The sequence below is a fragment of the Simochromis diagramma genome, unplaced genomic scaffold, assembly GCF_900408965.1.
Source record: "Simochromis diagramma unplaced genomic scaffold, fSimDia1.1 OVJJ01000321.1, whole genome shotgun sequence".
In the NCBI taxonomy this organism is placed as follows: domain Eukaryota; kingdom Metazoa; phylum Chordata; class Actinopteri; order Cichliformes; family Cichlidae; genus Simochromis; species Simochromis diagramma.
In genome coordinates, this window is record NW_024386772.1 from 181,897 (window position 1) to 450,000 (window position 268,104).

Here is a 268,104-nt window from a genome sequence, read left to right on the forward strand (position 1 = left end):
GGACCTTTTGAATAAAACTACTCCAAGCAGAGCTCTTAGGTCGGCAGATAAGTTGCTCCTGGACATCCCCAGAACCAGACGGAAAAACCGAGGTGACCGAGCTTTTGCAGCTCTGTAACAGTCTGCCCCTTAACATTAGGTGTTCGCCAACACTTGACATTTTTAAAACCCGCTTGAAAACGCACTTGTATTCTCTAGCTTTCAACTATGACTAGTCTTCCATTATATTTTCTATGAATGTTTACTATTTTCATTATGTACAGCACTTTGGTTAATAATAATAATGGATTTATATAGCGCTTTTCAAGGCACCCAAAGCTTTACAATGCCACTATTCATTCACACACTGGTGGAGGCAAGCTACGGTTGTAGCCACAGCTGCCCTGGGGCAGACTGACAGAAGCGAGGCTGCCATATCGCACCCCTCTGGCCAGCACCAGTAGGGTAAAGTGTCTTGCCCAAGGACACAACGACCAGGACAGAAAGCCCGGGGATCGAACCGGCGACCTTCCGGTTACAGATACGCTTCCCAACCCCCTGAGCCACGGTCACCCCAAACATGGTTCAACCCATGTTGTTTTTTAAATGTGCTGATAAATAAATTTGATTTGATTTGATCACCCAGAACATACAGAAATACCTGAAGTGTGATCACAGCCTGCAAATATGTGAAACATATTGCAAGAAAAGTTATTTTCAGTGAGATCATGGAAAATATTAAATATTAATATTAAATATGCAGAAACCAACCTAAGCATTAATAGATTAATCTGAAAGCAGAAATCACTGTAAAACAAAAGCAGACATTTAACCCAACGTAACACAGATGATTTCATGAATTTTAAGTTAATTTGAGTTTTCTTTTACTTTTAGTCTTTTGATAAAGTCGAGATATTTTTGAAGTTGAGTTCTGTGGCTGAAAGAAAATATCCATAATTGAAACTTGATTTTTTTTATCCATTTAAGTTTAGGTGGTTAGATTGCACTTTCGATTTAACAAGGTTTTAAAGAGTTACAGGGAGTACTCTAACATGCTGTCTTTGTTCTTGGTACAAAATTGTTTGGTGTGCTTCATGTGTACCAAGGACAAATGATTCTTCCAAAAATACTACATGTGAATAGAACACAACTCTGGCTCCATAGTTAATTTCTTACATTTATTGAGCTAATTTTCAAATTTCAGCTAACAAAAAAGGTCAAGAGAAAACAGAGTAGAGAAAGAGACTGTTAACCAAAGAAGTGCAAGAGATGATAAAAACTATGGTAGTTACAAATGCCACTAAAGGAGTATAACAGTATGAGAAGTCACACCCAGTGCAACTTTACAACAACCTCATGATAACTTTAAGCTCAGGTGGGCAGAGGAACATTCAGCCAACTGAAGACATTTTAGGATAAGTGATAAAAACAGTAAAACATCTGTAGTCTCGATAAAACAAAGAGTTTTAAGGAGTCTGTTAATACTAGCATCACTGTAGTATCAAGAAATGTAGAAAGAGCTGAACTTTGTTGATTTGGGGCAAGTCGGCCAATGTGGCATAAGGCTTCATCTACCCAGACAAGAAAGCCGATAAACGAGCAGATTTGGTCCCAAGAGAAAGCAGGAATAGCCACAAAGACATTCCAAGCAGAGCCAGTGAGCCAACTGGCAAAACCAGTCCGTCCTACGGCTGCTATACCTGGAAGCACAACTAGATCTTGGTTCAACTGGCGATCATTCTAGAAGTACGAAGAACTATCACCATTGTCTCCAATGTCTGGACTACCAAGTAGGAAAAGGTCTGGTGGTCATCAGCAATAGTGAGCACATCCTTCCTTGACCTGGCACAAGACCTGAAAGATCACATTGACCGTGATCACAATCTGGTCTTTCCAACAGAGATAATAGCAACTAATTTCACCTCATCTTGTGGTCATTTTTGCAGAAGATATTATCAAAGAAATACAGAAGGCAGGGTACCTACATCACAACCCCAGCAAGGTTGTTACATCCTTCTTCAAACACAGAACATCGGGATTGTACCATCAAGTCCTATAAGCTCTAATGATCTTTTTTTAAATGTGCTCGTAGAATACAGAGTCCCCGCCTGTCCCCAGAAGTCAGCGAAACACAGGACTTGAACTAACCTCAGCATACATCAGACGCTGTGGAGCCCTTTTCAATCTAAGTTTGGACTTCATTTTTATGTCTTACTTTTTAATTAGTTGCCTATTCTTTAACACTTCAGGCCTAACATTATCTCTTGGCAGATTTGTTTCAGTCTCAGTGATTTTATTGTGCCTTAGAGTTAGAGTACAGTCCAGGTTGCCCTGCTGTAGAAATTCTGGAAACGACTTGCTGCTCTCGCTTGTCTTTGTATCTTTCTACTCGCATTTCTTTCATTGTTGATGTCATTCATCTGACCAGTCTTTCCTTCTCTGCGTTTCCTTCTCATATGTTTGAAATTATTAATGTTTTCATCTCTAGTATTTGTACTTTAAATACGCTTCATGGTACATATGAAATTAGAGACTGACTTGGAAGGGCAATCAAAGCACTTTCTATTGAAAAGTAAATGGAAACAGATTTGTAGTTTTTGCTTATTTATTACAGTATCACCCTATTATTAGAAAACACTGTATGTAATTATCAGTGGGACTCTATTTGATCACAAACTAACAGCAGACTGACTCCTTTTTACTGCTGTTTTATTACCACCTTGGTACAAGGAGGTAACTTTGAAGAGAACACCTGATTATGAGCAGCCATTGACCTGGTCCTTGACTTCAAAGCGACCATTTGCAGTGTTCACATTTCACTTTGCATTGTATGTTTTCTTAAATTGGTAGTGTATATTGCACACTGTAGTGGCACACTAAAAATGAAACTACTACTAAGGACATGCTCACTATTGCTGACCACCAGACTTTCTCCTACTCTCACAAAAGGAGTTATACTTAGTAGTCCAGACATTGGAGGAGTGAGGCAATGGTGGTAGTTCTTCATACTTCTAGAATGATCGCCAGTTGAACCAAGATCTAGTTGTGCTTCCAGGTATGAGCCTTGCGTTCACTATGCAATGCTGTCTAAAGTACAGTACAATATCAAACACAGAACAGAAACAGAAAAGGAAACCAAAAGAGAAAGAGGCTGCTTGTTTTGCCTGCTTGTTCCTAGCTTTGCGCGAGTTCTGTAGCTCACCTGTTAACTTCTTACCTGTTGACATCCACCAGGTCACTGGTGGTCCTTTGAGGGTTAGGCTATCACTTGTTTTGTTTTTTGTTTGTTATGTTGCTATAAGATAAGAGGTTTTTTTTAGAGTCTAGAAGAGATACCTTTTAGATGAATTCTCTTGATTCTGAAACTACAAATTTTCTTATAAAAACCTTTTATATCTGGTTGTTCCATAAAGGCAAAAACCATGTAAAAGTAGTAGGTGTGAACAGGTTCCTGTGTTGATTTTCATAAAGGTAAAACTGCATCAGCTTAGCTGAATCTGCAGCCTATGAAAACAGGGAAGACTAATCCTGCCTGACTACCTGACAACTAGACCCAGTCGTGTAAATAAAAAGAGACTTAAAATCCTTTGCTCTGCTTTACAAACGCAGCTCTGTTGGTATCATTATTGTAGCAAAGGAGCATCTTAATTCAATATAAATTTAAGTGTCTATTAATATGAGCAAGTGACAGTTTTTATTTTTATCTTTTTTAAACTACATCAACAACATTCCTGCAATTGTAACGAACTAGCAGGTGTTAAGAGTGTGAACCTGGGACAGACGTTCTCTCCATGGAAAGAGCTCCGGCACTGAGAGGACAAAAAATACACCCGGGTTTGGTCTCTGCTTATAACCTTTCTTTTTTCAATATCTTTTACATTTTTGAAGTGGAAGGGAAGCTTTGAGTTACTCATCCTACAGTTTTTAGGATGAGCAAGGTTTCTTCTACAATGCTAATATATTAATATTTCATCCTACCTTCACCTTTGTGTAGGTGTAAATCATCATTGGCGACAACTCCAATCGTTCTCCCAAGTCTTGACAAGTCAGAAGAAAGAAAATAATTATTCTAGGTGACATACATTCAAAGCTATTTACATTTTTCCCCAAAAAGTAGGTTATGCCTTTCTCCAAATATGGTGTTAGTTTTACAACCTATGATGACTTAGACTTTTAAAAAACTTAAAAAACTAAAAAGTTTTTGACTTAGACGTTTAAAAAACAAGAGGTCATATTGGCAGAACTTCTTGAGTATAAAAGTTTTTAGAAACTTTTGTCAGAGAAAGTGGATGTGTACACGAGCAAAAAGCCCCACAAGGGTACCCTTCATGGGAGCTGCAGGGACAGTTGATTATTAGCAGCGTACCGGATCAGTCTTTCTTTGAAAATGAATAAAGCCCTTAGCATAGCAGGTATATTCGGTAGAGTAAGATCCCGAGGGGCACGGAATACAGGTATTCGAACATCACTAACAGAGAAGGAGGAGCGCTGTGGTTGAAGTTGGATCTTTCCCAAGGGTCTTAGACCTTCAGAGCAACAGTATCCAGCCTTTTTAAGAAAAAAACACTCTGTCGATAGCAGATATAAACAGTTTGGATATTCATTTTGCTGGAAAAAAAAGATAGCGTGCAGAAAGTGGTGCTAAAAAAAATCTGTCACATTTTACATAATAAAGAGTTTTTGCTAGACCCTGATCTTTGCCTGACATTGGGAAGATGAGATTTGCAGACGGTCAGTACTCTGGTTATGTTTGTGTGTACTGCAAACATAACCAGACACATACACCAGATTCCTGTCACCTTCCATGTATGTCTCACATGGCTGGGGAGAAATCTGGGGAAGGTCACGAGCCGTTTGATATTCAGGACGAGCGGCCCGCCAGAGCTTCGCTGCCGATGGAAACTGACAGCACACCATCAGCAGAACCATCAATCACATGAGAGCAGAGAGTTTGGAAACATCAAGGTCCCCTGGGACGCTTTCACGAGAAAGAAAGGAGGGAGGTTTGCCATTCACACGAACCTCTGTGAGTTCATTAAGTGAGCAGAAATCGCATCTAAAACACCCGTCTGACTGATTCATGTGTTTTATTACGTTTGTCCCTTTGCATCGTTGTCCCAAAACACTGGCGCTGATTGCAGTTTCCTTACAATAAGTTAATATGCATACTGTGTGACAGCACACATCTCTTTCATTCTTATGTGTACCTCAAGATATTCATTGGAGTTATGTGTGTCAGGTACAGTCAGTGAGTAGCTGGACAAAAATCCAGATCTTCTTTTTATGCAGCATCAGTGCTTGCCCCCACTTAAAAAAAATTGTTCCAGTGTTGCCCATCTAAACTTCCATAGCTTACTCATGTAAACAAAGTATGTATGTCCTGTTAATACCAATTTTTTACTGGATTTTTACTGAATACCAAACGCAGCGCTCTACAGGCGGACTGACAGATTCCCTTGGATTACATAAGCTGGTAACAGAGGGTTTCACTACCATGATTTATTATCCAAAGCTGAACAGCAATGAAAGGGGGGGAAATCCACTTTTTGCTCTTATTGGTCAGTCTCATGGAAGTTGTGGAAACATTGATGAAAACTACAATTCTGTTAGGATGATGTCAGGTATCTGAGATGCAACATTGATTGGCTCAGGGCACTCTGCTCCCTCAACAGCCTCATATGCATCATGTCATAGTCTGCGTGGGTCTCTGTAGTTATTCAGCAGCAGCCCTGCTCCTCTGGGTGGAGACTGGTTGCTCCTCCCTGGCCGGCCACCTGGGGGCAATTATTCCAGCAGCATATAAGACCTGCGCGCTCAATTAGTCACCGCCTGAGTGTCTGCTAACCCATGTTAGTCAGTGGTGTTACTATCGCTCAGTCTAGATCTAGAGTGAACATTTACTTGTTTTTCCAGTCTTCATAGTGGGCTCTTGGAGTGGGTTTCTTGCCTCAGTCATCCCTGCTTACCTGGACTTTGGTCACCTGCTGCTGGTAAATCATTGCTAATTCTTTTGTCACTCACCTGCCTGCCTCCCTGTGCCTCGGCCTCATGCTCACCTGGACCTTGGGCTCCACCCGTCCTCTCTTGCTTCCCTCCACCTGTAACCAAGTAAGGTGACTCAGTTTGACTTTGGGAACTCGCTGATTTACTGCTGGACCACTCTGACTGTGTTCTCCTCTCATTTCAGTGCCCCGGTTTCTTCATAGTATCCCCCCGGCTCAGCTTCCACCCCCAACAGTCACAGCTGTACCACTGTATTCTAGAGCTGCCTAGTTTTATCTTACATGTCTTAGTTTTGATAGCACGCCAACTAATATAGTGCCATAGTTTAAATTTGGATTTTGTGTTTACCTCGTGGGAAAATAAACTTTTGTTCACCTTGCTTACGGTTTGGATCCCACGCTTGTGTCCATCTCATTTTCCTCTGGCCGCTGGGCCACAACACATGGATTCAATCAATTTTATTCATGCAGCACCAAATCACAACAGTCACCTCAAGGCGCTTTATACTTTATGGTAGACCCTACAATAACACATACAAAGAAAAGCCCAACAATCATATGACCCCCCTATGAGCAAGCACTGTGGTGACAGTGGGAAGGAAAAACTCCCTTTTAACAGGAAGAAACCTCCGGGAGAACCAGGCTCAGGGAGGGGCGGGATAAAAGACATGCATTCCTATCAATGTAAGTGATTTTATTTTTGTTTAATAGGCAAAAAAAATATCAGCATGTGCAGACTCCATGGGTTGATGGTGTAAGTCAGAGTTCTTAAACTAGGGTTGTTTGGAAGCCTGATGACAGAGACAAAAATCCTGCTTTGGGTTAAGATGCGATTAGGTAAAATAAAATGATTGCTGCTTTTTTACAGGTCTGTTCCCTTTGTTGTAGGCACGAAACACAGCTCATAGTAAAATATACATTTCAAAGTCATACTGTTTGTAACGAACGAACAGGACGATTGATATTCAGCTTTGCTCATGAGATGGGGCATTTATGGAAGTAGATTCGAGTTACGTTTTGTTAGGTTGACGAGCACCTGTCGGAGACTCCCAACAGTAAATAGAAAAGTCATTCTTAGAGTGTTACTGTATGTGTGTATTACCGACGTGCTGCATGTTTAAAATGATCATCATGTCAAACACTCACAGCATCTGCTTATTGAAGTCATCCTTATCTCCAGGCAAACTGGCACACAAATCCCCAGAAATGAATCCTAATCTGAGAGATCTGAGGCAGGATTTAGCATTGCTTGTTTAAGTCAGTGTATCCAGGACCACACTGGCTGTTTTAATTATAGAAACCAATTTGACTTAGACACTATCTCTGCTTTATTTCATGCACATCAGAGAATTTAAACTTTCTTAGTAACTTCTGCTAAAATATTTTGAAACTGTTCTTTAATCTGCACCTCGCATGTCAACATTGTGCCCGCAGGTTTATTTTGCCATGTAAGTGGTTTCTTGAGAGGCTGAGCGGCAGGCTACTGTAACTCCTTGGAGAACACTGCTCAACAGTTGAAGTGATGTCACGTCATCTCCTGTCAGTCTTTGTTCTTTTAGCCTGTAGAACAGCAAAATATGAAATCGTTGCAGCTGCGAGAGCTATGAAGTCTGATGCCCCGAGCATCTTTGTGTCTGTGTGTGAGACAGAGTTCATGTCTTACGCTGCTGTCAGCTTCTTTTAAAGAAGGCAAGAAATCCTGAGAGTGACAGAAAACACAGTGTGACTGATACATCTGCAGATTTATTTACTATAATAGCAACACTGAGCCCATCTCTTCTGTCAGACTTTGTTGGTTGAGGACACAAATACTTGATCTGTGTTTGCTGAAGGTTTAAGCTCTTTAAGACACTGAATGTGCATCGTGTGTGTTGGCTTTATGTCTTTAACTCTTATTCTTATTCTGCTTATGACTTTACTCAGGCATATTTTTATTATTTATTTTTGTTTGACGCTGAACATTTTAGAAATTAGTATAATGTGTGGTACGAGACACTGATGGACGTCTTTAACCAAACAGTCATCTTGTCTACAGCGTCATGGGGAAGCAGCACTCTAGTCCTGCTCGTGGGTTCATTGACAGCCAGAAAAAAAATCCCTTTTACAGTCAAACTTTCAGAATATTATCTGTAATTAGGTCACAGCCTTTTAAGTGTCGCTTCTTTGGCTGTCTTTATTGGCAGGCACACTGTGGGTAAAAACATCCTACATCAATACTCCTTAATCTATCTGTCAATATGACTGCATTCAGACTCATTCTGCGTGACAGGCGAGAAAGAAAATGTTCCCAGGCCTTATCTGGTAAGAGCAGGGTGTTTGTTCAGACAACAGATGAACATTAAATTGCTCATTATGAGTAACTGAAGCGAGAACCTCACCTTCATTTAAGAAGAACGCAGGTTTACTTTAACTGCTGCTCGACTCAGTGGTATCACTAAATGCACATATCACCAAACAGAGCTCTTTAACAGAGTATTAATCGCTTACGTTAGAGTCATGTAGATCAATAGTAAAAAGAAAAGGAAATGTAGTAGCAATATTCCAGCACTGGAAACAAATTAAACACAGTGAGAAGTTTGCAGCCTGCTACACAAACTAGTTTTTGGTCTGTGTGGACAGCTCCCCTTCATAACAACCACAGGGGGTGCCTGTTTTTTTAAAAGTATCATTTGGATCCTTGTCAGCTTTGAAGTCAGGAGTGTGGCTGCTTTGGCTGATTGGTTTATGAACACATGGAGCTGTAACTGTATGCTAGGCTCTACCACAGTTAATACGAGTCACTGAACTTAACCTCTCCACTGTTAGCTTAGCATCCTGTCCTTCAAATATGGCTTAAAACAAACAAACAAGCAAAAACACACGGTGGAACCCAAACACGATTTCTGAAGATTCAGAACATCAAAAAGTCCAAAGTAATGAGTGACATCACAACGGTGTCATCAGTCACTTATAAACCGTCTATGAGTCACATCTAAATGTAGGGAAGGAGCAGGTGGAGCACCACACGCACTCTGGATTTTTTTGCACACCTCTTATAATTTATAATTTCTTTTTATTCATAATTTCTTATGTAAACTGTTATTTGCACATTTTTACTGTAAATTTCTAAGATAAAATCTGTACATTTTTGTAGTAATCTATAACACTGTAAATCTTACTGTCATTAAACGGTCGGGCATTGCACAGCAATAAGCGTTTCACCACATGTCATACTGTGTATGGTTGTGTGTGTGAAAAATAAAATTTGAATTTGAAGCAACAGTAGGAGGAATTAAAGGGCCCACAGGGCTGATTATTTCACAGTAATTGTACAGATTCAAAAGAAAAAATTATGTTTTAATGTTTCCTTTTTGTCACGGCTGCTGAGGCGAGCCATGTGGTGTTGGAGGAAAGGAGGACCCAAAATGCAGGCGGTGACTGATGATACGAGTGGCGTTTATTTACAAGTGGTGGAGTGGCAAAACAGGCAGTGAGGGAAGACCTAAACTGGGAAAACTAAATAATAAACCAGAGAACATACGAAACGGGGTGAGCGGCAGAGAGCCGCAGACGAGGAACAGGACACCGTGGAACACAGATGAACCGGCAACAGGCAGGAGAACACACAGGGCTTAAATACACACAGCAGTAATCAGGGGATGAGAGACAGGAGGGCAACACACCAGGGAGAAGTCAGAGCTGACGGGACAGGGGAAACGTAACCTGAACACACTCACACCAGACGGGACCTTCAGAATAAAACAGGAAACTCAGACACAGAGAACCAGAGAAGACACTGAACTAAACAGACAGATTCACAAGCAGACAGTGTGACACCATAGACAGACAGAGGGAACATGGAAGTGGGACCAGGGCAGGTACAGAACAGAAACCTAACAAATGGCAAATCATAACAGAATACCTACTCAGGATAGACAAAAGCATAAAGAAACACAAAACACTGAGTCGGCAGACTCAGGACCATGAGACTTTTGTTTGAGTTTTTTTCACATTAATGGTCTGTGTACACACGGACCACACTCTGCTGTGATAAATGTATTATAGACTTGCTGCTGTGCTGGGGATCGCTTTCCTGTTGCATGATCCAGTCTTGACCAAGCTTTAGCAGTCAGACTGCTCATGTTTGACCCTAAAATACTCTGGTAAACAGTTAATTACCAAATGATCACCCCTCCACCACCGTGCTTGACAGAGGTGTTTGACTTTGGTCCCGTCAGTCCAAAGGACGTTGTTCCACAGGTCTTGTGGTTTGTTCAGATGTAAGCCTCTGTAAGCCATGCTGCCATGTTCTTTATAGAGAGAAGAGGCTTTCTTGTGACAACCCCTTCAAGCATATTCAGAATGTTTCTAATTGTGCCTACACGAACGTTTGAACAGTATGACCATAGGATATATTTGCTGGGAGGACTCCATCATTGTGTGAACGCACATACGATTGCTCCAGAAAAGCAAAGCTGCCAAAACATCAGTGGTCTCACATTTGCTGATGACCAATCAGGTGCATCTGATTATCAGCACATGGCTGATAATTTACTCCTTTAATTCTTATGGGGGCAATAAGAATGTGCTTAATTTTTCATACTGGGCTGCATAAAGTCCAGTGAAAACGTTCTTCACATGACTGTACTTTGGCGTTAGGGTTGTTGTTTTTGTTACATGTTTTGTTCTCACGTTTGAAATAATTGATGTGAAATCTGCAATCTGATTGTGCAACTCTGCAAATAACTCAAAATGATCCTTTAAACCCAGATTAGGCCTTCCTCGACACCTCGATCGGAGGTAAAAACCAGCCACATATACATTTTGTACATATCTTTCACTAAGTAAACATGCTGGGTGAAGAAAACATTTGATTTTTGCTCCCCACCCCAACCAGCATGAAAGCCCTCCTTTGTCATCTTCATTCTCACACCTCCGCTGTGGTGAAATGTCACAGCTGTTACACCCTGTGACTCATCATCACTGTGACAGGCTGACATTTGCTTCCTCCGTTGTTGCCCTCATCTGCAGCTTCTTATCTCTTAATACAGCGGGCTGTCCCTGCTCTGTTATTCAGTCTGCATTATCAGGGCGCAGACAGGATGAACATGCATGGAGACAGGAAACGTGCAGCAGCAGCAGCTTCACACAAGAGGATGGTACAGAGAAGAGAAATGATCAGGAGGCAGAAACAGATGGTAGACAGTGCAGATGGATAACTACCCAGTCTTGTTTAGACTACAGTAATGAAGCACTCCTGGTGAAAATAAGAAGCTCGGTGTATTTTCCTATGGCAGCTTTCACAGTCGGTGTTATATCTGCAGCAGTAAAAGTATTAAATAGATAGAGACATCTACATGTACATCAGAGGGCTGATGGGTCATTTTTTCAGCACTCAATGAGTAGAACCGTAGGGATACAACTGAAAGCAAAGTTAATGGATTCTCCCGAGGTTACAGGGAGGAACTAAACACATTTACAGTGACACTGACTGCACAACTGTTTGGGTTAATGGTGGTCAGCTATGCCCCACAGATGAAGGTCACCTCTGTGAATGTGAAGCAGCACTTGTTTGAAATCAGTTCTCACACTGGCTTTGTGAAAGACAAAAAACCAAAACATAAATGCAGTGTCTGTGTGACCTCTACAGACTGGATATAGTTGAAAATATTCTGTCATGGTCCCCATGTCTACCCAGCCGGCCCCGCAAGGCTACATGTGTTTTCTCTCTCTCTCTCTCTCCTTCACTGCTCTGCCTGGCCCACACACCTGTTTGCAATTAGCTATCATTACCTTTCCACTATTTAAGGCCGGGATGCAGACCTTCTCATCGCTGGATGATTCTGTGAGACACGTTAGTGATCCTCTCCTCTCCTCTCCTCTCCTCTCCCGTGAATCTGTGCTTGAGTGTTTGTGACTTGTGAGTAATTTCCCTCTCCTGTGTGATAGTTTTCCTCCCCCGACCTGTGACCTTCCTGCTGCTCAAACGTGTGTGAGTTTGCACGTGGAGATGAGAAAGAGTGTGAGAGAGCTTCAATTTCCCCCCTCACTGTATATATTCTGCACTGGTGTTGTAAATAAACTGTGTTTGGAAACGTCAACCTGCTCTGTGCTTGAGTCCCTGCTATCGACCGTGACACATTCTCCTTGTACCCAGCAGAAATTAGCATAGGTTTATTAGAATGGTCAACTTCAGTAAGTTTAAAAACCCACTACAGTAAACATCACAGTTACAGCAAAAAGAAACTGTTGTCAGAGTGAGGGTGGCGGATCATGGTCACCTTACTGTTCATGCACATTCATAAACTTCTATAGTATCAGCAAAATAGCTGATTTCAGCTGGCTCAGATAATAACTCAACACAATAATGCTCAATGAATGGTTAATAAGCTGTTGTTCCTGAATAGCATTTATCCAGATGAACCTGATGTCAAATACGTGCTCTCTAAAAGGGAAGTATCAGAGTTTAAAATCGGAGCTATGCAGCTTGCTACTGCTGTGGGGCTCACCTTACACTGACACCAGAGAGATTCCCAATAGGGATAATAAATGCTAAGAGAATGCTGATGTGGGTGTTGATCAGAACGTACCATCCAAGCAATTCGTTCATCCTTATCTAAAGCAATGTGGTGTGTGTGTGTGTGTGTGTGTGTGTGTGTGTGTGTGTGTGTGTTTTTAAAGGGAAACAGAATCAGTAAACTAAGCACACCAGTTATGAAATCTCTTCTGTTTACACTATATTTGCGGGAAATATACGCCACTGCACCAGATCTGTCGTGCTGGTCTATTAAGATCTGACTACAGTTCGTCTAGGCCAGGGGTGTCCCATTTTATAAATAGAATACAATATAGCCGCACTTCAACTTTTGCTTGAGTGTATTGATCTTCTTAGTTTTAACACCAGGGGGAGCTGCTGTTGATCAAGGCAGTTGCTCCACCAAAAAGGACATCACAGAAGAAATTTACCCCCAAGTTACTAAACATGGCAGAACCAAAGAAGCCAAAGGTAGAAAGTGAGTGCAGAAAATTTCAGACATAGTGGGAGAGTGAATATTTCTTCAAAGAATTCAAGGGGAAGTGTGTCTGTTTGATCTGCACTGAAACTGTGGCAGTTATGAAAGAGTATAATGTACGACGTCATTATGAAACCAAACATCAGGCCTATGCATCCGACACTGGTGCTGAGCGAGAGCAGAAATGAAAGCAAAGGGTAGCTCTCCTGCAGGGTCAGAAACAGTATTTTTTCGTGCTCAAAGGGTCCAGGAAAAGGCTCCAATAGCCAGCTATGAGGTCGCCCAACTCATCGCAAGACATGGCAAGCCTTTTTCAGATGGGGACCTAATAAAACACGGCCTCGTTAAGGTCACCGAAATAATGTGCCCGGAAAAAGTGCAGAACTTCAACAACGTCAGCGTGTCCAGAAATACAGTCGTGCGATGCATTGAAGACTCGTCAGCCAACATTAAACTGCAACTGCCTGATAAAGCTGTGCTTTTGATTTTTGCTCCTTCGCATGCGATGAGAGCACCGATGCCACAGACGCCGCACAGATGCTATTTTTTTGTGGGGAGTGGAGGAGAGCACGAGCGCTTTAAAAATATATTCCACACTACCCGTGTGTTAATGTGCAGGTACACATGCTTCAAATATCAATAATGCGCATCAATTCTGTCACTACTCTGCTTTTGCGCACCACTTTCTTATATGCGTTTTTCTTGTTAACATACAGAGTACACACCGCTGTGCACAGCGCACGCACACGCAAAGTCAGCTGATCTCATCTGATGCAGATTTGCTCCTTGATCAAGTGACATTTGTCCGGATTTTTGCCACGAGTGGCGATCAGCACCGCAGCTGGATGGCCCGATTTACATACCCAGCGCAGCTGGAGTGCATAATTTACTAAAATTATGCACTCCTGTTATTAAGTCCAGTTCAGTCTGTTAATGTTGATAACGGTTTCAAACGAACGTTAATAGGTGTGTTGCTAAGCCTAATAACTTAAATAACAATCTTGAAATGTACCCGTCCCATTTTCCCCTTTATTGTTTTTTCTCTGTGCTGTAAATCTTCTGTCTAAGAAGAAATCTGAGGCTGCTGTTCTGAGAATGAGCTACCAAAGCTTTTTCTGAATAAATCAATAAAGATCCATTTATGGAAAGCTGTGATGAAGGCAGTTTTGTCTTTAGTTATATTCAACAATATAATATATTCGACCACTTTTAAGTGATTTTTCCAACTTTAATACACTAAAGTCTGAACTTTACGACTGAACTCATTTCATTTACTCTGGTGAACTTTTTCACCACATGTCATTAAACTTTGGTGACCCTGAGACGTCAAATGCACTGCAACTTAAAAAAATACCTGCAAAAAGAAAAATGCTTCAAAAGCACAAAAAACCCAACAAAAAACATTAAAACAAAAAGTGTTTTTGGGGAGACAACAATGTGACAACTGTGGAAGTGAGAAGCAAACTGTAAATGGCTAATAGCATATATGTATCAACAGTATTACCAAATTTTTGCACTATAAGGCGCACTTAAAATCCTTTAATTCTCTCAAAAATCAACAGTACGCCTTGTGGTCTGAAAAATACAGTAATTAAAACACATTTCCACATCTTCTCCCTCACAACACTGATGAACCTTCTGCTTCTTTGAAGTGTGTCTGAGTGCAGTCCTCTGCATGCTGTGGTTTATGTATCTTCTGCTGCTCGTCTGTCACATTATTGTTTTCTTACGCTGCAGTCAATTTGACATTTCAGGGTTCCCATATTAAACAGCTAAGGTTTGTTTTTGCAGTATTTCTGCTCGTGTTCAAAACTTGATGTACTTTCCTGTCACACAGATCTGTGTTTCAGGACTCATCTGCACCTCAACTGTGTCTCTGAGTGGGACTCAAAACAAGAGTCGGACTCAGAGACATAGTTGAGACATAGTCTTAATCATAGAAATATAGCAGTTACACAAATATTGGACTCTGACATTTGAAAAATGTTCTAATAAAAAACGGTCTCCTCTTTTCCTTTCTAGCTTCTCTATCACTGAGATTATAACAGTGATTTTGTGTGTGTGTGTTTGTGTGTTATTCATGCAATTTGCAATCCACACGCCCTCTTCAGACAGACAGACAGAAATAACTGACAGGACTACAAAAATAAGACTCTGTTTTTTGAAAAGGAAACTTACATCAGAGAAAATTTCTTGAGTGATGCAACAGTAGGCACAACAGGACTGACGGTGTGTAGTACATCAATGGATCTGTTATTTGACCTTATGGTAAAACAAGTCATGCACTGAACTGGCAGGAAAACCTGCACACTGACTCCACAAAGGCAACTGGTGAGGCTCAAAAGTAGGAAGACAAAACAAAACATGGAATAGGAGGAGGGATTCTGGACAAACAACCTGAAACAGACGGACAGAATCAACAACCTCAAAAACCCAGCAGGGAAAAAGAATAATGTAAAGACGACCTCCGACAGACGCCAGGGAGGGCAAGAAAGGAGCAGAGAAGGGAAATAAAAACACAGATCAATAAAGTCTTGATTTGTTAACTGAAATTAATATAACACAACATCACAAAAACTAACACACCTGTCAGCGGCTCTTGCTATAGTTTTCGTCTCCCGCTTGAATTACCCAAATGTAAAATGATCGGCTTGCTGCTGTGAAACAGCAAAGTATAAATAGACTGAAGAGTAATGCATTCTAACAGTAATGGGACAAATAGAGCCTATAAATTTAGGACATAAGCCATCACATTTTCCTATTTAAAAATAAGCTCCATTTGTATTCACTTTACATCACTCCCCAGCTGAAAGCCTCTTTACATCAACTTAATGTTTTCATTTCCCATATCTCAAAGAAACATCGACTACGCAAAATATGGCACTTATTAGAGGGGAAAACATGCTCTCCGGTTACTCATGTGCAAATAAAATGTAGCAAAAACTTCTTGAATAATTGACTGAAGGAAAACTAAAATAAGAGAGGCAGTTATTTCAGCCATCTTCACAAAATGAGAAAAATCATGCTTTTGCAGAGGTTCACAGGAGGACTGTAAGCTGTAAGTGGACATCAGGGACAATCATAGAAGGTGATGGTGAAAACAACAAACAGGGTAAAGCCGGTGAACTAATAAAAAATAATAAAACCCAAACAAAAATTACTCAAAAACAGCAGAAAAATGCAATAATAAAACCTGTCAAAGAGCTAAACTATTATCCTGTTAATAATTTTGCCTCCTCACCTACATATCATTCTGGATACTGTAGCTCCTGTGAAAACTAAGTCCTCAAATCAGTAGTATTTGACTCCCTGGTATAATTCTCAAATGTGCACCTTAAAGATTCAGTAAAAAAGACTAGATGTTACAGTCCCTGATAATGCATTGCTTTAGATCAGGGGTCGGCAACCCTAGGCATGCGTGCCACAGTTGGCACCGAAGGGTTAACTGATGGCACGGCCATAGCTGGACTGGCCATCGGCCCACCAGGCATTTGCTCGGTGGGCCGATGGTGAATTTTCGTTTTTATGGGACGATGATTAAATTTTTTTTTTTTTTTGTAACGGTATAAACAATGAGAGGTGGTGGATTGGCCAGATGCTGGCCGATGTGTAAAAACAACTCAGTTTTTTGGTGGTGGCATCGCGGAGCTTCCACAGATTCAGTAAAATTAAAATTAACAAGTGGTGGAGGCCAGCACGTGGATGAGGGAGATCGGAGGCAGGACGAGGAGAGACCTGAGGCGGCCGCCGGTCCGAGTGTCAGGTGAACTGAACTTCAGGTAAGAAGTTATGACCTGCAGTCTATCTGGGTCAGATATAAACCAAGTTTAGGTGGAGTTTATTTTCGTTGTGCTGACTTTTTACAGTCAGTTACAATAACTCGTACTGCGTACTAGCTAGCATGACGGAGTTTCTATACAGCTGGGTGGGTGCTGTGATGTTACTGATGTTGAACTTTATTTTATTCATAAGGTTAGTTAGTAGAGTTGCCAACCGTCCGGTAAAAAGACGGAATCGTCCCGTATTCAGAGAAATTATTACGCGTTTCGTGTTGAGCTGAGAAGGAACACAGTTTGTCCCGGACTTCAGCTAGAATGGAAAAAGACACAAAGCTGGAGTTATTCTGTCTTTGCTGTCAGCTGCCTCTTCTCCTCTCATTCTCTCCCCTCCCTCTCCTGTTGCTACTTCAATCATGAAAGTGATCAATGATCAGCTGATTGGCTTATCTCTCTTGTTTGTTTATCGTCTACTTTGCGCCAGAAACAGGAAACCAGCGGATGTCGCGCTAAACAACAGCAGCACGTTTAAGCTTGATCAGCTGTTGTTAGAATTTATTTAATATTAATTTCAAGTATCAGCTGATGTTTGCTGGAGCCACAGCTGTAAAGCTGCTGGTCATGATGTCGGTTTGGTTATGTGGTGAGAGGGAAACATGAAGATGAAACCAGGAGATGTCCTTACTGAATCATGAGCGCTGAACAGGTGATGGAGAAACAGGTTTACCTTTTAGGTGACATGAGTTGAAGTTATGAACTGTTTCTGAGAGACAAATAACACCAGGATCCTTTTCTAAGTAGCTGACAGCTGGTAACTGTGCAGGGGCGGGTCTAGCAAAGTTTTGCCAGGGGGGCCAGGTAGGGTATTAACAGGTAGAGGGGGGCACAAAGACATACTTTTCTTTCTTATTCTCATTTAAAATGTCTCGCTTTTATTAAATAATTATTTGAAGCTTACAGCCAAAGTTTTTATCTGATGTAAAATGTATAGAAATCATACATATACCAACAAGACTGTACATCACTGTCACAACAGCATTTGTTTTCATTCAAACGCTTTATGGCTTTAATACCTGGTGGGCCGGTCTTTAGTCAAAATGCCCGGGCCGATTTTTTGTCCCGGTCCAGCCCTGGGCATGACACGCAGTGAGTTAATCTGTGCGTGTTCATGGAGCTGCATGTTCACCTGCTGGACATCACTACCTGACAAGTTTAACTGTCTTCAGAACATTGCAGAGGCCTTATTGACAGTATTTGGCTCAACATATCTGTGTGAGCAGATTTTCTCTCACATGAGTGTCCTTAGGTAGCCGCCTGAATGCTGGACACTCGGAGACCTATGTCTCTGAGTGGGAGACCAGAGATCATATTAACATGTGTGTCTCTGTATTAACAAACAGGCCATATTGGCTTAGTTTTTTTTTCTTATCATTGTTGTGAGGAGTCCATAAATAGCATTTGTATTTTCTGTTGTACAGTTCATTTGCTGTTATGGATAAAAAGTCTTTTTTTGTTTCAAAATAGCTGATAACTATTCGCTGATAGCTGCCAACATCTGCGAACAAATATAATCTATAAAGTGGTTCTATATAGTGTGTAACTGTTAATATAGAGCGTTATTAAATTTATTGCTAATGCAATCATAAGGCATACTGACCTGAGGAAATTTTAAATGGCACTCGCCATCAGAAAGGTTGCCTACCGCTGGTGTATTTGTATGGCCTGCCAGTTTTTTTAAGTTATGGTCTTTTCTCTGAGTGCAGACAAATGCAGCACTAAAAGCTCGGGTACTCATTCCTTCCTCCTGAGGTGGCTCAAAGTGGAAAGTTGAGAGTTTGAATTACATCTCTGTTCTCTTGATAAGAGCTCTGCACTGCCGGGCACCATTGACAGTTGCCTCCTAAGCTCCACATCTCTGCCTGAAGTGAAAGCTGAAACAACCAGTAATTACATCCCCTGCGATAGAATGCCACGCCACGCCACCTAAACAATGACTCAATAACATTTTGTCTCTTTTAACCAACAGAAGAGCCTAAAAGTAGAGGAGGCTATCAGAATATTACTGAAGGTTAGAGAGGGAGAGTATTTCGTTTTTATTTTTCCATTAATGACCCAGGTAAGCGTTCAATGGAGCGGAAAAATAAGGCAGATCAATGTCCATCGACCTGCAGCCCATCCCACCACACTTCCCATTACACTGATGCCTCGGGCATCCTAATCTGCTCCCTGAGTGAGAGGGTAACTGGAAATAACATTCAAGAAAGGAGGAGTTGGGAAGGACTATTGATTAATGCCATAAACGATAAAAATATTGATTGTTGCAAGGTTTCAGATGGTAGTTCATTCTGTTCTGTGTTGTTTTATTTATGGTGGGTTGAAAGGTTCTTTTCTCCAAAGAAATTATATTTCTAGACACACAGAGTACAGAAGAAGGTCGGTAATAGATTTCACTGTTAGTGTCACCTGCAGAAGGCTACTGAACAATTAGCTTATTAAAATGTGTGGAAGGGTAGACAACAGGAGGGATGTTTGGTTGTTCCTGTGCATAATGACTGCCATTTTTATATTGAACTATCATTCACAAAAACTATTAGTTGGATTTTAATTTCTGTGCCAAATATATCAGGACATCCTTGATAATCTCATATTTTTCGAACATTATACCTTTGCTTTCCCAAATGTAACATGTAGCTACGGTTGATGGGGTCATAGGCAGAGATGGGCAGTACTGTAATCCAATTACTTTTTTCAAGTAACAAGTAATGTAAGGGACCCTAACCCTTTACTATTGCAAAAAAGTAATTAGAACGTTACTTTCCCGTAAGCACGCTGTGTTACTAAACTGTGATTTTGTTTGTGAGAGTGTCTTGTGACAATGATGTACGAGCGTGCGACGTCCGTGGCAAAAACAGACGTGTGCAGATCAACAATGGATAACATGGAGTGATGGAGAGAGTACGACCGTGCAGCGTTTACAGCGTGGAAGTAATCACATTACTTTGAGTTTGATTCAGTAAAAAGTGACACAAACATTAGCGTCTGCTGTTCACTCTGCGTGGGAAGAAAACTTCTTTCTACAGCGAAAAATTCAACTTCAAATCTGAGCGAGCAGCGAGCACGCTGCCACGGGAACGTGACATTCACAGAGAAACTGTTAGGTGTGGCTGTGTGCAGACAGGAATAGGACCCAAGGTGCAGACTCCGGAGACAGAACTTAAACCAAAACAGCTTTAATGCTGAACTCAAACATAACATAACTGGGAAAAAAGGTAAAAAATAAACTAACACCGGCGGATTGACAAAACACACAGCAAATAAACGGTAGATCATGACACAGACACTAAGAAACACAGGGCTTAAATACACAGAGGGAGCAATCAGGGAATGGGTAACAGGAGGGAAACACAGCTGGGGCAAATCAGGCCTAACGAGACAAGGGGAAGCAAAACCAGACACATTAACATCAGACATGGACTTTCAAAGTAAAACAGGAAACACATAACACAGACTGAACAAAGACACAGACTCGCACGCACTGCAACAGAGGGAATAGAGACGTGGGACCAGGGCAGACACAAACACTGACTGGACACGGGGATATAGCCACTAAGGACACACAGAGACGCGAACTAGACAAGGGGATACAGCTGACAGGGGAGACCGAGCAGCTAGAGAAGACAGAGACATAAACTATAAGACAGAACTCAAAGAAACCAAAGACTAGAAAGTATAAATAATATAATAAACTCAAAACCCCTGGGTCAACGACCCAGGCATCCTAACAGTACCCCCCCCTTAAGGGCTGGCTTCCAGACAGCCCAAACCAAAACATCAAAACAGAAAAAACAAACAAAAACAACCCAACCAGGGTGGGCGGCGGGGGAAACAGGATGGAGGGCTCGAAACAAACCAAACAAGGAGCCAGAAACAAAAAAAAAGAACAAACAACGGAGCCTGGAAAGCAACAGAACAAAACACAGGAACAAAGTCCAAAACAACAGCACCAAGGCCCAGGCATAGTCCAAAAGCAAACAAACAAAAGAGCTCACAAAAGGCGCAGAGGCCCAGGCAATAGTCTCAAAAAAGTTCAGGGGGGCCGGCCCGGAGGCTAACGGCACAACAGTCCAAACCCGGGCAGGTCAGGGGGGCGGCCCGGAGGCTGACGGTCCAAGAGCCCAGAAAACAGGTCAGGAGGCCGGCCGGGCGGGAGGCACCGACGGCGACCGAGCAGATCAGGAGGCCGGCCGGGCGGGAGGCACCGACAGCGACGTAGTTCAGGGGGCCGTCCATGATGGCAATGACGTCCAGTCATCGGCCGGACAGGACGTGCAGGACGAGCAGGACGTGCAGGACGTGCAGGCCGGACAGGACGTGCAGGCCGGACAGGCCGTGCAGGCCGGACAGGACGAGACAGCATGGAGACCTCAGGAGCAGACGAAGCTGAACACTCGGAGACTGGACCAGGCGGAGCTTCAGAGGGTGAGGCCGGACCAGGCGAAGCAGAAGCCGAAGCTGGACCAGGCGTAGCACAGGCTGAGGCTGAATCCGGACCAGGCGAAGCTGCAGAGGCTGAGGCCGGACCAGGCGAAGCTGCAGAGGCTGAGGCCGGACCAGGCGAAGCTGCAGAGGCTGAGGCCGGACCAGGCGGAGCTGCAGAGGCTGAGGCCGGACCAGGCGAAGCTGCAGAGGCTGAGGCCGGACCAGGCGGAGCTGCAGAGGCTGAGGCCGGACCAGGCGGAGCTGCAGAGGCTGAGGCCGGACCAGGCGGAGCAGCAGAGGCTGGACCAGGCAGAGCAGCAGAGGCAGGACCAGGCGGAGCTGTAGACTCGGAGGCCGGACCAGACGGAGCAGCAGAGGCAGGACCAGACGGAACTGCAGAGGCTGAGGCCGGACCATGCGGTGGAGCCGGTGGTGGCTGAACGGCCTCGCCAAAACCATCAGCAGACACTGGGACGTGCTGGCTGGGTCCTCCCGGACCCCCAGCTGACGAGGCAAGAGGCTGAACGGGCCCCTCGGATCCTCCAGCAGGAAGAGATGGCTGAAGCGGTTCCTCGGACCCTCCAGCGGAGACAGGTGGCTGAACGGGCCCCTCGGACCCTCCAGCAGAGACAGGTGGCTGAACGGGCCCCTCAGACCCTCCAGCAGAGACAGGAGGCTGAACGGGCCCCTCGGATCCTCCAGCGGAGACAGGTGGCTGAAGCGATTCCTCGGACCCTCCAGCGGAGACAGGTGGCTGAAGCGGTTCCTCGGACCCTCCAGCGGAGACAGGTGGCTGAAGCGGTTCCTCGGACCCTCCAGCGGAGACAGGTGGCTGAAGCGGTTCCTCGGACCCTCCAGCAGAGACAGGTGGCTGAACTGGCCCCTCGGATCCTCCAGCAGGAAGAGACGGCTGAAGCGATTCCTCGGACCCTCCAGCGGAGACAGGTGGCTGAAGCGATTCCTCGGACCCTCCAGCGGAGACAGGTGGCTGAAGCGGTTCCTCGGACCCTCCAGCGGAGACAGGTGGCTGAACGGGCCCCTCGAACCCTCCAGCGGAGACAGGTGGCTGAACGGGCCCCTCGAACCCTCCAGCGGAGACAGGTGGCTGAACGGGCCCCTCGGACCCTCCAGCGGAGACAGGCAACTGAACGGGCTCCCCGGGCCCTCCAGCTGACGTGGCGTGAGGCTGAACGGGCTCCTCGGGCCCTCCAGCTGACGTGGCGTGAGGCTGAACGGGCTCCCCGGGCCCTCCAGCTGACGCGGCGTGAGGCTGAACGGGCTCCTCGGGCCCTCCAGCTGACGCGGCGTGAGGCTGAACGGGCTCCTCGGGCCCTCCAGCTGATGCGGCGTGAGACTGAACGGGCTCCTCGGGTCCTCCAGCTGACGAGGCGTGAGGCTGAACGGATGACCGAGGAGAGGAGCGACGGTGGCGTCGCTTCCTTTTAGACAAGGGAACAGGAACCGGTGGAGAAACGGAGACCTCCTCCTCATCCTCCGACCACACAGCCGCCAAAAAAAAGGCAGGCGAACGGACAGGCGAACAAGGTCCCGGCTGGCGTGAGGAAGGGGAGGAAGCCTGCAGTGGCGATGAGGCAGAGTGTGCGTTGCCCTGCGGCAGCGGTGGGGAAGATGTAGTGAGGGAGAGAGCAAGCTCACTAGCCCTGACTTGCTCTCTCCAGGCAGTTATGGTGTTCCCCAACTCAGTGTCCTTAGCAAACTGGCTAAGCCGGGGATTATGCCGAATGATGGCCTCCACCGCGCTCAGCCCCACTGCCATGGTCCTTAAATCCGAGGACTGGGCGATGCGGTCGAGCAGGCTCACCAGCCGCTCCATCTCGCCGCTGAACTCTGAGAAAAAGGAGTCTGCAGGGTCCATGTTCTGGTCGCGATCTTCTGTTAGGTGTGGCTGTGTGCAGACAGGAATAGGACCCAAGGTGCAGACTCCGGAGACAGAACTTAAACCAAAACAGCTTTAATGCTGAACTCAAACATAACATAACTGGGGAAAAAAGGTAAAAAATAAACTAACACCGGCGGATTGACAAAACACACAGCAAATAAACGGTAGATCACGACACAGACACTAAGAAACACAGGGCTTAAATACACAGAGGGAGCAATCAGGGAATGGGTAACAGGAGGGAAACACAGCTGGGGCAAATCAGGCCTAACGAGACAAGGGGAAGCAAAACCAGACACATTAACATCAGACATGGACTTTCAAAGTAAAACAGGAAACACATAACACAGACTGAACAAAGACACAGACTCGCACGCACTGCAACAGAGGGAACAGAGACGTGGGACCAGGGCAGACACAAACACTGACTGGACACGGGGATATAGCCACTAAGGACACACAGAGACGCGAACTAGACAAGGGGATACAGCTGACAGGGGAGACCGAGCAGCTAGAGAAGACAGAGACATAAACTATAAGACAGAACTCAAAGAAACCAAAGACTAGAAAGTATAAATAATATAATAAACTCAAAACCCCTGGGTCAACGACCCAGGCATCCTAACAGAAACCCCCAGATCCTCCCACTGACATGACCGCTGTGGGCAAACCTCCACCCGCCCCACTCCTGCTAAAGAGTCTTCGATTCTATTTATTTTTACTGTGTTTTACTTGCATCTATTTGAAAAAGTGTAAACACAGAACATGATTTTAGTTTATATGCTGGAATATTGAGAACATAGGTTTAAATGTTAAACAATGTTGAATGATGGATTATGCAGAACAAATAGAATTGGGCTGAAAGGTCTGTTGCTTTATTACGTATTCAGGTTGTTTTTAAAAAGTAGATAATTACTTTTGAAAAGAAGTAATCAGTAAAGTAACAGAATTCCTTTTTTGGAAAAGTAATCAGTAATCAGTTAATAATTACTCTTTTTCAAGTGACTTGACCAACATTGGTTATTTTGCTCAACTGTATTGGATGTTTTGACTGAATTTGGTCTGCGCTGGATCAACATACGATCAAATTCATGACTTTTTTTTTGGGGGGGGGGGGGGTTGTTTTGTTTTTTTTGCCTGTCCCGTTTGGATCTTTAGCCATCAGAATTGTTGGGGGTTGAGGGGGTTGTAGTGACGTGCGTCACTACAACCCGCGGGCTCTGCCGGCAGCCAGCTGTGCTGTGCATATAGACACAGACGAACAGGCGCACGCAGACACAAACGTGCATTCCCACCCCCATGTACACAAACAAATACTCGGCACTCACCCGACATGGAGACAGACACAAATAGACACTGTACACACATTCACACTCCCCAAACATACTCTATATCCCAGGTCCGGGTACCCCTGCCCCAGAGGGGCAAACTGTACCCGGACCCAGGAGATGTAACCCTTCTCTCTGGGGTGGAGGAAAGCTGACCGCCTCCTTATCTGCAGTAGCAGGGAGGCCCCGCATCTCGGACCCCAATATGACAGCCTCAGCCCCTCAGCCCCGACGGTTAACAGAACAGGGGTGAGTGAAGATCCCAAACCTCCCTCCGCCCGCTCATATGTAGTGTTGCTGCGTGCTGTTCTAAAGTACATTTAAAACACGGGAGGGCATGGTGCTTCCTGCCAGAGAGCAGCATGGCTCCTCACGAAACCCTCAGTGTCTATATGCATTTAAAATTGAGGGTAGGGCACCAGTGCCAGAGGTGGGTTTGAATACACAGACCATCCTCTGGACGCTGTATACCGTGCCCACCCCCAAGGCCCTATATGTATGTGTTATGAGAGTATGAGTAATGTGGATGTCTAGGTTGCGGAATAAAATTGAGGCACAGGCGTCCAGAAGAGGACAGAGGGGGATGCCTCTCCTGCACCCTGGTGACACACCTTTACCCCAAGGCCCTGCATGTGTGTGGCTGTGGTGGAGCGGGAAGAGGGAGGCAGCTGAGGATGGGGAGGGATAAAAAGGGAGGGGCAAGTGGATTTTCACTCCCTTGCCCCTCCCTGGCAGGGAGGGGCAAGGGGGCCAGCTCCCCTGCTGGCCCCAGTAGGCACCCCCACACTCTTGAACCCACCAGGGCAAGGGGGCCCAGGCCCATCCGGACTGGGACCCACAGCACCAGCACCGCTGCTTTATTTACAAATAAAACCTCAAATAAAAGCTGACAGTCAGCAATTAAAGCACGTCTTGTTATTTTCATTTGGGATCCATTGTGGTGGTGTATAGAGCCAAAATGTTAGAATTTTGTCGATGTCCCAATATTTATGGACCTGACTGTATATTGTCTTACAACTAACAGAGACTGTACATCGTTGTTAAGATGTTTAATACTTTTGTATGTATGTTTATATTTCTGAATTATTTGCAATGAAGCTGCTAAAAGAGAAGCATCGTGTCTGAGCGTCGTCATTGACTTATCCCCTTTTCAGGGTGTAACATAAACGTTGGATTTTACTGTTGCTCCTATCCATCTATCACAAATCACACCTGATCCACCTACCCCACCCTGCATGCACTTTTTGCCTCTCTTGTCAAAGTGAAGCTCGGCCCAACTAGGAATCAACTTTTAAAGTCAACCTGGATCCATGTAGAGAAAATATTTGTTGGAAGAATTCTTTACCATTGTTAGATAGTGGGAATCTTTTAGAGTACAAAGCTTGTTCATTCATATTACAGCATTGAGCAAAGGAAGAACTGGCTGTAATTCATAATAAAAAACAAAAACCTGAAACCCTGTGCTTCAATCATATCCTGATTGCTTCATTTTAATTAAACCCTTTGTGCTGGTGTACAAAAGCAAAATTATTAAAATAACCCCGCCATCCAAATATGTTTTTCCCACAAATACATCTCTTATGAAACATGACAAACATTAATTCCTTCTGCTGCAATGACGGCCGACTCCCTGGGGGGCAGTTCGGCCGAGAGTGGCTTCCTGGGAGTCAGGTGGGTGCAGCGACAGCCAAGCAGCCGTCACGACTCATTCACTTGTAAATTGGGGGAAATAACAGAACCAAATGTTCTCATTATTTCTCCTCAGCCCAGGAGCCTCAGTACCAGTCAGTGTTTTGGACCATTTTCAACAACCAGAAACCTCTCATTTCACAGAGAAGTGTGTCCCTGCATGCTCCCTTCCCAGCCCTCCCGCTGCTGACAGCAGGAGACGAGAGGAAAACAGCGGATGCGTATGACCCCGCAGCTGTTTAGGTTTCTTCTAGAAACAGCACATTGGAGATGTGTGTAACAGCTCACAAACACTAGTTTGAGTGGGGTCGATACATTTCCTCACTGTCACAGCTGTTTTATAGACATGCATTATTTTCATTTAAGCCAGCTGAGGCCTCAACTGTTCTTACTGATGTGGTCCTTAAAATTCCTTTGGAATTCTGCAGTTGGTTTTAGATAAGTTATATTTAACATTTTCATCAAAGTTGGGGTTTTATATAATTCTGACTACAAACATTCATACAGGGAGTGCAGAATTATTAGGCAAATGAGTATTTTGTCCACATCATCCTCTTCATGCATGTTGTCTTACTCCAAGCTGTATAGGCTCGAAAGCCTACTACCAATTAAGCATATTAGGTGATGTGCATCTCTGTAATGAGAAGGGGTGTGGTCTAATGACATCAACACCCTATATCAGGTGTGCATAATTATTAGGCAACTTCCTTTCCTTTGGCAAAATGGGTCAAAAGAAGGACTTGACAGGCTCAGAAAAGTCAAAAATAGTGAGATATCTTGCAGAGGGATGCAGCAGTCTCAAAATTGCAAAGCTTCTGAAGCGTGATCATCGAACAATCAAGCGTTTCATTCAAAATAGTCAACAGGGTCGCAAGAAGCGTGTGGAAAAACCAAGGCGCAAAATAACTGCCCATGAACTGAGAAAAGTCAAGCGTGCAGCTGCCAAGATGCCACTTGCCACCAGTTTGTTTCAGAGCTGCAACATCACTGGAGTGCCCAAAAGCACAAGGTGTGCAATACTCAGAGACATGGCCAAGGTAAGAAAGGCTGAAAGACGACCACCACTGAACAAGACACACAAGCTGAAATGTCAAGACTGGGCCAAGAAATATCTCAAGACTGATTTTTCTAAGGTTTTATGGACTGATGAAATGAGAGTGAGTCTTGATGGGCCAGATGGATGGGCCCGTGGCTGGATTGGTAAAGGGCAGAGAGCTCCAGTCCGACTCAGACGCCAGCAAGGTGGAGGTGGAGTACTGGTTTGGGCTGGTATCATCAAAGATGAACTTGTGGGGCCTTTTCGGGTTGAGGATGGAGTCAAGCTCAACTCCCAGTCCTACTGCCAGTTTCTGGAAGACACCTTCTTCAAGCAGTGGTACAGGAAGAAGTCTGCATCCTTCAAGAAAAACATGATTTCCATGCAGGACAATGCTCCATCACACGCGTCCAAGTACTCCACAGCGTGGCTGGCAAGAAAGGGTATAAAAGAAGAAAAACTAATGACATGGCCTCCTTGTTCACCTGATCTGAACCCCATTGAGAACCTGTGGTCCATCATCAAATGTGAGATTTACAAGGAGGGAAAACAGTACACCTCTCTGAACAGTGTCTGGGAGGCTGTGGTTGCTGCTGCACGCAATGTTGATGGTGAACAGATCAAAACACGGACAGAATCCATGGATGGCAGGCTTTTGAGTGTCCTTGCAAAGAAAGGTGGCTATATTGGTCGCTGATTTGTTTTTGTTTTGTTTTTGAATGTCAGAAATGTATATTTGTGAATGTGGAGATGTATATCGGTTTCAGTGGTAAAAATAAATAATTGAAATGGGTATATATTTGTTTTTTGTTAAGTTGCCTAATAATTATGCACAGTAATAGTCACCTGCACACACAGATATCCCCCTAAAATAGCTAAAACTAAAAACAAACTAAAAACTACTTCCAAAAACATTCAGCTTTGATATTAATGAGTTTTTTGGGTTCATTGAGAACATGGTTGTTGTTCAATAATAAAATTATTCCTCAAAAATACAACTTGCCTAATAATTCTGCACTCCCTGTATTTAGGTTCTTCATATTTACAGCCTTCAAAATAACATGCACATATGCTGTCCCCACTACAAACTGTTGCACTCTTTATATTTCCAGGTATATAGATATCTAAACATTATATTGTTCAGCACTCCATCCTCTGAGAAGCAGATGATTTGTTGCATTTTACAGGATTTTATTGTATTTAATACGTAAAACTGAAAAAAAGCAGAAACATGTGTAACACACAAATTCCTGCCGAGACCTAACACATTCAAGTTGTCAAGAAATACCACAGCAGAGATGAACCTATGCAATGCTCCAACTGCTGCTGGTGAAAATAATACAAACATCTGAAACTCTCAAAATTGAATAACTTTGAAGTCTTTAGTCATACAAACCTGCTTGTTATTAGTATATGTACCCAATGAGATTAAGAATTCAAAAGCACACCAAGAAAATGGAGGAATTGCATTTCATACTTATTTTACTGAAGTAAATGTAATAAAAGTCACCATGAATTTCGAGAGGCAGAAATCGAAGGTTTTGTCACATTTCTGTGTTCAGAACACAAATAACGCTGGTTAAGCGTGAGCAACAACACTGACTGGTGCAGTCGTGGTGACCTGTTCAAACATACACACAAACACTGGAAACAAAAATCAAACACAAGAGAACCGAAAAAAGGACAAAATTGAGGATTTGAAGTGAAACAAAACAATCCCATGAGTATTTGCACCGGCTAGTTTAGAACTGCATTTACAAAAATCAAGTATAATTTATTCCCTGAAACCAATTTGCACAGCCGCCGTCCCTGTTATGTAGCACCGCACCGACCAGTACGGTGTGACGAACAAAGAAAAAAAGGAAGAGCTGCGAGAAATCTCCACGGAGACCAACTAAAGCAACATAAATGTGCCCTCAGAGTTCTGGGTCAGAAATCTGACAGCTTTTGCTGCTGTCAAATTTAGACATGAGCTTCTGAGCTGGGAAAACATGCTAAGATAATTTAATGCTTTCATTTTAAAATTTTACACTCCTCGTCCACTCAGGACATCTATTATGCAAAGAGCAAGCACTCAGGAGAGGCAGCAAAAGAGGAGACAGGGGTAGAAGGAAATTTATTACCAGGCATATTAACATTTAACACTATTGTGTTGGCTGTGAAGGCTGTGGGTTAGGGTTAGGGGCTGTTAACAATCAAGCATTTCACTGATAATAATAACTATAATTCTTTACATTCTTATAGTTACATACAAACATACATTTAGTATGTTTCCATGAATAATTACTCCTCAAAGTTTTGATATTTTGGAAACAATTTACATCTTAAATTTCAGTTTGTCAAAAGTGGCTGAGTGTGTTTCATGCTTTTCCTTGTTGGGATGAAGGCTTGAGGGCTTCTTGTCTTGCAACAGTCTGTTCCTGAATGCCCCGGCTCTTCTATCCATTTGGCCTGAGAAAATGTTAAGTGGGCCATCGCCTTCATATGCAAGCGACATTAGTGAGGCAAAAGGAATGAAAAGTGAGACAGCAGCAGAGAAGAAGCATACTGGGATGGGAAACAAACCAGCCCGACAGACGGCCCAACATCTACCCGCTCTCAGTACATCAGGCACACTCCAAAGGTTGTGTTTGCCTAATTGAATTAGCGCCTGTGGCCTTGTTGATGTGCAGCTTCAACAAAGGCTTAATGGGAGTCAGAGCTTTGATTGGAGCTCTTGTGGTTTGACATTCATTTCCTGGCAAACAACATTATCAGGAAAACCAGTGTCCAGGCTAAAATTAGCTCTGACAAAACCGTAATTGGATTCCTTGTACAGTTAATTTAAATGGGCTAAAAGTGTGCGAGCTAAAGTTTGTTTTTGGTTTTCATTTTTACGCCACAGTGGAAAGTCTGTTGATTTTAATACACTTTTCACAATAAATATTTTAACTCTGTGTTGCTTATTATAAAACATCAAGAAGGGGTAGGGTTTGAGTTTTGTTCTGTAAGAAGAAGATTAATCTACGGCTCAGCAGAGGTGGCAACAATACAGACTTTCTGTACTGAAGTAGAAGTAGAGATAACTGTGTTAAAAATACTGTGGTACAAGTTGAAGTACTGATTCAAAAAAATACAGGCTCTGAAATGTAGACAAGTAAGAAAGTAAAAAGTAGATCTTTTGAGGATGCTGTTTATCTGCAAACTGTGCTAACTGAATCCTCTGCTTTATTAAAGCAATACAATTCAGTTAGTATTATGCATAAATTACATAGTTTTGCCTCTTTAATCACTTTGTATACAATAACCCCTGGTGACTGATTCACCCACTGGATTGCTTTTCATGTGCTACTGTTTCATGTTTGAAGGTTCACTGTGGTGTGAAATAACTCCCCTTAAATGTCTTAAACTAAACAAGCCTGTTTTAAAATGTAAAGAGTGGAAAGTATTGATATGTTTGTTAAAAGCTGTTGTTCATGTAAAAACCTGAAAATTCAAAGTATTTGTACTTAAGTAACTTTGTTACTTTGGACTTCTGTGGAAGGCAAATATCAAAGTTTTAAAGAAAATATAATGCTGAAAAATAATGTATGAGATGAAAGTCCCAGTGTATATCCAAAGTATGGATATCCGCTCAGACAAACAGCATTGGTTGTGAGAATAGCAGCGCTGTTCGTCTGCTGATATCTTTTGATTGAGAGTGACAGACAATTAAAATAAAGCTGCCTTGAAAAAGTGTCTCTCAAACTTCTTCTGATGTGCCCAACTTCAAAAACCCAAAAGCATTCATGCCGCACACACCAGAATTATTTAATTAGCTGTTTAGTTTTATATTTAGCAATGCTAACAAAACATCACTAACATTAAACAATAAAACACAGGAATCAGAATGAATTATAGTCAAATAAAGTAGTACAATAGCATTATTCAACTTAGTTTGATTTATTTTTTAAATCTGGTTGTCCACACCCCACCTGGAGTGGCTCTCCCACAGTTTGAGGACCATCTGTTTAAAAGAAGGAGTAAGGGACAGCATTTATATATATGTGGTGCTGACTGAAGAATCACCTGGTAAAAATAGAATAGAATCAATGGTGGAAGAAATGAAGGAAGAGTAAAGGAGCTACGGTGCACTGATATACCAAAGAACAGAGCAAAGCAGAGAAAATACGCGGCCAGGGTGCATCAGGCAATGAAAATCGTAGGAGCAGCTGGAAAATGTACACTCTAACAACTTGAGTTTCAAATTCAATATATGAATCTGAAAGCAGTTAAAGAGGAAAGAAGAAACAGCATCTGTAGTCAAAAAAAGTAGTCAGACTCCTTCTTGTGTTTTTATCTCTGACATTTCTTCAAATGGCTGTCATCAAAGTCCCCTGGGCCTTTAATGAGGCGTTAATGCCGCTCTGTGTTTCCTGCATTTCGATTTGGATGGAGGTAAAAACACCAAACACGGCGAGTCACACGCTGATGAGCCTGCAGTGCACTGTGGCTAATTAGGCAGTCCAGACTAATTAATCATCCCAATTCCTTCTCCCCTTTTAAAGGCAAGAGCAGAGCAGATTAGCAGCTGTGTGCTTCTATTATGTGTTACAGTCAAACCTACTCAAGGTTTTCAGAAGACAAAAAGCAAAAAAAAAAGAAAGACATTTTTTAGATGGCAGTGCTGATCACACCAAACACCTAACAGCATCCCTCTCTTCCCAAATGACTGATCACCATCTGAGAGAAGTCACGGACTTTTTGATTGACAGCACAGATCTTGAAAACGGGATAGGCTTCAGCCCCTTGAACAAACCAACTGATTACTGTGGGCTAAAATGAAAAAGAGTCCAGAAATGTATTAAAGAAATGGAAACACTTGCATTCATTAAAACAGCATCAAATATCATGTCAGAGGAAAAATAGCTACGGCATTCTCAAACCTACCAGAGAAACAGAATTAAGTGCACTCTGCTCCAGCGTTTAAACTTGAACACATTTAGGTTAATAGAATAAATAAAAGGGTCAAAGCACCAGCTCCTGGTTCCCAGAGCTGCACGCTCAACCGGGACTCTAAAACCAGGCAGACCAACCTGAGCACTGGCAGGACTTTGTACAAGAAATCCTATGAATCAGTGATATAGATAATGAAGTGCATGGCACAATACAAGGCTAATAGTATGCTGATAACATTCATCAAGAACTCAGTGGGACTCTAGAAGACAATACCGTAGGCCAACTCCAAGGCAATTACACAAGTTACCATGAAGTGTGGAATACGAAGCTGATGTACTGTCCCCACTGGTATTCTGCATAGGCCTTAAACCCCCAAGCCAGCTCATGATAAAGAGTGGATACAGATATAAATTCAGGAGTGGAGTGACCATCAACTCCTGGTCACTCCAAGAGTTGATGGTCATCTGTGTACCTGCTATACTAAGCTGTGTGCCAAGAGTGAGTGAGATGTCTACTCGGTGATCCACCTTACCCGGCTCTACAGCGAGGACATTGGGATTTGACTTGGTTAGTGTGGGTGGATATTTATAAGGTCGGGGACCTGAGGGACTGAAGGGGTAGAGGTGCCAGAAGGCAGAATAGTGGGCATACTGGGCAGTTAGAAGTACCTGGATCTCCCACAGGGCAATGAGAACCATGACGAAGATGCACAAAGGTCAGCTGCAGCCAAATATTTCCAGAAGATAGAATCGATGCAGAGAAGCCAGCTCAGTGGTAGGAATAACATCCAAGCCATCAATACATACGCTCTATCAGTTCCCAGCTGCATAATAAGCTGACCACAGGAGGAGGTAAATGCCGCTGGTGTTAAGGCACAAAAGTTATTATATCTTAATCATAAACACGCCCTAAGCACCAAATCCATAGAGGCAGGGCTCAACAACAGCTGGCAGAATCCAACCCTAATCTCACCCTATCCAAGCTGCTGCCTCTGCAAAGATGCACCGGAGACTATCCAAGACCTAGTAGCGGGATTTAAGATGCAAGGTGGGACAGTGTACACTGAGAGGCACAACCTAGTGGCTGGAATAGTGTACAGAAACAGCTGCCACATATGCATTAAAAGTCCCCAACTCTGAATGGGAAACACCACCAAATGTGGTCGACAGCATCAGGACTAAGGTCCTATAGGAGCTCCAAACAGACAAGCAGGCATACTGGTGGTTGATAAGCAAATTACAGCTGGGATAGATATGGCAGTCCCATTGGACACCAACAACATGAAGGAGCATGAGAAACCAGAGAAGTGCCACAGGCTGAACGAACAATTGGAGTAGATGTGGAACATCAAAGTGGTCCCAGTGGTAACAGGAGCATTGGGATCAGTAGTCCCCAAACTGGAAGACTGGTTTCACCAGATTCCAGGCAAATCATATATGTGTGTGTGTGTGTGTGTGTGTGTGTGTGTGTGTGTAAACTGACAGCACAGATTAAAGTTCTTAAGAACTTTGGACAGTTACACATGTTTGTATGAATGCCTGTATATTCATGCTGCAAAAAAATGTGTTTACAGCAAGATAATGTTGACAGTTATAATATATCTAACTTTTTTTATTTATTTATTTTTTTACTATTCCTGCAGCGTGCACAGCAAGATAAGAACTTTCATTTGAGATAAATCCGAGCAGCACAAAGCTACTTTAAAGTCCAGGAAGCCGGATAAACACATTACAAGATGGTAACAGTGTTGATAAGCTTGGTGGGTTTCTCTGAGCATAATGCTTTTTCACTGTGATCAGGCAGGAAATATAGAAGATAACAGGCATGAAAGAAAAGTGACAACAGCTCAGATTTCTCAATACAGCTCGCATCACTGTCAGACAGGCCGTCTGTTCTCGGTGATGGGAAACCTTTTTTTACAGACTCACAGAGACAAATGTGCACATAGATGAAGTTACATTTCAGCACACACACAGCTGAGAAACACGTACAACCAGGTCGTCACTGCCGTCTATATCACTTCGGCGCTGAGCAGTACGAGACCCAGCAGGTGCTGAATCGAACCAAAGGACCCACTGTAAATATAAGACGAAAAAAACATCAATTTATAGGCATTAACCTCCTAATATCCACATACTGAGTTTAACCACATATTTCAGGCACATATCCAGAAACTAGAAGATATTACTTTTCAAATGAAGTCTCATGTATTCTTTTTGGTTGTACAGGTTTTCTGTGTGATTGATTACAAAAAGGCCACTTTTTGTAATAACTTTCTGCAAATTTTTTTTTTGGATCACAATTCCAAATGTGATCCAAACCCTGCCCCTAATCTGAGATGGGCTGCTGGTGACTCAGTGGATGCTCAGAGGTTATGTTTTTGTTGCTGATGAGTTTATCTGTATTTATTTACAGCACAGATATTGGATGTCTTTATTCTGTCTGTCGCAGCAGATGGCCCCGCCCCTCCCTGAGCCTGGTTCTGCAGGAGGTTTCTTCCTGTTAAAAGGGAGTTTTTTCCTTCCCACCAAAGTGCTTGCTCATAGGGGGTCATATGATTGTTGGGTTTTTCTCTGTATGTATTATTGTAGGGTCTACCTTACAATATAAAGCTCCTTGAGGCGACTGTTGTTGTGATTTAGTGCTATGTAAATAAAACTGAATTGAATTGAATTGAATTCAACAAAGCAATGCTATTAGCTATTAGCATGTGCTGTCTGAAATTAGGTAACTATTGAACTTGATTAATGTCAAAATAACAAAAACCTTTAAAGTTTTAAGATTCTCAAGATTTAAAAGCATAGGGAGGATGTTTTCCTAAGCAGATTTAATGCTGTTTATTTACTTTATCACAGATGGTGATATCCTCATCCAGTTAAATCTGCTTTCATACTGCTGTCTGATAAAACGGTCACAAAGTCCCTTTGTTCATTACACATGTCACAAATTTAGGCTGCAACTTGATAGAGACAAATTTGTTTACCCCTGATAAAACATACCTGTTATGATTCTGGATTTTGGTTCTAATATTTATCATTTACTGCTTTTTAAAATCCTCCATCTCCTTGTACTCCCTTCAGTTTCACGTGTGCTTGTACTTCTGTTTGCCAACCCTTTTTGTGTCACACTTGTGTTCAATCGGTTTAACACCCACTTCAGTAAATGTACCACCAACTGTTTACCAGGTCATGTATGGTTGCAATCAAACTCTACGACTCAAGTTTCTGTTTTTGGCATGCTTTTGGATTTTGTCTTTTGCCCACTACCTTGTGTGTATGACACATATGATACATACTACAACTAAAGAAGTTCCCTATGTTTAAGTCTGTTATAACAACTTTTTTCATGCCCACGCAATATTTTATACGGAGCCCCGCAGGGGACATGGGAGTAAAAAAATTTAAGACGGACTTTTGCGAGATCTCGCAAAAGTATTGCGAGATCTCGCAAAACAAACTCGGGATCTCGCAAAACTTTTGCGAGATCTCGCAAAACAAACTCGGGATCTCGCAAAACTTTTGCGAGATCTCGCAAAACAAACTCTGGATCTCGCAAAAGTTTTGCGAGATCTAGCAAAACTTTTAGCCGCATTCTTCGGACGCAGGCTCGAAGCCGACCGGGAGGTCGAGGCACGATGTGCCGGGAAAGCGGTGTTCCTCCCGGCTGTAGTGGGTCTCGACCTCCTGTTAGCTCGAAGCTAACGGGAAGAATGCGGCTAAAACTTTTGCGAGATCTCGCAAAACTTTTGCGAGATCCCGAGTTTGTTTTGCGAGATCCCGAGTTTGTTTTGCGAGATCTCGCAAAACTTTTGCGAGATCCCGAGATAGTTTTGCGAGATCTCGCAAAAGTCCGTCTTAATTTTTTTTTCTCCCATGTCCCCTGCGGGGCTCCGTAATTTTACGCCTACCCCTTCATCGCCCAGCTAAGATTGCCATGACATGGCGTCCACGCACTGGCAAGCGAAAGCAAGGCCGACCAAAGACCACATGGCGTCGAACATTCATGGACGATCTGAGAACTGTCGACATTGCCTGGGACGAAGCTGAAGCAGTCGCTGCTGACCGACATCGATGGAGATCACTAGCTGCCCAATGCGCCGCCCGGCCTAGGAGGAACTAAGTGCTAAGTAAGTAAGTGGGTCAGAGTATTATCTGATTTTGGGTAAACTTCCTAGGACATCCATTCCAGGGAAAATGTGACATCATGTTAAACCACACGAACACTTCACACCTGAAAATGGCCAGAAATTCAGCTTTCACAGAGATGGTCCCACTTGATCACTTAATCAGCACACAGCTCTTTTAAAGCTAATTGAGTTTGAGTTGTGACTGAACAGTTTGGTTTTTTTCCCCTCAAAGAACGGAAGAATGGCGTGATCCTTTTACTCTGACTGGCATCTAGTTACCATAAGCACACTGATCCCACCTGCTGATTGCTCGTAGGAACCTTCTGTGGGCTGCCCGTCCACAAACTGACAGCGCCTAAGTGATAGAGCTGTAGCGTGTCAGGGAGTGGAAAGCCTTTAAACTTACAAAAAAGAAAAAAGAATTGCTTTCTCGTCTGGTGCACAACATGCTGCAATAAATCAAATCAGAGCGGGTCCTCTTTGGTCAGAGCTGAAGTGGAAAAGTTGTGTTTTTGTGTCGGGCTTGTTTGGGTTCACTGTTTCTAAAGAGCAAGTCCAATTTTAGCTGTATGTTTCAATTGATTTCAATTTCAGGTTGATCTCAGCACTGCCAAATTCTTTTTGTTTTTATTTTTATCAGGATGTTTCAGACATGTGACATTTAAAATATCCCCTATGTGCGGCTCTGTGGCTAAGGACACTTTTGTCTCCTTGTGCACAGACAGTTTGAATTACGCTGTGCAGATTATGGTTAACTAGTTTTAACATATAATACATCAATGAGTTCTGCTGCAGCAGCGATAAAATGAGAACATTCAGACCACGTTTAAAGAATTAGAACAGAATTAGGAGTTGTCGTTTTGTGCAATAAATCATTTGCACTGGATGTGTTCCATTCAATCTCAGTTCAGTTTTATTCATAAAGCATGGGTTTCTAGGCTTCTATGTTGGGCAAGACTTACTAATGCACCAGCAGAAAACTCATATTTCCAATAAGTGCACAGTGAGAGGATTGAAGGGAAAAAATCAGGTTTCGCAACTGAGCCCTCTTGATTGTACATTTCTGGGCGATGCTTACTCAAGAAGGAAAATATATATAGAGAAACTGGTTTATGAACATATGTGCAGCACAGTTTACTGATAATTGTGCTGATATTTAACACGGAGTAAAAGTATTGTATTTTTTCTGCTTGAGTTTATTGAGTTATGTTGCGCAGAGGAGGCGTTGGAGCGATGTGAGAGTGCATGCTTGAAGAGTGATATATGTCAGCTTATTTGGGATCACACATACACATACATTAACAAACCTGCTAATTATAAATTTGCTCAAGAGCTCAGAGATGGCTTGGAACCTCCAACCAAAACCAATACTAGCGGCAACAAAACGTCTTACGACTCTTTAGTTTTTGGTGTTGAGTTCTTTTCATTATACTGTGGCAGGAATTTCAAAGCTTGTTCAGTGTGGATCAAAGTGAAACGTGTGAAGAACAGAGAGAACGGAGGGATGATGACGTTGACTTTGGCAGTGGAAGTCTCAATGTTTTTATTTTGATGTTTTGAAATGGTTTGATAGTTTAAAGGTGCTGGGTGTTTCAGTTCTTGTCAGTGCGTTTATGTTAATAAAGTTTTATTACACTCAAAGTGTAATATCATAATAATTATCATACTTGTTATTAATCTCTGGCTCTCTCTTCCTCGCCTGGTTCTGCTGGAGGTTTCTTCCTGTTAAAGGGGGGTTTGTCCTTCCCACTGTGGCCATTGTTGTTGATTGTTGGGTTTTTCTCTATATAAATAGTACAGTATACAGAGTAGTTGGTGTTATACTGTAAACATTTATGAAAAGTATTTCCGTATGTCCTTCCTGACCTCCTCCTGTCTGATTGTTTTCCATCAAGGTCAAAGTGATTAATAAAACACTGACTTCATCTCTTGAGTTTAAAACATTTTTCCTACTTGAAGATTTGCAAATGTTTAAAAAGTGTTCATTAATTAATTTAGTAATTAACTGCTGTTTGCTATAAGAATGGTTGCCCAAAGCAGCCATTCAAGTAAAAAAGAGACGTGAAAACCATGCCATTTATTTTTCTGTATATATTACAAGACATGTATCTTCTTAAAGAAGTATTGCAGGGAAAAGGCAAAGTCTGATCAGTATTCTGACCTAGTGGGGTGTTTTTCTTGCATTTTGACCCCGCCTTCAAAAAACCTTGAGGCTATACCATTCTCCCCTGATATCAGGAGTATTTGGAAGCTCCCACTTTATTGACTCTACTCTAAAAATCCATGACAGTGAAAAAAATCCTCAGCTTAAGAGAAATACTGGCAGAGCAGTCTGCATGCATGTACAGTACTTATCTTGGGAGGCTGGTCTGTGCACTCAGTGATCCAGTGAGGAGAGGACCAAAGCTATGTGGGAGCTGGAATCAATGGAGTGGAAAATTAGCCCCTAATTAATAAGTATTTGTATTCAGTTCATCAAGCACTGCAGCAGAAGACACCTGTATGCATGCTAAATACAGCCTGCCACATTTCACACACACACACACACACACACACACACACACACACACACACACACACACACACAAAACATATAAAACTAGGCCACACGCATTAGGACTCATTATACAAAGCATTGATAAGTTACAGTAAAGGGATTGTGTATTTTATGTCTATGCTTCTATACGTTGGTAACATTATAGCTTTGTATTCTTTGTTATATACTTAAAGCCCTCAAATGTCTTAGAGCATCTGAAACTGTGAGTGTTAACAAAACACTGGTGAATGTTCTAACAATGTTTCTCTCAAGAAACACTTTGATACAATGTTCAAAAAACCTGTTGAGAATTTGTATCAAATTAAATAATTAAAAAGAAAAAACGTTGTTGGGTTAAAAAATCATAGAAATTCTCACGTTGCATGAAGAATGTGAAGAAATATTCACTTAATTTAAAATCTTCATCGACAACTTCTAAAGTAACTTGAATAACAATCAGGACTCAACAAGGTAATCAGCAATCATACAGAAACACTGAGAACTAATATTTTGAGTAGAACGAAACATTTCTGGCTGAGAAGACAGTCCTAGAGTTTGTGTTGTAGGCCAATATACAGGAACATGAACACATGTCAATGACAAACATGTAATTGGTTAAGAAAGCCATATTAGAATAATTCAGTAATTTATTCATTCTAAAAAAGCCAAAGAGAATTAACATTATTGCACAATTTAAAGATTATTTACAAACAAAAGCGGGACCTGTCTGCTTTATTGTCCAGTTGAAAGTGAGTAAATACAATCCATAATATTATAGTTTCAGAACTAGTTACCTTTAAACAGAGGTGTGGTGTTACACCTGCTAGATTAATACGTCTATGCTGTCTTGTAGCAGGCCTTCTCTGGAAGGACTGCAGTACAGAGGCTGTAAAAATATATTTACTTGCATACTTGTGTCTGAAACATGAGGAGGCCAGAGGGACAAAGCAAAATGGGGAGAAACTGGAGTGGAGGGGGGTGAGAGTGGGAACTTTCATAGAAACAACTCAGTTAACAGTTAGATCGTTAAGTACAGGTACAGGTAACATCAAAATAATGGCTGAAAAGATGCTTGGCTGTGTGCTGCACCACCCCTCGCCTGCAGCGGAGAAAAGACCACACCCCTTCCACAACATGACTGAGAGAGAAACACAGCAAGAGGGGAAAAAGATGCATAATGACAGATAGTAAGATGAAAGAAGAAGATGGCACTTAAGGTAGGGGGTTAAAGAGTGTCTGAGGGGGAGAAAAAAACTGAAACGTTTGTCTGTGAATTACAGGAAATAGATAACGAGATCGCTCCATGACTCTGCAGAACAGTGAAATCTTGACTAGTAAAGCCAAACTGTCTCGTGCAGTGATGTAACATAATAATCTACAGTTCCTAAAACTTCAGTTACCTCATAAGACAACAACTGTAACGCCTGTTAAATAAAAGGACAATCAGGACAAAGCCGTTTGTCCTGATTGTGACCAAGTATGGGAGCCATTCCTCTCCTGCAGCAGACTCTTTATCCTGTTTTATTGGAGATTTCTCCTGAGAGACACTTTCAAAGTTTTGGAATATCTGATTGCAGCAGGAGCCAAATACAGCTTTCATCAAATACTGTTATTCTGTCAGATGCTGCTGGTGTCACCGAGAGATGCACAAGGTGTCCTGCAGGATAAGAGCCCTTACATAACAGCTGCATGAATACTCGACACTTTTCTCTTTTAAAGGGTGAGAAAGTAACCGACTGGAGGTTTGCAGTGGATTAAGAAGTTTGTCAGCCACAAAGGTGTGTGTTTTATTTTCAGAGGTGGGAAGAAATGAAATACAAATACATTGTTACTGCTTTACCTGAGTATTTCTCTTTCTGGTAACTTTTTACTTTCATTCTCTACATTTTAACACAAATATTTGTTCTTTCTACTTCTTACATTTAGGTTCATTTGAGGTAAGATATTATTTCACAGCACTGTGCACCACATCGAACCGCTCTGAACCCAAATATAGAGAGCAGTAACACATAAAGACAGTCCTATTGCAATGTCAATCAACAGTGATTGTTGCACACTGAGAGATGAAAGATGCAAAACCATATAATTTAGGCATGATTTATACCTTTTTCACAGTTGCAGGTAATTTAACATGCAAGGTTTGTAACAGCTCAACAAACATCAGTAAACGCACAAACTGTTTGTTTGCAGCTTGTCACACAGTGTATCTGCTAGCTACAGATCCAGCTGCTGTATTACTCAGAGAGAGAGAAGAGTGTGAGATGACTTCACTCAGAGATGAAGGAAGAAGGAAGAAAAACAAAAGAGCAGCCCTTACCTTCACGTTACAGTGAAGGTAAGGGCTGCTCAGAGGTATTTCATATACCGGGAATTTAAAATGAGCTCATTTGGAGTGTGTGATGTGAACTTGTGTTTTTTCATGTTGTAAAACTTTGTGCCAAACAAACTGATGTATACTAAATTAGTTTCATTCAAATACTTGGTAGTTCAGTGCAGGATGTACACACTGCTAAAAAAAAACATGTTAAAAAAACATCTTAAAAAAACGGTAATATTCTGGCAGCTGGGGCACCAAAATACTACCGTAAAATAACAGAAAATAACTTCCTCATAAAAATAAAGTTATTTTCAGTAATGAAAATAGAGTTTGTTGCGCTAATTTTACATGGGATTCTGCCTTTTCCAAGTGCTTTTAGACATTAAATTAGGGACATTTTAACGTGATCAAACAATGAAATTACCTATAAACAAGGTCAATGAATGTGGCAATATGAATCATAATACGTAAATGTACAGAAATATACTGTTAACTTAAATAATAATGGATTGCATGCCCTGGGACAGACTGACAGAGGCGAGGCTGCCATATCGCACCATCGGCCATCACCAGTAGGCGAAGAATCTTGACCACGGACACAATACCGAGAGTGTCCGAGCCGGGGCTCGAATCGGCAACCTTCTGATCACAAGGCGAACTGCCAAATCTTGAGCCACGATCGCCCTAAATAGCAATGATAATAATACTTATGTGATGTAACACAAGCTTATAGGGATCATGTTATATACTTTTCCATAGCATTACATTTGAATTCAACAGTTCAATCTTTCAAATAACGGACAGATATTTGTGAAACCACGATACATTTGTGAATGTATTTTAACAATCTAAATATGCATATGTACAGACAGATACATTTAATAATCATGACAATTATGTTTTATTGCATTACAGTGATTTAATGATATTCTAGAAGAACAGAACAAAACTGTGAAATGCAGTAGAATACTTTTATATTAGGATTTTTTCCTACAGTGCAGCCATACCTGCGACCTTGTGGTTGTCAGTTCACATTCATTGGCCGATGCTTAGCGTCATGTATGTGGATGTGTCCCAACATCCAATGGCATGTCACATTGTTTTCATGGCCACACCCTCACCCCAGGTGCAGAGGCCTATTTCTGTTCAGGAATGTTGTGAATACTTTGAGATTTATATTAATTGCAATTCCTACCTCTACATTTATTTTTTAAAATATATAATTAGCACAGCGTGGCCATGCAATGTTTTCTATGTTTTTTTTAGTTTTTATTCCTATTAATTATATTTTCACTTGTTACCTCTGAATTATTGAATCAGACCTAGATGACACAAAATTTTCAGCACAATCATTATTCAAATACTCCTTTAATTATTGATTATTCTCATTAATTTTCTATCATTTTATATATTTTTCCATAGTATTACATTCGAATTTAACAGATCATTCTCTCACTTAACAGACAAATATTTGTGAAATTATGATACATTTGTGAATGTATTTTTACAATCTAAATATGCATATGTACAAAAAAATATATTTAAAAAACAAATAAATTGTGTTTTACTATATTTACGTAATAGTTATGTTATTTTACCTTTGACATGTAAAATCACAGTCTACTTATGTAAATTTCATGATATTCTAGAAAGACAGTACAAAACTGTAAAATATACAGTAAGATACTTTGACATTACTATTTTTTGGAACAGTGCAGGTTAGCTGTTACTCTGATTACAGTTGAGTAATTCGGGGTTGTCATGTGGGTCATGAAGTTCCTGCAAGTGTTTAGCGGCTGCTGGAATCTGTGCTGATAACATACAGACGTCTGCCATTGCTGTAAAACAGAAGCTCCACTGGAGTGAACAAAGGTCACGTGACTCTTCCATTCTTCCACTGAGAGGCTCTGAGTTACATCAAGTGATGTAGGGATGAATCCTAAACTCACAATGCTTAATGAACCACCTTTACTCCAACTGTACACTGTCAACTGATCACAGCCTGCACACACAATCACATCTACTGGAGTTCTCAATAGAAACAATTGTGAGTTGTGAGTCTTTTCCCACGCTGAGCCACTACACCCAGTCGTGGGGCTCCACCACCCTACGACCTCACTTTAACCCTTTAGAGCCGGTCGGAGCGGGCACGCTCTGTTTTGCGTAACTATTTTTAAATCCCGGTAGCTCTGCAACCACGTAAGCTAGCGCAATAATATTTTTTGCATATGAAACCGGAGGAGTTGTACTTACATCTTATGCCATCAGCTTGTCCTAGGTCACAGTTTCCTTCCACATATAGCTTTGCAAAAACTGCATAAAAAGCACTTGCAGGAACAAAAACATAATATTCCAGAAACACGCTTTGCCGATCCGATCAGCTGTTCATAACACTTCCTACGTTGGAATAGACGTCAGCGCGAACTTTTGCATGTCCGCCATTACCTGCCCGAAACCGGAAGTGACGTCATTTTCGCGGAAATGTAGTTTTTTTTTACCATCAGGGCCTCAGGGCCTATACTGGTATTTTTAAAAGTTATCTTTGACTTTATGACTTTCTGTGTATTTTCTGGGATGCTTAGGACTCATATTGCACTGCTGGAAATAGTTTATTTTTGATGCATATGCTGCTTTTTTGCAAATTTGCAGTATAATATTTATTTTCGTTTTTCCTGCAGTATATAAAAATTGGTGTATTTCAAAAATAAAACTATGAAGACACTCAAAATAAATTTCCTGTGGTGGGAAACTATTTTGTGCAACTTTTTTGTATTTACAGTTTTGAGGGATAAGCCTCTTAAATTTCTCTAACTACAAATATATGTTAAAAAAGCAAAAACGATTTTCAATTTTTTTGTAGTTTATTGCACTTTTTTGCAATTTATGTAATTACTATGCACTTAATGAATACATATTATTAAAATCTGGGCTATAATTGTTGTATTGATGTATAGCAACTTGAAATGCTCCCAAAAATGGCTCCACAGCATGTAAAAATATAATATAAGCTCTGGCGGACTTTGTTCTATAGTAGGTCTTAAAGGTCTTAACTCATTTTTCTATTTAGGGTTGGATGAAAAGTCAAAGAATGTTTGTATTCCTATTTACTAATGTTATTATATTACCGTAGCAAGAGGCACATTTAGCCTTGCACAAAAATAGCTGTTAGATATGTACTTCAAAGAGCTACATTTTACTGTTTTACTACAATCAAACTAATAAATCGACCCCATTCCCTCATATTTACTAACTTATTTGCTTAGGTTTAACAAAATAAATCCATTCTAGATTAAACATGTCCACACACACCATTAGCCATGCATGTTAAAGATGATGCTTACCTAGTGTGTCTGGATGTAATGAAAGGTTCTTTGTAAATGGACTGATTCTTATAGAGCACTTTTCTACTCTCCCGGAGTATTCAAAGCACTCTATACAACATGCCTCATTCACCCCCACTCATACAAGTACTTCTAAACACAAGTGTAAACATTCACACACAGATGAACGCATCGGAGGGCAACTTGGGGTTAATATCTTGCCCAAGACTGGGGAAGCCAGGAATTGAACCACCAACCTTCCAATCAGTAGCTGATCTGCTCTACCGCCTGAGCCACAGCCACACCGTGGCAGTAGTCTCTCTGCATCTATGTTTTCTATAAGGACATCAATGATTTTTGCACGTGGTCTGTGAAAAAAATTGGTAAGCTGTGATAAAACTGGCAGTATTAGCCCTGGGAATATAAATGGTCTGGCACAGCAAACTGGATGTTAAATAGTATTTAACCAGCAGTTCCCTAGAACTCGTCTATAAGTCTGATTACAGAGGTGTGTAAAGGTGCAGGCCTACATATTTACACCAGCAGGTGTTCTACCTGTGTCATATCTTCTGCATTTTCATTAGCATCACCTGCTGTGCACTACATGTAAGAAAAGTGTGAAAACTAACCTCTGAAATAGAAATTATATTTCATTTATGTCAGAGGCTCATGAGAGTAAAATAACTGGAGTCAGTGGTAGAGGTGCACGAGGACCTAAAAGAAAAATTCCAGGAAGTGTGGCTAATAGCTTTGCCCGAAGCACTTTGAGGCATGCCGCTGGACAGAAGGTCTGGTGATTTCATCAGGCGATCAGCCCTGAGTGGGCTGATGTAGTGATAAACTGCTGAAGACATGGAAGGCAGGCAGACAGGAGATGTGGCCTTGCTGAGAGGATAATATGATGGACAGAAATGGATGCTGAGTGTGAGTGTGTATGAAGGCAGAGGGAGACAGGAAAATGGAGAGCGGAGAAAGAAATGTCGAGGGGTGAAAACCGTTTAAATGCAATCCAACTGAGGTGAATGGCAGCCAGAGGGTGTCTGTCCTGCATCTCTGTGTTCTTATGCCACTCATCCTCCTCAGCCTCACTCTGTTCTTTCTAAAGTCGTGTGATGTTGTTTTGGAAGAAAAGCATTTCAGACACAAACAGGAAGCGTTTGGCTCCCAGAGGTAGCAGGTTTTGTAATGTCCTGCACACGTATGTCTGTACAAACATATTTACCAAAAATGTAAGTAAGAAGAACACTATGTTGCTGGTTATGATTGCTAAATAACTTCCATTACGAGAGACGCAGATTAATGATTTGATGTATTTCGCACTGGGCTGAGGGTTAGAAAAGAAGCCTTCATTCTGCAACTGGATGAAGCAAGGCATCCCAGTGTTAACATGCTATGGATAAGACCAAAGACAGACTTTTAATTCATTTGAAAGCCTGATGCTTAGCCTTGTCCACCCCAGCTGTAAAACTCAGAAACCAGTCTTACTTGTTATCATCTATCGTCCACCTGGGCCTGGAGAGGAAATGGCGTGTCACAAATTTAGAGGATCATCATTTAGCCTGGAGAAATAGTTTGCTGCTTTATAAGAAAGCCCTCCGCAAAGCCAGAACATCTTACTATTCATCACTGATTGAAGAAAATAAGAACAACCCCAGGTTTCTCTTCAGCTCTGTAGCCAGGCTGACAAACAGTCAGAGCTCTGTCGAGCCAACCATCCCTTTAACCTTAACTAGTAATGACTTCATGAACTTCTTCACAAATAAAATTTTAATCATTAGAGAAAAAAGGACTCATAATCATCTCACAGATGTAATATTATCTACAGCTACTCTTAGTACCATTGATGTTAAGTTAGACTCTTTTTCTCCAATTGATCTTTCTGAGTTAACTTCAATAATTACTTCCTCCACACCATCAACGTGTCTTTTAGACCCCATTCCTACAAAACTGCTCAAAGAAGTCCTGCCATTAATTAATTCTTCGATCTTAAATATGATCAACCTATCTCTAATAATCGGCTATGTACCACAGGCCTTCAAGCTGGCTGTAGTTAAACCTTTACTCAAAAAGCATCTCTAGACCCAGCAGTCTTAGCTAATTATAGGCCAATCTCCAACCTTCCTTTCATATCAAACATCCTTGAAAGAGTAGTTGTCAAACAGCTAACAGATCATCTGCAGAGGCTTATTTGAAGAGTTTCAGTCAGGTTTCAGAGCTCATCACAGCACAGAAACAGCTTTAGTGAAGGTTACAAATGATCTTCTTATGGCCTCTGACAGTGGACTCATCTCTGTGCTTGTCCTGCTAGACCTCAGTGCAGTGTTCAATACTGTCGACCATAATATCCTATTAGAGCGATTAGAACATGCTGTAGGTATTACAGGTACTGTGCTGCAGTGGTTTGTATCATATCTATCTAATAGACTCCAGTTTGTGCATGTAAATGGAGAGTCCTCTTCACACACTGAGGTTAATTATGGAGTTCCACAGGGTTCAGTGCTAGGACCAATTCTGTTTACATTATACATGCTTCCCTTAGGCAGCATCATTAGAAGACATAGCATACATTTTCACTGCTTTGCAGATGACACCCAGCTCTATCTGTCCATGAAGCCAGATAACACACACCAATTAGTTAAAGTGCAGGAATGTCTTAAAGACATAAAGACCTGGATGGCCGCTAACTTTCTGCTTCTTAATTCAGATAAAACTGAGGTTATTGTACTCGGCCCTGAAAAGCTTAGAAATATGGTATCTAACCAGGTTCTTACTCTGGATGGCATTACCTTGGCCTCCAGTAACGCTGTGAGGAACCTTGGAGTCATTTTTGACCAGGATATGTCCTTCAACGCACATATTAAACAAATATGTAAGACTGCTTTCTTCCATTTGTGCAACATCTCTAAAGTTAGAAATATCCTGTCTCAGAGTGACGCTGAAAAACTAGTTCATGCATTTATTACTTCCAGGCTGGACTATTGTAATTCATTATTATCAGGAAGTCCTAAAAACTCCCTGAAAAGCCTTCAGCTAATCCAAAATGCTGCAGCAAGAGTACTGACAGGGACTAGAAAGAGAGAGCAGATTTCTCCTGTATTGGCTTCCTGTTAAATCCAGAATTCAAAATCCTGCTCCTCACATACAAGGTCTTGAATAATCAGGCCCCATCTTATCTTAATGACCTTGTAGTACCATATCACCCTATTAGAGCACTTCACTCTCGCACTGCAGGCCTACTTGTTGTTCCTAGAGTATTTAAAAGTAGAATGGGAGGCAGAGCCTTCAGTTTTCAGGCCCCTCTTCTGTGGAACCAGCTTACAGTTTGGATTCAGGAGACAGACACTATCTCTACTTTTAAGATTAGGCTTCAAACTTTGCTTTTTGCTAAAGCATATAGTTAGGGCTGGACCAGGTGACCCTGAATCCTCCCTTATGCTGGGCAGACACTGTGCGATTTTTTCATTCGCGCGATTCAGCTCCTGCTCAAACTGTACGATTGACTCGCAGGGGTTAGAAGTTGGTAGGTCACGATGCAGGGTCTCACACTATACGACCCGATGCTCTGATGCGACCTGATTGCTCACACTGTGCGTCCATAAAATGAAGGTTATAACAGAAAATCTATCGCTCTCTCTCTGTCTCTCTGTCTTTCACTCACACAGACACACCACCACCATCAACTTTGCTAAATTGCTAATGAAAAACATTGATCAGGCAGCTGTGATTGAGCAGCAGTGTAGATCCAACTATTTTCACGGTTGTTGTGGTCATGATAATTTTGTGAGGCCACATCAAAAAGGCTCGGATGAGCTTGCCATAGTTCTACAAGTTGTGCCTCCATCGCTTGTGTCCAGATCACACGCTCCACTGCCGTGCTGTGCCGTCTTTTTCGCTGACATTTGTGTTTGCGCGTGCGCAGTGTGAGAAACTGCGGTGACACCCTCATGACGGTCGCGAGGATTTCAAACAGGTTTGAAATCCTCATGACCAAGCGATTGATGATCGGGAGCTGGTCGTGAGGTGTCAATCGCTTCTCGTTACCCCACGTATACTACACGATGCACGACGCACGATGAAGGCCAAAACGGTCGCACGACTCAAAAATCGGCTCAAAATGGGCCAAAAATCGCACAGTGTAAGCCCAGCATTAGTTATGCTGCAATAGACGTAGGCTGCCGGGGATTCCCATGATGCATTGAGTTTTTCCTTTCCAGTCACCTTTCTCACTCACTATGTATTAATAGACCTCTCTGCATTGAATCATATCTGTTATTAACCTCTGTCTCTCTTCCACAGCATGTCTTTATCCTGTCTTCCTTCTCTCACCCCAACCGGTCGCAGCAGATGGCCCCGCCCCTCCCTGAGCCTGGTTCTGCCGGAGGTTTCTTCCTGTTAAAAGGGAGTTTTTCCTTCCCACTGTCGCCAAAGTGCTTGCTCATAGGGGGTCATATGATTGTTAGGTTTTTCTCTGTATCTATGAAGCGCCTTGAGGCGACTTTTGTTGGGATTTGGCGCTATATAAATAAAATTGAATTGAATTGAATAAGGTAAACTAAACAGTATGTTAATATGGGTACTGCTACCATGTTTCCCATAAAAACACCTGCACTTACATCACAGGTAGGGGTGTGTTCTGATGTGATAAACACAAAGAACAGCTCTGTTTTTCTGTCTGATTATTCCGCGAGATTATTCCTGCTTCTGATAAGCAGAGCCCTGACCCCCTCACCGTGAAATCATGTGCGATACCAAACTGATGGTATGAAAATTCCAGATAATTCCCAGAGGCTAAAACATTGCTCCGAGGCTGTTTACAGTCCAGGTCTTTGCTGTTGCTCCAGATTTGTTTGGTAAAGTGTGAGTGCAGTTCTCAGATTTGGACGTCCGTCTCTCTCGGCCCACACTTTGCTGCCAGGCTCTGTCGCCTGCCAAGTTTGATACATCTCATTAACAAACAGCCCTCCCAAAAGACTCCCCCTTTCCTCTCTTCGTTCTGTTAGTCTGTTGGTGACATTCTCCTGAGCGTCCGGGTAATTAGAGCCGGAGGGCTGGATGAAGCAGTAAAGAGGTAAACGCAGAGGAGGCTCGTGTAAGTTGTTTGTGTGAATCAAAGCCTCATTCGGGGGACGGAGGGAGTGTTTGGTCATTCCAGCATGAACGGACAGGCGCTGCTGAGCCCTGTTGGCTGTGTCTTGTATCCTCATTGTGCTAATACGGTCTCTCACAGGATTTAATGGAATTTGTCTACAGCCATGACGAAGACAAAGGAGACGAGAGGCAGCTGCTTAGTGTAAACCGTTGCTTTTTGTACGCTGCAAACACAGAGGGGGCGGGGAATGCTAATGCGGTTAAGAAAGTTGGCTCACTGAGCAATTTACCAGCCATTTCACATATTTTACATGCAACCATGAAAAGCTGCGTGCAAAGGATTGTGATTTAGACCTGTTCAATATTCTGTCAGGAAAAAGAATCAAAAAAGCACAAGGCTCAGTTTCAGTAGGATTAAAAGAAAATCAACCCCACAGCAACTGTTGGGCTGATTTCTTTTACCATTACAACCAATTAACATGGTGAGTCATTGTGCTCAGAGCTGAGGAGGTAGAGATGGATGGATCGATCCAAATATCGATAGTATCAATACCAACACTAGTATCGGATCAAGACTAGCATGGTTGGATCGATACTTCAAGTTCAGTATGTAGCCCGCTGAGCTGTGCTAATTATTTCTTTGGAAGAAAAATGAACCTGAAACAAGGACTATGAAAAATGTCCGAACTATTTTGTGCTTTAGAGACAGAAAACTTTACCAAGAACCCAGTTTCAAAACACATGAAAAGCTGAAAGTGTTAACTAATTATTGTGGACAGTAACAATCACAGTGATGAAATGTGTTCAGAATTTGCAAATTGAGAATTCAGTTCATAGGTCATGGCGCACTACTCTCCTCCAATCAGCTGCCTGAATAACTTCAAATTATTGGTACTGATATTAGCAATAGTGACCCTGTATTTACTAGATGCCAGAGTGTGTAGTGTGGCACAGCACTACTGTGAATGAGAGAGAGTGTGAATGTTGAATGTTTATGCAAGTATACGCATGTTAAATGACAAGATCTATGTGTTCAAATAGCATCAATGAACACACAACTTCAGGTTTTTTTATTTCTATATGATAATTGTTCATTATTAAACAATAAGAACAAGTAGTCTGATGTCCTGCAATCATTATGAAGCTATAGTTTGAAATACAATTACACATTAAGTTTTTGTACAAAGTATCGTATCAGCTCAGCATCGTCGATCCCATCCTGAATTTTACTTGGTATCAGATCAGAAAGGAAATCAGTGGGTTGGTACATCACTAGTATCAGATCGATACTACAGCACAGTAGTACTGATACTTTGTTTCTATCCTCCGAGTTCATCATCTAGCTCACTGAATTATGTTAAATAAATGGTTTTTTTGGAAATGAAAATGAAAAATGTCTGAACTTATTTATAGCACATAGCACATGTGAACAACAGAAGCTGCTTTAGACACAGGCACATTTACATTCCAGGTCCCCAGAAAACCCAGTTTCAAAATACACGAGACGCTGAAAGCTGTGTTTTATCGTATTAATTATTGTGGAATGTAAAAATCACAGTGATTTAGTGGTCATTAAAGTGTCTTCAGAATATGCAAATTAATGATTGATTTCAAAAATCATGACACACTGCTACCCTGGTGTTTCTGAAACAAGACAGATGTGGGATATGATTCATTTCATGTTTCTGCCACTCTTCAGCGGAGTCAGTCATCCTGTGTTTGCAAAGATTTACATGTATTTTATTAATATCTCCCATTAATGGAGCGTCATACCAACTGATTAAGGCATGTTTTGAACCTTCTGAGGTCTGAGTATCATTGGCTGTCTTCTCTCCAAAACATGGGGCTAGGGGTGGGGTCTTCATTGATGACAACTTCAAGCTCATAGGATAAAGAATTTAGACAATTAATAATGAACACATCACGTACTCTTTCAGTTCATGGCTATAATGTTTTAACTGGGCTGTTAAACGTTATTGGGAATATCAAAATGTTGATGTATCTGTCTGTGTGGCTTCACACAAACATGTGCAGTTATTCTTGCTAACGTCCCTGTTACCAGAACGAAATGCAAAGATTTTATATGCTTATCGAACACGCCATCCTTCGTTAAGCATCCCATACTGACCCTATTTTTCTGCTGTTGTAGCTAGGTCCCAGAAAATGATTTATCAGTTTTTCCATCTGCAGTTTCTCTTGAGCACTGTTCATGTGAAGCTCAGGTTCATGAAAAGAATTGCCAGGTTATTGTTGAAGTATTGAAGTATTTCCTGTGGGAACCCTACTCTTGCGAAGAGCTGTACAAGGCAGAAAGCTACTGATTTTGCCTTGATGGATTTCAGTGGGAAGACCTCTGGATATTTAGTTGCATAATCAGTGATTACAAGCATATAGCGATTCCCTGACTTACTCTTCTCAACGGGTCCAACAATATCCATTCCGAGGCGCTCAAATGGGGTACCAATAATAGGCAGTGGTTGGAGTGGAGCTTTGGAAGGGATTTTGGAGGATGTCATCTGGCACTGAGGACAGCTCTTATAGAAGTAGGCTACATCTCTATGGAGGCCAGGCCAGAAAAAAATGTTGTTTAATACGAGCTGTGGTTTTGTGCTTACCAAGGTGGCCAGACCAGGGAATAGAGTGTCCCAAATTAAGCACGGTTTCTCTACCTTCTTGGGGGACCACTAGCTTCAGAAGTGAGCCCATCTGATGGTAAAGTATGCCATTTTGCAAGACATAGTCACTTTTGTTAATGCCTGCCTCCTCTACTTGGTCCTTGTCTATTGCTCGCTGAAAACAGGAAGCTAAACTAGGATCAGTTTTTTGCAACTCTATTATATTGCCAGGAATTTGAAGTCCCAAAGGCAAGTCTGGGTCAGTATGCATTTCTGGGTGTACTACAGTATGCTAGAACTTCTCCTGTCTCCTCTGTCTGCGACTTTTCCGAGGCTTCACAGGTGCAACTTCCCATTCCTCATTTTTAAAAAAAAAAAAAAAAAAAAAAAAAAAAAAAGGGCAAGGCACTGAAAACTGAGGTTTCACTAGATTTTTGAGCTTGGGCTCTAGTAACAGCCACATTGCATTGATGATTCTGGTCTGACTCCAACAAATCAAAAAGCACTGGAAAATCTCGTCCCAGAATAGCTGAATAAGGCAGGTTATCAACCACCCCAACATTTAAAAGGTAAGTCTGTCCATTCACTTTAATGTACATGTCAGCTGTTGAGTACATCTTCTCATCTCCGTACACACAACAAATGGGGATGGTATCACTGACACGGACAATATTGGGGGCACAAAATCTCTGTGTATCAGTGTACGAGAACTGCCAGAATCAAGTAAAGCTCTTAAAGTTGTTCCATTAGCTTCAATTTTTAATCATTTTAACAGTCTGGTCACACTGGAGCCCCTGTTCAGCATGTGGACGTGGCATGAAACACATTTGAACCATCTTAGCTGAGGTTTTTGGGCACATTGGCTTTGTGTGGCCCTCTGACTTCCAGTGAATGGAATCGCTGCCTGTAGGTCTCAGGGTTAACATCATACTTGGACAAAATTGCAGCTTTAACTTTGTCATAGCTGAGAGAGTCATCAATATCCATATGAACGTATGCTCCTCTTGCCTTGCCCGTTAGCAGTGACATTAATCGAAAAACCCAGTCTGTTTTTTCCCAACGATATGCTAAGGCAATGCGTTCAAATGTAGTCAAAAAAAATGCTCAATATCATCACTATCAGTCAACTTTTCCAGTCTGGGTTCATGCAATGAAAACTGACCTGATAATGACTGACTGGATTCAGCTTGAGGGGAACTAGGAATGTGAGGTAGCTCCCTTGACTCTGGTGACTCTGTGGTAGGTAATGGTAGCTCTGGTACTGGTGATGTCCGGGACTGCACCTCTAACTGTAAAAGCTGAAACTGATGTTGCAATGCTTTGAATTTTTGTTCTTGTCGTGCAGTTACCTCTTCTTGCCTTGCTTCCCGAGCCTCCTGTTGACCCATATGAGCTTGCAATATTGACATCAGATCTGACAGAGATGGCTCCCTTTCTTCAACCTCAGTGCTCTCCACCATTTCAGAGACTCCAATTTCCTCCTCAGCATCAGCTTCCTTCTGAACAGTTACTCCTTTCTTCTTTTCCACCTTTCCTCCCCGATACATTTTTCTTTTTTTTTCTGGGGGTGAAAAAGCCTCAAAGAAAAAAAAGAAACTGTGTCCTCAACTGGCAGATCCCACTGCTGCCACCAATTGTGAAGGACCAAGCAGCCAAAGCAAAGAGGACACAGGCAAAAAAAAGTATCTTCAAAAAGGGTTTTCTTTATTTTAACCCTCAAAAAGTCCAAAATTAACAAAATTCAAAACCATACTTAGCAGGCCCGTAAAACAGGTCAACTAAATATAACTCTACAAAAAGTAATTTCCAGAAACTTAAACAAAACAAAGCGAGACACAACTTAACTCACAAACTGACCTAATTACAAAGACACATGAGGGTAGCTTTTATAATGATTTGGCCAAACCATTTGAACACAATAGGGGGAAAAAACAAAACACACACTAATATTAACTAAGCACAGAATAACCCAACTAAACCTAAAACACCCCTGCTCCTGGTAAGCCCATGGTTGGTCCTGCTGAGCAGGCATTTTGTCCCCAGAGTCCTCAGCCACGCCTTTTGCCCAGACAGGAAACAGCCACCGCCCAAACCCAGGTAACTCAAATAAAGAGAAACATAATTAATATAACAAAACATTTTAGAAAACCACACAATGTTACTATGTGCGCGCCTCATAATACCAGTGTTAGGTTTAACCAAATGATTAATGAAGAAAACTGCAAAGCGAACTAATAAAGTGAAAAATGGACTAATTTACCCCTGTGTGGCTGATGCCATCACAATCTGGTATTGACAGGTTGACAATTAACATTATTACTACGTCTTCATAGTGTAAATATCAACACTTCACTGAGTTCTTTTGATTCCTCATAGGCATCCGATGGAAGACGAAACACTGCTCAGTAGACCATTTAACACTTTATTGCTTCTAGAAGGGAGATGCGTCCTGCATGACACGCTGCTGCGGACCTCAAAATGCTGGTGTGCCCCTGATAGTTTTATTACAGAAGCTCTCTCATTCTAGTCTAAACCACAGTGTCTCAGTAACTTTCCACCAGAGATGGTCCCCTCTTATCTACTTTTTCTCAGGCGTGAGCGAGAGTCTGCAGCTTTCTACTCCCCAAGGACACGTAGTCTCATGCCTTTATTTTTCAGGGCTGTGTCCACTTAATACTACTACATGACTTTCTAACACTTATTAATGAAAAAGCATAGCATTATTGAAGCACTGCAAATCATTTTATCTCAACAATAGGTAGAGTTGCCATAATCACAGCATTCAGCAAAACTTTAAACTGATCTTTTTCTGTGATGTACAGAAACGTTTTAATGGTCTGGGTAAAGGTTGGATTAGAGTTTGTAAAAGCTTTTTAGTTGTGTGTGAAATTTTCTTAAAAGTCTGTCAATGAGTAGAAAAATACACATATATGCACTCCAAGGATTATGGTCCTGTTACTTTGTATGTAAGGACATGGTTCTTACAATGTTTTTAATACACAGTGATGTTCTTTATGCTGTGTGTGGCTAAACAAGTGATAATGAAGTAAATGAGCAGCAGATTAAAAGTGTGAGCTGATGTTGATGTAACCTGTTTAAAACGTCCCGTTTCATTAAAATCCATTTACATCTTCTGATACGTGTTCATTAGTGAGGCACTAATTTGCCAAAGGAATTCCAATTATGGATGGCTAACTTTAACCCCCCTCACCACCACCCCCACACACCTTTCCTGCTGCTCATCTTGTCACCAGTTGATAAGATTTCACTGACATGAACTTTTCACTCTCATTCATTGCCTTGCCTCAGTCCACATGAATCAGTATTCATTTGTGTTGAACAGCTGCCAAACAGTTGCCAGCTAACAATCAGCCACCATCAGCGCCAAATCATCATTACTGAAAAAGTGATACAGACAGCGGAACATTTTGAGGAGCGTGGATTCAATCCAATTTTGAAAATCAGCAATGGTGCCAAACTACAACTCATCCTTTATGAGAGTATAGTTACTTTATCTTCCTGTCTGTTTTCAAGGCTTGGGATAAACTGTCAGCACATAAAGCAATTACATTAATGGCATCTGCCAATGTGCCAAACTGTCTGCACCAGCATCACAAGGATCAAACACAGGAAAAAAAGAAGACATGAATAACTTACAGAAGTCTTTTGTCACCAAGTATGTGCACTTGACCTCTAAATAGAAATAACCTAATGGTTTAATAACTCTATAAGGATTTTAAAAAAAAAAGGGTAAATGGCCTGTATTTGTATAGCACTGTTACTAGTCCCCCCAAAGCACTTTACACACCCAGTCATCCACCCATACACTGGTGGAGGCAGCTACAGTTGTAGCCACATCTGCCCTGGGGCAGACTGACAGAAACAAGGCTGCCATATCGCGCCATCGGCCCTTCTGGCTAACACCAGTGGGCGGTAGGTGAAGTGTCTTGCCCAAGGACACAACGACCGAGACTGTCCGAGCCGGGGCTCGAACCGGCAACCTTCCGATTAAAAACTCTTGAGCCACGATTGCCCCGGGTAGCATATCAAAATTAAATGTATGCCTGTTGCAGAGCAGAGGGTGTCCATGCCTTGGTAAATGTGTTTGCTTCCCAGTCGACACATTTATGGAAATATCATCTTTGGATATATTCTTAACCCACACAGCATGAGAGGTGGATGTAGAATATGGACTTAATTAAGCCCAAGCACCAAGCAAGTCCAATCCAATTACATGCAATTCAAAGAAAAATAGCTAATGTGGGAGTGGCTCAAAACGTGGCATGGCCTCGTCGCTCCCAAACAGATTTAAAGAGGCATGACCAAACCCTGTGAATCTGCGACTCAGTGTATTTTAGCTCAGAGTTTGGTACAGTCGGTAAACATGAGCAGTGTTATAAGGAGTGCATTTATCAGGAAGTGTACAAGAGAGGAAGTTCTGCTGTCAGCACTAACTGATAATCTGTCAGCTTGTCTAATATAAAAGCCCGTCTCCTTAAAAATCTATCTACTGATCTCCTGATGATGTTTGAAGTGTCTCTTTAAGGATACATGCATGATTTTCCCATAGACTGTAAATAAAAGATGGTCCTACAAAGCTTCATGCTGAGATGTGGAACAGTTTTTAGAGCTTGACAGCAGCTGCTCAAGGCAACCAAAGGGTAATGATAAAGACAGAGATTTTGGACAGAAACATGTAGTCTGTGAATGTTGGGACCTTTCACACACACTGACTCCATCATCAATGTCCATCTCTGTTGTTTTTCCCTCTGCAGCAGGGCAGACTGCTACACAGCATGCTGCCACTCATGTGTCCCGTGGACTCGCCTAAACTTTGACACATCCTGTCATCTTGCTTGTACTGCTGAACTGAAAGACAAAGCTCGTCCTTGTGGAGCACGCACAATGCCCACTGTTTGGTTCACTTGCACACTTGCATACTGCCACTGGATGTGTGAGCTTTGTTTTCATCAGCTTTGTTTCAGCTACGCCCACAAGCAATGGCAATGATAAAAAATCTATAGGATTTAAGGAAATTCACACAAGTTGATATGCATGACGGCCAACTTTGGTCCACTTTGTGGCTCCAAGTGGCCACGAACAGGAATCACCTGGGTCACCAAACCTGTGATTTATGCGACCGCCAGTTCTCAAAGTTCTCAGGACCATAAACTCCTTGTGGCTGGTACTGCAGGGATCCCTGCATTAAAGCACCAAGGTATCTTCCGTCCTGGCATTAGGATGAGTTGATCTTTCAGACTCAGTCCTGCAGAGCCTTGGTTAGTTTAGTCTCAGCTGCAGCTGAGTTCCCTACAGGTTCCCTACATTTGCTATGGAGAAAACAAATCCACCGAAAGTTAAAATGAGTTGGACATCTCCCATCATTTTCTCTGTAGAAAGGGAAAAGGTCCAAATCATATCAAGCATCCAAGAATTGCGACTGTCACTGATGGTGACTCAGAGATGCAGCCTGGAAAATGCTAACTATCAGACAAAATGATTCAGAGAGAGAAAAAATCTACATGCTATGCTAACACAGCCAGCTGGCTGGTGGCTATACCCATGTACACTAAACCTAACTACAAGATTCTCAGCTCGCATGATTCGTAGTCACACTTCAAACGGGTGTGTTATTCATTCCAGTTCATTTAAGGCTTTCTGATTGGATGAGGATGACATCACGTGTTCCTTGTGACCTGCAATTTAAGGTCTGCTCAATGAAAGCAGCTTCTGCTGTGTTCACACAGTGTGTTCGATATATGTGTTTGTTCACGGAGGACACAGTGGGTACTATTTCGCCTTGACTGCAGTGTTGCTCTTTGGGAATCAGAAAATAATCCTCATTTATGCCTTTGTTTATTTTTAGTTGTGTCTTTGCCCTAAAATGTGACAATGTGTGGATGGAAGAACTGAAGTAAGAAGTGAAAACAAAGGGTCTGACAGAGAACTGAAAAATCCTCAGACAGGAGCTCACAAAAGGCTACTTCTACCTTCAAAACCTGGATCAAATCTCAAAGCTTGAAATGTGAGCAGCGGGGGAGAAATACAAAATAAGCAGAAGAGAAAGTGTGCTCCATGACAAGTGACATTCCTGCTGTGTAAAACACTGAAAAACATATCCTATAATTGAGAAAAACATAGACGCAACCTCTGTTGGTTGCAAAGCAATGTGATTCAAACAGTGTGTGATACAAGCATCGGGACTGTGATGAGCTCTGCGGAGAATGTCAGCAAGAAAATTGGTTTAATCTCCCTGTTTGAGGCTGAAAATGCTGCTTTCCATCGACTGCAGGTGAGAATAGCTACACCTGTACACTACTGCCATCTACTGGACAGAAAAAAGATGGCAGGCAGATGCAGAAGCAGCAGTGCTGTATACATTTAGGTCCTTTATTTAAGTAAAAGTAATGACAACTGGTTTCTCTCACTCCAACCGGTTGCAGCAGATGGCCCCGCCCCTCCCTGAGCCTGGTTCTGTAGGAGGTTTCTTCCTTCCCACTGTCAGTGCTGCTCATAGGGGGTCATATGATTGTTGGGTTTTTCTCTGTCTGTATTATTGTAGGGTCTACTGTACAGTACTGTAGAAAGCTCCTTGAGGCGACTGTTGTTGTGATTTGGCGCTATATAAATAAAATTGAATTTAATTAATTTGAATTAAATATGTATGGGACTAATCTTGCTTGTAGTTTTGCTATGGTTTGTCATATTTTTAACAGACTATATGTTTGTGTATGTCATAACTAACAGAAAATCCTCTCATTTCAGCATTACAAAACTGGTAAAACATTTGTTCTGTTATCTTTTAGCAGTAATAAGAAAGAAAAACATTCATATATGGACCAATAGTATGGAACGCCAGGACTGCCATAATGAATTAATTAAATACACCATTAAATAATTAATTAAATGTGGCAATAATTAATTAAAATTTGAATTAATTAATTAAATAAATAGTTATGACACATGTAATTAATTAATTATTGACACATTTAATTAATTATTTACGTATTTCACATTTTAATTAATTATTGACACATTTAATTAATTAATTATTGACACATTTAATTAATTATTTAATGATATATTTATTTATTTCATTTTGGCAGTCCTGGCTCCTGGCTCTCATCTTGAATTAATTTTATCTGTCAGCCTCACCCATCAAACTCAGGGGGCGGGGTTAACGCTGCCCATGCAGCTTCTCTAACATTTGATTGGTTGCCGTGCAAAGTAAGTCAAAACAGGTCGATCCTAGATAATCGATTGCTTGTGTAGACTTGGGGCAGCCAGGTATCCCAGAATGCAGATCAAATCACAGGCAGCAATGGTGGTGGTGTAGTTTTAAAATACCCCGTTTTTCTGTCACCAACTACACTTTCAACAGTGTTTTAGCTGCGAATGTCGCGCCGTATGTCTGCTCAGGTTGTCAACATAGAACATGTTTGCAAAAGTGCTCAGATGTTTTCAGAGATTTCACTAGCTCTGCTAACAGTCAGCATGCAGAGTGCACCCAGGGGGTTACGTTAACCGGTTTGTTTACATATTCCACTCTCCGTGTTCCACATGTTGCATTCGCAGATTCTCATTTTCACCGAACGATCGTCTCTTTCCGCCTGGTCTTGTGTCTCTGTGCTTCTGTAACATAAAGAACGAGCTGACATTTTTCTCACGACACCAGCGATCAGCTCAACAGACCCTCAGTTTACCTGCATGCATCCTCCTCCTCATCTGTCAGCTGCTTAACACCTGCTGCTAATTCAAGAAACACGCCTACGTTACCTGGTGATAGTCACAGTTTAACTGGGCAGCCGGTGCTCGATATAAAGCAATGTCAGCGCATTTTTCTGCACAAGATAAGTAAATATAGTGTTTTCCCAGAGTGCAGAGCTGCTAGAGCTTGTTTCCTTACAGAGCACTTTATAGGCGAACCAGCTCCATCAGCGGATGATGTCCAATCACCGGCACACAGCTTTGAAACCTCACCTTAGTTTTAGCTCTCAGCAGTGGCGTGTCCAGCGGGGTGGCCTGGGAGGGCACAGGCCACCCCCCCAACCAGACTGGCCACCCCAGGTGCCACCCCGAAGCTAAAACAATAAAATTTAATGAAATATCAAATGTACGATTATGGTTTCACAGTGAAGCTCAGATGTCCGAGGGTAAGTGAATGCAGCACCAGCTTCTGCACTATGAGCATCATGTTAGCAAAGGTAGGAGAGCCAAGCACGAAAGACGGCACCACAGTTTTTCAGCGAAAGATTAACAAGTTAACATAGCTGGACTAGCCATCGGACATTTGCATGGTGGGCTGATGACTTTTTTTTTTTTTTTTTTTTTTGTAAACAGCATTTCATATTGAGCTGAGAAGAGACGCAGTTTGTCCCGTACTTTAGCTAGAATGGAAAAAGACACAAAGCTGGAGTTATTCTGTCTTTACGCTGCACAGCTGCCTCTTCTCTTATCTCACCCCCCTCCCTTCCTCTTCTGTTGCTACTTTAATCATGAAACTGATCAATGATCAGCTGATCGGCTTTTCTCTGTTGTTTATTTATTGCCCACTTTGTGCCAGAAACAGGAAACCAGCGGATGTCGCGCTAAACAACAGCAGCATCTTTAAGCTTGATCAGCTGTTGTTAGAATTTATTTAATATTAATTTCTAGTATCAGCTGATGTTTGCTGGAGCCACAGCTGTAAAAGCTGCTGGTCATGATATCGGTTTGGATATGTGGTGAGAGGGAAACATGAAGGTGAAACCAGGAGATGTCCTTACTGAATCATCAGAGCTGAACAGTGATGGAGAAACAGGTTTACCTGTTAGATGACATGAATGAGTTGAAGGGAAGTTATGAACTGTTTCTGAGAGACAAATAACACCAGGATCCTTTTCTAAGTAGCTGACAGGTGGTAACTGTGCAGGGGCGGATCTAGCAAAGTTTTGCAAGGGGGGCCAGGTAGGGCATTAACAGGGAGAGGGGGGCACAAAGAAATACTTTTCTTTCTTATTCTCATTTCAAATATTTAGCTTTTATTAAATAATTATCTGAATCTTGCGAACAAAGTTTTTATCTGACGTAAAATGTATAGAAATCATACATGTACCAAAAACACTGTACATCACCGTCACAACAGCATTTGTTTTCATTCAAAGGCTTTATGGCTTTAATACCTGGTGGGCCGGTCTGTACTGAAAATGCCCAATTTTTTGTCCCAGTCCAGTCTTGCAGGTTAATACTGGCAGTGTCACCATGCCAGCTGACTGTATTTCATCATCAGCCAGTGTTGTTCTTTATACATCAATATTACCAAAGTTTACCATAAGGCAGCATAGAAAGTATTTACTTGCTTTCAGGTGTTATTCAAATGTTAGTCTTATTATTTGTTTCCCCACTTTTTTCCTGTTTCAAAATCAAACACCAGTTTGTGAGAAGATTGTCTTCTTTTTTTAATAGGCATTGGTTTTGCATTGGCATTGGCTAATTTGCCAATTGTATGTTAAAAATGTTCGTATTTTAATATTCAAAAATGTTTTTGCCCAAAACATATGTGCACTACATGTCAGTAAAAATACTATGCAAATATTGATGTCCTTGACTGCTGAATAAACACTGACTGATTGTATCTCTTGTACTTTATCAACGCAGTATCTAAAAACTTTGCACCGTAGTGGTTAAAATCTCATTCTAATAAGAGTTAAAAGCGCATTCGGTTATTAGGTTTACAGGGTTATTGAATTATGGCTAATGGTTGGTAGAATTTTTTTTAACATTATCTGCCAATTACATCTAACACCCTTCTCCAAATTTGTGCCCCTACCTGGCCCCCCCAACAAAACTTTTCTAGACACGCCACTGGCTCTCAGTGGTTAAACGCTGGACTTCATTCACTCAGGTTCTGTCTGTCGGGTCACGTTTACTTCGCTGTTTTATTTACAACTGAGCAAATCGGTTTGGCTGAGGTTAAAGTTATGTTTCATAACTGCATAGTTTTACAGACATTTAATGGTTCACTGGCACATGTGTTAGACTGAACTATTCGCTTTTCTTTATCTGGTGTGTTTTGGATTTAACAGTGAATTTTGAGATTAAACTGACTTTTAAAATGTTTTATACAAAGAGGAAAGAGAAGGCGCATTTCCACCGAGAGGAGCAGAGTTTGCAACAGCATGTTCATCATGAAGTCTGCAACCTGGACAGAAATATTATATCATCTGTTCTTTAATAGTTATTCAACTGTATTCTAAGCACCAGCTGTCTGTTAGAATGTGATTTTTTTCTCTCTCTCTTTTTTTTTGCTTCATGTTATGTTTACCTGTCAAAGGCTTGTTACAAACTATGAAACACATGGTGCAGACTTCTGGATGTTAGAAGAAAACTAATACTGCTCATGAATGAGACTAAAGGCAGGAAGGTGTCCTTTAAAACTAAACATGTTAATAGGACCTCCCTATTTATATAATAGTTTATGATATAGCACATGTATTTCAGTAATAGCCTGCTGATTTCAGTGTAGTGGTGAACAGTCACACAGCTCACGTAGGCGTTATCTGTGATACTCCTTAACTATAATTTATCCAAGTTAACTTCAGTTAAACATTCAGACAGTTCTTTTGCAATGAAAAACATAAACACCCATGCTGGTGTAGGTTTCCTCAGTGCCAGCTGTTAACATTATAGCTGCTTATGCAGTAACCATGGTAACCACGGACTCTGAGCGGCTGGATCGACGGAGGTCAGACAACAATTTTACACGTATGATCTTAAAACAGGACACAGCCACTATACGTGCTGGCCTCATATCAAATGTGAAGGCAGACTGAGTCTATGTTTGACGTTTTTTTATATCTAATCTTCCTTTTCAAACGTTTAAACAGCAGCGAGTCTGCAGCTGAGGGAATACAAACTCAAACTGTCGGAACAGGTTTGCTCGTTTCTTGGATTCATTTGGTGATTTATTAAATGTATAACTGTTATTCTAATCTGCTGCTGAGTCTCTTACACTTTTCTTTATGCTGTATATTTTCACGTCTCTGGAATAGTTGGCAGTTAGATAGTCAGCTGGGAAACTCTGTGTTAACTCATGGAGCTGAGGATATCGTGGACATGCTGACCTCGCTCCGTGGTGTACGGGCCGTTTACCCTCATGATTAATATTCGCAATAAAAATATTAGCCGAACATCATGAAGTCTGTATGTGTTTCATAGTGTCGAACAACCTTTGTACAGTTAAAGCCAGCAGTTACTACATGACAGAAACACCAACGTTATCTCTTTTATGCGTTTATACACAGGTCACGCTGATTACTGAACAAAAACCCAAAGATCAGCTGTTAAACAGATTTATTTGCTCTCTCTCCTCCTTAAACATGTTTTTAATGTTAGTTATAATTCAGAATTGGCGACTGAAACACGTAGGACACATAAGAACATCAGGAAATAAAACACCGATAAATATAACCTCAGTAAAAGAAGTTAGCGGGGGTTATTACAGCTGTGTACCGGGGCCTGCGCTTTGTCGCCGGTAATAATAGCTCGATTGCTTGCGAGGCGAGCGGGTCTATCCCACGCTTTGCCGTGAGACTGGGCAGACATGTCCGAAATCATCGAAGCACTTTTGCAAAGAGGCTGTATCTTGACAAACCGACCAGACATATGAAGGTTAAACCACTACATGCTCAGCTAAAAAAATATTAAAACGGTATTTGGTGACACACAAACAGGGTTTTTCAAAGTTCAGTTCTGTTAGTTTCCACATGCCGGTTGTTGTGTCCTAAAAACAATGGCCACCAGGCCAAAGCAATGGTTTTGACTCGATCAGCGTTAACCCCGCCCCCTGAGTTTGATGGGTGAGGCTGACAGATAAAATGATTTCAAGATGAGAGCCAGGCGCCAGGAATGCCAAAATGAAATAAATAAATATATCATTAAATAATTAATTAAATGTGTCAATAATTATTTAAATGTGTCAATAATTAATTAAAATGTGAAATACATAAATAATTAATTAAATGTGTCAATAATTAATTAATTAAATGTGTCAATAATTAATTAAAATGTGAAATACATAAATAATTAAATGTGTCAATAATTAATTAATTAAATGTGTCAATAATTAATTAAAATGTGAAATACATAAATATTTATTAAATGTGTCAATAATTAATTAATTAAATGTGTCAATAATTAATTAAAATGTGAAATACATAAATAATTAAATGTGTCAATAATTAATTAATTACATGTGTCATAACTATTTATTTAATTAATTAATTCCAATTTTAATTAGTTATTGCCACATTTAATTAATTATTTAATGGTGTATTTAATTAATTCATTATGGCAGTCCTGGCGTTCCATACAATAGCTGTACGTACCAGTGTGTTTAAACCTGTGAGGGTTTGTAAAAATAAATGCCACCCTGCAGCGGCTGTAACGCTCTTGTTGTCTGTCAATAACAATCATTCCACGTTACGTCTGCTGATCTGGTCACAGCTGATAAAATATTTTTCCTTCCTGTATGTTTGGCACTGTCATCAGCTCGATGCACAGATGCATAAGTCAGCGCATTCTCCTCACGCTCGCCCCATCTCACAAGTGACAGGCATCTCTGAAGAATACTGGAGTACTTTTTAGTGCTTTTTTTAATGCATTGCATTAATAAAATCTATGTTTGCATTACTGATAATAATCCTGCTCACACTTGGTGATGATTTGTATATCAGCTCCAGCAGTGCCAGATTCGTCTGCATACTCTCCAGCATCCTTTCACCTCCTCAGTCTGGGTTTATTCAACATAATTAGTCTGCTAGATTTTACTTGAATAAACAAGTTTTGAACTAAATAAATACAACTTAAATTCTTATGATGGACATATGCAGCGAAAACGTGTTGTACTTCTAAATTATTGGCAAAATCATTTATTAAATTATGAAATAACTCTGGATGCATTTTCAATAACACTGTCGACCAAAATTACCAGAGCCCACTACTGCACTAAGTATGGATGCTGTAGTCTGGTAGTGTTATATAATCAGGCAGCACTCTGCGTTTGTTGTCGACCACTTGGACTTTTTTCACAGTTGCATCCTTCTTCAGATGAAACTTCTTTTTATCACACTCGACGGTATCAGAGACAGCAACCGGGTGTGTGTCTGTTCTCCTCAGTCTCTCCACAATCTAATTCACTGATGAGATCACCCAGGAAAGGTCCTAAAGGTGGAATCCACTCACCTGGTTGTGAGGTAAATATAAATATGCTTGCAGGATCTCCTCTGACACAGTCTTTCTCATAATAGTCATCGACGTGCTTCTGCTGGTCCTCAGGAGCTTTCACATTTTCTGGATAACCAACACACCAACGCCATGGGACCAATCGTCTGTATGTTACGTGTTTGGTGCCATGAGAGCCGTTTGGAATGAATCTATACATGTAAATGTGTTTTACGCTCTGATCATGATCACTTTGGAAAACACTGTCTGATGGGGTTAAGGTTAGGGTTAGGGCTGGAATAGACAGCTGGAGCGAGTGTTACCGCCACGAGCAGCATTCTACTGGATTCAATTATGAATCCGGAGCGTATCGTAAGGATGCTGAAGGGTACCTTTTGCCTTACTATAAGATGCCTCAGGACTTGATAAATCATTGGTATGTTGGGAATGAGAAACTGGATGCCTCCTGCTTATGCTGTAAAAAAGTTTGGATGTAATGGTTAAACAGCGTGTCTGTCTTATTGGGAAAGTGCCATACTTCATCGATACAACCTGTTTTGTAGCCTCAGCATCACCATACAGCTATGCAGCTGGTTCTGCTCCTCACGTGGAAGGACAGACAGAAGCACAAAGTGTTCCTGTCATTGTTTGGAATATACAAATACTGAGGTACTCCACCCAGCTTAAACGGACTCTGCCCCTCCTGATCTGTGCAACTGTTGCAGTGAACTCCATTTCTTCATCCCCTTTAGAAGCATCATTGCTTTGATGACCTGATGCAATTTCACCAAGAAATATATATACACATGTACACTGCCAGTCAAAGTTTGGACACAGCTTCTCATTTAATGGTTTTTCTTTATTTCCATGACTATTTCCATGGCAGATTATCACTGAAGGCATCCAAACTATGAATGAACACATGTGGAATTATGTAATAAACAAAAAAGTGTGAAATGTTTTATATTTGAGCTACTTCCTAATATCCCCTCTTTGCTTTGATTCCTGCTTTGCTCACTCTTGCCTCTCTCTCCATGAGCTTCATGAGGTCGTCTCCTGAAATGGTTTTCCAACAGAAGGAGTTCCCAGAGATGCTGAGCACTTGTTGGTCCTTTTGCCTTCACTCTGCGCTCCATCTCATCCCAAACCATCTCCACTGGGTTTAGGTCAGGTGACTGTGGAGGCCATCAGCACTCCATCACTCGCCTCAGTCAAACAGCCCTCACACGGCCTGGAGGCGTGTTTGGGGCCACTGTGCTGTTGAAAAATAAATGATGGGATGGCATGTCGCTGCAGGATGCTGTGGTAGCCATGCTGGTTCAGTGTGCCAACCAACTGTTGGGGATTTATTTTTAACCCCCAGCAAAAAATAAAAGGAATTAAAAAAAAAAAAAAAAAAAAAAAAGCCAAAAATTCTCTTTCCCAGTTTTATTTATATTTTTTACATTTCACATACAGCAGCTCTGTTTGTATCAAAAGCAGTCATGTTTGACCAGTTGAAATGAGAAACTGACAGCCCCAGGCCTAACACACTGATACAGGTACAGGCTGGGAAATAACATTACTGTACTATGATATTTCATAATCATAATTACATTTGATAATTTAAAGGAAAATTCATTTTTTGTAGAACTAAGGACCGTAAACAGGTGCATATTTCTTAGAAGGAATATGTCGTCAGATTGCACATTTTATTTCTGACAGTGAAAGTTTTGTGAAAGTTCACATTATTTAAACTGAATGGAAAATTTAGATCAGTTAAAAAGTTAAACATGGCGACCTGTCTAAATGTCACTGTTGGACAGTTATAATAAACGAACAGTAAAACACAGGTTTCCTTTAATGTGTCCTCCTGTGAGGAAACATACATGTAGCAAAGCTGGTAAAATCGAGACCCTGTTAACCTAGCACCTTACGCATTTCAAAAACACAAAAACAACTGTTACTAAAGACAGAGCTGTGCATATCAAACCATGTATCTTACATTATAATGCATATAAATCAGCAGGTACTCTAAAAAGACTGATGCTCAGCAGCATCTATAGCAGTATTTTCTTGTGGCCTGTACAGAAAAATCGATGAAGTTACTTACAGAACGAGGGGCGGCCATGGAGGGGTATGCATTTAGATGATGGATAATGACAACAAAAAATGTAAAGTGATAACACAGAAGTATTCAATAGGTAAATGAAGAATTTTCATGTCTGTGAGTCTGCTACGGTCAGATTCATCATTAAACAGCGAGCCTGAGTAAGGACATCTGCATGCCGGCCATTTTTTGTGACTGCGTTGACTCATCGGCAGAGAATTCATATTACAACGCATTGACTAGCATGTGGCCCAGGTGGCCCAGGTGGCACACTTCAAAGAAGTATCCACCTCTTAAGTCTGGCATCATTAGCCATTTCAGGGTCCAGACTATTCCTTGGTTTCCCAACTCAAATACTGAGACTTAAAAATGGCCCAAATTTGTTCATCTTCAATGAAATGTTTACTATGGCTGCTCTAACAGAGGTTACAATAAAGTTTAACATCCACGAAAAAGAAGATTTACAAATAGAGCTGAAGATGACAGGAAGTTAGTTTGCTAGTCTCCGTCTAAAGATGATAAACCATGTTCAGACTCTGTCACTTTGGACTTAAATGAAGACAGAAAACTAAACAGCAGCAATGTTTCAAGGTTTTTGGAAGTTGGCCTAGCTGGTGGCTACCTACAGAGCTACAGTTAGGATAATTATTAACACAGTAAAGGTAAAGGGGATGAACGACAACATTTTTCCCCTCGATAAATTCAATGTGAGCGTCCCCGATGGGCACAGACAAAGGAAACCTTATGGCAGGGAAAAGACGTGGAAAATGAGCCAGAACACCTGATGCATCTGCAAGGTTAGTCATTAAACTGAAACACATGTTTAGTGCCATTTTGTGCCAGTACAGCACTGACACAAGAGATTTTTCCTTGTTGGGTTGAGTACGAAGGGTAGTTATGTTTGTGGTTTGATGTGCATGTAAGTAAGCTGTTATACCTGTAAACTGCTTTGATGTGCTAAGTAAAAGAAAGACTACTGTACTGTATGTACTGATTACATCTTTAGACATCATCTGGTTACATTGCTCAATAAACTCAAATCTGTGATGCACCAGACTCAAACAAGCTCTCCTCCGCACTGCTTTCATTCATAAAATGCTCAACAAACCCCAACATCCTGGCTAACAGGTGGATTTTCCTGTTTCAGCTAAGCTAGCCAACAACGAAGACCCAGTGGGAGAGAGTAAAAGTGGACATCATATGCTTGGTTTTTTTTAAGATAAAACACACTGTTGTAGTCAGAGGCAGTACAAAAGTGACCCCTTAGATTGCTGAGTTATCTACCATAAAGTAATGTAAGTCTATTAGCTGCAACCAACCACGTTCTGTACTGCCACAAGATGGCACTAAACATCCTCTAAAAACTTAAACACGTATTTCTTAAATCCAGCTTCACGTATAGCAGGGGTGTCCAACTCCAGTCCTCGAGAGCTGCTGTCCTGCAGCTTTTAGCTCTATCCCTACTCCAGCGCAGCTGAATCAAATGGTTGGATTACCTCTTCAGCATGCATCAAGTTTGGCAAAGGCCTGATAACAAGCCATTCATGTCATTCAGGCGTGTCGGAACAAGGATGCGTCAAAAAGCTGCAGGACAGCAGCTCTCGAGGACTGGAGTTGGACAACCCTAAAAGTTAATTTAGAGTAGGGCTCTATGGTGTAAATTAGCCTTAATACATTTCATGTCCACTTTATTATGCTGGTTTGGAAGACACGAGGAAAATTCCTAATCCTAAGCTTCATGTACCCGTTGAAGTCTTCTGCACAGAGTGACTCTTTTCTGAAGCGTTCCAATAATAAAACTTAAACACCTATTTCTTAATAATAATTGCTTTCTGGCAAGCTGTGAGCACATGGGCTATAGTAACATTTTTAAATATGAGCATAAAAAGGTGCTGCACATGAATAGCACTAAAAAACAAACAAAAAAAAAAAACAACCCCACAGAAGCTCACAATGACTACGGGTTATTAGTGGCTTTTTTATATTAAATAAAACAAGATACAAAGTAACACAACACGTTAAAAAGGCAAGACCCTTGATGAACGTAGTAGGAGCTTGGACCTGGAAGCAGGGTTAATGCGTCATCACTTAACAACCAGATAACAAAAACACTACTTCGCCGTTAGCTCCTGTGTCCACAGTGGAGTCTATCTAGGCCTGCTCCTAACTTATCAATTAAAATTTGCATTGACATGGTTTTTTGTACTCTAACCAATAGACAAAGCATAAAATGGCAAGATTTACATTATTGCTTTACATAATTTATGGCTAAAGTTAGGTATAGAAATACTTACTGTTACTGGGCTAAAGACTGAGACGTGATGAGATGAAGCAGAATGTACAATGGCAATAGGGATGGCAGCCAACATAGGTGGACTGATATGATTAGGACTATGATAGAGTTGAGTCTGCAAGTGGAGAAACCTGCAAGCTTTGTGACCCATTAACCAAAATCAATCGTCTGTAATGTGCTTTTACAATAAAACTTGACCAGCAGGTAAAGCAGGTACATTCTGAAAATGTAACCAACGAAGGTAACCAACACAAACACATCCTTTTTTAACAGAAAAGCATCCTGAGTTACAAAAATATCAGACTTTGTGTAAAGATTGCAAATTAAATTTGAAGTATCAGTATTAATCTCAGTTTTTAGATATTTCGATGACACACTTGACAAAGAATCAACCAGGAATGGCCACAGACCGAGCCACCTGGGAGGTGGTGCAGGTAATAAAAACGATGTATGATTCTGCATCTCTACACTGTTTCAGCCTTCTATAAACGTATACATTTCTTAAATTAAATTACAGCACAAAACATACAGACGACCCTACCACCCAGCAGATTATCCAGTGATGATCATCATCCAGGTAGTTTTCTTTCAAATAAAGTCAAAATTTAGTTTTACTAGGTCATTACTAAAAATATAATTAACCCTCTGACATGTAACTAATCATAGATCAGTGATGTGGGCGTAGAGCTCGACTCTGGAGGAAGAGAGTGGAGGATGTTGAACAATCCTGCACATCCATCCTGAACAGTCACATGCACTGTGACTTTGATCACAGAGACTGAAACCTGGATTTTTTTCGCTTGCCAGTATCTTGTGTATGTATCACAGAACATTTCTTTTAATATGTAAATAAGAATATTTATATATAATGAACTTACAACAAAAAGAGAAAGAATTATCATTAGATCATCCCACAGTGTTGAATCATCCCGTTTCCAAAGTAAAATCACTAGTCTTGTTAACTTCTACTCTTTGGTGTAATGCTATCTTTAAAGTCTAATTGTTGAATGTTGTCATTGTGCTTCTTAAATTTGTAAGGTCTGAGTTCAATCTATAGGATCAAGACATTCCTTTGTCTCTGACCACTGGCTGGAGAGGCTTTTATTGCAGATACATTCTATCTGAAAGATCTGTTTCTTGTGATGTTGCTTCCTGCTTTTATGATCCTTTTGGTGAGCAGGAAGTCATGCATACAGAGAGACACAAATTCTCACACACTCACTCAAACACACACACACACCTACACACACACACACACACACACACACACACACATTCTCACATGCATACAGATGTTTACACATACACACACACATAGTGCCTTGTCTTAGAACCATTTTTGGGGGGTTATGGTGGGCGTTGCTTTGCTGTGATGTGTATTGTGTGAACTGTCTTCCCAATAAAAGGCAGCAAGCGGAGGCCGTCGCCGGGGTCCTTTTGCGGTAGGATTCAGAGAATATTCAGGAATTAGAAAAAAGCATCAAATCCTTAGAAAAAGCCTACGCGTCCCACCAAGATCAGGAAACATTGAACAAAATACGCAAAACAAAACTAGAATTAAATGAGATAATTGATAAAAAAAAAACAACAGAATTCTTAGTACAAAGACTATGCTTACAAAATTACGAACATGGTAATAAATCCGGTCAATTTCTAGCAAACCAGCTAAAAATAAATAAAGAAAAAACAACTATATGTGCTGTTCAAGATTCATCTGGGAACACAGTATATGACCCGAAACAAATAAACAACATTTTCAGGGATTTCTATACAACGTTGTATTCACCACAAATAATGTGGAACATAAAATCAGCCTTTATGTGGATGATGTGTTACTTTTTCTCCAAAACTCACAAACCAATATCTTTGGGGTGATTGAATTGATAAACTCTTTTGCAAGAATATCAGATTACTCAATTAACTGGTCAAAATCTACAGTCCTCCTGATTAATTGCTCCTTCCATAATTCTTCTTCTACACCACCGCAATCGGGAAATATAAAATATTTAGGTATTAATGTTTCTCCCAAGCTTGCAGATCGAACTAAATTAAACCATATCCCACTTTTAAAGAAAGTAGAAGGCGATCTGGCTAGATGGAAATGTCTACCCATATCACTCATGGGAAGGGTTGCCGCTATAAAAATGATGGTCTTACCAAAAATAAATTATTTATTCTCAATGATCCCAACTAAACCGCCACAAGATTGGTTCAGATCTCTAGATTCATGTATGTCCAAATTCCTTTGGAAAAATAAACCCCCACGTATAAGCTTAAAAACACTACAAAAGACCAAGGATAAAGGAGGATTAGAACTACCTAACTTTCAGCACTACTTCTTAGCCAACAGGCTTCAGTTTATCTCAGGATGGCTAAAACATACCCTCTTAGATGAACCTTGGCTAGATGTAGAACAAGCACTTTGCAATAATCTAGAGATTTCAGATCTACCATTTATCAGCCCAAACATCCAACGACATGAATGCTTCAAAAGCATCAGCATCAGCTCTTCTCTGACAGCATGGTGGGAGTTTCTAAAATTGATGGAGTCTTCATTAATCCCATGCAAACGTACACCTATCTGGAACAACCCTGACATATTACAAAACAATAATATGATAAACTTTCCAGATTGGAGTGGTAAAGGAATCAAATATTTAGAACATATACTAGAAGGAACAGAATTTATTTCATTTGACAGACTAGTTACACAATATGGGATCAACAAGAAAAGATTTTTAGAATATCAACAAATTAAATCCATAGTAAAAAAGAAAGTTAAACCGGGTCAAGTTGAACTACAAACACCACCGGTACATTTTCTTACTCTTAAATCCCCTAAATTATTGTCTAAAATATACAGAACACTTTCTAAAATAGATGAATCAATATCACTTCCTATTGCAAAATGGGAAGCAGATTTATCAGTCGGCTTAGACCAAAACTTCTGGTCTCAAATATGCTTAAAAACCTTTCATTTAATTAGAAATCCCAGTCTTCAATTAATTCAATACAAAATATTACATAGAGTGCACTATACAGGTCATCGGATGTTCAAGATGGGCTTCACGTCTACCAACAACTGCTCACACTGTCAAACCAATTCACCGGACAATTATATCCACGCTCTTTGGTTCTGTCCACCAGTTCAGAAGTTTTGGCGTGAGATATGTGAAGACTTATCAAAGTGTCTGAAATGTATGGTTTTGTATGGTTTTCACTGCCCTATGCATCGCCAAGAAAACAGTCCTCATGAACTGGAAAAATAAAAATAATCTTAATTCTAACCAATATAGAAATTATCTATTAGATTACATTAGTCTTGACACAGCCTCTGCCACCCAGATCAATTGCTCTGGGCTCCTTTGATCAGCTCCATCACCTAGTGGGGGTGGGGGGTCATAGTTTGGTCCCACCTTCGCTGTTGTGATTGGTGTGGGGGTAGGGACAGGCTTGGGGCGTCGGGGGATTCCCCAGGAGCATCTTCCTTGGAGGGCTTAACCCGGGGTAGCGGTCATGGCCTATTAAGGGCTCTGTTGGCTCTTAGGTGACGGTTTCCTCGTGGCTGCGTGCAGCGGGGCTAGGGGAGGGTCTGTGCTGACGGATGTGGGTTACTGACCTGGTAGCCTGGCTGCCCCTGGGTGGGTCCGGGACGGGCGAGGGGTTCTGGGGGCGCTCCGTCTCTGGGCTGGGGCCCTGGCTGGGCCTTGGGGGCTTGGGTCCTGGTTGGTGAGTTGCCGGGGTTGTGGGCGGGTGGGTGTATGGGGGCCCAGCCCTGGCGCAGGGTGCCGCCAGTGCATCAAGCCACCTGGGGGGCCCTTCAACTGGTGGCGGAAGCTGTCACATCTTGCAGGAGGTCTCCTCTCTTCAGGAACTCACTCTGCAGGAGGGAGAGATATAGGAGAGGTGGAGGAAGATCTCAGCCTGGGCGTCTACTGTCTTGTGTAGTCTGGAAGATGAGTGGATGACGGAGTGGGTGCAGTTTTCTCTGTGGTGGGGTCAGGTGGGCTGTCCCGGGCTCGGTGGGGCCGGGCGGCGCTGCCGAACTGGGCCCCGGTCCGGATGGGCCTCCCTGCTGCTGCCGAACCGGGGCGGTCTGCTTCTCCCCACTCCAGTTAAAAGGGTAACACCACCTGGGTCTGGGTGCAGTTTTCCCCTCCAGGGGCAAGGGTACCTAGACCTGGGGCTTAGAGTACGCTTGGGGAGTGTGATTGTGTGTACAGTGTCTCTTTGTGTCTGTCTCCACTTTGGGTGAGTGTTGAGTAATTGAGTAGTTGAGTAAAGAGCATGAGGGTGGGAATGGATGTTTGTATCTGTGTGTGCCTGTATGTCTGTGTCTATATGTCAGGTCGGGTATCAGACGCCACCTCTCTGGGGACATCTCAGGCCCTCTAAGGTATGGAGGCCTGTCTCCCCCACCACTTCCCTTACCAGTGGCAGACGCTCTCAGACATCGGTGCGTTGGTGGTTCTTTGTGTCCGGGGGTGGGCGTCCAGGTACACACCGGCTCACTCCTTGGTGGCTGCTTGTTGGGGCCTGGAGCCTGGGGCTTGCTCGGGCCACTTCGGGGGTGGGGTGCCCTCAGCCTCTCGGCCTGGAGCTCGGTCACTCTGGCACAGCTGATTGCCGGCGGAGCTCACGGGCACGTCACTGCAACCCCCTCTGGCTTCTGCTCCGTGGCTGCTGAGTGACCCCTCATCTGGGGCTCTCCTCTGCTCTTTCTGGGATAGTGGCGCGGCTGCCCCTCTGTTGGTCTTCCTTGGTCTCTTGTGTTCTGGGGGCCTCTGGATGTCTGGAGTTTTGCTCACTGGTGTACACACGGGTGCTCACACACACAAACTACGCCCTTTTTGGCTCCTACCTCAAAGCACACTGTGCGCTGTCGATCTTACGTGCTGCACAGTAATGTTTAATATTTAGTATTTACAGTTATATTCACATATATTATCGTGATGTTGTTTATTATGTTGCTCTTTATTTTCTTCTGCTTGTTTTCTCTTTTTTCTTTCTCAACAGGTGATCCAGGTGATTGATAGAAGGATTTTTTGTCTGCTTATTTTGTTGTTTTTTGCCCTTTATCCCCGTCCCTCTTCCCCGCTGTTTTTCTTTCCCTCTTTCTTTTCCCCAGTCAAATCTGTCCTGTATTTAGCAAGTGAAAATAAAATAAACAATAAAAAAAAAAAAGGTGAATCAAATAGACCATTATGGCAAGGCTGGGATGGTCCATTTGGTAAAGTAAATCCGTTGGGCATCTTTCTTCGCCTTTAGACAATAATTCTGATGGCAAAAGAGCCAAATGGGACGGGCAAAAAAAAAAAAAAAAAAAAAGGATTCAGACTGCTTTCTGAGACACCGGCTGGGGCCTCCCTTGCTAGCAAGTAAAAGATGTTCGTCTTGTTTTTGTCGTTAACGAGAATAAGTCTCTAAACTAGCGGGGCTTGTGGAAACACAGACCCAAAACTATCTGTGACTTTCTCAAGTCTGAAGCCATGCGTTGTGTTTTTTTTTTTTTATTAAGATTCAGAGGAGCTCACTTCCACAGTCTGGGACCTGTGACTGGTGTGTTTTTGCTGCCTAAGAGGCACAAAAACAACCAAACAGAAGATGTTTGACAGCAAGTCTCGTGGATTCATTCACTGTGACTTTCTTCTGTTCTGATGCTGCACGTGGGTAAAAATTCCATAAACAGGGGTGGACACATACACACACACACACACGCACACACACACACACACACACACACACACACACACACACACACACACACACACACACACACACACACACACACACACACACACACACTCTAGGCAGTGGAATGACTGCCTTTAGTGCAACACATCCCTTTCTTCACACTGCATAGTTGTTGTTTCTTCCTATGAGGCAGGGTCAGTATTGCTCCTCAAAGCTTGTTTTTTGTAGTATTGCTCTTATTATGTTGAATTCTAATCATGTTAACATGATTTTTCTTTTGAAAATACAGGAGGGATAACACATGTTTAATTGTTTCTTTGTTTTTACTTTTGTAATCCTCTGTGTAATTTGTAAAGTGTGTCTGCTAACCTGAGTGGAGGCTTGCTGCATATTCTTGCTTTACAGGAAAGGGAAAAGTTTAAATGTTGCATTCTTTTTCCAGCATCTAACAGAGTAAAAAGCTTTTAAGCACACACAAAGTAAAATATACAGCTCAGTGTCACAGCCACCAGGTGGTGCTAAAGATTTACTGCTGTGAATATCTGCAGGAGGTGCCGGGACACATGCAACAGATGGGCAGCTGAGGAGGAGGAGGCTGGATGAATGCGAGGGAGGATGGGGGTCACGGTGAAATCATAGAGACTGATTCTATGGCTGTTAAATCTCTGCTGCTGAAGGGAGGAGGACCTGTCGCATGGGTGTTTTAATTACACACAATTTAAAATTAATCAGCTGTCTTCATCATGTTTACTATTTAGTTTGCCTCCTTGGCTACAAGAAAAGACACAACATTAACATCTAAAACAGAGAACTTTGGGGATTTGATGCCTCAGAAGGGATGAGGCCTCAATATAATCTTGCTGACAGCACTGCACAGTAGTTTATTACTCATCAAATCAGATTTAAAAACAAAAAACAACTCATCTTCAGGTAAATTGAAAGAAATAGTGACTGATGAAGCAGAATCTGTATTTATCCTGTGTTATTTCATCAGCTACACCCTGGGCCCTGCAGTGAAAGTTAGGACAGAGTTAATGACAGTCACAGAGGGCAGATACAACATGATGTGAAAGCTCTACAACTCTTCGACACGGCAGACAGCTTGTGCTAAAAATAACATAAAATAAAAGGTTTGCATACACAGGGGGCCACACATGTACACCAGAACACGGCACCCTGGTACAAAGGAGAAGAGCTCATCGAAAGTGTTGTGAACAACCACCGAGTTGCTTTGATGGCAGTACGAACATCATGGCACACAAACAGAACCAGATTTTGCACTGTATGCCTCATAGAGACTGGAAACGAACGCAGATTGGTCCCAGACCACTGCAGAAACAGGAACAGCTTTAATTTAACACATGGATTCATTTGAGTTTTCTTCTTTTCTCAGTTATTGATTTGATATTTCCTTAGTGGGCCTAATAGACTGTATATAAAAGATGGACGACCACCCATCGTTTTTGAACCTTTTTTTTTTTTGATGATGGATGTCACAATATTTGCTGAGTATGAGGTATGAGCTGATGGTAGCAAGCTTGGTTAGCAAGCTGCTATGAATGCAATGCACAGAAACACATGTGCTATCTGCTAGTTAGTAATAGACGTATAAATGACTATAATTTCACTCACCAAAACCAAAGCACAGAGCTTGTACGGTCTGCAACTCACAGCAGCACATACCAGCCATGACAGTAGGATATAGTTAGGGCTGGATCACGTGACCCTGAGTCCTCCCTTAGTTATGCTGTCATAGGCATAGGCTGCTGGGGGATTCCCATGATGCACTGAGTATTTCTTCAATGCATCATGGGACTTGTGTTAATAGACCTCTCTGCACTGAATCATACCTGTTATTAATCTCTGTCTCTCTTCCACAGCATGTCTTTATCCTGTCTCTACTTCTCTCACCCCAACCGGTCGCAGCAGATGGCCCCGCCCCCCCCTGAGCCTGGTTCTGCTGGAGGTTTCTTCCTGTTAAAAGGGAGTTTTTCCTTCCCACTGTCGCCAAAGTGCTTGCTCATAGGGGGTCATTTGATTGTTCGTTTTTTTCTCTGTATCTATTATTGTAGGGTCTACTGTACAATATAAAGCGCCTTGAAGCGACTTGTTTGGCGCTGTATAAATAAAATTGAATTGAATGACTTTAAGCTAAATGGATGAGTTAAAAAACTACAGATTCCAAAATAAATGTTTGTATTGTTTTGTAAGTTTGGCATTCCAACATAGGAGTCTCTATGCACCGACTCACTTTCAGAGCTAGCCTCAAGTGGTGATTAAAGGAAATGCAGTTTTTGTCACTTTGGAACTGGCTTCCTATTTCCACGCTGGAGATCACGGCTGTGGTGCTGTGCTATGTATCTGAGCAACGACTCATACAGTATTTTCAGTTATAAATAGCACTGAAAATGGTGCAACTGATGTCACTGGATAGAAGTCAAGAGGACGTTGGGATTATTTGATCATTTTGCTAATATCAGCTGAGACTATGATCAATGTAACATAACATTTCCACAAAGTATCCAAAGTTGTAGAAGCAGCTGTGTGAATGTGGTGCTTTTCATATGCACTCACTCTCACAAAGGATAAGAACAATTTTACTTTGCAAATTAAAATTAGGAAATTATTTTTGCTACCTTTTAATCTTTTGATCATCAAGTAAAACTGTCTGTGGACAAGTCAATGGATCCAACATCATTCTCTCCAACAAACGCAGGAAACTCAAAGCTTTAACAATCAGGTAAATGAAACAAAAACCAAGTTTCAGTGCGAGTACTGTTAGAGGTGAGTCTGATCCAGGTTCAGAAGCCTGGATACATGACGTGGGCTAATGAGACCACCTGACTCCTCAGAGCAAACTCACAGACACGAGAGGAAGACGAGGAGGAGGAAAAACAAACTGAGGAGAAGATGAACTCGGGTTTCTTTGTGTCTGTGTCAGGTGTCCAGGAGATGAAGTACAGCAGCTGCACAGTCGCCATCTTCGGCTGTGTGGGACGCCGCCCCGTCCGCAGTGTCTATGGAAACTGGGCGCAATCTGTCTGGATACACCGGCTTTGGTGCCAGTGACAGTTCAGTCGCTGTTCTGCAGGGTCAGTTCGAGGTCAGCACCAAACAGCTCCTTATAAAGAGGAGGGAAGTGCGATCGAACGATGTCCGGGTAAACGGCTCTGAACGTGCACAGCTTCTCAGTGTGTCGACTGCACAGCGAACGCAACGCTGACGCCTTACATCTGAGCTGATGGGAGAAATGAGAAGAAAGAGGCAAGGAAAGGGAGGAGACAAGGAAACAAGAATAGAAAAGAGGAGACAATAAAGAGAAGTTAGGATAGAAGCGGAGAAGTGAAAAAAAGAAGAAGAAAAAGACGAAGAAAGGAAGTGGGAATAAATTAATGTTTAGCTCTTTAGAATAATGTGATCACAAAGAGTCTACCATACACAGTCTCATGAGTATTCTTACACCCTTAACTTCACTGGTGCTCAGTGGAGAAATATGAGTTATACAGTTGTACTTCCACACTTGTCCACAACAGGGCAGCAAAGAGCTATTTCTCCATTAGGCATGCCCTGCTGGATTATATTTACCATGTTTTTGGTTAGTTTTCTCTGCCAGCACATTATTATGATTTTTTGCATCTACAACCAACTCATTGGTGCAACAAAAGAATACTGATAACCACAAAAACTTTCAGTTGTGCGTCAAACTGTTTCTGAGTTGACAAGTACATCGACAAGCACAATACAGTGCGTTCATTGCAGACATCACTGTGTATGTTTCTGTAATTATGAATCTAACAGTCTGCTCAAGGACTTTAATCAAAATCATATTTAAATGTTTAGTTATCATTGTTATCTATTCATTTTCAAATTAACCGTTTTACTAAAATGCTGAAAAAAATAGTTAAGCACTTTTTTGGATGTTAAGCTTGAACTTTTCAGAAAAGTCTGTGTGGCTCAAATTTGTGTATAATTTTTAGTTTAGTTCCCGTCTGCATGTTTACGCTCCATTCATGTACTGTGTGTGTGTGTGTGTGTGTGTGTGTCACTGACAGGTTTGCATGCAGCCCGGGTACCTTGTTCAGGACTTCGTCCTCTCTCTGGTTCTTCTGCAGCACATGTTGCAGAGCAAGCTGAGTCTTCTGCTGCAGCTTCTCCACCTGCAGCTTCTCCTGCAGCCACGACCGATCTAAACACACACACACACACACACACAGTTATTTAACTCAACAAGTCAGTGTAGAACATCTGATCAGGTGGTGAAGGAAGGACGTACCTGCAGAAAGCAGAATGAACGCTGAGAAGAGAGCAAGCTCGTCCTCTGACAGGTGCAGCGAGCACATGCTCTTAGCAAAGTCGAACACCGCCGTGATGAAATCATCACAGCCTGGGAGAACACGGAAAACACCGGAAACATGCTCAGTGACTTACAGAGGCCAACAGAAACGTCAGATTGCATCAGTAGCGTTGTAGAAAATGTAATTATCACATCAACACATATTTTATTATTTAAGACAATCCAACAGACAAGAACTGCGACATCATTCCTGTGCTTTTGTGATCGATGATCCAAAGGAGCAGCCAAACGTTCCCTGTTACTTTTTTTTGGGGTGGCTTCTTTTCTGATGCATCTTGAGATGTTTGGAGTAGTTAAAAAATGTTAAAAAATGCATCTTCAGTCAAAGAGAAGCACTAAAGAGAAGGAGGACATGTGATTTTGAGGCACGGTCTTCCTCTGTGGCAGGCTGCAAGTCAAAGCAGCTGCACGAGCGTTCAAACTTTAGTCTGAGAAAGAAAGAAAAGCAGGCATCTGATTCCACTCTGTTCAGAGGGCACACAGGAAAGAATGAAAAATCAGGAAGAAAACCTGATGGAAATGTGACATTACTTCCTGTATTACTCTGAGCAGGGTTAATTGCTCAGGTCACATGCTACACCAACTTTTCCACACATGAAAACCAGGAACCTGAACCAAACAAGCCCCCTGGTCCACATGTGTCCAACCTTACAAACCCCTTTCATCAGTGAAAAACAAGGAAAGCACCAGCTTTTGCACACCTGAGGCTTTTTTCCAACTCTGTTTCTGCGTTACACGACCCCACCCGACTCTCAGGAATCAATACAGGAACAGATAAAGCTTCCAAGTACTAAGAGAAGCCTGTAGTGATGAAATTCCAAGAAAATACTTCCCCTGAAAGTTAGCAATGAATCTTGGTAGAGATAAAAGTTATTCACAAAGCGTCTGAGCCCTTAAGAGAGTTCCTGAAGTGAAAAACCGTTAGGAGGGGCTAGGGAGACTTTTAGGAGGCTTAAGAGTTTCTTTAGGAGAGGAAAAAAATGGCAGAAGAACCAAGTGTAACAGTACTGGAGGAAGAAGAATATCTGCAGTGTTTAAACCTCAGAGGATGTTCCTTCTCCACCTGCAGACAGTTAGAGATGGAGGGGAGGCTGGAGAGATGGCTGACTTTTTGAACTATTCACTTGGTCTCGCTGTGAGGTGGCAGTGCTAACCACTGCACCTCCGTGCCCACATTAGAAACTCTCTGAAAGGATTCTCAGAATGTGTGTGGATACCGGCCCAGACCTGTGAGCTGCACTGGCACTTATAAAATCCTCATATTTAGAAATAGAAGTAGTTTGAGTGACTGTGTCCAGTCAGCTGACTGTGCTATAGGTGCACACCTGTAGAGTTTTGACACATCTCAGTTATAAGTAGATCCGACCAGACTTTCTACATTAGCACAGATTATTATCAGCTGTTAGAAAGTAGCACTGCCCACACAAATATCTATACTTTTAATTCATACTTTTAATTTATTTTAACACTAAATTTATAAATTTGGGGTTTTAATTTATAATTGGAGCTTATGTAGGGGTTTTATCGATGATAAAAACCCTATGACACCTCAGTAGAAAATGAACTCTGCTCACCTAAAGCTTTGAAGACTTCAGGACCTGCAAACTTCCCATCGAAGAAGACAGTGTTGTTCTGCGAGTCAAACACTCGGCACATTCGTAGAAAGACGACCTCCAGAGAGCCTGGCAGAGAAAACGAGGAGATGCTGAGGACACACAAACTGAGAGGAAAGGCTCCTCCAGCTGAAAACACCCGGGGCATTAAATCAACTTGCTGGGATTTCCTTATCTGGATTATTGAGACGTCGCTGTTGTGCTTTTCACAAGTTTAAAAAAAGTGAAATGAAAATGAATTCAATCTGTGCTCTCACCAGCTTTCAGCAGTACGATCTGGTCATTCTGGCACAGATCCATGAAGCCGTCGATGCGTTTAGCAAACTCCACCACATACTGAATGGCCTCTGTGATCTTCACAGCACAGAGCTGCCACATCACCTCCTGAGGCTGCGCACACCAGAGCAGCAAGAGTTTAACAAGCTCAACAAAAGAGAATTAAGAATTTGTCAAAGTGGAACATCTAACCGTCTCTAGAAAATATAAATGGGCTTAAAATAAAAAAAAATATTACTGGAGCAAAGTATTACTGCTTCCCCTAGATGTAGGTCAAAGAATCCAGTTCAGATGTGTTTTGGATGTTTCCTGCGTGGAGTTAAGAACATGCTAAATTATTTTATATCTAAAGGGACCACAGCAGGATTCTCCAGGGGGACCTAAATAAAGGTACTGAGGAGACAAATGGATAAACTACCCCGCTTATCCTACTGCCACCATCACCTGACGCTAGGCTTTTGACTTTACGGATTCATGGGTGGACATATTTAAGCACACCTTGCTCTGGTAGCTTTCCACCTCATCCTGAAGGAAGCTCTGCCAGCTCATCTGCTGCAGCTCCTCCCTGAGGTACTGACATGTCTCCAGGTGAGACTTGGAGACGATCTGGGCCAAGTAATCTGAAACAAAGCAAACGCAGTAGCTGAACGTAAAGCTGCTCACGAGTTTTAGGCCTACTTGGATTCTTGCAAAGTCACGGGAGACTCGAGTGTGAGAGACAACAAGTCTAAAAGAAAAAAAAAGACACGATCAACCTCTGACAAGGTCAAGTTTTACATTTCTCACTCTCACTCACAAGGACTTTTGTTTTTTAGAGTTTACAAATATAGCAACACAATGAGGAAGAACTCGAGCCTCTTTTCCATTAGCACCTACTCATTACAACTCGCATGGACTCTAATTTTGGTCCTTTTCCATTATGATTGAATACCACCTCACTGTGGGTGGGGTTGTTACAGCAAGGCCCGCGACATCATCATAACACAAGGTGATGGTATACCTGCTGCTCAGCTGTTGTCAGACTCTGGGTAAAGGAAGTTTGTATGCAGCCACTTCCCTTGTTGGTGGGTTTGATTCTTGTGAAGGAGTGGCTCTCATGACTACAGTGATGTCACTGGCTGGCCAATCAGCAGTATGCACCCTACTAAACTCGCATTTTCAGCTCAGCATACTTGGAGCCCCGGACGAGAAGGCTCCAAAAAAGTACCCTGTACCAGGTATTACCGCCTAATGGAAAACCCTAAAAGCCGAGTTGAGCAGAGTAGGTGACAGATGCGTGACGGAAACAGAATTTCAGCAAAAAGGAATTTTACGCTTTGACTGGAGGAAATTTTCAGTCAATAGACCAGGCACCATCTCTAAGTGACTGAATTCAAAATCCTGCTCCTCACATACAAGGTCTTAAATAATCAGGCCCCATCTTATCTTAATGACCTTGTAGTACCATATCACCCTATTAGAGCACTTCACTCTCACACTGCAGGCCTACTTGTTGTTCCTAGAGTATTTAAAAGTAGAATGGGAGGCAGAGCCTTCAGTTTTCAGGCCCCTCTTCTGTGGAACCAGCTTCCAGTTTGGATTCAGGAGACAGACACTATCTCTACTTTTAAGATTAGGCTTCAAATTTTCCTTTTTGCTAAAGCATATAGTTAGGGCTGGACCAGGTGACCCTGAATCCTCCCTTAGTTATGCTGCAATAGACGTAGGCTGCCGGGGGATTCCCATGATGCATTGAGTTTTTCCTTTCCAGTCATCTTTCTCCCTCACTATGTATTAACAGACCTCTCTGCATTGAATCATATCCGTTATTAACCTCTGTCTCTCTTCCACAGCATGTCTTTTATCCTGTCTTCCTTCTCTCACACCAACCGGTGGCAGCAGATGGCCCCACCCCTCCCTGAGCCTGGTTCTGCCGGAGGTTTCTTCCTGTTAAAAGGGAGTTTTTCCTTCCCACTGTCGCCAAAGTGCTTGCTCATAGGGGGTCATTTGATTGTTGGGTTTTTCTCTGTATCTATGAAGCGCCTTGAGGCGACTTTTGTTGTGATTCGGCGCTATACAGGGAGTGCAGAATTATTAGGCAAGTTGTATTTTTGAGGAATAATTTTATTATTGAACAACAACCATGTTCTCAATGAACCCAAAAAACTCATTAATATCAAAGCTGAATGTTTTTGGAAGTAGTTTTTAGTTTGTTTTTAGTTTTAGCTATTTTAGGGGGATATCTGTGTGTGCAGGTGACTATTACTGTGCATAATTATTAGGCAACTTAACAAAAAACAAATATATACCCATTTCAATTATTTATTTTTACCACTGAAACCAATATAACATCTCCACATTCACAAATATACATTTCTGACATTCAAAAACAAAACAAAAACAAATCAGCGACCAATATAGCCACCTTTCTTTGCAAGGACACTCAAAAGCCTGCCATCCATGGATTCTGTCCGTGTTTTGATCTGTTCACCATCAACATTGCGTGCAGCAGCAACCACAGCCTCCCAGACACTGTTCAGAGAGGTGTACTGTTTTCCCTCCTTGTAAATCTCACATTTGATGATGGACCACAGGTTCTCAATGGGGTTCAGATCAGGTGAACAAGGTGGCCATGTCATTAGTTTTTCTTCTTTTATACCCTTTCTTGCCAGCCACGCTGTGGAGTACTTGGACGCGTGTGATGGAGCATTGTCCTGCATGAAAATCATGTTTTTCTTGAAGGATGCAGACTTCTTCCTGTACCACTGCTTGAAGAAGGTGTCTTCCAGAAACTGGCAGTAGGACTGGGAGTTGAGCTTGACTCCATCCTCAACCCGAAAAGGCCCCACAAGCTCATCTTTGATGATACCAGCCCAAACCAGTACTCCACCTCCACCTTGCTGGCGTCTGAGTCGGACTGGAGCTCTCTGCCCTTTACCAATCCAGCCACGGGCCCATCCATCTGGCCCATCAAGACTCACTCTCATTTCATCAGTCCATAAAACCTTAGAAAAACCAGTCTTGAGATATTTCTTGGCCCAGTCTTGACGTTTCAGCTTGTGTGTCTTGTTCAGTGGTGGTCGTCTTTCAGCCTTTCTTACCTTGGCCATGTCTCTGAGTATTGCACACCTTGTGCTTTTGGACACTCCAGTGATGTTGCAGCTCTGAAATATGGCCAAACTGGTGGCAAGTGGCATCTTGGCAGCTGCACGCTTGACTTTTCTCAGTTCATGGGCAGTTATTTTGCGCCTTGGTTTTTCCACACGCTTCTTGCGACCCTGTTGACTATTTTGAATGAAACACTTGATTGTTCGATGATCACGCTTCAGAAGCTTTGCAATTTTGAGACTGCTGCATCCCTCTGCAAGATATCTCACTATTTTTGACTTTTCTGAGCCTGTCAAGTCCTTCTTTTGACCCATTTTGCCAAAGGAAAGGACGTTGCCTAATAATTATGCACACCTGATATAGGGTGTTGATGTCATTAGACCACACCCCTTCTCATTACAGAGATGCACATCACCTAATATGCTTAATTGGTAGTAGGCTTTCGAGCCTATACAGCTTGGAGTAAGACAACATGCATGAAGAGGATGATGTGGACAAAATACTCATTTGCCTAATAATTCTGCACTCCCTATATAAATAAAATTGAATTGAAATGAATTGAATTGAGTGCAGTTCCCAGTTTTCCTTAATTCCATGGGTGGCAGGAACATAAACGAATGCACTGTAGCGAGGCGCACAATAACTTTAAGAAGCTGTCACGTACAATATTTTACATCAGATTAGTCTCAATATTGGATCCTAGCAAGTGCCATTGCTCTGATATGTTGCCATGTCAAGCGGCCTCAGACAGTGTGCTTCGAAAAGGTAACCTCGCCCAGCAGCATAACTAGGCTCAGGGTTGGGTTTCATTTTAACCACATCGCATGAAGCATGAGAGTGTGAAAGGGGTGAAAATTCTATAAAAAGTTGAGATTGTCACCAAAAACCAACCCTACTCCCAGATCAGTGGTTCTCTCGGGGCAGGAAGAAACATTTTCACACCCATCTAAACAAACAATGACAGAAAAGCCAAGCTGCAACTTTATTTACATAATAAAGTCATTCACAATGAATCTTTCAGTCATTTCTGTTTTAAATAAACAACTTTTATTTCAAACAACTATTTGTAACTTTTGTCTCTAGACCAGCGGCCCCCAACCCCCGGGTCATGGACCGGTACCAGTCCGTGAGTCGTTTGGTACCGGGAAGCGAGAGTTGAGGCGCGGGTGTGAAATTGATGGTTTTCAGGGTTTTTATCGTTAACTGGAGTTCCCTGGGTCTTTCCCGTATTGTAGTTGTGTGTCTTATTTTGAAAGAAATATTTATGCATTACCATAGCGACCAGCAAGAATTAAGGGGCAGAGAGGAGGATGTTACTCTCAGTGTTGTTGGTGCATCTCAGGAGGACGCTGCTAATAAAGATACACAATTACACAGAGAATTTGCATTTATTATTATATTTACAAAACACCACAGTTTTTGTCTCGGTCGTATCATTTTATTTTGTTGTATTTATCTGCGACACCTTAATAGCCAGTCCATGAAAACAGTGTCTAATAATAATAATAATAATGATGGATTGGATTTATATAGCGCTTTTCAAGGCACCCAAAGCACTTTACAATGCCACTATTCATTCACTCTCGCATTCACACACTGGTGGTGACACTGGTAATGTCAGTGTCTGACATTAAACCGGTCTGTGGATTTTAGGTTGGGGACCGCTGCACTCGACTGCTTCATTCGTCTGCAGCACATCTTCAAAAAAGCAACCAGTTAAACAGAACGTGAACGCCAAACATGGAAAACTAAAGTCCAGTCTTAGTCTTATAAAAAAAGAAATCTAGAAACTTGTGAGCAGAGATGAAAAATACATAATTTAGTGAGAGCAGTCAGCTTGTGTTTGACTGCAGAGCTGTGGCGGGGCGTGGTCTGCAGCGTGGCTGCAGGGGAGGCGGACCCATCTGAGCGGCATCCCCAATCACGCCTCGCCGGCTTAAAACAGAATGAACTGGGTCCTGTTGTTGTTGTTGTTGTTGTTGTTGTTGTTGATGATGATGATGATGATGATGATGATGATGATGATGATGATGATGATGTGTGTACGCTGTAGCCGCATGTGTAAGTTGACAGCCGCAATAAAGAACTGCGAACACGTGGTCACTCGAGCCCCAGTCCTGGGTTTCAGCACCACTGCAAACGATGCACGACAGACCCGACCACATGTTCGCACTTTTCACTACACTTCTTTATTGCGGCTGTCAACTTACGCACGCAGATGCGCATATTATTAACGTAACTGCCACGAATTTCTTTGTTCCGCCGTAAACATGATTCGATGTTAAACATTAGTTCTGCATGACTTCTCTGCCAGGTAACTTGTGCCCCACCTGTCAGAGCGGCACACACTTTGAGAACCACTGAGATAACATGAAGAGTGAAACTGTTTATGATATTAGCCCAGCCCGTCTTTAACTGTGACCAAAATGAAGGCCAGTCCATGTATAAGTGATGATAATTCCAATCACAAACCTCCTTCTACATCAAGCCAACACTAATATCCTGAACTCCCAGCTGTATGTTGAACTTTTTACTGTAAAATCTAAAACTGTTGACAAAATGTTTGTGAATGCAGCTCAAACCCAGAATAAACACACGCACAGACTGTCCCGCTGTGCTGTTGCTTATCGTAAGCACAAATAAAACCAAAACAACTCAATACATGGTAAAAAAAAAACAAAAACAAAAAAAAACACAGTCATATAACAAAGACTCACACTGGATGAGGGTGGGGGTTATTACAATAAAGAGTGAATCACAAAATCTCCCAGGACCAAAAAAAAAAAAAAATGATTTCCCCCAACGAGCGCCCTGCCACGTCCCAATTGGCCCTAATTAACAGACAGCTAATTACCACACAGAGATTTTAATGAGCTCTGAAGATGAGTTTCCAACCTCCTGCTATTTTAAACCACCTTTCTGTCTCCGTTTGCCCCTCACTTCTCTCTCTCTCTCTCTTTGTCTGACTCCCTTTGTAGCCTCTTGTTCCATCTCTCCCCTTCTTTTCTTTTTGCTTCACCTATTTCAAGATATTTCCTCATCTTTGTGTAGCTGCCGACGACATTCGACCAAATGATGAGTCTTTTTATTACTGTATTTATTTTGTCTTGTTCTCAGCACTGCACAGTCAGAGGTGGAGGACCGTAATGGAAATAAACATGAAACTGAATCTCCAGCTGCTGAGCAGCTGTGTAGGATTAAAACAATGCAAATAACTCCTCTCCACTTCTTTTCAGGTGTGCCCTTCGTCTGATAAAGCGGGTTTTGATATTGGTAAAAATCATACATGTCATGCACCAGTCTACCACACGTAGACCTCCTCATACAGTAACACACTTCCTCTAGATCCACAAAGTGCAACTCCTAACCTTCTCCATCAGCAAAGCAAACATGGTTAAAAGGGGGTGAAGAGATTTGATTTAGCTTCAACAACTCCTCCCACATCTTTGAGGTCCACTCCACACCGCCACACATACGTCACCTGGTTCAACTGCCTTTCCACTTCATTCTCTTCTTTCTTCTACCTACACTTCCTGATTCACTAACTGCCCTCCATCCATCCTCCACTGTCTTCCATCAGCTCCATTCATCTTCTCAACACTCCCTCTTGACTCTTTGGTACATTTCCATCTCCTTGCTTAATCATCCCAACCTGCTGCACAACCTTTCCAGCTCCATCTCATGAAAAAGCCATCGATTCAAGTCCTGTGCTCCTTCCTTGGTGTGTTGCCTCCTGTTTTTTTTGCTATACGTAACAGACAATTGACGATATTTTTCAGGTACAGAGTTTCTTTGAATTTGTTCTCTAAATGTTTATTTTTACATTAGTTTCAGTGTTTTTAATTATTTTAATCTGGAGGAACACAAACTGACTGACAGCTGACCTAAAAAAAGGAAGAAATTATGGTTTGATTGTATTTATGTAAAGCATGTTTGTTGACGATTACCCCATCCATCCTTCGATAGGTGGACAACTCTGTGCCTACTGAGCCACATCGATGACTTTAATGGAAAAGCCAGACAAGTTTAAGTAAAGGAAGCAGGTCTGAAAGGAGCTAAAGAGGCAGGTTACAGACAAACTCCAGTAAAATCTGCACAAACATCTCACTCTCCTGAGTCCTCCACTCACCGAGCTCAGCCATGGGCACCGTGGGTGGCACGTCTCTGTTGCTGAAGGAGCAATATGGAAAAAAGCCGTTACTGGATCCATAGTCGCACAGGGGCTCCGGTTTGATGCCATTAATATCAAGTCCAGATTGATCCGGAGACGGCTGGATATCCAAGTAGAACCCCCCACCACCTCCTTCCCCTCCTCCTGCAGAGTCTCCCTGTTTGTGGAGGAAAAGATTGACGTAGAAAACACAGGAAATATCGTTGAGTTTATCAACTGTCCTGAAAATAGAGACAACAAACCTTAGATGACAAAGATCCGCCTTCAGGCGAGTTCTGTTCCACATAGTGCCCCGCCTCATCAGGTAGCTCTGTGAGGCCGGTGGAGGACAGGGTGTAGTGAGAGGACAGCGACTCGGACTCGACTGGACTCGGGCTGCCGAGGCTGGGATGGGACAAGAGGTGGTGACCTTGTTGCTGCTGCTGCTGGAGGCGGTGCTTCTGCACCTCCGCGTACAGACTGTCCCGCTGCTTTTTAGACATGCGACCAAACTTTACAGCTGAGGAGAGAAGGAAAGGATTTCAGTTAGCCACCTGACAGAGAATGAAGACCTGGAAACAATGAAACAAAAACGTGCTGATTTCTGTGACAGTTCAGCCAAAGTGAAAGCTAGCCGTTATGGTTTCAGAGGCGGAGCACTCATTCGCTTAATAAGACTCACCACCAGTGTTCAAGTAGAGCTGACACTGATTAGCCTCCTTATCTGCCTTCATACTAGATCACCAAGCTGACAGAAACATAGGATTTCATACATTTCACCCGTTACAATCCAGCAGAGACCTTGTGAGAGCAAGTCAGTCCCAACAGACGCCCATGTTAACTGTGGATAGCGTCAGCCTTGAGTAATATTCTAGATGGGATTGTTTGAAATTTCTCATTCACCTAAATATTGAAGTTAGGGGCGTGGCATCTTTGATCGAACAGCCGTCTGCAAATCTACACCTTTATGCTGCAAATATGAGTCCAACATTACAGAACATCTCATTGTAGAAAACAGAAAGAAATTACACAGACACTGAAACTATATCATATCCTACACTGGTTCATATGTAGTGCTTTTCTAGTCTAAAACAAAAGTTTTTTCATGTAATAACAACATAAAAAATCTATATGATATCAAAATAGGGATGCACTGACACCAATATTGGTATCAGGTATCAGGCCGGTACGGTATACAGGGAGTGCAGAATTATTAGGCAAGTTGTATTTTTGAGGAATAATTTTATTATTGAACAACAACCATGTTCTCAATGAACCCAAAAAACTCATTAATATCAAAGCTGAATGTTTTTGGAAGTAGTTTTAGTTGTTTTAGTTTTAGCTATTTTAGGGGGATATCTGTGTGTGCAGGTGACTATTACTGTGCATAATTATTAGGCAACTTAACAAAAAACAAATATATACCCATTTCAATTATTTATTTTTACCAGTGAAACCAATATAACATCTCCACATTCACAAATATACATTTCTGACATTCAAAAACAAAACAAAAACAAATCAGCGACCAATATAGCCACCTTTCTTTGCAAGGACACTCAAAAGCCTGCCATCCATGGATTCTGTCAGTGTTTTGATCTGTTCACCATCAACATTGCGTGCAGCAGCAACCACAGCCTCCCAGACACTGTTCAGAGAGGTGTACTGTTTTCCCTCCTTGTAAATCTCACATTTGATGATGGACCACAGGTTCTCAATGGGGTTCAGATCAGGTGAACAAGGAGGCCATGTCATTCGTTTTTCTTCTTTTATACCCTTTCTTGCCAGCCACGCTGTGGAGTACTTGGACGCGTGTGATGGAGCATTGTCCTGCATGAAAATCATGTTTTTCTTGCAGGATGCAGACTTCTTCCTGTACCACTGCTTGAAGAAGGTGTCTTCCAGAAACTGGCAGTAGGACTGGGAGTTGAGCTTGACTCCATCCTCAACCCGAAAAGGCCCCACAAGCTCATCTTTGATGATACCAGCCCAAACCAGTACTCCACCTCCACCTTGCTGGCGTCTGAGTGGGACTGGAGCTCTCTGCCCTTTACCAATCCAGCCACGGGCCCATCCATCTGGCCCATCAAGACTCACTCTCATTTCATCAGTCCATAAAACCTTAGAAAAACCAGTCTTGAGATATTTCTTGGCCCAGTCTTGACGTTTCAGCTTGTGTGTCTTGTTCAGTGGTGGTCGTCTTTCAGCCTTTCTTACCTTGGCCATGTCTCTGAGTATTGCACACCTTGTGCTTTTGGGCACTCCAGTGATGTTGCAGCTCTGAAATATGGCCAAACTGGTGGCAAGTGGCATCTTGGCAGCTGCACGCTTGACTTTTCTCAGTTCATGGGCAGTTATTTTGCGCCTTGGTTTTTCCACACGCTTCTTGCGACCCTGTTGACTATTTTGAATGAAACGCTTGATTGTTCGATGATCACGCTTCAGAAGCTTTGCAATTTTGAGACTGCTGCATCCCTCTGCAAGATATCTCACTATTTTTGACTTTTCTGAGCCTGTCAAGTCCTTCTTTTGACCCATTTTGCCAAAGGAAAGGACGTTGCCTAATAATTATGCACACCTGATATAGGGTGTTGATGTCATTAGACCACACCCCTTCTCATTACAGAGATGCACATCACCTAATATGCTTAATTGGTAGTAGGCTTTCGAGCCTATACAGCTTGGAGTAAGACAACATGCATGAAGAGGATGATGTGGACAAAATACTCATTTGCCTAATAATTCTGCACTCCCTGTAATGTGTGTGTACTCATACTTGTAAAAGTTAACAGATGTCAACTTATTTCATGAGTCAGAGGGTGGCTTGTCATTTCTGTTGTAATTTTTTAGATTGGCCGCTGGGGGGACATGTCGTGCTAAACAAGAGCAGGGTTAGGCGAGTGAGGCTGGCGGGTCCAGATAAAAAACAAACAAACTGGAGGCTGCTGTAGCTACGCTAAACAAAAGGTCAGCCGTGTGGACTTACCTATTATATGTGAAGATGATAGAAGCAAGGCCGGTAAGGTGTCCAGGGGAGGGAATCGTTCAATACAAGCAGTTTAATAAAAGATCTGAGGACACATCATGCACCGAGTTCGCTAAGGCTAACGCAAGACCAGAACAGCCAACTTTAACTCAGGTTTTGGAAAAGCGACGACTTATTGATTTTATTCCAAACAGAAGTGTTTATTTATTATTCTGAAAGCTGGAGACAGAGCCAAATAGTTCACTGATATTTTGTTGAATTACAATGTGGACACTTGTAATTCAATAATTTAACAGAAGTGCTTATTTTTCACTTGAAACTTTATTTTTGTGGTCATTTTTATTATTATTTTAGAGAATAAAATAAAACTGTCTTCCAATGCATTGCATTTTTGTGTGTGTGTGTGTGTAGTAGAAGTATCGGCAAGTACTCAGATCCAAGTATCGGTATAGTATAGGTTTGAAAAATTTGTTATCGTTGCATCCCTATATCAAATATATATTTTTCATTTACATTTTATGAATTAACTGGATCAGAGTCAGGGTTAGGGTTAACATACACATACAGCACACAGTTGTTGTACTTCAGGGTGATTCTGGACATAGAGGTGGGTTCGATATGTTCGTAACGTGTAGATCTGCTGTGCATGTGTTTGCCTTACCGTCTCGGGACATGCCCACAGCGAGACATTTCTGCAGACGGCAGTGCTGGCAGCGGTTTCGGCTCGTTCGGTCGATCAGACAGTTTTTCTGGCGAGGACACGAGTAGGTGGCGTTACTCTGCTGACTACGCCTGAAGAAACCCTGAGAGAGCATGAAAGAGTTCTATTAAAATCATTGTTTTCATACCAAAATATCTCTATGATTGATCACTGAAACAACAGTCAAGCCTTCATGTTTGTGCTCATGTTGGAGATCATAGAGGCAAAGGATGAAATGTGCGTCACTGTGAGACCTTCCCCCAGTATAAAAACATCAAATCTGGTTACTCTTTGCTTTTGGCATCTTCAGTGCACTCATGGAGCTACAATTCAAAATGGATTTCCTGAAGGATGCACAGCCCCACTATCACTTACCATTAGGGATGGGTACCAGTATCCGGTGCCATGATGGCATCGGTTCTGACATAAACGGTAGTAACCAGACCGAAAAGCAGCGCACATTTCGGTGCTTTATTTAGGTGCTTTTTTTTTCCTGAGATGTCATACACTTTGGATTCTAGCCAATCATTTTACCTTTCCAAGGATAGTAGGCGGGCCCAGGTACGTACGTTCTTTTAGAGCAGAGCTACAGATTAAAAATGCCCAAGGCGAAGCAGTCAAAAGTCTGGCTGTACATCACAGCAAAAGATGCAAACTCAGCAGCCTGCAGCAAATGCTTTAAGGTGATACTGTGCAAAGGAGGTAACTCCTGGAATCTGATGAAACACCTGGCGATGCATAGCGTTTTTTTTAAAAGCCGAGAAATGCACCATATTTGATAGACCTCACACCGAGCACATCTACTGCAGGTGTGGTGCCTGTCATCTGACCCGGAGTTAGCAACATCCCCCAAAAACCCGAAGAGGAGAGTCCTGGCCCCTAGCCCTGCCAGTGTAGCAGAAATGATGACGGATGATGATGGCAGCAGCAGCAGCCGTTCTTCTCTGGGTCAGTAGCTTAATGTTGTTCGTGTGTAATTTACGTTGAGTACACTAACCACGTTATTAAATTAATGCACTTAAGGTGAACTAGCAAACACCATCATAGTTACATGCGGCTGTCTTCTTGTTTGATGGCAGATACTCCCCTTCACCCTGGCCAAAAAGGCTACAATGACCAAAGAAAAAGTGGAAAACAGTTAAACATGAGAGGTTTTTGGACAAAGTTGGTGTTGTTTTTTTTCCATTGATTAAGCACTGCTTCCAGCCAAGAGTGATGCAATAAATCCCCTATAGCTGCAGAAAAGGCTAACATTGTTATCTTTTTACAAAAAAAAAAAAACAGCTGAACACAAGAGTTTTTTGGACAAAGTTTGTGTTCTTCATTCTTTAAGCACCGGCACCGTTTCAAAAGTACCAGTTTGGTACTGGTATCGGATAAAACCTAAACGATACCCATCCCTACTTACCATTTAATTTCTTCATGTGACAGTTTTCATTCTATTCTAATTCTTACTGGAAATAAAACATACTGAAACCCCCATAAAATCAAGTCTTTCACAAACATGTGTACTGAATGACAAAAATATTCTTCATAACAAAAAGTAATAAGAAAAAATTCAATTTGAGAAAAAGAAACGTTTTTTTTTTTTTTACATTTTTCTGCAATGATAAACTAATCCAGACTGCAATGACCAAAGAGACAAATGCTTCAGACTATCATCAGAGTCTGGGAGACTGTCTGGGGTCCAGGGGGTTGTCTTGTGTTGCACTCTGGAACCCAGAGCACAACGCAAATGTGACTTCCACACAAGGACTGGAGCTACTGTGAGATTTTGTAGAAAAATAAAATAGAACAAAACTAACTAACCTACCAGCATAAAAACTGAACTAAATTACAGGCCTCTAAACTGCCTCCCTGGGACTGCTTTTTAGTATTTACAATATAGTTAGCATATTTGCAATATGTACAAAGTTACTAATCTAACATTCCTAGACTTAAAACACTTGTTCACACAACACTACATTTCACTCTCTAAAACATACACAGAGCACGGTCTGGTTGAAATATGGAAGTATGTGAAGCCAAGGCGGTCTCATCAGTCTCCAATCATATTAAGAGCCATGGCTCCTCTTCATCAAAGCCAGTTATCTTGTCAAAACTCAGCTTAAAGTTGCCGCTTCCAGGCTCCAACTAATGGCCACTGGTTGATTTAGAGTCATCCTAATCCTAACCCCATTTTTTAAATTCATCTTTAATATTAATTTGTTGTTTTTTCAACCCTATGCTTTTTAAAAAAAAAAAAAAAAAAAAGCAAAGGATTAGGCTTTGGAGCTGGAACTGGAGCTGAGGTTGGGGTTGACATCATCACTGATGATGACGATATCTTGGCCAAGACATCTAAGTTAGACAATTGTTAGAGAAGTGTGGGGACGGCCCCTTCCTGTTCCAACATGACTGTGTACAAGTACACAAAGCAAGGTCCATGAAGACATGAACGAAGAAGAACTTGACTGGCCTGCACAGAGTCCTGACCTCAACTTTTGGGATGAGCGCAGACTGTGAGCCAGGCCTTGTCATGCTACATCAGTGTCAGTCTGCTTGTCAGCAGCTCACTCTCACAAGCAGTCAGTGAATATCTAACAGGCAATGCAGAAATGTGAATGTAATCACAAGGCAAAGAATGGAGACCATGTGCCATGTAGAGCACAAAGGAGCTGTTAACTGTTTATCAACCTGATGGGGGGAAAAAAGCAGAATTTCATTGTATATGCACGATGACAATATAGGCCTATTCTATTCTTTTCTATTCTATTGCATTTTACCTCAAGAAATGTGGGAACCACATAAAACATGTGTGAGAATGCTTTAGAGATGTCAGCATCATAGTTATAGAATAAAAGTCAACATTACATTCAGCACCATGTAGTGAAAAGGAAACATTCACAGCACTTTGAAAGTGTGAAGAAATACATGAAGCAAACTGGGGTTCAGCCCACGATCACCATATCCCCGGTACGTTTATAGTACCTGTTCACGTTTCCTGATCACACTAGTTTATAGATGCATCACAGATGGCCTATAACCCTTCTTCTCATAGAGCCACTATAGCCTGTATAGATCTGAATGGAAATGCATCAAAATGATAAAATATAAAAATGTCTGTAATTCAAATTATAGTTAAATTAACAAATGATGCCACTCTGTGTCAAGCTCAAGGGAACAGTAGTAACTTTAAAGGGAAAACATTGATTTCTCTCAGATGACATTATGTAATAACATTATGTCATATTAGCAGCAGATCATTTACATCTAACGTGCGACTTAGTGCAGATGTTGTGGTTTGTTTGGAGGCTGCTTCAGCTGCATGCTGGCTGTGAAATAAGCCTCCAGCTGTCACATCAGCAGCCGCTGTGGCTGAACACACCTGCCTGTTCACAGAACCGCTCTCACCAGGTAGAATATGGTTTAGAGCCCGATGCTCGTGACTGATGTTTCAGACCAAATTCTGTACGAAACATACAAACGTGCCTGGTCAGGTATGGGTATAAAATCATATTGCAATACGTGTAAATACTTTAAACTCAAATGATCAACTACATCGTCAATGAAAACTGGTTTAACACCACAATAAATGCACTGGTGAGCTGTGCCACATAAAAACGCCAGCGATGGATGATTGCAGAGGCCTTTTCCTGGTTAAAGAAAAAAAGACAAAATACGGAGGGTTCCAAGTGCAAACTATTCTCAAACATTAATTGTTGCACAGATGTAACCAAAGATCAGTCTGTGATTGAACGACTTGGAAAGGCTTATCATTTAAAGCAGGGACATCAAACATGAGCACCGGGGGCCAGAATCCAAACTGGCTCATTGGATAACTTTGGACGATGTGAAGGAGGCCATACATTTTGGACCCTTTACTGTATTTTAGAGTTGGGTTTAACTGAGGTTATAACACGCTCAAATTGACTTTAGCAGACAACAGGAGGGAGGAGGAGCTTACCTTACAGCCTTCACAGGTGATGACCCCGTAGTGGATCCCTGATGATTTATCTCCACAAATCTTACAGGGGATTATTTCTATCTGAGCTGCAGTGGGGAAATAAAGACAGTAGGTCACACACAGGACATCAGAACAGCTGATATATCACAGTTTGTCATGTAGGTTTCATCTATGTGCAAATAAAGGCGTTTTCCACTGGTCCCCACTTAACCGTCCAGCTGTCACTACACCTTGTTACATGCGGTATATGAATTGTTTAATTTCAAAGTTGTCCAGCTGTTACAATGTCGAAACCAGACACAATAACAACAAAATGTACCAGTGTGATTTACTGCCACAGTAACATCATGCAACCCCTGGGCATCAGGTCTAGTGCAGAACCGCATTTCTATGATACTGGAAGAAATTCAGGACAAAAAAATAGTCCCAATTAGCTTCATATGAAAGATTGTAAGACCTTAGCAAACACAAGCCTTAAGCTTCTGTGGTCACAGCTGGAGAAAAGAAAGAGGTGCCACCATTTACAAAAGCTAAAGGAGACTTTGAAAATCTCCATGTAAAATGCTGGAGTCGACTCATCTGTCCATCCAGGTGTAGAACAGTGCGCGCTCTCTGCAGTAATCAGGACAGTGTGCTTGGTAATCACTGTGCTGAGTAATCGGTGTTTGGTGGATGTAACTCTGTGATATTTTTATATTAACTCAATATCCTCTGGGACAAATCAAACAAACAGATTTTCTGAACATTTGTAATGTGTAGTCCGAACTATGATAATGTAGTTTAAACATTTCGTCTCACTTTGCTGGGCTCGGCTGGATGTATTTGTGCCAAACACCAGCTGCTAACAAGGAAGTTACAGAGTTAGTTACAGAGCGCCCTCTGGAGGAGCTATGAAGGGTTGAAGGGTGTTTCTCTTGTCTGTTCTTTACTTCTTTCACTTACTGGCAATTTACCAATACAAAAATATTGGCAAATATTGTCTAATATCACTCAGGCTCCTGCCAAAATTAGCCCCTAATATTAGGTGAGGAGTTCTTAAGCATTTTACAGGTTACTGTAGAGAGCAGGTACATGCAGCACTGATTAAACTGTAGGAGCTCATCTTTCAGACAGCAGCACAGCTGAAAACTCACTCACTGCATGTATTTATACTCCCAGCACTTTGGAACAGAGTGACAGCTCAGCTCTGCTCTGCTAAAAATAGCATCTCAAAGTTATGTAAGTGAGCAGTCACATTAGCGCACACACACACACACACACACACACACACACACACACACACACAAAATCACAAGCTTTCTTCACGTAGAGACACAACAAACAAGACGCAGAGAAGAACCGCCTTTGTACAATTATTAGACTACAATTATAGAAGATGGAAACCATCAGGTTTGGTTTAAGTATTTTGATCAGCTTCTTCTTCACCCTGAATTTATTTGAAATAATAAAAAAGACAGATTTATTTACTTATCATAAACCCCAAAATTAATAAAAAGGCATAAAGAATGCCTCACTAGGTGAATGAAACTAGGAGTGCAAGAAACATTATTTTTATTATATTTCAATCAATTAAAAAAAACGAATTCTTAATTGATATGTACAGTTTCGCATATTTACTGAGGCGACCTCTTCAAACGTCTTGTTTTGCTTGAACAACCCCAAAATAGTCAGTTCAGTACAAAGAAACAAACACAAAAATGACCATAAAACAACATCAATATTAAAGCTGTTGCACATTTGTTAGTTCCTTCCAGTCACACACACGCACACACGACACCCAGCTTGTATGGCGTGACTTCACTCTGCTCCCTCTCTTTACACCTGTATGGCGCTGCAGTCTCTCGCCCCTCCCTTACAGAATGACTGGCCACCTGACCCAGTGAATGAAGGGCTGCAAGATCGCTGCTGAACCCAGTCGACCACAGCGGGACTCAGATTAGGAAAATCTCCAACAACCCTCCTAAGCAGAAGCCACTCAGAGGACAAGTGGGGTTTGGACAGTTTGGTCATTTCCACGGAAAAACAAAACAAAACAACAAAACAAAGACTCCATGCAAATACTTAAAATGCAAATGACACATTTTAATTTGTTAGTAGAAGAGTTTAAATGTATTTAAAATGATTTTATAATCTGCACGAGTGTGTATTCATTGATAAATGAGATTTATATCCTTTGTAAACCCAGCATGTATATGCAGGTTTTTCAATTTAAGCAATATAGAACAGAAAGCAGCACAGAAAGAATGTTACAGTGGTTATTTTTTAAAACCATTTTTACGTTAATGAAGTCCTACCATTAATTATTGCTTCAATCTTTATGAGTCGACTACGCACCACAGACCTTTAGCCTGGCAGCGATTACTGAGAGGGACTAGAAAGACAGAGCATATTTCTCCCACACTGCCTTCCTGTTAAATCCAGAATTCAAAATCCTGCTCCTCACATACAAGGTCTTAAATAATCAGGCCCCATCTTATCTTAATGACCTTGTAGTACCATATCACCCTATTAGAGCACTTCGCTCTCGCTCTGCAGGCCTACTTGTTCTTCCTAGAGTATTTAAAAGTAGAATGGGAGGCAGAGCTTTCAGTTTTCAGGCCCCTCTTCTGTGGAACCAGATTCCAGTTTGGATAAAGACTTTCCTTTTTGGTAAAGCATATCATTCAGCTTATAGATCAGGTGACCCTGAATCCTCCCTTAATTATGGTACAATAGGCCCAGGCTTCTGGGGGATTCCCATGATGCATTGAGCCTTCCTTTTTCACTGACCATGTGTTTCTACACCACTCTGTAATTAATTAAGAATTATTATTAATCCCTGGTTGTCCTCTGCAGCATGTCTTTTTGTCCCTCCCCTCAATACACAACTGGTCGTGGCAGATGGCCCCGCCCCGCCCCTCCCTGAGCCTGGTTCTGCTGCAGGTTTCTTCTTGTTAAAAGGAAGTTTTTCCTTCCCACCGTCACCAAAATCCTTACTCACAGGGAGTTGTCTAATTTTGGGGGTTTCCCTATATTAGAGTAAGGTCTTTACAATATTAAGCGCCTTGAGGTGACTGTTGTTTTTGCTTTGGCGCTACATAAATCAAATTGATTACAGGCCAAATAAACAATGTGGTTAGGTTTGGGTTGATGCAGGTGGAATTGAAGGCTGACAGAGACAACAACTTCATTGCCCATCTAATGGTATTAAAACAGGGGTGAAACTTAATGTGTTCACACACATGTCATATTTCCTTTACTGTACTGCTAAGTCCACAGAGGTTTTGTCTTTCTACAGACCTGGAAAGTGCTGGAAAGTTCTCAGTTATGTATTAAGACAACTTTTATGAGCAGCATTCATCCTTCATCATCTTTATACAAATCAAATCCAGCACAAACACAATCAGTGTGGTAAGGTCGCCACAGAAAGGGACAATCTCAAAACCCACAGTTCAATGGATGGGCTTACCACCCATTGATCACACCCGATCACCAGCTTCAGCTCAGAGTGCATACAGCTGTCAGCGCTCCCCCGAACAGTACACCAACCACATGATTCTTAGAAGCCCAAAGTTAGAAGTTAGCGCTTCTCAAGTCCTTGGAAATGCACAGGAAGCCCTCAAACCAGATGTTATATGTGGTAAACTCAGCAGCTCATAAAGTAGTGGTTAGCGTGAGCAGACGCATCAGTGGAGTGTGAACAAGATGTTACTCTGTGACCACACGACACTGCAAGCTGTTTGTACTTTTTAAGTGTTTAAAGTCCATCGAGACACTTTTGTAAAAAAACAAAAACAAACACTTGTCATGTGACTCGCTGGTTTTAATAACTGAACTTAGCTACGTTTAGTCAGAGAGAGCTAACTCTACAGGAGGTATGATGTGCTTTCAAATATACAATACATTTAGAAAACACATAACTCGAAGCACATAACAGGCTGGACCAGTGATCCTGATGAATATTCAGTCTGAATCACGGCTGAGCTAATTAATCATTTCCATCTTCACTTTTTCTAGATTAACACCACTCTGTCCATACAGCTGGGATTAGAGGCAAGTAGGACAAATTAAAAGCTAATTATTATAATGCTATGCAGAAGGGTTGTTTTTTTTAACTTGCAGTACTGATTAAATGTTTAAAACATGTGGCAGCATTGCTAATAGCAAAATTAAATAAAGCACTGATAATATTTACAGGGTCAAATTTCACAGGTAAAGGTTTTATAACAGATGTAACTCGCAATGCTGGGAAATATCATTGAGGGGAGGGCTACATGGGGATAGAAAAGGGCCAAACAGACCTGAAAGGGTATCACAACAGGTTACAGAAAACTCTCAGGAAGAGATAGTTGGACCGAATGTGGCACATCTGCATTTTCTGAGCCTCGGCTAAGGTTAAGCCTCGCAGTGTTCTACCTTATGTTCACATAGGAGACACTCATCCACATAAAAGTGTCTCCTATTCACACTGTGACTAGTTACCAGATACATGCTGCACAACTAATTTGGCTAACACTGCTCTTCGTTATTATTTGAGAAAGCGACTGTTCGCTTATACTACCTATTTTTGCTTAATATCAACACCATTGATAATATCAATTATCTGCCATGATCATGTTAGCTGGCAAACTATGTTTGGCAAGCTAGCGAAGTCAGTTACACACTGAATGAATCAGAGCTTAATGGTGGCACCATTATATCTGAGTTACAATAAATGAGTAACAGGTAATGTAAGGGGTCAAAATGTGCCAAAATGTGACAACAGCTTAATGAAAAACCACCTGCATTACAAATGATGAACAAATGATGACTTGGACTGCAAAAATAACTGTCCACGAACATGTGCTCAAGGCTTTTTATTCAAGTCTACGTGATTTTTTTTCTTTAAGCCGAGTTCTACAAACAACTCAATTCAATTCAATTTTATTTATATAGCGCCAAATCACAACAACAGTCGCCTCAAGGCGCTATATATTATACAGTAGATCGTACAATAATAAATACAGAGAAAAACACAACAATCACATGACCCCCTATAAGCAAGCACTTTGGCGACAGTGGGAAGGAAAAACTCCCAGGCTAAGGGAGGGGCGGGGCCATCTGCTGCGACCGGTTGGGGTGAGAGAAGGAAGACAGGATAAAGACATGCTGTGGAAGAGAGACAGAGGTTAATAACAGATATGATTCAATGCAGAGAGGTCTATTAACACATAGTGACTGAGAAAGGTGACTGGAAAGGAAAAACTCAATGCATCATGGGAATCCCCGGCAGCCTACACCTATTACAGCATAACTAAGGGAGGATTCAGGGTCACCTGGTCCAGCCCTAACTATATGCTTTAGTAAAAAGGAAAGTTTGAAGCCTAATCTTAAAAGTAGAGATAGTGTCTGTTAGGGGTGGGCGGTATAAACAATATAAATTTGGCCAACTGTAGAGATTTTGACAATACCGTGATAGCGCATGTTGATGGTGTCATCAAGCTGCGCCTGTTTTGGTCGAAAGCATTGCAGCAGCTGCAAACAACATCATCTGCAAATTATGCCGGGCGACAGTAATAGCAAAGAGACGAAGCACTTTTGGAAGATGGGGAAAGCCGAAAACTGTGCTTCCTCCACTTCCGTACCATTGATTCATTAATGCTGAATTCTCTTGCAGCTGCTCTATTCCCATGTTGTTGCAGTATACTAATGACTAACCTCGTATTGTGGATGGATTATCTCAGTTGTTCTCCTGACTGAAGTTTGGTCCGTTTACAGCATCCTGCCATGCAATTGCATTTGTCCCTAACCACCAGAAACCCTCACGTTAACTTTTATCGAGTGGAAAAAGGTTGGCGGCCATCCTTCAGCTTCACTGTGCTAATGATATGCTAACGTAGCTGTTTTTCTAGCAATCACGTAGCACATCATTATATACCAGCTAGCTCAACTTCAGTAACCCTACAAACGTCACTGCTGTTTAGTTTTCAATCTTCATTTATGTTGGAAGTGATAGCAGAGCTGTACGTTTTCATTTTTTCAGAAATCTCTCAGTCAGAACATGCTACATCATGTTTAGGTGGAAACTAGTGAGCTAACTTCCTGCTAACTTCTAACTCTGTTACATTTAATAAATTCTGTTTTCATGGATGCCTGGATGTTAAACTGAATTGTTACACCTGGTAAAGCAGCAACACTGATCATTTTATTAAAGATGAAAGAATTTAGACAGTTTGTAACTCTCAGTGATGCCGCAGTGTTCGTTTGGGACCTGAAAAGGACAGAGTTTTGGACCCAGATTACTGCGCGAGGCTCCTTGCTACGGCAGCCGTAATGCTCCGGCAATTCATCAAGCGGTGCGGCTTCGTAGCTTAGCAAAGTCAGACTAAAACATTTTTGACAGATTTCTGCGCCCGTGTACTACATAAAATCAGTTCGAGGTCAGTGAGCACAACCAGAATTCACAGAAGGCGCATTGTCGATTATTGAGAAAATTAAAGGAATTTAAGTGTGCCTTATAGTGTGTAAAATACGTTATAGAGAAGAAAAGAATATATCGTGATATATATCGTTACCGTACATGCTTCAAATTATACCGTGATATGGACTTTTAGGCCATATCGCCTAGCCCTAGTGTCTGTCTCCTGAATCCAAACTGGAAGCTGGTTCCACAGAAGAGGGGCCTGAAAACTGAAGGCTCTCCCTCCCATTCTACTTTTAAATAGTCTAGGAACGACAAGTAAGCCTACAGTGCAAGAGCTAAGTGCTCTAATAGGGTGATATGGTACTACAAGGTCATTGAGATAAGATGGGGCCTGATTATTTAAGACCTTGTATGTGAGGAGCAGGATTTTGAATTCTGAATTTAACAGGGAGCCAATGAAGGGAAGCCAATACAGGAGAAATTTGCTCTCTCTTTCTAGTCCCTGTCAGGACTCTTGCTGCAGCATTTTGGATTAACTGAAGGCTTTTCAGGGAGTTTTTAGGACATCCTGATAATAATGAATTACAGTAGTCCAGCCTGGAAGTAATAAATGCATGAACTAGTTTTTCAGCGTCACTCTGAGACAGGATATTTCTAATTTTAGAGATGTTGCGCAAACTGAAGAAAGCAGTCTTACATATTTGTGTAATATGTGCGTTGAAGGACATGTCCTGGTCAAAAATGACTCCAAGGTTCCTCACAGCGTTACTGGAGGCCAAGGTAATGCCATCCAGAGTAAGAATCTGCTTAGATACCATATTTCTAAGATTTTCAGGGCCGAGTACAATAACCTCAGTTTGATCTGAATCAAGAAGCAGAAAGTTAGCGACCATCCAGGTCTTTATGTCTTTAAGACATTCCTGCAGTTTAACTAATTGGTGTGTGTTATCTGGCTTCATGGATAGATAGAGCTGGGTGTCATCAGCATAGCAGTTAAAATGTATGCTATGCCTTCTAATGATACTGCCTAAGGGAAGCATGTATAATGTAAACAGAATTGGTCCTAGCACTGAACCCTGTGGAACTCCATAATTAACCTCAGTGTGTGAATAACACTCTCCATTTACATGCACAAATTGGAGATATTATGGTCGACAGTATCGAATGCTGCACTGAGGTCTAGCAGGACAAGCACAGAGATGAGTCCACTGTCAAAGGCCATAAGAAGATCATTTATAACCTTCACTAAAGCTGTTTCTGTGCTGTGATGAGCTCTGAAACTGACTGAAACTCTTCAAATAAACCATTCCTCTGCAGATGATCTGTTAGCTGTGTGACAATTACTCTTTCAAAGATTTTTGATATGAAAGGAAGGTTGGAGATTGGCCTATAATTAGCTAAGACTGCTGGGTCTAGAGATGCTTTTTAAGTAAAGGTTTAACTACAGCCAGCTTGAAGGCCTGTGGTACATAGCCGATTATTAGAGATCATATTTAAGATTGAAGCATTAATTAATGGCAGGACTTCTTTGAGCAGTTTCTTTGAACTGTTTGGAGGAAGTAAGTATTGAAGTTAACTCAGAAAGATCAATTGGAGAAAAAGAGTCTAAATGAATATCAATGGTACTGAAAGTAGCTGTAGATAATATTACATCTGTGGGATGATTATGAGTCCTTTTTTCTCTAATGATTAAAATTTTATTTGTGAAGAAGTTCATGAAGTCATTACTAGTTAACGCTAAAGGGATGGTTGGCTCAACAGAGCTCTGACTGTTTGTCAGCCTGGCTACAGAGCTGAAGAGAAACCTGGGGTTGTTCTTATTTTCTTCAATCAGTGATGAATAGTAAGATGTTCTGGCTTTGCGGAGGGCTTTCTTATAAAGCAACAAACTATTTCTCCAGGCTAAATGATGATCTTCTAAATTCGTGACACGCCATTTCCTCTCCAGCTTACGAGTTATCTGCTTTAGGGTACGTGTTTGAGAATTATAGCACGGAGTCAGGTACTTCTGATTTGAGGCCTTAGTTTTCACCGGAGCTACAGTATCCAGAGTTGTACGTAGTGAGGAGGTAAAATTATTAACAAGATGATCAACCTCTGTTGGAGTAGTGTTCAGGTAGCTGCTCTGCTCTATGTTGGTACAGGGCATTGAAGATGATAACAGTGGGTGGATTACATTCTTAAACTTAGTTACAGCGCTTTCAGAAAGACATCTACTGTGATAAAGTCTACTCTCCACCGCTGTGTAATCAATTATTGTAAATGTAAATGTTATCAGGAAATAATCAGACAGGAGAGGGTTTTCAGGAAACACTGTTAAATGTTCAGTTTCTATGCCATATGTTAAAACAAGATCTAGAGTGTGATTAAAGTGGTGGGTGGGTTCTTTTACATTTTGAGAGAAACCAATTGAGTCTAATAACAGATTAAATGCCATGTTGAGGCTGTCATTTTTGGCATCTAGATGGATGTTAAAATCACCCACAATAATTATTTTATCTGAGCTGAGAACTAAATCAGATAAAAAGTCTGAGAAATCAGAAACTCTGTGTAAGGCCCAGGTGGACGATAGATGATAACAAGTAAGACTGGTTTCTGAGTTTCACAGCTGGGGTGGACAAGGCTAAGCATCAGGCTTTCAAATGAATTAAAAGTCTGTCTGGGTCTTTGGTTGATTAATAGGCTGGTGTGAAAAATTGCTGCCACACCGCCCCTTCTGCCTGTGCTTCGAGACTTCTGGTAGTTAGAATGACTCGGGGGTGTTGATTCATTTAAACTAACATAATCATCCTGCTGCAACCAGGTTTCTGTAAGGCAGAGTAAATCAATTTGTTGATCAATTATTAAGTCATGTAATAACAGAGACTTGGAGGAGAGAGACCTAATATTTAATAATCCACATTTCACTGTTTTACTCTTTGGTTCAGATGTGGATACTGTATTGTTCTTTCTTTGTGATTGTTTATGTTTAAGTTGTTTGTTGCTGGTTTTTAGTTTGTTTTTTGTCTGTTTGGGAGCTGACACAGTCTCCATGGAGATGGGTTTTGGGCGGGGGGGGGGGTAACAGGAGGAGAGAAGCTGCAGAGAGGTGTGTAAGATGACAACTCTGCTTCCTGGTCCCAACTCTGGATAGTCATATTTTGGGGGGTTTAATAAATTTGTCCATATTTCTAGAAATGAGAGCTGCTCCATCCAAAGTGGGATGGATGCCGTCTCTCCTAACAAGACCAGGTTTCCTCCAGAAGGTTTGCCAATTATCTATGAAGCCCAAATCGTTTCTTGGACACCACTCAGACAGCCAGCAATTTAAGGAGAACATGCGGCTAAACATGTCACTCCTGGTCTGATTGGGGAGGGGACCAGAGAACACTACAGGAAGACAATTGACTATGGTTGCCGGTGTCTCTAGCTTCACATGTCTGAGAACAGAATCACCAATTACCAGAGTTTGACCCCCGGCGGGTGTGTCGCCGAGTGGGGAAAAACGATTAGACACATGAACAGGTTGGTCGTGTACCTGGGGCTTCTGTTTAAAACTATGCTTCCTCCTCACCGTCACCCAGCCGCCCTCTTTCCCCAGCTGCTTGGGGTCTGCCAGGGAACAGCTAGCGGGGCCTAGGCCCTATTCGGCTGCACCAGCTACAGGGGCCTGGCTAGCTAGGGGTGAATGAAGGGTGCGAAGCCGAGTCCCCAATTCAGTAATCCTGGCCTCTAGAGCTGCAAAAATGCTACATTTGTTACAAGTATCATTACTGCTAAAGGAGGCCGAGGAGTAACTAAACATCTGACACAATGAGCAGGAAAGTGCAGGAGGGACAGGTGAAGAGGCCATGCTGCTAGCGAGTCGGCTATGAGCTAAGCTAAGCTAGCGAAACAGTAAAGACACAGTGAGTGAATACTTTGGCTATAAGTTAGGTAGTGAGTACATAGAAAGTGGGCTTCGGATGAAGCACGTGAAGATTATACTATGAAAAAAAGAAGGTATCTAAAAGTTTTTAATTAAATTGCCAAGCAGATAAGCTACTCAAAAACACCACTGTGTTTGAGCAGGAACAGGACATTCAGTAAAACAAACAGCTGAATAGCATTTCTTCATAAATACAGTACTTGGACTTCCAAAATCAAAACAAGACAGAAACATGACTTTTCTGGTTTCTCCTGTTTTGAGGTGACGACAGATCAGTATAATCGTCTCATGCACTCAAATTCATTTCAAAGAGTACACAAACACCACATGAACTTGCCCAAACACATCTGTGTCAACAGCACTGGTCATATTCATGCTTGCTGACATGAAACCATAGTCAGGCAGATTTAGATCTGAATAACACAGTCAGTTCTGACTTCTTCCATTATTAGGAAAACATGGCTACCACTTTAAACATCATGGATCCCAGATTTCATCACCCATCAACACAATCCTAATCCTTGATCATCATCCCATTGGAAGATTGTTTAGAAATGGACAAATGTTGGTCTCTCAATTCATTTGTTGCTGTTGCAAGTGTTAGGAGTCAGACCTCGTCCTCCTCCTTCCACCTTTCTGACAACATTTCACCATTTTATTTTGGTGAAATGTTGTCAGAAATATCTACTCACTTAGACTGCACTAAGGATGACAGAGACCATGAACACTGTTTTATCTGCGAGGAGCAGAGAAGATGAAAGGTAGAAAAAGGGTGAAGCAGAAGCTGAGCTCTCTCTGAGGGAGCTTCATACACAGGTCTAACTCTGTACTGCTTAAACCGATTCACAAACAGAGGCTTCGCCACATGCTCTTGACGGTTGACGGGTGTTTTCACAGCAGAAGCTTGAGCAGACGCTGACAAACATTAAAGCTTTGTGAAAGTTTATGGCTGCATCTATGACAGCTGATGAGTCATTAAAACAATTTCCTCCGAGGGTTACTGATGTAAAGAGTGAGAAGAAGAAGGTGGGGGTGGCACGTTGTCACAGCTTACTTATCAAAACCAAAGGTCAACTTAAGCTGCAGGGTAAAAATCAATATCATGATAATTATCACTCCTTAATTTTATTTAAACCCCAGGTCACATAAAGGCTATTTCATTCTAATCATTCTGGGATTTATTTCCACCAACTGCTATTATTACCATTTGTTACATTTTCTTGCTCTTTTTTTACATCATTACAATGTCAGACCATCAAAATTTCACAGAACCCAAGATGATGCTTTTTCATTGCTTAGCCCTGGACCTATATACGATCAGTTTACAGCAATTTAATTTAAAAAGTAAAAACAGAAAAAAGCAGAAAATGATCATGTTGGAGGTGCTGAAAGACTGAAATTAGCAGCTTTTCCTCACTAAATGGCCAAAGTGAAGGTGATGTAAGCTCTTCTACAGTTGTGTACTTTAATATTCCCACATTAATCCATGTGTCTAATCTTCTAATGAACTACGACGGCATATGAAGCTCAATGATGGAAGGAAAAACTTTGATACTGAAGTTTCAAAGTTGTGAGAAAAACGTGGCACATTTGTAATGGATAACTCGGAAAACAGTGTTTTTTGGTTAAGGAAACTCATCACTTTGGGCATCAGGTTTGCTATGCACCATGCCAACATTGACCTAATTAAATTATGCTTTTGAATTGGGTTTAGCAACAAAGAAATGTTTGTGATTTTAGCTGAGAATCATCATATTATCATAAGCATGCAGACTTTGCAGAGATGCTGCTCTGACCTGGGTCTATCCAAAAGAAAAGAGCAGACAAGAACAACAGCACAATGAACAGATGCAAGGATATCACTGGTTACACCTTTGAGCTATTCGAATGGGACTTGTGGTACCGCAGGACACAATCTGACTGATTATTAAAGCAACTGATCCCCACAGTGTGGAGACTCAAAGAGGTCAACATCTTAGGCAACAGCACTAAAGTTCCATATGCTATTTGGCAGATGGACTCTTAGGATAAACCTTATGGTATAGGGATTCCTGGATGCATTGATGATTTTCTGTTGTTGGATGGAGGCATCAAAAACAAATAATGATGCCAAGGTTGTTGCTGACTCTTATATTTAAAGCGTTGTGCTTGGGTTGTTGTACAGAGAAGTTTTTTTTTCCACATATCTGCCACTTTAACATAAAACATTTTGACCCTTATTTTTTCCTACCTTCAGTGGCCCTAACATGTACCCAGCACTGTTCTTCATATTATACATTTTGCACGATCTTCTACATATTTTTAAGTTACTTGATGAATAACTTGCTTGCATCGGTGGTTTTTAATATAACATAGTAAAAAGACCACTTGGAACAAGGATAAACTTGCGTACCACTCAACATATGAATTTCCACTACTTAAAGACCAATTATGATGTCATCTTCATCATTTTCAATCCAGTCCTTTTATCTCAACAATAAGAGCAATTTTTATTTGCTAAGCTACCAAAGCACAAAAACTCATGTCCACCGATCAGGTGATCACTGAAAGGTGAAGTAAATAACACTGATCGTCTCGTCATGGTGGCACTTCTAGAGAGCAAGTGAACATTTGGTCCTCAAAGTTGATGTGTAGAATCACCAAAAACAGGCAGGCGTAAGGACTTGAGCGCCTTCAACAGGGGCCAAATATTAATGGCTAGATGAGTCGGTCAGAGCATTTCCGAAGATGCCGCTCTGGTGGGGTGTTCCTGGTCCGCAGTGGTCAGGATCTATCTAAAGTCATCAGAGAAAGGAACAATGGTGAACCAGAGTCATAAGCGGCCAAAGCTCACTGATGTGCATCACAGATTATTACGTATGGCGCTGCGTAGCAACAAACAAAGCAGGATGCTCACGCTGACCCTGTGGACTACCAAACGAGCCAACAATGGGCATCTGAGCATCAGAACCATGGACTAGTGGAGTCCATGGTTTGATGGGTCAGAGCTGTTAATAGCAGCAAAAGGGGGACCAAACACAGCATTAGGCAGGTGTTCATAATGATCTGCTTGCTGGGTGTAATTCAAGAGATGAACCCATGTTGTGCCTACACATAGGAAATAATCATGCAAAATACATTAAAATGCATCTTTAGGCACTTTCAGGTTGTCAAAAAAACCAATTTGTTGACATTTCTTTAGTTGAATCTATGAAAAAGAAAATGCTAAAGGCAAAAATACAATAGTACTTATTATTCCAGACCACAGACTAATTCCAGATGTTTGACTTTTCCAACAGCCTGATCAAAGAAAAGTTGGTCAGGTGGTTATGTATCCCTGTCCCCGTGTCAGGGCTAGACGAGTGGTGATTAGTGATAATAATTCTAATTGAGGGATAATGAATAATGTTGGCATCTCTTTTTCTCATTGAAAAATTAATCCTGATTTGGACACTGAAGGCTTTCAGCTCAGTCCTAGTTATCTTCATCTCCCACATGTGGACTTGGGTGGATGACCCAGGTAAACTAACAGTAATATGAGTGTACATGGACGGAACTTTTAGGGTAACTTCTTTGTATTTGTTATTCATCTGAGACAAACACACTACGGACAACTGATTTACTCACCTTTCCTTCAAAAGGTTGGTCACTGCTAAGGAGCCAGCCCCAGACCTTTCCAGACTTTGTCTTTCCCTCACCAGCTGTCTCATAGGCCAGGCTGTTATTGTGACGCTGATCCAAGATGTGGAACATGTCCCTAAAATAGGTTTCAGCACTTTGAGTCTGGGTGGCCACAGCTCAGGAAGCAGAGCAGGTCATCTACTAATGGGAGGGTTGGTGGTTGTTTGACCCCTTGCTTCTCCAGTCTGCATGCCTAAATATCCTTGGGCAAGTTCAAAATAAGATTTTTTTTTTTCGGATTTGTGTCAGCTTTCCGGTGCAGATCCCTCCCATTGCTCATTATGCTGTTGAGCATATCATAGGACACTTTTCTCAGCTGGCCTTTGGCTGATATATGAAGTTAAAAATTCTGTCCTCTGTGATTTAGCTTGCAAAACTGAATCACTGTATTAAGTGAGTGACAGATGAAACGCTGCTGCTGCCAGCGTGAGTTTAGTCCTCAGTCCACCACACTGCAAAGGCCATGCTCACTCCCAGGAGGACCCAAGATCTCGCCTCAACTGCTCTTGCTCAGATGTTGCTAACAGGCTCCGTTCTATAATCTCCTCGTCCAGCTTCCAAATTTTCAGAGTCGATGTAAAAACGGCAGACATATGGTGCCACACATGGAGCACCAACACGCCCATTCAGGCTGTGAGCAGATGAAGCAGCAGCTTGTTCATCAGCCACAGTTGGTGGTTCGATTAGTCACCTCTCTAGCAGGTCGGCACACTAATCGCCAAACCGTGAGTCTCTGCTTCACCTCCACATGCGTAACCATCCATATTTCTGTTTCAAAGACCTCACTGCTGATTTGGACTGCACTGGTTCATACAGGGGGCTTAAATGAACCGACAGAAGCCACATTTCTGCACGTGAGAAGCCACAATGACCCAGTGTCTGCCACTGTCATGCAGACGCAATGAAGAAAAAAGATATTTAACCTTTTTTTGAAAACAAAGAAAAGGGAACCATGTGAAATAATGCCCAAATAACTAAAAACATGGAAGAATTTTAACAATGGGGGGAAAACATACAAAAATGAATGATTAAAATGAAGAGTTTAGTAATAAATAAACATGAAAGAAGATTTCACTTTTCTTTATTTTTTTCATTATCTTTTTGTCTTTTTCCCCACACCTCCTGCCTTTTTTTGTTTCACTCTAACGCTGCACTGCTTTTTTACTTTATTTATCAGTACACAACAAATATCTTACTTTCACTTTGAACCAGGAATCCAGATGAACTTCCAGAGGTTTCCCTCGGGATGCTGCATTTGCTTACTGTACAGATACCACAGTACTGTGTAATTAGCAAGATAGCAGCACTAAGTGAAGGCTAATGAGCAAGAAATAATATCACAAGAGCCACTGCTGTTTACTCCAAAAATGCTAAAGCCTGAGCAAAACAAATCCCTAATGGATAAATTATCAGAAACTGAGCTCTAAAGAAAGAAAAAAAAAAAAAAAAAAAAAAAAAAAAAAAATAGCGTCTCTCAGACACTGGATCAAAGCAGCGGGAGAGAGGAGGGCCGAGCAGACGCCGCTCAGCCTCAGAAATGTGTCAAGGTTTGTTTGGTGGTTAATAAAAGGGCCTCCTTCTTTGTCTTCTGTTGAAATGCATGCGTGGTTTTACATTCTGCTTTACTGAGGAATTATTTTCATGTTTATTTTTACAAAACATGTTTTGTTTTTGTGTGGCGTTTTATCATTTACTGTGACCAACTTAGTTGTTTGGGGGGGAAAAGCTGCTACTAAATGCAGAGTGTAAAATCCAGGCCAGACTTGGATCCATCAGAAAGCTGGATGAACCCATTTGTGTCTTAAGAAAAAAAAAAAAAAAAAAAAAAAAAAAAAAAAACTTCCTACAGGAAATATAAAACAGGCAGCTGCCATTTATATACAAGGCCAAACTGTAATGGACAGTAACTTATGGTTACTTATGATTATTGCACTCCTGAAAAACTACAGTCCTATATTCTGCTAGAGGCAGTGATTCATACAGCGCAGAGCAGAGTTCCTGGTCAGTTGCAGCATGCTGATTTATAAATGACAGCTGACAGAGTTTGATATGCCAACAGATATTTCCTAAAAGACTATCATGTGCTCATGGATAACTCCTGGATATCTGTATGGTTCAGATAGCCAGCGCTGTCCTGTAGGTATTTTAATAGTTACTGTATCCTGCACATGTTGGGAGATATTTATAAACACAAATGAATGCAGAGACAGTTTGAGTGTGCAGCACATGCGGCAGAGTCATGCAGTGCATTCACAAAATGTTGCTAACGAGTTTGTGTAAAACGTTGCTGGTTCAGAAACAATGATGTCATCAGCTCCATGTAATTTCATCTGATGTGCACTTGGAGCTACGGCTGCTGAATTAATGGAACTGAACTGAAATTTCCATTCTGGCTTCCAACAGAAAAAGATGACTGAAAACAAAAAGGCCTTTGGCCAACAAGATCTATCAAGAGGAACTAAAAGCCATTAAAAGTCTTCTGTTCTGGATCACGAAGGGTCTGTCACCTTGTTCGCAGCTCTAAATCACTCCCTGCGTGCGTACAGCGCGGGTTTCCTGAGATGTGTAGCCTGAGCCGCGTACAGGCCACAATTGGACCTGCTGACATCAGCAGTGTAGGATACACAACACCGGGGAACCACGGTTATTCTCACACAGCCCTTTTCTGCTAGTACTCGGTCTCAGTCTCGGTCATTTTCCATTACAATTGAGTCCCACCTTATGTGCATCAGACACATGTTGTTTTTTTCAATTATCGCCATCATTGTTTTTCAAAAATGGTGGTTTTGATTTTCTTGAAGGAGTTGCTCTCACAACTCACAGTGACATCAGTGACTAGCCAATCGGTGGCATGCAGTCTGTTGCGATCATGGTTTTCCAAGCGCATGGAACTCCGGCGAGTAGGTTCTTAAAAAGGAACCGGCACCAGGTACTACCACTTAATGGAAAACCCTAAAAACTGACTCGAGTCGAGCAACGCCGAGCCGAGTGGGCACTAGTGGGAAAGGGCTTAGAGTCACATCGAGCTCCAAATACCAGACAGCACTTTGTTATTTTATATCATAATTTATATTTGAAGTTCAAGGAAATCAACATGCGGATCCATCCACTGGAGCCCTTTTGTGAAATCAGCAAGCCCAAGCATCTTCTTTTTTTTCTCTCTTTTTTCGATTTTTTTTTTTAAAAAAATCGCTGAGATTAGAATTATTGTGCAGAATTTTAAGGCAAGGCAAGGCAAGTTTATTTGTATAGCACAATTCTACAACAAGGTGATTCAAAGTGCTTTACAGAGACATTAGAAACAAAAACAAATAAAAAGCATGATTTAAAATTATCTGGCTTATGCTTTGCTTTCTGCCATAATCGACAATATTTCTAAACTGTTTCAAATATTCATACTTTTTTCTGTCTTTTCTGTTTATGTAAACAACTGCGCGCACTTTTTGATCACAATGTCACCAGTGATGTCACCACGCTCCCCCTCCCCCTAAGAAACAGTTAAATAATCTCCTGGCTGTTGTAATCCTCTGACATAACAGGCTGGCTAAATGCCTCCTGCAGTGTTTTCTCACAGATTGGGAATCTGGAACAGACAGCATTAAACCACAGACACACACACACTTTGCAATTATCAAGAAAATACAAATCAACTTGAACAGCTGTAAAGTTTCTTACTAAAGGAGAAGCACCTGAGTGTTGGCTAAATGAATGATGAGCTAAATGTAAGCATGTGTTTCAAATCGTTCATGAAACAAAGAAAAATGACGGTTTTGAATCTGCTGGGCAGACTAAAGCACTGACAGTTTGAACTCAATTAAACAATCGTGTCTTTATGACTTATTGCAGACACATTAAACATGACAGTCTGGCCTCGTATCAGAAGCGCCGACGCATCACAGTGACATCAACAGCTGGATTTAAAAATTTAGCTTGAAGCTAAACTCTAGATGAACTCTACAGATAGAGGCTTTTTAAAAGATTATGAAAGACCTGAGTTTGCACTTCCAGTTCAACAACCCTTCAGGGAATTTACCCCACAAATCTCCTTACAAAGGGCAGTGCACTTCTAGGTCTCGCTCTCAGTGGGGAAGAAGTGATCAGCCAGACCTCCGGTGTTTGTATTTGATGGGAAAACTTTTACCACAGTAAAAGTGCTGAAGCCTGTGGCAAGATATTTCACTCTGCATTCAGAAGACCAAAGTAATTTACAAAGTGCACTTCATTTTTGATTCACTGAGACCCGAAACACACAGAGCAAGGGAGCTGAAGGTCCATTTCCCATAAACCTCTATACACCCAAAAGTGCAACCACAGGGTTTGCCCTTCCAGTAACCAGAATGCAGGTTTAAGGCACTTCATTTTTATACGGTGTGTAATGTCAACATATAAGCATTGTTGCATCTCTACACAAGAAATAAAGCAAAGACCTAAAAGGGAAAAAACCCAAACCACAGTTTTGATAAATTATATTAAATTAGATGACTGACTGCTACAAATGCAACAAAAACAACCCTGTAATATGTCAAATGAGACCGGAGCGTGCCACACGTCTGTGATCATGTGATCAACCCCAGGGCAGATCATTGTTTTGAGACCTTATTGCTAACTCACTCACTCTCTCTCTCTCTCACGCATCTCCACACACACACACACACACACACACACACACAGAAACTGAAAAATAATATCTTATAGCAATAGTCAATAACACCAACAGCATTTTTCCAGCTTCTGATCAGTACCATGGACAACAACTGCAGTCAGAGGTCGGGCGAATGGACACATTTAACATAAGTTTATGCTACAAGCTCACAATGAATCGACTACTCAGCTACAGATTGAGCCTTGCTATTGTAACCTGAAGACAAGTGTAAAGTCTGTAAGCATAGAACAAATGACAGAATCCCATGAACCACAGGTCCTCACAGGCTGAGTGGACAGGGGATTGTACCAAACAAGCACACTCATTCATAGAGTTACTCATTCAATAACTGTTTCCACTGGACTAATTTCTACATAAATCAACCACACACACAAGTCCACACATACATACATACATACGACTGCATATTTTCAACATATAAGTCAGAACAGCCTTTCAGTTCTTGACAAAAACACAAAGGAAATACAAGCAGTGGATTTCCCAGCATGCTCATCAGCCGTCCAAATGTTTCAGAATGTATACTGCATACATAAACTTGGGCTTTGGTCATGAGACAGAGCCACAAATGTAGTGGAGCTTTTTAACTCTGTCCCATTTTTATCTAACAGAGGAGAACGTGCACATCCAGCAAGTCTAAGTTGGGGGGGGGGTTTATGCGCGACTGCCCAGGAACACACCGTCTTGTAGTCCGCCCCTGCCCACACCTCGATTTTCTTTTCCATTTCGATGTGAAGCAAAGAGCTCCACACACAAAAGCACATGACGAAACTTGGAGCAATGCCACAAGCTTTAAAAAAAGAAATAGTTAATCCTCGTCCCCGCAACTTTCATTTACACGGAGCGCATCTCAAGACCATATCGTCAACTTTCACAGACACCCCGTCTGCTGTCCGCCTCATCCTCCACCTCCCATACTTTAAAGTCCCACTAACTTGACTCACATTTCCCAAAATAGCATTTCCACGATCAGTGAGGGTGTCCTGTTTCTGCGCTCCAACAGTTATCAGACACAACAACACATGTAGAGTAGCGCTGACAGCTCGGTGAGGATGAGCGCACACAAACCAGGGAAACCGTACAAAACAAAAAGCAGAGTGGAGCTTCTCCGTGGACCAACAATCATGTTGAAGCGCTGAAAGAAAACTCTAAACCCAAAGTAAAATGACACACACACACACACACACACACACACACACACACACACACACCTTTTACACTCACCTTTCATGGCAGTAATGACAAAATACATAGTTATAATCCAGGCTCGTGGAGAAAACAGTAACACAGCTCCCTGTGTGAGACCAGCGGCAGCTCTATCAGCACTGTCATCCTCCGGCTGCTCGGCACAGCATGAGGATACATGTGACTGCAACGTCATCGTTCTGCCCCGCCCCATCACTTACCTGCACCTCTTATTGACACAGCTGTCAGCCAATGAGAGGACACTTTTAAAACACCGTGAGCATACAATCTCAAAATTATATAAAACCCAACACAAAAATATGAACCACTGATGAGAAGGAACACAGAATGACACCAAAGAAACACAAAGTACCACAAAGGGACACAAAATCAACAAAATGACCAATCTGCAACATTAATGTCAGTCAACTTTTGGTGTTGTTCTTACATCATCACCATGATGTTTGTCCAGGATCAACATTGCAACTGACCAATCACATTGTATAAGCAGTTAGCATTAGCCAAGAAGTTAGCTAATGCTATGAAAAACTATTACTAGCAAAAGAACATGAGTAACCTAAATTTGGTTAATAGCAAACCTAACTTGATAATACCTAATAATAATTTTTTTAAACCCTGAAATGCTGAGCACTTGTTCCAGAAGAGAGTTTTACATAAACAAAGACATTTTTTTTCTCCTTCTTCCACATTCCAAAGATATGGCATCGCAACAAGGTGAGAGGCCAGTTGCAATGTTTATCCTGGACAAACATTATGATGACGCATGAACAACACCAGCACAGGAATATCAGGTAGACGGTAGTCAGGCAGCCTAGTAGTGCTGTACCACCGGTGAGGTGCTGATCCAGCAAAGAAAAAATAAAATCTCAAGAAGAGATGCTTTTAAATGCCTCCAGTCATACTTTTAGAACAGTTTTTATTTGACCTTACCAGTTATTCGCTGGTAAAGTAATGGCATTATGGTGCTGATCAATATTATAATTATAATGTTGCAACCAAAGTCAACGATTCCAAAATTTGTTGCAGTACAAACATGCTTGTTAATGCTATACAGTTGGACATTTAAACAGGAGAGTGTATGGAAACAAACACTCGAGAAACACTCTGAAGAAGGAAGTATTCTACATATTCTACACTGACTGTATTTTTAAGTCATTTTTGGTGTTGCATCATTCCCCTCCTCTCCACCTCACACGCACACAAACCAGCATGAACACAAAATGACTACAAAATGCAGCAGAGTCTCTTACACATAAATTAAATAAAATAAAAATAAGAACATTTTTTGGTTTCTTTTATTTATAGTTATGTATTTTCCTCCATTTGGCTTCCTGGTGAGGCAGAAGGTTTCATTTAGACGGGAAGTTTATCAGATCTCTTAAAAGCAACAGCTAAAATGAAATGGGGTTCCTCTTTCCTCTCAAACAGCCTCAACTCTAACTGAGACGTTGGAAAGTTTTCTTTGAGATGTCAACATAACCGTGGTGCATCATTTCTACCGATTTGTCAGCTGCAGATTAATGCTGCCAGTTTCACTTTTTACCACATGCCAAAGATGTTTGACTGGTTCTCTCTGTGACAATAAGTTATTAAACAGGCTTTCTCATTATTGTGCTATCTTTGCATTTTGGTCATTATAGCAGTGAGATGGCACTGCTATCTTTAGGTCAAATTGAAGAAAACAACATTCTTCACTATCACTGTGCCCCATAATTTAAAAAGAAAAAAAAAACCTGTCATGTCGCAGGTCAATTAGTTCAGATAGTTTTTGGTAATGAAACCCTGGCATGAGATCTGCAGCGGTGCAGACACAGATACATCACAAAGAGACAAATGAGATGCACAATAATGCCTAAAAATAGCAAGATTATGTCGAATAAAAACAAAACAACACCCAATCACAGTTTTGCATTTGAAACAGACAGACATAAAAAAAATGACTTAATTGTTCACAACCACATGAAAAATGACATAATAGAGACAGGAAATAACACAAAGAAAAAAGATAAAAATAAAATAAAGAAATGACAATAAAGGCACAAAAGCCCTGAAAGTGATTAGCAGAAAAAATGGTGGAGTTCATGTTCAGTTGGAGTTGGATTTAGAGTTGTATTGCTGCACTGAAAAAAAAAAAAAAAAAAAACACTTTTCCCTTTCAGGAGAGACGCAGAGGAATGTGACAAAGAAAAAAAGCACACAGTCGTGTGGTGTCGTGCTGCCGCCCTCCATCGCTGTGGTTGACAAAACAAACAGTTCAAAGAAACAAGAGGTAGGAGAGACATGAAAAGGAAGGAAGAGAGCACAATGCAAAGACAGACAGAACGAACAGCAAAAACTAAGCAAAGAGGAAGATAACAGAGGACGACGCAGCAAGAAACCGCTGAGAGACGCAGTTTCAGCAGAAATCTGTCAGCCAGTTACATCCAGGCCTCCAGCAGCACGAGTCTAAAGATATCCACCAAACCCGGGTTTGGAGTGCAGAGAACAAAGGACTAGCACGTCTTATATGGCAAAAACTGGTTCATAGATTACACACACGTTCACAATAAAACTGACATGAATGTTGAGATTTTCTTAATTAAGTTATTGCTAGTGCTGCCTCACATTCACAAGATTTTCAGAAAATTTGATCTCCTGAGATTCAAACATTATGTTCTCAATTTCAAAATCTTAGGAGGTCTCTTAAGTTATCATGTTCACAGGTTTTCAGAAAACTAAAACCTCTGACCATCAAGTCTTCTAAATATCTTGTAAATCCTCGGATAGGTTAGAATCAGTTTTTCCTACGTCGTCTCAATCTCCAGTGATCATGTTCCCAAATATTGGCGTCCATGCTGCTCGTCCACTCGCCAGGGTGACGGCAAACCCATGTCAAGCACTTTAATGCCAAAGCAACAGGTTTGGATATAACCCTACAGAGATGTCGGGAACAGTTACAAACATTAACAGAGTACACAGTCTGATGCCAAGCAAGGAGATAAAGGGACAAGGAAAACAGTGTAAAAGATCTGTTTTTCCCGTCGCATAAATATAGAAATGGAGTTTCTGAAATGCATCACCCTTGTCAAAGTTTATTATTATTATTTTATTGTTATTATTAAAGGCTTGTTCAGATAATCAGATGCAGAATTGTCAAAATGAAGAACCTATTACTCCAATTAACTGTTATGAAAGGTCCACCTTCCCTTTTAGCTTTGGATAACCACCAACAGTTTTCATCTTTATGGAGAAAAATTCATACTACAGCCAGATAATGAGCCAAAACAAACCTCAAAGGTCTGAGAACTACTTGAAGACCAAAGACGACCAAGGAGTCCTGCTAGTCATAAACTTTCATACACAGTTACCTAACTTCAACACCACTGAACATTTAAGGGGATACTAGGGGGGAAAAAAGCCAAGCCTTTGAAGATATCACAAATAAGCTCTTTTGAACATTTTCAGGCAATGGATGGATTGTGTATCCAAAATTCTGCTCAGCACTTTTTTTCAAATAAGTTCTTAAAGTCTTTAAAAGGAAGATTATTAAATTAAGCAACACAAGTTAAAAACCCAGAGTCCATATGAGAAACATACAAAACCAAACTAAGCAGAAGAGGATGAACTCAGATACATACACTGTTAGCATGGGAGGAAAAACAGATGAATGGCCATCAGACAATGGGAGAAACATACCTATTGACACACCCAGGGCACACTGTCCACAAATGAAAGCAATGAGGGAGGGACAGGCAATCACAAAGGAGGGAAAACAGACACCAATGGAGACAAGACAAAGGTGGAAACCATCACGAGAGGAACCCATGAGCAAAGACATTTACCAAACCAAAACAGGACATGGAAATAATTACTAAGACATAGACTAGACCAAAAATGGACCACCAAAGACTACAATCTGGTCCGGTGGACAGCTCTGGAAAATATGAAGGACCTACCTTCATACTTCTACATATGATGAAAAACTGGCATCCCAGTGCCAGAAAAGTTTGCTATTGCATATTGCAGAGAAGGGATAGTAGAGCAGTAAACTTGCAACCCGGTGCCAGTAATGTTTGTTTTTTTGCAAATAATAGATAGGATAGGTTGTAGAGAAGCTGGCAACCCGGTTCCAGAAAGGTTTGCTGCTACATTTTGATAATGAAACAGAGAAGAGGTGGTGGCATCCCAGTGGTTGAAAAACTTGCTTCTGCATTTTGTGAACAAGGGATAGCGAAGACAGCACCTGGCATCCCAGTGCCAAAAGTGTTGGTTCTGCACTTTGTGAAGCAGGCATTGAAAACAGCAAAACTGCCATCCCAGCGATAGAAAGGTTTGCTTCTCCACTTTGGCGAAGCAGGGATAGAAAACAGAAAAACTGGCTTCCTAGTGCCTATCCAAGATAAACAGCAATGGAGGGGCAGCAGAGCATGAAAGTAGTGACTGGTTTCCAGCAGCGCATGAAATTGTGGTAGGGGGCGGCTGCATGGAACAGTGATGGGATGCTTCTTTTTCTGTTACCAGAGCTTGTCTATGCTACCTGGCGCTGGTGGGTGGGTCAAGCTGCAAGGCGCACAGCAGCTGCTGTTGGAAGTTTTATATTTGCTTCTGGTCAACTGACTTTTAGATATGCGAGTGTTAAGAAGCTACAAAGTTAGAAAAACAGCCTCTCTCTTTTAGGACACATTGTAACCGAGCTACAGTCCAGTCTGGATCCTCAACAGAAGAATACTTTTACGAGACCTTCCCGGAACATAGGAACGGCATGCTGTCTGAGTCAGCGTTGACATGTGTCGGCTTTTTGGGTAAAAGTCACTTTATATCTGGATGGAGTGAAGAGAGGAGTTCTGATGTACGGAAAGATGGATGTAGCCGACCGGATTGCCGAGCGGTGAGAAAAAGTGCTATGAGGTTCCCAACGATGACCGGTGGAGTTTGGTCTCTCTGAAGCACCTGACATGTTGTTCAGAGAGTTTTGGTTTCTTGGATTGCCTGAAAGTGTCAGGGCTCTGTGTGTGGGCAGGTGGAGATGTGGATCCAAGTGCAGGACTCTCAGACGGAAATATAACTGAAAACCACAGCTTTATTGCTGGCACCAACAAAACAGAAACCAAACATGAAAACACTAACTGGAACACACAGGCAGGATCTGAGGGTACGACACGACACTGAGCACAGGGCTAATATACACAGGGTGGTAATCAGCGAATGGGCAACAGGAGGGAGACACAGCTGGGAGAGATCAGGGTTAACGAGACAGGGGGAACCAAGCTGCACACACTAACATAAGACAAAGACTTTCACAATAAAACAGGAAACATGAATTGCTAAACAAGCATGCAGACTTTACACTTCGAGACAGACAGAATGACACATGGAACCAGAACTAAACTAAACGTGAGATATAACTGAGAACAAATCCTTAAGCACAGATAAACAGAAACAAGAAACTAATATATAATAATAATAATCATCATCACTATGAGAATAAGAAAACAATCCATGAAGCAGAATTAAACCGAAATATAATAAACTCAAAATACTGGGTCCAACGGACCCAGAACCGTGACAGTACCCCCCCTCCGAGGGCTGGCTCCCGACAGCCCCAAACAAAAAAAAAAAAAAAAAAAAAAAAAAAAAAAAAAAAAAAAAAAAAGTGAACAAAACAAAGCACCAGGCCAGGGCGGGCGGAGGGGGTCCAGGACGGAGGGACAGAAACCAAGCAAAAAAACAAGGAGCAAGAGTCCACGAAAAGTTCAGGGGACCGACTGCACACGGCAACGGCGGGCAAACAGTTCTGGAGGCCGACTGTGCACACGGCAACGGTGGCGACGGGCAAACAGTTCTGGAGGCCGACCACTTGGAAGGCAGTGGTGGCCACTGAGCAGGTCCGGAGGCCAGCCGCGATGCTTTGCGGAGGCCGTCCCCGAAGGCCATGACGCCACCTTAGAGGCCCGGAAAACGGCCGGCAGAGGCGAGGCGAAACGGGTCGAGCTGGCTCTGACGGTGGCGTGGCAACCGCAGGACCAGACGAGGCAGGACCAGGCGTGGATGAAGGGACGGCTGCGGAACCTGACGGCTGCAGGCAATGATGCTGCAGGCGATGATGTAAAAGTCGCGGGGGATGATTCAGCAGGTGACGGCTGAACCGATTTCCCCGGACCATCAGCAGATGTGAGGATGTGCTGGCTGGGTCCTCCAAGACCCTCAGTTAACGAGGCGCGATGCTGGACGGGCCCCTCGGACCCTCCAGCTGGAGCAGATGCAGGACCAGAGGCAATTGGGACCCCTGGCTGAGGGTGAAGATGAGTGGCTGACTTAGCAGATGACAACGCTAATGATTCCTCCACTAACTGAACTAGTGACTGGGTTATGGACTGTAACAAAGCTTGGAGAAAGTCTGATTGTGGTAGAGCCTGAGCTATGGATAGCGGGGGTGAAGACTGAGCTATGGGTGACTGAACTTGAGATGAAAGTGATGGTGGTGGAGTTGGTGACTGGGCTACAGGCGGCTGCTGAGCAGGAAACACAGGGCACTGAACTGAAGGCGGCTGCTGATCGGCTAACTGGGCTGCCTGTTCAGACATAATCCCAGACTCCTGCTGGGACCGTGAATGCTGGCGGCGCATCCGCCACTTCCCTGTAGAAATGGGATCAGGGCAGACAAAAGGTGACTTGGAGAAATTCTGCTGTGGCTGCTCCTGCTGTGGTGTGAAAATGATGACTGCTCCAGTCCGTACCACAGGAGAGAATGGAAGTGTGGTTGGATGATGATGGCGAGGGTTGCATTTCTTCGTTAAAGGTGGATCGAACGACTTGGCAATGAACCTTGGCAAAACATACTGCTGACGTCGAGAGCACCAAGTGGCGAGGGCCTCCAGGAGAGCAGCTAAATCCTCCTTCCCTGGGCCGCCCATGCCAAACAGTTCAAAACAAAAACTGGCCCTCAGAGCTGTTACTATTGTTCTTAATCCGTTAATGTCCAGAAAGGTTATGGTGAAGGTAGGGGAAGACAAGAAGCTGTCTAGAAACACTACCTCTGGAAGCCTCTTGTAGTTATCCACAGCGTGAATTATGCGCCAGCAATAATCCCACAGCTGTGCGAGGTACTTTCTCTCTGAGGCAAAAGGCGAGTCCGCTGGATCCATCTTGTGGTCGCGTCGTTCTGTCAGGGCTCTGTGTGCGGGAAGGTGGAGATGTGGATCCAAGCGCAGGACTCTCAGACGGAAATATAACTGAAAACCACAGCTTTATTGCTGGCACCAACAAAACAGAAACCAAACATGAAAACACTAACTGGAACACACAGGCAGGATCTGAGGGTACGACACAACACTGAGCACAGGAAAACACAGGGCTAATATACACAGGGTGGTAATCAGCGAATGGGCAACAGGAGGGAGACACAGCTGGGAGAGATCAGGGTTAATGAGACGGGGGGAACCAAGCTGTACACACTAACATAAGACAAAGACTTTCACAATAAAACAGGAAACATGAATTGCTAAACAAGCACGCAGACTTTACACTGAGAGACAGACAGACAGAGAATGACACATGGAACCTGAACTAAACTAAACGTGAGATATAACTGAGAACAAATCCTTAAGCACGGATAAACAGAAACAAGAAACTAATAATAATCATCATCACTACGAGAATAAGAAAACAATCCATGAAGTAGAATTAAACCGAAATATAATAAACTCAAAATACTGGGTCCAATGGACCCAGAACCGTGACAGAAAGAGAATCCAATGAAATAAAGATAGAGAACCGGTAGGGGCATGTATAGAGGTTTGGTCCCTCTCCTAAAATTCAGATAAATTATCTCCAATATGTTCATAGGGATACATTGTTGAGTTAAACTTCATTTCCACTGACAGAAAGGGGAGTTCCACAGTTGCATGTTGAAATATCCATGAGCGAGATGCTCCATCTATAAATGGGTAAATGTGGCTTGTAACGTAGAAGTGCTGTAGGCACTCAGTGGTGAAAAGTACCACAACAGTCCGTTCCATCTAATCATTCAGCTAAGACCAATCTTCAATCTCCTACTGAATATCAGTGCCTGAGGAAACTATTTTGTATAGCACTCTGATCATTGTAGGATTTCCCTTTTTCAAGCACTAAGCACTTACACAGTTCAAAATAACAACCTGAACCTATGAGTAAGTCTCACAAAGCACCTAGCCTTAGGTCATAGCTTATAGGAACTTTACAAAATGCCTCCAGTTGACCTGCAGTAATATCCCCTCTAACACAGCAGTGTGGTGTTTAAGTGTCTCTCCTCCTCTCATGTTGTCTCAGCAAATCTGTGCAGTGACAGAGAACCTCCCTCATAAAATAAAGCTAAAGATATATTTACAGGGCACCTCACCCACCATCCCACTCAGCTTCATAAAACAAATCCCGACTGAGCTGTGGAGCATCAGTGAAAACGATTAAGCTTCCTGAAAACAGCCATGCTGAGTAAATATCAAAGTGCTGTAGGCGAGAGTGTCTCCTGCCAGCAGAGAGAGGAAACTGAGGTGCAGCAGGAGTTTCATTCTTCCTCCAAATTGGCAGAACACGGGGATGATTTATGCTTGGAAAAGCCGCTCAGCCGATGTCGGAGCTCTCCACCTCCCCTCATCAGGCCCAGTCAGTAGATTCACAGCAGCATGTTAGGAGCTGTTTGGGCAGCGCCTGGAGGATCAGCGTTCCTCCCTCCAACAGTCCCACGCACAGACGACTGCAGGAGGATCTCACATTCATTATCCAGCCTTATCAGCTCTAATGAGAGAGACTCCACTCTAGCAGAAGTCCCCTGTCACACATTTGTCCTCATCTATCCTTCACTCTCACAGTGCTTGCATGTTTTACAGTAAAAACTGCTTATAATGTTGGGGGGAAAACACGTTCAGTGTTCCACAGTGAATGGAAACTTCATTAAAAACTCATCGAGTGAATCGACTTAGACCACCTACCCTCAGAATCTTAGTTCAGGGGACAGCGGCCAGATTGCAAACAAAGGAAATCTATTCATGCAAAAATTTTGATAGTCTTTTGGCCCTCATGCTTTGGATTTAGTTTTACATTTGCTGTCTTGTTCTTACTGATTAGTCTCACCTATTCTTCAACACTCTCCAGTGTGCCTAAATATGAGGAGCATTCATGTTATTAATACAACTTCTATATAAAACAGTTTTACCAACCAATACACAGTGATGCAAAAACAGAACTCACATGAGTGTGTCTTCTTCACAGCTGCCGACAAACCTGAAAGACACAACAGAGATAAAGTGTTGCTTTTCCCCTTTTTTCAAATGAACAGATGCAGATTTTCCAATCTCATGTTTTTGTCTCTGGTGGTTTTTGCATTGGAGTATGTGTTGTGCACAGCATTGTGGTAGCTATTGTTGCTAATGACAGTAGAATGAGAGACTATTAGCTCACTGTCGATGCAAGAGCAAGTGTAAGTATCTCATCTTGTGGATTTTTGCTGGGAATTTTTGTTCTTCCCATAGACGTCACTCCACAGAATGTTAAAGACAACAGAGTGTGTTTGGGAAAGTTTCATACTTTGCCAATAAAATGAAAAAACAAACCCAAATCAAATGTTTACCTCCTATAGTTTCCCAAAGCTGAAATACACATCCACATTTATGAAGCTGATGTGACAGATCCACCATCCCCTACAGATCACCTCTGCGGGAGTCTGTCTACGGCGGTGGCTTTCCTACAACTAGTTGTACATTTCTGTACAATACTGACTTATTAACCATGACACTATAACCTGAAAGCATATCCTATACCTTTACTATTCTGGCTTTAACTGTTCCACCGAAGCCTGAACTCATTCACCACCCTGCTGTGTCCGGTCACGTTAACTTTGTATTTACTTTTTAGTTAGAATGAATTTAAGCTGACCCAGGAACTGAATTTTTATCTCATTAAGATTAGAGGTTCATTTTTTTTAAATGTGAGTAAACCCAAAGTTTGATGGTGGTCCACAATTTTTCCCCTCCCTAACTGCATTGTCAGCCCTTCAACCATGAGGTAATTGACAGTCTATAAATTTATTTATAATTACATCTGCTGCTGCCATGGAGGTTTGAGGCTCACAAAGAACAGTGAACACCCATAACAACCAAGAAAGAAATGACTTTTGAGTTTCCACAGGCATCTCAGTGTGTCATCAAACATAAAGTGAGGCTCATTATTTTGGGGTAAATGTGGACACTCAGCAGCAGAATGATGCAAAGCTGCAACAGCTCTTCATACTCTAGCTTCCTCCAGAGGGCTGTGGGAGCGACGGGGTGGTGGTTGGAGACGCTCTGGGGCCACAGTGACTCGACCCTCTGATAGGCTCGCTCTGCCCATCTGGACGAGGTCACTGCAGTGTGTGTGTCGTGTTTGTACGTGTGTGTACACTACTGTGTATGTGTATATCAGTAGTGACAGGAAAGGGTTGAGGTGGATATACGACATTTTTAGAATATTCAGCCTAGATTACAAAATGTTTGTGAGAGCTTAAATAATTTTATTATAATAACTTACAAAGGTAACCTGATTTTTTAAGATGTTTTTTCTTTTAACACTTTAAAGTTGAACTGAACTCCCCCCCCATGTGTCCATGTACAAAAAAAGTGCATGCAGTAGTTCTCAACTCAAGTAGGGGGTATAGTTGATGTTTTTTTTTCCCATTTCCTTTTTAATATGACACTTACTCACCGCACATCACTGTTTTATCAGTGGAACAGTGTGTATTTTATGTACATGGGTTACACTTGTGTAAGTGTGTTTGGTAAAAAACTGAAAATGATTCATCAAATTTTAGACTGAAATTGTATATTATTAATATTAATATTATTCTGTACTCTGTTATTTTATGCTTCCACTTTCCACAGTGCTGTGCAGTTTCAGGCAGGTGAGAAAAAATGCTGTAAACAAAGAATGCTTTCAAAAATAAAAGTGTTAATCATTTATTTTCATCAGTCAACAAAATGCAGTGAATGAACAAAAGAGAAACCTAAACCAAATCAATATTTGGTGTAACCACCCTTTGCCTTCTTCTAGGTCCACTTGCACACAGTTTTTGAAGGAACTCGCCTGGTGGGTTGTTCCAAACATCTCTGAGAACTAAGCACAGCACAGATCTTCTGTGGATGCAGCTTCCTCACATCCTTCTGTCTCTTCATGTAATCCCAGACACACTCCATGATGCTGACATCAGGGCACTGTGGGGGCCGTACCATCACTTCCAGTACTTCTTCTTCTTCTTTACACTGAAGATAGTTCTTAATGACGTTGGCTGGGTGTTTGGGGTCGTTGTCCAGAATACATTTGGGGCCAATAAACTATCATTTATATTTCTGAAAGCGTTCTTTGTTTACAGCATTTTTCACACCTGCCTAAAACTTTTGCACAATACTGTATTTTTTTTTTATATATATATCTGCTTGGAAAACAGCCTTTTTTCTGTTGATCAAACTGTAATTATTTAAAATTGTTTCACCTTCACAATGTGTGAGTTTCTCAGGACTGTCTTCTAAAAGAAATAGTGTCAGGATAGAGGAAGTCAGGGTGGATGGATGGCTCAGTAAAACACTGGACCTAACACTAAAGGTCATAAGGTCATTGTTCTTTCAAACCAACAGTGTTTTAAGTCATGATCATTGTGAAACCTTATATCACATATAATCTCCAGCAACTTCTACGACAGATGAAATCATAGTGTTAACTGTGCTTTTCTTGAGTTTTCCTGTGTATGTGTTGATCCATCATAACACAAAGACGTGAAACACTCGGTGTGGCTGGGTTCATCATGGCGGAGGGAAAAAGCATTGTGGTGGTTCTCTGAGCGTTTGTGCTGCAAGTAAATGTTTAAAATCAAACTTCAAAATTATAGGTACAAATGTGTGTGTGCTATGCATATTTTTTCATTCAGCGCAGGAACAGTTCACCTCTAATGTCAAGTCCTCCCATCAGCCATCTGGTCGTCTACCATCACACATGCACACAACACAACAGGACAGTCAATCACTGTCCAGCACAGCCTGTGGAGGTGTGCACACAGCCCTGACTCTCCTTGTTCAGTCCTTGCAGTCACCTAAGGGCGTTTAAAGAAGCCTTTAAAACCATGTAGATGTTTGGTTTTGGTTTTTCAGATTTTATGTTCTGGACAAAGTTCAAACAGCAGGTTTTTATACCAGATACGTCTGTTTCTGCTATCTTTGTTTTTTTCGGGGGGAATGCACCCATGGTTTACACAAACCTTTCTTCAGACAGACAATAATACTGTTGTAAAGCTGAAAAACTAATGGGGCTGAGGAAAAACAGTCATTCTGAAGCAGGAGTATCTCAGGGATTTAAGAGCAGTGGACAATGTCATTACTCCGTCCTGTTCACATTTATTTTCATGAACACTGGAAGAAAAAGTGCCGCTACCATCTTCAGCAATGAGATATCAGTTTTAAATTGTTGTTTTACCTCCAGCTACTTCCTGAAGGGCAAAAATGATGCTGTGGTGTTAAAGTGGGAAATAGTGTCTTTGTGATTGAGACTGACAGCAGTTTGTCCTTAATCTACCAGAGAACAGTTTAAAATAAAGAGTGCAACAACCTTGACAGCTTATTAAAAGCGAAAGGAGAAAACTGACTCCTTTTAGAGAGAAGTCACCTTTCCACATCCAGCCGTGGGGAAATTCAGAGTATTCAGATTGGTTCTTTACAAGCAAGATTTACGCCAGGACGTCTGTATTGTCATTTAACTTGCCTCCTGTTTGTTTGAGATTGTGGTGAAACTCTGGTGGCTTTGTGTGCATCAGAGCATAGACTGTATATAAAAATGAATGTAGTTACCATAGTGACAACCATTGATAGCTGACATTTTTAAACAGTTTTTCCTGGGCACTCACGGTCCTCCTGCCACTTTCCCCCCTGCCACATTCCCAACTGCCACTCAGACTCCACCGTCTCTCCGCTTGTCTGAACGTATCCAACCAATCTTAAAATATTTCATTGAGAGAATTAACCATATTCATTCAACTCCATTATCGTGGATGTTTTACAGTAAGTTCCTTTTAACCCCCACCTAGCGTAAGTAGAGTTCGGCTTATTTAGCTTTATTCATTTTTTTTTGTTTACAGTGATTACTAACATTGGAACAACAGAAAAGCTGCATTTTCAGAAAATTAACGATGTCTAGTTTCCTAGACAAGGCCGTATGTACTCTTTATACTGGATGCCTAAGATTTACATGAATATTTCTGGTGTTCAAAATATTTTTCAGACTCACCTATTCTTAATGTTCACAGCAACCACATAATTTAACATTTATTTTTGGAGACGGGCTCAAACTTTTTTTGTATGCAAAACAACAGCTTTGACAAATTAATCACTGCATTTCACAATGCATTGTGAACACAGTGTGAACTGGTTAAAATGGGCTCAGGGACTAAAAATACAATCATATGGAAATACTAAAATAATACTGTGTTACCTCAGGTACACATCCAGACCCTGCTCCTGGTTCGTCGGCTCTCTGAAAGGATTTCAGAGTCCACAGATGTAGTCCCAACTCTGCCAACGTGAGCCCAAACTGCCCCACTAACCTCCTGAAATATGATTCAGTTCCTGGATCAAACCATAAAATTCTCCCTGCTGCTTTTTGATGGCAAATCTTTCACAAGAACACAAAGCTTTCAGTGTGTATATACATTACATGACAAGTTCACATCTGAAAAATGTGAAATTTTTCACATTGTTTTTTCACACTGTGTGTGGAGGCCTGTACTCCAGATGAGCATTAGGAGGGTAAAAGGCTTCGTTTTTGTTTCTGGGTCTAATTTTTCACTACTCTTCAAAAGCCGTTGTTTTGACTTTATGGCAGAAAGAGTGTACAATGAGCTACTTTATGTACCCCTCTGTGCACCCAAACATTAGTAGCCATGGGGACCATTGGCATTTCAAGCAGACTCACTACATGTGACGGGAAGGTTTATAACCCAACTTCTGACTTAAATACTTTATAATTCTGTGCAATTCATGTAAGCCCACCAAAGTGGAAATACGCAACTTTTTTAGAGCTCTGCTGGAGCCACCAGGACTGTTGCTATGTAGACAACAGAAGAAAATAAAATGTGATTTTTAGAAAGAAACTTTTGAAAATGGTTTATTGTTGTCTATATAAACTGCTCAACTATGACTAAACACATCTTGTTGTACACGTGGGCTACAACATAAGCTAAAAAAAAATCCATGATCTCCTTATCCTGTCTCAGTTAGGATTGGACAGGAGTGTGGACACATTTAGTGGTTGATAGGGTGCCTGGGTTGTCGACCCACGGTTTTCAGTTTTACATTATTATTGAACTTTGATTTTCATATTATTTATCAATGCTGTTCTTTTGGTTTCTGTCTGTGCTCCATAGTTGCTCGTTCTCCCCCGTCTGCTGTCTCCCCTTGTCAAGTCCGCGTCTCTGTGTTATGTTTCCTATTTTACTTTGAAAGTCTGTGTCTCATGTTAATGCGTCTGGTTTTGCTTCTGACTGCTCCCTTTGAGTATTTAAGCCCTGTGTTTTCCTTGGTCTGTGTTGCGATCTCCCTTATCCTATGCTGTGTGTTTGATCTGGCTGCCTGTGTAAGTTTATTTGGTAGTCTCAGTTTTGTAACGTTTGAGTTCACCATTAAAGCTGTTTAAGAGTTCTGCATTTTGGGTCCTATCTTGCCTGCACACAACCTTCACATGACGCTGCTACCATCCTGAAAGGAATATGTGTACTCATGAGCAGTGTTGGTCAAGTTACTTGAAAAAAGTAATCGGTAACTAATTACCGATTACTTCCCCAAAAAAGTAATCCCGTTACTTTACTGATTACTTATTTTCAAAAGTAATTAATTACTTAGTTACTTAGTTACTTTTTAAAAAAATGATATACAACCTGAAGAGGTGATAAAGCGATAGCTCTTTCAGCCCAATTCTACTTTTTCTGCATAATCCATCATACAAAATGTAATCAAATGGAAAAGTCTCTTTTTAAAACTTGTTTTATTAGTTTTAATCTTTTAACTTTATGCATCAAGGAAAAATTTAATTATATGCAACATTCTCTGACTGGAAGAAATTTGTTTAACATTTAAACTTATTTTCTGCACATTCCAGCACATAAAATATAAATATTTTTTGTGTTTACACTCAGTCTTTCAAATAGATGCAAGTAAAACACAGCAGAAAATAAATAACAGTCAAAGACTCAGCGGTCCTGTTGCTCTATTTTCACCTGTAAAGCAGGAGTGGCGTAGGCGGAGGTTTACCCTGGTGCAGGTGTGTCTCAGCGGTCAGTTGAAGAATCCGCGAGTCTGTGAGTTTCCCATTACGTGGTAGCGCACTCCCGGTGCTTGCTCGGAAGTTTAGGGGGTTTTTTTCGCTGTAAAAAGAAGTTTTCTTCCCACGCACAACGCACACTAATGTTTTTGTCACTTTTTATGGAATCAAACTTAAAGTAAGGTCAGTACTTCCACGCTTTAAACGCTGCACGCTCATACTCTCTCCCGCACTCGATATATGATCCATTGTTGATCTGCACACAGCTGTTGTCACGAACATCGCACTCGCTTACGTCACTGTCATGAGACGTTCTCGCAAAAAAATCACGGTTTTAGTAACGCAGTAACGCAGCGTTCCTATGGGAAAGTAACGGTAATCTAATTACAGTTTTTGCAATAGTAATCCCTTACTTTACTCGTTACCTGAAAAAAGTAATCAGATTACAGTAACGCGTTACAAGTAACGCGTTACTGTCCATCTCTGCTCATGAGTAGTTCCCAAACTGCTCATCCTGCAGAACTGACTTTTCAAGAATGGTAACATTTTGTGGCCTTGTCATTTTCTTTTTAATCTTACATAATGACAAGAATGAACTAAATATTATTCAGAACTATCTTTGAGGTGGTTTTAGTGTTCTGCAGAGAACAATCTCATTGTCAGTTTGATCTTAAAGACATTATTTATTCTAGGTTAAGCCCTAGAATAATGTGGTTCTCAAACAACAGTAGCATCAGTATACAGTGATGTACACTAGTTTGCTCCTGATGGCGGCTGATAACACTCACACCTAAAGTTTACCTATCAGATTAGTCAGAACCAATGCTGTGGTATTACTGAGCAAACCTGAACATGCACAAAGTCATGTACGCAGCAAGGGAAAAAAGAAAAGAAAAGAAAAGAGAAAGGCGAGGAAATGTGAAAACAAATGATTCAGATGATTTCATTGATCATCAAACCCTGACCTGGAACACAACTTGATTTAATGTGGCCACAAAATGCCTCATCAGCAGAAATACACTTACTCCGTTTCCAGCAGTTGTTGTCGTTTATCTACAGTGACCTTTGACTTCCTCCGAAAATTAATTCTGCCTGCACACCAACACAAATACACACCCGGCACACAACTTCATATTTCAAAGACGTGCAATAACTGCTGTCCTCAAGCACCTACAAGGCTTTATCACAGAATCTGGGTCAAGTTAGAATATTCATTAGCTGTGGCCTTTCAACTCTGGCTGCAGGAAGAGGAGAAGCTCCAACCAAAACATTTTAGGCTGCATTCATTTCAATTTTTTCAGTATCAAACAAATGACAGGATGTCTGTATTTATGAAAGAAAATGTTTTAGAGCGACACATTTACACAGAGCAACACAACAACCTGAGAAAAACACAACAGCTGTGTGAACTTGTCAGTGTCTTTTTTTGTTTGTTGTAATTAATCTCTTGTGTGTCTCTTGGTGGACATTGTGTGTATTTGTTTTATTTTTGTGCTTTATCGGATCATACAGTGAAGACAGACAGGAAAGCAGAGGGACAGAGAGGGGGGGACATGGGCCGCGGTCGGACTGATTTCCACTCGTAACCTGTTGTTGACATTGTAGCTCTTTTTTGACCACTTTGTATTTACTTTGTATCTCTTGGTGGATTACTTGGGCTTCGTTTTAGCCAGTTGCATTTAACTTTATTGAAGTTGATTTGTCTCTTTGGCAGCATGGTGGTTAGCACTGTTGCCTCTCTGTGTTAGCCTTACCCAAAGTGTACCCTCCCTCTCACCCTGTGGTTGCTGTGATAGGCTCCAGATGACCCTGATGGGGATAAACTGATACCTCTTTTTGACGATTGGTGTATTTCTTTAAGCTGTTGTCTTTCTGATTTTGTCAATTTTTGGATCATTTATTTCTTTTTGAACTATTTTGTGGGTCTTTTCGATTCGTGATGTTATTGGTACAATAACACTATTACTGTAGGGTCTTAAAACTTGCAATATATAGCACCTTGTTGTTGCTGTGAATTGATGACATATGTAATCAAACTAAAATTGAATTAAATTTGTGTTTCAGAAGTTATTTTGTCCTCTCTAACTAACCTTTTTGAAGTCAAATCATTTTTTTCTGTCTTTGTGGATGATTTGTGCTACTCTGTAGCCATTTTCTAGCTTTCTCTGAGGATGATTAATGTTCATTTTCTTTTCCAAGACTCTTCAGTATGAACACTCTGGTGACAAAGTGTTGATTTTGGCCTGTTATCCAGCAGAATCTGGATCAGAAGGATTTAGTAAACATTAGGAAGAACTAGGATAACGTACTTTCTAAGGCTTTAGGAGTACACTGGGCTCGATGTATTAGAGTTTCTGTCCAGCCCAGCCTGAGCTGTGGAAACAACAGGTTTGCAGCTGTCACAATTACACGAGTCTGGTTTGACAAATACATATAAACATCTGTCTGCAACACTGGTGCATGCTTGTGAAGAACAGCCAGTGATTCCCTCAGTGACTGGCATTCTCCACCTCTTCAGTCTGCTCAGACTGCTCCTCCCTCTTCCTCTTTCAGTCTTTTTGCAGTCTGTCACAGTGGATCACACACTGACACACTGACCCAAAACCTGCAGCTCACTGCTGAAATATTCAAAGCTTTACAGAGGAGAGGAGTCGACTCTGACTGCCTGTTAGCAGAAAGAAGACAGCCAGGGAATCATTATGGACAACATTAAGGTCACAGTCACGCTCCCTGTAAGCACACGAGTACAAAAGCCAGCTGGCACAAAACCAATGCAAACCCCACAGCTGACATGATGTTAAACTTATTGTTGTGTTTAACTTACAGAGGAAGGTCTAAGAAATCATGAAGGAGTGAAACAGAATTAAAACCCTCTTTTGTTTTATTATCTGTCCCCCAGTGACCCCCTAAATGTGTCATTTTGCCTGAGTAACCCTCCAAAATATTATTTGATATCATCCAGGACACAAAAATGACTTTAAAAATGTTGTTTTCCAGAAGAAAAGATGGCAAATTTTCTTCTGAAGGTCGACTATAACTAAACAAAGGATTATCTACTTTTGATTGGTGTGCTGCAGAATGATGTAACAACAAGAACAACTTGAAACCTGTAAGTGACAACCACACCTTTCCAGAATTATTGTAGATTTTGTCAAATAGACGTTTTTCTTTGTGTTTTACCGGCATGCCCGGCAGTCCTTCAGAGGCTGAGGCGGACAGGAATAATATGTGAGCTTTGGAAAAATAAAGCAAACAAAAAGCATTAAAATAAACAGTTAAATGAATCTAATCAAACATAGAGTATGCACTCAGTACTGGCGTGTTTCCGTCGTCTCGCTCTCCTCCATAATTCATCTGTAGAGCTGAGCAGAAAGCGGCGACATAAGGAAACACATGAGGGACGTAGAAGCTTCTTCCAGCTGGATGCCCCAGTGGACAGACGAGGCTTTAAGAAGAAAAGCTGGCGACAGAGTGAGAGGATCCCTCAGGGCTCTGATGGATGAAGCAGGGAAACATTTGCTCACAATGAGCTGAGGCTCAAAACTGCAGGAGAAAAATATTTTTAAAAATGCTCTGACAACAATCTCCTCAACCAGAAGCCTCATAAGCAAGAGTAGCTTTACTAACAACACAAACAAGAATACTTTGATTCTATTCCCACCAGTCAATGCTTTCATTTCACTGGATATTTTTTGAGCTGGACTGTCATGAAGTTTGGTCTAAAACCAACATTTAACTGAAAGTCTCTGGCCACAAACAACACGTTCCAGAACATTCCAGTGCATCTCTTACCCTGCAAAGCATCACTGATGATGCTTTATCGGTGACTGTAACCCCTCAGTGATCTCTTAAGTCATATTCACTCATTTTAACTGTTCAGATCTGTATTTGCAAGATTTCTATTTATGTTCAAAACCTGCACATTCAAAATGCATCACAAACCTGTGTTTGTAGCCTCATGTGGCTTCAATGAAGCTGACAGATAACCAAAAGGAAAGGCAATAATATTTCTGAATTAGTTAGGAAACTGGCAAGAACACAAACATACTGATATTAATTCTCTCTCTTTATTGTCCTTCTGGCTCATGAAGCCAGAAGACATCTCTGCTTTTCGCGGATGATGTGGTTCTGTTGGCTTCATCGGGTGATGGCCTCCAGCTCGCACTGGAACGGTTCGCAGCCGAGTGTGAAGCGGTGGGAATGAGAATCGGCACCTCCAAATCTGAGGCCATGGTCTTCAGCCAGAAAAGTGCCCACTCCAGGTCGGGACGAGTTCCTGCCCCAAGTGGAGGAGTTTAAGTATCTCGGGGTCTTGTTCACGAGCGACAGGAGAAGGGAGCGGGAGATTGACGGACAGATTGGTGCTGCTGCTGCTGTGATGCAGATGCCGTTGTCATGAAGAAAAAGCTGAGTGCAAAAGTGAAGCTCTCAATTTACTGGTCAATCCCTAACCTCACCTATGGTCATGAGCTGTGGGAGGTGACTGAAAGAATGAGATCACGGATACAAGTGGCGGAAGTGGGCTTCCTCCGAAGGGTGGCTGGCCTCTCCCTTAGAGATAGGGTGAGGAGTTTAGCTATCCAGGAGGGGCTCAGAGTAGACCGCTGCTCCTCCACATTGAGCCTCCTGAGCGAGGTGTTCTGGGCATGTCCCACGCCTTGGTGTTCCCCAGATAAGCTGGAGGATGTGGCTGGGGAGTGGGAGGTCTGGGCTTCTCAGCTTGGGCTGCTGCCCCCGTGACCCGGCCCCAGATAAGCGGAAGAAGATGGGTGGATGGATGGATGGATAGCTCTGTCATGGTCTTCAACCTGCCTCACCCATGTTGCCCCTGACACATACTTTACTGTCATTTATTAGCAGCGAAGTATTAAATTCTTAAATATGTGATGAAAGCAACAAGATTTCTAAACATTTACTCATCAACCACTTCATTGGGTACATCTTGCTAGTACTGGGTCTCTCCTTTCTACCATTAGAACAACCATTATGCTTCCTGGCATTGATTCAACAAGGTGCTGGAGAAAATCTCTAGAGATCAGCATGATAACACAATGGCTTCATGTTGTTTAGACCACATTATTAAAACCTGCCATCCGAATATCACATCAGAAATTAAGGCTCATCAGCACAGGTATCATTGTTCTTCCAATCTTTCACGTGAATTGTTCCCGTTCTTTGCTGACAGGTTTGGCACCCAGTGTGGTCTTCTGCTGCTGCAGCCCATCTGCTTCAGTGTTCAGTGTGTTGTTCATTCAGAGACGGTTGTTTGACTTACTGCTGCCTTCCTATCAACTCAAAGCAATCTAACAATGTCTCTGTCCTGTTTTATGGACAGAAATTTTCAGTCAGAGAAGTGCTGCTCATTGGCCATTTTCTTTTTTCAGACCATTCTCTTATTGTTTGGGAAGAATTACCTTGTGAAGTAGCCAATGAGGCTTTATAATAATGTCTTCACCGGCGCCCTGTTAAATCCTTCTTGAATAATCAGGTCCAGTTTTATCTTAATGACCTTACAGTACCATATCGTGTCGATAGAGCACTTCCCTCTCAGACTGTGGGCTTACCAGTGCTAATAGCATATTTAAAATTAGAATGGGAGGCAGAGCCTTCAGTTTTCCAGCCTTCCAGTTTGGATTCAGGAGAAAGACACTATCTCTACTTTTAAGTGCAGAGAGTGTTTCTTCTTCACTCACCTCTTTCCACTACTATGTGTTTATACACCACTCTGCATTTAATCATTAGTTATTATTAACCCCTGTCTCTCTTCCACAGCATGTCTTTTGTCTCCCTCCCCTAACCTCTAACCAATTGCAGCAGATGGCCCCACCCCTCCTTGACCCTGGCTCAAAAAGGGAGTTTTTCCTTCCCATTGTCACCGAGTGTTTACTCAGAAGCTCATCTGATTTTGGGGGGAAGGGGGGGGGGGGGGTGGTTCTGTACCCTTTTTAGCCTTTTTAGAATATAAAGTAGTGACTGTTGTGGTGATTTGGTGCTACATAAATAGTTATTTGGGGATTATGAGCAGTTACCAGTGTTTTTGCTGCCTCAATTGTTTGCCTTGTTTTTTGATAAAATAAAGACAGCTAGATAATAAACAAATATATTTTCATTTCATTATATTTTGTGAAAATTGTACACAAGAAAGCATCTTATAAGTGTATGAGGGAGTTTTGAAAATGCTATTTTCTTCGTCATCAAAGTGGGTTTTGTGGGTGTAAAGTAAAAATAACTTTGTCTACAGGAAAACTCCGCAGGGCACCTTCAAAACACGATCTTAACCAGACTGTGTTTGAGACAATTTAATAACCTAAAGAAAACCTGTAAGCTGTAAGCTGACATGTCAGGTCACTGTGTCAGCTTACAGTCGACTAGCTGACAGTTTGTCTTCCTCCAAAATATATCTGACACAAATATATCTGACACACAAAAAAGTCAAATTTACCTCCAGGCTGCAGCAGGTACAACCTGTGCTGTCAAACACCGCAGTCAGAGCTGCTACACCGTGTCTGAAATCTGTTTTAAAGCTCTGAAGGATGTAAAACACGGCAGGCTGACACACCAAAGATGAAGGGAATCTGTTTCTGTCTCTCTCAACAGAGATTGCAGCTCCTGCATCATATAATTGTTCAGAGCGAGTGGCTCCTCGTACCAATTATAGCGCATTAGCAGCAGCCACCAAAGTCATTTCACCGCCACTCATCAGGGAGCTCACAACAAAAAGAAAGAAGAAGAAACACCCTTTCTTTCGCTGCCTTCAGTCGCCCGCAGCATCAAATGAAATGAGGGTTTAAGATGGTGGTGATAAAATGTGATTTAAGGATTAGAGATGTGTGTGAACTTTCAGTGACTTGCTTAAAAATGACAAGAGGAAGTAAAGCTTCCGCCAAAATATCTCCTGAAATGAAACAAACAAAGATGATTAAAATAAAACCGCCTCATGTTGAAAAAAAGGATAAATCAGTCTGCGAAGGATATTAATGACTCACGCAGCCATATTTTTAACATGAGTTTTCATATTTTACCTGCCAACACTGAGCAGGGAGGCAGTACCCACAACACTATGATAACATGTATGTCTGTGGATTTAAAGTTCATTTTAAATGACATGAAAGATAAAGAGCCATGTCCTTTGTAGTTTTCAAAGTGCATCACAACAGCAGAATCACTGCTGACTGAAAGCAGAAAAGTCCAAATTAAAGCAGCAGAGCACAAATCCAGAAGTTTCTCCCTGTCGTGGGTTAAACACTTCCCAGAATTCAACTCAGATCATGGATGTGCAGTGCTACACACCCAAGTCTTTCCCAATCCACTTCCTGTTATGCACTGTTTGTCTCTAAGTTCAAAGCGAGGCTGATGGCGTCACTATGACATCATCAACGGCCCAGATTTACTTCACATAATTTAATTAAACGCAAATGTTTCTTAAATTTGCACCACAGACTCTCCACTGTGACGTGTCCTCAGTCATTATCCAAGGTTAAATTGGGACAGTTTGTTGTAAAACCTTTATTTCTGTAAGCAGCAGGTCTGTGTAGCAGTTGCTTACAGGAACCACATAAAGCTTAAGTACTCTTTTGTTTTAGTAATGTCGATCAGCAAAGAAATTTAAAAGGCAACACATTAACGTTGTCTGACAAGCAGCCAAAAAGTACGTTCTGGAAAATATCAGGCTCAAGTGCTGAAAACTGCAGCTCCTTGAATGGGAGCCATGACATTACCCGCTGGTTTCTGAAGCCTCAGTCTGAGTGGGTTTTTTTTTAAATTTTGTTCATTTTTATTTCATAAATTGTACACATGCAACGTGCAGACATTCTGTCAATCAACGCTAAATTAAAAAAAAATACAAAAGCAAGTCATGTTATCTGTTAGATAATATTAATATAAATGTTCTAAAAGGTACCAATAACACAAACAGGTCCAACACCCACTGGCTGTAATGTCAATCACAGGAACCACACGTCTCACTTCACTAAGATGATTGTGAGGAACTGAAGTGAGAAGCTTTCCTTAGAAGCACAAACCGCTTTCTGTACCAGGCTGTCAACACGACTTTTAAGTTTGAGGTAACAAGGATTCATGGCAGTGACTCACTTTTCTGGTCAGAGTCAAGCATCCAAATGTGTTGCCACGGTCGACTGTGTTACCGTACCTGAAAATATCTTGTAACCCACCAAAACTTTTTAAAATTACATTTCTAATTAACAAAAGAGACTTTTGGTTCCAAATATTTTCACTGCTGCTGATTCACTTGATGTTAATTTTCCATCAACAGTTTTCATTTGGCACCTGATAACAAACACCTACTGACCAGTCACCACACAGAGAAATAAAACAGATAAAACACAAAACTTCAGTAAATGATAATCATAACTTCATTTTCTATTTGTGTACCACCTTTTTGTCATGGATTGGGGCAGATTTAGCCAGTAGTGTTGGGAAAATTGTAAAAATTGGAATTATGAATGCACAAAAGTACCATTTAGATCCAAACACACTGCCAAGCAGTAAAAGCATACCTGGATAATAATACATACAGTGTAACACAATGAGCCATGGATTGGCCTCCTGAGAACTTGGACTTCAACATTATTCAAGCAGTTTGAGATCAGCGTGACAGAGAACAGGACCAAATGCAGCCATCGTCCAGCTTTGGTGTTTTAACCTCCTAAGACCCGAACTCTTCCATGGCATGCATTTTTAATTTCTCTTTGATATTTGGGCATGTTGGGACCTGATGAATGTAAAAACAAAGAATTGCCAGATTTTTTTTTTTTTTACCTGATTTTTGTTTCTGACAAGAATGAGATGCACATATGAGGATATTTGTTTAAAATGTCAATAGAACAGTGTCAGTATAGTGTCGTCGTAAGTGGATATCAGGCCCTTGTAGAGCAAAATTTTGTATTTTGGTTTAGACAACCCAAAATGTGATGTCCACATATGTGGACGCCAGGTCCTAGGAGGTTAAATGTCTTTGAAGAAGACCCGAGAGTTCAGACTGTGTTGAAGAATAAAGGTGGTCACACCAAATATTGACTTTCAAGCTATTCGGAAATGTAAAAATTCTGTTTTTGCCTTATATAATAGATTTCCCTTTACGTTTGCACATTTCAATAAATTGCAGCACATATTTCTCATTTTCCCAGGATTATATAAAGCAATATGAGGTTGCTCAAAACATTAGTAAAGTACAATAGTTTGGCAACATAATTTGTGATCAGTTAACGTGCCCACATACACTCTAAAGTTCCCTGAGCTGAAGATGTACAAAGTCTATAAATGACAAAAGTATAATGAGTGTACAAACACACTCACAGGCCCACATAGCTTGTGGTAGTTGTTTCCTGTTTAACCGCAGTAACGTTCACTGCCACCTCACACAGCCTCACATGAAAGAGCAGCGGCTTATCACTAGCAGCCAAACACAACTGACACTCTGCTGTTGCAACTGAAGCTGCTCCGACGCAGGTACACAACCCAGGCGAGTGCCACCAATCAACCAAAGCAGCCGTCACACATGATTAGAAAGGTGTCTGTGGTCGCTTATAGTCACAGCTCTGCTTTATTCGACATGCTTGTTACCTGACTAAAACATCTTAAACAGTCTCAGTACAGAATAGTCGGAACAATTCATTCAAAATCAGGAAATCGTTCAGCAGTTTTGCACTAACAGAGGGAAGTTTTGGTGTTCATGTAGTTTGAGAACTTTGTATATGGGGCTGAGCTAAAAATCACTCAGACATGAGACGCTCTTCTTTCATCTAGCAGCTGTTTAACACGTCTCAAAAATAAAACCTGTTTAATTTTTCATAAAAGTCACAAAGGCAGTCGTCTCAGTTCGTGCAATATTTTCAGCATTGATGTAATCGAGGGTCAGAGACATAAGGGAAAGCTATTGTTTACAATAGATTTATGGCATGGCAACCATTATTAATCATTTTATTTTCCTACAGCATATTTTTTTTTATTTATTGTGCACATCTGAACACTGCGTAACACATGCCATCACTAGAAAGAGCCTGGCACTACATATCTGCTAAACTTCCACATTTGGAGTCTTGGAATGTTCGGAATACTCTCATGAAGGCAGCGCTGATGCTGACAAACAGAGACGTGTGTGAGTGCAGTAGACTGGTGTAGGACATCATTTGGAATCAGCAGATTTGTTCTAAGTATTGAGACTAATTCTGTGTGAATGGATTAAATAATTAAGGGAATGATGACTGTATTAGAAGCATTTTATAAGATAGTTGTACACACTAGATTATAGCCTGGAACGTCATGGTGGGTGCCGTCTGTGTTAAAATATATTCCAGCTATTCCGAGCTGACATTATAAGCAAAGCATGTTTACGAAGGAGAAAGCGAGGGTCTGTGACACCATGCATGCACAGACCCTCGCTTTCTTGGGTAAGACACTGAACCCCAAAGGAGGAGTGTGAGCACATGCAGTATAGTTAGAAAGTGCTTAGAATACAGTGCTGTATGAGTTTGTGTGTGAATGGGCCATTGCAGCTTGTAAAAAATAAATCCTCCAAGTTTCTACTTACACTGCACACTCATTGGCCAACAACATTTTTGCTTAATTTTTCAACTTTATGGGTTTAAGCCTTTATTTTTTCTTTATTGATTTTTGGAAAGACCGTAGAGAGAGAATGAGGGGGAATGACAAACAGGAAGTGTTTTGCGGTGGGCTCAGTTCAACGCCACTGCAGCCTTTCAATTCAAATCAATTGTATGTATACAGTTGCCTGAAGGTGCTTCATATTGTAAATTGAAGTACAATAATACAAAGAAAACTAACAAACCCCCCCCAAAATCAGATGACCCCCATGTGCAAGAACTTTGGTGACAGCGGGAAGGAAAAACTCACTTTTAACAGGAAGAAACCTCCGACAGAACCAGGCTCAGGGAGGCACAGTCAGGTGCCGAGATCAGTTGAGTTAGCTGTTTAAACACAGTGAACTAGAGCGGCAACTTTAGTGGTACTGATTCAAGTACAATGGGTGCCATAATTTACACTTCAAGGTAGCAACCCATAAATTTATGGGAAAAAAATGTGTTCAATAAAATCATAATGTATGGCAGAAGGGGCCATTTTTCTATTCTACCCGATGATACAGACCTATTTGGACACCAGGAGCCGCCTCTTGGAACTATTTGAGGTTTGAGCTGCTTGAATAATAAGATGTGATTCACTGATATGAGTTGCTGGATAAATGTTCAAAAATTGTGCGATGTAGGCGACAGTGGCCCTTACATTTCAAACATATTAAAACCTACACGAACACCAGCAAATAGAAAAATGTTATGAAAAGACACACTGAAGAAAACCAAACAGAAAACTGAATACAACACAACAGTGGAAAAACAAAACACTATGGAACTGATGTGGGGGAGACATTAGCATGGCAACAGAACCCAAAACATGTGAAGAACCCTTAAAAGAAGTGGAGGATCTTTGAGGCCCACCATTGGAAAAAGTTGAAACATATCAATTCGTTTTTCAATAAAGATTTCCTCTTTTGTCATCCTGACACAAAGGGGGAAATATTGACACATTAGTTGGCTGAACAGTAATGCTTAGATGTGCTTTTTCTGGTTGTTAGACAAAAAAAAATAGTGTGTCAAAACCTTTTGATATGTGTAAGGTATTGATGCACACCTGCTAGAAGACACATTCATTTTTAGCTTGTATCTGTCCAGAACTGATGACACAAAAATACAGCATAACATACCTACAGAGCCTCTTAGTCTCCTCAACACACACACTATAACCACCTCCTCCCATGCTTATTAAATATATTAAATAGATGGTTTCATTCTGAGAGAGAAGCATGCTGCTCAGCCTTCTGTGCCCGTCTCCAAGCTCACATATGCACACACACATACATATGATATCCCACTCATGCCTTCAAGGCCCCCATATGTACCTGATGGATGATCTGATTGAAAGCTGTTCAGACATAAGCAGAGAGCCCTACACATGACAAACATGACAGTATGGAGCCTATGCAGCTTCAATGACTGATTTAGAAGGTCAGATAATATATGGCTGTCGCTTTAAATGCTCTCTTGACTATAAATAGACACATTTTGTATGTTAAATCTATATATTCTAATAATCTATTTGATAATGGATGTAAGGGTCACCAAGGCTTTGCAGGAGACTATCCTCAGTTCAAATGCTACTGGATCTGCACATGGAGAATTCATTGTAATTAGACTTGACATATTTAGTTGGTTATTGTGTTTGGAACTCAGTGGGTATAAAGCAAGGGTGGGCAATTCCAGGCCCCAAGAGCCGGTGCCCCTGCAGGTTTTAGATGTGTCCTTGAACCAACAAAGCTGATTTAAATGGCTAAATTAGCTCCTCAACATGTCCTGAAGTTCTCCAGAGGCCTGGTAATGAACTAATCATGTGATTCAGGTGTGTTGACCCAAGGTGAGATCTAAAACCTGCAGGACACCGGCCCTTGGGGCCTGGAATTGCCCACCCCTGGTATAAAGGCAATTTGTACACTATCGTTAGATCAAATTAGACAAAAATCCTTCCACCCTTTGAAACTGAAGTGATATATTGGCATATGGCCCGAGTGTTGCTATGCCACGGTGGCTTAGAAGTTAGTCCTGGTCTAAAGCAGACCCTTGAGGCCTTAACGTACCGGACACGTAAAATTTCTTAATGCAGCTGTTAACACAACCTGCAAAAACACAGGATACAGTTTCAGTATATATTTGTTCAGATGAATGTAGCTAAATCCAGTGGAGTGGTTTGGTTTAAACTAGATTAAAACCAACAATGGACTTAAAAAATTATATATTTAAAAATAAAATAATTAAACATACTAACCGAAAATGGATTTAGCTACATTCTTGATCTGATTGGAGACCAAAAACGGCCAATCAGAATTTTTGCATCCAAGTCTGTGATTGTTTGGTTTTGTGGCATACTTACAACGGTGTACAGAGAGTTGAGCGTGCACGGAGCAGAGATGTTGTGAGCGAGCGACACAGTGAGAGCAGGTCTGCAGATGTCTGTGAGCACCCAGAGCAAAGATCTGAGCAAGAGGCGCTATTATAGTGTGTGTATGTGGATAATAGCAAACACTGAAATATATTTCTTGCACGCAGCAATGAAATTTGTTCTCAAATTAAACGTTTCTTCTTTCAAAATAATTTTCTCCTCAAAATGCAACATTTGTACTTGCACATTTTTTTTACAGAATAGAGGCACAAAAATAACGCCATAAACTTCAACTTTTTTTTTTCACAGTGTGTTTTCTATGGATGAATTTTTCACAAAATTCTCTGAGTGTAGAGCCGTTAATCAATACTCCTCTTTAACTTTAAAGGGGAAGCATTATTATCAAAACTGACATTGTGTTCTAGTCAGTAATATTTGAAACTACTGACTGAGCCCATAAACTCAACAGCAAAGTGTTTGCTGGGGTCATAGCCAGAGATTAATAACAAGTATGACTCTCTGCACTGAATCATATCTGTTATTAATCTCTGTCTCTCTTCCACAGCATGTCTTTATCCTGTCTTCCTTCTCTCAGCCCAACCAATCACAGCAGATGGCCCCGCCCCTCCCTGAGCCTGGTTCTGCTGGAAGTTTCTTCCTGTTAAAAGGGAGTTTTTCCTTCCCACTGTCGCCAAAGTGCTTGCTCATAGGGGGTCATATGATTGTTGGGTTTTTTTCTGTATGTATTATTGTAGGGTCTACCTTACAATATAAAGTGCCTTGAGGCAACTGTTGTAATTTGGCGCTGCATAAACAAAATTGAATTGAATTGAAACGATCAAAAGAGCTGAGGGCTGTTTTCCCAAAGATTTCTATGCAAGCTGTGCAAGAGTCGGCCCCTGCCAGAGAAAAACTACAAGCTTTAGGCACTTTGTCTTCACCTTTTATACCCAGAAGCCATTTCAGTCTTTTCTGTACAAATTATTCTCACAACCACATTTATAATCAGATCATAGTTTAGAGTTATAATGCTAGCACAACAATCACACTACACTGCAACAGCTCAGAAGGATGTAGTAACAGTTTCTAAGTTCTTGTATAAGTCAAATAAAACTGAAATTCCGTGTGGATGTGTGTGTGATGATCTATTTGAAGTCAGACGGGAAAGTCGCTCTTTGTAGCAAACTCTGCATTTCTACAGTGTCATGGTTATCACAGTGTTCAGTGTGTTTCTGCTCCAGCCTGGTCTTGCTGTGTCCGCCCATTCTGGGTGGAGTCCAGAATCCACACCTGCCTGGTCATTACCGGCAATCAGCAGGAGGTGTATTTTAGATCAGCGTCTCCACCACTTCTCCACCAGTCCGTCACGCCAAGTCACCATTATTGTAAATACACAATAAACCAATGAAAAGCAATTCCTGCCTCCGCACTGTGTTTTGCATTTGAGTCCACGTTCTCTCTCTCTCTGGCCACCCAGCACTAACAGTACGGAATGGCCACTATGGACCCAGCAGACACAATCCCGAACGCACTCACCAAACAGGGCACTGTAATAGGCCAACAAGAGTGAACGTTACAGTTAATCAATGTAAACTCATTAGTGATAAGCAAGGGGAAATCCTAGCCAGCTGCTCAGTTTTCCCGCAGCCGTTCCTGATGAGCCCATTTTCCATGACCCAGTTTCTTTCGCACCTGATGCTTTCTACAGGGAATTGGGTGGGTGCAGGGTATTCCTGTTGCAATGCTTGCTGGTTTTCAAGCATTGCGGAATTCGCCATAGATTTCCGTATGGCCCAAACGCACTCTTCCGGGCATTTTCCTTCAAGTTTTACCTGACCAAATGAAAGAACAGTTTGCATTGCGTGATGAGCCACGCAAGAAACCTCCGACAGAACCAGGCTCAGGGAGGGGTGGGGTCATTTGCTTCGACCTGTTGGGGTGAGAGAAGGAAGACAGGATAAAGACATGCTGTGGAAGAGAGACAGAGATTAATAACAGGTATGATTCAGTGCAGAGAGGTCTGTTAACACATAGTGAGTGAGAAAGGTGACTGAAAAGGAAAAACTCAACGCATCATGGGAATCCCCGGCAGCCTACGTCTATTGCAGAATAACTAAGGGAGGATTCAGGGTCACCTGGTCCAGCCCTAACTATATGCTTTAGCAAAAAGGATAGTTTGAAGCCTAATCTTAAAGGTAGAGATAGTGTCTGTCTCCTGAATCCAAACTGGAAGCTGGTTCCACAGAGGAGGGGCCTGAAAACTGAAGGCTCTGCCCTCCCATTCTACTTTTAAATACTCTAGGAACAACAAGTAGGCCTGCAGAGCGAGAGCGAAGTGCTCTAATAGGGTGATATGGTACTATAAGGTCATTGAGATAAGATGGGGCCTGATTATTTAAGACCTTGTATGTGAGGAGCAGGATTTTGAATTCTGGATTTAACAGGAAGCCAATGAAGGGAAGCCAAAACAGGAGAAATCTGTATTCTAGTCCCTGTCAGTACTCTTGACAGCGAGTTTTTAGGACTTCCTGATAATAATGAATTACAGTAGTCCAGCCTGGAATTAATAAATGCATGAACTAGTTTTTCAGCATCACTCTGAGACAGGATATTCCTAACTTTAGAGATGTTGCGCAAACTGAAGAAAGCGTCCATCCATCCGCTTCCACTTATCTTTTTCAGGGCCGCGGGGGACGCTGGAACCTATCCCAGCTGTCATGGAGCAAGAGGCGGGGTACACCCTGGACAGATCGCCAGTCTGTAGTAGGGCTAACACATAGGGACAGACAACCATTCACACTCACATTCACACCTAGTGGCAATTTGGATTATCCAATTAACCTATCCCCACAAACTGCATGTCTTTGGACGGTGGGAGGAAGCCGGAATACCCAGAGGGAACCCACGCAAACACGGGGAGAACATGCAAACTCCACACAGAAAGGCCCCAGCCTGATGGTGGAATTGAACTCAGGACCTTCTTGCTGTGCGGCAACAGTGCTAACCACCGTGCCACCGTGCTGCCCCACTGAAGAAAGCAGTCTTACATATTTGTTTAATATGTGCATTGAAGGACATGTCCTGGTCACAAATGACTCCAAGGTTTCTCACAGTGTTACTGGAGGGCAAGGTAATGCCATCCAGAGTAAGAATCTGCTTAGATACCATATTTCTAAGATTTTCAGGGCTGAGTACAATAACCTCAGTTTGATCTAAGTTAAGAAGCAGAAAGTTAGCCAGGTCTTTATGTCTTTAAGACATTCCTGCAGTTTAACTAATTGGTGTGTTATCTGGCTTCATTTTGAATACCTAGTAATGTCTTTTGGCCTCACTAACGCCAGGGCCTAGTAAATAACGTTTTGAGGGACTTCTTGAAAATCTTTGTTTTCGTTTATCTTGGTGATATTTTGACTTTTTTGAAGATCACTGGAGGAGCATCGAGTCCATGTGCGAAGGGTGCTGCAGCGACTACTGGAGAACCGCCTGTATGTTAAGGCTGAAAAGTGCAAGTTTCACTCCCCATCTGTCACCTTCCTCGGCTATATATTAGCAGGGGGACAGGTGAACACAGACCCAGTAAAGGTCAGAGCGGTCGAGGAATGGCCCACCCCTGCATCCCGGAAGGACCTACAGACATTTTTTGGCTTTTTGGCAACATTGACACACCTCATGTAAACAAAAGTTCAATTTCTCTGGTCCCCAGAAGCTCAAGTGGCATTCACCAAACTGAAACAACTCTTAATACTGCTCCAATCCTGGTCCACCGAGACATGAAGAGACAGAAGTGGGAGCCATTCTTTCCCACCGGACCTCACCACAGGTTAAGCTACAACCATGTGCCTTAAACCATGCCTTAGCCCTTGAGGGGTGGCGCCATTGCTTAGAGGGCGTGGAGCACCCTTTCATCATCTGGATGGATCATAAAAATCTCACGTACTTAAGAACTGCTATGAGACTCAACCCTTGTCAGGCCTGTTGGTCTCTGTTTTTCAGTAGGTTTAACTTTTCTATTTCCTATCGCCCAGGTTCCCGCAACATTAAACCAGACACTTTATCCCACAACATCCAACATCCTCCCAACCACTTGCCACTTGCGAGCTTTCACCTGGGGAATCGAGGAGGTGATTTGCCAAGCCCTTCAGGAACAACCTGACCCTAATACAGGACGCCCCCCCCAAACAGGGTTCACAAAATCTGCACATTTCGTTGCTTTGGAGAAATTGCCCACTGCCAGTAAAAACAGCTAACCTTGTCCATAATATTTTCAGGCTCCATGGAATTTAACTAAAAATAATCTCTGACTGTGGCCCCTTCACTTCTCAGACCTGGAAGACCTTCTGCACCTCGATTGGTGCCAAGGTTAGTTTAGGTTCTGGTTTCCACACCCAAAACAACGGTCGAACCGAAAGGTTAAATCAAGAGCTTTAGACCATCCTCCGAAGTGTCACCTCCCATAACCCAGACACCTGGTCCTCACACATCTCTTGGGTGGAATACACCCAGAATTCACTCACCTCCTCTGCCACTGATTTTTGTCCATTTGAAATAACTCTTGGATGCCAACCACCACTATTCCTGGAAAATGAGTTGGTCCTAGGTGTTCCTTCGGTGCAACACCATATGGAATGCACACAACAAATCTGGGTGCATGCCCGGGAGGCTTTGCCGGCAGCATCATTATGATGACCGGTGCCGGACGCCTGCCCCTAGGTATGAACCAGGTTGAAGGGTTTGGCTTGCCATCGAGGATGTGCCCCTTAAAGCACTGTCACGCAAGCTCACACCCTGTTACATAGGCACTTTTGAGATTGAGACAGTCATGAGCCCACTAGCCATTAAACTCAAATTACCTACAGCTCTTCGCATTCATCCTACATTCCCCATCTCACAGATCAAGCCAGTTCACTCTAGCCCACCGGTTTCAGTTTCATCTGGAAATCAGATTGGAAGTAGCTTTATCCTGGACACTCACTCAGATTTCCTCCACTCACGTCCACTTCCCTGCAGATTCAAGTAAGCCACTCACCACACCCATTTAGTTTTCTGATCCTCTTACCTCTGATCATTAACTGTTCTTTCCTGTGTTGGAGTGTCTGTTCCCAGAGACCCTAATTACTTGCATGGCTGGACCAGAGCTCCCAGATTCACACCACATCACCATTACTGTAAATACACAATAAACTAGTGACAAGTAATTCCTGCCTTCGCATTTGGGTCCACGTTCTCTCTCTCTCTCTCTCTCTAGCCACCTGGCCATAAAACTATTGAAGGATTTCAATTTCATTTGGAAGTGCTTGCTCAAATTAGAATACCAATTATTATCCAGCCTTGCTCAGACAGTGCACTCTGAGCAGATAGAAAAAAAGTGAAAATGTCATTTTTGCTGTATTATTCGCCTCCCACTAGCTTTTGCAGTTGTCGTAAATAGTGTTGTTGCAGGATTGTTTACTTCCACCCACACATTCTTCACTTGTGAGATCAAGAGGAGGGAGTGAGGGTTAAATGAATAAATTAGACCTCAGCCGCATTCTTTGCAAATGTGTGGAAAAGTGTGGTTTTATGTGATGGGTGGGGCTAGCTAGTCAACAAATTTGATTGAAAATGCAGAAAGGCATGACTGAACAATAATGCAAGGGCATTGAATGTAACTTGGAACATGCATTTTTCATTTAGTCACATTGTTAAAAGAAGGGCTGTTTCAAGAACTCCAGAAAACACTGAGCTTAATATGTAAATAGATCTGCCTTTTAGACAAGTGACATGCTAAAGCTACTAGGTTTTTGACAAGATCTATGTGCATGTGTGTGTGTTTGCGTGTTGGGAGGCCTCGGGGGTAAACAGCTCTGTGACAGTGCAGTGTGTGCTATCTGCACTAGCTGTTCCGTTGTGCAGATAGATGAGATGCTCAGGGACTGACGATACTCCAGCTGCATACATGTCTGTGTGAGATTCCATCTCTCTTTGTTCTTCTATATGTTCATGCCCTCCACATTTGCAATAAACCCAATGTTGTTTATCAGCGGGGTTTTTTTTTAAAATATATCATTCCACTGTGATTCTCAGAAAGACATTTTGTGTTTACAAGATAACTATGTGGAAGCAAAGGTTTGATTTTGTGATTGTGACTCATTTCAGTGTGTTGAGTATCTGTCTTAGGATGATGAGCACAATCTAATGTATCTGTCAGGTGCATTTTAAGGGATCTCCCATGCTCATTTTCAGAGGTGGAAAGTAAGTATAAATACTTAGTTACTGTACATAAATAAACTTTACTTGAGAAGTTTTTAAATGAAAAATGTTACTTTTACTCCCTACATCTTAAAACACATATCTGCACTTTCTACTCCTTACAGTTTTGAAACAGGCTTGTTACTTTTGATTTAACATTTGAGGAGAGTTTTTCCTTTACCTCACTGCCGGGCTTCAAATATCAAACTGATTTGAGCCTAAACAGTCAGACACATGAAAGGCAGTCCTGTTCATGTATTAATCACCAGGGAATAAAAAGATGGCATAAAAAGACATAAAAAGAGATGAAAGAAGCGAAAAAAACATGTGCCACAGTCAGTGTTTCATCAGGAACAGTGGGATCAACAACACTAGAGGTCAAGCATATACCATGTCACCACCAAGGAGGTGCCCTGTCTTTACTGCTTCTCTGCATAGGCCTGAACCCCCTCAGTGAGGTCATTGACAAGACTGGCTACGGATACCGACTACGGAACGGAGCAAGCCACCTCCTGTACACAGATGACATGAAGCTGTATGCCAAAAGTGAACGAGACATTCACCAATCCACAACACAAGGCTGCAGAGCCAATCAGATGATTTGATGGTTGTTTAAGGAAGTATCCAAGCACCATGACGGGGGGGGGGGGGGGGGGGGTGTCATTCCCCATACATATGGAACATGTAATGGAGTGTACAGATTGCAGAGAACTACTTGCTGTGTTGGTGATGTTAGTGAGCTGTCACCGACTACAGAAACCAACTTAGCTCTTATCAGCAATCTTATCTTGTATTGCAAAACAACACAAAGTGCATGAGGGAAAAGACTCACACACTGATTGTTGTTCTGCTTGTCTCTGAAACCTGTGGCGACAAATCAGACAGGTCCAAACATTTGTCTCATAATCTGGAAGTTTAAAAAAAGTTACAAACTACAAAGTAAACCCTTTAACCAGTCTTTAAACAAATATCAATTCATATGAAGAAATTTCAAAGCAGATTTAAATATTTTTACTTGACAGCTTCCTTTGCTCTTTCATGTTTTCTCTGCATTATTGTAGCATCTTTACATCACAATATAAAACGCACTGAGGTGACTGTTGTTGTGATTTGGTGCTATAAAAAATAATATGTAATGTAATTTCATCAAACATTAATACATGTAACAAATATGTAGATATCATTATCCCAGATATACAGTTTTCCTGATAGCAGTTTTCTCTGTGATATAAGTGCTTTACTAATAACAATAGTAGTAATAATAGTAATACCTTTCACTGTGATGTGAATGCACAAACTGTACTTGTAAGTATAAGACATACATAAGGTTCCTGCGCTCAGCCAAAACGTGAGCCTGCAAACTTTGACCTTTTTTTTAAAATTGATATAAACCCCATCATCTCATATTTCATGACTTTTCCTAAAAAATCTTTATTAATTTAGCAACTCAGATTCATTTCTATACACATTTTAATATGAACACTACTAACACACGAGCCAGAGCTAGCGAGAGCCGATGGATGAGAATGTCTATGCAGAGCAGCAGGCGTAAACTGTGCAGCACTGATAAGAGTCCAGAGAATCTAAATCGGACGGGTTTCAGACCTGAGGAGCACCGCTGTGCACAGCTGCTGGTAATCAACTTTTTTTGTTCTACACTGACAATAATTAATACATTTCAATGTGTTTTTTTATTTTTTGGTCCCAGCTGTGAGGTTGCTTTTAAAGTGAAGCCTGTTTAATCTGTTTAACAGTCAGCTTCTAGCTTCTTTTTTGGTGTAAGTAAAACCACACCTTATCTACTGTAACATTCTTTGATGTTAGAAGAATTAAATTATTTACATTTGTTGGTTGTTATTTTGTTTTGATGTGCTCTTTTTTTTATTAGTAATTCTAATATATATTACATTTTTATGATCTGCACTGAAATAATCTAAATCCTAAACTTCAGCTGTAACACTTCTCACCCACTCCCTGCAATGGGCTCTGTCCTGTGCAGTACTTTGCCCTTACCTTATGACAGATGGGACTGACATAAATCAAAAGGCCAATTTTCATCTCAGAAGGTTAACACCAACGTATTTAAAAGTATAGTGGTGTATGGAGCCATGTAAATTTGACATTCTTATAATGTCATTGACTAAATCAACACCAACTGCAGAAACAACACCTCCCTCAACTTTTATCTGCAATATAAATCTTATCTTGCATTGCAAAGGAGCACAAAGTGCACGAGGTGAAAGAATCACACGCTCAGTATATCTCTCATGGTTACCTGTCTAGGTTATGTCTCACCCCCTTTTGTTCACGTGTGTCGAGGGACACCATGGAGCTTCACCTCTTGTCATGTTATTCATGTTAACCTGTGACATGTCTGTGAAGGTTCTCAGTCATCCAGGTCATCGTAGTCAAAGGAGCTTGCAAAGAAAAGCGTCTGGACTTCTTTAAGTTGCTTGAAGACGTTTCACCTCTCATCCTAGAAGCTTACTCATCCGTTAACCTGTGACCTAAACCCACAAATATGAAACAAGTACATGAGGTTTTGCCCAAAAATAGAAGTTGTGACATAAAACTTGTCAATAATCCAGGTGAATCTCCAGAAAGCAGCTAAAATAAAGTCAAAGCAAAAAAGATGAACATGGAATGCTAAAGTATGCAAAATGTTTTTCTAATTTATTAAGACAGGAGTAAGAATTGTATCCATTATGTTGAAACACCTAAAGATTTTCTACTCCATCAAACCAAACTGTGTAGTAATTACCTGATGTTTTCAGGTGTTGTGACTGTGCTCGTTCCTGAAATCATTGTGTTAACTCACCAGTGAACACATGCTGTGTGTGTGTGTTACATCAGAGAGTCATTATGTAACACTGACATCTGCTGGGAATAGAGTGGGTGATGGTAATGGGCTGCAGCTTCATGGTTGAGTCCCTGTGTGTGTGTCTGTGTTTGTGGGTTTAGCTTGTTTGTTTGGTGCTGTTCATAATCATTTACATATATAAATACACATTTGTAGCTGTTTTAGCAGCAAGCTCAGTCCACAGTGACACACCTGAGCAACATCAAAACAGCTACATCTCTTTTATATAATCATATCAGCTGTCAAACAACAACCCAGCCAGCATCTGGAGACGCGTGACAGCCCAGCTGACAAATTATTATTTTATGCTCATTATATCATGCTTTTTCTAAAGGGTGCAAAAGGAAAAAATATTAGATAAAGATTTTGGGGCATAAAGGATAAATACATAGACAGCGGTGCAGGATATAGAGACGTGTAAGAATGACATCTATCACACTCACAAACTAGGAAAAAAAAAGAACATTTGCTACCAAAAACCACCATCCAGCCTTCTTTGGCTTTTCTTCTGTTTTCTGTCAAGATGATTCCACATTACTCAAATCATTCTGAGGTTCAGACTCTGGGGAGGCTAATCCATGACTGACAGTGTTCCACTATGTGTTTTTCTGCTGGGGTACAAATGTAATTAAGATCATTGTCATGCTCATTATCTGATTATTTCATGACAAATATTAAAAAAGGGGGATTATAAATAAACATTTCTAAATGAACAATTAAGTCATTAATAAATGCTTCAAAAAGAAAAGAGATTTAAAGAAAAAAAATCAATCAATTCTGAATCATAATTAAAAATCAGATTTTCAAAATATTTTTTAAAAATACAATTTAAAGAGAGAAATACATTTTGCTTTTTGCTGTTACTATTAGCTCTAGACTAACTGTTGGATTACCTACTGGATTAACTTCTTCATTTAGCATTCCTGTGACTCTTTTGGCTAATTAGCCAAAAGAGTGAAAAATTAGTGAGGGACACTCACTCGTGCCGAGATACTGCTGTAATCCCACCTCCACCTTTAACACCTCTGTCTCGTAGATATCCTGATCAACTTCACGTAATTCTCTGCAACTTCTCTCCAAAACTGAAGATTCACTATCAGCCTTTTCCTCCTTGTAACCTCTCACTTCTTCTATTTTGACCTCTTCTGAACGCTTTCTGGTAGTTCGTCATCCCACCACCAAGTCTCCTTGTCCAGAGGATAAAGTTTCAGTTGTACTTCCCGAGTCATGTGGTAATGGTGTCAAATGATAGCGATAACAGAACTCAATTTTTCTTTGTTTGGTTTCGAGGGGAATTCTGACAGGATTTTTTTCCCCAATTAATTGAAAAGATAACTGAAAATAAAGAAGAGAAAGAAAAACATATCAATCGCTGTCATGGTCCTGAGTCTGCCGACTCAGTGTTTTGTGTTTTTTTATGCTTTTGTTTATTCTAATTATGTATTCCATTATGATTTGCCATTTGTTAGGTTTCTGTTCTGTGCCTGCCCTGGTCCCACCTTCCGTGTTCTCTCCCTGTCTCGTCAGTGTAATCAGCGCCAGCCGTGTCTCCCAGCTGTTTCCTCTTTGCTCCGTTCACCTCTTGTATTTAGTGTCTGCGTCTTCCCCTACTCGTTGTCACGTCGTACCCTCACGTTAACTGTGCGATCCGTCTGCTAGCCTGCCTGCCTGCTTAGTTTGTTTTTGTATTCTCAGTTTAGTTAAGTTTATGTTCTGTTACTGCCCAGCAATAAAGCTGAGTGTTTTGAGTTTATGTCTGCCACAGAGTTCTGCATTTTTGGGTCCTTCCTCCCTGCCTGCCTGCACACAGTCATGACAATCACACAGTATTATTTTATTCTAAGTGGTCATCTTCATGTTACTGGACAAAGAAAGATGTGATTTGTGCAACTGATGAATCTAAGGTGACTGTTCACTTCAGTTTTTTCTAATTTTTGGCTCAAATCTGCTCTCCACCTAATTATGATTAAAATTTTATGGAGTCGAACCCCTTTCACAATTATCAAACAACCCATAATTTTAGGGAAAAAACAGAATACTGAGCTGCCTGCTCATATTTCTACAGATGAACATTTGCTGCTTCGATTTCTTCATCTTTCTTGCCTCCAAACTCTTCCAGCTTTAGACACCAAAATCCTTCAGTGTAATAAACAGGGGAAATGAATTTAACATGTATTGAATGGCTTCCATCTTTTCAATTTTCAGGGGGGCCGTCAGGCTGAGTTTAAGAGCCCTAAACTGGTAGACGATAAGTTAATCCTTTTATCCAAATCCTTGCTGCAGGGTGACTGAAATAGATGCTGAAATGGGAGCTGAGAGAAATCTGGAGAAAGAGGAAAGTAGAAAGGATGTGATGGGAGAGTAAGGAATGGGAAAAACCAGATGGAATTAATAAAGATGAAGGACATGTTCGTTTTTATTTGAATGAGAGGTGAATGAAAATATTGTTGGAGTAAAAAACATCATTATAAAGAAAGCAGAGGGGGTTAGAGAGAGATGAGAGTGTCCTGCACTAAAGTTGGAAATTTACAGTTAAAAATCTTTGAATATTAAAGTCAGTTCATGTGGAAAAAAAGGATTTCTTCAAACACCAGATGCTTTTAAGAATATGGTGATTCTGGGCTAAAATCCTCAGTATTTCCTTAGTGCAAGGTATAATTTGATGCAGTCATAATATGTGATTACACAAGGTATCTGTGGTGTGAAGTGGTTAATCCAATACTGTAATACTGCATTGGAGCGATCAGTATTCTTCCATATGGACGTCATTTACTGCAGTATATCTTAGCTGTTCCTAGGAATGCGCTCTTCTGGACAGAGATCTCCGATGTTGTTCCTGGGATCTGCTGGAGCCACACGCCTAGCTTGGGAGTCACCGCACCAAGTGCTCTGACTATCACTGGGACACTGTTACCTTCACCCTCCACATCTTCTCCAGCTCTTCTCTGAGCCTCTGGTATTTCTGCCCTCCAAGGTGCTCAGGAACTTTTACTCCTGCACCATAGAGAGCATCCTGACGGGAAACATCTTAACCTGGTTCGGGAACAGCACCATGCAGGACAGACGAGCTCTACAGAGGGTTGTGCGGTCAGCTGAGCGCACCATCCGCTCCGAGCTCCCTGACCTGCACTCAATCTACAGCAGGCGGTGCTGGACCAAGGCCAGGAAGATCGTGAAGGACCTCAGCCATCCCAACAACAGACTGTTCTCTCTGTTGAGGTCAGGAAAGCGATTCCGCTCCCTGAAGACCAACACAGAGAGACTGAGGAGGAGCTTCTTCCCGCAGGCGATACGGTCTCTCAATCACACCACCACACAGTACTGAATCACACATACAGTTCTTACACACACTGGACATTCTGGACATTGTTTTCACTTCATTACTTAAATCACGCTGCTGTTATTGTGTATATGCTGCTGTTATTGTGTATCTATTTATTTATATTTCTTCATACATTCTTATATAGTTCTATATTGTGTATTTTGTTGTACAGTTATTTTATTTTCAACTTTAATTTATATATTTTATCTTATTCTCCCAGTTAAATTTACCCTTCATTCTAATTTGTGTTGTACAGTTATTTCCTTTTTAACCTTAATTTATATTTTATTCCTTCCTAGTTAAATTTACCTTTTTTAATTTTTCATATTTATTTCCTATCTTATTCATAGCCTTTTCCTTTTTTGTTTTCTTTAGGTCACGAGCAGTTGTCCAAGCATTTCACTACATATCGTACTGTGTATGACTGTGTATGTGACAAATAAAATTTGAATTTGAATTTGATTTTCTCCAGCTTCTCGTGTTCCTTCTTTCTTATGTTGCTGTCATTCGGTATAACTACATCTATCACCGTCTTCTTCTGCTTGTCTACAACCACTATATCCGGTGGGTTAGCCACCACCATTTTGTCCATCCATCCCAGGCCCGGGGAGGGTGCCCGAGGGCGAGCGTCTGGTGGCCGGGCCTTAGTCCATGGGGCCCTTAGTCCATCTCAGGCCCTCCAAGGTTTGGAGGCCTATTTCCCCCCACCACCACTTCCCCTGCCAGTGGCGGACTCCCTCAGACATCGGTGCGTTGGTGGTTCTTTGTGTCTGGGGATGGGCGTCCAGGTACACACCGGCTCACTCCTTGGCGGCCGCTTATCGGGGCCTGGAGCCTGGGGCTCCCTCGGGCCACTTCAGAGGTGGGGTGCCCCCGGCCTCTCGGCCTGGGGCTCGGTCGCTCAGGCACAGCTGGCTGCCGGCGGAGCTCACGGGCGCGTCACTGCAACCCCCCCTGGCTTCTGCTCCGCGGCTGCTGAGTGAGCCCTCATCTGGGACTCTCCTCAGCTCTTTCTAGGACAGTGGCGCAGCTGCCCCTCTGTTGGTCTTCCTTGGTCTCTTGTGTTCTGGGGGCCTCTGGATGTCTGGAGTTTTGATCTCCTCCATACCTGCTTCATGCCCTGGAGGACGGGGCAGTGGCTTCCCACACCCTCTAGCAGATCATTACATGAAGGAACCTTTTAAAAAAAAAAAAACAAGCGCGTCCATGCTCACAGGTGTACACACGGGTGATCACACCCTTTTTGGCTCCTACCTCAAAGCACACTGTGTTCTGTTGATCTTACGTGCTGCACAATAATGTTTAATATTTAGTATTTACTGTTATATTCACATATATTATCGTGATGTTGTTTATTATGTTGCTCTTTTTTTTTTCTTCTGCTTGTTTTCTCTTTTTTCTTTCTCAACAGGTGATCCAGGTGATTGATAGAAGGATTTTTTGTCTGCTTATTTTGTTGTTTTTTGCCCTTTATCCCCGTCCCTCTTCCCCGCTGTTTCTCTTTCCCTCTTTCTTTCCCTCTTTCTTTCCCCCAGTCAAGTCTGTCCCGTATTCAGCAAGTGAAAATAAAATAAACAATAAAAGGTGAATCAAATGGACCATTACGGCAAGGCTGGGATGGTCAATTTGGTAAAGTAAATCCGTTGGGCATCTTTCTTTGCCTTTAGACAATAATTCTGATGGCAAAAGAGCCAAACGGGACAGGCAAAAAAAAAAAAAAAAAAAAAAAAAGGAATACTTCGAGGACCTCCTTAATCCCACTGACACGTCTTCCGAGGAGGAAGCAGAGTCTGGGGATGAGGGGAATGACCCACCAATTTCCGGGGGCGAGGTCACTGAGGCAGTTAAACAACTCCTTGGTGGCAGAGCCCCTGGTGTTGATGAGGTCCGCCTCGAGTTCCTGAAGGCTCTGGACGTTGTAGGGCTGTCCTGGTTGACACGCCTCTACAATGTTGCGTGGAGATCAGGGGCAGTACCCGTGGACTGGCAGACCGGGGTGGTGGTCCCCATCTTTAAGAAGGGGGACCGGAGGGTGTGTTCCAACTACAGGGGGATCACACTCCTCAGCCTCCCTGGTAAAGTCTATGCCAGGGTGCTGGAAAGGAGAGTTCGTCCGCTAGTCAAACCTCGGAGGAACAATGCGGTTTTCGTCCTGGTCGCGGAACACTGGACCAGCTCTTTATCCTTGAGGGTGCATGGGAGTTTGCCCAACCAGTCTACATGTGTTATGTGGACTTGGAGAAGGCATTTGACCGTGTCCCTCGGGGTGCCCTGTGGGAGGTGTTGTGGGAGTATGGGGTGTCTGGCCCATTGCTACGGGCCATTCGATCCCTATACAACCGTTGCAAGAGCTTGGTTTGCATTGCCGGCAATAAGTCGGACTCGTTCCCGGTGGGTGATGGGCTCCGCCAGGGCTGCCCTTTGTCACCGGTTCTGTTCATAATTTTTATGGACAGAATTTCTAGGCACAGCCAAGTGGCGGAGAGCTTTCGCTTTGGTGGCCTCAGAATCTCATCTCTGATTTTTCTGTCACTTGGTGTTCGCTCACTCTGCGGTAGAGTATCACTTCCTGTTCCTGCTCAAACACAGTGGTGTTTCTGAGTAGCTTATTTGCTTAGCAATTTAATTAACAACTTTTAAATACATTCTTTTTCATAGTATAATCTTCACGTGCTTCATCCGAAGCACACTTTCTGTGTACTCACTACCTAATTTATAGCCAAAGTATTCACTCACTGTCTCTGTACTGTTTCGCTAGCTTAGCTTAGCTCGTAGCCGACTCGTTAGCACCATGGCTACTTCACCTGTCCCTCCTGCACTTTCTTGCTCATTGTGTCAGATGTTTAGTTACTCCTCGGCCTCCTTTAGCAAAAATGATATCTGTAACAAATGTAGCATATTTGCAGCTCTGGAGGCCAGGATTACTGAATTGGAGACTCGGCTTCGCACCCTTCATTCACCCATAGCTAGCCAGGCCCCTGTAGCTGGTGCAGCTGAAGATAGCGTAGGCCCCGCTAGCTGTTCCCCGGCAGACCCCAAGCAGCTGGGGAAAGAGGGCGGCTGGGTGACGGTGAGGAGGAAGCATAGTCCTAAACAGAAGCACCAGGTACACCACCAACCCGTTCATGTGTCTAACCATTTTTCCCCACTCGGCGACACACCCGCCGGGGGTCAAACTCTGGTAATTGGTGATTCTGTTCTCAGACATGTGAAGCTAGAGACACCGGCAACCATAGTCAATTGTCTTCCAGGGGCCAGAGCAGGCGACATTGAAGGAAATTTAAAACTGCTGGCTAAGGGTAAACGTAAATTCAGTAAGATCATAATTCACGTCGGCAGTAATGACTCCCGGTTACGCCAATCGGAGGTCACTAAAATCAATATTGAATCGGTGTGCAACTTTGCCAAAACAATGTCGGACTCTGTAGTTTTCTCTGGTCCCCTCCCCAATCAGACCAGGAGTGACATGTTTAGCCGCATGTTCTCCTTAAATTGCTGGCTGTCTGAGTGGTGTCCCAGAAATGATGTGGGCTTCATAGATAATTGGCAAGCCTTCTGGAGGAAACCTGGTCTTGTAAGGAGAGACGGCATCCATCCCACTTTGGATGGAGCAGCTCTCATTTCTAGAAATATGGACAAATTTATTAAACCCCCCAAAATATGACTATCCAGAGTTGGGACCAGGAAGCAGAGTTGCAGTCTTACACGCCTCTCTGCAGCTTCTCTCCTCCTGCTACCCCCCCAAAAACCCATCTCCATAGAGACTGTGTCAGCTTCCAAAAAGACAAAAAACAAACTAAAAATCAGCAACAAACAACTTAAACATAAACAATTACAAAGAAAGAACAATACAGTATCCACATCTGAACCAAAGAGTAAAACAGTGAAATGTGGATTATTAAATATTAGGTCTCTCTCCTCCAAGTCTCTGTTAGTACATGACTTAATAATTGATCAACAAATTGATTTACTCTGCCTTACAGAAACCTGGTTGCAGCAGGATGATTATGTTAGTTTAAATGAATGAACACCCCCGAGTCATTCTAACTACCAGAAATCTCGAAGCACAGGCCGAGGGGGCGGTGTGGCAGCAATTTTTCACACCAGCCTATTAATTAATGAAAGACCAAGACAGACTTTTAATTCATTTCAAAGCCTGATGCTTAACATTGTCCACCCCAGCTGTGAAACTCAGAAACCAGTCTTACTTGTTATCATCTATCGTCCACCTGGGCCTTACACAGAGTTTCTGATTTCTCAGACTTTTTATCTGATTTAGTTCTCAGCTCAGATAAAATAATTATTGTGGGTGATTTTAACATCCATGTAGATGCTAAAAATGACAGCCTCAACATGGCATTTAATCTGTTATTAGACTCAATTGCTTTCTCTCAAAATGTAAAAGAACCCACCCACCACTTTAATCACACTCTAGATCTTGTTTTAACATATGGCATAGAAACTGAACATTTAACAGTGTTTCCTGAAAACCCTCTCCTGTCTGATCATTTCCTGATAACATTTACATTTACAATAATTGATTACACAGCGGTGGAGAGTAGACTTTATCAAAGTAGATGTCTTTCTGAAAGCGCTGTAACTAAGTTTAAGAATATAATCCACCCACTGTTATCATCTTCAATGCCCTGTACCAACATAGAGCAGAGCAGCTATCTGAACGCTACCCCAACAGAGGTCGATTATCTTGTTAATAATTTCACCTCCTCACTACGTACGACTCTGGATACTGTAGCTCCGGTGAAAACTAAGGTCTCTAATCAGAAGTACCTGACTCCGTGGTATAATTCTCAAACACGTACCCTAAAGCAGATGACTCGTAAGCTGGAGAGGAAATGGCGTGTCACAAATTTAGAGGATCATCATTTAGCCTGGAGAAATAGTTTGCTGCTTTATAAGAAAGCCCCCCGCAAAGCCAGAACATCTTACTAGTCATCACTGATTGAAGAAAATAAGAACAACCCCAGGTTTCTCTTCAGCACTGTAGCCAGGCTGACAAAAAGTCAGAGCTCTTTTGAGCCAACAATCCCTTTAACGTTAACTAGTAATGACTTCATGAACTTCTTCACAAATAAAATTTTTATCATTAGAGAAAAAATTACCAACAATCATCCCACAGATGTAATATTATCTACAGCTACTCTTAGTACCATTGATGTTAAGTTAGACTCTTTTTCTCTAATTGATCTTTCTGAGTTAACTTCAATAATTACTTCCTCCAAGCCATCAACGTGTCTTTTAGACCCCATTCCTACAAAACTGCTCAAAGAAGTCCTGCCATTAATTAATTCTTCGATCTTAAATATGATCAACCTATCTCTAATGATCGGCTATGTACCACAGGCCTTCAAGCTAGCTGTAGTTAAACCTTTACTCAAAAAGCCATCTCTAGACCCAGCAGTCTTAGCTAATTATAGGCCAATCTCCAACCTTCCTTTCATATCAAAAATCCTTGAAAGAGTAGTTGTCAAACAGCTAACAGATCATCTGCAGAGGAATGGTTTATTTGAAGAGTTTCAGTCAGGTTTCAGAGTTCATCACAGCACAGAAACAGCTTTAGTGAAGGTTACAAATGATCTTGTTATGGCCTCTGACAGTGGACTCATCTCTGTGCTTGTCCTGCTAGACCTTAGTGCAGCGTTCGATACTGTTGACCATAATATCCTATTAGAGCGATTAGAACATGCTGTAGGTATTACAGGTACTGCACTACAGTGGTTTGTATCATATCTATCTAATAGACTCCAATTTGTGCATGTAAATGGAGAGTCCTCTTCACACACTGAGGTTAATTATGGAGTTCCACAGGGTTCAGTGCTAGGACCAATTCTGTTTACATTATACATGCTTCCCTTAGGCAGCATCATTAGAAGACATAGCATACATTTTCACTGCTATGCTGATGACACCCAGCTCTATCTGTCCATGAAGCCAGATAACACACACCAATTAGTTAAACTGCAGGAATGTCTTAAAGACATAAAGACCTGGATGGCCGCTAACTTTCTGCTTCTTAATTCAGATAAAACTGAGGTTATTATACTCTGCCCTGAAAAGCTTAGAAATATGGTATCTAAGCAGATTCTTACTCTGGATGGCATTACCTTGGCCTCCAGTAACGCTGTGAGGAACCTTGGAGTCATTTTTGACCAGGACATGTCCTTCAATGCACATATTAAACAAATATGTAAGACTGCGTTCTTCCATTTGTGCAACATCTCTAAAATTAGAAATATCCTGTCTCAGAGTGACGCTGAAAAACTAGTTCATGCATTTATTACTTCCAGGCTGGACTACTGTAATTCATTATTATCAGGATGTCCAAAAATCTCACTGAAAAGCCTTCAGCTAATCCAAAATGCTGCAGCAAGAGTACTGACAGGGACTAGAAAGAGAGAGCAGATTTCTCCTGTTTTGGCTTCCCTTCATTGGCTTCCTGTTAAGTCCAGAATTGAATTCAAAATCCTGCTCCTCACATACAAGGTCTTAAATAATCAGGCCCCATCTTATCTTAATGACCTTGTAGTACCATATCACCCTATTAGAGCACTTCGCTCTCGCTCTGCAGGCCTACTTGTTGTTCCTAGAGTATTTAAAAGTAGAATGGGAGGCAGAGCCTTCAGTTTTCAGGCCCCTCTTCTGTGGAACCAGCTTCCAGTTTGGATTCGGGAGACAGACACTATCTCTACTTTTAAGATTAGGCTTAAAACTTTCCTTTTTGCTAAAGCATATAGTTAGGGCTGGACCAGGTAACCCTGAATCCTCCCTTAGTTATGCTGCAATAGACATAGGCTGCCGGGGGATTCCCATGATGCATTGAGTTTTTCCTTTCCAGTCACCTTTCTCACTCACTATGAATTAATGGACCTCTCTGCATTGAATCATATCTGTTATTAATCTCTGTCTCTCTTCCACAGCATGTCTTTTATCCTGTCTTCCTTCTCTCACCCCAACCGGTCGCAGCAGATGGCCGCCCCTCCCTGAGCCTGGTTCTGCCGGAGGTTTCTTCCTGTTAAAAGGGAGTTTTTCCTTCCCACTGTTGCCAAAGTGCTTGCTCATAGGGGGTCATATGATTGTTGGGTTTTTCTCTGTATCTATGAAGCGCCTTGAGGCGACTTATGTTGTGATTTGGCGCTATATAAATAAAATTGAATTGAATTGAATTGAATTTTTGCGGATGATGTGGTTCTGTTGGCTTCATCAGGGTGAGGGCCTCCACTGGAACTGTTCGCAGCCGAGTGTGAAGCAGCGGGAATGAGGATCAGCACCTCCAAATCTGAGCCCATGGTTCTCAGCCGGAAAAGGGTGGAGTGCCCACTCCGGGTCGGGGATGAGTTCCTGCCCCAAGTGGAGGAGTTCAAGTATCTCGGGGTCTTGTTCGCGAGTGATGGGAGAAGGGAGCCAGAGATCGACAGACGGATTGGGGCTGCAGCTGCAGTAATGCGGACGCTGCACCGGTCCGTCGTGGTGAAGAGGGAGCTGAGTGTAAAAGCGAAGCTCTCAATTTACTGGTCGATCTACGTCCCTACCCTCAACTATGGCCACGAGCTGTGGGTAGTGACCGAAAGAACGAGATCGCGGATACAAGCGGCAGAAATGAGCTTCCTCCGAAGGGTGGCTGGCCTCTCCCTTAGAGATAGGGTGAGAAGTTCGGCCATCCGGGAGGGGCTCAGAGTAGAGCTGCTGCTGCTCCACATCGAAAGGAGCCAGCTGAGGTGGTTCGGGCATCTGACAAGGATGCCCCCTGGGTGAGGTGTTCCAGGCATGTCCCACCGGGAGGAGGCCCCAGGGCAGACCCAGGACACGCTGGAGAGATTATATCTCTCGGCTGGCCTGGGAACGCCTTGGTGTTCCCCCGGATAAGCTGGAGGAGGTGGCTGGGGAGAGGGAGGTCTGGGCCTCTTTGCCCCCCGCGACCCGGCCTCGGATAAAGCGGATGAAGATGGATGGATGGATGGATTATAGCTAATAGCTTAGCTCTTAGCCAAGTCAACATGCTTCTTCACGTGTCGCTCCTCAGTGTGCCAAACACTTTGGAACAAGCTGCCTGCTGACCTGGGATCAGGTACACCTGTGTCATTTCTGTATTTTATTTGTATGTTTTCACTTCTTTTTAGGCATTGTAAAACCTCCACAGGCTTTTATCTTCTGTGTTAAGCACACTGAGTTTAGGTATAATGAAAAGTGCTACACAAATAAAATTGCCAGTAAGCTTAGTTTCCATGTAGAAAGTGAGGGCACTGTGGATGTTTGGATGAATGCAGTAAGTTGACTTTTACTTTACTTTAAACCTCTAAGTTTGTAAAAACCTCATAACCTCATATACTTAAAGGTACACTTTGTCCTCTTTCAACACTTAAACCGACTTTTTCACTTTTCAGTAAAGACCCTTGTTTTATAACACACACTGACACTTTAATTGATTTAACCCTCTCAGGCTCAAATTAAACTTTTTGTTGCTAATGCACAACCAAGTCCTGTAGTGGTACTTCTGAGTAAAAAAAAACTCATAAAATATGTATGTGGGGTAATCAGGTTGTTAGTTTTTAACTGTTGCAAATCTGCAACGCCTGCCTTGAGAGGGTTAAGTGGTTACATTTGCTGACAACTTCCTTTATATACCTAAAATGACCCTCTCCACACTGACACCTGATTTTTGTAGAACCCACAACAAAATCTATGTAATCTGCATGGTCACGGGTTATTTCAGGTGCAAACATTTTAGTCTCACAACTTTCATCATGTCAGGTTTCAGCATTGTCCCTCCAGGAATTTGCTGATATTTATGAGTCCTTTTATTGATGAGATCATTATTTTCTCTTACTTTGAGACAATGATTGTTATGTTCTTGCTGATAAATCCGTGTGGCGGTTAGCTGCCCAGACGTGCACGGGAGAAATCGACGGTGCTGAACAGGCCAACCACGATAGTTGTGGAGTGCGTCGATCTGATGTGTAGATGCATTTATAGGCAGGTTAGGGTTTCAGAGGGGTCTGCACTCACAACAAAGGGCACTCCATTTGATGCTTTACACTCTTTTAAGTTTTCATTTCTTTACATTCAAGCTATTTTGAATCTTAAATAGTTTTCAGTTTTTTAAAGCATACAATTATAAAAGCCCACAGTGCCTTTTTCCTTCAGCCTGAAAGAAACTTGTGTGTGTGTGAGTAAAACAGCAAGCAGGTGTAACAGCTGTTCATTCATCCCGATGGTTCAGTCGACTCTCATCTGAACGGCAGCAGTGAAAGCAGCTGTGGAGAGACTGAATAAATCACGGGAGCTAAAAGCAGGACAGCAGAGACAGAAAGAGGCAGGTTTGCTGGTCCCCGAGGAGAGTCGTACAACACCTGAAATATCTTTGTTGCCCTGCAAAGGCCGCAGGCTGTGGCGCTGCTGGCTATGCCGAGAAAAATGGATCTAAAGTCCTTGCTGCTGCCCCAGAACAAGATCTCTGCAAAGCAACATAACTTACTGGACTGTTCATTATTGTTGCACTTTTAGTTTCTTAACCTCTGTCTTTACTGTGACACGCACTCTTTTGTAACTAGTTTATACATATGTCACACCTACAGTGCTATTACATATTACTCAAATGGCTCCAACCACCCAAGATCTACAACTGACAAAACCAGAGGTACCCTATGATATGTTATGAAATGGATCCCCTGTGGGCTACACTTGCTACAGCGATTTCCTTAGTGGGAATGTGGTTTGTCCCTTCTTGGACCACTGTTAGAGTACAGGAGTACCATCAAAGCATTAAAGTTTTACTTCACAACAGCTGCCTCAAGTTGCTTTATATTGTAAAGTAAAAACCCTACAATAATCCGGTTGTTCAGTCTGACATCACTAGCCGTGTCTGGGTCTAAACTCCGCTGCAGGTCCATATATCAAACATCACTATGGCATTACTGAGAGTTGAAAAACTGTCTAAAGTCTTTCATCTTTAATAAAATGATCAGCGTTCTGCTCTACCAGGTGTAACAATTGAGTTTAACATCCAGGCATCCATGAAAACGGAATTTATGACATTTAACGGAGTTAGAAGTTAGCAGGGAGTTAGCTCGCTAGCTTCTATCTAAATACAACATAGCATGTCCTGACTGCGGGGTTTTGGAAACAAATTAAAACATACAGCTCTGCTATCACTTCCAGCATAAATGAAGACAGAAAACTAAACAGCAGTGACGTTTGTAGGGTTACTGAAGTTGGGCTAGCTGGTATATAATGATGTGCTACGTGACCGCTAGCGACACAGCTATGTTAGCATAATATAAACAAGCTAACTTTTTTTCCACTGGATAAAAGTTACCGTGAGTGTTCTTGGTGGTCAGGAACAAATGTAATCGCATGGCAGGATGCTTTAAAAGGACCAAACTTCAGCCAGGAGAACAACTGAGATAATCCATCCACAATACGAGGTTAGTCATTCATATACTGCTGCATGGGCTGGGCTGTAGCTACATCCTAAGGTTTTAAAAACTGAGCTTAAATAAATGATTAGCGGTAATAAAAGCCGAGGGAGGTCAACAGGGATCACTGACTGTTTTAGGAGCTTTTTGAGATCAAATAGAAGAAAATACATAACATTAAACATGTTAACAGCACAAAAGCCATATTAAACGCAGACTACTTTAGACCCGGAAGTAAGATTCGTCGCGTCATCACTGAACAACCGGATTGAGAGCAATGAGATGACTCCTATGAGGAAACACTTGGCAACAGTGGGAAGGAAAAACTCCCATTTAATAGGAAGAAATCTCTGGCCCAACAAGGCTCATCCATCTGTGGTGACCAGGTGGTGCTGAGTGGAAGGAGACGGGGCAAAAGTGATGATTAATGCTAAATGGTCTTAACACAGAGAGAGAAAAGAAAAAGAAAAGAGGTGATTAAAAAAAGAAACACCCAGTGCATCATGGGAACCCCCGGCAGCCTACACCTATTGCAGCATAACTAAGGGAGGATTCAGGGTCACCTGGTCCAGCCCTAACTATATGCTTTAGCAAAAAGGAAAGTTTTAAAAGTCTTAAAAGTAGAGATAGTGTCTGTCTCCTGAATCCAAACTGGAAGCTGGTTCCACAGAAGAGGGGCCTGAAAACTGAAGGCTCTGCCTCCCATTCTACTTTTAAATACTCTAGGAACCACAAGTAAACCAGTCTAAGTGCGCTATTGGGGTGATACAGTACTATGAGGTCACTGAGATAAGATGGGGCCTGATTATTTAAGATGATCTACGTGAGGAGCAGGATTTAAAATTAGATTCTGGATTTAACAGGGAGCCAATGAAGGGAAGCCAATACAGGAGAAATCTGTTCTCTTTCTAGTCCCCGTCAAGACTCCTCCTGCAGCATTTTGGATTCAGTGATGAACTGATCAGTAATCCATCAAATGAATCCTTTTCTCTGAGCCATTTAAGAATATTTGGTTTTAATGTCATTTTCAAAAATAAAAATAAAAACCAAGGGCAGCACAGCAGCACTGAGTTCAACTCCATCACCTGACTTTGTATGCAGAGTTTGCATGTTCTCTTGTGTCTGTGCGGTTTCTCTCCCTCCCACAGTCAAAGCACATGCAATTTGTAGGGGTTAATTGGGGGTCTAAATTGCCCATAAATGTGAATGGTTGTCTCTCTCTGTTTTAGACATGTGTCAGATGGGCAATTTGTGTAGAGTGTACCCCCTTCTTGCCATATAGTAGCTACGATAGACTCCAGAGAAAAGACTATGGATAATTTTAAAAACAAAAGTGCCCGAAGATTACGTTAACCTTCTGACAGGACCAAAAAAGATCGTTGCATTTGAGAACTTTTGCTAATGTGTGAATCATGGGCTTGCATGGTTGAACAGTTAAATCTAAAAACAGTCATCAGTCAGAACCACATCAAAGTAAAAGAGATCTAAAGTAACATATTTTCTCCACTATTGCTCATTTTCAGCTAATAGTAAATGTTTTGATCATCACTACAAAACTTATTTGAGGATATTTAATTTTTATACTCCATCTTTGAAATGTTAAGCAAGTTCAAATAAATAACACTTTGGGCAATTGTTCAGTTAGGACTGAAGGTGTCCAGGTAGGGTGCAGCAAGATACAAGAGAGAGACAATCGACACAGGACAAACAGGCAGCATAAATATTGAAATGGCACGTTGTCATATTCTGGTCCATTTAGGGAGTGTTTAAGGCTACGTTCACACTGCAGTCGCTTTCTAAAACATCGGATATGTATCTGATTCAGTACCACATACGAAAGTGACCCAGATCGGATTTGAAAATATCGGATTTGTGCCGTTCACACTGTCATACCATGATCGGATATGGGTCGCATAGGGTCAAAAAAAACCAGATTTGATGCGCTTTTGCCTGCAGTGTGAACGTAACCTAAGTGGTTTCTATCAAGGTGCCTTCCTTTGATTTTGGACAAATGTCCAAAACTTGTATCCAAAATAATTTTGTTACTCTATTAACTGATTTATTGTTTCAGCAGAGACTTTGTTGCCGTGTCATGATGCAGTGAAACTGCTACTGTTGCACGGCAGAAACTAATGCAACATCCAACATGTTGATGTTATTTCTCCTTAATTACTCACACGCACACTTCTACATGGTTTCCCTGTGGATTTAGCCGCCTCAGTTGGTACAGCCCAGATTGATGCTCTTACCAGACTAAAAGTATTGTTAGCCAGTGACCAATGGTGTGATGGGAATCAGGGAGGCTTGCTGGAAATTGGGACTTTGCAGGGATGTCATTAATATCTCCCTGGGCTCGTGCTCGACTCGAAGCAAAGCAGCCGGGAGGAGCTTCGGGGCTGCAGGGCATCTTTATCTTCCTCGAGTGAGCCGCAGCTCGCCGAGCCAGGTGAGAATCCATCATGGCTATTATTACCTGAGGCTCCACACTACATCTATCACACACACACACACACACACTTGAAAACACACAGAGAGCAGTGTGTTCTCTTTCAACAAGCTCTGATCTATGGGGGTTTTACTTCAGATTTTATTTATATTTTTTAATGTGTGTGAACTATTGTGCATTTCTGTATATCATTAAAAGTGTAGTCTGACTTGTGTGTATTTAAAATCCAATCCAGTGGAGAGGTTGTATAAATTTTCTAATCTCATAAGCCAATATTTCATTCACAATAGAACATCGAGAACATGACAAAACTTGTTACTGGTGTTCAGTGTTGGGACTAACGCGTTATTAAGTAACGCGTTACAGTAACTACGTTATTATTGTGGTAACGAGCACGGTAACTAGTTATTATGCCAAAATCAGGAACGCGTTACTCGTTACTGGGATTTAGATAGGCTCGTTATTCGTTACTTCGTGTGGTGGCATCGCGGAGCTTCCACAGATTCAGTAACATTAGCAAGTGTTGGAGGCCAGCAGGTGGATGAGGGGAAGGGGAGGCAGGAGGAGAGACCCGAAGCGGCCGCCGGTCCGAGTGTCAGGTGAACTGAACTTCAGGTAAGAAGTTATGACCTGCAGTCTATCTGGGTCAGATATAAACCAAGTTTAGGTGGAGTTTATATTCGTTATGCTGACTTTTTCATACTGCGTCCTAGCTAGCATGACGGAGTTTCTATACAGCTGGGTGGGTGCTATGATGTTACTGATGCTGAACTTTATTTTGTTCATAAGGTTAATTATTAGAGTTGCCAACTGTCCCCTAAAAAATGAAATCGTTCTGTTTTCAGAGAAAATATTACGCATTTCGTATTGAGGTAAAAAGGAACACAGTTTGTCCTGGACTTCAGCTACAATGAAAAAGACACAAAGCTGGATTTATTCTGTGTTTACGCTGCACAGCTGCCTCTTCTCTCATTCTCTCCCCTCTCTCTCCTGTTGCTACTTCAATCATGAAACTGATCAATGATCAGCTGATCATCTCTCTTTTTTGTTTATTGCCCACTTTGCGCCAGAAAGAGGAAACCAGCGGATGTCGCGTTAAACAACAGCAGCACGTTTAAGCTTGATCAGCTGTTGTTAGAATGTATTTAATAATAATTTCTAGTATCAGCTGATGTTTGCTGGAGCCACAGCTGTAAAGCTGCTGGTCAGGATGTCGGTTTGGATATGTGGTGAGAGGGAAACATGAAGATGAAACCAGGAGATGTCCTTACTGAATCATCAGAGCTGAACAGGTGATGGAGAAACAGGTTTACCTTTTAGGTGACATGAATGAGCTGAAGTTATGAACTGTTTCTGAGAGACAAATAACACCAGGATCCTTTTCTACGTAGCTGACAGCTGGTAACTGTGCAGGGGCGGGTCTAGCAAAGTGTTGCCAGGGGGCCAGGTAGGACATTAACAGGGAGAGGGGGGGCACAAAGAAATACTTTTCTTTCTTATTCTCATTTAAAATGTCTAGCTTTTAATAAATAATTATCTTAATCTTACAGCAAACGATTGATAGATTGATGCATATATACCATCAGAACAGTGTACATCACTGTCACAACAGTGTTTGTTTGCATTCAAAGCCTTTATGATTTTTCCTATAATGGCGGCCGGTCTCTAGTCAAAACTCCCGGGCCGATTTTTTGTCCCAGTCCAGCTCTGTATGCAGCTCATCTGCAGTCTGGTGTTACCTACATCTTCCTACTCGGAAGGCAGAATTTCAGAGTTCTGAGTACAATCAAAGCACCACGACTGCAGTTTTCGTGTTGGATGTAAAAAGCACACATGACGCTGTGACGTAGGCTAGAATCATGGCGGCGGTCAATGATGGTCCAGGCGTGGGATTTTTCTCGTGGAAATATGCACATTATCTTTTCCTTTCTATTGGTAGGTGGCACAGTGCACTTGTGGCAAGTAAGCAAGAAGACTGGCAGACTGGCTGGGTATCCAGTTACAGAAGCAACACATTAACAAGAGAATTCTGAGTAAAACCAATGTTACTTTCCCTAGTAACTAGTTACTTTGAAAGTAACGAGTAACTTGAAGTAACTGAGTTACTTTTGATAGAAGTAACTAGTAATGTAACTAAGTTACTAATTTAAAGTAACTTACCCAACACAGCTGGTGTTAAGAAAAAAATAAGGTCATGTTGAGTTTGATGGTCGCACACATCTCAGTGTCCCATTCTTGACTGAGAGATGTCAGGGTTCCTGGGCCGTTGACCCAGTGTTTTCAGTTCAGACTTTGCCTCTGTTTATTTTCCATGTGCTTCCTGTTTTATTGTGTTAGCCTTTTCTCTCTGTGCATTATGTTCTGTTCCACTTCCTGTGTCATTAGTTAGATTTAGTTCAGCTGTGTATTTAAGTTTCCTCCAGTTCATTGTCTTGTCATTGTCTAATCCACGTGTGTGTTTCCCGCTTCCGTTCAGTCAGCCAGTCATTCAGTTTCACTCAAATTATGTGCTTATAATAAACACCATCCACATCCTCAATCTGCCTGCAAGTCCTGCATTTGGGTAATCTTATCTGTCTCTCCACACCGACACTGACAAGAGATGATTCTAGATGCTCAACAGTTCTTGGTTTCTTTGACAGATTTTTTTTTTTTTAATTTTCTTGATGGTCACAAGAGACAACAGATTTATGGGTGCAAATGGGGCAAAACAGCATGTGAATGCAGACCCCAAATAATGCTGACAAGTGTTGTTAGATGACTCACAAAAGTTGTGCCCTTTTCTAAACACAGATGCAAGCAGTTCATTTTAATATGACATGCCCACAATTTAGTGCAAGGTCACAAACTAAGATTACATTTAGCTACCCCTCAAACCTCATAAACTCATGTTGATTTTGTTGATCTTTGAAAAAGGATACCGTATTTTTTGGATTATAAGGCACATAAAGCAAAACAAAACAGTCAGATAAGTCAAACTTTACTTAACTCATTCTTTTTTCTTCCTCCGTACCATTGATTCATTAATTTTGAATTCTCTGCAGCTGCTCTATTCCCATGTTGTTGCAGTATATTAATGACTAACCTCGTATTGTGGATGGATTATCTCAGTTGTTCTCCTGACTGAAGTTTGGTCCGTTTACAGCATCCTGCCATGCGACTGCATTTGTCCATCGGGAACCCTCACGTTAACTTTTATCGAGTGGAAAAAAGTTAGCGTTCATCCTCCAGCTTCACTGTGTTTATGTTATGCTAAGTTATGTTGTTGTTGCAGAAAGGCGCTTCGGCTTTGCGGGCCATATTTTACGTCTACCCCCTTATCACCCAGCCAAGATTGCCATTGCATGGCTCCCACGCACTGGCAAGCGAAAGCAAGGCCGACCAAAGATCACATGGCGTCGAACGTTTATGGATGATCTAAGAACTGTCGACATTGCCTGGGATGAAGCTGAAGCAGTCGCTGCTGACCGACATCGATGGAGATCATCAGCTGCCTGATGCGCCGCAGGAGGAACTAAGTCTAAGTCTACGTTATGCTAACATAGCTGTGTCGCTAGCGATCACGTAGCACATCATTATATACCAGCTAGCCCAACTTCAGTAACCCTACAAACGTCACTGCTGTTTAGTTTTCTGTCTTCATTTATGTTGGAAGTGGTAGCAGAGCTGTACGTTTTCATTTTTTCAGAAATCTCTCAGTCAGAACATGCTATATCATGTTTAGGTGGAAGCTAGCGAGCTAACTTCCTGCTAACTTCTAACTCCGTTAAATTTAATAAATCCTGTTTTCATGGATGCCTGGACGTTAAAATTAATTGTTACACCTGGTAAAGCAGCAACGCTGATCATTTTATTAAAGATGAAAGAATTTAGACAGTTTAACTCTCAGTGATGCCGCAGTGTTCGTTTGACTTTGGGACCTGAAGCCGACGGATTTTAGGACCCAGATTACTCCGCGAGGCTCCTGACTACGGTAGCCGTAATGCTCCGACAATCCATCAAGAGGTGCGGCTTCGTAGCTTACCAAAGTCATACTAAAACATTTTTTGACAGATTTTTGAGTGCGGAAAATACGGTAATTGTATCTCAGTTCAGTATTTCCACAGCCAGTGAATCAAGATATCTGACAGAATTTGAAGTATAAGAGTATTTTGTAGTATCTGATACCCTCTGAGGTTGACATTGGTGATTACCCCACCCCTATAAAATAATCACAATATATTTTGTTTTGTTTTAAATGTTTTCTCAAGTCTTAGAAATCAGGGAACAGGAAATAATCATTCTGTCATTCTAATGCTGTTTAAAAACTGAAAACTGTATTCTCTAAGAATTGTAACATTAATGTTTCTTAAACACTGGGTGTTGATTGTGATTGTGTGTCATGTTCAGTTGGCTGCTTGCATAAAGGTTCTTACATTTACCTCTTACCTGAAGTGACGTAACAGTAAAAAATAATAGGAGGTTTGTAACATTAAACATATAAAGCCCTGCGACTGATGACGTGGATGTACAGATGGTGGGAGATCCCAAACAGTCTGATTAGCTCGTGCTCTATTCCTCATCCTCAGTTCAGGGTGAAGTTCAGCCTGCGGGAGAGCAACAGCCGGCTAATGAAGGAACAGGCTGTTTGCTCTGCCACCACAGGAGGCCGATGATTGAGACAGACACAAAAGGAGGGGGCTGGTGTTCTTCAAGAACTCTGGTTATTTAAGACGCAGACCGAGAACAACAGGAAAATAACTAGAAAAACACTTGAAACAAAGAAGAGATCACTGTGACACACAAAGTTGTCTAACTTTAAGAACAAGGCCAGCACTTACACATTCGAGAAAGTGAATAGAAGATTGGTCACTATGAAATCTGAGGAAATGGTGGATGCTACTTCTTCACGTATGACCAGAGTCTAAGCCACACTGTAAGACTGTGTTTGTCATTCTTAGAATAAAAGCCAGCTTCTTGCTTTTAATAACATGTAAACACCAAAATGTTGGCAGACCTCAAAAAGTTAACACAACTGAATCTCTTACTGTCGTTTAGTTGATTAACTTAAAGACAAATGTTGTCAGAATTTGACTTTGATTACTTATCATTATTGAGTGCTGAATGATTGATACAGAATCATACACACTCGCAAAGTAAACAGAGGAGGCTTTGTTGAAGCCCACTGCCCAATAACAAGTCTGATGCTATTCAATTGTATTGGCACAGCTTTTCCCAGTGTGCAGGGCTAAGAGACACACGTTGTGGCCATAGCACCATGTAATTCAACAATTACACAACAATTACAAGCCCTCACAGAGTCAACAAAACAGACATTGACAAATTCTTCTTCATAGAAAACAAGTCCCTTAGATTCAGGAGTTCTTCAAAGTGCTCTTTCCAACACTCAACAGCACAGCTAGTGAAAGTGACACCATCTCTTCTCTTGCTAAACAGAAGTTTTTGCTTTTTGCAACTGCAGCCACTACCTGCTGATATGTACCTGCTAAATTACCCAAGAATCAATCAGGTCAACACCAGAGTCCCTGGGAGGGATTCTTTCTAAGACCCCTTAAAATCTCACCTACAATTTCAACAAAGCCTAAAACTAATGGCTTATCTTTTGGTTTAGTACAGCCAACAGCTAAAGTGTGTGTCCAGTCTTTGCGCTACAGACTTTCTGGATGAATCCCAGCCCGTAAATGCACTGACACTAAGCTGACTCAAACAGCTTGACTTTGGGGGAAAAATTCAAATAAAGACTTGCATTCCTGCTCACTTACTATACGAGTAAGCACAGCGTTAGCGTTAGTATTCTATAGGGAACACTGCACTCACTCCCATTTGTATTCCAAAGGCTTCCCATCACCTGAATGTTACCCCATCTTCTAAATCCACCAGGAGTAAAACCAAACAGTTTTCACTTCATTTTAACAGTCCGTCCTTGGTTTACTGCTTTGTAGCCCAAAATCTGTCCGCACATGCACGCACTCACACGCTCTCACACGCACGCACACGCACACTTTGTTCTGACTGGTTTCATTTATCAAAAGTGTTTGCAATGTAAAATCAATGTTTGAAGGACAATGAAGAGTAAAGTGAAAGTGAAACAGAAGATGCATCTAAAGGCTCATCTGATGTAATTATCAGTGATGCATTAAACCAAATCAGATGACATTTACAGAATAACCCTGAAGGCAGCACCGTTTATAGGATCCTTCTCCTGGACTGTATAAGAGACACAAGACACTGAGTTTTGTGTCACTTGCATGGACTGATTATAAAAGATGGCAGCCACTGTGAAGTCACCTGTTGGTTACTAATGTCTAATCCTGACTTGTAATCAGAAGGTAGACTACAGCATAACCTGATTCATCGTGGATTTTAAACTAAAGATTAATTAAATTAATTAAAGATTACCAGATCCAGGTCTTACGACATGCTGTATTGCAAGAACTTAAACTAATTGGGAAAGGTAAATAGTCTCCTTTTCATTTTCTTCTATACAGTTGAACTTATCTTTGCAACCAGAGGGTGGTGGTAACACTAATGCCTCACAGCAAGCGGGTTCAAACCACATGCATGGTTGTCTGTCTGTGTTAGCCGTGTGATATATTGGCAACCTGCCGGGGAGTACATAAGACTCTACGACAACTGGGATAGGCTCAAGTCACCCTGAACCCAGTCAATGGAAATACAATAAGCTTTGTAAAGGTTTTGGTTAACACAGATAGCAAATGTTCCTACAGATCCATTCTTTTGGCTAATGTGTATTTGTATCAGCAGCTCTTTATTAACGAGCACACACCATCAGAAGAGCAGAATGACATTTTTTACAGATGACGTTTGCCACTAACGAGCACAAACAAATCCTGAGTTTCTCAGATGATCAACATGTTACTCAAATCACCGACATGATCATTTGTATTGAATTCCAAACAAGGAAAAACGGACCTATTAGTGATCTCAGACATGTGGGCCCCTCGGTGTGTACTGCATGTGTTGTCTTGATGGTGTTTATTGTATACTTTAGAAACAGCTCTGAGGGTTCCTGTTACATCAAGATTTCATCAGCCTGACATCACAGACCAACAGTACAAAGCTGTTTCTGGAGCCTGAACACAGCATTTGGTTCATCAGCTGCCTCTGCAGCTCTAAACTGTCAGAGAGAAATCAAAGGCCAAAACACTTCTGTTCAAACACCAGTCAGACAAATCAAACACAGCTGATTCCCATTAGAGAAATCATGATCTGTCCATGTTCAAGCCTACAAGACATCAGCACCAAAGGCCAGAAATCCTGAACCTGCTGTGGGAAACAAATCAAGGAGGGGACAAGTGATACCATGTGATATGTGGTTGCATTTTGTAATTAATTTTTGTATGTTTTGTAGAGTTTTTGTGTGTAATTTCGTTAAATAAAGGCCTTAATTTTCTGATCTTCTGACAGATTGAGAGTAGTGTAAGTGCTCAAGTTATGCCACAAGGTGGCACCTCCCATAAGTAATAAAATCACACATGAATTATGATTTTTTGCGATTTTGTTTATATTATTTGACTTTATATTGGTTTCTATTCCACTTTATTCTGATGTTGGTAAGGTTGGTAAGAGAGGAAAACGCACGACCTATGGACCGTCTCACTGTTTCTCTGTTCTTTTCAGAATAAAATATACTCTGTTGGCAGGTTTCACAGAAGACACTTGTTACAAAACCAACATTTTTACAACAAATACCTCATTGAAGTTTTGAAGGGCCCCCTTGAAAACTTCGAAAGAGTCCAGGCCCATATTTGCATTTATTTCCTTTTGAAGTGGATGAATTATGTATCTGACAATAACATTAAAGCTTGTGCTCCCAAATCTAACTCATTTTGTTTTTCATAAATCACTTCATCTGTCATGAACTGGCCATGTGAAGCAGGCAGGAGAGGACCCAAACACAGACTCATGGAGGTGAAAATGAACTCAAAAATACAACTTTATTAACTAAACTTGGAATATATACCAAAAAGTAAACAGGCAGCGAGGCAGAACACACGGCGGGGAATGAGGGAGAATGCAACGCTGGACAAAGGGAAACAGAAAGCTTAAATACAGGAGGACTGAGAAGGGAACAGAACACATGGGGAACACAGCTGAGACAAATTACACACAACGAGACAGAGAAAGCAAAACTAAACACATTGAGACTGTCAGAATAAAACAGGAACATATGAGACGTAGACTGTAACAATAGGGCATGAAACACATGACGGACTGGGGAAACGTAGGATAAACATGATAGACGTGGAAACATGGAAGAAACACAAGGAAGGGAAACAAGACACAAAGACACACACAAACCCACATAAACCCAGACACATCAACCACCTGCAACTCAACCTTGGTGAGTGGCTTATTTGACTATGCTTTATAAACTTCCTTCTAATTTCCAATCTATAACAAACCCAGTGTGCAGTGTTGTGTGTTCAGTGTGGGAAAAGTGTGATTCCATGGAGAATAATCTGCTCTGGCTCTGTCACCTCAGTATGTATGACTGAGAGGAGGTGACAGTGTCTCCTCCTCCATCTGCTCCCAGCAGACTGAGAATGTAAAAAGGTGGCCCTCTGCCCACCTTTCTGTCAGAAGGTGAGAGCCAGGATAACAAATCAAACACCATCACGTCTTTAAGAACAAGGAGGATGTGCAGAGCTGTAACGAGGCATATCATGAAGCTACGGGACAGAACTGTTGAAGCTACAGTGCTATGAAAAAGTATTGGCCCAGTATTCAAGTATGTATGCAGCCACTCCTGGTTTTAACCATCATGAAAATAAGATAAGGAGGAATCTTTGTCTGCATTTCTTTGTAGGCATTCATACTCTTCACACTGAACAGGAATATCAGGAACTGTCGGGATCGAGTCACCAAATGAAACAAATAACAACCACTCAGACGCCAAATGACAGCATAAAGCAGAGGTCAGTGTGAAATTAGGATTCAAACTTTGTTATCTACCTGTTATCTTTTTACATCAATTAAATTACGTACATACAAGTGTGTAAGTGAAAGCAGCTTCCTTGTAAATGCACTGGAACATGAGTTTATGAAAGATGTGCCTTTGCTAGTAGAAAGATGGCTGCACACTGCAGAGATTTTAACAACATATGGGCTTCTACATATTTAGTTAATGAAATCAGAACTTCAGTTTGTGGAGAACAGATAGTTGTGTTTGAGTATCACAATCTGAATTATTCAAAGCTGAAATTTAATGGAAGAGAAATTACAGAACAATATTGCATCTGAAGGGCTACTAAATAAAAAAATACAGTCCTCTTTAGTGTGAAAAATGAAGGACAAAGCAGGGTACGCTCACAGTAAGACTACATTGTGGATGATATGTCCGTACTGACATAGGGAAATGCAGCATAGCTCGAGCGCACAGACTGGGACTAATGTTAAATGTTAAGTAAGAAGATTTTATTTTGAAGGTGAACTTGCTAATAACCTCACTTCCTGGTGAGTTACCTGTATTGGTTCATTTTCACACGCTCCTTCCTGTTTACTTCCTCTTCCTGGTTGCTCTAAGAGGGAGAGTGACATATGGTCATGCTCTGAGGCTTATCCACAGCCATCCACTTGGGAACATTGTTCAGGCAACGCTGTAAGTGTATATATTTCATGATGAAGGTGTTAAGAAAGTATGAATAGCAGTAGTTGTTAAAAACTACATTTTATTTGTAGTTCATGAAGGTCGATTTGTACGTGTTAAAAAAGGCATTCGTTTTGATGATCATTACTGTTGCTCAAGCTAATACGAAGATGTAAAGTCATATTTTGAGTTCTTTCGTGATGCAATATTTATGTAAACATGGTCATTTTTTCTATTCTGTATTTCTTTTCAACTACAGTTTTCACCGCTTGTCAAATGAAGATTCTGAGAGTAAAAGGTCAACTCTACTCAGACTCCTGTATTCATTGACAAAGGTTTAGCTTGGTGTTTAATCAGAGTTGCTACACTCTGCAACAGAACACTACAGTGAAAAGGCGGCACTTGATGTTCCTATCCGTTTGAGATGGCAGCAAGCAACAAGTCATCGGTATCAAATACCAGGAGCAACATGACATCAGCATCATCTGTAAGTGCGGCTCGTGCCAGAGCTAAAGCAGAAGCTGCTAAGGTAGGAGCATCATATGCTAGCCAGGAGGCTAAATTAAAACTGGAAAAGGTGTTAGAGAAGCAGAAAGGAAAACTAGATACGCTCAAAATCAGTTGGAAACTGCTAGAATGGATACAGAGCTGGAAGTGCTAACATTAAATCGTGAATCAGACGCAGCCATCACTGAAGCACAGGTGTTAGAAGATGTAGCAGAAATGCATGGAAATATAGAAAATGTGTGCTTAAATTGCAACATATTAGTGAATATGTTTGCTCTCATAATGATCGGAATCAGTCTACCTTTGCACCAGTATGTGTCCCACCTGTTAAATCTGTAGATTGTGCAGAATCACAAGATCGTTTCAGAACATGGCATCCACCTGCAAGCTTAGCGGAATTCCAACATAGGAATAGCAAGCCCATGCCTGAAACGGGTGATGGGACACATCCACCCACAACAAACCTGTCTAAAGTGACCAAAGCTGAATCAAAGACTGACATCAAAAGGACAAACCCTCGCACATACAGTGGGGCAAAAAAGTATTTAGTCAGCCACCGATTGTGCAAGTTCCCCCACTTAAAATGATGACAGAGGTCAGTAATTTGCACCAGAGGTACACTTCAACTGTGAGAGACAGAATGTGAAAAAAAAATCCATGAATTCACATGGTAGGATTTGTAAAGAATTTATTCGTAAATTAGGGTGGAAAATAAGTATTTGGTCACCTCAAACAAGGAAAATCTCTGGCTCTCACAGACCTGTAACGTCTTCTGTAAGAAGCTTTTCTGTCCCCCACTCGTTACCTGTATGAATGGCACCTGTTTGAACTCATCATCTGTATAAAAGACACCTGTCCACAGCCTCAAACAGTCAGAATCCAAACTCCGCCATGGCCAAGACCAAAGAGCTTTCGAAGGACACCAGGAAAAGTATTGTAGACCTGCACCAGAATCTACAATAGGCAAGCAGCTTGGTGTGAAAAAATCAACTGTGGGAGCAATCATCAGAAAATGGAAGACATACAAGACCACTGATAATCTCCCTCGATCTGGGGCTCCACGCAAGATCTCATCCCGTGGGGTCAAAATGATCATGAGAACGGTGAGCAAAGATCCCAGAACCACACGGGGGGACCTGGTGAATGACCTGCAGAGAGCTGGGACCAAAGTAACAAAGGTCACCATCAGTAACACACTACAACGGCAGGGAATCAAATCCTGCAGTGCCAGACGTGTTCCGCTGCTGAAGCCAGTGCATGTCCAGGCCCGTCTGAAGTTTGCCAGAGAGCACATGGATGATACAGCAGAGGATTGGGAGAATGTCATGTGGTCAGATGAAACCAAAGTAGAACTTTTTGGTATAAACTCAACTCGTCGTGTTTGGAGGAAGAAGAATACTGAGTTGCATCCCAAGAACACCATACCTACTGTGAAGCATGGGGGTGGAAACATCATGCTATGGGGCTGTTTTTCTGCCAAGGGGACAGGATGACTGATCCGTGTTAAGGACAGAATGAATGGGGCCATGTATCGTGAGATTTTGAGCCAAAACCTCCTTCCATCAGTGAGAACTTTGAAGATGAAACGAGGCTGGGTCTTCCAACATGACAATGATCCAAAACACACCGCCCGGGCAACAAAGGAGTGGCTCCGTAAGAAGCATTTGGAAGTCCTGGAGTGGCCTAGCCAGTCTCCAGACCTCAACCCCATAGAAAATCTGTGGCGGGAGTTGAAAGTCCGTGTTGCTCGGCGACAGCCCCAAAACATCACTGCTCTCGAGAAGATCTGCATGGAGGAATGGGCCAAAATACCAGCTACTGTGTGTGCAAACCTGGTAAAGACCTATAGTAAACGTTTGACCTCTGTTATTGCCAACAAAGGTTATGTTACAAAGTATTGAGTTGTATTTTTATTATTGACCAAATACTTATTTTCCACCCTGATGTACGAATAAATTCTTTACAAATCCTACCATGTGGATTCATGGATTTTTTTTTCACATTCTGTCTCTCACAGTTGAAGTGTACCTCTGGTGCAAATTACTGACCTCTGTCATCATTTTAGGTGGGGGAACTTGCACAATCGGTGGCTGACTAAATACTTTTTTGCCCCACTGTATATAGGTGCTCAGTCACAAACACCCCGGCATATGCTTCCAATGAGCGTGTCACAACCACCACACCCTCTTGCACAGTATTTGGCGTGACGTGATCTTGTTACGTCAGGACTGTACCAATTTGATGATAAGCCAAAGAATTTCCGTGCATGGCGGTCCTCATCCACTAATGCCGTGGCTGAAGTTCAACTTACAGAAACACAAGAGTTAGACCTCATGGTTAGGAAAAGAGTCTGGACAGCAAATAAGATGCATACACTTGGTGCACGTGAATGATGCTGGTTTGGCTCTGCGCAAGGCATGGGAGAGACTGAATGGCTGCTATGGTGCCCCTGAGATGATTGAGAAGTCACTGTTTCAGAGACTTGACAGTTTTCCAAAAATTATGGCCAAAGATCACATCAGATTACGTGAACTTGGGGATTTGCTCATGGAGATACAAGGTACCAAGGAGGATGGATATCTCACCAGTCTGTCGTATCTAGACACCTCCAGAGGTATTGCACCCACAGTAGACAAGCTTCCATATGGGCTCCAGGAGAAGTGGGTGTCATCTGGGTCGTGGTACAAAGAGGAGAACAACGGTCGCTTTCCTCCCTTCAATTACATTTGTAACTTTGTGTGTCATGAGGCGAGGAAGCAAAATGACCCCAGCTTTATTCGTTTTTTTTTCTCTTTGGCTCTTGGCGAAGGCGGTCGCATTTTTCTCCTCTCCTTTTCTCAACGAGAAGTCTGGGCTCGGGTGAGCCTGAGTGTTGAAGATATCTACCTTTTCGGAACCATGATAACAGGGTTCTTGCTGATCGGAGCTGGCTTGGCCCTGGCTTATCGAAGATTAAAGAAAGCGGAATCGGCTGTTCAAAACCCCACAAGGCTGCCCGTTGGGATTGAATTGATGGGACGAGTGGTGAGTTCTCAAAATGGGCTCATTGAGCGCAGCACGGATAAGATCTTGGAGAAGCTTACGGCTGCCGTGAACACTCAGAATAAGACCTCTGAGCGAAAATTGATTACACCTTGGAGAAGCCCACTGCGGTCGTGAGTTCTCAGAAATTGCTCTTTGAGCACAAGAAGGACAACATCACGGAGCGTAAGTTTGATAACATCAATGACTGGTGAATGACTGAATGTAGTGTGAAGCGCTTTGGGGTCCTTAGGGACTAGAAAAGCGCTATACAAATGCAGGCCATTTACCATGGAGAAGCTCACAGCTCTCCAACAGGAGATTGAGAAACCAGTGTTGGACTGTTAGAACAGCTTTGAAATTCACATGAGTTGTTCACACTAAAGTAAAAACCACCATCACTTCATGCGGCTACCACTTCAGCGCCAGCTGCGGTCTCAAGGCTGGAGCTGAACAAAAACACCCTGATAACAAACTGTGCTTAGACTGTTCCTCCCCTATGCAAGGCCACCTGGGTTGGCTGGAAGACTGTTTACTTAATCTGGCAGGGCGAAGGACACTGTCTCAGCTGAACTTAGGACACACACACACACATACACTGATACACACTCATCCCCCCTCCCTTTCCAAACGCCTTCGATGCTTGTCCCCTCCCGGGGAAGATGGCGGTTGCATAGGAATTTCTTTCATTTAGGTATTAATCACATTATTTTATTGTATTAACATGTCTGACACTCATACTGTAAGACAAATGGTGGGGGGTCTAGTAAGGAAGCAGACAACTCCACAGGAAAGAGTCTTTTGTCTCTTCGAGGACTCTGGGAGGTAGCAAGGGAATGTGAATCTTAAGGTGTGAAACAGCTGTGTACTGCCTTTTGTTCCTGGAGAAGGTATTTAGCTGAGAGCCATGCTAGGCTCAGTGAGACTCTGCTGACCCTGCCCCGTGGTCATGCAGGCTCTCCATCAAGCTTGGTTTTCTTTTCTTTGTGTGTTTGGATTAAAGAATGTTAGCTACCGCTGACCGCTCGTCTGCAGGCTTTATTTAAGTGGAAAACTTCCACAACACGGTCGACTGGACCAGCGCAGACATGCTGTAGGACCAGATGCGCTGTCTACACCTCTATTACCCTTTACCCGCCCCTGTTGCTTGTCTTGTGTTTCTATGGTGTATTGATAGTCCTGTGCTTTTTGTATGCGCTGAGGTGGGGTTTTTTTTCTGTTCTCAAACTGATCTCCCTGTTGGAGCTCAGTCTGGGGGGAGTTCTTTTTTCAATCAATCAATCAATCAATCTTTATTTATAAAGCACTTTTCATACAAAAAAAAATGTAGCACAAAGTGCTTTACATAGTTAAAAGCAGCCCACCCCACCCTCCAACTCACTCCCCACACTCTCATTAACATAAATGATGTGAATACACACATATCTCCCCCCCCACACACACACACACACACACACACACACACACACACACACACACACACACACACACGCGCACACTTAAAGAGTAAAAATTGGGCTGGGCTCGCATGAGCCAAGTGAGGAAACACTATAACAGGGAGCCGTCTGCACCGGGAGCCGGTCACAGACCGCAGCCTCCAGGCTGGGCACACAGCAGGAGGGAGGCCAAGGAGCCCCCCAGCCAGGCTGAGAGGACCCCCAGAAACCCAGCAGCCACAGTCGATCACAGCCCCGGTGCAGAGAGCGCCTTTTCTCCTCATCTTTCCTCATGTTGTGTATTTTCCATTGTTATACCCCTCTGACCTGTCTTCCCCATGTGATGTTTGTGTAATGTATGTATGGTCGGAAGGGTAAGATGGCGCTGGCACGGCTGGCAGCCTTAACCCAATTTCCCTCGGGATGAATAAAGTATGATCAATAAATCAATCAATCAAAGCAACGGCACCAACCCCACAAAACCAGAAAAATTACCTGTGAAGAGCTTTAACACCAACAAGTCTATCGCAGTTCACAAAACAGATGTCTCTACGATCAACAACAACCCTAACAAGAACTGCCCATTGCACAATAAACCTCACTCACTTAAAAAATGCAGGAGATTCAGAAACAAGTCCATCGATGACAGGAAGGCCTTTCTAAAACAGAAAAGAATATGCTTCAAGTGTTGTTCTTCAACTTCACATGTTGCCAAAGACTGCAAATCTTCAGTGAAATGCTTAGAGTGTGAAAGTATCTATCATGATGCAGCCATGCACCCTGGCCCACAACCTCAACTCACCAAGTCTCCTCCACCACCACAAGATAACGGCGGGGAGGGAGAAGATGCTGCACAGAGGTTTGTGGCCCCGGCCAGGGGGGTCGTTCTTGCTCTAAGATCTGCCTTAGATCCCCCAAACATTCAAAACACAACGCCATTAAAGCTTATGTAATCCCAGACAACTAGAGCAATCGCTCCTTAGCCAGGCTGGATTCTTTGAGCTGTTTGGTGTGGAGAACAAACCACTCTTATACCATCTCAGAACATGCTCCGGCATCATTGAAACATATGGCAGGAAGGTAGAAGGATTCCAGATAGAGTCGTTAGATGGCAAAGTTCTCATACCTCTTCCACCACTCCTCGAGTGCCCTGAAATCCCCAACAATCGAGCTGAAATCCCAACACCAGGTGCAGTTTTGCATCAGCCTCATCTCCACCATATAGCCAAACACATCCCCGATCTGGACCCAGAAGCAGAGATACTCCTGCTACTCGGGAGAGACATGCTTAGAGCACACAAGGTCAGGAAGCAAGTTAACAGGCCACACCACGCTCCCTTTGCACAACGTCTTGATCTAGGATGGGTGGTAATAGGAGAGGTGTGCCTAGGTAATTTGCATAAGCCAACAGTTTATGACCCATGTGCTAGACAGCAGTCACCATTCCATATTTCAACCCTGTGCAAGTTTCATGCATGTCAAAGAAACACAACCAAGCTTTAGCAAGTCTAACAGAATGCCAGAGAGGACGCTGGGACACACAGTGTTTAACCAAACTGAACATGATAACAAACCTGCCCCATCAATAGAAGACATCCTCTTCCTAGAGATCATAGATACAAATGTCCACAGAGATGACACTGGCAGTTAGGTTGCTCCATTGCCATTCAAGGAGCCACGGCAATGTTTGCCAAATAATTGAGAGCATGCGGTTAAGAGGTTTGAATCCTTGCAACGCCAATTCAGGAAGAAACCTGAGATGCAGAAACAATATTTGGCATTCATGAAGAAGATCATTGGCAACGGTCACACAGAGGTGACGCCACTCTCGAGGGAAGATGAAGACAGCTGGTTTCTTCCATCATTCGGGGTATACCACCCACAAAAGCCCAACCAAATCAGGGTAGTTTTTGATTCCAGTGCTCAGTACTGCGGGGTCTCTCTCAATGACGTGCTTCTGACTGGTCCCGACCTTAACAATTCTCTCTTGGGTGTCCTTCTACGCTTCTGAAGGGAGAGAGTAGCTATCCTCGCTGACATCCAACAAATGTTTCCAACGGACTCAGGCTTCACTGGCTGAATCGAACCTCTGCTTGCACAAGTTTGTGTCAAACAGTCCAGCAGTCACTGGAGCTTTCCTGCCAGAAGATTGTGTCCCACTCATCAAGGATCTGGATTTGAGTGGGGAGACAGCACCTATGCAGTGCAGCCTGGGTTTTCTGTGGGAGATCAGAAAAGATACATTCACATTCTCTGCATCAACTATTATCAAATCTTTCACCCGACGTGGAGTCCTCTCTACCATCAATAGTGTTTTTGATCCGATGGGTATGCTGACACCTGTCACAATCCAGGGAAGAGCTCTTCTTAGGGAACTTACTTCGGAACTGACTGACTGGCATGCACCTCTCCCAGAAGACAAGCTGAAGAAATGGGAGAGATTCTCTTCAAGTCCTAAAGGAGCTTCATGTGCCACGTGCATACACATCAACCTCGCTCCCCAAAGCTGCACACACAGAGTTGTGTGTAATCTCGGATGCCTCAACTATGGTCATTGGGGCCATCGCTTACTTGAGAGCCATTCAGAAGGATGGAAAAGTGGAAGTAGGATTTGTTATGGGCAAAGCCAAATTAGCACCCCAATCTGAACCAACCATCCCAAGGCTCGAACTCTGCGCTGCTGTCCTTGAAGTAGAAATGGCAGATCTCATCCGGGAGGAGCTGGATCTGAAATTGGATGCTGTCAGGTTCTACACAGACAGTAAGGTGGTACTCGGATACATTTGTAATATGACAAAATGCTTCTACACATATGTCCATAATAGAGTCCAACGTATCCAACAATCTACCAGACCAGAACAATGGCATTATGTGCGCACGGAAGCAAACCCTGCAGACCATGCATCCAGATCTTTGCCTGCATCCCATCTGGCACAGAGTTCTTGGTTCACCGGACCTTCATTCCTGCATCAGTTATCTGCAGAAACAACACAAACTGGTGAGACGTTTGAGCTCATTGACCTAGGAAATGAGTCAGAGATTCGACCACAGGTACACACATACATTACTCATCTGGAGGAATGTCTCATCAGTGTTGGAGGCGGACTGAAACATTCTCAACTTATGTGTGAAGAAAAGAACCCAGTAATCCTACCTAAGGACAGCCACGTTTCCTTACTGCTCGTATGACTGGGTGGGAGACCGGAAGAACAACGTATGGCTGACTTACCACCGGAACATCTCAAGGTTTGCCCTCCCTTCACATACGTTGTTTTTGACGTCTTTGGGCCTTGGTCTGTTGTAACCAGACGCACCAGAGGAGGACAGGCAGAGAGTAAACGGTGGGCCATGATGTTTAGTTGTTTGAGTTCAAGGGCCGTCCACATTGAGCTGATTGAGTCTAAGGACACATCTAGCTGTATAAATGCTCTTAGGTGTTTCTTCACTCTCAGAGGCCCTGCAAAGGAACTCCAGTCTGATTGTGGGACCGACTTCATTGGAGCTAGCAAGGAGTTGGAGATGGACAATACTGTACAGGGGTACCTCAGCAAGCAAGGATGTAGCTGGAACTTCAGACCCCCACATGCTTCCCACATGGGAGGCTCATGGGAACGGATGATTGGTGTTGCCAGGAGAATCCTTGATTCAATGCTCTTGCAGCAAAAGAGTCGCCTAACCCATGAAGTGCTGTCAATGCTAATGGTAGAAATCACAGTTATCATCAATACACGTCCATTCCTACCTGCGTCTACAGACCCACACCAACCTTTCATTCTTTCACCGGCCACGCTCCCCACACAGAAATCAGGAGTTCCACCTCCTCCTGGAGATTTCACAGATAAGGACGTCTTCACAAAACAATGGAGGCAGGTTCAAGCGCTTGCAAACCAGTTTTGGGCCCGTTGGAGCAGAGAATACCTACCACCCTTACAACAAAGACAAAAACGGACAGTGACACGCAGAAACCTTCAGGTTGGGGATCTGTTTCTCCTCAGGGACAATTAGACTGTCTGCAACTACTGGCCCATGGCTATACTCACAGCAACTTTTCCTGGGAAGGATGGACATGTGAGAAAGGTTGAGGTAAAAACGACCGACCAAGGTGACACAAGAACCTTCCTAGGGCCAGTTGCAGAAGAAGTTCTTCTTCTGCCTAAGGACTGATTTAAGGACTGTTGTTTGGACTCATTCAAGTTCATAGTGGCCTCATATAGGCCAGGCGGCGAGTGTGATGCCTCAAAGGCATTTATGTCATTTATCTTTAATGTTTGCTTTAAAATAATTCATTTGTATGTATTTAAGTTAGAACGAACAGTAAAAGGGTTAAAAAAAATGTTAAATAAGAAGATTTTATTTTGAAGGTGAACTTGCTAATAACCTAACTTCCTGGTGAGTTACCTGTATTGGTTCATTTCCTGTTTACTTCCTCTTCGTGGTTGCTCTAAGAGGGAGAGTGACATGTGGTCATGCTCTGAGGCTTACCCACAGCCATCCACTTGGGAACATTGTTCAGGCAACGCTGTAAGTGTATATATTTCATGATGAAGGTGTTAAGAAAGTATGAATAGCAGTAGTTGTTAAAAACTACATTTTATTTGTAGTTCATGAAGGTCGATTTGTACGTGTTAAAAAAGGCATTCGTTTTGATGATCATTACTGTTGCTCAAGCTAATACGAAGATGTAAAGTCATATTTTGAGTTCTTTCGTAATGCAATATTTATGTAAACATGGTCATTTTTTCTATTCTGTATTTCTTTTCATCTACAGTTTTCACCGCTTGTCAAATGAAGATTCTGAGAGTAAAAGGTCAACTCTACTCGGACTCCTGTATTCATTGACAAAGGTTTAGCTTGGTGTTTAATCAGAATTGCTACACTCTGCAACAGAACACTACACAAAGTCTATGTGGAAGGTAAAGAGACCAAGGTTTTTTTCACTCATCTCTCATTAATACTTTTTCATTTTCTTTATGTGAATGGTAAAGAATTTTTAATCTGCTGCAAATAAATATAATACTACAAACAAACTGAGGAAAGAGAGGAAATGTTCACACTGAGAATAGCGATGCTCTAAAATTACACATTTCATGTCCATGAATTTTCTTTCTACAGTATGACATTAACACAGTGTCATAAACAGTTGGTGTGAAAAGACACAAATGACAAAGACAAAAAGCCTTTAACATTAATACACAGGCAGGAGATTCTCTGCTAGGAAGAGAAAGAAGCTAAGTAATATACTATGAGAACATAGTAAGAAGAATGAAAGAAAGCCTCTAATGTAGGACGTAAAAACAGTAGTGCAATGGGAAATGTACTGCGAGGCAGCAGAAAGGAAGATTTGGGTATGAGGAGAAAAAGGAAAAAAAATCAGAGGGAAAAACAGCCTTTTAAGTTCAGGAAGCAAGAAGTTTTCCTACTTAAGAAGGAATTAAATAGGAAGGATTTGAATTAGGTAGCATGGATGAGCAAAGCATCCTTTCCAGTTAAGCAGGGAGGAAGAAATAAGATTTCCTTTTCAAACGAGACAAGATGAATGAGAGCTTAGAGTTAGACTGAGGAAAGTAAGGAAAAATTAATTTCCTCTCCTTTTCATTTTCCTTTAATTTACATAACGTTAACCCCAGACTTGATCTAAAGCTAACCTGATCTATGACAGTGTGTAAATCTGCAAATACTGGCTTGATGCATTTAACAGAAATGATCATTTTTCAGTCAATAAATTATGAATTTAAATTAATGATAAATTATAACACAAGGTTGTTTCCTTTGTGGAATAATGACTCCATAGTGTAGTGATTTACACACACAGTCACCTAATAAGTGAAAGCCCCGTGGTTTAAGACTAGGAGACACCATGAGAAGGACGCGTCAGGATGAGCATCCGATGTAAAAAACAAACAAACAACCAAACTTCTAAATTAAACATGTGGATCCATCCAGTGTGGCAACCAACAGTGAATGTGGGAGCAGCTGAAATTTGTTTAATAGGCAAAAATCTTAATTTGTGTTTCCTTTGTTGAGGAATTTTTCTTCTAACTTCCTCCAAAGCACTCAATCTGAGCCGGTCCTCTGATGTACTCATTTCTAATCTTGTCCATTTTGAGGTGCGGTTGGTCTGGCTGAAGTGTGGGAGGTCCCTGATCCACCCAAAGGGTGGAGAAAGGTCCGCTAAACCCATCCTGGTGTCAGAGTTAGAGCCTTCAAGCAAAACAGTACTTGTGCTGGGCTATGACAAAAGACTCTCCAACGAGGCTGAATTAAAACAATTCTCTGAGGAAGAGTGGGCCAATATTCCTTCACAGTGATATTAAAGAGCAGTGGCGTGTCCAGCGGGGTGGCCTGGGGGGACACAGGCCACCCCCCCAACCAGACTGGCCACCCCAGGTGCCACCCCAAAGACAAAACAATAAAATTCAATCAAATATCAAATGTACGATTATGTTTTCACGGTGAAGCTCAGATATCCGAGTGTAAGTGAATGCAGCATCGGCTTCTGCGCTATGTGCATCATGTTAGCAAAGGTAGGAGAGGCAAGCACGAAAGACGGCACTGCAGGAAACAATTTTTCGGTGAAAGAAAATGAGGACAGAATAAATGTCCCGGTAAGTACTATTAAGTTTGTTGAGTTTAGTAAACTTCGGTGAAATTAGAATACCAAGGAAAAAATAACACTTAAAGAATTATTGCAGCATATATCAGACAGTATGCTACTGAGGGGAGCTAACATAAGAGTTATGAGTTATAAGATATAATCTAAGTCGTAACATTGCTGTATGGAGCTGCAGATTTGGTTGCAGGTTAACATAGCTGGACTGGCCATCGGGCATACCGGGCATATGCCCGGTGACTTATTTTTTATTTTTTTTGTAATGGCATGAACAATGAGAGGTGGTGGATTGGCCAGATGTAGGTCGATGTGTAAAAATAACTCAGTTGTTTGGTGGTGGCTATGGCGGGGCTTCCACAGAGGCCAGCAGGTGGATGAGGGAAGGGGAGGCAGGAGGAACAGAGACCCGAGGAGGCCACCAGTCCGAGTGTCAGGTGAACTGAACTTCAGGTAAGAAGTTATGACCTGCAGTCTATCTGGGTCAGATATAAACCAAGTTTAGGTGGAGTTTATTTTCGTTGTGCTGACTTTTTACCGTCAGTTGCAATAACTCGTACTGCTACTAACTAGCATGACGGAGTTTTTATACAGCTGGGTGGGTGCTATGATGTTACTGATAGTGAACTTTATTTTATTCATAAGGTTAGTTAGTAGAGTTGCCAATGGCTCCTTAAAAAAATGGAATGGTCCCTCATTCAGAGAAAATATTACACGTTTCGTATTGAGCTGAGAAGAGACGCAGTTTGTCCTGGTCTTTCGCTATAATGAAAAAAAGACACAAAGCTGGAGTTATTCTGTCGTTACGCTGCACAGCTGCCTCTTCTTCTCTCATTCTCTCCTCCTGCCTCTCCTGTTGCTACTTCAATCATGAAACTGATCAATGATCAGCTGATCGGCTTTTCTCTCTTGTTTGTTTATCGCCCACTTTGCGCCAGAAAGAGGAAACCACCGGATGTCACGTTAAACAACAGCAGCACGTTTAAGCTTGATCAGCTGTTGTTAGAATTTATTTAATATTATTTCTAGTATCAGCTGATGTTTGCTGGAGCCACAGCTGTAAAAGCTGCTGGTCATGATGTCGGTTTGGATATGTGGTGAGAGGGAAACATGAAGATGAAACCAGGAGATGTCCTTACTGAATCATCAGAGCTGAACAGGTGATGGAGAAACAGGTTTACCTTTTAGGTGACATGAATGAGTCAAAGGAAAGTTATGAACTGTTTCTGAGAGACAAATAACACCAGGATCCTTTTCTACGTAGCTGACAGCTGGTAACTGTGCAGGGGCGGGTCTAGCAAAGTTTTGCCAGGGGGGCAGGTAGGGCATTAACAGGGAGAGGGGGGCACAAAGAAATACTTTTCTTTCTTATTCTCATTTAAAATATTTAGCTTTTATTAAATAATTATCTAAATCTTACAACCAAAGTTTTTATCTGACGTTAAATGTATAAAAATCATACATATACCAACAAGACTGTGTACATCACTGTCACAACAGGGTTTGTTTTCATTCAAAGTCTTTATGGCTTTAATACCTGGTGGGCCGGTCTCTAGTCAAAATGCCCGATTTTCTGTCCCAGTCCAGTCCTGCAGGTTAATACTGGCAGTGTCACCATGCCAGCTGACTGTATTTCATCATCAGCCAGTGTTGTTCTTTATACATCAATATTACCAAAGTTTACCATAAGGCAGCATAGAAAGTATTTACTTGCTTTCAGGTTTTATTCAAATGTTAGTCTTTTCAGTTGTTTCCCCACTTTTTTCCTGTTTCAAAATCAAACACCAGTTTGTGAGAAGATTATCTTATTTTTTTAACAGGCAGATAAAGTTTTGCATTGGCTAATTTGTCAATTGTTTGTTACAAATGTTCGTATTTTAATATTCAAAAATGTTTTTGCCCAAAACATATGTGCACTATATGTCAGTAAAAATACTATGCAAATATTGATGTCCTTAACTGCTGAATAAACACTGACTGATTGTATCTCTTGTACTTTATCAACACAGTATCTAAAAACTTTGCACCGTAGTGGTTAAAATCTCATTCTAATAAGAGTTAAAAGCGCATTCGGTTATTAGGTATACAGGGTTATTGAATTATGGCTAATGGTTGGTAGAATTTTTTTTAAACATTATCTGCCAATTACATCTGCCACCCTTCTCCAAATCTGTGCCCCAACCTGGCCCCCCCAACAAAAATTTTCTAGACACGCCACTGTTAAAGAGTCACAGCCAGTCGTCAAAAATGCTTGATTGCAGTTCTTGCTGTAAGGCTGGCACAGCAATTAGTTAGACTTCTACTACAGTAGGGGCAGTTAGGTTTAGATAGCTTCTTCTTTGTTTGATATTAAAATGTGTTTGTAATTTCCAAAAAATATGCAAACAAATAAGAGCAAAGGGGGCAAATAGTTTTTCATAGCTTCAACACCTCTTTCCCATAGTTTCATGGTATGCCTCGTTAACTTTATCCCTCTGTAGTTACTACAGCTCTGCACATCCTTCTTGTTCTTAAAAATCGGCACAAGTACACCTTCTCTGTTCCTCAGGCATTCCTCTCATTCTCCACACTTCCATACCTCCACAGGTATGTCATCTGGACTACCTGCCTTTTCACTCTTCATCTTCTTCATAGCTGTCCTCACTTCCTTCTTACTCAGCGGTCCCCAACCCCCGGGCCACGGACCAGTACCAGTTCGTGAGTCGTTTGGTCCGGGCTTGTGAGAGTTGAGGCTCGGGTGTGAAATTTATGGTTTTCGGGGGTTTTAATCATTATTTTCTTTTATAATTTTTATCCTTAACTCTGTTTCCCTGGGTCTTTTCCCATGTATTATGAATTAAACTTTTTTTGGTACAAGTACTGGTTTTATTTTGTTGTATTTATCTGTGACACCTTAAAGGCTGGTCCATGAAAATATTGTCGGACATAAACCGGTCTGTTTCACAAAAAAAGATTGGGGACTGCTGTTCTTACTAACTGTCCTCCTCCTTCATCCTTCTCTCTCTCTCTCTCTTTCATTTTCTATATTCATGAATTCCTTAAAGTACTGCCTCCATCTTCTCACTGCCTTCTCTTCTCATCTTCCTCTCCCTTACACAACCCTCCACATTTATCTGAGCCTGACCACTCCCACTCCCACCACCCCCCATGCCCGTGCCCCCAAGTGGCTGGGCTAGACCACGAATAAACTAATACAGACAACAACATTGAAAAAATGACTGAGGGAACATGGGAAGCACAGGAAAGAAGAATCTTTAAAACACACACAGACGCATGCACAGACACAGAAATAAAGAACAGAACAACAGATGATGTGAGATTTTGAGATTTCCCTCTAAGCTCATTTCAATGATGTAAATATAGCCTGCTTGTAGTACCTTCCACTGCCTGACGGGGCGTGTTTTGTAGTGAAGTACATAACTAGGGTAGAATGAGATAGTTATCAGTGGTTATCATTATCCTTTAAATGATTAATCACAATCTCTGTGATATTGGGCTGTTAATGAACCAAATGATTCTCCCGGTGCTGTACAGCTGAAGTTGATACCCCACCACCCATCCTACATACGAATCATCAACTGATAGGCCAGAAATATTACAGACTCCAAAAATTCAATTTCCCCGAGTTAATTTACTCCACCAAGCAGGGAGGCAAGCATCCAATCTGAGTTTAATTTCTGCAGGAGTGAGAGGTGACAGAGGAGAGGTGACACTGAGAATATTAATGAGGACAAGCTTTTATTTTGTAAACCATTTTTCAACCGAAAAAAGTTTATTATTTAAATGTCGCTATAAACCACTAAAAACTCACACACTTTTGTGGTGTAATGACACATTTTTTTGACATCTGACCAAACAACTTGGTCTAATTACAGTTTCTGTGAATAAACAACATACAGAAAACAGCTGTCAGACTGGTGTGAATGATAAGCTGTACAGACCTGATATTGGAATTTAAATGGGGTTGGAAATGCCAGCCTCCTGCTCACACGTGTGGTTGCGAGATAACTTACACGCACTGGCCTTGGTGAGCACTTGTATTACTGACACTGTGGGGATAAATCCGTTAGCACAGTCAGAATTTGGAGGATCAGCCTCCTTTTTGTAAAATCAAGTCACATAAATGCAAATAAGGGTTAGTGGGAGGAGACCAGAATACACTTGCCAAGTATTAGGTTTAGCATAAGGTTAGATTAACATTGCATTAGGATTAGGTTTGGTTAAAATCAATGAAACCTAATCCTAAACCATGGAGGGTCTTAAACAGGGGTGGAAGTTAGAGTTATTGGGCTAACTTTAGGTAAGGGTAGAATAAAGTTAATTTGACGTTAGGGAGACAAAACATCACTTCAGAGAGATTTAACCAAATAAAATGGCTATTGAAATCAGGCCTACTCCATATGGACTCTGGCCATTATCTCCAGAGCAACTGAATCTGCCACAGTTTGTGGAACACCATCTTGCTCATCATGAGTCCACAGGAGGGTTGTGGTGCATTCAGGCTCAAGCCTTGACCTTATTCTTTTGTTGTACAGTGCTTCTTCACCAAGCCCTCTTTCCCAAAAACAGTCAGGCATGTGGACCTCTACATGAACCCTTGTGCTCACCATCAGCAGTGCTCACCGAAAAGGTGTCGGTAAGATCGAGCACGATCCGGAATAGCGTTCTCGTATTGTTCCGATCAGCAGCTTCCTGTGCTTCGTCTGCTTTCCGCTTGACCCATTCGCATTCATCCCTTCAACAGCTTTGCTTCACCTGCCGATCGAGGCGTCGGTACCGCTCCTCTGCGGCTTGCTGTTGTTCATTTGATGTCGTCTGATCCCAGGCAATTTTCGCTCTTCGTCGTTCATCGACTAGCTGCCATGTTCGATCTCGGATCCAACGTTCCTTGAAGGTCCCTCTTCGCCGACCAATGGCATTCTTGGCGCTGGCCGCCACGACGGTTTGAAGACACTTCCAGTGCGCCTCCAGATCTTAGGCTTCTTCCAAGGCAGCAAAGCGATTTTGGATCTCGACACTATATTGGTCGCAGAGATCGCAATCCTTGAGCTTGGCAACGTCGAAAGGGCGCACGCGCCAGGCATCTTCTCTTGTTCGTTTGAGCTGCAACTGGATCTTTGCCATAACAAGATAGTGGTCAGAGCCAACATCCGTGCCACGCCAAGTGACAACGTCAGCGGTAGCTGACCTCCATCGCCTCGATATGCAAACATAGTCGATCTCATTTGCTGTTTGATCAGCCGGGCTTCTCCACGTCTTCTTATGAATTTGCTTATGACGAAAGTATGAGTTCCTGATGCAAAGATTGTTCACCGCACAGAAGCTAATCAATCACAGGCCATTGTCGTTGGTGTTTGCGGCAGATCCATGCAGGCCAATCACCTGCTCAAAGCCATCTCAATCAGGTCCAATCTGTGTGTTGAAGTCGCCCATGAGTATGATGAGGTCACCTCGTCCAGGACCGTTTGAAGCTCGTCGTAGAAGGCGTCCTTGTCCACGTCATCAGTGTCCTCGGTTGGAGCATAAACTTGAATCACTGTGGTTTTCGCATGGGCGGAAATAAATCTAGCCACAATCAGTCGTTCAGAGCCTGGTCGCCAATTGGCCAGTGCGGCCGGCGCTCGTTCCGATAGGGCTACTCCCACACCTTTAATGTGATCGGTGACGTGTCCCACGTAAAGTATGATCTTCTTGTCACTGTCGCCCACTTCCAGTCCATCTTACCTCGCTCAGGCCCAGGATGTCCAACGTGTATCGCTCAAACTTGTGTAGCACTTGTGTTAACCGTCCACTGTGGAATAATAACCAGCATATAAAGTTCACCAGGGAGGATAGGAAAAATGACAGATTAGCCTTCTGGGAGATTCCTATCAGCAATGGGGGACATTTAACATGTTGATGTGTACCATAAACCAACACATACAGATCTATTAAAAGTTTGATTCTCATCATCCAATGGAGCACAAACTTGGTATCATCAGTACGCTACAACACAGAGCGAACTGCGTAGCAAACACCCAGGCAGTAGGAGAGCACGCTGTGGAGCTGTAGAAGGCCAGCAGCAGTTTCTTGTCCAGGTTATTCTTCCTCAGGATTCGGAGGAAATGCAGCCAAGGTTGGGCCTTCTTTACCAGGGCGTTGGTGTTGTGGTTCCTGGTGAAATCAGCGGAGATGTGGATGCCCAGAAACCTTAAGGTGGAGACAGATTCTGCCAGTTCTCTAATCTGAAGTCCAGTATAATAATTTGTTTTAAAGATGTTCAGTTTCAGGTTATTTTCTGAGCACCAGTGGGATGAGTTCTCTACCTCCGCCCTGTATGTTACAGATATGAGCCTAACCACGGTGGTTTTATTGGCATACTTGATGATGCTGTTGGTTGGGTGGGTTGGTGCACAGTCATACGTGTACAGGCCATACCGTAGGGGGCTGAGAACGCAGCCCTACACAGGGATCCAGGATTAGTGGTGAGGATGTCTGGTATTATGGTGTTGAACACTGAGCTGTAGTCCATGAAGAGCATCCTCAAATAACTCTTCCTGTTCTCAGTGCTCTGTGAAGGGTGATGGTGATGGCATCATCCATGGAGAGGTGAGGAAGCCCTCACCAACAATAATGAAAAACTGTGTAACTCCACCATGCACTTAGGTCTTTTCATGTTTTTTTATGTGTGCCTTAAACAACTCAAAATTTTTTACTTTAAAGGTACATTAAGCACTTTTGGAGAACACGGTCGCAGACAGTTACAAATTGATCTTAGTCTGTTAACTCTAAGACGCAGAGAAGTAAAAATATCTAACTTTGTCTTCTGATAAAATCAAAATGCTTTTAATACTCTTTAATATTCCACAAAGTTCTGTCACCTGAGGAGAAAAGTTCCCTGGCGTCTTTTAAAAAAACACCTGGGCTTGTTTTCACTTTGTGCTGTCAATCATTATGTGAGACTGCATGTTGGGTTTTCTCCCTAAATATCTCATCTGGGAAACAGAAGTAAATCATTATGATAAGCTGCTAAGCTCCTCAAGGTGAACGAGAGAGAAGAAGATGAAAATAATAGTAAAAAAAACCTCCTCCAGCAATGTGAGACATCACTTTCGCTCACTTCGGTTAACTTTGCTCAAAGTTACCAAAGACAAATAAAGCATCAAAAGTTGATCCATCACGACACAGCAAAAAGACACACCGACCTCCTTCAGAAAAATGATTACACAAAGACGGCACTGTGTGTGTGTGTGTGTGTGTGTGTGTGTGTGTATAAGGTCAGTCTAAGAATACCAGCTCAGACCTGCTAGTGTAAAAGATGGGAGAAACTTCCTCATCAATCAACAGCTGTTAAAACTTTGCCCCACTTTCATAGTATAAGAAGGCCGCCGTCTGTCCTTCACAGAGATTCTCAAACACAAGCAGGGTCAAGGTGAGCAAAGTCCCCATTGAGGGACCTGATGGAGGAAACAAACTTCTCTCAGATGCTTCAGCACTCATTTAGGCTTTCAAAGTACTAATAAAAAAAGATTTATAATCCTGTTTCTTTCTTAAAGTGTGATACGTTTCCCCTCAAAACAAGTTGTTCCAATAGAGCATTTCAAAAATAATGTTTCTCCAAATGCCAGCAGTCATTAAAGACATATTAAAGAAAAATTGCAGGAATTTGGGAATAAAAACAAATAATAACCAAAGAGGAGAAAAGGTAAAACAGAGTGAGCATCAGGGTTTAACCCCTCTTTCAGTCTTAGCCAGTCAGACTGCATGAATCCATAGAAGTGTCAAGTTTTGCAAGATGCTTGACCCAAACCTAACTGCCAAGTGCCTTGACAACCGAGTGCAAAATAGAACAGAAAAAATGGAAAAACTATCAAAACCATAAATCATTACATTATGTGGACGGTGCTGTCCATACACGTAGTAGTATGATGTATCTACTTTTCCCCCTGTATGTTCTGTGCCTTTCCCCCACTGAACCTTCTCTTCTCCCTCTCTGTGACACAGTGTAACTGTGGTTACAGTCATATCACACTTCGTTATCACAGAATAGTATAAAAGATGGATGTAGCCAGCATGACAGTACGTTTTGTGGATTTTCGAGACTTGTATGGCCTATCAGACAGCTAAAGTGGTGGTAGAGTTTGTCATCTACCAACCAGAAGGTCAGTAGAATGAGTTCCAGTACTGGATTCTCACTTGATTCCAAACATCCAAGATACTTAATGATGTGAACTGTGTCACTTTTAAAGCGCTATACAAATACAGGCCATTTTACCATTTGCTTTTAGATAATCCACCCACTGTTATCATCTTCAACGCCCTGTACCAACACAGAGCAGGGCAGCTACCTGAACACTACTCCAACAGAGGTTGATCATCTTGCTTATAATTTTGCCTCCTCACTACGTACGACTCTGGATACTGTAGCTCCTGTGAAAACTAAGGCCTCAAATCAGAAGTACCTGACTCCGTGGTATAATTCTCAAACACGTAGCCTAAAGCAGATGACTCATAAGCTGGAGCGGAAATGGTGTGTCACAAATTTAGAGGATCATCATTTAGCCTGGAGAAATAGTTTGCTGCTTCTTAAGAAAGCCCTCCGCAAAGCCAGAACATCTTATTCGTCACTGATTGAAGAAAATAAGAACAACCCCAGGTTTCTCTTCAGCACTGTAGCCAGGCTGACAAACAGTCAGAGGCACTGTTGAGCCAACCATCCCTTTAACGTTAACTAGTAATGACTTCATGAACTTCTTCACAAATAAAATTTTTATCATTAGAGAAAATATTACCAATAATCATCCCACAGATGTAATATTATCTACAGCTACTTTCAGTACCATTGATATTCATTTAGACTCTTTTTCTCCAATTGATCTTTCTGAGTTAACTTCAATAATTACTTCCTCTAAACCATCAACGTGTCTTTTAGACCCCATTCCTACAAAACTGCTCAAAGAAGTCCTGCCATTAATTAATGCTTCAATCTTTAATACGATCAACCTATCTCTAATAATCGGCTAAGTACCACAGGCCTTCAAGCTGGCTGTAGTTAAACCTTTACTCAAAAAGCATCTCTAGACCCAGCAGTCTTAGCTAATTATAGGCCAATCTCCAACCTTCAGATGTCTCCTGTATTGGCTTCCCTTCATTGGCTTCCCGTTAAATCTAGAATTCAAAATCCTGCTCCTCACATACAAGATCTTAAATAATCAGGCCCCATCTTATCTTAATGACCTTGTAGTACCATATCACCCTATTAGAGCACTTCGCTCTCGCACTGCAGGCCTACTTGTTGTTCCTAGAGTATTTAAAAGTAGAATGGGAGGAAGAGCCTTCAGTTTTCAGGCCCCTCTTCTGTGGAACCAGCTTCCAGTTTGGATTCAGGAGACAGACACCATCTCTACTTTTAAGATCAAACTTCAAACTTTCCTTTTTGCTAAAGCATATAGTTAGGGCTGGATCAGGTGACCCTGAATCCTCCCTTAGTTATGCTGCAATAGGTGTAGGCTGCCGGGGGATTCCCATGATGCATTGCATGTTTCTTCTTCACTCACTATGTGTTAATAGACCTCTCTGCACTGAATCATATCTGTTATTAATCTCTGTCTCTCTTCCACAGCATGTCTTTTATCCTGTCTTCCTTCTCTCGCCCCAACCGGTGGCAGCAGATGGCCCCGCCCCTCCCTGAGCCTGGTTCTGCTGGAGGTTTCTTCCTGTTAAAAGGGAGTTTTTCCTTCCCACTGTCGCCAAAGTGCTTGCTCATAGGGGGTCATATGATTGTTGGGTTTTTCTCTGTATGTATTATTGTAGGGTCTGCCTTACAATATAAAGCGCCTTGAGGCGACTGTTGATGTGATTTGGTGCTGTGTAAATAAAACTGAATTAAATTTAATGAATAGTGATATAAAGGTACCAGTCAATTTATCATACTGGCTGCTGTCACCTGTACACATGGTAGGCAACTGAGAATCCACATGAACTCGGTTTTGGTGATGTGAAATGTGAAAATATTTTAGAAGTGGATAAGAGGATGGAGATGAAAAAGGCCCTCCTGCGCTGCGCTCACCCAGCAGGGAAACAGTGATTGGTTGACTCCAGCGGCAGGTACCTGATCAGCTAAGACACAAAAGCGGTAGATCAAAGTGATCTCTGCAGTTTTGGCCTGAAGCTTAGAGAGCAGAAAGCAGGCCACGCCGTGCCTTAGTGTGAGTAATGTTCACTGCATCAACCTCTCACCAGGTGTGTGAGCACTGAGAAAACAAGGCAAAGTGCTCAGTAACTGCTATAAAGGTTTAACCTGATCTATTGTTATATTTCAACTTTCAGCTAAAAGACTCCCTGCTGCTCTCTGGAGTTTCTGAGTAAACTAGATGTTTGGCATGTTTAAAAAGAGAATTAGAATTATCACTATTATGATTAATGCTTGAGTTATAATGACAGGGAAAAAAAGCAGTGACACATTCATAGAAACTTGTCAAACCACCCCTGTAATAAGCAACAAGACTCTTTGTTGGGTTGATAAGCAATCATGACTCAATGATTATGACGGCAGCTGTCCATGGCGCTGAGAGACACTGAAGACATGACACCTTTTCCAAATGGTTTCCAAATGCTGTACTGAGGAGAGATATGTTCAAATGTGAGGAAAAAACATTTGAATAAGTTGTTCATTCATTTATACAATGGCAAATTATATATCATGAAACTCTTGTCAAAGGAAAGTCTAATCTGACTAGTGCTAACATTGTATCAAACAAGCTAAAGAAGCATTTAAAAACCAAAAAGTACGGTGGCCCTGAGAGCCAAACAGACTGCAACTTAAAAAAACACCAGCAATAAGAAAAACGCTGCAAAAGCTCACAAAACACAACGGAAAAGGAAAAAAGAAAACAGAAATAGGAAAAAACAGATTTCCAAAAGCACATGGGAAGTGTTTCTGGAGAGACAATAACCCGACGGACCAGTTGCAGGAACCAAAATATGCTAAGAATTGTGGTGGGAGACAAAAACGTGGAGGATCTATCGGTTTTGTGAGGAAAGAAAAGATGAGAGGTAAGTGTGTTAGGCTAACTATTATCTTAACATGATAAATGAATCATGATAAAACACACCTACCCTACCATGTTTTGGGTTCCTGCAACTGGTCCGTCTGGTTATTGTCTCCCCAGAAACACTTCCTTTGTGGTTTTTCCTATTTCCGTTTGCTTTTGACTATTTCCGTTGTGTTTTGTGTGCTTTTGCAGCATTTTTCTTATTGCTGGTGTTTTCATAAGTTGTAGTCAGTTTGGCCTCTCAGGGCCACCGTAAAAAAGCCCTGAAAGAAACTTCAAAAGTCCATGGAATTTCTACCAGTGTGTATAAGGACAATTTCACATTTACAGTTCGTTTATTCTGGCCCCAATCAGTTGATGAGTTTGTAAACTTGTAGTTTTCCCTGTGGTTTGTTTTTTTTTTTTACATCAAGAAAAGTCCAAGTGAACTTCAAACAAATCAAAACACATCACTACAAATCTGCTTAATGGCCAGATGTTTCTGGGGCAGGAGGAACAAAAGTAAATACAGAAAGAAGGTGCAGTATTGTGGACTGTTGAGGAACATGGAGAATTTGCATTCATATCACAGCTAGTTACTACCCCATACAGATCTTTGCACATCTATAGTACCTTGCTACATGCTAGAATTCAAAGCATATGTGGCGACATGAGGTTTTAATAGTTTAGATTTGCAACACATACCTGCTTATTGGGTTGAATCGAGGTAGGATCACGTTCATTTAAACGACACACTCTGGAGTTCATTTGGAACCACACCAAGAACACCTCCTCGAAAGGATCTCAATGTGGCTGTTTTGGTTCACACCCAAGTGTGATTAATGTGTTCACATCTGCACAAATGAACTGCGCCAAGAGGGAAAATAACCCAGAGTTCGATTTAGATGGACTAAACCCCGCAGGTGTGAAAACACCGTCAGTGTTGACATAAAGCAATGGTAGTAGTGGAGCTTATTGCAAAGGAGAAGAAACCTCACACAAGAGCAGTGTCCGGTGAACAAAAAACCCCACCAATTACTTTCCCTTGTGTTGCACTTGTGAGGCTACAACTTGCGAGTACTGAGAATTCCTAAATAAGCTTTATGTTTAAAAATAGCTCCAATCACAATGTATCCTCCAGTATTCATTCAGTTTTTAGTTCATTTATATTTAAAGGTCAATGAAATCCATTTTTAAAGAAACACATTTTCTGGAAAGTTCATACATGGTGTTTATATCTTCTATCAGATGTTCCCTAAAGAACATAAACATGATCATGAAATGTAATATTTGATCCTTACATCCTGCTTTTAAAGTCCAGTTTAGTTACTTTTGGCCTTTTCACTGTAGAATGGTAAAGTGATACTTATATAGCACTTTTTATACTCAATTTGAGCAGTCAAAGTGCTTTTCTTCACACTCACATTTTTCTAAGCTCTGCTACAATCAAGGGCAACTCACAGTTCAGTGTCTTGCCCTAAGATAGCCCTTGAATATTGATACATGCAGACTAGAGAAGCTGGGGATCGAGGCACTGACCTTCCAATTAGTAGACAATCAACTTTACCTCCTGAGTCACAGCTACGCAACTGTCACTAAGAACTATTGCAGAAAAGAATAAAATGAATGCACTCCAGTTTATTTAAAGAGGACTAAATGATCACACAGGGATTCTTACATGGCATTCCTGTGAGCTACAGTGTCAGAGTGCAATGACGGCTCCTATAAAGATGAGATTGCAGTCATATGTTGTCATCAGTGGCTGCAGACGCTTCACTCTATTCTTCATAGGAGATGTCACGAGCGTGACGAGGCCTCAAAACTCAAGCGCAGCTTGTTTGGAGCAGCAGCAGCAGGGTGAGCTGTGTGCTGACATCAGATCAGGCTGTCAGGAAACACCTGCTTTGATCTTAGCTGAGCGGTTTAGTTTTACATTTTAAAGAGCTGCAGGCTGCCAGAGGTTGGGAGTCTCTACAGTCCAGGAAGAGATGAAACGATGCTGGGGAGCTTTAACTGGATTTATAGTGTGCCACTGCACCAAATGTACACATTAGATTCTGTTTCTGATTTTCGATTACTGCCTGCTTTTTTATTGAAGGTTAGATCCTTTTTCCAGCCCTGGTTATTGTCTTGGTAGAGTTTACCTATGCCTTATTATCTCTCGTTGCTGTGTCAGAGCCTTTATAAATATATACCCACATTCCAGAATCTCACTTATTTCCTTGTGCTGGTCCGGTTATCTGTGTCATCCACACTTTCTTTCTGAAAGGAGAAAGTGCCGCACATGTAGACGCCCATATGGAAAAGAAATAGTAAAAACTTATAAAAGACTTGCATGAGATGTGGCCTACTTCATATAGTGAATCATATAAGGCTTATATGAGTTACTCATGAAAGTGGCCACTTTCTCACTACTTTCACATATTGTTTTAGTAAGTATCCAAAACATACAAGTTTCATTTATATATTTTTTCAAGGGATCTTATATCTGTTTTCACTCTTGTATGCTTTTCATACAAGTTTCACACAAGACAGATACAAACTTTACAAGATTTATATATATCTTTTCCATGTGGGCGAGCTTTGTCTGTCTCATATCTCTCTGACACGTCTTTGATCCACTGCCTGAAGATTGGCAGAAGTTAGCAGAGTTCCAGTCTAGTGCAGTAGATGTTTCTGTGTTACTAACAGTTCATGTCAAAAGCAAGCTCTTTGGCCATGGAGGCTATCGAGATGGAGGAACTCTAAACATTATCTTAATTCAGGGACACATTAGTGGTCAATACCACAAATTTACTTTATTCCTGACTTAGAAACAGTGCATCTAAAATAGTTTTCAATTTTACATCACAGAATTTTGAGTTTTTAAATGTTTCCAGAACCTCACACACTGAGATTGCTTTCAGGGTTAAAATGAAAATATAAATTAATTCTGGATGTGCTCTCAGAGTTTATATACCACATGGTATATTTTTATAGGCAGTTCAGATTTTGCTAATATCAAAGCCCTGCTTCTCTGTTTCTGTATCATCTGTGAATCTTGCTGTCGGGGGGCAGTGAGGTTCAGCTGCTGCGGTCATTCTAGTATGGCTGTGTCAGGTTAGGTGTCTTTGCTCTGAAGCATGAGTCATTCACTTTCATGAATGACTCATGCTTCAGTCTTTCACAGGTAAAGAAGGCAGCATTCTTTTTATTGTCCAAAATCTAGTAATTGGTTTTCTTAGTCCTTAGTCCTGAACAGACTAACTGCGGCCTGACACGAGGCTGTGGGACCCCCAGGGAGCGACGTGTACGTCTGTGCATGTACTCGCGTGTGTGTTGCATCTTGCCCTCAGCTCTTTCTCTCTCTGAAGGTATGTGCTGTGATATAAATCAAACAGACAGATGTCTCTGGTGAGATCAGCAATTGGGTCCTCGCTGCTTTAACCCTTTAACTGATTCCCACAGACGAGTTAGCAAGGACACATGCAGGTCAGTCATTTTGTTTCATGAATGCAAAATGTGACCAAAGTGTCTTCTTGTGACTGCTTAATGTTAATACAGCCAAAGGCAGACGGATGCTTAATCGGCTGTTTACAGGTTATTTACTGTGCAGGTGGAGAAAAACAACATTAATTGTAAATTACTGTAGTGGTAATGACATTTGATCAGATAATTGATAAATTCACAAAACCCTTTACGTATTAAATTAATCATCGTTTACCTTTGAAGGGGCAGTCCACCAATTACAATTAAAATATGAATCTAAAGACCAAAAGCACTGCAAAAAAAAAGGCACAAAATTCAGAATTTCTCATACTTGTTATGTAAGGCAGCGGTCCCCAACCCCCGGGCCTCGGACCGATACCGGTCCGTGAGTCGTTTGGTACCGGGCCGCGAGAGTAGAGGCTCAGGTGTGAAAGGTATGGTTTTCAGCGTTATTTTGTTATCGTTTTTATCGTTAACTCGGTTTTCCTGGGTCTTTTCACGTGTGTTATGAATAAATCTTTTTTTCGGTACCGGTACTAGTTTTATTTTGTTGTATTTATCCGCGACACCTTTCCGTGAAAATATTGTCGGGCATAAACCGTTCCGTGGCGCAAAAAAGGTTGGGGACCGCTGATGTAAGGTATATACAAACTAAAACCGTTTACAGTTTAAACAAGTAAAGGAAGAAACTGAAAAAGATTCCCAGTGATTTAAGCCTGTAGTGTGTAATTTTAACCCACCTGCATCGATTTGGCGCTGGTCGCCATGGTTTTCAGGGTTTTTAATCAGCTCATACTATCTGCTACTGCTTTCGTACCTGTTAGGCTTCTAAGCAGGTACTAAAATGTGACGTCGTCAGACTGCATGTCGCCGATTGGCTGGTCAGTAGCGTCACTCAGTGAGTCATGAGAGTCATGAGGTGATACAAGATGGCGCCGGTGAGGTCGGCTGCCGTCACGACTGCTCCGACCACTTTTTCTTTGTCTTTGTTTTTTAAGTTAGTTTTCAGCGTTTCTAAATCGGCAAAATCATCACCATTGGGTACATTAGGTATGACAGTGACACTCTTGTTTCTATTGGTTTACAATGTACTCACAATTCGAAGTTTTTAACTCCGGATCCGAGCTGGCCGAGTGAGATCTTGAGGGAGAACAAAGGGAAGCGGCGGCGGCCTAGAGGGAAGCGAGCCGGCGTCAGGAACAGGCTGAGAGCTCGTGCACACCGCACACCTCTGCCTAGCATCCTGCTCGCCAACGTCCAGTCACTGGAGAACAAGCTTGACGACCTCAGGGCCAGGGTAAAGTTCCAGAGAGACATTCGGGACTGCAATCTCCTCTGCTTCACCGAGACATGGCTGAACCCAGCGGTGCCGGACCACGCCATCCAGCCGGCCGAGTTCTTCTCGGTTCACCGCATGGACAGGACACGGGACTCGGGGAAGTCAAGGGGAGGCGGCGTGTGTTTAATGGTGAACAACAACTGGTGCAACAGTGCGAACGTTGTTCCTCTCACACGCTCCTGCACACCAAATCTGGAACTACTGTCCATCATGTGTCGTCCTTTTTATCTACCTCGGGAATTTACATCGGACATTGTAAGTGCCGTTTATATTCCACCACAAGCGGACACGGTCACCGCCTTATGCGAGCTGCATGAGGCACTCACACAGCACCAGACACAACACCGGGACGCTGCGCTTATTGTGACGGGGGACTTTAATAGCGCCAACCTCAAACGCGCAGCGCCGAACTTTTATCAACACATCACCTGCCCCACCAGAGGTGAAAGGACACTGGACCACTGCTACACTACGGTCAAGGACGGCTACAAGGCACAACCCCGCCCCCCGTTTGGCAAATCTGATCGCGCCGCCATCTTCCTCATGCCAAAATACAAACAAAGGCTGAAACAGGAAGTTCCGGTTCAGAGGAAGGTCGCGCGCTGGACTGATCAATCGGTGGCCGCGTTACAGGACGCACTCGATGACGCAGACTGGGGCATGTTCAGAAACAGCTCCGATGATGATGTCAACGTGTTTACGGAAGCGGTTGTGGGATTCATCGGGAAACTAGCGGATGATACCGTGGAGACAAAGACTATCACAACGTTTCCCAACCAGAAGCCGTGGGTGGATAAAACCATCCGCGACGCTCTGAGATCCCGCACCGCTGCCTACAACACGGGACTCACGACGGGGGACATGGACCCATACAAAGCCGCGTCATATAACGTGCGGACGGCGGTGAAAGAGGCGAAGCAGCGCTACGGGAGGAAACTAGAGTCACAACTCCAACAGAGTGACTCTAGGAGCCTGTGGCGGGGACTAAGGACAATAACGGACTATAAAGCACCAACAACCGGTATGACGAACAGCGGCCGTGACTCTGGCAGACGAGCTGAACACTTTCTATGCTCGCTTCGAGGCTGCAGCTAAGGACTCCAACAATGCTAGTGTTAGCGGCGCTAACGGCTGCAGACAGGAAGATATTGCCAGCACCGGAAACGTGCTCGTCATCTCCGAGCATGAAGTAAGGAGAGCCTTCAAAAGAGTGAACACCAGGAAAGCAGCAGGACCAGACGGCATCCCAGGTCGTATCCTCAGAGACTGCGCATACCAGCTAGCTCCTGTGTTCACTGAGATATTCAACATCTCTTTATCTCAGTCGGTGATCCCCACATGCTTCAAAGAGTCCATCATTGTTCCTGTCCCGAAGAAACCCCACCCTGCTTCTCTCAATGACTATCGCCCTGTAGCCCTCACCTCAGTAGTGATGAAGTGCTTTGAACGCCTGGTCAGAGACTTCATCATTTCTTCACTACCAGACACACTGGACCCACTACAGTTCGCTTACCGTCCAAATCGTTCCACAGATGATGCCATCTCTCATCTCCTCCACACATCACTCACTCACTTGGACACTAGAAGGGGGAATTATGTTAAAATGCTCTTTATAGACTACAGCTCTGCATCTAATACCATAATTCCCTCCACACTCACCACCAAGCTGGAGCATCTGGGACTCAGCTCATCTATGTGTCAGTGGATCTCCAACTTCCTAACTGGCAGACCACAGGCAGTAAGGATGGGCGGACATGTCTCAGCCTCCACCACTCTCAGCACTGGAGCCCCCCAGGGGTGTGTTCTGAGCCCCCTGCTGTACTCTTTGTACACATATGACTGTGTGGCCACTACCAGCTCCACCACCATCATCAAGTTTGCTGACGACACCGTCGTGGTGGGCCTGATCTCTGATAACAACGAGACGGCCTACCTGAAGGAGATTAGGAATCTGGAGAACTGGTGCCAGAGGAACAACCTCCTTCTAAACGTCAGTAAGACAAAGGAGCTGATAGTGGACTTCAGCACTAAGCAGGAGAGGAACTACCAGACCCCTGTCATCAACGAGTGCCCAGTGGAGAGAGTGGACAGCTTCAAATACCTCGGAGTTCACATCACGCAGGACCTGTCATGGTCCTGTCACATCAACACCGTGGTGAAAAAGGCCCGACAGCGTCTCTACCACCTCAGACGCTTGAGAGACTTCCAACTGCCCTCCAAGGTGCTCAGGAACTTTTACTCGTGCACCATAGAGAGCATCCTGACGGGAAACATCTTAACCTGGTTCGGAAACAGCACCATGCAGGACAGACGAGCTCTACAGAGGGTTGTGCGATCAGCTGAGCGCACCATCCGCTCCGAGCTCCCTGACCTGCACTCAATCTACAGCAGGCGGTGCTGGACCAAGGCCAGGAAGATCGTGAAGGACCTCAGCCATCCCAACAACAGACTGTTCTCTCTGTTGAGGTCAGGAAAGCGATTCCGCTCCCTGAAGACCAACACAGAGAGACTGAGGAGGAGCTTCTTCCCGCAGGCGATACGGTCTCTCAATCACACCACCACACAGTACTGACCCACACATACAGTTCTTACACGCACACTGGACATTCTGGACATTGTTTTCACTTCATCACTTAAATCACTTTAAGCATATTTGCACTGCAGAAGACATAATGTGGATTGCACAACACTAGACACTATATTCTTCATTTCCAGTTAATATTTGTACAGCTGCTGTTATTGTGTATATATTTATTTATATTTCTTCATACATTCTTATATAGTTCTATATTGTGTATTTGTTGTACAGTTATTTTATTTTCAACTTTAATTTATATATTTTATCTTATTCTTTCTCAGTTAAATTTACCCTTCATTCTAATTTGTGTTGTACAGTTATTTCCTTTTTAACCTTAATTTATATTTTATTCCTTCCTAGTAAAATTTACCCTTTTTAATTTTTCATATTTATTTCCCTTTTTAATTTTTCATATTTATTTCCTATCTTATTCATAGCCTTTTCCTTTTTTGTTTTCTTTAGGTCACGAGCAGTTGTCCAAGCATTTCACTGCATATCGTACTGTGTATGACTGTGTACGTGACAAATAAAATTTGAATTTGAATTTGAATTTGAATTTGAGAGCGTCTCATTCACTCTCATTCACTAAAGTCAAAACCACCATTTTGGAAACCCAGCAAAGATGGAAATGGCTACAAAAAACAACGCCATGTTCCCCGGGTCTGACGCAAAGCCACGGATCGACCAGCAGGTATATTCTTGCCTCAATGTCCACCTTTATTTCAGCGTCTGTGTCTTATATTAACTGTGTCCTGGGACGCTTGGATACGCAAGACACACATGACAAACACCACCAGTGTTGGGGAGTAACGTAGTACATGTATTGGTGTTACGTATTTAGAATACAAAATCTGTGTAACTGTATTCTGTTACAGTTACTGTTTAAATCGGTGATATTCAGAATACAGTTACTTTGTTGAAATAAATAGAATACACTAATACACCAATTATGGTGATTAAATGCAGTCGGCTGCAGGTTTAGCTCAGTTGGCTGAGCATGTAGTCATATATCACATGGCTGAGAGCACCCGGCCCGGGTTTGAGTCCGACCCGCGGACTTTAAGTCTTTTAATTCTTTTTCAACTCAATTTCCATCTGGGATTAATACAGTTTCTCTGATTCTGATTGCTGGAAACACAAACAAAACATGTAATATTGTAAACGTCCTGTTAATGTTGGTGGCACCAGTTACACCATGGACCCAGAGGCAGCAGTGCACGGGCAGGAATGTGTTTCCGACACCACTTAATAAGAAGAATGGGACGGACAAAACTTCAGTATCTTCGATGTACTATTGCTGTGTGATTTTTATTACTATTACTGAAGGATACTCGCCACCGAGCTAACATTGTTAGCTGGTGTTAGCTGAGGTTAGTTCTAGAGATGGCACGATACCACTTTTTTATATCCGATACCGATATCATAAATTTGGATATCGGCCAATACCGATATGAATCCGATATAGTGTGTTTTTTAATCAATAAAACTGTTTTTTTAATACCTTGCTGCTTTTTGTATAAGTTCATACTCAAGTTAAAAAAACAACAAAAACACTAAAGCTATTCTGTTATACCTGTATGCAAAAAATACACTGCACACAAAATATTTCATAGTTCAACAATACTGATCAATCTAATAAACTTAAACCTGCACCATCCTCCCTATTCTGGTATTTTAAAGAGTACTTAGCAGAAATATTAAGCAACCTAACTAATAGGGTTGCAAACTCCCAGCAAAAAAAATAAAAAATTAAAAAATAAGGAACCCCCCACCCTCCACCTCATGATGCTTAATTGACGTAATCGACTTTAATTTGATGCAGTGTGGAAAAAAATGCCCAGAAATAAATTATTTTTCAAGAATAATTAAATAGATTCAACATCTTTCTTCAACAGAATTGCAGACTGCACAGATGGTATCTTCCCAAAGGAAAAAGTACTATAGCTTACTAGGGTATATTAGACTTAACAGTTACTATATACAGTAATGGAGTTCTATACATTTTACATCAGGTTAAAACTTTGGATGTAAGATTCGGATAATTATTTATTAAAAGCTAGACATTTTAAGTGAGAATAAGAAAGAAAAGTATGTCTTTGTGCCCCCTTTTCCCTGTTCATGCCCTATCGGCCCCCCTGGCTAAACTTTGCTAGATCCGCCCCTGCACAGTTACCAGCCGTCAGCTGCATAGAAAAAGATCCTGGTGTAGAAAGTAATATTAAATAAATTCTAACAACAGCTTATCAAACTTAAACGTGCTGCTGTTATTCAGCCGCTGGTTTCCTCTTTCTGGTGCAAAGTGGACCAAAAACAAAGAAGAGAGACGGGCGACAGAAAAGCCGATCAGCTGATCATTGATCAGTGTCACGATTGAAGTAGCAGCAGGAGAGAGAGAGAGAGAGAGAGAAGAGGCAGTCGCTCCATATATCGGTTGTTAAGCTTAACGCGGGAATGCTTTACAAACATTCAGAGATGAACTTACACACTTGCTTTACTTCTCTCTGGGATAACTTCCTCGGAGATGAAATGCTGGTTTGGTAGCGAGGCTACAAATACACACAGCCGCTCTATCACGTGAGGCATACTGCTGCCACATGCTACGGTTATGAGCCGAGTTATGCCGTGTCGCAAGTTTTGTGAGGTGCTTTTGTGATATTTAATGGATCGATTACATTTTTTATTTCTCTCCGATATCCGATCCAGTAATTTAGGTCAGTATCGGACCGATGCCAATACGTAATATCGGATCGGTCCATCTCTAGTTAGTTCACAGACTGCAGACTGTTAAATACTCATGTTCACAAGCTTGTAATCACGTTCTTGCTAGTCCGGACTTCATAAATTCAGACTAGAACGCAGAAGTCTGGACTCCTGCGTTCTCGGGAAGTAGCGATTGTTCCACAATTGGAACAGCAGTGTACTTGATGACATCACAGCTCCATCCCCTCTTAATTTAACTGTGATTAATATTTGCAATGGAAATTACACATGATGTAGTAGATTTATTTAAGGGAAAAAAAGATAATTTAAAAGAGTATCTTAAGCACTTTGGCAAAATTTGCTTTTACGTATCATCTGTTTCACAATGTCTCATAAGCTTCATACAGAAACACAAGCTTAATCTGTCTCAATAAAAGCAGTACACATGTATGCCTGATAAAAACAAACAAGTGAGATGTTAGAACACTTTCATTTTTATTTTAGTAAACACTCAAACTTACAATAGACAGCAGCTTTGGAAGAGAACTGAACAAATATTTAAAACATAATCTGATCATTTTTAGGATCTCGCCGCATTAACATGCTGTTTTTAGACTTGATGGATTAAAAACCTGCTAGCTGCAAATAATCATATGCAGTTCCACATGATTATTAACATGATTATTAACAGACAGAAAGAAAACATATTACTGATGCAGAAATAGTTTTCTATACGAGATCGCTGCAAAACGTGCAGCCTTACCTAATGTCCACCTACTGTTACTCATTTTATATTAAGATTTAAACATCTAGTTGGTACTGGTATGGTGAGTAACCTTCAGTAAAAGTAATAAATCACATAGGAATAGTAAAAGACATGACAATATATTAAGCAATCCAAAGTAAGGCTGTGCGATATGACGAAAATCTCATATCCCGATATAAGACATCTACCGTCCCGATAACGATATAAATCACAAAAATGTAACATTTTCTGTAAATTCTCTGAATCTCGGGCAGCTCGACTTGCGGGAAGTGTTTTTGGGGGTTTTTTTTTTTTGGGGGGGGGGGGGGGGGGGGGGGGTGTCTGTCCCGTTTGGATCTTTAGCCGTCAGAATTGTTGTCTGAAGGCCAAGAAAGATGCCAAGTGAATTTACTTTACCAAGTGGATCATCATGGCCTTGCCATATTGGTCCATTTGATTGACCTTTATTATAATTATGTATTTATTTGATTTGATTTTTGGTTGTTACAGACGGGACAGACATGACTGGGGGATCGGACAGGGAGAAAGAATGAAGGAAAGAGAGGGAGAGAAAAAAATAGAGGAGAGAAGAGACAGTGAAAAAGGGGGAAGAAAAAAAAGAAAAACAAACAAGACACCTGGATCACCTGTATGAAGATTAAAAAAAAACAGAAGAGAGAACAAACAAAAAAGAGCAACATAATAAAAACAACACCATCTCAATAAACTAGCTAACAGTAGATAACAGTAGATACTAAATATTACATGTTATTGTGCAGTACGCAAGATCAACAGCGCACAATGTGCTTTGAGGTAGCAGCCAAGAAAGGTGTAGTTTGTGTCTGTGAACACCTGTGTGTACACCTGTGTGGACAGCACGCTTGTATTCAAAAGGTTTCTCCATGTAACGATCTTAAAGAGAGAACTTTAAGAAATTAATATAGCCACTACAGTGACCATCAAAACGATGAGAAAATATTGCTGTAACAGTTTATTTTGCAACACCACGAAACAAACGATATCGTAAAATGAAACGACAGACGTTTTTATATCGTCTTCCGATATACATCGTTATATCGAACAGCCCTACATCCAAAGTATTCAGAATATGTTACAAAATACATTTTGGGGCAAGTATTCTGTAATCTGTAGTGAAATACATCTTAAAAGTAACCTTCCCAACACTGACCACCACGCACATAAGGAGGTACTACATTGTAATGGAAAACCAGTCGCTCCGAGTTGAGTCATGGAAAAAAAACTCTTGTTTTTGGGTTCAGCTGTTAATGAGAAAATTTACATAATTTATCAGGAAATACAAACTCAAAAAAGATGTTTTTAATGAGTGTTTAATGAGGAGGAACGATGATTTTGACTAAAATACAACTGAAATGTAGAAATGTTTATTTGTTCAAAGAAGTAATTATTAAGGAAAAGTGCTTCCTGTAAATGACGGGCGTACCAGTCAAGTAAATTTTAATTGACCAGTCTCCCTTAAATGTAATATTTTACATTGCGCTTATGTAACAAAATTTCATGGAAATTTTCCTTGTGTGTTTTTTTTTGTTTTGTTTTTTTTTTTGGTGGGTTTAGCCCCACGTTCTCCTCCCAGAGTCAGTGTAACTGAAAATTAACTGGAATCTAGGCTGCAAGAAAAATAAGATTTAAAGAGCCCAGTTTGTGGAATTTTGGACATGTGTATTTGGGTTACAACAACATTGTGTTTCATGGCAAAACAGTAAAATTCACTGTTTAATAAGAGGTTCTACAAATTAACATCAACCAGTTGATGAAGCGGCTGCAGCTTAAAGTGTTACCTAATGTAAAGATTAGAAATACTTGGAGACGCCGGGATTGACAGGCACTCCTCAGCGGCCACGGACACTGGGGATCATAAGTTTGTCACCTTGAACATATGGCTGGAACAGACTGCAGATGAGACAGTGTGAGTAATAGAAGCGCTTTCTTTTGAACTCAGTGAGAAAAACAAACATCTTTGCATCATGCTGCTCCCTGGTGGTTTCTAACAGAGATACACAGCAAAAAACATTTTTCTTTTTTCTCTTTGCTGCAGAGTCTTCAGGGATCTACCAACAAACACACACACACACAAACACACACACAAACACGCACACACACACACGCACACACCTAAGCTCATCTGACAGTGGGTCAGAAAACATAGCTATGAAACTGTGCAGAGGTTCAGATGTACATTACAAAAAGGTCTTCCATAGTTGAAACTAACAGAGCTTCCAGTTAGACTTGTTCATGGTACTAATGAGTTCAAGAGTCTTATTCAAACAACACTCTGCAGCCTAGAATAAAATATTTGAATTACAGATGTGCAGAACTCCAATGGTGGTCACCTAAGACACAAATAGGATCGGAAAGCAGGAATCATTTATGTGGCGAAGTGATTTATTAACTCAGTAGTGCCGTTATTACGCAGCTTCAATCAGAGGAGCCTCAGCTGCCTCTGTCAGCACCGTTAGCACGCCATCTTCTCTACGTCGCTGTGAGACATTCAGCACCAATCTGAGCATACAATACGACTGTCTTCAACACTAATCCTGCTCCAGAATTATTCCCAGTCTTTACTTCCAGGCGTTGCCAAACGTCACGCCAAATCTCCACCCAACAACTGAGATAAACACTTCTGACTGATGAAGACAATGACTCTTTCCACACTCAGTCCAAGAACAAAGAGGAGGCTTTGTATGCAAATCATCCCCCCCCCCCCCCACCCTACAGTGCTGGAAATAAAAATGCACTGACATCAAAGGCAGCGTCTGACATGCCTCGCAGAAAACGGCTGATCGGTTAAACAATGGTTCACTGTGATCCTACGGGGAAACTTCACCTAACATTAGCACATACATGCTCACACATCATAAACATCAGAGTAATATTAATACTGCATTTATGTGGTATTTGTGGGAAATGTGGGAATGCAGGATAGCTGTCAAAGCTGTAAAAAATACAAATGTCCAACTCAATCATTTCAGACATCAAACGGTCTTTAATGTGCCGGCACAAAGTCAGAGTAATGATTCACCCATAGTAGAATAGTGTAGGTCCACAGTGAAAGTTAGGTGCTCTGCCCAAGTGGCAACCTCACGGGATGGAAATAAAGCAAAGTGGTAAAACCTGCAATTCCTCTAATGGCCACCTGAGGCAGGCAAGTCAGTCAGTCCCAGGTTAAAAGGCTTTACAGCAACAAAGATCATGTTCGCAGCCTGAAACAAAACTGGTTTGGGCCACTGTGGATAGTTTTCCCTGATCACAGCAGATAAAGCGTCATGGTGTGTGGCTGCTGTGTTAGCACATGAAGCTGACTGATAGCTGATAGCTTTCTTCTTGGCTTTACCTCTACTAAGGCACTAACCACTTATTACCTTTTAGTTGCACTAGACAGCCACTCATTTTACCAGAGTAAAATACGACCAGGAAAAATCAGTGCTTTTCTCTGTCTGCACGATCCGACTAGGAAGGCAACTATAATAGTTCGATTTCAAAGGCAACAAAGCCGATCCAAGAAGGCGCCAAAGTGTTGATGAGTAAAATTCTAGTATTTTATGAATCTGTTTCTTAGAATAATTCAGACTTATGTGTGTGTGCTGCAGTTTAAGGTTTAGATTACAAAGTCTACAACCAATGGGTGACATCACAGTAGCTACATTCATCTTTTATACATCTGTGTTCCTGTTGTTATTATGGAAAAAAATGTTAGCCAAGGTGTAGCCGGGAATTACATTTCTGGGTGTGTGAAATACAAATTAAGAGGACAATGTTGTAATTTCCTAATCCATACACAAATATGCCAGAACAGCATTTTCTTCCGTACTGGAATGATGACAGATCTGCAGCTGAAGGTTTTGTCATTTATGAAATCATGAATAATTAGAGCATGAATATGACAAATATCAAAACATATCAAGTTAGCATATCGGCAGTCTGTGGGCAGCTACACGCAGCCCGTCTACCTGCAGACAGGCTCTGCTGTTAGGCAGGGGCAGTGTCAAGAATGTGTGGTGCAAGCAGTGAGTGGGCCACTGCTGCTTCTGCTGTTGTTGATCTATCATTCAGCGGTGGAGAAGAGCAAAGGTATAATATACAAGAGCTGGGGTGAAACTGAGTGTTAAAAACTATTCAGTGTCCACTGCAGCCGCTGTGTGTGTTCTTCATACTGTAGTTTAAAAACCCCACAACCAGTTTGACCAGCAGTGGATGAAAACGCCTCCATGAGCAAATATTTCCACAAACACTTAATCATAAGTCTGCTGCTATGAACAAAGTGTGTGACATAAGCCATTTACAAAAGTGATTTGCTTCTTGTCAGAGTATATCGTGATGGTGATGCTGCACACCCAGCCTGCTCCGGGGCAAGTTAGGTACCAAATAACTGCCCGGTGCCCAGCTTTCAGAATAACAGAGTCACAAATCATCACTTCCTTTAGTGTCCATGATAAGCATCAATGAAAGTTATAGATTCTGAGTAAAGGTAACCTTATTTTCCCCTGCCTGTAACAAAGCAACTTTGAAATGCTTTTGCAGATCTTTATATGTTCACATAATTCCATAACAGCCAATATAAAAGGTTTATATACACAAATGTTCAATAAGGATTTATCAGCTGTCAAGTAAAAGTGCCTGGGCCCTTTAAATGTAGTCAGGCAGTGAATCCTGACCCAAGCAATGACAACATGGAACTTTCTGTGTTCTAAAAAAAGATCAAACTGCTACAGGCTCCAAATTAGTTTAAGTCTGCTATCAGCAAGACAAAAATGAAATCATCCCAATTTTGACATTTTAATTAATTCAATTCATTAACCAGTAAAACTTACTTTAATGAAAACATAGAGGCAGCTGGGATTAGCCGGCGGTGTGACGTGTTTCTGCTCTGTCAGCTGTCAGTCGCCCATCACTCAGACAGATCAGGCTCATTATTTTATCATTAAAGGCTGACAGTATCTGAGGCAGTGAGCGATGGTCATGAAGCTTCTCCTCAGCAGGTTAATTATCTCTGACATCCTCTCAGTAACCACATTGAATTAAGGTAATGAAAACTAAAACCTTTAAATCCAGTCCCCCCGACCTCATGGCAACATCGCTACAGAGCGACATTTTAATTCAAAACTGTCCTGCTTGACAGTGAGGTCTTCTTCTATTTTTGTTCTTTAATGCTGGCTGGGAAAGTATGATCCCCACATTAGCACCACCAGCTTCAGCACTGGTAATGTCAAGGGTTATGTATATTAGGACAATAGATAATATTGTCTATTAATAAATGTATCCATTTTTCAGGGATTTAAAGACTACTTGAAAATGTAAAATTCAGGACCTGAACTGAAAAACAAGACATCCACATTTACTAAGTAATAACTCCATGATGGCAAGGCCAAAGGAAGCAAAGAGGAATTTTTGTCTTTCTAAGAAGATTACTAAGAATAACTATTGTTAGAGGCTGCTGATATGAACGTCCTTACAACCTGAAGTAATAACCAGCACAGGCTGTATTTTTTACACTTGTCTTTACTAATAAGGAGAGAAACAGCTTTCAGATTGCAGATGTGTATTTTGCGAGCTTGGGTCTCCAAATCATTTTACATATTCATGCATTTATTTTCACCCACATATGAAGCTTCAGACATCCCCTGCAGAAGCATTACTATTGAATAAGAGCTGCAGCTCTCACACTTAGACCTCAGAACCTCTCCTTTCAGATGCTGTGTCTCACTGACCGGTCAAACAGTTACATACATGTTTTCACTTTCGTAAATGTCCGTAACAATCTCACAGTGGAAGCATTTGTCTCCAAACTGAAAGGAAGTGCAATTTACATAGACAGCTGCCACAAGTCCCATAACTTCATTAACAATTGAACAAAGTATTTCCTGATGTGATATTGTGATCCTAACTCTTGGGTGGCAGAAAGCAGTGAGAGACTTAAAATACAAACAGTGAGAATTCGAATAACAATACGGAATAATTTCAGTTCTAATTACAGAGAAATATTATCAGACTTTAACTAAAGCAAAAACGTTGTACTGGTCACATGTTTATGAAACCAAAAAAGAGTAATAAATTTATATAGAGCATGCTGGAAAAAGCAAAGGACTCGCTGAACCACTGTTTAGAAGAAGAAAACACTTCAAAAGTAAACCAACAACACAGAGAGAGACGTGTAAGGACAGAGAAACTCGACCCGCCTGATGTTAATTTAAATGCCTTCAGGACCATTTTAGAGATTTGTACCACAGGCTTTTAACTAAATTAAAGTCTTGATAATGGTTTAATTCATGGCTGGCTCATTAGTTGAGAACTAATACCATGGTTTTATTTTCCAGCTATATTAAAAATACCTTAAAAAATACCTAATATATAGTACATATACTGAAAGTTACAAAACTTTCAGATAATTTAAATATAGTTGTAAAGGTGAAAAAGACTGAGCCAGAGATTTCACTTCATCATCTATTACAACGATGTGAAATTAGTGACAGTGAAACACAAAAGCCTAAAATGAGCGCTAACTCGATAAGCGAACTACAGAAGAGTTTGGTGGAGCTTGTGGTGCTGATGTGACTGATGCAGGGTGCCTCTAGGCGTGGTGAAGAAGGAGTTTACATATTACAAATACAGTTTCACATGAATAAATTGGTGTGCGTGGAGTGTAAGCACTGTGTTAAATACTTTTAACTCAAGAAGTACATTTACATCAAGTGCAGTTTTGAGTTGTTATTACTTTACTTGAGTCTTTTCAATTTTTTCCAACTTTCCAAACTTCACTTTTTTCCAGAATGAAATGTACTTTTGTTTGACTCGGATATTTATTTGACAGCTATTCTCTGTAATATGTGCAATAATTCCCTTTTTGATTAACAACACTGATCACAAGAAAAAGAGCAAATACATCCAACATGAACAAACTTTTGACCACACAGCACACAATTAATCTACAGGGATGTAGTGTCATTGATTGCTGCTTAACAACTTTGTTGACTTTCGGTCGATAAAGAATCTAATTGATAAGTGATATGATGATGGAATTGGAATCACTCAATTCATAACAAATTACATTCCCGCGTAAAATAAATAATACCATTTTTTAAAAATCCAATCAAAAAAGTTAGACTGTCTTAGAAAAGGTGGTCTGATATATATACAATATATGTGATATACAACAGTCACATCTCCCTAAATAATGTCCCACAAACATACTGATATGGGCCATGCCTACTGTGTGCCTGTGTGGGCAGGATGTTCATCATGGAGACCCGAAAGGTCAAAACTGCTTCACCCCACATTGGTGCCCCATTACGGTTTTCTGTGGACAGCTCATAGAGGGCCTTCAGAAAACCACCAATGGGGCAAGCAAAGGGAGAAATTTGAGTACAATCAAGTCCCCTGAGTATTTATCCCCTTTATAATTAATTAAGAGTGCTTGCGATCCTGGGAGTAGGGATGGGTTGGTTCGAATAGGGATGAAATGGCTCAAAGTGCTGAAGAAAATGTTTAAGAGAACAAACATTCTGCCAATTTACAGCTTTGTCTGTGAAGGTTCTCAGTCATCCAGGTCATCGTAGTCTAAGGAGCTTGGAAAGAAAAGCGTCTGGACTTCTGTAAGTTGCTTGAAGACGTTTCACCTCTCATCCGAGAAGCTTCTTCAGTTCTAAGAGTCAAATGGTGGAGAGTCCCAGATTTAAGCCCAGTGGGAGTTTCCCCCCAAAGAGGGACAAAAGGACCCCCTGAATATCCTCTACCTAATCACATGAGCCAAGGTGTGAAAACGGGTGTGGGTCACAATCAGCCAGGGTTTCGGGTGAGCTCATTGTGAAACCTGGCCCCACCCTATCATGGGATTTCCTGAGGTCAGGTGGCCCAGGGTGTGACTGGGCGTTAGGTAGAGGATCATCAGGGGGTCCTTTGTCCCTCTTTGGGGGGATACTCCCACGGGGCCTAAATCTGGGACTCTCCACCCTTTGACTCTTATAACTGAAGAAGCTTCTCAAATTTACACAATGCGCTTATTGTCTGACTGAGCCCGTAAACTCATCAGGAAAATGTTTAGAGAGATCAGGGCTGCCAGCAGTTTTCCTGTACATTTCTATAGAACTGGGAGGCCTTTTGCAACCACAGCTATTGCCCCCTGGTGGCCATTACAACGAATGCAGGTGTGCATTTGGACTATATTCATCTTTTATACTCTCTACAGTCCCAACTAAACACAGAGCAGGATTGTAAATCCAGAAGTGTGGCTGGTGAGTGTAATGTCTTCACTTTATTAAGTACACCCTTACAACTGCCAATCACATGGCAGTATCTTAATACAGTTAGGCATGTGGACATAGCCAAGGCAGTCTGCTAAAGTTCAAACTAAGCATCAGAATTAAGTTAACCATAGATAGTGATTGACTGATTGAACGAATGATTGTGTTATGATCCAAGTGAGTGTTTGGTGTTTTTCCACTTGGATACAGGAAACCACAGAGCCCATCTATGTGGGTGGAGCCCTGTTTCCTTACCTGATTCTTCCACCTGTGATCCTGGCAATCAGCAGAGTGAAATTTAAGACGAGCTCAGCCTTTCATTCTCCACCAGTTCTTCAGCTACCTCACAGTGGTAACCAGGCCTTCATGTCTTTTTTGCCTTATACTTACTGTGAGATTATTATATTGTCTTAAGCCAATTAAAGATTGTGAAATGAATATGTAGTTTTAGTTTGCATTATTCTCCTGACTTAGAAGAAGGTGATAACTATTAGATTTATTAAACTGATTTGTATTACATTAGACTGCTGATTCATTGTGAATGAATGATATTGTTTTATGATGCATTATACTGCTGAGGTATAAGAAATACTGTTTTCAGAGAATCATGGCCTTGTTTGTCTGATTAGAAAAGAACAGAACATACTGCACAGGAAGGCAAGGTCATAACTCAGGCTCACTGAGAGAGAGAAAGAATGTGAATGTTTAGGTTTTATGACTAGGTGGAGGGGGGGGCTGACGCTATAAGAATGTGAGGAACGCTCAGACACGTCGAGATCAGGCGGACACCCTCCCGCGCTCATCTCCCCTCCGGATGGTTTATGCTCAAAAGTGTTGTATGGAATAAAAAGAATTGTATGGAATAAAGAGATTGTTGATTGAGCATTTATACACCGAGTATTGTCCTTCCTTCAGCCCAAAGATCAAAAGAATTGGGAGGATTTAACATTACCTTACCTACACACTTGCCTTGCTTATACTCTTTGTGTCTAACCCTGCCCATCATTCTCCTTTGGATCGTTGGAAATATAAGTTCAGAACTCTCCTCCATGCACCCTTCTATTCAGCCAGATGCTCACTTCGCCACCCTCCCAGAAACCTCCCTTCTCCCACGTAAAAGTAAGCCTTCAATTATCAAACTCATGTCTTGATGCATGCTCAATCATCGAGGTAAGTAAATAATAATAATAATAATAATGGATTTATATAGCGCTTTTCAAGGCACCCAAAGCGCTTTACAATGCCACTATTCATTCACTCTCACATTCACACACTGGTGGAGGCAGCTACAGTTGTAGCCACAGCTGCCCTGGGGCAGACTGACAGAAGCGAGGCTGCCATATCGCGCCATCGGCCCCTCTGGCCAACACCAGTAGGCGGTAGGGTAAAGTGTCTTGCCCAAGGACACAACAACCAGGACAGAGAGCCCAGGGATCGAACCGGCAACCTTCCGGTTACAGATGCGCTTCCAGCGCCACGGTCGCACCAAATCCCCAAAAGTTGATTCTGTTCATCTGGACGTTTTCAGTGGGAGAAACATTTCGTCACTCATCCAAGTGACTTCTTCGGTCTCAGCTGACTGCAGGTTTCAATCTTATAAACAGTACATTTGCATAATGACTGAAATCAGCACCACTGAATAAACAATGGGCTGGGAGGTCAGTTCCTTCATGATGGTGAAAGATGTACCCTTAGGCCCCCTCCTCCATTCAGAGACGGTCTTTCCTTTTTCACAATTCCTGATGTATAAATCCTGGTAATCCTCCTTAACAGCGTACAATATGTTACTCTGTTTGTGTCGGAGGACCTGATCCTTGGGGTGGACCAGTTTTTGGCGCAGCATGTTTTGGAGTTTAAAAGCCACAGAGACCCGGTATTTAGAAAAAATGCGTCTCAACTGCTCCGATACTCCTGATACATACGGGATCACTACAGGTTTTCGCTTGGGCAGCGGTTGCCCTTCTCTCCTGGATCAGCTGGAGCTTTCTTTAGGAGCCTTCCCAGCTTTGACAAAAGTCTAGTTGGGATAACCACATTTACTCAGGGCCTTCTTGATGTGCTGTTCTTCTGCCTCCCTGGCCGCTGTGTCTTTGGGGATGGTGTTCGCTCTATGTTGTAGCGTCCTGATGACACCCAGTTTGTGCTCCAGTGGATGATGAGAGTCAAACCTTAAATACTGATCCGTATGCGTAGGTTTACGGTACACGTCAGCTTTTAGATGTCCTCCATTACTGATGGAAATCTCACAGTCTAAGAAAGCTAACCTGCCACTTTTCATATCCTCCCTGGTGAATTTGAAGTGTCGGTCCACCGAGTTAATGTGATCTGTGAATTGTGGTACGTCCTGAGATTTGATTTTCACCCAGGTGTCATCCACATACCTGAACCAATGACTTGGAGGTGTTCCAGGGTAGGATACCAAAGCCCTCTTTCGCACTTCTTCCATATACAAATTGGCAACAATGGGTGACACTGGGGAGCCCATGGCACACCCATGTTTCTGCCTGTAGTACTGACCCTTGTATGTGAAACAGGGGGAATGAAGACACAGTTCCAAAAGCAAACACACTTGGTCGATGCTGAGAGTGGTCCTGTTGCTGAGGTTGGAGTCATCCTGTAATCTCTTACGAACTATCTCCACTGCTTCCGTGACTGGTGCAAGAATAAAGTATGGAGAAGGCGTGAAACAGCTCATGATCCAAAGCACACCACATCATCGGTAAAACACAGTGTCGGCAGTGTGATGGCTTGGGCATGCATGGCTGCCAGTGACACTGGGGCACTCGTGTTCACTGATGATGTCACACAGGACAGAAACAGACAAATGAACTCTGAGGTGTTCAGAGACTGTCTGCTCAAATCCAGCTAAATGCAGTCAGATTGATTAGCCGGTGTTTCAAAATACAGATGGACAATGAGCCACAACATACAGCCAAAGCAACCCAGGAGTTTATTAATGCAAAGTCAGTCACCTGATCTTAACCCAACTGAGCATTTTACTTGTTGAAGACTAAACTTTGGACCGAAAGGCCCACAAACAAACAGGAAGTGAAACCCACTGCAGTAAAGGCCTGGCAGAGCATTAAAAAGGAGGAAACCAGCATCTGGTGATGTCCAAGTTCAAGACTTCAGGCTGTCAAAGTCAGCAAACAGTTTTCAAGCAACTATTAGAAATTAACCTTTTATTTTCAGTTAGTTAATTTGTCCAATTACTTTTAAGCCCCTGTAATGAAGGGATTGTGTTAAAGAAAATACTTTAGTTCCTCACATTTTTATCCAAACTTTTTGTTCAACCCACTGAAATTAAGCTGAAAGTCTGCACTTCAACTGCATCTGAGTCATTTCATTTAAAATTGATTGCGGTAATATACAGAATCAACATTCAAAAAAATGGCTCTGTCCAAATAATTATGGACCTCACTGTAAATAGCAAACACAAGTGAATCTAAACTCTGTGACATGAATCACGCTTAACTCATGGCTCATTTAAAAGATTGACTGATCCAAAAATAAATAAAAAGAAAACGTACAGTAACACTACTGTGGTCGCCTACTTCAGCGTCATCACCACAAAGCTGCTGTGCTTGGTGAATTTTCCCAGCAGCAGTAGCGGTTTTTGATACGGGCGAAACGGGCGGTTGCCCGGGGCGGCATCGTGGTGGGGGGCGGCATCACGGGCATCGGCAAGAAAAACCCCCAAAAATTGCTCGTACTCATGCTGCCCCGATGTCAGCCAGCGCATATTGGGAATGGCATAGGCACCTATCGGTTTTCTATCGCCCATTTGCTGGGAGTAAGGGCGCCCTCTGTTTGCGAGGTGCGCCTGCTGCTTGCGGCACAGGGAGGAGAGGGCGGGGCGGTGGGGGTTCTCTGGCTGGCTGGAGTAGCATCTAATAACCAACTCGCAAAATAAAACAAAATAAAAACAAAACAAAAACACGAAAACACCTTATGATACAGGTGTTATGATACAGACTTATAATTTGCACCGATGTTTTTTCGAAATTCTATACGCGAAAAGTGAGCGCGAGAGCCCTCGGTGCGCCTGCTCACTGCTGAAGTCAAAGTAAACTTTATTGTCATCTCCGCTACAGACAGTCCAGTATATAGAGAGACGAGACGACGAGGCTCCAGTTACAGCAGTGAAAGTAAACAAACTATAAATATAAGAAGAGTAAGAAAATAAATATAACTTTAGGACTCGGGGTAAAGGGATCAATTACAATTTAAAATTTATATTTTACAGTTTGATGTTTTAAAGTTTCACACACAACCTGTCGAAAGGGGAGGGGCCGGCTGCTTCGAAATAGAGCACATTTCATTCATAATGATGTAAATCCAAGCCCATTATGTATTCTTGGTTTGAATCCTGGGTTGCGTGAAATCCCAGAAATAAACCCTAAACACAGTAAATCTGTGAACTAAGGTGTAGGTCTATTAGGTTATGTTGTGGTGATCCTCGGGTTGGGGGATGGGTGTTCATACTGGAGTGCAAAATTAAAACCAATGGAAGATGGACAAGAAAAGTTCAAAGGAAGTGTTTGCCCAGGGCGCCAAAAGGGCTAGGACCACCACTGCCCAGCAGCATCTGTAGTCTCAGTACATCCTTACATCAATCCTGGGTCTTATGACACAGTGGTTTCAGTTTTTGTGTTTTGTTATTTTGTATTATGGTTTGAGTACACCTTGTTAGTTTAATGGTTTAGTCTCTAGGTTGTTATGTTTAGCTATTTGTTGTCAGATTTCCTGGTGTAATTGCTCCTATGTCTCCCTCTGTGTATTTGTCTTCATATAGTTCTGAGCTCCTGTGCCTGGTTTCCCCTCGTGTTCTATCCCATGTTTCCCCAGCCCATGATGTCTGTGCTCTCCCCGTGCTCTCTCTCTCCCCTCCTGTCTGTGTCTCTGTGTTCTTCCTGTGTTACGTTTAAGGTCCACATCTTGGGTTAGCATTTTCAGTTACATATCCTCCCTGTCTTGTTATGCATAATTGTCCTCAGCTGTGCTCCCCGTGTCTTCCCTCCTCACTCATAGAGATCGAAAATGTGACGTCAAAACCGGAAAGGATTGTAGGTACCAGTGGCAAGCGGTACTAGCGCACGCAGGCACAAGAAAACAGTCACACAGCGATAAAAAGAAACACAAAGAATGGCAAGAAGCTGTTGTATTATTAACTGCAATAGCCGGTCACATGACAAGCCATGGGAAGCCGACGGGTAAAGAGATCGGTTTTTCTCGGATTCCGTCGTGGAAGAGAAATTGCTCAAGCTGTGTTTCCGAAGTAACAAAGAGCCGACGGATGGCCTGGATTGCAGCCATTCGAAGACCAAATATAACGTCCCAGGACACTCCAGCTCACCCCTCCAGGGGTAAGCAGCGTACACGCCGGCGGCGGCCCTCTTCATGACCGGTTTCTAGTACCTCCGAGCCGCCAAACGTGGTGAGTGAGAGAGACTCTTTTTTTTCACTTGCTGAGCCTGGAAATGTTGATGCTGTTACATTTGGGACTGTTGGTTCCAGTTCAGAAAGTTTGGGGACTGTTTTTCACACCAGTGCCAGCTCAGTGGAGTCTAACGACCCATTTTGTTTTGCTCCTTCCCAACTAGTTGTAGCTACTGGGACTGTTAATGTCTCCATGGCAGCTCAGCTCGAGACTCCCCTTCCTGGGGCTAATTTTATGTTACAGAACTGCGTTTGTCCTACTCCCTCTCAGCCTGGAGAAAGAATCAGCCTTTCATGTGTGATAATTCTAGTTTAGTGAATATAAAAGACTGTTCGTCTCCTGCCTCTACTGAGCATGCAACCTCAGGTCCTGCCGTGAAAAGAGACAGAGAATCCAGTGCCCCTTCTGCTGGTAAAAAAACCAGTTTCCTCTGAGGCTGTTCACTTTGAGGTGAACTCGGCATCTGTTTACCCAGTGTTTTTAAAGTCTAGGTCGGCTAACTCAGGTTCTGTAATCTTTGAAAGTGTAAACTGTGAGACAGTTTCCCTGGAGGCCACTTCTACTGGCCCAATGGACATAAAAGACTGTCTGGGTCCTGTTCCTTCTGAGCCGGGAGTAATACTGTCTGAGACTGTTTATGTTAAGCCTGTGGACCAAAAGGACTGTTTTTCATCTGCTCATTCTGAGCAGAGAATTTGTCGCACGGGGACTGGTCTTTCTGAGCCAGCTCCTCTGTCTCTTTGTGCTCCAGTTCTTGGGACAGCTATGGCTCAGCATCCCCCTGCACCTGTCTCTGTTTCTCAGGCAGGGAGGGCTGAGTTCCAGTTGGCCCCCGCTCCGGTTTCCAGGCCGGCTGAGGCCCTGCTGGCCCCTGCACCCGTATCAGCTCCTCAGGTGGGGGCCAGCAGCTTCCCAGTCGCTGCCGAAACCTGTGCCAACCCCTGAGGTGAGGCCCACCAGGACCCAGCCGATCTCTGCACATGTACCTACTCCTCAGGTGGGAGCGGCTGGTGTCCAGCAGGTGCCTGCACCCTTCATCGTCATTCCAGACTCAGAGGAACCAACACCACCACCTGTCCTACATCCACACCAACCATCACTACAGTGAGCAGCTCAGTCGCCACCTGTTCAGTCACCTTTAGCAGCTCAGTCACCACTAGCTCAGTCTTCAGTGTCCCCGCTACCCGTAGCTCAGTCCTCAGCTCGGCTCCCTGTAGCTCAGTCATTAACTCTGTCATCAGCAGCTCCGTTTGCACCTGAACCATTAGCTCAGTCGCCTTCAGTCCAGTCCCCTGTAACAGTTCAGTCTCCTAGTCAGCTACACATTCACCCACCTGGCCAGCTACACATTCGGCCAGGGGTCCCAATACCCTCTGGCCCTGCATCAGCTCCTGCTGAAAGCTCGGGTGAGCCCATCATGCACTCCGTGGCTCCCACGCCGCCGTCTGCCTCATCCGCTGGGGGTTCTGGAGAGGCCGTCCAGCACTTCCTCGTGTCCGCTGGAGGGTCCGAGGGGCCCGTTCAGCCTTCGTCTGTCTCTGCTGGAGGGTCCAAGGGATCTTATCCAGCCTGCAGCGCATCCACCTGCGGCTTCCACGCCGTCGCCTGCAGCGCCTCTGCCTCTGGCTTCCACACCTGGTCCTGCCTCTGCCTCACCTGGTCCTGCCTCTGCCACATCTACACCACTGTCCGATCCAGTTCGGCCTGAACCACCTCACCTCTGCTGGCCACTTTCCAGTAGAGATGGACGGATCCGATATTACGTATCGGTATAGATCTGATACTGACTTAAATTACTGGATCGGATATCGGAGAGAAATAAAAAATGTAATCCAATCCATTAAATATCACAAAAGCACCTCACAAAACTTGCAACATGGCGTAACTCGGCTCATAACCTTAGCACGTCGGAGGAGTATGCGTCTCGTGATAGAGCGGCTGTGGCATGCGAGACCTGTCGGCGGTCTGGTTGAGCATTTGGATCCTCGCTACACGCTGCCAAACCGGCATTTCATCTCCAAGAAAGTTATCCCTGTTGAAAAAGCTAACAATATAATTATAAGTTGCATCTATAGGACACCAGGTTCATGCCTTGAGATATTCAATGAAAAACTTGCTGCTATGTTTAGCAACCTAAATGATAAAAAAGTGCAAATAATTTGTGGTGATTTTAATATAGATTTGCTAAACCCAAATGGACATCAGAAAACAACAGATTTCATAAATACAATGCATAGTAACTCCCTTTTCCCTGTAATTATAAAACCAAGTAGAATAACAATTGATACAGCTACATTGATAGATAATATATTCACAAATAAAATTGACCATGAAATAGTAGGTGGACTTCTTATAACTGATATAAGCGATCATCTTCCTGTTTTTGCAATTTTTCAAAATTATTTTGGGATTAAAACTACACAAAAGAATCAAATATTTGATATGATACGACACAGAACAACAAGAGCCATTGCTGCCCTCCAGGTGGACTTAAAGGAACACAATTGGAATGAGGTTTTTGCAAATGAAGATTCAAATAGTGCGTATGATGCATTCTTATCAACTGTAATTTCACTATATGAAAAACATTGTCCTTTAATGAAAATCACTAGAAAGCATCACAGATCAAATAAGCCATGGATCACAAAGGGGATAGAAGATGCATGTAAAAAGAAAAATAATCTATATAAGAGATTCATAAAACAGAGGACAAAAGATGCTGAAATAAAGTACAAGTTATATAAAAATAGATTAGTAAATATTATAAGAACAAGTAAGAAAGAATATTATCACAAATTATTGGAGCAAAGTAGAAGTAACACACAAGAAACATGGAGGATATTAAACAGTATAATCAAAAAGGGCTCAAAAAATAAGAATTATCCAGACTATTTCAAAAAAGATAAAGATATTGTGCTTGATAAAACTAAAGACATTGCAAATGAATTTAATGATTTCTTTGTAAATGTTGGCTTTAATTTAGCAAAAGAAATTCCAGAGTCAAGAAATAATAACGACCTAAATAAACATATTACTCAGAATGTGTCCTCCATGTTTATTGGTGCTGTAACTCATAGAGAAATAATTAACATTGTGAAGGCATTTAAAAATAAAAAGTCCACTGACTGTTTTGGTATTGACATGATATTAGTTAAAAGTATTATAGAATATATAGTGCAACCTTTCGCATACATTTGTAATCTGTCCTTTCAAACTGGTGTGTTTCCCTCACAAATGAAAATAGCAAAAGTTATTCCAATCCATAAAAACGGAGAGAGATGTCAGTTTACCAATTATAGGCCAATATCACTGCTCCCACAGTTCTCAAAAATTTTAGAAAAGTTATTTGTTAATAGACTTGATAAATATATTGAGAAGCATAATCTCCTAAGTGATAACCAATATGGCTTTAGAGTGAAAAGGTCCACTTCGATGGCAGTGATGGAACTTGTTGAAGGGATATCTAATGCAATAGATAATAAGGAATATACTGTTGGTGTTTTTATAGACTTAAAAAAGGCGTTTGATACAATTGATCATTCTATATTAATGAATAAACTAGAGAGATATGGCATAAGAGGGATAGCATACAAGTGGATGAAAAGTTACCTGGATGAAAGATATCAATATGTCGAATTCAATAATGTAAAATCTAAGCAGTTGAAGGTAACTTGTGGTGTTCCTCAGGGCTCTGTGCTGGGCCCTAAATTATTTATATTATATATAAATGACATATGTAGTGTTTCCAAACTGTTAAAATGTGTATTGTTTGCTGATGATACCACTCTGTACTGCTCAGGTAAAAACTTAGAACAGCTTCTGACTACAGCGGAAAAGGAGTTAAATATATTAAAAAACTGGTTTGATGTAAATAAGTTATCATTAAATATAAAGAAAACAAAATTGATTATTTTTGGCACTAGACAAATGAAAAATGTATCTAAAATAAGGGTTAATGGAATTGAAATTGAAAGAGTGTACGAAAATAAATTTCTTGGAGTGATAATTGATGATAAGCTGAGTTGGAAGTCTCATATAAACCACGTGAAAACAAAAATGTCAAAAACCATTGCTATTCTCTATAAAACAAAGCATGTCCTGAACAAAAAATCATTATACACACTTTATTGTACTCTGTTGCTTCCATATATGACTTACTGTCTGGAGATATGGGTAATGCATATAAAACGAACACTCTTCCTATTTTGAAGTTACAAAAAGAGCTATAAGAATTATAAACCAATCAAACTATATAGAACCAACTAACATTTTGTTTATTAATCTGAATACCCTGAAATTTTATGATTTAGTTGAATATAAAATGGCACAGATAATGTATAAAGCACAAAATAACTTGCTTTGCCCCAGTACTCAGAAGCTGTTCAAAGTCAGAGAGAGTCAATATGACTTAAGGGGAACAGATTTCTTTAAAAAAAACAAGATAAGGACAAATATAAAGCAGAGATGTGTTTCTGTTAGAGGAGTTAACCTGTGGAATAGTTATGACAGTGATTTAAAAAGGTGTAGTTCATTTTCCTTGTTTAAAAACATGTTTAAAAATAGAGTAATAGAAAAATATATAAATCAAGAATGAAAAGAGCAAAAAGGAGAAAAAAAAAACAACCTCTTGATTCTTTTGCTTTGATGTAGTTACTTATCTAAGGTGGAAAGTTTTTTTTTTCTTTGTTTTTTTTTTTTTGTTTGTTTGTTTGTTTGGTTGGTTTTTGCTTTGTTTTATTATTTTCTTCAAGCCCTGTGTACAGGAGCTGCATACAAAAAGATATTTTGTGAAAAGGGTTGGCGTAATAAGCAAATGCTTCAGCCAATACCTTTTGATTAGCCTTGTCTCATGCTTTCTTTCTTTATGGTAGATTTTTGTTCTGTTTTCACTGTTTTTTTTTTGTTTGTTTTGTTTTGTTTTTTTCACTGTTTTCACTGAGATTTGAATTTGAATGCTAATCAATAAATCAATAAATCAATCAATCAATAAATCAATCCCAGAGAGAAGTAAGGCAAGTGTGTAAGTTCATCTCTGAATGCTTGTAAAGCATTCCCACGTTAAGCTTAACAACCGATATATGGAGCGACTGCCTCTTCTCTCTCCCTCCCTCTTCTGCTGCTACTTCAATCATGAAACTGATTAATGATCAGCTGATCAGCTTTTCTGTTGCGAGTCTGTCTCTCTTGTTTGTTTATCGCCCACTTTGCGCCAGAAAGAGGAAACCAGCGGCTGAACAGCAGCACGTTTAAGCTTGATAATCTGTTGTTAGAATTTATTTAATATTACTTTCTACACCAGGATCTTTTTCTAGGTAGCTGATGGCTGGTAACTGTGCAGGGGCGGATCTAGCAAAGTTTAGCCAGGGGGGCCAATACGGCATGAACAGGGAAAAGGGGGCACAAAGACATACTTTTCTTTCTTGCTCTCATTTAAAATGTATAACTTTTAATAAATAATTATCCGAATTTTACACCCAAAGTTTTCATCTGATGTAACATGTATAGAAGTCCATTATTGTATATAGTAACTATTAAGTCTAATATACCCTAGTAAGCTATAGTACTTTTTCCTTTGGAAAGATACCATCTGTGCAGTCTGCAATTCTGTTGAAGAAAGATGTTGAATCTATTTAATTATTGTAGAAAAATTATTGATTTCTGTGCTTTTTATTTTTTTTACACGTGCATTAAATTACAGTTGATTATGTCGATTAAGCATCATGAGGTGGGGGGTGGTTCCCCTTTTTTTTTTTTTTTTTTTTTGCTGGGAGTTGGCAACCCTATTAGTTAGGTTGCTTACTCTTTAAAATACCAGAATAGGGAGGATGGTGCAGGTTTAAGTTTCTTAGATTGATCAGTTTTGCTGAACTATGAAATATTTTTGTATTTGTATTTTGCAGTGTATTTTTTGCATACAGGTATAACAGAATAGATTTAGTTTAGTTTTGTTTTTTAAACTTGAGTATCAACTTATACAAAATGCAGCAAGATATTTAAAAAGAACATTTTATTGATTAAAAAAACACACGGATTTATAGCGGTATCGGCAGATATTCAATTCAATTTCAATTCAATTTTGTTTATATAGCGCCAAATCACAACAAAAGTTGCCTCAAGGATATCATATCCAAATTTATGATATTGGTATCGGACATAAAAAAAGTGGTATCATGCCATCTATACTTTCCAGGCTTTTAGCTGGACGTCATTGCCGTCGAGGGTGGCCCCCTGAACGAGGTCGTCGCCGGGCTGCCTTCCGCATGGTCGGCCTCCGGACCTGCTCTGGCGCCGCCACTGCTTGCCGCGTGGCCGGCCGCCACCGCTGCCCTTCGGCCTCTGGAGTTGCTTCACCTGCCCCGCCGCCGCTGCTTTTCGCATGGTCGACCCCCTGAACTGCCCTGTTCTGGACTTTTGTGCCAGTGACCTCCAGGTCGACCCCCTGAACTGAACTGCTTTGGACCCCAGTGCTGCCGTCCTCCGGGTCGGCCTCCTGAACTATGTATGGATCACCCCCTGAGCTCCTGTGATCTGATAGACTTTCTGTTTTGGACCTTTTCTCGAGCCCCTGTGTGTGTATTATGGATGTTATGTTTTGAACTCTTGGTGCTCCTGTTTCGTTCTTGTATTTTCATTTCTTCATTTGAACACAATAACACACTTTAGTTTCCAATAACTTTGTTGACTGGTTTGGATACATTTGTTCTATTTGTAAGCGCGCACATTTAGTTTACTTATGTATTCATACTATTTCATTAACTTGATTTTTGACTAACCTTTGTTTCTTTTACTTCTTACCTGCCATGATCCCTGGGAGTTGCCAGACAAAAGGTGGTGGACAGGGTTTGAAACCACTAAATGCAATGAGGGATAATTGGACCGCACCACCACTTCCTGCTGAAGGGGAGAATGTGTGTTTTCTTTAATTTAAAAACAAAGTAGTTGTACTTAATTAAATATTTGAATTTAGGGTTTAGTAGTTTTGATTTCCTTCTTTGGTGTTTAGTTTATAAACAAACCAGACTATACTGCATTGTTTGTTGTTTACGATTGTGTTTTGTTTAGTTACCCCTCGTATGTCATAGTGGTCTGATCAGCCATTATATAAACCCCTGTGTGTCATTTCATGTTGAGGTCAGTCATGTTTGATTGGGTAGTCCTTTGCCTGGTTAAGTTTGCGGTCCTTTGCCTGGGTTGAGTTTTGTGTCTTTGACCTCTCTTATGAGCGCAACATTTATTACTTTTGTAAATATAATTTTTGGGGGACTCCTGCTTTTTCAACTCGGTCCATCACAGTCCCACAGGAAAAGAAGACAACAGGGGAGAGAAAAAAGAAGATAAAATGACAAAGACATGATGACATCAAAGCTCTGTGGACACAAATGCTGAAAATATGAGGACAAAACAACTGCAGAAGTACAAAACTACGAACAGATGTGGTCTTATTTGTGTGCCTCCAGCTTTGTGAGGAAGGCTAAGAATTTTAAACCTGCAGTTTCAGAACGTCTGTGACAATAATAATAATGTGTACTTTATTGATCCCCGTGGGGAGATTCCTCTCTGCATTTAACCCATTCACTCAGTGAAGCAGCCATTGGGCGCCCGGGGAGCAGTGTGTAAGGATGGTACCTTGCTCAGGGGTACCTCAGGGGAATCGAACCCTCAACCTTCTGATCAAGTAGTTAAATATGTCATTGTTGTTACCTGAAGAGGCTTTTGTCAGTTCAGACCAGGCACCCACACTTGGTCTGCATTACCCACCCGTGACGAGGGTCCACTTGGATCCATGTGACATACATTTTATTTTATCATCTGTAGGTGAACGCAGCATTCTCTTTGGCCATGAGTAAAATATGAATGGGTGACGCACTTTTGTTCATTTGTGAGACCGCATACAAGTAAAAAGTGTATGACACTACAACATTATTAACAACAAGTAAAGGGTCTGGTACTGGTTTAGCACTTTTCTACTCTAACTGAGCACTCAAGCTGCATGCACCCAATTACACGAGCTTTTTCCCCTCCCTATACCAAAGTGAGTTTTCTAACATTAAGACACACACGAATGCATCAGGGGCAATTTGGGGTTCAACATCTTGCCCAAGCATACTTTAACATGTAGGACGGAAAAGCCAGCGAACAAATCGCCGATCTTCTGATTGGTGCGCGACTCGCTCTACCTTCTGACATCCCAATAAAAGAGCCATGAAAACAGCATAAACACAGCACAATGAATGTGAAGGATAAGGATCAGCTTTATTTGTCAGTTGCAGTTGCCTGCAGCTGAAACGACAGACCTAGTCGACCATACAGACAATACATACAATATACAAACTTAAATTGGGGAGACAGGACAGGCTAGGCAGCAGAAAAAGGGATAGACAGTGAGATATGTAACATATAGGGGCAAAATTAAGTAATCAGAAATAAGGGAAACAGAAAAGCTGGTGAAATCAAAACAAAGTGAAATCAATGTGACAGAAGACACAGAATGAGAGCTCTGCTCCTCTTCTCCCAAATGAGTGTCAGAAAGTTAGCATTCAGCTTTAAGGCTCTTCACAGCTCGGTTTTTAAAGCCTTCACTCTCCCACACTGAAGGCTCTGGCTCTGTGCCCCTTCTGCCAGAGACCTGTTACGTAACACGCCCGCTGCTTTCAAGTACCGTCAGAAATAGCAGTACTGCCACCAGAGTGTACGACTGAGCAGTGTGTGCTTTCTATTTCAACTACGCATACGTTTCGTTTGAATTGATTTAAATGAGAAAAATGTGCTTCAGCTGAGTTACTTTTCTGGATTCGCAGCACCTTGTTTATACCAATACGTAACATTTTATGACCTTTTCAAATCGTAAATTAACTTTTTTCAAACATGAGTTGAACACTTTACACTTTTGGACACTCACTTGGCATTGAAGATTATAATTCATTTTTTTTATTCCAACCATATTTTGGGCACATTTTTTTTAATGTTGCACAGTTTATGTACAAAGGGAGAAAATGTAGTTAATTTTAATCCTCATAAATCTTCTTAAATTTTCTTGTTTCTTCTAAAAGTTTATTTGGTTCCAAAATTGATATTTTCCAGACATTGTTTTCTAAATATTTTGACAGTTTGTTGTTAATTGCCTCGTAGTGTAGTGGATTACGCTCACTTTTTCAGCTGGAGAAACAAATCCTCTTTGGGGTCACAAAGGACATCTGACATAAAAATGTCCCGGCCAGCGTCTAATATTATTGTCGATATTTTTATTATATTTTTTCTTTTTTTAAAGGATATGTTATTGCTTTAATGTTTTTTCAATAGTAATGCCAAATGTATGATCTTGTGAATGATTTGCAGGGCTCAGTGCACTTTACAAACACTAAACAAATACAGATAAACTGTACACCAAAAAGAAATAGGTTCACATTTTAGGAGCACTTGCTTGTGTGTTTTATTTTGTAGGAGAAATCCTGATTTAATTTCAGACATTCAAAAAAACAAAAAGGAAACAACAGACAATGACTTTGAGATGAGGGACTGAAAGTGTAAAACTGTTTAAACTTACTTTACTGCCCAAGTCTTTATGTTCTGCTTCCAAGCAGCCAGACCTTTGTGTATTTTTTTGAATTAATCTCGAGGAGTAGTTCTCCAGGCTTTCAACGTTCTTATTCTTGACCTTGGCTGCATTTTCACTAATTTCCAGTTCAGATTTTTAAACCACTTAACACTGAATGTGACTCATGACTCAAGCATTAAAAGGGCATCTAACTCAAGGGCAAACTACTGAAAATATCAGACAACTTAACAACAAAAACATTTTAAATAGTATCTTTAGAGACTTTGTTACAGTGATGTATTGTAAAACATTACAATAATTTACATCAAATTATCAGGTCTAAAATCTGATCTACAGCTATCAACAATACCTGAAAGTCATGTTCTTAAGGAATAGGAAGAAATTCAGCAAAGACCTGACACAGGACCGTCTGTCTGCTGTTCACATGAAAAAGGGTCTCAGTGGAGGAGCTGCTGTTCGTAAAGAAGGAAAACAGGAAGACTAAGCTGATGTATTTCATGTTCCACAAGAACCTGACTGAAAATCAGTGGCAACGAGGTTTATGGAGTAAAGAATCCACATTTGAATTTTGGTTCAAAATGTCTCAAGTATGCACAGAGGAGAGCACATCACAGCAGGAGGTCTGTTACAGGCTGAAGCTGCGTTTCAGGCAGTAGTTTGAGAAATCCTGAAAACTGATGGAAAGCACCTGATTGGCAAAAGCTGTATTTTCAGCATGATGGTGATCCCATACATACTGCCAATATAAAAGCATACTTGGATAGAAGGACACAAAAAGAAACACTATCATGGGTTGGCCTCCCCAGAGCCCAGACTGAACGTTGTTGAAGCAATGTGGGGTCAACTGGACAGGAAACAGAACAAAAGGCAGAAACATCCAAAGAAGGAAACCTGCTGAACTACTCCTGGGGACCACTTAAAGATATTACAGGAACGTTTGCTTCAAAGAGTTCAGACTGTTCGAAGACCAAAGGTGGTCAGACCAAATATTGATTTTCAAGATCATCAGAATTTCCATGTTTGCAATACATACAAATACTGACACATTTTTGCAATTTTCTTAGCAAAATACAGTGAAATGAGGGGTGTCGACACTTTTTTACAGCTCATTCCTGCAGCACTATAATCCACAACATGTTCTCCATAGAGCTCCATAGATACATGCTCTACAACTAGATTTTGAGATTTTGTGTGATTGCCATTTATTAAAACATCCATCCAGTTATTTCAGGATTGCCAGGAATCTAATCCAGGTATCACAGAGCAAGAGGCAGACTTCACCCACGACCGACCGTTAATGCCTACATTCACACTTGTGCTCAATTTTGGAATCACCAGTTAACTTAACCCCATGTATGTTTTTCGACTGTGGAAGGAAGCCGGCGTACCCGGAGAGAACCCACACAGACACTGGGAGAACATGCAAGCTCCACACAGAAAGCCCCCAGCCTGGATTCAAACCCAGGACCTTCTTGCTAACCACTCCTGCTAATCACTGTACCCCCATGCCAAAGGCTCAGAATAAAAGAAAACTACTTATTAAGAAATGTAAAAATGACAGACAGAGCCTGTAAAATTAGTAACGTATGATAAATATTGTGAGGTCCTTTCAAGGGAGTGAAAGCCAGACATGAAGTCTACATCAGCATCAACACAGGAAATGAAAATGATAAAAACCCTGCAACTCTTCACACTTTGCCGTGGAAGCTCAAATTTGGTGTCAGTCAGTGTAACAACACTCTGCCCAAATGAACCGTCACACCTCAAATGTGTTTGTGTAAATATGCTGCAAGGCAGTTGTGTCTGTTTACCAGCACCTCTGGGGTCAAAGGTCAGGTTCAAGTAAAATTTCAAGTGACTTTTAATAAACCCAGTCTTGTTGTTTTAGATCAAAAATTCTATTCCATTGTATTATAACTTGCACATTAAAGAAACTCATATCCATGTCTTCTTGATTTCCAAAGCAGCTTCAGTTATTTTGACTTCTTTGCATGCTGATGAAACGAATGGATATTCTGCTTTGCTGCAGAGCGCTGGTGGGGCTGGATCCTGAACAGAATGACTGTCAAAGCGCCTCACGAGCCACGATAACACAGCAAAAACCACAATCAGGCAATTGTGATGTAAATTATTTAACACAGTCATTCATTCATTTCACATAACGAACTTAAAAATCACAGTTGCTTTAATCATCCATCTCTAACACACCATTTCATGACTGATGTGTTATTATCTAAGCGTCAGTTACAGGAGTGAGCTGCACTGACTACCACAATTAATGTGCTGCTGCATGCTACAGACCATGCAGGAAGTTTGTGCAGCCGTGAAATTCATGTTTTTATAACTGTTACTCAGCACTGTTTAGCAGTTACAGTTTCCAAATCAAGCTGTCTAGTTGATAAATGAACAATTCACTGGACATTTCTGATTGGTCAGCACCGTCACGGGCCTTTCTGTGTGGAGTTTACATGTTCTCCCTGTGGGTATGTGGGTTCTCTACAGGTACACCAGCTTCTTTCAAAGTCCAAACAGATGCATATTAGGTTCCTGGTCAGTCTGTGGATGTAACTCTGTGTTAGCCCTGGGTCGTATTGGTGACATGTCCATGGTGTACTCTGCCTCTGAATACAAGAGGCAAAAGACCCTGTTGTGGATAAATGACTAAGAACATTTACAGAGGGAGTTAACATAGAAGCTGTAAGAAAAGCTTCTGTAAGAAAGCTTACAGTTTGCTTAATCACACAAAGAATCTTTGTCATAATGAAGTTAAACGTTTGAGTTTTAGGTTTTTAATATGGTGTAGATCTATGGTGTACCAGTCAAGCCTAACGGACCTCTCTGCACTGAATCATATCTGTTATTAACCTCTGTCTCTCTTCCACAGCATGTCTTTATCCTGTCTTCCTTCTCTCACACCAACCAATCACAGCAGATGGCCCCGCCCCTCCCTGAGCCTGGTTGTTCTGGAGGTTTCTTCCTGTTAAAAGGGAGTTTTCGCCAAAGTGCTTGCTCATAGGGGGTCATATGATTGTCTCAAACCGTGACAGCAATTGCCAGATTGATTTATCTCAACCTAAAGATGCCTTTTAAAAAGTCTACATACCTTTACATTACAAAGTAAACACATAACACACAGTGTAAAATGATCTCATCATCAGGGACCCGTGGTGCATGAAGCTTTTATCACTAGTCACTTCTAATGGCCTATTCAGTATCTATTAAGTGAGCGCAGAGGAGTCAAGGTGTCAGTCTATTGTAAGTACTGTTGAAAGGCGCTGAGACTGTACGTCCAGAATGTGCTCACTGATTCTGGTTGTGATCCCGCATGGTTGCTATTGAATTATTCCAGGCTTTCACTGACATTCAGTCAAGCCTAAGCAAGAGAGGCTTAGGTAAATTTGTATTTAAAAGAAGAAAAATTAAACATCTTGAACTGAGCGCTAGTTTCGCTTACCAGGCTGAGTAGGCACCCATATGCTGCAAAGCCACCACAGACATGCACTTCCTGCATGTTGACCTCTTTACTTTCTCTTCGTCCTTTCCTGTCTGCTTCACTGTCTTATCCAGCAGTAATGGCTGAAAGGCCCAAAAACATTAAAACAGGAGTGTCCAACTCCAGGCCTTGAGGGCGGGTGTCCTGAAGGCTTTAGGCCATGTCCACACGAATACGTTTGAAAGCGCATCTTTCTCTCTCTGTTTCGGCCTTCCGTCCACACTGAGACGGCATCTTTGATCAAGCAAAACCGAGCTTTTTGAAAACGCCCTCCAAAGTGGATACATTTGAAAACACTGTTTTCATGTCGCAGTGTGGACGGCGAAAACGGAGGCTTTCGAAAACGATGACGCATTTTAGTCATGTAGTGCAGTCATGTGACCAATTCAACTAAGATGGCGGACGGCATCGTACAGCAGTTGTTTTGTTATATATATATAAAGTGAGTCTATATTCCCACTCGTTTTTGCAACTTTGTGCTCTAGTGTTACTCGCAGCAACTCCACCTCGACATTTTGCCGCGACGTTTCACAGAGCTGGAAAGTAAATAAAGGGCAGGTTGAATCATCTTATGTTTCACACATGCGCAGTACGGGAACATAAGCGTTTTCAGTGTGGATGAAAAACAATAGTGTGGATGTGGAGCATAGACAAAACGCCGTTTTCATCAGATGATTAGTTCATTCCCAGGCCTCTGGTGAACTTCAAGACACAATTAGGAGGTCATTTAGCCATTTGAATCAGCTGTGTTGGATCAAGGACACATCTAAAACCTGCAGGACACCGGCCCTCGAGGCCTGGAGTTGGACACCCCTGCCTTAAAACATCTTAAACCATCAGAATTTTTAAGATGTTTTAAAAAAGGAGAAGAAGTATTCATGTGATATGACTTGTTTATATTTGTTGTTCAGCGGGTCCTACTTATGTTCTCCAGTTACTGTAGGATAAATCATTCATTGCTCTCTTTCTCCCCACACTGGCAGAGGTGTGTCTGAAGGCTGAAGCAGTGAGAGCTGCACCAAGACCTACTGTACACCACACACTGACTGATGCACACAGAGCTGTGGGTGGATAAAGCTGCACTAGCGTACCAGCAAGACTCTGTGCAAAACCTTTTATGTAAAAAATATGCAGTAAGCACTGCTCAGGAGAAAATGTCTACATTGTGTCCTGAACATGATTATTCATTTCACAAAACAAATGTGAAATGTTATCACACCAGTTTTTAGCCATTAATATGTGCTCGGATTGAACAGCAGGCTGGGACGAGTCCCAGAAATCCCGAGTCCCTGATTTCAGGATTGACATTCAGTGACAAATTGTACTTTGAGCACTGAGAGGACCCGTCGCTATTCTTTCATGGAGGACCAGCTTCATCACCTTATCAAGACTCTAATTCTGCATCTCAACGGGAACCTTTCCTTTCTTATTCACACACCCCACAGTCATCTCAGTTTTTACAAGTCAAACTTGAACACAGCATCTGACCCATTGACTTGGCTTTATTTATTTGGCTTTATTTACCTTTCATTGTTTACTCTGCCCCTCAGGGCTCTGCTTTGACTGCATGTCTCAGAAACAGTCACACTATCTGCCCGTCTCCATTTCAACACAGCTCAAACACTCACTGTGATTTTTCTCCTTCTCCTCAAACAGCTGTTACGTAACCGACTCTGCTCCGAGAAACTCAATGAAGTTCGATCTGACCGCCTCTCTCTCCTCAGGCTGCATACCAATAATGAGCAGCAGGAAAATCTGCCGTCAGGTCCGTGAGCTGCTCACAGGGGACGTATGGCTTCATTCACTGGTATTAATTACTGCATGCAAGTGAGAGCGTGACACTCTGTTTAGGTGACCATCAAATAATAAAAACATGTAAAATATAATTCTGCTGCAAAACATATCCACCAATATATTTGTGGTTGTTTTCAAAGTCTTTGTAGTAGTTTTAGCTGTTGTGAGACTGTAGCTGTTACTTTGAACCTCTTAGTACTTGTTTCGTGGTTATTTTGAGACTCCGTGGTGGTTTTAAGTCCTTCTTTGATTGTTTTGAGTCTGTGGTTCTTTTAACTGTCGCTGATTTAAATCTCTGTGGTTGTGTTGAATGTTTGGCTGTTTTCTGATTCTTTGGAGTTGTTTGGAGTCTCTTTGTGCCCGTCTTCAGACCCTGGTGTTGTACTGAGTCTCCTTGTGGATGATTCTGTGTTTTGGGGGTTTTAAGTCTCTGTAGTCGATGTGGACTTGTCATGAGACTTTGTGTGATCATTTTAAGTCACTTTATTTGGTTATTTCAAGTCTCTTTGTGTACCTTTGACTCTACTTCTTACTCATTTAGATCTCTTACGATCTTTTTTTAAATGTTGTAACAGCCTCCAGTTCAGTCTTTTGTTAAATGTACTGTTGCAACAACTCGCAAATCATTGTTTCTCAACAAAAATTGTCATTTTCTAAATAACAAGGAATTGACATTTGCGCCTCATAATTTCAAATCTGGATGACACAGCTGGAGCAGCAGGGTTTAACAAATGAACCAGTTCTGATACAGTGCTTTTCCACTCTGACGACACACAGCACTTTTTTCTATGCTTTCTGTCAAACACTCACACACTGATGGACACAACCTGGGGTTAGCCCAAGATATCTGATGGACACACGGGGATGGAACCACCAGGTGAAAGCACCACCTGCTCTGCCACCTGAGCCACAGCCACCCCACAAAAGAGCCACAAATCACTGTGTTCCTGTTATGAATCAACAATTTCTACTTTTGTTCAATAGCTTCATGTTCTTTGTTACTGATCTGTAAAAAGAAAAAACATTTTTGGAGCGGACTGATTGTTGACATGAAAGGTGTACACAAGCTGCTAACACAGTAAGAACACGTTTGTCTTAAAAACTGAAGTCTTATAAAGACGATTTCCTTTCACTGGAACAAAAAAATAGCAAAACGGCCAAACAGGAAGGGTATGACATTCATTCACTTTCACGTTTTAAGTCGATTATTTTATTATTTATTAATTAAAGTTAAATAAAATGCCTTCAGCTCAACATGACATTTTCCGTCCACATCAAAGTGATGTTCTCACACAGAGGTGTTAATGTGCACGTGTCAGTGGATGTCTGCGCTCCAACACATCAAACTGCTCCACAAACCGTTTGAAGTTGTTGCTGCAGCTCAAACACACTCACAGCTGTGACAGATGTAGCCGAGATCAATAATAATAATCATCATTTTAGAATTAGCAGTCCTACCTTTGCCGCAGCTGGAGCCGGAGGAGCTGGAGCCGCAGGAGCTGTGTGTCCTGGGCGGTGTGAGGTGCGGAGTCTCCAGGCTCGCTGATGTAGCGGGCTCGGAGCCGCTCCTGCTCGCCTCGCTGGCTGAATCCTGCGGGGACGACTCCATCCATCAACCGAAAACAAAAACTCCCTGAAACGAACCGGATCTCCCCCTGTGGTCGGTGCCTGCTACTGAAATATCAAAACCCCCACGAACGGCCGGTGTGGTGGTGTGTTTGAACAGCGGCAGAAGCGCGACTGCTGAGCGGCCGTCAGGTCGCTACTATGAGCGCCGTTTGGAGGAGAAGAAGCCGGGCTGAGAGAGAGGGAGGGCGGCGCTGTAGAGAGCTCGGCTGCCCTCCCTGGAGGCTGACACACGGGCAGGCTGCAGTCTCGAAGCGAGCGCTGTCAAAGTAGCGAGCAGGTTGGAGTGTTTCTGTTGCAAAGACAGCTGGGCTCCTGCACACTGTGTGAACCATGTAAAAGTTTCTGACTGTCAGTTTCTGACACATTATCAGTAAAATAGCACCCAAAGTAAAGGTTCTTGCTGTGAACACATATGAATATTTGTGTAAAGGCCCTCATTGCTATAAAGCAATGCTGTCAAGCGTACAACTCAGGGGCCAGAACCCCTCAAACAGTTCAATCCAACCAAAATTGCTGCAAAACTGCAAAAGAGAAGAAGGACTTACTTTCATGTCTTACTATCTTCCCACTGTCACTCAAGAATCTGCAGTTTTCCACTTGATTTAACTCAAAAATGTTTCGTATGAAATGTATATATCTACACCACCGCAGGGATGCGCAGAACATATCACTGCAGTTTGTTACCTATCACTTGCATTACAATGGAGCAATGAGGGACCTTTTTTGGGTCATACATACTTGATAAAAGCAAAACCTATCCTTCAAAGCTTTACCACCAAACAAGAGAGCTTCACTCTTTGGCCGTGCCAAAAAAATTCTGTCCATAAAAGGTGAAAAATGGAATCTGTGATAAACAGCAGCCCTGTCTCTAAACTCTAACGCTCGTCGGCACAAGTCTGACTGTCAGCAAATCAAACCGGGCTGCAGCTGTGACAGAAAGGCTGTAAAATGTGCTCGATACCCCCCACTCAGGAAGAAACACCACAGCATGCAATCATTTGCCTTCTTCAAGACCACCAAACTCCCACCATCTAGTATCCATGAGAGGTTAAAGACCTGCTCCAGTTTTCCACAACAGGGACAAAAACATATTGTTCCCTTTGAATTGGAGATCCAACAAACAGGCAGACTGGTACAGTGGCATAGACCTTCTAAAGGAGGTTAAGGAGTATGATACTCCTGAAGCTGGAGCACACCTTCTCATATCCCATCTTCAAAAGAGCGATCACCAGCTGACTCTGTCCGTCCATCTCATATATATTTTATTTGCTGTCTCTCTTTGTGGAGTTACTAAGTACTGTGCATGTAGACGGGATGGACAAAAACATGGCCACTAAACAGCGTCTCCCTGACAAGTGAACAAAATGAACTTTTGAAAAGTAGAATTGTTGCACAGTATATCATAGACTGGATATTTACTGCACGCCGCCTGACCCGGGTCATAGTGATGATTGAACACAGACGGCTTTCATCTGTCTGTGGACCCTCCTGCAGCCTCGCTCCGCTCTGTGAACCCTTCCAGCTGTCTTACTGCCTCCCTCTTTGCCTTTTCATCATCGTCAGCTTCTCCTATCACTGATTTCCTTTCTGCCAAAAGCTTCACAATGCCTGGAAGACTTTAAAGGGAGGATATTACTACAGATTTCATCACTCTAATTAGTTCAGATGAATTTTTTTTAAAAAGCTGAATATTATGATTATTTAGAGGACGAAAGCGGCTGACAGTCTTTTTTAGCCCAGAGTGAAAAGCCTCAGGAACATTCATACATTTTACTCCTCTTCATAAAGAAACAATTCAGCAGTTCTTGTGAACCTCCTGGATTATTGTACTGATGCTCTGAATTTTAAGCATTAATCTGGTATAATCACCTATAAATTATGTACTTGACACATGAGGTAATTGTGATATCTTTGATGCCAATTTTTTCCTGTGACAATGACTATAGATAGTTTTATGCAGAAGCTTTAAAATGATCACATGACCACATGTCACAATTTAAACCAGACCTTTGCGTTTGATCCCGTTTGTGATAATTCACTGGAGAAAATTCCAAAAAGCACATTTTGAGTAAACTTTAAAGTGTATTATTGCCATATAGCCACAGGTCATATTTTAACATTTCCCAAACTGTTAAATAAGATTATTTTGGAATTGTTGTACCAATTCTTGTACTGATGATAATTAAGACCATAGTTAATAGACACTGTACATTTAAACCATTTGGTCAGCCTTACCCTGTCGGCATTGAAATCACTGGACGTAATAAAGAACTGAGTGAGTCTAGTGTTGCATGAATTAGACTGTTCCAGACCAGAACGTGATCCCTGCTCGTTTCGACCCACCGCAGATGGACGCTGAGAGACTTTAACGTGGGAAATATTCATAGTGTGAAAGTTTGGGAAGGGATATGTGGTATTTTTCATCTCAGTTTTTTTTAGATTTGATTGATCTTGTGGTTCAGCATTGACTCAGGACAATCAACTCCTTACTGAAGTCATGTAGAGAGGCCAGACTGTTCTCCCGTTAGAAACAAGATACATAGATTGTACCAAAGCTGATTCATGATTGGTTTTAAGGTTCAGCATTAACTTCAGTTAAAAAAAGAGTCAAACAGGCTGATACAGAGAGGAGGTTGGACTTGATGAATGGATCTTTAAATGTGGACATCGCTATTTTTCATTTCAAACTGTTGTTTCCTTTAATCATACGTGCTTCGTTTTAACTAGTGCTGCAACATTATGAAATACTAAATAACTGGGAAACATTGTGATTGCAAATAGAAGTAAAAAGTGTGCAAGTGTGAAAGATTAGATGTATATCAGTAATTGCGACTTTCTTAGTGTAAAAGTTGACGTGATCATCTGCAGCATCTACAAAATAAAAGCCTGTTGTTGTTGTAAAGGTCAGTGTGTCAAACAGTCTTCATAAACACAAAGAGGCTTTCACACAACACACCTGTCTGTACTCTGAACTCTGCCAAAGATTGTTTATAATGTGAAAAAGATCCACCACAGTGCGCTGTAATCCACACGGATTCACTAAATCACAGGCGTCCAACTCCAGGCCTCGAGGGCCGATGTCCTGCAGGTTTTAGATGTGTCCTTGATCCAACACAGCTGATTTAAAGGCTAAATGACCTCCTCAACATGTCTGGTAATGAACTAATCATTTCATTCAGGTGTGTTGACCCAGGGTGAGATCTAAAACCTGCAGCACACCGGCCCTCGAGGCCTGGAGTTCGACACCCCTGCACTAAATAGTTCATTGAAAACAAATTCCAGCAAATAAAGAGAAACTGTTGACAGCATTAGTCGTGCTTTGGTCCTGGTACCTGTGACTGTACCTCAAGGCCTGTTTAACACCCGGCATGTCTGCTGTCCAGAGCAACGTTTGGCTCAAATTAACCAAAAAAGAAAATCTTTTTGGGAAATAGTACAAAACGTAAACGTAAGTGTCAGAGCCCCATCAGTCCTACAGAGCTTTTCAAATCACAGTAAAATCTACAACTGTTTTTAAAAAAGTGTTTTTATTCAGATTTAGTTACATTTGTCTTGTGTGTAATAGAGTGTAAGAAATTGGGTTAAAAACAAAACAATTAAAGTTACTGTAGAATAAAATTAAAAAGACACTTTTTAACTTTATTTGAACACTGAAATAAATAAATGTGTATCAGTGTATGTGTTCTTAACAGAGCTTAAAAACTGAGCTGTCAACCAGTTTGTTTTATAGAATATACTATATTGGCATCTGTTTTGGCAGTTCCTAATGTTCAAACTGAAGTTTGGACAAACTGTGATTTTTTTACATATTCCACTAAAACCATCAGCTGATTGCATCGTATCCAGTCCACTGTTTTTCTTTGAATACAGATTATTTATTTGTGCTTTACAAACTGAGCATCATCAGTATGGCTTAGGTTGTTTGTAGTTTTGTTTGCATTGACAAAAACGATATGCATTTCCCTGCAAACTGCCCCCTGGTGGAGAAAGCCCACCTCAGCAAAACCCCTAAATAAAGAGCAGCCTGAGGCTGAAGGCAAGTTGTTGTGTGACCGGTTCAAAGGGTGTAAATCATCAGCTTTACTTTTAAGCTCAGTTCTCTCTTCACAGATTATAGGCCGACAAGTGATTTACAGTTTTTTAAATACCAACAATCATTTTTTTTTGGCAAATACTGGAAATCACTTTTTGCAATTGCGCTGCAATTTTCATAAATCTGATGGTAATTTGCATGGGATCTAATCTTTTTGCACAAGTTTCCATACGAATATTAGTAAACAATGCAAATGTCAGGAGCCTGATCCATGGGATTCATGGGAGCAGTTAAGGAAATGCTCCAGAATGTTAGCGTTACTCCCCCATAGTGTTGAAAGGATCTGTTCCTTTCTAGAGGTCCTGGGTCGATGACCCAGTGTTTTGTTTATTATTATTGTTCTATAATTTCTTTGCTTTTCTGACTTGTGTTCTGATTTGATATTTGGTTTTTATCATTGTTATCACTCTTAGTGTTTAAGCTTCTTTCTCTGTATTTCTAGTGCTCTAGTTCTTTGAGGAACCACGGTGGAACAGTGGTTAGCACTGTTTCCTCACAGCAAAAAGGTCCTGAGTTCAATTCCACCATCAGGCCGGGGTGTTTGTGTGGGTGTTTACTCTGGCTTCCAAAGAAATGTAGTTTGTGGGGATAGATTAATTCAAATTGCCCATAGGTGTAAATGTGAGTGCGAATGGTTGTCTGTCTCTGTGTGTTAGCCCTGTGACAGACTGGCGACCTATCCAGGGTGTACCCTGCCTCTCGCCCCATTACAGCTGGGATAGGCGCGTCCCCTGTGACCTGGAAAAGAATAAGCGGAAGTGAATGGATGTATAGTTCTTTGTTATGTGATTTCTATTTCTTAGGTTTTCCATGTGTCCATTTTAGTTAAGTGTCAATTCTGTGTATTGTGAATTGTCTCGTTTCCTGTTTTACTTTGAAGGTTCATGTCTGATGTCAGTGTGTTCCATTTTACCTCCCCCCTGTCTCGTTAGCCCTAATCTCTTCCAGCTGTGTCTCCCTCCTGTTTCCCATTCCCTGATTACTCCCCGTGTATATAAGCCCTGTGTTTTCCTTGCTCTCTGTTGTGTTATCAACGGCTCCTTGCTGTCCGCCTTTGGTGTGTGGTCCTGCCTGCTAGTTTAGTTTTATATTCTCAGTTCAGTTCAGTTCAGTTCAGTTCAGTTCAGTTCAGTTCAGTTCAGTTCAGTTCAGTTCAGTTCAGTTCAGTTCAGTTCAGTTCAGTTCAGTTCAGTTCAGTTTGTGCACAGCAATAAAGCTGCTTAAGTTCACCTTAAGTCTTTTTCTGCCAGCCCGCACACAGACCCTGACAGAATGACCCGACCAGATAATGGACCCAGCTAACTCGGTGTTCCCTCTGGGTTCAAAAGACTGTGCTCCTCATGTTCCTTCAGAGCCAGGAGTTAAGACTGTTTCATCTGGGACTGTTTTGCATTCTAATGCAAGCTCAATTAAGGACTCAATTTGTTTTGCCCCTTCTAAGCCCGGATTTATTTCTGGACAATCTGTCTACTGTGAGCCTGTTAATTTTGTGTCAGCCACTACTGGTCTTGTAAATTTTTAGCCGGTCCAGCTGGTTAGTGAATGTTCTGAAGACTCAGGAGCACCTACACCACCACCTATTCCACTTCCACCACAGTCACCAGCGCAGCCTACAGCCTACAGCTCAGCTGCCCTTTTTGTTATCAGCTCAGTCAGCCACCTGGCCTGTAACTCAGTCAGCCACTCAACCACCGCTCCGCTTTCACCAAAACCACCACTTCAGCCGGAAGCTCCATTTTTACCTCAACCATTACCTCAGTCATCAGCTCGGTTTCCTGCAGCTCAGTCTCCTGCTCCGTCCCGAGCTCATGGTTACCTGCTCCATGGTCTCTAGGTCAGTCACCTACTCAGGTTGCAGCTCAAAGATTAGCTCAGTCATCAGTTCAGTCTTCACCTGCTTCTCCCGTACAGGTAGCTATCGTAAGACCATCCGTAAAGGACTGTTTTTTTTTTAACCACTCACTCTAAGCAGAGTGACAAACCCATTAAAACTGTTAAGTTCCCTCAAAAGCTGGGCCCCTTAGAGTTAGTTACTCTCTCCTGGGCCTAAACCCTCAGCTGACTCTGTACCCCTGGAGGCTAAGAAGCCAGCTGAGGAGAGTCAACACCCTGCGCAGCTCCAGCCTGCTCTGTGCCTGCCAGAGGTCCCCACACCTGTGCCTGCCTCCGCTGGAGGGTCAGAGGGGCCCATTCAGCAGCCTTCTGTTTTCACTGGGGGGTCAGAGGAACCGCTCCAGACTCCTCCTTCCGCTCAGGGGCCTAGGAGCCCGTCCAGCCATCACCATCGCCTGCAGCGCCTCCACCTGCGGTTTCCACACTGTCGCCTGCAGCATCATCCTCGTCCGGTCCTGCGGCTGCCACGCCGTCGTCCGGTCCAGTAGTAGTAGTAAAAACTACGCTCACATTAACCAGTGTTGTCTTAAATGTTTTGCTGAATACTGAACAATGTTCCTTTGCGAGGGTCTTCACTGAACCCAACTGCAACTAACTTCCTGAAATGCCGTCCACGTTGCAACAAAGTGAGTGAGAGGAGTTTGCAGAAAATGCAAATTTATGCAGTGTGTCTTATTAAAATGCATCTGGCTAAAATGAAAGAAAATATTCAGTGAGCGCTAATGCACGGCATTATAATTTTAAAACTTGCCTTTGTAGTTTGTTTCATCAGGGCCGGGTGTGATGAAATGATTGTGACACTTTATTAGCGATTCATGTGGAGATAAGAGGAAGATACTGTGTGCACATGATTCACTTTCGTTACAGGAATGCCAGAGTTTTTTTTTTTTCTTTAAAAAGAAATCTGGCTGTCAGATTAACAGCTGCTCTGTTACAATTCAATAATAAAACAATGGCAGGCCCTGCATGAAGAGCTGTGCATTAAAACCCCTGTTTAAAACGTTATCTCTTTTTTTTGCACTTTGTGAGATTTTCACTAGTGGAGTGAAACACGAGATTTTCAATGCATTCTTCAATCTAAGTAGATATTCCTCAATATACCTTTCATAAAGAAATAAAACAAACAAACAATAGAATTGTTCGTTTCAATTCAGTTTTATTCATACAGCAACAAATCACAACAACAGTCGCCTCAAGGTGCTTTATATTGTAAGGTAGCCCAACAATCATATGACCCCCTATGAGCAAGCACTTTGGCGACAGTGGGAAGGAAAAACTCCCTTTTAACAGGAAGAAACCTCCAGCAGAACCAGGCTCAGGGAGGGGCGGGGCCATCTGCTGTGATTGGTTGGTGTGTGGGGAGGAAGACTGGACAAAGACTTGCTGTGGAAGAGAGACAGAGATTAATAATTAAATGCAGAGAGGTGTATAATTATTTCAGAATCTGCATACTTTATTAATCCCTAAGGGAATTATGTGGGTTACAGTTGCTCCAGTATAAATAACAGAAACAGACCAACAATACAATATGTTACAGGTTTAAGAAATTTAAGAAATAGCACTAATATATACAGGTCACTCAATAAATATCAAGGATTGACAGACGTGATTATAAATAAATATCAAGAATGTTGACAGGAATATGACAGAGTAAAAAAGAGTGTGTGCAAAAAGGGTGTAGCTATTGCAGTGTTTACAGTGTGTTAGATGCAGGAGTTGTACAGGGAGATGGCCACAGGTTTCACAGTTTCTCACTGCTCCTGTGGCTAGCCAGCACGTCATGGAGTAAGTTGGAGGTATTATCCAACATCGTCTTTATCTTGAACAACATTCACCTCTCCGGCACCACCTTAAGGGATTTGTATTTGTATTATTATTTAATTTTACATTAATTTATTGTACAGGGTGGGCCATTTATATGGATGCACCGTAATAAAATGGGAGTGGTTGGTGATATTAAAGTCCTGTTTGTGGCACATTAGTATATGTGAGGGGCAAACTCCTCAAGATGGGTGGTGACCATGGTGGCCATTTAGAAGTCGGCCATCTTGGATACAACTTTTGTTTTTTCAATAGGAAGAGGGCCATGTGACACATCACACTTATTGGTAATGTCACTATGAGACCACCCATCTCCCATGCTACAGTTAGCAAACTGCTTGCTAATTTTCATGAAACTGGTTCAGTGTTGGATTTGCCAAAATGTGGACGCAAGAAAACTGTCACCAATGAAGAAACATCAGTGGCTGTCCTAGCTTCATTCAGCAAGAGCCCACAGCGTAGCACTTGCCGCATGTCACTGGAGAGTGGCATTAGTCGAACATCCCTTTGGCGGATATTGGCTACTCACAAATGGCACCCTTATAAACTCTAGCTGCTTCAGCATCTCGACGAGGATGACTCAGATCAGCGCACAGAATTTGCAGAATGGGCAAAACAAAAATTGGAACAGGACCTTCAGTTCACGCAGAAGATTTTGTTCAGTGATGAGGAAAAGTTTTATGTGAATGGTGAAGTTAACCAACAAAACCACCGCTATTGTTCTGACACTAACCCACAGTGGATGGATCCTTCCAAGACTGTTGGACCAACAAAAGTGATGGTTTGGTGTGGTATATGGGGTACAACGATAGTGGGTCCATTCTTCATCAATGGAAACCTCAAGGCCACTGGATATTTGAAACTGCTACATGATGATGTGTTGCCCTCTTTATGCACTGAAGCTGGCACGTTCCCTGAGTTTTTCCAGCAAGATGGTGCACCACCACATTATGGGTGCCAGGTCCAAGCATTCCTAGATCAACAGTTTCCTGGAGTTTCCAGTTGAATGGCCCCCAAGGTCTCCCGATCTGACCCCCTTAGACTTTTATCTTTGGGGTCATCTGAAGGCTATGGTGTGAAGACACGAGATGTGCAGCACCTGAAACTACCGATACTGGATGCCTGTGCTCGCATTTCTCCTGCGGTGTTTCTATCAGTGTGTGAAGAGTGGGAGAAGAGGGTTGCATTGACAATCCAACACAATGGGCAGCACATTGAACACATTTTATAAGTGGTCAGAAACTTGTAAATAACTCATGAAAGAATAAAGTTACGTTGAAACCAAGCACACCATTGTTTTTCTTGTCACATTACCAATAAGTTTGATGTGTCACATGGCCCTCTTCCTATTGAAAAAACAAAAGTTGTATCCAAGATGGCCGACTTCTAAATGGCCACCATGGTCACCACCCATCTTGAGGAGTTTGCCCCCTCACATATACTAATGTGCCAAAAACAGGACTTTAATATCACCAACCATTCCCATGTTATTACGGTGTATCCATATAAATGGCCCACCCTGTATTAATAAATCTATTTTTTCATATTTATACTTGCTGCATGCATGGGGGAAATGTTAGCTGCAAGCTTTATGTGTGCATGTTGTTTACAGCAGTGCAGCGACCCCCTTGAGCTTGAGCCTTTGGGTCGATTGCATTGTCTGCATTGTCCCTTCTTCTCAGCTGTGCTGCTCGTTGCTGTTAATTATTTTGGGATTGACAAGTGCAGTTTCACAGATAATCCCACATAATTCTTCATTTTCAAACATGGGTTCATTGAGATTTACAAAATCCCCAAAAGTTGATTCTGTTCATCTGCACGTAGCGTTCCCGATAAACAGAATCAACTTTTTGGGATTTCCTTCTCTGGATGATTGAGCATGCATCGAGACATTTACAAAATAGATTTAATGTTGTATTCAGAATAACCTAAAATGAGTAACTAAGGCCACAAACTCGGAAGAAAGTGTTTAAAGAGGTCAAGTCATAGTTTGACAGGAAGTCCTTTTCCCAGCCACAGCTAACACCATCTGGTGACCTTCGATTCAAAAAGCAGGCTCAAGGCATTTCAGTCTGGCTTTGTACAGGGAGTGCAGAATTATTAGGCAAGTTGTATTTTTGAGGAATAATTTTATTATTGAACAACAACCATGTTCTCAATGAACCCAAAAAACTCATTAATATCAAAGCTGAATGTTTTTGGAAGTAGTTTTTAGTTTGTTTTTAGTTTTAGCTATTTTAGGGGGATATCTGTGTGTGCCGGTGACTATTACTGTGCATAATTATTAGGCAACTTAACAAAAAACAAATATATACCCATTTCAATTATTTATTTTTACCAGTGAAACCAATATAACATCTCCACATTCACAAATATACATTTCTGACATCCAAAAACAAAACAAAAACAGATCAGCGACCAATATAGCCACCTTTCTTTGCAAGGACACTCAAAAGCCTGCCATCCATGGATTCTGTCAGTGTTTTGATCTGTTCACCATCAACATTGCGTGCAGCAGCAACCACAGCCTCCCAGACACTGTTCAGAGAGGTGTACTGTTTTCCCTCCTTGTAAATCTCACATTTGATGATGGACCACAGGTTCTCAATGGGGTTCAGATCAGGTGAACAAGGAGGCCATGTCATTAGTTTTTCTTCTTTTATACCCTTTCTTGCCAGCCACGCTGTGGAGTACTTGGACGCGTGTGATGGAGCATTGTCCTGCATGAAAATCATGTTTTTCTTGAAGGATGCAGACTTCTTCCTGTACCACTGCTTGAAGAAGGTGTCTTCCAGAAACTGGCAGTAGGACTGGGAGTTGAGCTTGACTCCATCCTCAACCCGAAAAGGCCCCACAAGCTCATCTTTGATGATACCAGCCCAAACCAGTACTCCACCTCCACCTTGCTGGCGTCTGAGTCGGACTGGAGCTCTCTGCCCTTTACCAATCCAGCCACGGGCCCATCCATCTGGCCCATCAAGACTCACTCTCATTTCATCAGTCCATAAAACCTTAGAAAAATCAGTCTTGAGATATTTCTTGGCCCAGTCTTGACATTTCAGCTTGTGTGTCTTGTTCAGTGGTGGTCGTCTTTCAGCCTTTCTTACCTTGGCCATGTCTCTGAGTATTGCACACCTTGTGCTTTTGGGCACTCCAGTGATGTTGCAGCTCTGAAATATGGCCAAACTGGTGGCAAGTGGCATCTTGGCAGCTGCACGCTTGACTTTTCTCAGTTCATGGGCAGTTATTTTGCGCCTTGGTTTTTCCACACGCTTCTTGCGACCCTGTTGACTATTTTTAATGAAACGCTTGATTGTTCGATGATCACGCTTCAGAAGCTTTGCAATTTTGAGACTGCTGCATCCCTCTGCAAGATATCTCACTATTTTTGACTTTTCTGAGCCTGTCAAGTCCTTCTTTTGACCCATTTTGCCAAAGGAAAGGACATTGCCTAATAATTATGCACACCTGATATAGGGTGTTGATGTCATTAGACCACACCCCTTCCCATTACAGAGATGCACATCACCTAATGTGCTTAATTGGTAGTAGGCTTTCGAGCCTATACAGCTTGGAGTAAGACAACATGAAGAGGATGATGTGGATAAAATACTCATTTGCCTAATAATTCTGCACTCCTTGTATTTCTAATCTGAAAGCTAAATCCTCGTTTTTACTGTCTATGCTTGGAAGCTACATATCTTTGATATACAGTCTATGGTCACAATGTGATGAAAAGGAGGAGAAAAGTGCAGAAATTTAAACGAGACGCTTAATGATTCTGAGTAAAACGGGTGAAGATGGAGAAGAACGAGGCAAAAATGTGCTCAGAAGAAAAGTTTGATGAACAGGGAAAACTATGCAGTGGTACCAGGAGCAGATTTAAAAGAAAGTGCAAATTGCAACCCCCTGACTGTGGCTCAGGGGGTTGGGAAGCATATCTGTAACCGGATGGTCGCCAGTTTGATCCCTGGGCTCTCTGTCCTGGTCGTTGTGTCCTTGGGCAAGACACTTTACCCTACTTGCCTACTGGTGTTGGCCAGAGGGGCCGATGGCGCGATATGGCAGCCTCGCTTCTGTCAGTCTGCCCCAGGGCAGCTGTGGCTACAACTGTAGCTGCCTCCACCAGTGTGTGAATGCGAGAGTGAATGAATAGTGGCATTGTAAAGCGCTTTGGGTGCCTTGAGAAGCGCTATATAAATCCAATCCATTATTATCATTTTCATTTGGACAAACTTTTTTTCTATGGATTTAGGAAAATATCATATGCAGCCGAGTCTCATGGCTGCGTCTCTGAAGACTGTAGTGTGTCTGCTGTCACATGTAGGGATTAAAAGGTTAAGAAACAAAAAGGTCTGCTTCCCAGGTGGTTCAAGCCATTCACACACACGGTATCCATGGAAAACATGTTTGCTGGTTAGGTTTAGCGCTGCGCTGCCCCTGCCCATCTGGGATGTCACACAGATAAAATGCAATCATCTTTTTTATTAAGTCGGTGTTCAGTTTATATAGTGAACATATGTAAGACGTGTGACGTGCTTTATAAACTCCCAGACTCACTGAAGTTCAGCGACTCCAGAAGCCGATCACGCAAGAAGAAGCAGCAGTTCCTAATAAAAGGGGAAATATTCATTGGAACGGTTTCACAGCACAGGACATCGTCTCCAGGCTTAATAATTCATACTTACAGAGGAGCATTGAATTATTGAACTGAGCTGTTAGTCCAGTGATGACTCACACACTGTTGTTCTGAGAAGAGTTTCAGTTTTGCCTTTTCTTTCTGCGTCTTATCAGCCCGGCTGTTATGTACCAGACGAGACGGACGTGTGTTTGTTGCATCTTCCTAGCTGAGCTTTATTCTGATGTTAATTCAATTCAGTGTTAATTTTACGATCAGTTGATTTAATTATTGGGTTTAGCTGTACAAAGCTTCCATTTAGATATCTGGATGTCACGGTGGTGGGTCGAGTGAGGAGAACCCAGGAGGAGACACAGGCGAGGAGACGGAACTGAACTCTAAACGAAAGGCGAGCCTTTATTAGGGCTCATACAAGGAGACAAAAAGCAAGCAGCAAGGACAGTGGTGAAACTACACTAGAACCTAAACAGGGAAAAATGAAAACTAAGAAAATTGTGATTCAACTATGAAAACTAGGAAGACTATGACTATGAACACTCTGAACACTGTGACAAGACATGGGGGAGGTAACACAGACGACCTGACAATGACTAAACGGAAACAAATAGACTAAATACACAAGAGGTAATAAGGGGAAGTGGAAAAACACGAGGGAACAGCTGCTACCATGAACATCATGACGCCACAGTGGAAGTGAAAGTAAAACAATGAACATGCACCACAAGATCCCTTCAAAGTGAAACGGGAACCATAATAAGACACAGAAATGACATGAGCTACACAACATGAAACTCACAGACATGAGACATGACAGATTAGACACACTAACCAATGAGGGAGACTTAAACACGGGTGAGACACAAGGGGAATCTGTTAAACCATGAACTGTAACTGCACCCTAGCCATGACAGAATTTAGGTCAGCTGAATATGAAACTAGAACACAAATGAACAACAAAATACAAAGAAACTCAAAACACTGGGTCACACAAGCCAGTACCGTGACACTGCCGACAAACAAAATCTGGATCTGTGCAGCTGCTAGTATTCCCTCTGCAGACCGACACTGTGCCAACCAAACTCATCTGCTCAGCCCTGCTGTACTCATTGTTGGTATGTGAGCCTGCAGAGGTGCGTGCTGCGTCCTTAAAAACACACAGTTACTGTCACAGATTAGTAGGCAGAGGACTCACTCGCAGGACTCTGAAGTTTAGAGAGAAGGTGAGGGTTTATTTGCAATGTGACACCAAGTGAGAATATATACATATATACAGTGGAACAGATAACACGGGGCTCCAGGGAGTAGGGCGGGGTCCGAAGGGGAAGGTCCAAGACGGGGGTACACACACGCTCTTCTTCCACTTGATCCGTAACTCACTCAAAATGTCCACACCAAAAAGCTCACCCTCACTCACACACATCCACAGAAATCCAGACGGCAGGGAAGACAGGCAGGGAGTCTAGAAGGCCTGTACACAGAGAAAAAAAACAATGTCAGAAGGAAACTCTAGGAGATCAAAGGAACACTTTCATAGGCTAAGCTACACTGACGCTTGGTAGTGTGACAATCCAGGGAGGAAGCAGCCTCTCTTGCCATCTTAAGTAGTCTGCCAGGATCAGTGTGAATGAGCCACAGGTGTGTGTTCAGGGTGGGTTCAGAGGCGGGGAATCAAGGTCCAGTTCCGCCCTGGTGGGAGAGGTTAAGACAAAAAATACACACACACACCACGACCTCTCCAGATCTTGAGAACCATGACAGTTACAAGGTGTCCGTAAAACAGTAACAAATGGAGGAGTCGTTTCAAGTTAATAACCTGACTTATTTCAGCTTTTCCTTTTTTTATTGTCATTACTACACAGCAAAGGAGGAAAGCAGAAAGCTCTGACACTTGGTGCTGTGTAGATTATATACAGGAACTCTGGCAGTGTTGTAATTTCCGGTTCCACCTAATGTGGGCAGTGTTGTCTCATTGCAACAGTTCAGTGAAAAGTATTACCTGGACTCTGAGAACAGAAGAAAAAATGACACCGTGTTAATGGTTGAGTGTGTCGGCAGTTGTGAAAAAGTAAAATGATAAGAGCTTAAAAAGTCTTTGTATGTATCTTTGTAATTATATAGCCAAACAAGGCAGTGAGAAGTAGCAGCCTCCCCATCCCCGGCTGCCTCCCTCTTCCCGCTCCAACACACCCACCCACACAAGTAGGGCCTTGGGGTGCGGGTGTGTCACCAGGGTGCAGGGGAGGCACAAAACACAACAGAAGTGCTCCAGGATGCTAGGGCGCAGTGTTGAGCTTTTGTTACCTAGTGGCTACACAAGCCAGCAAGTACCAACAACCGGATTTGGTGTGTGGTAGTAACAGGTAAATGAACATTTTTTTTAAATTATTTGAATATATATGAGTGCTTGTGTATAAATACACAAACAATACACATATACTTTCAATTGTGTAATTTAAGTGATCTAGGTAGCTCTGTTTTGGAAGTTCAGTTAACGCTAGAAATGTGTTTTGAAGTTTGTACGTGCTTTGTCTCTAGGGGCCACCACATATATTTATATATAAACATATATAAATAAAACCACTTTTTTTACATTAGTACATTTTTAATGTCTTAGTACAATACATTAATTCATTTTTGTGCATAATTTTATATTGTTGTTAATAATAAATTAATTAAAGCAACAAAACAACCTGAAGAGGAGCCGAAAGAGCCGGTTCTCTAAAAGGAGCCGGAAATCCCATCACTACAGAGGAAAATAAAGCTTTGCTTATCATGAGCTGCAGTTTAAAAATGTAGGTAGGCAGGAATTTATACAGTCCTGTACTTGGTACATATCTGTGTAAATTTGGTTTTGGGCCCGAGTAAAATGTTATCCACATTTTAATAGGTTATGGTTACAAAAGTTTATTGTATGTCTTGATTGTTTGTGACCGGGCACACTGGTTAATGGTTTCATAATAAAATTGCTCACCTGTGTGTGCCTGAAATGAGCTGTTAGCTTTAGATATGGTTGCATCTGTTTTGAAACATCGTGTGTAAGCCCTTATATTGTTCTTGGCTGTAGGGAGCGTGCAGCGGGGTTGTGGTGGTTGCAAAACTGCTTTGTGGGATTATATTACAATGTGAGAAGATGAAGTGTTCTTGGAAACCTGAAATGAAAGCTTTGTTTTAGTTTCCAGGTAATTAGCGCCATAATTAAATTGCATGAATTAATCGGTTGGTAGACTGAAAATGGATTCCAAAAACTTATGGAGGCTCCTTTATGCCGCTTTCATCGCTTACCAGGTTTAGTCCACCTGGAGTTAGAGTTGTGTTTTTCAGTTGTGTTTTTATCAGGAAGCCCTGATAAGTATGCCCAATAATAAGGCTCCAGGTCCAGACGGCTTCCCTGCAGAATTCTACAAAGAATTCTGGACAATTCTGGCACCAGTATTCCACGGAATGTTGCAGGAAATCGAGGAAAATGGCAGACTACCACCAAATATGAATTCTGCCAACATTAGTCTCCTGCTAAAACCAGGCAAAGACCCTTTATTTCCCTCAAGCTATCGTCCAATTTCTCTTTTAAATGTAGACCTTAAAATAATCTGCAAAGCTCTCTCAAAGAGATTAGAGAAAATAACCCCCCTCTTAATTCATCCTGACCAAACTGGTTTCATAAAAGGTCGGCACTCCTCAACAAACACTCGTAGATTACTTAATTTAATAGACTACTCATACAATAAAAACATCGAAACCATAATATTATCTCTAGATGCAGAAAAAGCATTTGATAGAGTTAACTGGAAATTTTTATTCGCAACTTTACACAAATTTGGTTTTGGAAACTCTTTCATAAACTGGATAAGAATATTATACAATTCCCCAACAGCTCATATCAGAACAAATGACCAGACATCCTCCAGCTTCTGTCTCCTGAGGGGCACCAGACAGGGATGCCCACTTTCCCCTTCACTTTTTGCAATTTTTATCGAACCTCTAGCAGCAGCAGGCTACAACAATTAAGGGCATAAAATGTAAGAACATAGAACATAAAATCAGTCTCTATGCGGATGATGTGTTGCTTTTTCTGCAAAACACACAAACCAACCTCTCTGAGGTAATTACTCTAATAAACTGGTTTTCAAGAGTTTCAGATTATTCAATTAACTGGCCAAAATCTACAGTTCTCCCCATTAACTGCTCCTTCCATAATTCTTCCTCTGCCCCACTGCAATCCGGAAATATTAAATATTTAGGTATTAATGTTTCTCCTAAGCTTTCAGACTTAACTAAATTAAACCACATCCCACTTCTAAAGAAAGTAGAAGGCGATCTGACTAGATGGAAATCTTTACCCATATCACTCATGGGAAGGGTCGCCACTATAAAAATGATGATCTTGCCAAAAATAAATTACTTATTTTTGATGATCCCTAACAAACCATCACAAGATTGGTTCAGATCTCTGGATTCATATATTTCCAAATTCCTTTGGAAAGATAAACCCCCGCGTATCAGCTTAAAAACGCTACAAAGAACCAAGGATAGAGGAGGATTAGATCTGCCTAATTTTCACCAATACTTCTTAGCCAACAGGCTTCAGTTCATCTCAGAATGGTCAAAACATACCTTCTTAGATGAGCCCTGGCTAGATGTTGAACAGGCACTATGCAAGGATCTAGAGATTTCAGACCTACCATTTATTAGCTCAAACATCAAAAGACATGAATGCTTTAAAAGAATCAACATCAGCTTCTCTCTGACAGCATGGTGGGAGTTTCTAAAAAATAACGGAGTCTTCATTAATCCCATGCAAACGTACACCTATCTGGAACAACCCTGACATATTACAAAACAATAATATGATTAATTTCCCAGAATGGAGTTGTAAAGGAATTAAATACTTAGAACATATATTAGAGGGAACAGAATTTATTCCATTTGACAGACTAGTTGCACAATATGGGATCAACAAGAAAATATTTTTAGAATATCAACAAATTAAATCCATAGTAAAAAAGAAATTTAACCTCAGGCAAGTTGAATTACAAACACCACCAAGTGCGGCACATTTCCTTACTCTTAAATCCCCCAAATTATTATCTAAAATATACAGAACACTTTCTAAATTAGATGAATCAATATCCCTTCCTATTGCAAAGTGGGAAGCAGATTTATCAGTCAGCTTAGACCAAAACTTCTGGTCTCAGGTATGCTTAAAAACCTTTAAATTGATTAAAAATCCCAGTCTGCAATTAATACAATACAAAATACTACATAGAGTGCACTATACAGGTCATCGGATGTTCAAGATGGGCTTTACATCTTCCAACAACTGCTCACACTGTCAAGGCAATACACCAGACAATTACATTCATGCTCTTTGGTTCTGTCCACCAGTGCAGAAGTTTTGGCGCGAGATATGTGAAGACTTATCAAAGTGTCTGAAATGTAACATTCCAACTTCCCCCTTAGTATGTTTGTTGGGCAGCTTAGATAATGTCACTTCAGAAAAGAATATAGCCCATATGGTTTTCACTGCCCTATGCATAGCCAAGAAAACAGTCCTCATGAACTGGAAAAATAAAAACAATCTTAATTCTAACCAATATAGAAATTATCTATTAGATTACATTAGTCTTGATACAGCCTCTGCCACCACATCAGATCAATTGCTCTGGGCTCCTTTGATCAGCTCCATCACCTAGTGGGGGTGGGGGGTCATAGTTTGGTCCCGCCTTCACTGTTATGATTGGTGTGGGGGTAGGGACAGGCTTAGGGCGTCGGGGGGTTCCCCGGAGGCATCTTCCTTGGGGGGCTCAACCCGGGGTAGCGGTCATGTCCGGGTGGGGGCTCTTTTGGCTCTCGGGTGACGGTTTCCTCGTGGCTGCGTGCAGCGGGGCTAGGGGAGGGTCTGTGCTGACGGACGTGGGTTACTGACCTGGTAGCCTGGCTGCCCCTGGCTGGGTCCGGGATGGGCGTGAGGTTCTGGGGGCGCTCCGTCTCTGGGCTGGGGCCCTGGCCGGGCCTCGGGGCCTTGGGTCCTGGTTTGTGTGTTGCCGGGGTTGTGGGCGGGTGGGTGCATGGGGGCCCATCCCTGGCGCAGGGTGCCGCCGGTACGTCGAGCCGCCTGGGGGGCTCTTCAACTGGTGGGGGAGATTGTCACACCTTGCAGGAGCTTTCCTCTCCTCAGGAACTCTCTGCAGGAGGGGGAGATACAGGAGAGGTGGAGGAAGATCTCAGCCTGGGCGTCTATTGTCTCATGTAGTCTGGAAGATGAATGGATGGTGGGGTGGGTGCAGTTTTCTCTGTGGTGGGGTTGGGTGGACTGTCCCGGGCTCTGTGGGGCCGGGGGGCGCTGCTGCTCTGGGCCCCGGTCTGGATGGGCCTGGGCCCCCTTTCCCTGGCGGGTCGCGGAGTATGGGAGTGCCTACTGGGGTCAGCGGGGGAGCTGGCCCCAGGGAGGGGTCACCTGCCCCTCCCTTCCTTCCCTCCCCATCTCCAGCTGCCTCCCTCTTCCCGCTCCACCACAACCACCCACACATGCAGGGCCTTGGAGTAGGGGTATGTCACCAGGGTGCAGAGGAGGCTACCCCCCCCCCCCCCCCCTCTGTCCCCTTCTGGCTGCCTCTGCCTCAATTTTATCCCACAGCTTAGACATTCACATTACTCACACTCTCATTACCATACATATAGGATCTTGGGGGTGGGCACGATACACGGAGTCCAAATTACCATCAGGGTGTACACCTCACCCCTGGCGTCGTTGCCCACCTCTCAATTTTGAATACACGTAGACATTGAGGGCTAGCAGGAGGGACTATGCGCTTACCTGCTGCTCTCTGGCAGGTAGCTCCATGCCCTCCTGGGTTTTAATTGCACCTTAGAACACACATGCATCAACACTACAATGAGCGGGTGGAGGGAGGTTTGGAGTCTTCTCTCACCCCCGTTCTCTGCGGCCTGCTGGAGCGGGGAGGCTAGGAGGAGTTGGCCGTCCGACTGCGGTCTGGAGTGTGGGGCCTCCCTGCTGCTGCGGAGTCAGGGCGGTCTGCCTCTCCCCACCGCAGGGAAAAGGGTAACACCACCTGGGTCTGGGTGCAGTTCCCCCCTCCAGGGGCAAGGGTACCTAGACCCGGTTCGTAGAGTACGCTTGGGGAGTGTGATTGTGTGTACAGCGTCTCTTTATGTCTGTCTCCATGTTGGTTGAGTGTGGAGTAAGTGCATATGAGAGCATGAGGGTGGGAATGGATGTTTGTGTCTGTGTGTGCCTGTATGTCTGTGTCTATATGTCAGGTTGGGTATCAGACGCCACCTCTCTGGGGACATCTCAGGCCCTCCAAGGTTTGGAGGCCTATCTCCACCCACCACTTCCCCTGCCAGTGGCGGACTCCCTCAGGTGTCGGTGCGTTGGTGGTTCTTTGTGTCTGGGGGTGGGCGTCCGGGTACACACCGGCTCACTCCTTGGCGGCCGCTTATCGGGGCCTGGAGCCTGGGGCTCGCTCGGGCCACTTCGGAGGTGGGGTGCCCCCGGCCTCTCGGCCTGGGGCTCGGTCACTCAGGCACAGCTGGCTGCCGGCGGAGCTCACGGGCGCGTCACTGCAACTCCCCCTGGCTTCTGCTCCGCGGCTGCTGAGTGAGCCCTCATCTGGGACTCTCCTCAGCTCTTTCTGGGACAGTGGCGCGGCTGCCCCTCTGTTGGTCTTCCTTGGTCTCTTGTGTTCTGGGGGCCTCTGGATGTCTGGAGTTTTGATCTCCTCCATACCTGCTTCATACCCTGGAGGACGGGGCTGTGGCTCCCCACACCCTCTAGCAGATCGTTACATGGAGAAACCAAGCATGCTGATCCACACAGGTATGCACACAGGTGTACACACGGGTATTCACAGACGCGGACTACAGCTTTCTTGGCTGCTGCCTCAAAGCACATTGTGCGCTGTCTATCTTGCGTGCTGCACAATATCGTTTATTATTTAGTATCTACTGTTATCTACTGCTAGCTAGTTTATTGTGATGGTGCCGTTTTTTTTCTTTCTTTCATTCTTTCTCCCTGTCCTATCCCCCAGTCGTGTCTGTCCCGTTTGTAGCAACTGAAAATAAAATAAATTCATAATTATAATAAAGGTCAATCAAATGGACCAATATGGCAAGGCCATGATGATCCACTTGGTAAAATAAATCCGCTTGGCATCTTTCTTGGCCTTAAGACAACAATTCTGATGGCTAAAGATCCAAACGGGACACAAAAAAAAAAAAAAAAAAAAAAAAAAAGAGTTGTGTTTTTCTCACAGACAATATAAAATACTTGTTTTATTTGGCAGGTAGCCGTTACAGCTCAAAGCTTAACAACAGTAACATCAAGTAGCATTCAGCTGTGTAGACCAGTGGTCCTTAATTGGTGTCCCCTGAGTATCTTGGTACCACAACTGCTGTATATGACATCAGAGGTGTAATATTGAACTACATGCTACGGCATACAAAAGACACATAAATGAATAAACAGAGTTGTGTCTACACAATACAGAAAACATATCAAAGAATTCATTTTAAATTTGTTTTTTGTGCACTTTGTTACTGGCAGCCTGTTGTAATTTCTTTTGTTGTATCTATGAAAAATGTCAAACATAACAAAGGTTTTATTATATTTTTACACCAACAAGGTGATTCTCCGTAAGCTAAAAACTCATTAATCTGGATGCTTCCTCTGGATGGCATTACCTTGGCCTCCAGTAACGCTGTGAAGAACCTTGGAGTCATTTTTGACCAGGATATGTCCTTCAATGCACATAAACAAATATGTAAGACTGCTTTCTTCCATTTGCGCAACATCTCTAAAGTTAGAAATATCCTGTCTCAGAGTGACGCTGAAAAACTAGTTCATGCATTTATTACTTCCAGGCTGGATGACTGTAATTCATTATTATCAGGATGTCCAAAAAACTCACTGAAAAGCCTTCAGCTAATCCAAAATGCTGCAGCAAGAGTCCTGACAGGGACTAGAAAGAGAGAGCAGATTTCTCCTGTATTGGCTTCCCTTCATTGGCTTCCTGTTAAATCCAGAATTCAAAATCCTGCTCCTCACATACAAGGTCTTAAATAATCAGGCCCCATCTTATCTTAATGACCTTGTAGTACCATATCACCCTATTAGAGCACTTCGCGCTCACACTGCAGGCCTACTTGTTGTTCGTAGAGTATTTAAAAGTAGAATGGGAGGCAGAGCCTTCAGCTTCCATAGTGATTCTAATTTTATGGAGGACTTTTTTTATAAAGTAGAAAATTAATATAGGTTAACTGACCTGTGTGAGAGTAGTTTTCAGGTAGCTGCTCTGCTCTCTGTTGGCACGGTGCATTGAAAAAGATAACAGTGAATGAATGATATCTTTAAACTTAGTTACAGCCATAGCTGGACTGGGGTGGGCCGATGGTGATTTTTCGTTTTTATGGGCCGATGAGTTTTTTTTTTTTTGGTAACGGTATAAACAATGAAAGGTGGTGGATTGGCCAGATGCTGGCCGGTGTGTAAAAGTAACTCAGTTGTTTGGTGGGGGCATCGCGGAGCTTCCACAGATTCGGTAACATTAGCAAGTGGTGGAGGCCAGCAGGTGGATGAGAGAAAGGGGAGGCAAGAGGAGAGACCCGAGGCGGCCGCCAGTCCCAGTGTCAGGTGAACTGAACTTCAGGTAAGAAGTTATGACCTGCAGTCTATCTGGGTCAGATATAAACCAAGCTTGGGTGGAGTTTATTTTCGTTGTGCTGACTTTTTACAGTCAGTTACAATAACTCGTACTGCGTGCTAGCTAGCATGACGGACTTTCTATACAGCTAGGTGGGTGCTATGATGTTACTGATAGTGAACTTTATTTTATTCATAAGGTTTGTTAGTAGAGTTGCCAATGGAATCATCCCTCATTCAGAGAAAATATTACGCGTTTTGTATTGAGCTGAAAAGGAGCAGTTTGTCCCGGACTTCAGCTAGGATGGAAAAAGACACAAAGCTGGATTTATTCTGTCTTTACGCTGTCAGCTGCCTCTTCTTCGCTCATTCTTTCCCCTCCCTCTCCTGTTTCTACTTCAATGAACATGATCATGAAACTGATCAATGATCAGCTAATCAGCTTTTCTCTCTTGTTTGTTTATCGCCCACTTTGCGCCAGAAAAAGGAAACCACCGGATGTTGCGCTAAACAACAGTTGCACGTTTAAGCTTGATCAGCTGTTGTTAGAATTTATTTAATATTAATTTCTAGTATCAGCTGATGTTTGCTGGAGCCACAGCTGTAAAGGCTGCTGGTCATGATGCCGGTTTGGAAATGTGGTGAGAGGGAAACATGAAGATGAAACCAGGAGATGTCCTTACTGAATCATCAGAGCTGAACAGGTGATGGAGAAACAGGTTTACCTTTTAGTTGACATGAATGAGTTGAAGGGAAGTTATGAACTGTTTCTGAGAGACAAATAACACCAGGATCCTTTTTTACGCTGACAGCTGGTAACTGTGCAGGGGCGGGTCTAGCAAAGTTTTGCCAGAGGGCCAGGTAGGGCATTAACAGGGAAAGGGGGGCACAAAGAAATACTTTTCTTTCCTTTTCCCATTTAAAATGTCTAGCTTTTGTTAAATATCTGAATCTTACAACCAAAGTTTTTCTCTGACATAAAATGTATAGAAATCATACACAAGACAGTGTACATCAGCGGTCCCCAACCTTTTTTGCGCCACGGACCGGTTTATGCCCGACAATATTTTCACGGACCGGCCTTTAAGGTGTCGCGGATAAATACAACAAGATAAAACTAGTACCTGTACCGAAAAAAAGAAGATTTATTCATAACACACGTGAAAAGACCCATGAAAACAGAGTTAACGATAAAAACGATAACAAAATAAAGCTGAAAACCGATAAAAACCCTGAAAACTATACATTTCACACCTGAGCCTCAACTCTCGCGGCCCGGGACCAAACGACTCACTGACCGGTACCGGTCCGAGGCCCGGGGGTTGGGGACCGCTGGTGTACATCACTGTCACAACAGCGTCTGTTTTCATTCAAAGGCTTTATGGCTTCTCCTATAATACCTGGGGGGCCGGTCTCTAGTCAAAATGCCCAGGCCGATTTTTTTGTCCCAGTCCAGCCCTGGTTACAGGACTTTCAGAAAGACATCTACTGTGATGAAATCTACTTCCCACCGCTGTGTATTTATTATCCAATACTGTCATCTTCCCCTCAGCTTTGAGGATTCTGACAACTAGAATGACTCGGGGGTGTTGATTCATGTCAACTAACATAATCATCCTGCTGTAACCAGGTTTCTGTAAGGCAGAGTAAATCAGTGTGCTGATCAATTATTAATTCATGTACTAACAGGGACTCGGAAGAGAAAGACCTCATGTCCAATAATCTACACTTCACTGTTTGACTCTTTTTTGCTGTTGTGAGTTCTATCTTGTTCTTTCTGTGGTCGGTTTTCCCAACCAAGCAGTCAGCTGAGTCGCCTCTGTCAGTGTGCCCCAGGGTGGCTGTGGCTACAATGTAGCTTGCCATCACCAGTGTGTGAATGTGTGTGTGAATGGGTGGATGACTGGATATGTAAAGCGCTTTGGGGTCCTTAGGGACTAGTAAAGCGCTATATAAATACAGGCCATTTACCATTTAGCTGAGACTGAAGAAGTCACTTGGATCAGAAACGTTTTTCCCACAGAAAACGCTACGTCCAGATGAACAGAATCTACTTTCTGAGATTTCCTCACCTGCATGATGAGCATGCATCAAGATATAAAAACAAGTAGAAGTCCAAGACAGCAACTCTGCCAAGGCAGCTCACTCTCTATTTACTTTCAGGGCAATAGTTTTGTATTTTGTATACAAACTAGGGCTGCACGATTTTGCATAAAATGAGAATCAGGATTTTTTGGCTTAGAATTGAGATCACGATTCTCTTTTCCAGTATAAATATTTATTGCACTTATTAACTGCACATCAACTTCGTAACAGTTGAAACTGAACATAAAAACAATAAATAAACATAAAAACAACAAATGTCTCACATTTTGTCGTTGCTGCAAAATGTTGTACTGCTTGAAATTCCGTCTCCACCGTTGTTCGACGCTGCGTGTATAGAGCAGGTAGTGCAACAATAGAAAAATAGTTGCGGGACGGCACTGTGTAGCGTTTGTCTAGGGTGTTGATCATTTTCCTAAATCCCTCGTTTTGCACAGTGTTGATGGGAGCCATAGCTTTGGTCAGGTGATAAGTGATAGCCTCCGTAATTTCTTTGTGCCTGCGGGAGTTCGACGTGTATAGGGAAGCGCTGCATAAGGTTCCCATTATTGATGTTTGGGTGGTTGACTGGGACGGATTTTCTCCTGTCACTTTCTCGTCATCCCTGACGTGCTCTCCGTTGTTTTTTCCCTGCTAATTTTAGCATCACACGGCACAGCTTCTGTATCACGTGGTATAAGGCTCCGCCCTTGTCATTTGTTTTTGGTTTTTTTTGTTATCTACAATTAGGTCCTCACTCCATGGATCACTGAGTGTTTATGTCACAGACTAACTCTGACTCTCCTGACCTTGAATGTGAGAGCACAGGTCTAATGTTAACTTTATTAACTTACTCTGGCCCATATTTAG

At 41.9% G+C, this 268,104-nt stretch overlaps 1 protein-coding gene and 1 long non-coding RNA gene across 3 annotated transcripts; both read right to left on the bottom strand.

Annotated features, from left to right (window-relative positions):
• Positions 1-77,999: 77,999 nt before the first annotated feature.
• LOC120739368 (nuclear receptor ROR-alpha A-like) lies at positions 78,000-243,515 on the bottom strand. 2 transcript variants are annotated; one of them, XM_040041127.1, is made up of 12 exons: positions 242,878-243,515; positions 125,508-125,540; positions 96,489-96,574; positions 92,504-92,645; positions 89,120-89,376; positions 88,836-89,034; positions 82,118-82,239; positions 81,601-81,733; positions 81,305-81,412; positions 79,650-79,760; positions 79,450-79,562; positions 78,000-78,614 (listed from the first exon to the last, which is right to left on the bottom strand). In XM_040041127.1, the coding sequence occupies exons 1-12, from the start codon at positions 243,026-243,028 to the stop codon at positions 78,450-78,452; spliced, it is 1,620 nt and encodes a 539-aa protein (XP_039897061.1). In that variant the 5' UTR covers positions 243,029-243,515; the 3' UTR covers positions 78,000-78,449. The 2 variants fall into 2 exon arrangements, with proteins under 2 accessions (XP_039897061.1, XP_039897067.1); XM_040041133.1 differs by lacking the exons at positions 125,508-125,540; positions 242,878-243,515 and adding an exon at positions 116,322-117,284.
• Positions 243,516-256,657: 13,142 nt separating this feature from the next.
• Positions 256,658-257,734, bottom strand: LOC120739065. The gene is made up of 2 exons (XR_005697113.1): positions 257,045-257,734; positions 256,658-256,962 (listed from the first exon to the last, which is right to left on the bottom strand). It is a non-coding gene; the product is annotated as an uncharacterized LOC120739065 (long non-coding RNA).
• Positions 257,735-268,104: the final 10,370 nt, after the last annotated feature.

Bases quoted from the DNA above. Each gene is read 5' to 3' on its own strand.
- LOC120739368 (XM_040041127.1), bottom strand. From the start codon at position 243,028: ATGGAGTCGTCCCCGCAGGATTCAGCCAGCGAGGCGAGCAGGAGCGGC. The intron at 125,541-242,877 runs GTAGGACTGCTA...TGTGTCTTTCAG, and splicing joins CGGCTCCAGCTGCGGCAAAG to GTTTGTCGGCAGCTGTGAAG. The intron at 92,646-96,488 runs GTAAGCTCCTCC...ATGCTCTCTCAG, and splicing joins TCACCTGTGAAGGCTGTAAG to GGTTTCTTCAGGCGTAGTCA.